Source organism: Bubalus bubalis, chromosome 3, assembly GCF_019923935.1.
Source record: "Bubalus bubalis isolate 160015118507 breed Murrah chromosome 3, NDDB_SH_1, whole genome shotgun sequence".
Taxonomy (NCBI): Eukaryota; Metazoa; Chordata; class Mammalia; order Artiodactyla; family Bovidae; genus Bubalus; species Bubalus bubalis.
In genome coordinates this window covers 101,885,600-102,109,182 of record NC_059159.1, presented here as the reverse complement: position 1 = coordinate 102,109,182, position 223,583 = coordinate 101,885,600, and the positions used below count along the sequence as shown (strand labels likewise).

At 37.2% G+C, this 223,583-nt stretch overlaps 2 protein-coding genes and 1 pseudogene across 6 annotated transcripts; 2 read left to right on the top strand and 1 right to left on the bottom strand.

The window, feature by feature from the left end:
- Window positions 1–51,398: 51,398 nt before the first annotated feature.
- Window positions 51,399–171,621, top strand: JAK2 (Janus kinase 2). 5 transcript variants are annotated; one of them, XM_006068203.4, is made up of 25 exons: window positions 51,399–52,094; window positions 52,463–52,542; window positions 84,178–84,428; window positions 103,522–103,645; window positions 114,537–114,654; window positions 124,992–125,137; window positions 134,440–134,761; window positions 135,610–135,729; window positions 137,570–137,727; window positions 140,524–140,635; window positions 142,496–142,682; window positions 143,350–143,477; window positions 146,468–146,602; window positions 147,735–147,822; window positions 148,712–148,839; window positions 149,768–149,906; window positions 151,505–151,656; window positions 151,811–151,961; window positions 152,663–152,799; window positions 157,747–157,936; window positions 158,540–158,664; window positions 159,067–159,239; window positions 168,585–168,702; window positions 170,225–170,338; window positions 170,587–171,621. In XM_006068203.4, exons 3-25 carry the CDS (start codon window positions 84,203–84,205, stop codon window positions 170,692–170,694), a joined length of 3,399 nt encoding a protein of 1,132 aa, XP_006068265.1. In that variant the 5' UTR covers window positions 51,399–52,094; window positions 52,463–52,542; window positions 84,178–84,202; the 3' UTR covers window positions 170,695–171,621. The 5 variants fall into 5 exon arrangements, with proteins under 5 accessions (XP_006068265.1, XP_006068266.1, XP_025137334.2 ...); XM_006068204.4 differs by having other exon boundaries at window positions 51,399–52,152; XM_025281549.3 differs by lacking the exons at window positions 168,585–168,702; window positions 170,225–170,338; window positions 170,587–171,621 and adding an exon at window positions 167,960–168,459 and having other exon boundaries at window positions 51,403–52,094.
- Window positions 171,622–183,967: 12,346 nt separating this feature from the next.
- Window positions 183,968–188,180, top strand: LOC102413422 (annotated as a pseudogene).
- A 527-nt stretch (window positions 188,181–188,707) lies between these two features.
- Window positions 188,708–199,788, bottom strand: LOC102413732 (insulin-like peptide INSL6). The gene is made up of 2 exons (XM_025281547.3): window positions 199,515–199,788; window positions 188,708–189,104 (listed from the first exon to the last, which is right to left on the bottom strand). Exons 1-2 carry the CDS (start codon window positions 199,786–199,788, stop codon window positions 188,761–188,763), a joined length of 618 nt encoding a protein of 205 aa, XP_025137332.1. The 3' UTR covers window positions 188,708–188,760.
- Between the last annotated feature and the right edge of the window lie 23,795 nt (window positions 199,789–223,583).

The following is a 223,583-nucleotide window of genomic DNA, read 5'->3' as shown; positions in this document are numbered from 1 at the left end:
TGATAATGAAGTACCTTTTTACTTCTGTTTGTTTAGCTACAAAACAAAGCAACACTCATAATAATATTTAACATTTGCTGCTCCAGTACTCTTGCCTGGAAAATCCCATGGACGGAGGAGCCTGGTAGGCGCAGTCCGTGAGGTCGCTAGAGTTGGACACGACTGAGCGGCTTCACTTTGACCTTTCACTCTCATGCGTTGGAGAAGGAAATGGTAACCCATTCCAGTACTTTTGCCTGGAGAATCCCATGGACGGAGGAGCCTGGTAGGCTGCAGTCCATGGGGTCGCTAGAGTTGGACACGACTGAGCGACTTCACTTTGACTTTTCACTTTCATGCATTGGAGAAGGAAATGGCAACCCACTCCAGTGTTCTTGCCTGGAGAATCCCAGGGACAGGGGAGCCTGGTGGGCTGCCGTCTATGGGGTCACACAGAGTCGGACATGACTGAAGTGACTTAGCAGCAGCAGCAGCAGCAGCAGGAAAGAGTAAAAGCAGTACTCTCATTAATTACCTTTGGTTTCATAAAAGTCTTCTAGAAATCAATTGATTTAAAAATATCATATCCTTTGTCCCAGTAGAATCTTCTGGAAAATTATGCTAAGGAAATAATCAAAAGATTTAAAAATATGTGATAAAAATATGCAATTTGTTAAAATTATTTGTAATGGTGAAAAATTGTTCACAGCATAAAAATCCAACAGTAGGAAATGGTTAATTTGATTAGGGCACATCCGCTGAGTGGGAGATTAGGCAGCCATTTCATATAAGGATTATGAAAAAAACAACACTGTGTGTAATCCAGATGGTCCTAGAGGAAAAATGTTAGGTAAGTCACTGGGGTGGAAGCAAAACACGGTGCGACAAAAAACATCTACCTCTACTTCATTGACTATGCCTTTGACTGTGTGGATCACAACAAACTGTGGAAAATTTTTCAAGAGATGGTAGTATCAGACCACCTCACCTGCCTCCTAAGAAACCTGTAGGCCAGTCAAGAAGCAACAGATAGAACCAAACATGGAACAACGGACTGGGAATTGGGAAGGGAGTATGTCAAGGCTGTATATCGTCACCCTGCTTATTTGACTTATATGTAAAGTACATCAAACAAAATGCCGGGCTGGATGAAGCACAAGCTGGAATCAAACTTGCAAGAAGAAATATCAGTAACCTCAGATGTGCAGATGACACCACCCTTATGGCAGAAAGCAAAGAAGAACTAAAGAGCCTCTTGAAAGTAAAAGAGGAGAGTGAAAAAGCTGGCTTAAAACTCAACATTCAAGAAATGAAGATCATGGCCTCTGGTCCCATCACTTCATGGCAAATAGATGGGGAAACAATGGAAACAGTGAGAGAGTTTATTTTATTGGGTTCCAAAATCACTGCAGATAGTGACTGCAACCATGAAATTAAAAGATGCTTGCTCCTTGAAAGAAAAGCTATGACCAACCTAGACAGAGTATTAAAAAGCAGAGCCGTTACTTTGCTAATGAAGGTCTGTCTAGTCAAAGCTATTTCTGTTTCCAGGAGTCATGTATGGATGTGAAAGTTGGACCATAAAGAAGGCTGAGTGCCGAAGAATTATTGCTTTTGTACTGTGGTGTTGGAGAAGACTCTTGGGAGTTTCTTGGACTGCAAGGAGATCACACCAGTCAATCCTAAAGGAAATCAAGCCTGAATATTCATTGAAAGGTCTGATGCTGAAGCTGAAGCTCCAATACTCCAATACTTGGCCACCTGATGTGAAAAGCAGGCTCATTAGAAAAGACCCCGATGCTGGTAAAGATTGAAGGCAGGAGAAAGGGACAACAGAGGATGAGATGGTTGGATGGCATCACCAACTCAATGGACATGTTTGAGCAAGCTCCAGGAGATGGTGAAGGACAGGGAAGCCTGGCATGCTGCAGTCCATGGGGTCGCAAGGAGTTGGACATGACTGAGCAACTGAACAAGAACAACACTAGCCATATAAAAAATTATTTTATAGCCATATAAAAAAATTCTTGCAGTATATATAATAAAAATCATGTATACAAAGAAATACACTGAAATTATGATAGGAAGATGAGAGGAGAATTTTATAGTTAATCAAGATAATAACAAAATGCTTTATTTTTAAACCAAAAAGTATTATATAAATTAATTTTTATCTGGACTGTTGCCAAGAATTGCATCACTAACTGCAACTAGCAGAAATGTATAACTATTATTATGATCTTTTGGGGAATGTGTCAAGAATGTACATGTAAAAGTGTGTCTCTGAAAAGAAACATCTCAGGTATATACCCTACCCTTTATTCCTTCCTGTGCTGCTCCTCTAACAAAACCGGAGAGAGACCACGATAAACCACTTCCCCTGTCTCCAAGATTCCCTGCTTACTGCACTGTGCTCTGGGAGAAAACATACTAATGTGGCTAGCTACAAATGAAACAGGAGAAGGGAGGAGATGCTGGCAGAGTAAAACACTCCAGGTCCTCTGAAACCCAGAGGAAAAGGCACAGTTTGGACTACGTTGCTGATTCTTTGGCCAGTGGAGTGGAAGGCAGATTGCAATCTTGGTTAGATATAAACCTTCTTTCTGCTCTTGTTATTTCTGTTGGGCTCTTACGGAAGCTAAGATTTTTGCACATTTTGGTTGACTATTCTGTTTCTCTTCTCCAGTTTTCTTATGGAAGTTTATCTAGTGTTTCCAGCTTGTCTGGGATCCCCATTGGTAGTAGCAAGAAACAGTAGTTATTGGGATGTGCTTGATTATTTGAGTCTCCAAAACTCCTGGTCATTGCAGATTGTGGGACTAAGAGTTAATGTAAGGATTGATTCTGTTGGTCAGTTTTCAAATAGGTGTATGCCACTGAGCACACCAAAATATGGCATATTTTTATCAGCTGTTGTTACACTAAAGCTGAGTAACATTTTCACAACTCAGTGGCTCATAAAAAACAAGAATTAGTTTTCCTTGATCATGGTTCATAGATGAGCTAGCACTGCCTTGTTTTTGCAGGTCACCTAGACCAGCCAAGGTCAATTGTGCTCCATGTGTTCTCAAAATCCTGTTAGCTACACAAGGTATCAATGCATTCTTTTCCTGTTGGATCACCAAGCAGAAGAGGCCAAGTCAAACCACTCATGTAAGGTTTGTACTCATATTTGCTGTTATTCAGTTGGCCGAAGCAAGTCACATACATGACTATACCCAACGTCAGTGGTTTCGGGAATTAATTCTCATTAGATTTTCATGAGGCAGAGGGAGGGGGTGAAGAATCCAGAACAATGATCTAATCTGCTATAAGGAACAGCATGTAAACAGATTAATTCAAATGCTTCAAAAGAGAAACCTACTGACTTCTAGAATAAACAGTATTATTTGCATGTGTGAAAAATATTCTATTTTTCTAATTAGACTAATGAAAACAATAAAATAATCTCAGTTATGTATCATATTTCTTTTAAAGAACATACAATATCACTAATGATAATTCCTGATTATGACTATGCCGGGTGTCTGGCCAAGTAAGAATTGATTCCATTGTAGGTCAGTTTCTGATTTTGGATTTTACGCACACACGCTCACATGAACACACCACTTGTTTTTGGGAGCTTGTAATCAGTGAGTAAAATGTGCCCTGAAAGGAAATCAGTTAGTAAGAACTGCTATTTGGTAAGAAAAGGTGACTCAAGAAAAGAAGTTCCTTGTGGTTCTGAACTGTACTAAGTTGTCGATCTCCACAAAAATAAACCTTCGTTTAAAAAAGAAACTGATTTAAGGCAAAAGTTTCGAACCAGAGGTTTCTATTTTTTCAAAATGAAAAAACTTCTCAGGAAATTTTGTATTTGTTTTAATGTAAAAAGCAAAGGCAAGGGATAAATAAAATCTGAGTTCAAGCTAGACAGATTTGGAAAACCTTTAAGCTGTAGGAAAGAAGAGCTGACAGCTCAGAGAACAAGCAAGTAACAGATTTAAAGAAATCTGGTTAGGAAAATTTTTTAATTTTTACATTAATAGGGGCCTTTCTCCATATTTTTCCTGTTTTTAAGATTCAGGTTAAGAGATGTATAGATATGAGGGATTAGAGAGTTAGTCAATAACAGAGAAAGATGGGGTAATTTCAGTTACAGAAATTTTAACTAGCTTTGTCTGGATGGATAAAAGGGACGCTACAGCACAAGTTTGACATTTCTTGTCCTAGCTTAGTGGAATTCTTCCTGAAAATGGAATTGTTTCTTCAAAACACATCTAGTTGCCTTTTTCCAAAGAAAAAGGAAATTACACATTCTGATTAACCATCAATTATTCTTTCTTAATGAAGAAAGCACAACACTCTCACTACTTGACTCTCTGGAAGCAGTCAAGTGAGGCAAGATCGCTGTAGCCTTAAGGGCTTCTTTTTCCTGAACAGACAAAACTAGAGTAATTTAGTGAATAATAGCAATCATTTTTTATAATCAGAAGGACTGCAGGATTTAATTAATTCTTTGACTAATGCATAAAAGTAATATTTATGCTTTTCTAAAGGCCAGTAACTTGTCTGGAAAATCCCATGGATGGAGGAGCCTGGTAGGCTACAGTCCATGGGGTCACTAAGAGTCGGACACGACTGAGTAACTTCACTTTCACTTTTCACTTGCATGCATTGGAGAAGGAAATGGCAACCCACTCCAGTGTTCTTGCCTGGAGAATCCCAGGGACGGGGGAGCCTGGAGGGTGCCGTCTATGGGGTCGCACAGAGTTGGACACGACTGAAGCACCTTAGCAGCAGCACCAAAGGCCAGTAAAAAGGTCAGTTTTCATTCCAACCCCAAAGAAAGGCAATGCCAAAGAGTGCTCAAACTACCGCACAATTGCACGCATCTCACACGCTAGTAAAGTAGTGCTCAAAATTCTCCAAGCCAGGCTTCAGCAGTATGTGAACCATGAACTTCCAGATGTTCAAGCTGGTTTTAGAAAAGGCAGAGGAACCAGAGATCAAATTGCCAACATCCACTGGATCATGGAAAAAGCAAGAGAGTTCCAGAATAACATCTATTTCTGCTTTATTGACTATGCCAAAGCCTTTGACTGTGTGGATCACAATAAACTGTGGAAAATTCTGAAAGAGATGGGAATACCAGATCACCTGACCTGCCTCTTGAGAAACCTATATGCAGGTCAGGAAGCAACAGTTCGAACTGGACGTGGAACAACAGACTGGTTCCAAATATGAAAAGGGGTACGTCAAGGCTGTATATTGTCACCCTGCTTATTTAACTTATATGCAGAGTACATCATGAGAAACACTGGGCTGGAAGAAGCACAAGCTGGAATCAAGATTGCCGGGAGAAATATCAATAACCTCAGATATGCAGATGACACCACCCTTATGGCAGAAAGTGAAGAGGAACTAAAAAGCCTCTTGATGAAAGTGAAGGAGACTGAAAAAGTTGGCTTAAAGCTCAACATTCAGAAAACTAAGATCATGCATCTGGTCCTATCACTTCATGGCAGATAGATGGGGAAACAGTGGAAACTGTCAGACTTTATTTTGGGGGGCTCCAAAATCACTGCAGATGGTGATTGCAGCCATAAAATTAAAAGACCCTAATTCCTTGGAAGGAAAGTTATGACCAACCTAGATAGCATATTGAAAAGCAGAGACATTACTTTGCCAACAAAGATCTGTCTAATCAAGGCTATGGTTTTTTCAGTGGTCATGTATGGATGTGAAAGTTGGACTGTAAAGAAATCTGAGTGCCAAAGAATTGATGCTTTTGAACTGTGGTGTTGGAGAAGACTCTTGAGAGTCCCTTGGACTGCAAGGAGATCCAACCGGTCTATCCTAAAGGAGATCAGCCCTGGATGTTCTTTGGAAGGACTGATGCTGATGCTGAAACTCCAATACTTTTGCCACCTGATGCGAAGAGTTGACTCATTGGAAAAGACTCCGATGCTGGGAGGGATTGAGGGCAGGAGGAGAAGGGGATGACAGAGGATGAGATGGCTGGATGGCATCACCGACTCGATGAGTTTGGGTGAACTCCGGCAGTTGGTGATGGACAGGGAGGCCTGGTGTGCTGCAATCCATGGGGTCGCAAAGAGTCGGACACTACTGGGCGACTGAACTGAAACTGAAAGGCCAGTATTCAGCATGAACCAAGAGAGGAAAATGTTTTAATACCATCTCAGCAGAATTGTATAACTTTATTTTTTCAAAGTGTCTTTATATCCATCATTTTATTTCATAATATATTGTAAAGTGAGTCAGGCATTTTAATAGCCATTTTAAAGATATCTCTAATAGCTTATATTTTCTAAATAAAGTAGTACCTATGCTATAATTAGAATGTGAAGCTCTTCAGGACATCTAAACTCTGAGTTCTGAAATTCATATAATGCCCTATGATTGCTCAAAGAAAATGTGCTTCAAGTAATTTATCCTTATTAAAATGATTTGACCATGTGACAACAAAGTTCATCTTCTCACGTCTTTAACATTTAAAATGGATTAATTTTTTAACTAGAAAGCAGTATTCCACTGATTAGTATAAGATGAAAAAAGTACCTATTTGATTCTGCCTCATTGAAATGTAGGAAGTTTTAAAAAATATAAAGTGTACTGTTTGTTTAAGATTAATATGCAGCATTTTAAATAACTTGAAAAGTCTTCTAAAATTTCAACATCTGAATTCAATATATTTTCTATCAGGCTTTTTTATGTAAAGCTTTATTCCAACATTTTATTAGAAAAAGTGTTAAGTATACCGAAAAATGGAAACATCTGCACAGCGAATTATATATACTCATCAACTAAATTCTACAATTATCAATTAATTTACTTTTTTGCATATTTACCCAACCATTTATTTATATTTATCCAACCATTTATTTATTGCCTCCTCCATCTATCAATCCATCTATTTTTTGATGCATTTCAAAGTTGTAAACATCATTGTACTTCATCTGGTATTTAAGCATATATATTATTACTTAGAGTTCAGTATTTATTATGCTGTTTTTTGCATACAGGGAATGAATAATCTTTTTTTTTTTTCTATTTTTTTCTGGGAATGAATAATCTTAAGTGTACCACTCAATAAATTTTGACAAATGAATATACTTGGATAACCTAAACTCCTACCAAAATATAAAATGTTCCCACCTCCCCAGCCAGTTTACTTATGCCTCTCCCCAGTGCTCTGTACCCATCTCTCAGAAGGTCGCCACTAGTATGGTTTTCACCTCAGCTTAGTTTAGTAGCAGGATGTAACTATTTCAATTATAACACATGTTCACTGATATTTGGTGTTAACAGTCTTTTTATTTTAGCCACTCTTATGCATTTATAGCAGTATTTCATTGACTAATGATTTTGAGCACTTATTCATGTATTTATGCTATTCCTATATCTTCCTTTGTGAAATCTCAGTTTAAATATTTTGCTTATTTTTTTTGGGAGCGGGGGAGGTAAACAGTCTTTATTTCACCAGCGAATGAATTTAGGTCATCTCAGGTTTAGTAATGAAACGGATTATACGAAAACATAATTGCCCTCAGATTTTTTTAATTGTAAAATTTAAAAAAAGGGATTGTGGACACACACACATATATATACATAGGCCTTAGAAATTTATGTAAGTATAAATAGACATCTTTGTTGTTGTTATTTAGTCACTAAGTCGTGTCTGTTTGTGACCCCATGGACTGTAGCCTGCTAGACTTGTCTGTCCATGGGATTTCCCAGGCAAGAATACTGGAATGGGTTGCCATTTCCTTCTCCATCTTTTGCTCATTTTTAATTGGATTGTTTGCCCTTTTAAAATTGAGTAGTGTATGTACCCCAGTGTTCATTGCAGTACTATTTACAATAGCTAGGACATGGAAGCAACCTAGATGCCCATCAAAAGATGAACGGATAAAGAAGTGGTGGTACATAGACACAATGGACTATTAGTCGTAAAAGGAACAAATTTGAGTCTGTTCTAGTGAGGTGGATGACCCTAGAACCTGTTATGCAGAGTGAAGTAAGAAAGAGAAAAACAAATGCTGTATGTTAATGCATATATATGAAATCTAGAAAAATGGTACTGGTACCTATTTGCAGGGTGGAAATAGAGACATAGAGAATAGACTTGTGGCCATAGTGGGGGAAGGAGAAGGTGGGACAAATTGAGAGAGTGCCATTGAAACATATACACTACTGTAAGTAAAATAGACAGCCAGTGGGTAGTTGTTGTATAACACTGGGAGCTCAACCTGTATTCTGTGACAACCTAGAGGGGAAGCAGGGGGTGGGGGTGGGAGGGACGTTCAAGAGGAAAAGAACAAATGTGTATACTATGGCTTATTCATGTTGTTGTATGGCAGAAACCAACACAACAGTGTAAAGAAATTATTCTCCAATTAAAATAAAATAAATACTCACTTGTAGGATTTTATTTTGGATAACAGTCTTTTGTCAAATGTATGATTTGCAAATTTTTTCTCCTGTATGTATCTTGCCTATTCATTTTCTTAGCAGTGGCTTTTGGTGCAGAATATTGGTTTACCAATTTATGCAGATCTTTAAAATAGTGACACATTTGGTTATACAATATTTTTAAATGACCCTTATTAATAGCATTATCAATCTTATCAGAAAAGGTTGTAAGTATTGAAAAGCTATCAAGTTAATGATGCTGGAAGATACAAGGGTTCCAAAATTCAAGAAAATGTCTGCATTACCCAATTATGAATAACAGTAGTTTATCAGTCATTCTTACAAGTAAAAATGGTGCTCTGTGAAAACGTTGGCTTGTTCAGCTCACAACTCAATCACTCAAGTGTTTTTTCCTCAAGAAAACCATCATACTTAAGTATGCAGCAGATATACTTTATGTTTACTTCTGATTTCATCACATTACAAAGATGTATACTAAACATCTCAATTAAAAAGTGAGTATAAGACCTGAATAGAAATACCTCACTAAAGACATACAGATGGTAAGTAAGTTATATAAAAATACATTAAGCATCATCTGTCATTGGGAAAATATGAAATACCACCACACACCTATTATAATGACTAATCCAAAATGCTAACAACATCAAGTGTTGGTAAGGCTATGAAGCAACAGGAACTCTCATTCCTTGCTGGAGTAATCCAAAATGTTAAAGCCACTTTGGAAGACAGTGTGGCATTTTCTCACACATCTCAACATAGTATTACATTCAGTCCAATAATCACACCCCTTGATATTTACACAAATAAATTGAACTTATTTCCATGTGCAAATCTGCACACAAATGTTTATAGTACCTTATTAATAATTGTCAAAACTTGGATGCGACCAAGATGTCCTTCACTAAGTGAATGGATAAACAAATTGTGTTGTTCTGTCGCCACGTCACATCCGACTCTTTATGACCCCACGGACTGCAGCACGCCAGGCTTCCCTGTTTTTACTGTCTCCCAGAGTTTGCACTAACTCATGTCCATTAAGTCAGTGATGCCATTCAACCATCCCATTCTCTGTTGCCCCTTTCTCCTCCTGTCCTCAATCTTTGCCAGCATCAGGATTTTTTACATCAGGTGGTCAAAGTATTGGAGCTTCAGCTGCAGCATCAATCCTTCCAATGAATATTCAGTGTTGATTTCCTTTAGGATTGACTGGTTTGATGTTGCAGTCAAAGCGACTCTCAAGAGTCTTCTCCAGCACCACAATTCAAAGGCATCAATTCTTCGGTGCTCAACCTTCTTTTCTCACATCCATACATGACTACTGGGAAAACCATAGCTTTGACTATACGGATTGTGTTACATCCATACAATGAGATATTGTTCAGCAATGAAAGGAAACAATCAAATCTGTGAAAAGACCTGGAAAAAACATGAAATGCATATTGATAAAGAAGCCTATCTGAAAAGGCTACATACTGGATGATTCCAACTAAATGACATTCTGGAAAGGGCAAAACTTTGGAGATGATGAAAGGATCAGTGATTTCCAGGGACTGAAGGAGAAGAGGAAAAGAATGAATAAGTGGAGCACAGTGGATTTTTAAGCAGTGGAAGTATTCTCTGTGGGACTCTAACAGTGGATATATGTCATTATATAAAACCCATAGAAGTTTACAACACAAACAACCATAATGTAAACTACGGACTCCAGTTAACAGTAATATATCTGGTTTTGGCTCTTCAGTTGTAACAAATGTACCACACAAATGCAAGATCCTAATAATAGGGGAAACTGTGAGTAGGAAAAAGAGTATGTGGGAACTCTCTACGATCTGCTCAGTTTTTCTAAACCTAATATTGCTCTAAAAATAAAGTTTTTCTAAACCTAATATTGCTCTAAAAATAAAGTCTTTAATTAAATATATATATATATACGCTCAAAGGTCAAGATTTAATAAGATAAATATTTTTATTAATTCATGACATTCTTAAATATAACTGGCCTTAAAAAATTTCTTTGAGTTTCCCATGGGGTAGAAGGCAGTGACCACAGCTGTAGTTTGATAGCGCTTCCCCTGGTGTCTCAGGTGATACCATTGCTTGGTTCACGGTAATATGCCAGCAGTTTGATCTGCTATTGCTTTTGCCCCATTAGTGTAAATGTCAACCGGTGAAAATGATGAATATTATCTTATTATCCTGAAAATAGTTGTGACCTTGTAAGTGTCCACAAAAGGATTTCAGAGATCCCTAGAGGTCCATGGCTCACCCTTTGAGGACTATTGGATTTTGATGTTTTCGAGTGTCATTTTCTTCATGTTGATCTGTTTGGAATTTGTTGGCATTCTTGAATCCATAAGCTTATGTTTTCACTAAATACGGGAAAATTTCAGCCATTTTAAGTTTATCAGACACATTTTTTGAGACTCAACTTTCTTCTTATAAAACTTAATTAGGTAAATGTTAAAATATTTGACATTCTCCCACAGTGATGCTAGTGGTAAAGAATTTGCCTGCCAATGCAGGAGATGCCAGAGAGATGGGTTCAATCCCTGGGTTGGGAAGATCCTTTGGAGTAGGAAATGGCAACCCACTCTAGTATTCTTGCCTGGAAAATCCCATGGACAGAAGAGCTTGGTGACCTGCAGTCCGTGGGGTCCCAAAGAGTCAGACATGACTGAGCACACGCACACACGTCCCTGAGGTTCTGTTTTATTTTTTCCCAGTCTTTTTCTTCTCTTCTTCAGCTTCAATAATTTCTACAATACTTACCATCTTTAAGTTTAAGGACTCTTTCATCTGTCATGTTTAATATGCTTTTAAGCTTTCTCAGGGAACTTTTTGTTTTTCCGGCTATTGTATTTTTACTTATAAACAGGAAACAGTAACCTAGTAAAGATTATTTTACCTCTAAAATAGAAAATTTGGTTCCTTTCTATAGTTTTTATTTCTTTACTGAGATATCCTGTCCATTCACTCTGAGAATATTCTCTTTCACATCCTTGAGTATTATTGTGCTGGCCACTTTAAATCCTACTGTGTTTATTCCTATAGCTAAGTCATCTTGAGGCTGGTCTCCATTGATTACCTTTTTTCTTGGGGATAGGCCACATTTTTCCTATTTCTTTTTATGTCTAATAGCTTGAAATTTATGGTGGACATTATAAACACATTGAAAGTACAAATCCTGTATGTTCCTTTGAAAAGTTCTTAATTTTCTTTTACTCTTTTATCAAACCGTTAACCTGGCTGAACTCAAAATTGTCTTTCTTGTAGTGGGCAATAGCTTAACTCTGCATGTTTTAATTCAGCTTAGTTGAGCTGTTTAGTGTCTGTGCATGTGTAATTCAGAGGGCAGGCAGTGATTTAGGCAAAGTTTATGTGGTCTTTACTGGGATTTAACCTCTCCCTTTCCAGCTGTTGTGTTTACCCAAAACTATCTCATCTGACTAGTAAGACTGCAGGTTTTGTTTATTTATTTATTTTTTTAATTTTATTTTATTTTTAAACTTTACAATATTGTATTGGTTTTGCCAAATATCAAAATGAATCCGCCACAGGAATACATGTGTTCCCCATCCTGAACCCTCCTCCCTCCTACCTCCCCATACCATCCCTCTGGGTCATCCCAGGTTTTGTACTAGGGTGTTGACTTCCCAATTTGGCTCTGACTGAGACTTGCCCTCAGGCAAAGAGTTGCAAAACCAGGAAACTCTCCCAGTGACATTGCTTATTTCCACCTGCAGACTCCTCTTCTGCCTGCCTTTGCATATGCTTTGCAGGTAGTGTTCTCAGGTAGTACGTAGTACTCTCAGGTAGCTGTTTTCTTGGTCAGTCTTGCTGAACGTTTGTCAATTTTTACAATGTTTTCAAAGAACCAAGTTTTGGTTTTATTAATTCTTTCTATTGTTTTTCTATTTGACTTACATCAATTCTAACCTTCATTATTTTCATCTTTCCACAAGGTTTGAATTCAGCTTGCTCCATTTTTTAAAAAATGTTTAAGTCATAAGGCTAGGTTATTGATTTGATAACTATTTCATATATATATATATTTATACATTTTACTTTTTAATCATGAAGTGATTTCAAAAAGAAGAGAGACTGAGAAAGGGACAGACACAGAGAAAGAGACCAAGAGAATTACATACTGAATGGAAGTATACAATATACTCGCAGCCAAGCTTAAAATATGAAATAATTCAATCAGAGAAACTTTCACTAATCTTCCTGGATCATATTTTTAAAACTCTGTCAGACCTAATCATTATTTTGAATTTGAATTTGAATTTACAAATTTTGGACTTCCTTGGTGGCTCAGACAGTAAAGAATCTGCCTGCCAGTACAGGAGACATGGGTTCAACCCCTGGGTTGGGAAGATCCCCATCTTCAATTGAGAAAATAAAAAGACACAATATAGATTTTCATATACAGGCCAATAGTTTAAGATGCTTACTCCTTGGAAGGAAAGTTATGACCAACCTAGATAGCATATTCAAAAGCAGAGATATTACTTTCCAATAAAGGTTCGTCTAGTCAAGGCTATGGTTTTTCCTGTGATCATGTATGGATATGAGAGTTGGACTGTGAAGAAGGCTGAGAATTGATGCTTTTGAACTGTGGTGTTGGAGAAGACTCTTGAGAGTCCCTTGGACTGCAAGGAGATCCAACCAGTCCATTCTGAAGGAGATCAGTCCTGGGATTTCTTTGGAAGGAATGATGCTAAAGCTGAAACTCCAGTACTTTGGCCACCTCATGCGAAGAGTTGACTCATTGGAAAAGACTCTGATGCTGGGAGGGATTGGGGGCAGGAGGAGAAGGGGACGACAGAGGATGAGATGGCTGGATGGCATCACTGACTCGATGGACGTGAGTCTGGGTGAACTCCGGCAGTTGGTGATGGACAGGGAGGCCTGGCGTGCTGTGATTCATGGGGTCACAAGGAGTTGGACACGACTGAGCAACTGAACTGAACTGACCTTATTATATATGTGGCTGAGATGGTAAAGGATCAGCCTGCAATACAGAACTGAGTTTGATCCCTGGGTTGGGAAGATCCCCTGGAGAAGGGAATGACTGAGCAACTAAAACTTACCACACTTACCATACAAATTAAAGCAATATAGTATTATTTTGTGTTCTAATATTTAAATTGTATCATGATGATTAATTCTACTCTATAATTCATTTACAGAGCTGTAGAATTCCCTAGTGTATGCATATACTAAAATTTATCATCTATTCTTTTGCCAGTGGACATTTTAATTATTTATAAATCCTTGTGATTTCAAATATTGCTCCTTTGAGCATTCTTGTACATGTCTGCAAAAGAAAATATTCAAGCATTTCTCCAGGGCATAAGCCTAGAGTTGAATATAGCTAACATAGCTCTTCAACTTTATTTGGTCCTCACCAACTTGATTTCTTTTTTACTATAAGTGCTTACAGGCATAAATTTCCCCAATGAGCTCTGCTTTCATTGTATCCTATAGGTTTGGGTGTTTTGTGTTTTCATTTTCTTTCTTCTTAAAATATTTTTCTCATTTCACACGTGATTAATCTTTGACCAGTTAGTTGTTTGAATGTAGTTTAATTTATATGTATCTGCGAATTTTTCACTGTTCTTTCTGTTATTGATTTCCAGTTTCATTCCACTGTGGTCAGAAGAGATACTTTGATGATTTCAATTTTTATAAATTTGTTGAGACTTTGGTTTGTGACTTGACTTATGCTCTACCTGGAGAATGTTCCATGTATACTTAAGAAGAATGAATATTCTGTTGCTGTTGAATGTAACGTTCTCCATATGTCTGTCAGGTGTAGTTAGTGTATAGCGTTTTTAAGTTCTCTGTTTCCTTATTTGTCTTCTATTTGTTCTCTCCAGTATTGAACATGGGTATTAAATCTCCAAATATTGTTGTTGAACTCTGTATTTCTTCCTTCAATTCTGTCAATTTGTGAGCTCTATTTTTATGTGTGTATATGTTTATAATTTTTATAACTTCTTGTTCAGTTATGTACTTTTTAAAAATCAATTTGCCAATCTCTTCTTTTTAACTGGAGAGTTTAATGCATTCACATTTTAAAGTAACTACTGATAAGGAAGTACTTACTTCTGCCATTTTCCTATTTGTTTTCTCTAAGCCTTATAATTTTTTGTTCCTATCATTCCATTACTGTAATTTCTGTTTTATTGAATATTTTTGTATTTTGTTGTTTGATTTCCTTATATCTTTTTCTGTATAATTTTTAGTTTTTTCCTTAATGGTTACCCAGGAGATTATATTTAACATCTTAATTTTGTAACAATCAGGTTTGAATTAATTCCAACTTAGTTTCAATAACATATACAAATTATGCTCCTTTACTGCTCCATCCCTTTCTTTTATGTTGGTAATGTTACAATTCCATCTTTATATATTGAGTGCCCATTAACATAGCATTGTAATAATTGATTTATGCATTCATTGTATGGAAAAGGAAGAGGACAAACCAAATATGTGATGCTGCTACATCTTACATTTACCTGTGTGGCTACCTTTATCATTGCTCTCTATTTCTCTGTATGCTGTCTAGCGTTCTTTCATTAGAACTTGGAGAAGTCCTTTCACCATTTTTGTGGAACAGGTGTACAGGTGACAAACTCCCCTCAGTTTTTTTTAATCTGAGTATGTCTTAATTGTGCATTCATGTCTTTAAAAATAAATTTTATTTTTTACAACTGTTTTAGATTGACAGAAAAATTGACTGGAAGGTACAGAAAATTTTCATACTGCGCTGTCCCCATGTAGGCACACACAGCTACCCTGTTATCAACATCCCACACCAGAGTGGTACGTTTGTTCACAATCAGTGAAAATACATTGACACATCATCACCCAAAACCTGTAGTTCACCTTAGAGATCACTCTTGGTGTTGTACATTCAGTTCAGTTCAGTCGCTCAGTCGTGTTTGACTCTTTGCGATCCCATGAATTGCAGCACACCAGGCCTCCCTGTCCATCACCAACTCCCAGAGTTCACTCAAACTCACTTCCATCGAGTCAGTGATGCCATCCAGCCATCTCATCCTCTGTCATCCCCTTCTCCTCCTGCCCCCAATCCCTCCCAGCATCACAGTCTTTTCCAATGAGTCAACTCTTCTCATGAGGTGGCCAAAGTACTGGAGTTTCAGCTTCAGCATCATTCCTTCCAAAGAACACCCAGGGCTAATCTCCTCTACAATGGACTGGTTGGATCTCCTTGCAGTCCAAGGGACTCTCAAGAGTCTTCTCCAACACCACTGTTCCAAAGCATCAATTCTTCGGCACTCAGCCTTCTTCACAGTCCGACTCACATCCATACATGACCACTGGAAAAACCATAGCCTTGACTAGATGGACTTTTGTTGCCAAAGTAATGTCTCTGTTTTTCAATATGCTATCTAGGTTGGTCATAACTTTTCTTCCAAGGAGTAAGCGTCTTTTAATTTCATGGCTGCAGTCACCATCTGCAGTGATTTTGGAGCCCCCCAAAATAAAGTCTGACACTGTTTCCACTGTTTCCCCATCTATTTCCCATGAACTGATGGGACCAGATGCCATGATCTTAGATTTCTGAATGTTGAGCTTTAAGCCAACTTTTTCACTTTCCTCTTTCACTTTCATCAAGAGGCTTTTTAGTTCCTCTTCACTTTCTGCCATAAGGGTGGTGGCGTCTGCATATCTGCTGCTGCTGCTAAGTCACGTCAGTCGTGTCTGACTCGGTGCAACCGCATAGACGGCAGCCCACCAGGCTCCCCCGTCCCTGGGATTCTCCAGGCAAGAACACTGGAGTGGATTGCCATTTCCTTCTCCAATGGAGGAAAGTGAAAAGTGAAAGTGAAGTATCCCAGTCATGTCTGACTTTTAGCGACCCCATGGACTGCAGCCTACCAGGCTCCTCCATCCATGGGATTTTCCAGGCAAGAGTACTGGAGTGGGGTGCCATGCATATCTGAGGTTATTGATATTTCTCCCGGCAATCTTGATTCCAGCTTGTGCTTCCTCCAGCCCAGCGCTTCTCATGATGTACTCTACATATAAGTTAAATAAGCAGGGTGACAAGATACAGCCTTGACGTACTCCTTTTCCTATTTGGAACCAGTCTGTTGTTCCATGTCCAGTTCTAACTGTTGCTTCCTGACCTACATTCAGTGGGTTTGTACAAATATACAGTGACATATATCCACCAGTATAGTATCATGCAGAGTAGTTTCACTACCTTAAAAAAATACTCTGTGCTCCATATCTATTCATCCCTCCCCCACCTTCCCCAGGCAACCACTGATCCTTTTATTGTTTTGTCTTTTCAAAATGTCATATTTTTGGAATCATACAGTATGTAGCCTTTACGGACTGTTTTTTTTTTCACTTAGTAATATGAATTTGTTTCCTCTATGTCTTTTCAAAGCTTAGTAGCTCATTTCTTTTTATCACTGAATAATATCCCATTGTCCCTATATACCACAGTTTGCTTATTCATTCACCTACTAAAGGACATTTTTATTGCTTCCAGGTTTCAGCCATTATGAATAAAGCTGCTGTTAACATTTTTGTGTAGGTTTTGGTGTAAATTTTCCGTTCATTGGGGGTGATACCAAGGATCATGATCTCTAGATTATTTGTTATGGGTATGTTTAGTTTTGTAAGAAAACGCCAAACTATCTTCCAAAGTGGCTGTTCCATTTTGTGTTCCCACCAGCGGTGAACGAGAATTTCTATTGCTCCACACCCTTGTCAGTATTGGATGTTGGTAGTATTTTGAGGTTTGGCTTTTCTAATAGGTGTGGAATGGTATCTTGTTTTAATTTGCCATACCCTAGTAAATCTATATGTCTTTAGATTTAAGGCAGGTTTCTTGTAGACAGCATATAGTTAGATCTTGCTTTTTGATCCACTTTGACAATTTCCATCTTTTAATTGGTGTATTTAGACCATTAATGTTTAAAGTGATTTTTTATATAGTTATATTAATATCTACAATATCTGTTCCTATTTTCTATTTGTTGCCCTTGTTCTTTGCCCCTATTTTTTGTTTTCCATTCTTTTTCTGCCATTTTTTATTTTAATTGAGCATTTTATGTGATTCTATTTTCTCCTCTTTTTTAGCATATAGGTGGTTCCTTTTTAAAAAATAAAATAAACTTTTTTAGTGTTTTCTCTTTAGAGTTTGCAATACACATTTACAAGTAATCCAAGTTCACTTTCCTATAGGATACTTCTTCATACATAGTACAAGTACTTTCTAATAACAAAATAATCCTGATTCCTCCCTTTCATCCCTTGTATCGATGTTAGCATTCATAACACATATACAAAAACATGCATAAAGGTATGTATTATATGTTATGTATTACATATATGGACATATGTATTCATATACACTGTTGCTATTTTTATTTTAAACAAATTATGTTAGATCACTTAAGATAGAAAGTAAAAGTTTGTATTTTACTTTCATTTATTCCTTCTCCAGTGCTCTTCCTTTCCTTATGTAGGTACGATTTTCTGACAGATATCATTTTCCTTCTTTCTGGAGAATTTCTTTTGACATTTCTTACAAGACAATGCTACTGATGACAAATTCTCTCAATTTCGAGTATTAAGTATTAAATTTAAAATTTTTATTTATTTATTTTTGCCTGTGCTGGGTCTTAGTTGCTACATGTGGGCTTTCTCTAATTGCAGAGGGCAGGGGCTACACTTCATTACAGTGTGCTGGCTTCTTATCACGGTGACTTTTCCTCTTGTGGAGCCCTGGCCCTAGGCACAAGGGCTTCAGGGGTGGAGGCACATGGGCTTAGTTGCCTCACAACATGTAGAATCTTAAATCATAGACCAGTGGTCGAACTTTTGTCCCCTGCATTGGCAGGCCAATTCTTAACCACTGGACCACCAGGGAACTCTTAAATTCCCTCAATTTTGGTTTGTCTGAGAAAGTTTTTATTTCTCCTCCACTTTTTAAGGATAATTTCACAAAATTCTTGGTTGATTTTTTTTTCTTTTAATACTTTTAATATTTAACTCTCCTCTCTTCTTGTTTCAGTGATTTCTTTGGTGAAGTTGTATAATAGTTTTAATCTTTGCTCCTCTGTATATAAGGCATTTTTTGTTCTGACTTCTTTGAAGATTTTGTCTTTATCTGTGATCTCCTTCAGTTTGAATATGATATGCCTATGTGTAGGGTTTTTGTCTGTTTGCTTGCTTTGGCATTTACCCTGCCTAGTGTTCTCTGAGCTTCCTGGATATGTGGTTTGGTATCTGCCATTAACTTGGGGAAATTCTCAACAATGATTGTCTCAAATAATTCTCTTTGTTTTTCTCTTTATTCTTTTTTCACATATACCTTTTTTAGTTGTTCTTCAGTTTAGGGATATTCTGTTCAGTTTTATATTTTCCAAGTCTTTTTTTTTTCCTTTGTTTTTTCACTTTGGAAGTTATACTGACATACCCTCAAGGTCAGAGATTTTTATTCAGCTATGTCCATCCCACTAATGAGCCCATCAAAGTTATTCTTCTATTGTTACAGTGTTTTTAATCTCTAAAATTTATTTTTTGATTCCTACATTGCCCATATGTTCATGTGTGCTATCTGCTTTATCCATTGGAGACCTTAATGTATTAATAATTGTTTTAAATTCCCAATCTGGTAATTCCAACATCCCCACCATATCTGAGTTTGGTTCTGATGCTTACTTTATCTCTTCAAACTGTGTTTTCTGTCTATGTCTTCTAACTTTTTGTTCTTGTTGTTGAAAGCCAGACATGATATATTGGATAAAAGGATCTCTGGTAAAGAGGCCTTTAGTCGTGTGGTGGTAAGGTAGGGAGGAGGCGAAGCCTTCTATAGTCCTGTGGTTAGGTCTTAGTCTTTTTGTGAACCTGTATGTGTACTGTGAACTGTGAACCTCTGTCTCCCTCCCTACTTCCTGCTGTATTAGGTGAGACAGGATGGCTAGAGTGATCTGGAACTGGGTATTTCCCTTCTCCCACATGGAAGACTGCAATGGATTGGAATCAGGTATTTCCCTTCCTCAGGTGAGTTAGGCTAAAACTAAACCCCATTAGTCTAGGCTGGGGTAAAATAGTTTCTCTTGAGGCTAGGCCTTGTTAAGAACCAATAGAAGGCTGTACCATATTTGAAAATGGTTACTTTCCACCTGCTAGAGCTAGAGGGGACTTTTCTCCAATAATCACTGTGAGAACCAAGTTAAGCTCTTGGAGGTAAAACTTAACAAAAATGTGGTGACTCTCTGACTGATTTTTTTTTATCTCTCAGGCTTGTTCACACCAAACCTCCAGCAATTTGTCAGTTATAGTTGAGGTTCTGACCTGACAGTGGTTCCCTTGAGAGTTTCTATTTGAGAGTTTCCTCTCTAGGATGCTTTAATTGTCTGTATCTGCCTCTCTGTTGCTCCGGCTTTTTGGGGGACAGTTTGCTTTGTGAATTCACTAGTCCGATGGATCAAAGAAGAGTTGTTGGTGTTTTGTTTGTTCAGCTTTCTACTTGTTAAGAAGGAATGATGATTTCCTAGCTCCTGGAAGTTTTCATTTTCACTTATGGAGAATAGTATTGCTAAATAGAGAATTCTTGGTTTTTTTTTTTTCCTTTCAGCACTTTTAGTATCTCATCCACTGACTCATGGCTTCATGGTTTTTAATGGAAATGGGATGTTAAACTTATGGATTCCTTGTACATAATAAGTTGCTTCTCTCTTGCTGTTTGCAGGATTCTCCCTTTATTTTTGGCTTTCAACAGTTTGACTCTAATATGTTTCTGTATTGATCTCTGTAAGTTTATCTCACTTGCAGTCACTGAGCTTCTTGCATGTGTAGATTCACATCTTTTGTTAAGTTTATAAGGCTTTCAGCCGTTATATTCAGCTATTATAGCCATTAAGAATATTTTTCAAATATTCTTTTTGCACTTTTCTCTCACACTGGGGCTCCTGTTTTGTGTACATTTGAGGCCCACACAGGTCCCTTAGGTTTCTGTACTTTTCTTCCATCCTTTCTCTTTCTGTTCCTAAGACTGGATAATTTCAAATGACCTATTCAAAGTCACTAATTCTCTCTTCTGCCAGTTCAACTCTGCTGTTGAAACTTCTAATGAATTTTTCATTACTGTTTTTAGTTCCAGAATTTTAATTTCTGCTATGAATTGAATATTTATATTCTTCCAAAATTCATGTTTTAATGGAATACTCAATGTGATGGTATTTAGAAGAGGGGCCTCTCTGGTAGGTAATTATGTCATGGGAGTGGAGCCCTGTGAATGGGATTAGTGCCCTTTTTAGAAGAGGCCAGAGAGCTTACTCACTCTCTTTCTGCCATGTTGAGGATAGAGTGAGAAGCCGGCAGTCTGCAACCTGGAAGAGATTTCTAACCAGAACCTGATCATTCTGGCACCCCGATTTCAGACTTCTAACCTCCAGAATATTGAGAAATAAATTTCTGTTGTTTATAAGCCACTCAGTCTATGATACTTTGTGTAGCAGCCCAAACTGACTAACAGAGTTTCTCTTTTAGGTTTCTACCTTTTTATTGATAGTCTCTATTTGGTGAGAAATCTTTCTTCTGGTTTCTTTTTATCAACTTCAATTTATCATATTAAGATGTTGATTTAAAGTCTTTGTCTAGTAAGAACAATGCCTTGACTGTTTCTGGACAGTTTTTTTTTTTTTTTTTAATTAATTTCTTCGTTTCCTTAAATGAGCCACACTGACTTGTTTCTTTTATGCCTAATTTTTTTTTTTTAATGAGACCTTCTGAATTTTATAATGTGGCAATTATAGAAATACAATTCTACCCCCTCTTCAGGGTTTGTTGTTGTTCTTTGTCATGGGTTGTTGTTATTTGCTTATTAAGTGGCTTTTATAAAACTTTTTCTAAAGTGTGTATTCTTTGTTATGTATGGCCACTGAGATCTGTGTTCTGTTACCTAGTCATTGGTTGTGTTTTGATAGAATTACCTTAAGTGCCTGGAATAAACAAAAGAAAAAAAGAAGGAGAAAGGCTTCTTCCAGTCTTTGTAGATTGGCTCTGTGTTGGGCCACTCCTTCAATGCCTTGTCAAGCAGTTCATAACCTTGCCTTAGCCTTTAAGTTTTGCTTGCACAGAATTTGCAGGCAGGCTAAATGTGAAAGCTTTGGATCTTCTTGGGCTTTTTCTGCGCATGTGTCTTGCCCTGTGTGTGTTCATGGCCTTCTTGATTCTCTGGTGCACATGGGGGCCTTTACAGTCCCTATTCGTGCAGGTATCTCCTTTCCTAGTCTCTTTCTTTTCTTGGCTCTCAGTCTATTTCTTGTCCTAAGTGTTGCCTCTTTTTCAAAGCTGCTGTATCTAACACCTTTGCCTTTAAATGCTTTCAGCAAAAGCTGTCCAGGAAGTGGCCCCAGCCCTGAGAATGCTCTGAGTAGGATGAAACAAAGGGAAACCTTTGTGTAGGTCCTTAATGGAGCCACAAGAGAAGTCAAGACCCAAAACCACAATGTTTTGAGAATAAGGTTTGTGTTGCTCCCTCTGACTCTAGAAACCTGTACCAGGATTGCAGGCTGCCGTCCTCACTACTAGTTTTTGTTTGTTTTCCTTGTGGAAAGATTCTTAACCTCCAGGTTAAATTTCATATATACATGGGAATATTCAGTTTATTTACTCCTTATTGAGTGACTTTTGGTAGTTGGTGCCTTTCAAGGAATTTTTCTGTTTCACCTAAATTATCAAAATATTGGCATTCTACTATTCATAATATTCTCTTTTAAGTATGTGATATGTAGTGATCTCTCATTTTTGATGAAAATATTGGTAGTTTTTGTCTTATGTTACTTCTTTTTTCTCCGGTTTATCTACAGGTCTATAAGCTTTATTGATTTTTTAAAATAACCAACATTTGTGTTTATTTATTTTCTCTTATTGTTTTTCTTTTTTAATTTCATTGTTTGTGAGTCTTATCTTTTTTATTTTCACCTTCTATTTGCTGTGACATTAATTTGCTCTTTTTTTCTTTTTTCATGAAGTAAAAAGCATCTATTATTGATTTGAGATCTTTTCCCCCCTAATATAAGCAGTTGATGGTTTAAATTTTTTCTAATCACTGCATTCACTGTACCCCACAAATTTTGATATGTAATTTCAATTTTCAGTCATTAAGGTATTTTATAATGTCCCTTGTAATATTTTTCTTTGATCTATAGAAGTCTTTAAAATTGTGTTGATTAATTTCCAGATCATCAGTGGTTTTCAAAATAGTTTTCTATTACTTTGCTAGCATGTGAGATGAATACAATTGTGCAGTAGTTTGAACATTCTTTGGCATTGCCTTTCTTTGGGATTGGAATGGAAACTGACCTTTTCCAGTTCTGTAGCCACTGCTGAGTTTTTCAAGTTTGCTGACATATTGAGTGCAACACTTTCACAGCATCATCTTTTATGATTTGAAAGAGCTCACCTGGAATTCCATAACCTCTACTAACTTTGTTTGTAGTGATGCTTCCTAAGGCCCACTTGTTTTCCTATTCCAGGTGTATGGCTCTAGGTGAATGATCACACCATCGTGGTTATCTGGGTCATGAAGATCTTTTTTGTATAGTTCTTCTATGTATTCTTGTCACCTCGTCTTAATACTTTCTGCTTCTGTTAGGTCCATACCATTTCGGTCCTTTCTTGTGTCCATCTTTGCATGAAATATTCCCTTGGTATCTCTAATTTTCTTGAAGAGAGCTCTAGTCTTTTCCATTCTATTATTTCCCTCTGTTTCTTTACATTGATCACTGAGGAAAGCTTTCTTTGTCTCTCCTTGCTATTCTTTGGAACTCTGCATTCAGATGGGTATATCTTTCCTTTTCTCCTTTGCCTTTCACTTCTCTTCTTTACTCAGCTGTATGTAAGACCTCCTCAGACCACCATTTTGCCTTTTTTCATTTTTTTTCCTTGGGGATGATCTTGATCCCTGCCTCCTGTACAATGTCATGAACCTCTGTCCATAGTTCTTCAGGCACTCTATCAGATCTAATCCCTTGAATCTATTTGTCACAGCCACTGTATAATCAAAAGGGATTTAATTTTGGTCATACCTGAATGGTCTAGTAGCTTTCCCTACTTCCTTCAATTAAAGTCTGAATTTGGCATTAAGGAGTTCATGATCTGAGCCATAGTCAGATACTGGTCTGGTTTTTGCTGACTGTATAGATCTTTTCCATCTTTGGCTGCAAAGAATATAAACAACCTGATTTCGGTATTGACCATCTGGTGATGTCCATGTGTAGAGTCTTCTCTTGTGTTGTTGGAAGAGGGTTGCATTCTCTCAGCAAAACTCTGTTAGCCTTTGCCCTGCTTCATTTTGCACTCCAAGGCCAAATTTGCTGTTACTCCAGATATCTCTTGACTTCCTACTTTTGCATTTCAGTGCCCTATGATGAAAAGGATACCTTTTTTGGGTGTTAGTTCTAGAACATCCTATAGATCATCATAGAACTGGTCAGCTTCTTCAGCATTAGTGATTGGGTTATAGACTTGGATTACTGTGATATTGAATGGTTTGCCTTGGAAATGAACAGAGATCATTCTGTTGTTTTTGAGGCTGCACCCAAGTACTGCATTTAGGACTCTTTTTTTGACTATAAGGGCTTCAGTTCAGTTCAGTTCAGTCACTCAGTTGTGTCTGACTCTTTGTGACTGCAGCATGCCAGGCTTCCCTGTCCATCACCAGCTCCCAGGCTTGCTCAAACTCATGTCCATCATGTCAGTGATGCCATCCAACCATCTCATCCTCTGCCATCCCCTTCTCCTCCTGCCTTCAATCTTTCCCACCATCAGGGTCTTTTCCATTGAGTCAGTTCTTCACATCAGGTGGCCAGAATACTGGAGTTTCAACTTCAGTATCAGTCCTTCCAACAAATATTCAGGACTGATTTCCTTTAGTATTGACTGGCTGGATCTCCTTGCGGTCCAAGAGACCCTCAAGAGTCTTCTCCAACACCACAGTTCAAAAGCATTTTTGAATTGTTCAGTGCTCAGCTTTTTTTATAATCCCACTCTTTTATCCATACATGACTACTGGAAAAACCATAGCCTTGACTAGAAGGACCTTTGTTGGCAAAGTAATGTCTCTGATTTTTAACATGCTGTCTAGGTTGGTCATAGCTGTTCTTCCAAGGAGCAAGCGTCTTTTAATTTCATGGGTGCAGTCACCATCTGCAGTGATTTTGGAGTCCAAGAAAATAAAGTCTCTCACTATTTCCATTGTTTCCCCATCTATGTGTCCTTTTCATTATAGGGGACTGAAATGAAAAAGGAGGAAATCAAGAGATACCTGGAGTACAGCAAATTTGGCCTAGGAGTACAAAATGAAGCAGGGCAAAGGCTAACAGAGTTTAGCTAAGAGAACACACTGGTCATAGCAAACACCCTCTTCCAACAACACAAGAGAAGCCTCTACACATGGACATCACCAGATGGTCAATACCAAAATCAGATAGTTTATATTCTTTGTAGCAAAAGATGGAGAAGCTCTATACAGTCAGCAAAAACAAGACCAGGAGCTGACTGTGGTTCAGATCATGAATTCCTTATTGCCAAATTCCGACTTAAATCAAAGAAAATAGGGAAAACCACTAGACCATTCAGGTATGACCTAAATCAAATCTCTTATGATTATACAGTAGAAGTGACAAATAGACTCAAGGGATTAGATCTGATAGAGTGCCTGAAGAACTATGGATGGAGGTTTGTGATGTTGTATAGCAGGCAGTGATGAAGACCATCCCCAAGAAAAAGAAATGCAAAAAGGCAAAATGGTTGTCTGAAGAGGTCTTACAAATAGCTGAGAAAAGAAGAAAAGTGAAAGGCAAAGGAGAAAAGGAAAGATATACCCATCTGAATGCAGAGTTCCAAAGAATAGCAAGGAGAGGTAAGAAAGCCTTCCTCAGTGATCAGTGCAAAGAAACAGAGGAAAATAACAGAACGGGAAAGATTAAAGCTCTCTTCAAGAAAATTAGAGATACCAAGGGAATATTTCATGCAAAGATGGGCACAAGAAAGGACCAAAATGGTATGGACCTAACAGAAGCAGAAGATATTAAGAAACGGTGACAAGAATACACAGAAGAACTATACAAAAAAGATCTTCATGACCCAGATAACCACGATGGTGTGATCACTCACCTACAGCCAGACATCCTGGAATGCAAAGTCAAGTGGGCCTTAGGAAGCATCACTACAAACAAAGCTAGTGGAGGTGTTGGAATTTCAGTTGAGCTATTTCAAATCCTAAAAGATGATGCTGTTAAAGTGTTGCACTCAATATGCCAGCAAATTTGGAAAACTCAGCAGTGGCCACAGGACTGGGAAAGGTCAGTGCTCATTTCAATCCCAAAGAAAGGCAAGGCCAAAGAATGTTCAAACTACCACAAAGTTGCACTCATCTCACACGCCAGCAAAGTAATGCTCAAAATTCTCCAGTCTAGTCTTCAACAGTATGTGAACCATGAACTTCTAGATTTTCAAGCTGGATTTAGAAAAGGCAGAGGAACCAGAGATCAAATTGCCAACATCCACTGGATCATCAAAAAGGCAAGAGAGTTCCAGAAAAATATCTATTTCTGCTTTATTGAGTACACCAAAGCCTTTGACTGTGTGGATCACAACAAACTGGAAAATTCTTCAAGAGTTGGGAATAACAGCCCATCTTACCTGCCTTCTAAGAAATCTGTATGCAGGTCAAGAAGCAATAGTTAGAAATGTACATGGAATAACAGACTGGTTCCAAATTGGGAAAGGAGTACGTCAAGGCTGTATATTGTCATCCTGCTTATTTAACTTATATGCAGAGTACATCATGTGAAATGCCGAGCTGGATGAAGCACAAGCTGGAATCAAGATTGCTAGGAGAAATATCAATAACCTCAGATATGCAGATGACACCACCCTGATGGCAGAAAGTGAAGAGGAACTAAAAAGCCTCTTGATGAAAGTGAAAGAGGAGAGTGAAAATGTTGGCTTAAAACTCAACATTCAGAAAACTAAGATCATGACATCTGGTCCCATCACTTCATTGAAAATAGATGGGGAAGCTATGCGGGCTACTCCATTTCTTATACTCCATTTTTGCCCACAGTAGCAGATATAATGGTCACCTGAATTAAGTTCACCCATTCCAGTCCATTTTAGTTCTCTGATTCCTAAAATATCGATGTTCACTCCTGCTATCTTCTGTTTGACTACTTCCAAGGCAGGCTCTCTCAATTTCCAATTTACCCTCAATCATTTATCTCTGTTAATCTGGGGCATATGGATGGTTGATGGGAAATTTAAAACACTGCAACACTGTCTTAGAAAAAAGCAGCAGCTTCCTTCATTTATTCTTTCGTTTTAAAATTTATTTATTTATTTATGTGGCCATGTTGGATCTTAGTTTTGGCTTGCAGAATTTTCATTGCTTCATGTGGAATCTTTCACTATGGTACATGGACACTCTAGTTGTGGCACCTGGGCTTCAGAAGTTGCCGTGTGCAGACTTAGGTACTCCAGGGCATGTGGGATCTTAGTTCCCTGACCAGGGATTGAACCCATTTCGTCTGCATTGCACAGCAGGTTCTTAACCACTGGAACACCAAGGAAATCTCCAGCAGTTTCTTTTTTCACTACATTTCCTCCTGGTTGTTGTATGTTTTTGACTAGGTTACAGAGTTCTTCAGAAGTGAATTATAACTTTTTTTAAAGAGTCATTTTTTACTAAGGTATAACATACGTTTCATGTGTACATTATATTCTACTTCTATATACACTACAGCACGCTAACCACCAAAAAGTTAGTTTCTATTCATTACCATACAGTTAGTCCCCTTTACCTGTTTCAATCTATCACCTCCACTGCTCCTTCCCTTCTGTGCTCTGTATCTGTGTGTTTATTTTTGTTTAGTTTGGTTACTTAATATATTGTTTGCTTGTTTTTATATTCCACATATAAGTGAAATTGTATGATATTTATCTTACTTCATCTGACTTGTTTCATCTTAGCATAATACCCTCAAGGTCTATTCATGTTGCTGTTGATGGCAAGAATTTACCCTTTTTATGGATGAGTAGTGTTCCATTGTATATGTAAATGATATCTTATTTATCCATTCATTCAATGATGGGAACTTAAATTGTTTCTATACCTTGGCTACTGTAAATAATATTGTGATGAACATATAGGAATGCATATATTTTTTCAAGTTAGTATTTTTGTATTCTTTGAATAAATACCCAGTAGATAGTCATCTAGTTTATTTCTGTCTCTCTCTTTCTCCCTCCCTCCCTCTTTCTCTTTGCATGTGGCTATAAAGTTTTTTGACACTATTTATTGAAGAGACTGTCCTTTCTCCATTGCATTTTCTTTGCTCTTTTGTTGTAAATTAACTGTTCATATATGTGTGGGTTCATGTTAGGGGTCTCAATTCTGTTTTGTTGATCTGTGTATCTGTTTTTCTTCCAATACCATGTTGTTTTGATTACTATAGCTTTGTAATATAGTTGGATTCAGGAAATGTGACACCTCCAGTTTTGTTTCTTTTTCTCAGGATTGCTTTAGCTATTCAGGATCTTTTGTGATTCCATATAAACTTTAGAATTTTTTTGTTCTATTTCTGTTAAAAATGTTCTTGGAATTTTGATAGAGATTGCATCAAATCTGTAGATTAGGTAATATAGACATTTTAGCAATGTTAATTCTTCTAATCCATGAATGCAGAATATCTTTCCATTTATTTGTGTCTTTTTCAGCTTTCAACAGTACCTTATCATTTTCAATATACAGGTGTTTAACTCCAATCACTGCAGATGGTGATTGCAGCCATGAAATTAAAAGACGCTTACTCCTTGGAAGGAAAGTTATGACCAACCTAGATAGCATATTCAAAAGCAAAGACATTACTTTGCCAACAAAGGTTCATCTAGTCAAGGCTATGGTTTTTCCAGTCGTCATGTATGGATGTGAGAGTTGGACTGTGAAGAAAGCTGAGTGCTGAAGAATTGATGCTTTTGAACTGTGGTGTTGGAGAAGACTCTTGAGAGTCCCTTGGACTGCAAGGAGATCCAACCAGTCCATTCTAAAGATCATCCTGGGTGTTCTTTGGAAGGAATGATGCTGAAGCTGAAACTCCAGTACTTTGGCCACCTCATGAGAAGAGTTGACTCATTGGAAAAGACTGTGATGCTGGGAGGGATTGGGGACAGGAGGAGAAGGGGACGACAGAGGATGAGATGGCTGGATGGCATCACTGACTCGATGAACGTGAGTCTGAGTGAACTCCAGGAGGTGGTGATGGACAGGGAGGCCTGGCGTGCTGCAATTCATGGAGTCGCAAAGAGTCGGACATGACTGAGCAACTGAACCGAACTGAACTGAACTACCTCCTTGGTTAAATGTATTTCTAGGTATTTTAGTCTTTTTGTTGCAATTGTCAGTGGGATTATTTTTCTAATTTCTCTTTCAGCTATCTCATTGTTAATGAGATAGCCACAGGTTTTTGCATGTTGATTTTGTACCTTTTGACTTTATTATGTGCATTTATTAATTTCTAACAGATTTTTGGAGGAATCTTTATGGTTCTGTTTATGTAAAATCATGCTATTTACAAATAGTGATAGTTTTACTTTTTCCTTTCCGATTTGAATGCCTTTTATTTCAATATTGAGTCATATCTTTAAAGCAGTGTTAATTTTCTGGTATTGGCGTCAATACCTTACAGTTCTATGTCATACAATTCATCACCCATGTTTGGATGATATGTGAAGGTGAGAATGCTTTTGCTCTATTTTCAAATTTGGTCAATGATTCTATGGAAGGTTAAGCTTCTTTTTTGCTGTTTTTAATTATGTTGTATTTCCTCTTCCAAGTACTCCTAATTTTTACCTTGTAGACCTGGACCTCCAAAGGCAGGAGTGCTGGAGATTCTTGTGCGAAGGAAGGCCTGGTGCTGAATGGTGAAGGAAATGGCTAAAGGGCTTTGTTTTAGTAGGTTATAGAGAAGACTTTCCAAGCTGAGTGTCTGTCTTTACAAAAACTGTGCATTCTTGTTTGAATGTTCAAGCCTTTTGAAGGCTGCTAAATGTGCTGGGCTTCACTTCATAGCTGTAGATCTCCAATAGAGCAGAGATATCTAGGGGTATTGCTGGCTATACAAGTTCCCAGAAATTAAGTATGAGTATTCATGAGTGTCTTTTTATGCCTGCTGGATTCCTATATCTTATGGGGCAAGAGATGATGAGGGTAGTTTATCAACTCTAGTCCAATACTATGAATTTCACCTTAACTTGAGAATGGGTTTATCAGGAACATGTAGAGTTGTGTCTCAACTCTAGCTGTCCATTGGAACCAACTGGGAAACTTTCAAAAACACCTGGGCTTCTACCTAGCCAAATTGAATCAGAGCTCCTGGGGGTATGGTTCCCAGCACTGGTATTTTTTCAAAACTCCTGAAGGGACTGTCACATGTAACCACAAATTAGAAACCTTTAACTTAGAGAAATGATTTTCAAACTCACCTGCACATTAGAGTCACCAGGGGAATTTAAAAATATCCAGATACCCAGGCTTCACCCTGAACCAATTAAGTCAAAATATGTGGGAGTAAGACCCATGTATCAGTATTTTTTTTTCAGCTACCCAGATGATTAATATGTGACCAAGTTTGGGAACCTTTTAAAAACTCTCTTCTTCTCTATGTAAACTAGTTCATGCCTAATACAGATATGCTCTTTGCTCTGAGTTAATTATATCACTGCTTCTAAAATGTATATGTTCATATGATTATGCTGGGGCTTGTTAAAATGCATATTCTGAATCAGCAGAGGTAGCACTGAGATTCTGGGTTCCCAACAAGATCCCAGATGATACCAATGTTACTGGTTAAGTGAACCACACTTTGAGTAGCAATGAGTCTTGCCATTGTATGGTCATCTAGATGAATCTTCAATTGAGAAAATAAAAAGACACAATATAGATTTTCATATACAGGCCAATAGTTTAAGACGCTTACTCCTTGGAAGGAAAGTTATGACCAACCTAGATAGCATATTCAAAAGCAGAGACATTACTTTCCAATAAAGGTTCGTCTAGTCAAGGCTATGGTTTTTCCTGTGGTCATGTATGGATATGAGAGTTGGAGTGTGAAGAAGGCTGAGTGTTGAAGAATTGATGCTTTTGAACTGTGGTGTTGGAGAAGACTCTTGAGAGTCCCTTGGACTGCAAGGAGATCCAACCAATCCATTCTGAAGGAGATCAGCCCTGGGATTTCTTTGGAAGGAATGATGCTAAAGCTGAAACTCCAGTACTTTGGCCACCTCATGAGAAGAGTTGACTCATTGGAAAAGACTGTGATGCTGGGAGGGATTGGGGGCAGGAGGAGAAGGGGACGACAGAGGATGAGATGGCTGGATGGCATCACTGACTCGATGGATGTGAGTCTGAGTGAACTCTGGGGGTTGCTGATGGACAGGGAGGCCTGGCGTGCTGCGATTCATGGGATCGCAAAGAGTCGGACACGACTGAGCGACTGATCTGATCTGATCTGACCCTGCACTTAAATTCTGGTAGAATATGATAGTTAATTTGGGAAACTTAATTAAACAATTAGGGCAAAATAGTTGTCCTAGATAATGTTGGAATGTTTCAGATAGAACCACTTGTCAGATAGGTTTTAAAAAAGATTCAAGCACTGGATGGTTTACAATACTAGAGCAGTGGCAGGATTCCTTAAAAATTTATCTCCAAAACCCACTGTGTAAAGCAGAAATAATAACTATACAGACTTTACTATGATTTAAAATTTTTTGTATTTGATGGGAAGTTATGCAGATGTTCCTGGACACCCTGAACCATTTCCATACAACCTCTGATCCCTCTGAGCATGGACTGAAATCCTTTGATTTAATGTACAGAGAATGCAAGAAATCTATTCTGAGGAAATCAGTTAGATTTAAGTTGAGCATACATTTGAAATCTTTGTTTATGTTATAGCTTGTAGTCACTGGAGTAATTTAGTTATTCATTATTTACTTGAAAAAAAACTTTCATTGTTGGCTTTTTATGAATCAGACATAATTCTAGGAAATGGAAATACCAGTGGGAAGATCTATTCAAAATTAACAGAGGAGATCATTTTTATTCAGTTCAGTTCAGTCATTCAGTCGTGTCCGACTCTTTGCAACCCCATAGACCGCAGCACACCAGGCTTCCCTATCCATCACCAATTCCCAGAGCTTGCTCAAACTCATGTCCATCGAGTTGGTGATACCATCCAACCATTTTATCTTCTGTCATCCCCTTCTCTTCCTGCCTTCAATCTTTCCCAGCATCAGGGTCTTTTCCAATGAGTCAGTTCTTTGCATCAGGTGGTTAAAGTATTGAAGTTTCAGCCTTAGCATCAATCCTCCCAATGAATGTTCAGGATTGATTTCCTTTAGGATTGAGTGGTGTGATCTCCTTGCAGTCCAAGGGACTCTCAAGAGTCTTCTCCAACACCACAGTTGAAAAGCATATGGTCCAACTCTCACATCCATACATGACTACTGGAAAAACTTTGACTAGACAGACTTTTGTCGACAAAATAATGTCTCTGCTTTTTAATATGCTGTCTAGGTTGGTCATAGCTTTTCTTTCAAGGAGCAAGCATCTTTTAATTTCGTGGCTTCAGTCACTATCTGCAGTGATTTTGGAGCCCAAGAAAATAAAGTCTGTCACTGTTTCCATTGTTTTTCCATCTATTTGCCATGAAGTGATGGGACCAGATGCCATGATCTTAGTTTTTTGAATGTTGAGTTTTAAGCCAAAATTTTCACTCTCTTCTTTCACTTTCATCAACAGACTCCTTAGTTCTCTTTGCTTTCTGCACATCTGAAGTTATTGATATTTCTCCTAGCAATCTTGATTACAGCTTGTGCTTCATCCAGCCTGGCATTTCACATGATGTACTCTGCATATAAGTTAAATAAGCAGGGTGACAATATACAGCCTTGATGTACTCCTTTCCCAATTTGGAACCAATCTGTTGTTCCATGTCCAGTTCTAACTATTGCTTCTTGACCTGCATACAGATTTTCTCAGGAGGCAGGTAAGGTGGTATGGTATTCCCACTTCTTGAAGAATTTTCCATGGTTAGCTGTGATCCACACAATCAAAGGCTTTGGCGTACTCAATAAAGCAGAAGTAGATTTTTTGTGAAAGTTTCTTGCCTTTTTGATGATCCAGTGGATGTTGGCAATTTGATCTCTGGTTCCTCTGCCTTTTCTAAATCCAGCTTGAACATCTGGAAGTTCATGGTTCACATACTGTTGAAGACTAGACTGGAGAATTTTGAGCATTACTTTGCTGGCGTGTGAGATGAATGCAATTGTGCGGTAGTTTGAACATTCTTTGGCCTTGCCTTTCTTTGGGATTGAAATGAGCACTGACCTTTCCCAGTCCTGTGGCCACTGCTGAGTTTTCCAAATTTGCTAGCATATTGAGTGGAGCACCTTAACAGCATCATCTTTTAGGATTTGAAATGCTCAACTGGAATTCCAATACCTCCACTAGCTTTGTTTGTAGTGATGCTTCCGAAGGCCCACTTGACTTTGCATTCCAGGATGTCTGGCTGTAGGTGAGTGATCACACCATCGTGGTTATCTGGATCATGAAGATTTTTTTTGTAAAGTTTATTTTTATTATGTATTTATTTATGTTAAATATTTATTTATATACATAAAATTTTGTATTTTATTTAATTTTTATTATAAAATTGAAACATATGCAGAAATTCAGGGAAAAAAAGTTGTGCTAAAGTGCAAGGTGAAGCAGCAAGTGTTGATGCAGCTGCAGCAAGTTATCCAAATCTAGCTAAGATGAAGTTGACTACACTAAACAACAGATTTCCAATGTCGATGAAACAGCCTTACATTAGAAGAAGATGGCATCTAGGATTTTCATTGCTAGAGAGGAGAAGTCAATGCCTGCTTCAAAGCTTAGGACAGACTGCTTCTCTTTTTAGAGATTAATGTAATTGTGACTTTAATTTGGAGCCAGTGGTCATTTCAGAAATCCTAGGACCCATAAACACTACACTAAATCTACTCTGTGCTGTATAAACAGAACTACAGTCTAAATGACGGCACATCTGTTCACAACATGGGTTACTGAATACTTTAAGTCCTCTGTGGAGACCTACTTCTCAGAAAAAAAAAAAAAAAAGATTCCTTTCAAAATATTACTGCTGGTCACACCAGGAGCTCTGATGTGCAGTGAATTTAATGTTGTTTTCATGCCTGTTACCACAGCATGAATTCTGAAACCCGTGGATCAAAGAGTCATTTTGACCTCAAGCCGTATTATTTAAGAAATACATTTTTAAAGGCTATCGCTTGTCCTTGATGGATCTGTGCCAAGTCACTTGAACACTTTCTAGGAACTGACCATTTTAAATGTCATTAAGAACATTCAAGTTTCATGGGAAGAGATCAAAATATCAACATTAATAGGAGTTTGGAAGAAGTGATTCCAAACCTCATGGATGATTTTGAAGGTTTCAAGACTTCAGTGGAGGAAGGAACTGCAGATGTGGTGGAAGAAGCCAGGGAACTAGAATCAGAAGTGGAGCCTGAGGATGTGACTGAACTACTGCAATCTCATGATAAAAATTTTATGGATGAGGGATGGTTTCTTATGGGTGAGCAAGGAAAGTGGTTTCTTGAGATGGAAGCTACTCCTGGTGAAGATGCTATGGAGATTGTTGAAATGACAGCAAAGGATTTAGAATACTATATAAACTTTGTTAATAAAGCAGCAACAGGATTTGAGAGGGTCAACTCCAATTTTGAAAGAAGTTCTACTGTGAGTAAAATGCTATCAAACATCATTGCAGGCTACAGAGAAATCATCTGTGAAATAAAGAGTCAATTAATATGGCAAGCTTCCTTGTGTTCCAATTGCCTGTGTTAATAAATTGAAATAGCCACGCCAACCTTCAGCAACCATCACCCTGATCAGTCAGCAGCCATCAACATCGAGGCAAGACCCTCAACAAGCAAAAATATTATGACTTGCTGAAGGTTAAGATGATGCTTAGCATTTTTTAAGTAATAAAGTATTTTTAATATTAATTTATTTGGCTGCACTGGGTCTTAGCTGCAGCACATGGGATCTTTGATCTTCACTGAGGCATGAGTTCCCTTGTTCCCTGCATTGGGAATACAGTCTTAGCCACTGGACCACCAGGAAGTCCCAATAAAGTATTTTTAAATTAATACATGTATACTTTTTTTAGACATAATGCTATTGCCCTTATAGTCCACTTACAGTAGACTACTCTATAGTTTAAGCATAACTTTTATATATGTGGGGAAGTAAAAAAATTCATGTGACTTGCTTTATTGCTGTGGTCCAGAACCAAACCCTCAATATTTCAGAGATATTCCTCTAATCGTGAAGCACAGAATACGAGGAGGGACTGTGTGAGAGAAGAATCCTTGTGGCTGGGCTGCCAAACTCAGACTAAGTCAGCAGAAGAGAGTTCTCCAAAGCATGAGGGCCACCTTGATTTAATAGGCAAAACCTGTTTGGAGTACAGTTGTCCCTCCGTGTCCTTTGGTTCTGAATCCATGGATTCAACCAACCTCGGATTAATAATATTAGAAAAAAAATTGCAGAAAGTTCCAAGAAGCAAAATTTGAATTTGTCATATGCAGGCAACTATTTACATAGTATTTACATTTAAACTTTTTGTTGTTGTTCAGTCACAAAGTTGTGTCTGACTCTTTGTGACCCCACGAACTGCAGCTTGCCAGGCTTTAGATGGTATTAAGTATTATAAGTAACGCTGGTGACTTAAAGTAGGTGGGAAGATGTGCATAGGTTATATCCAAATACTGTGCCATTTTATATAAGAGACTTGAGCATCCACAGATTTTGGTATCCTAGGGTGTCCTGGAACCAGTCATCCTTGGTTACTGAGGGATGACTATAATACAAGTGAAGCTGGCAAGCTGACAGCAGAAGCTTCTCTACAACTCTGCCTTCGACAGTCCACCTCCTCTATTTCTAGGTCACTCTCTCAAGTACCCTAACTCCAAGCATCCTTCAAACAGTCCCTTACTGGACAAACCATTAATTTTTTTTCTGTTGTCTCCACCTACCTCATATCTTCATTCTCTTGCTTACTGAGTTAAAATTCCATGATCAACTGTTATAATCAGTGATTTGCATACACCCTCAACTCCCTTGTCTCTTTTTCACTTCCTCTTACTCATCCAGGAAAACTCCAACATTGCTTTAATTAAGCTTTCTCTATTCCAAGCTTTGTCTCGTGCAGCTGAATGTGGGTGGGAAAAAACCCACAGATGTGCTGCAGGGCCCGATTTCACATTCTTGATGTCTAGTGGGCTCTTTCACTGCCTGATTATCAAACTACATCTCCTTGGTCTTTTCACCTTCTGTTATTCTAGGTGACTTCTTCGTGCCTTCTCTGTTATCTTCAAACCTCAACCTCTTTACCCTCTCCCACCCAAATTCACTGTCAGTTGATGATGATCTTGCATCCTATACACAGAAAAAAAAAAAATAGAGTCAGTTTATGAACAGAACACTCATCTGTCAGGGTTGTCGCCATGTAACCTGCTTTCTTTTACTGTTTGGAGGTGCTTTACTGAAGGGAATCTCCTGGGAGGTAGGTAGTTGGCTTATGGCCTCTGGTTGATTTACTTTAGTTTCACTGCAGTTTACACCGAGGGCCCTCTGCATCACCCCTTGGGCTTCCCCCAGCCAGTGACTGAGCATGGTGTGAGTACCAGAAATGGGTCATTTTTCCTCTACGTACAGTTCCTCTAATATGCAATCCTGCTTGAAGACTCCCTATTGAACCAGTTAAGACTTTCTGAGTGGTACTGCAGTTTTGAGTCTTCCTACCTAATCTTCTGTTTTTCTTTCTCATTTAAAAAATATTTATGGAGATATACTTCACATACCATACACTTCACCTATTTACAGTGTATAATTCATTCCTTTTCATTATATTTACAGTTATACAACCATCACTTCAATCAATGTTAGAACATTTTCATTACTCCCTAAAAAACCCATACCCTTTAGCTGTCACTCTCCAAATCTCCCAAGCCTTTGATAACCATTAATTGATTTCTTGTCTTTATAGATTTGGGTCTCCTGGATAATTCATATAAGAGCTATCATATACTTTGTGGTCATTTGTGACTGACTTAGCATGTTTTCAAGGCTCATCTATATTGTAGCATGTATCAGTACTCCCTTTTTTATTGCTGAAAATATTTCATTGTCTGGGCACACCACATTTATTTATTCACCACATTTTATTTATTCATCAGCTAATAGAGATTCAGGTTGTTTCAACTTTTTGTCAATTGTAAATAGTGTTTCTGTGAGCATTCTGTACAAGTTTTTGAAAGGATATTTGTCTTCATTTCTCTGGTATTTATACCTAGGAGTAGAATTGCTGGTCCATGTGATAACTCTGTGTTTAACCCTTTGAGAAACTACCCAATCCTCTTTTACTTCTGTTTTTCCCCAAGTCTCAGGCTTGCAGAATGGTCTGAAGGCACTTTGTACCTACTCCTGATCTCTTTTGTCTTAACCCTTCACAGATTTTCTCCTGGTAAACCTCTGGCACATCTAATTTTATCCTGGCACCTACTTCTTATAAGACCTACACTTATACATCCTGAATGAATGCTCTGTGCTCTCATGTAAGGCCATACTTTTCATTTATGATCTAGATTCTGTCTTCTCTTCCTATTCAAGAACATTGCTCTAGCAATTCCCCTTTTCCTTCCTTCAACTTAAATTGCTACCTTTCATCTGGACCATTCCATTGGATTACATACACACTGTTATTTCTCACAATTGTTCAATTAATTAAACAATTATTCTCTTTGTCCTACTTCCCTTTCCAGCACTTTCCATCTTTCTCTATTCTACTTTAACACAACTGCTTATCTGATTTCTCCTCTTACATACCTAATAAGCGTCCCATGCTTAACGTATCAAAAAAATTTAAGTGGGTAGATAGGAAATAAAAAGAAAACATTTTGAACATGCTCTAATTAGAGACTAGTTCTCCTGAGCCCTTCTAGAAGAAACTAATAAAGGATGAACTGGGAGATAAAGAAACTATAGCAGAATGACTGAAGAATATTGACTCTCTTATTGTCAGATTAATAATATAGATTATAGCTACAGAACATAATGCAAATTTGTAAAAGACATAAGTTATTAAAGTCGTTCCAATCAATACTACCCATTTGTAAAGCTCAGATGACATCTTTAAGAGAACATCTTTGTGGAGAGACAGAGATAACTTCAAATAGCAGCTTTAATACTTAGCAGCTATGTTACTTTGGACCAGTTAATTTTGCTGAGTTTCGTTTCTTGTGTGCAAAATAGAAAGAATTCTTTCCTCATAGAATGTAGAACAAAAATCATGAAGAATTCATTCACTGAATAGATATTTATTGGCACATACCATTTACCATGCACTGTCCAAGGTGCTAGGCATACAGTATGAATAAAACAGACAAAGAACTCACTTTATAACTGAGGGAAGACAAACAAACAAATAAATGAAACATATGTGAAATGGTCATGAGTGTCATGTGTGCATGTGTGCTAAGTCCACTGTAGCCTGCCAGGTTCCTCTATTCATGGGATTCTCCAGGCAAGAATACTGGAGTGGGTTGCCATGCCCTCCTCCAGGGATCTTTGCAACCCAGGGATTCAATCTGCATCTTCTGTGACTCCTGAATTGTAGGCTGATTCTTTGCCACTGAGCCGCCAGGGAAACCCAGTGAGTGTCATGGAGAAAACCAAATCAGGGCATTGATATAGGGAGTGCTGGAGGTGGGATACATTGGGATTTCAATTACATCTCATCTGAAGGATGTGATATGGAGCATGTTACGTGGATATAGGAAGGTGGGAAAGGGGTCTAGGAAAAGTCACTGCCCTGATTCCTGGCTGCAGCTGCAGTTACTGTTATAGCTCTTGTAATGATCCATTTTGACTTGCCTGAAGCAGCAACTCTGACGTCTACAACTTCAGACCAAAGTCTTCCAGTGGCATACCTCCATGGTTGTGCTCTATAACGGAGCCACAAAAAGCTCTATCTTGAGCTGTCAGTTCTTACAGAGGCCCTGGATATATCAGTATTTTATTTGAATGTTCTTGATTAAACTCTTTCTCTCCATTTTCTTCCTGACTGTGACACAGGTGCTGGCTGTCTGGGCTGGAAGGCAATCTTGAACACCACCATCCTATGCTTAACTCAGTTAGCACTAGTCTCATCTCCTGACACTCAGTCATTTTCTCCAGGCTACACTTCTGCACCTCATCTTCTTCCCTTAAGGTGAGGGAATTCATTCCATATCCAGAACTCTACCCAGGCAATTGAAGTGGTAACCGTTTTCCTGATAGCCTAGTGTATTATTAATACAGAACCCTCATTTTGTACCTACTTTTGTTCTTTTTCATTAACCACTTATATGACAGTATTTATTTAGCACCTATTTCATGTCAAACTTTGATTGATACTGGGTATGTGGTGGGGAAAGAAACAGATTTGTTTCCTGCCTTTATAGTCTGCAGGAGTGACTTTGAATGCTTATTCCATTGATTCTTCTTACACCTACCCTACCAGCCAAAGAATAGGTACATTGCTTGGACTGCATTGTCTTTTTTTGCAACCTTTGTAGAATATAGTATCTATGCTTGATGATTGTATCTCATCAATGATCTTTATGGTGATTATGGTAAGGTTCTTCAGCATCAACCCTTTCTGATTTTAGAATTTGATTTCTGTTGTATACTCAATGCTATTCAATTTAAATTCATTGCATTATAACAACATAATCTTAATAAAATTAGGGGTTCCTATATGGTCTAGGCATTATAAAGTAACTGTATTCAAACAAATCAAGTCGATAACCAAGAATAATTAGAGAGAAAATATGAGTTTTTTTTTAAGGGAATGAAATTGTAACCAATATATAACTTAAAGCAAAATGTTTGACATTCTCTTTGCCATCTATCTCTTATTTCCTTCCACATACTACATAAACTTGAAATAAAGATTTCTTCTTTTCATTCATCTCTCAAGTCAGGTACTGTACCTGGGCCTCACACATCTTTTGTCTTTCCCGCCTTCTGTGCATGACTTGTTTGTTATTATTGTCAGCCTAAGCTCTCTGACTTACTTTTTTATTTTTCACTTAACCCACTACTTGGATTCTATGCAATTGTGGTTTGTTTGGTGTTTTGTTTTGTTTTGTTGTTGATTGGAGAAAACTTTATTGTAGGGCTAAGCAAGGAGACGGAGAAGGCAATGGCACCCCACTCCAGTACTCTTGCCTGGAAAACCCCATGGACGGAGGAGCCTGGTAGGCTGCAGCCCATGGGGTTGCGAAGAGTCGGACACGACTGAGTGACTTCACTTTCACTTTTCACTTTCATGTACTGGAGAAGGAAATGGCAACCCACTCCAGTGTTCTTGCCTGGAGAATCCCAGGGACGGAGGAGCCTGGGCTGCCGTCTATGGGGTCGCACAGAGTTGGACACGACTGAAGCAACTTAGCAGCAGCAGCAGCAGCAAGCAAGGAGAATGTGGTGGCTTATGCTCAAAAACCTGAGCTCATGTAATAGTGGTTATTAAACTTTAGTGTGCCTCAGAATCATGGAATTCTTGTTTAGAACACAAGTGACTCACCTCCAGAGTTTGATACATGAGATCTGGATTGGGGCTCAAGAATTTACATTTCTAACAAATTCCCAGTTAGTACTGTTACTGCTGGCCAAAACATTTTGAGAACTACTGCTCTACAATATAGGAATATCTGGCAGCTGTTCCAGCAAATAATTTATCCCTGGGTAAGAAGCCTTTGTTATACACTGTATATAAATAACATTAGATGATTTCCTTATATGGTAATACAAAGCTTAAGAATTTATGAGTCATCTTCTGTCAGCATATTTAACATCCAGTAGGTAGGGATATGTGTCTGATAGACCCTGGTATAATGCACAAAGAATAAAGGAAATGTTATTTTTAGCTTGATTACATATAAAGGAGACAGAAAAGTGGGGTTGGTATGAAGCTCTCAAGCCAGGTTCTCTGAGATTTGGTCCTGCCTCTGCAGAATTTCTGGAAGACCCTGGGAAAGTTAGTCTCTTGTGTCTCAATTTCTTTCTTTTGAAATGAAGATAACAGAAGTAGCTATCTGTAGTTGTTGTGAGGCTCAAATGATTTACTATGTATAAAGCTTTTGAAGAATGACTGGTGTGTTGCATACACTCTGACATTACTTATTACCATCAGGAATTTGTTGTCTTCTCTATTTTACCTCATGGGCTTCCCTGGTGGCTCAGATGGTAAAGAATCTGCACTGCAGGAGACCTGGGTTCTATCCCTGGGTAGGGAAGATACCCTGGAGAAGGGAATGGCAACCTTCTCCAGTAGTCTTGCCTGGAGAATTCCAGGGACAGAGGTGCCTGGTGAGCTATATTCCATGGGGTCACAAAGAATCAGACATGACTAAGTGACTAACATTATGTTATCTCATTCAAACCTAAAGCTAATTCTTTTAAAAGGTAGGCACCCATGTTATTCTCATTGAGGAGACTAGGAAACAGAAGTTCAGAAAGGTTAAATAAAGAACCCCCAGCTGGTAAAATCTCTGGCCTTGTGTTATTTCACCAGTGTTTTCCCAAAGGAATCATTTTCTCCCATAAGAAGGATGATACAAGGAAGTTAATTTCAAAAGTACATCTGAATGTAATTGAAAAATTATCAGGCTGGCCAAAAAGTTCATTCAGATTTTCCTGTAACATCATATGGAAAAACATGAATGAACTTTTTGGCCAACCCAATACTTGCTTGATCAGGATGGTTGGTGGAAAACTAGAACAAAAAAATTCATAATTCATATGAAAACACAAAAGACCCTGAATAGCCAAAGCAATCTTGAGAAAGAAGAATGGAGCTGGGGAAATCAACCTTCCTGACTTCAGACTATACTACAAAGCTTCAGTCATCAAGACAATATGGTACTGGCACAAAAACAGAAATATAGAACAATGGAACAAGGTAGAAAGCCCAGAGATAAACCCACACACCTATGGGCAACTTATCTTTGATAAAGAAAGCAAGATTATACAATGGGGAAAAGATAGTCTCTTCAATAAGTGATGCTGGGAAAACTGGACAGCTATGTGTAAAAGAATGAAATTAGAACACTTCCTAACACCATACACAAAGATAAACTCAAAATGAATTAAAGACCTAAAAATGCAAAATGAGAAACTATAAAACTCTTAGAGGAAAACATAGATGTTGAGGTCCTTTAATGGACCGGAACCTGGTGGTTTGGAGTCAACGATGAGAAAGTGAAAGAAGGAGAGAGGCTAATATTTCCTGGGTTACGCAGCTGGCTTTCGAGTTCCAGGAAATCAGCCAGAAATAGACAGATAGAGAGAGAGAGAAAGAAAGAAAGAAAGACATGGGGACCCAAGCTCTAATGGAGCAAAAGTGTTTTAATCAACATGGTGTGGGCATATATACTGTAGTTATTCTCAACAAAGATAAAGATTAAAATTCCAGACTTACAAAACATGGGCGATCCATATTAAAGACAGAGAGAGTTGTAAACAATCACTTTTACATATGGTTCACAAGAAGGAAGAGGGTATTTATCACCATATTGAAAAAACTAACGAAGGAAAGGGCTTGGATCCCTCAGCCCCAGGAGAGGCTTGCCTCTTCTCTTAATTCCTGAATATTCAGGAATTAATAAGGAACAGAGGATTCCTGACAGATCCAAGACAGTACACAGGAAGCCTCCTGTTAAATGCTTCCCGACACATAGATAGAACAGTCTATGACATAAATCACAGCAAGATCCTCTATGATCCACCTCCTAGAGTAATGGAAATAAAAATAACAATGAAAAGGTGGAACCTAATTAAACTTAAAAGATTTTTCACAGCAAAGGAAACTATAAACAAGGTGAAAAGAAAACCCTCAGAATGGGAGAAATAATAGCAAATGAAACAACTGACAAAGGAGTAATTTTCAAAATATATAAGCAGCTTATGGAACTCAATACCAGAAAAACAAACAACCCAGTCAAAAAGTGGGCAAAAGGCCTAAACAGACATTTATCCAAAGAAGACATACAGATGACTAATAAACAAATGACAAGATGCTCAACATTGCTCATTATTAGAGGAATGCAAATGAAAACTACAATGAGATATCACCTCACACTGGTCAGAATGGCCATCACCAAGAAATCTATAAACAATACATGTTGGAGAGGATGTGGAGAAAAGGGAATCCTCTTACACTGTTGGTGGGAATGTAAGTTGATATAGCCACTATGAAGACAGTATGATGATTCCATAAAAAACTAGGAATAAAAGTACCATATGGCCCAACAATTCCACTACTGGGTATATATCCTGAGAAAATCATAATTGAAAAAGACACATGTATCCCAATGTTCATTGCAGCACTATTTACAGTAGCTAGGACTTGGAAGTGACCTAGATGTCCATCAACAGATGAATGGATAAAGAAGTGGTGGTACGTATATACAGTGGAATATACTCAGCCATAAAAGGAAAACATTTGAGTCAGTGCTTAATGAGATGAGATGAACCTAGAGCTTATTGTACAGAGTGAAGTAAGTCAGAAAGAGAAAAACAAATGTCATAGTTTAACACATATATATGGAATCTAGAAGGATGGTACTGATGAACATATTTGCAGGGCAGCAATGGAGACTCAGGTATAGAGAACAGACTTACAGACACAGGAGACGGGGAAGGAGAGGGTGGGACAAATGGAGAGAGTAGCATGGAAACAAACACTATCAAATGTAAAGTGGATTGCCAGTGGAAATTTGCTGTATGACTCAGGGAACTCAAACTGGGGCTCTTTGACACTCTAGAGAGGTGGGATAAGGTGAGAGGTGGGAGGGAGGTTCAAGAAGGAGGGGACATGTGTATACCTGTGGCTGATTCATGTTGATGAATGGCGGAAACCAACACAATATTGTAAAGCAATTATCTTTTGATAAAAAATAAATTAAAAAAGGATGGTTGGTGAATTTTATAATCTAATGTTATTTCTACTTTAAAATAGATTAAAGACAAATCATGGAGGCAAGGGTAGAATAGTAACACACTAGTGAGTGTCTAACATTTGCAGACTACCTGTCATATAATAGGTTTTTATAAATATTTGTTGATCTATTGGAATGAATGTTGTTTGGAATTAAAATGACCTAAAATTAAAGATTCATAATATCCAGAGTAGGTGAGATTATAGAGAAAAGGGCATTGATATAGTACTGTGAGGTTTTTGAAGTCAATTTGGCAAAAGCCACCAAATTTTAAATATGTATTTCCTTTGACCCAGAGAGTCTAATCGTCTATCCGCAGGAATACTTTTGTGCCCATGGAGCATGTACAAAGATTCTTAAATTTAGCACTATTTGTAATTGTGAAAATTACAAATCAAAATGTTTGTAACTGGGAGAATTATTTAGTAAGTTATGATTACCTATTTTATTGGACACTGTATAAAAGTTAAAAAGAATGATGGAAAGCAATAAATATTGAAAGATCTCCAGGAAATGTTAAGTAAAAAGAACTGTAACAGAAAAAAGTACAGAATTATCCATTTTGTTTATAGAGTTCAAAACTAAATCTATAGGAAATAAGTAGGAAAATGCTTAGATAAAATTCTGAAAAGTTATATCACAAATAGTTATCAGTGTTTACCTCTGAAAAGTGAAAAGGACTAGAAACAGAGGATCAAGAAGAACTTCCATATCATATGCTTGATATGATGATTCACATTAGTTGGATTTACCACAAGTAGTATGTATTAATGTTTACTTTGGGATCAAAAAAGAAAAAAGTAGCTTGCTCAAGAAATATAAGCACTTAAATGAGGGCAACAGATGCTGAAATGCACAAGATAAGCTTTCACAAGCTTTAAAACATGTCTATTCCAGTAATTAGCAGTTATTTTTTAAAATTTCCAAAATTATCATTCCAACTAAAAACTTGATCACTTGTACTGCTGTTGATTCCCAGAACATTTCCTGTGAGAAGTAAAGAGCTGAATTGGCAGCTGAGTGGAAAGCACACAGTACTAAAATTCTTATAGCCTTAGAGTACCTAGCCAAGAGCGTTTGCCTGGGGACTATTACATCATTTCATGCTTGATTTATAGCAGATTAAGGTGACAGTGGAAAAAAAACCCAAATGAAACCAAAACTCCAACAAACAAAAACACCATGATACAGAAAGAGAAACCAAAGACATAGCATTTGTTTTTTTCTCGAAATGAATGGTTATATCAGTGTTCAGTGGGAGACAGTATTAGGTGTGGATGAAAGAAGAAAGTTATTTTCCTGGTTTTCCTCAGTTTCAGTTTGAGAAATGTAGCATGGTATATTAGTTTCTTTGACTGCTGAAACAAAATGTCATAAACCGGAGGCTTAAAACAAACAGAAATTTATTATTTCACAGTTTTGGAGGCTAAAAGCCCAAAATCAAGGTATTGGGAGTGCCATCCTCTCTCCAAAGCCTCTAGGGAAGCTTTCTTCCTTGCCTCTTTTAGTTTCTGGTAGCCCCGAGTGTTCCTTGGCTGTACATGTATCACTCCAGTCTCTGCCTCCCTTTCACATGGTTGTTCTTTCTGTGTTGTCTCTGTCTTCTATACTCTTAAGGACTCTGGTCTGTTGGATTAGGGTCCACCCTAATGACCTCATTTTAACCTAATTACAAACAAAGACCCCATTTCCATATGTCACAGGTACAGGAGATTAGGACTTAAACATAACTTTTGGGGGAACAGAATTCACCCTGTAACAATGGATTCAAGTGTGATCAATTATTAATAACAGTCATTTAAAATATATGGCATTTGCCTAAGTCTGATAAGACTGATTCAGTAGACTTTAAAGCACCTCATAGTCATTCAATTCGAATAATCTCAACAGTAGTCAAAAAAGACATAGGTGACTTAAAAGCATTTTTTTTTCAGGTAAAAAATTTTAGACATAGGTCACTGTGATAGATCTTAGGTCTCAAAGAGAACTGAGAGGACAGAAATGTCGATAAAGCAAGACTACCTGAAAGAAGGATCTCTCTTAGCACCAGGTGCCCCTGTGAGGAGGGAAACACTGGTTTTCCCTGTGGCTAATTCTCATGATGTAGAGATAAAGGAGCACAGGCTCAAAACCTTAGGAAGAGAAGGCATCAAAGGAAAGAAAAAGAGGAAAAAAAGATGTAGTTAAAGATGAATTATAGATGTTGGAGGTATGTAACCAGTTAGGAGTGAAAGTTAAAATGGAGAACTATGTCACTTATCATTTTCTGGTTCATTTATATATTTCATAGGTAAAACTGAAATTCAGAGTATTTAACCGCATTATTAAGATGCTTTAATATCAAATCAAATCTTCCTTTGGTCAGTAGTGTAAGTAGAATGGAGTGACCACAACATTACTGTGGCTGGCCCAGAAAACTCACAAAGTTATTAAGTTACAGAGAAAGTAGAGTGAAGCAATTGAGAAAAGAAAACTAAACAGTAGTGATAGGAGGTATCTTTATTTTCTGCTAACCCATGGATTCTGTGTAATGTCTTAGATTGTGACTAATACTTATATAGTTATGCTTGACTTTATGATTGAAGATAGAATTCCAAAATTGCTTGGTAAATTTGATTTTTAAATGACATGCAGTTCGGCACAGGGAATATAGCCAATGTTTTATAATAACTATAAATGGAGTATTATCTACAAAAATTTTGAATCACAAAGAAAGAAATGAAAGGTATCATATGACCAAAAAAAAAGAAAAAAACCACATACATTTTCCCTGTTGTAATTTGAGTGTTGGTTGTTTTTTTTTTTTTTTTTTAATATTTTCTTCTTATCAGTCTACTATAATCCAGGTTATTTCATGGTGAATACTCTGACTCTACCAGATCTGGTAAAAGTTAAAAGGAGAAATTTGTCATAAGGAAGTTTCAAGATACCAGATACAGGAAGTTTCTTTGGGCCGTGTAAGGAAGAGGAAGCCGAAAACCTAAGAGAATTCATTCTTGGTACACTGTCTTTTTTTCTCCCAAAGCAAGTCAGCTTTCTGTGCAACTCCACATACATGAATACAGAAGAAATCTTACAACTTTAGAGCATGGGTAACTTACTCTAAAAGAACAAATAAATCTGAGCAACTGTCTTTGAATCCTAGTTCCAAATTCCTCAGGAGGGAGACCATGAATGATTCAGTTTGACTCATGGTGTAATCAAGTTATGGGGGACAGGGTCACAAACCATAAAACAGGGGCTACAGGCTGACTACTCTGGGTGTAGAGGAAATTTCTCAATGAAAGAGGGCAAAATCCTTAATCTAAATAAGGACACAGGAATTAGCACTCTATAAACTAATAATTTTCCAATGAGTCAACTCTTCGCAGGAGGTGCCAAAGTATTGGAGTTTCAGCTTTAGCATCATTCCTTCCAAAGAAATCCCAGGGCTGATCTCCTTCAGAATGGACTGGTTGGATCTCCTTGCAGTCGAAGGGACTCTCAAGAGTCCTCTCCAACACCAAAGTTCAAGCTGGGAGGGTTTGGGGGCAGGAGGAGAAGGGGACGACAGAGGATGAGATGGCTGGATGGCATCACTGACTTGATGGACGTGAGTCTGAGTGAACTCTGGGAGTTGGTGATGGACAGGGAGGCCTGGCGTGCTGCGATTCGTGGGGTTGCAAAGAGTTGGACACGACTGAGCGACTGAAATGAACTGAATTGAACTGAAACTAATAATTGTTTCCCAGGTGGCTCAGTGGTAAAGAATCCACCTGCTAAGCAGGAGATGTGGGTTCAGTCTCTGGATGACAAAGATCTCCTGGAGAAGGAAATGGCAACCCAGGTATTCTTGCTTGGGGAATAACATGGACAGGAGAGCCTTGCAGACTACAGTCCATGGGGTTGCAATAGAGGCAGACACAATTTAGTGACTAAACAACAACAAACTAATAATTAGGCCGGGGATTTCTATTCTTAAGGGTGAATGTTGGTATGGCTCTTTTTATAAAGAAACATATTTTTAGTGAATTGGTACTACAAATGTTTTAAGTTAAAATTTTATTGTAAAGTAGAGCATAATTCAGAGAAGGAAATGGCAACCCACTCCAGTATTCTTGTCTAGAGAGTCCTGTGGACAGAGGAGCTTGGTGGGCTGCCGTCTATGGGGTCACACAGAGTCGGACACGACTGAAGCGACTTAGCAGCAGCAGCAGAATTATATAATAGATGCTTTGTAAAATAATCATCTTTACCTGAAGGAGGTTATTAATTCCTGGCTTACAGATGGGGAAATTAGTTTTTATGCACCAATATTAAACTTATCCAGTTATCTCAAGGGAAAGAGGGACCTGCTTGCCAGGAACACCTTTTTCTTTGAGACTATAATGAAGGATGAAAGGATTGATTTAGAGATAGAGATATAATTAAATGCAGAGGAAATTTTGAAAAAAAAATTTGCCATATCCAGCCAGACTTTGAAATGAATTGTCCTAAAATATGTGAATAATTCAAAGTAAAACAGCATTGCTTGCTTGTCTGTCTACCTGATTCACACTTCCTGACTTTGTCTTTTGGCATGTATTACTAGACCTGGGGTAAATCAGCCTCTCTCCATAGCTCTTTTCTTGATACCTTCAGAAGAGTAAATCTCTATCCTGGAAGGAAACAAACTAATTTGTGGATTTATCCCCAGTCTTTTGCTTGGGCCTGTTTCCTGTTCCAAGGGGAATAACTTTCCTATATCTTTTTCTGCTCTTAAGAGTGTTTTCATTATTTCATCAGTTAATGGCATAATTTATTTTTATACAAATGCAGATCTTTGCATTTATCTCTATTACAACTCAGCCCTTATCATTCTTGCCCACACAGTTCCATGTCATGCAATAAAGTGTGACAAATGCTTCAGGATTACTGAGAAAATCCAACATTTTGGCGATATATATAACTTGTCCCTATCAAAACCATAATAGGCATTTAATAACTGTGCTAAGGGTTTAAAGTATTTTTTCATCTAATCTTCAAAACAACTCTTCAAGCAAGATATTCTTATCCTCATTATACTGATGAGGAAATGGAAGCTTGGAAAATTTAAATGACTTCCTTGGTGAAAAGAGTAGTTCAAACCTGGGTCAGCCAGATTCCCTGAACCATGGATTTCTAACCTTTGCATCAAAACCACTTAAGGACTTTGTCGTTGTTCAGTTTCTCAGTTGTGTCTGACTCCTTGCAATCCCCTTGAACTGCAGCACGTCAGGCTTCCTGTCCTTCTCTATCTCCCAGAGTTTGCTCAAACTCATGTCCATTTAGTTGGTGATGCCATCCAACCATTTCATCCTCTGTCACCCCCTTCTCCTTTTGCCCTCAATCTTTCCCAGCATCAGGGTCTTTTCCAATGAGTTAGCTCTTCGCATCAGATGGCCAAAGTATTGGAGCTTCAGCTTCAGTACCAGTCCTTCTGATGAATATTCAGGGCTGATTTCCTTTAGGATCAACTGGTTTGATGTCTGTGCTGTCCAAGGGACTCTCAAAAGTCTTCTCCAGCACTGCAGTTGGAAAGCATCAATTTTTCAGTGCTCAGCCTTTGTTTCGGTATAAAAAGAAGTAAATGCTAAAGCTCCATCTCACACGTACTGTCAGTCTTGTTGCAGGCTTGGGTTGAGGAGTGACAGTCAAGAACCAGTGCCACCGTATTCTATTACAATGGGATAACAGAACTTGTGGCACAATACCCCATACTTGACAATTGACTGCTGGTTTTTACTTCTAGCTATGACCTATAATCAGTTTTGAATCTAAATGTATTATCATCTAACCGAATTCACACTTTTTGTTTTTTCATATTGTGTGAAAGAATGTCTTGAAAGACTTAGATGTCTTGGAATTTTCTTTTGTCATATCAAAGAATAGAGGAAACTTTCTGAAATATTTGCCCTGGGAGCAAATTTCCAGCTATGTCACTACCAGAGATCACATAAAACATTAAAAAGTTGCTACAGAGTGAAAAGAGCTAAACATCCCAGGGTAATATTGGCTTAAAATCATAGTATCTTGGTGAGCAGAGAGGCTTTCACTATCAGAATGACAGTAAGTAAGTCACTTTATCTCTCTGTGTGGGTAGATTGATTTCTCAAGTTTATAAGCCTATGACTAATATAGTTCCCTTGTCAACCCTCTCTTCCCTATCCAAATCACTAATATAAAAAAGAATGCTTTCCCCCACAAGACACCCTCAATATCCACTAGTTCTAAATGGCTTTTCCCTGCAAATAGGCAGTGGACAGTAACAGATACCATGCCTGGTTGAATAAACATATCATTGCAAAATTCAGAAATGTTATTTACTACAATGACTGTATCTGTACTGTTTAGAGTTCTTAAACAGATTTTGTTTTTTTTTTCCCCTCTTAAAGACAATGCTTCCATTTCCACAGTTCAGATACTTTTCATTTTAACTTTAATGTTAAGGTCACCCTCAGCACTTCATGTTCTTTGTGTGGGTCTGTGTTCTGATTTCTAATCTAGTCAACAATTTTGTTTGCTGGGGGAACTCTCATGATGGTTCCTGCTTATAATTTCAGCCTTAATATTCTAAGCAGATTTTAGATTTGCTGTTGTGTCACAACTCCTATTTCCAATTTCTTTTAGAAACTAAACAGCAACAGCAAAGCACTCTCCAGCACATTTTGCTTGTAAGACAGGAGCCATAGGAATGCGATTCCTCAGTATATCCCTTCTTAGGCGAAAACAGGGGTCCAGTTCATTATTTAAAGAAGCCAGTGTGGATTCAAGTCATTTCCTAGCCTGCTATCATTTGCTCAAAGACCTTTTGCAATGGGTCTTATGTAAGAAGAAATGCAGGAGTTGCTTTGGTGAGATTTAAAGGAACAATTAAGTACAAGCTAGACCTGAATTGCAGCATCATTTGTATGGTGAAACAGGGGCTATAAATGTATCTGTTTTTTCAGATTGACAGAAGGCTAATGATGAGTGAAAAAGGCCCGACATAGTTGGATTACAGGCTCCTTCTTTGACCTCACCTCTTACCGTTGCCCCTTTCTTTACTGTTCTTCAGCCACAGTGACCTCTTTCCTGGTCCTTGAACTTGCCAAGCACATTCCCTTCTTAGGGTCTTTGTCTTTGCTACTGTTTCTGCATGAAACCGTCTTCACAGATAGCCACAGGACTGGCTCATTCTCCTTCTTCAGATCTCCACTCAAATGTTACTCTGGGAGGTCTTTCCTGGCCATTCTAACTAAAATAGCACACTGCCTCCCCACTTCCTGCTCCTTTACTTTTCCTAGTGGCAATTATACTCTGGCACGTTATAAATTTAAGGCTTTTTTTTTTTTTTTTGTCGCTTTATCAGAATCAAGCTCCAGTAGGGCAAGGAGTATGTGGGTTGTGTTCACATAGCATCTTTGGGGTCCTACCAAGAATGGCAAACAGTAGGTGCTCAGTAAATATTTGCTGACCCAATGAATGAGGCTCTTCGGGATGGTGGAAATTGTTTCTCGTTTGCCTGGCACGGCCGCCAGTCCGTAGGCATCTGGGCACCTCATCCCACCCACATTTCTTTCCAGCAGAAGTGACTGGAATCAGACTCCCAGAACTGCACTGGCGCGAAACGCTGCGTTAGGAACGCGTTGCACCAAACCCTCGGCGCGACTTCCCTCGGCCTAGCGACCAGGGCAAGTCTCTCTGTGGTGCCAGGTAGTGCGCAGGGGAGCCCCTACCCGGCCAGGCTGACTCACTCCCAGCCGCCTCCACGGCGGGCGGCGGCCACGCACACGCCCATCTGCGGAGGGCCCGGCCCAGCTCAAGTTCCCCGCCCGCTCACGCCCAGGGGCCACCGCGGGAATCTCCGCGCACGCCAGTTCGTTTCCCGAGAAGCCCAGGTTCTGTGTAGCCAGTCGTCGGCCGCCCCCGGCGCGCGTCGGTGAAAGCGCAGCCTGGGTGGAGCGGCGCACGCGCAGTCTGGGGGTGCGCGCCAGGCGCCGGCCCCGCACCAAGGCGGTCTCTGCAGTGAACAAGACGCCAGACCCGAGGCCAACTGGGAGGCTGAGTCGGACGTAAATAGGACGTCCCAGCCAGTGTCGCCTGCGGCGCTGAGAAGACGGTGTGACTCCGGAGAGGGTGGAGACGACGACTGTGACGGGCTTCCCGGTTCCCCAAAGTGGGAGTGGTGTGGGTTGCAGGAAGGAGAGAGGAAGAGAAGCAGGAGCGGGCCGCAGCGGCCGACGCTAACGGCCTTCCTGAGCGCTGACAGGCTGGGCCCGCGTCCTGCTCGCTCCACAGTGCGCGCCGCCGCCTCGGGCCCTCGGCCCCTGGGTCCGGACTTGGTGGCAGAGCGTCGGGGCGGAGGGCTTCTGTTGCAGCGCAGGGAAAGGCCAGATCTTCGCCGCCGAGGGATGTGAGTGAGAGCCGAACCCGCACGGGAGGGCCCCCGAGGTCTCAGCCTGGCGGACACTCGGACCTTTGCCTGCTCCAGGGGCTTCGCAGACTGTGGCCAGCCGGAGGCACCGGTAAGAGCAGTCCCCTCGGGTTTGGGGGCGCGTCCTCGTCACCACATCCGTGCGGCGGGTGAGTGTTATTGCTGCCTGGGCTCCAGGTGGAGGGCACCAGTTGTCTCTCTCGCCCTTTCCACCCCGATCTCCCCTTCCCCCCGCTAGTGTCAGTAAACTCGGCAAGAAAATCCTCCTTTTTAGAAGGAAACCTCGGACGGAGTGTCTTGCTGTTGATATTTGCATCCTTATGTGCCTGATACTCCTCCTCCCCTTTACTTATCTCTCTTTAAAATTTTCTAGACATCTGAACAGCCTAGAAAAGAGCATCTATTTCCCCTGGATTTCTGCAGTAGTAACTGCCGCTTTTTTTTTTTTTTTTCTTTTAGGTTTCGGAAGCAGGCAAGGCAACAAGATGTGATCTGTTTCTCTTCTGCAGAAGAGGCCCTTCCATCCCCTTTCCCCGAAGGTGGGTAAGCGATCCTGACTGCAGTCTTTTTTCTCTGCAGTAAAGACGAGGGTGTCTTGAGGTGTGAGTCCGTGCGTAGGAAGGTTGGAAGCGTGTGTCGACAGGCAGGGCTCATTGTTGCTTACTTCTTTAAAAATGGCAGTGCTGAACTTTGAATGTTGCCCTGGGAGGGTAATTTTGGGCTTTATTGTTATTCTTTAAGAAACAGTCGTTATTTGTTTCTCTGCTGACCGTACATTGTTTTTCTTTGCAGAGAAAACGTCATCCAATACCCTTTCTCCTCAAGCAACCAAAGATTCTTAATCTTTGAGGGAGGAACATTTTCAAGTAATAAGAGATACTTATTGAGAGGACACGTTAGCTGCCCTTGCTGGGGTTTCTGCTACCGCATAGAATGCTTCCTGGACAGTTTTATCTGCTTAAGTTTACTTTGTCGGTTGAATTTACCCATTTTGCTTTCCGGTGGTTATTAATCTGTCCGGAGGAACTCTCTTTTCTCTGAATGAAAGGATAGAGGCAGCTGAGTATGTCATAGAGGGGAGGAGAAATGTGGAGGAGGAAACTGCAAGTGGGAATAAGTGATGACGATTGGTTTTGGTTTCATAATACGTTTGTTGGGCTACTGCAGGTATTCTGATATAACACCCAACGGATATTAAGATGAATAATCAACCTTTTTCCTCCCTTTCCCTTCCCCCTTTACCACTTTGGGTATGAGAATCCCTTGCTCCTGTGTGCGCATATCTTTTAATATGTAACATATCTACAAACTGGATGTGTCCAGCATTTGCCTTAATGTATTTACCTGTACAGGAAAACTACAGTACTTGCTGACTAGATAAGCATACAATGCTTGTTTCTTTCTCTGAGTGTCCTACGTTTGGAGTATTTAGCATGTTTTAGGAACCCGTTAAAGAAGAGTTTGCTTCATTTGCTGGTTTTTCCTAGTGATTTGAGACAGGTGTCTCAGGTATAGGAGGGGAACATGTTTTTCTTCTCTACTTCAACTGGCTGTTGCTGAAAGATGGGATGCTTTTTAGACCAAATAGGGAAGGACCTTGACTTTGGGGTCAGATCTGGGTTTGAATTCTGGTGTTCCTGCCTTTTAATAGTGTTATTTAAAATCTCTTTGAGCCTCACTTTCTTATAAGATTGTTGTGGAGTTTGAATAAAATTATGCATGCAAAGTAGTACATTGCTTGATTACTGTGAAAGTCATGGCTATTCTCTTGACTGGGTAGGCAAAGAAAGGATGTTAGAGAAGGGCAGGATGACTGCATAAGGTGATCTGCCAGTGACCAGTGTTTCTTCCTTTTTAGTCTAAAGAGAAAAAGGACTTTTATATCTTGAACTGGTTAAGGGGTCTTAGAGCCTTTTTATGGGGAGGTTTGACCCTTATCATCTCTCCTCACCCCCACTGCCCCCTGCATTTGTGTCGCCCCTACCTACTGTTGTGCTGCCCTCTTGTGGTCAACCGCGTTAATAAGAATTTTCTTTTGCTCCGCTCCCCTTTTTTTTTTTTTTTTTTTTTTCCGTTCTTTCTTTTCTTTTTACGCCCCTTCCCTTTGCTCCCAGTTTCTCAAACTGTGTGCTGGGGTGCCCCAGGGTGCCATTGAACTCAGGCTTGAACTGATAATTTGAGGTAGTTCACAGTTTCAACATTAGATTGACACATTCCTTTCTACAATGTCATGTTTTCGCAAAGCTGTACTTTTAAAGGTTGCTCTGATAAAAAGCAACTACTGTATGAAACAGAATACTGGAATGTGAGGTTGTCAAGTTTGATTCCAAGTTTGAGAATTTGTACAGTGTCCAACAAACACTAAATTATAAGGACATTAACACTTACGTGGTTTGAAACCACCCCCACTTAAGTATTTCTTTTGGTCTGGGGGTGCTATGAAAAAATTACTGAGTCTAAGGATTCCCTAAATGGAGAAAGTTTGGAAGCCTTTGCCTTAGTTTTTGGTTGGCTTTCTGATAAAAAAAAAAAATTTAATGGAAAAACTGCATTTTTAAATGTTGGTCACTAATTGATTCCCTTTCCCACCGAAGTTATTGATACAATTATTGATACAAAGTTAGTACCAGCTGATCACGGCTTTGTATGTTTACTCTCCTATTTAATATCTTTATAGCTACTGTCTAGTTCCTTTATTTCACACTGATCCTATTGCTTGTCATTCTGATTACTTTCTAGTTTCTCCAGTACTGGTTTTCTATTAGTATTTTTGACCATCTCCTTAAACTTAACTTTGCCCCAAATGAAAATCATCTTATACCCCTTTGTAATTTCCTGCTCTCTGTTGGCCATACAGGCTTTAAATTAGACATAATCTTTAAACTGCCTCTTTCGTTTATCTCACGTACTAATCCATTCACCATGTCCTATTCATATTTCTTTTGTCATCCATACCTTTGCTTCTCCCACATTTAGTACCTAAATCCCAGGACTCATCCTCAGCCTAGGATATTGGAACTCATATCAACCCCTTTGAATCCAGCATCTCTTCCTTCTATAAATACCACTCTGATACTCCTTTTTGTGGCACTCTCTTGCTCCCAAATCCTCAGTGGCCTCCCACATTCCACCTATTAAGTTGAACTTCTTTTTCCTGGCTTTCAAAATATTTTGTCATCAGTCTCTGCCCTGTTAATTCAGTTTTGTCTAAGGACCTTCGGCAAGCATCCTCTGCTCTAGTATTGCAAGCTGTGTCTCATACTTCCTAAAAACAGCTAAGCTTATTCTGTTTTTTAACTTTCACACGTTTTCCATCCTTCTTCCAGTAAGTCCAGTTCTACACCCTACTGCACGAGTCACGAGGTATGGAATAACTGAGCAGAGCCTCAGTCTCCTCATCTGAAAACTGAGAATTGTACTTTTTCTGTAAGCTTGTAGTGAGAATTAAGAGAGTTGATACATGAAAAACCCTCAGGAATAGGGCCTGGCACATTAAGGACTCCCAGACATAAAGTAAACTCCTTTAACAATAAACTATTGTCATAATTATACAATGCTCTGAATATAATAAGCTATTATTATTACAACAGTTTATTACCACTGCTGCTAAGTTGAAAGTTCCACTTCATTCGTGAAATTGTTTCTCACTAACTATTGCTTTTTTCCTCTCTTACAGTTCTATAGTTCTTTTAGTCTTAGCATATCATCACATAGTTTAATTATATATCATATTTTGGTTGTTTGATAATTATTTCTCTGTTAGCCACATCTTTTCAAGTTGATTGTGTATGCATTGAGAAACAGAATTTAGATTAAACTCACACACATACAGACCCACAATGCTGAGTACATGCAGAACATTCAAGAAATGCTGTGTATTAAAAAGGAATTTTAGGCCATTACCAGACAAATATTTATTCATATCTACAAGGTAAAGTTACTTTGCTATATATCCACAAGAGGTGCAGAAAAATGTAAAGCAGATTCTTTTCCTTGAGGACTTATAATGTAATAGGGGAGATAGGAAAATAATAAAAGTTATATATCTCTGATATCATATAAAGTTGAAGTGAGCAGACAAAGATCCAGAGAAGAGGTAGAATCAAAACTGGGCAGAACTTGATTTTACAAAAGAGGAAGGAACTTGTATAGGAAGTAAAGGCAAAATAAGCAGGACAGGATCAGAGAACAGTACATAACAAGTTGACTGAAATGAAGGTTTCTGTCGGAGAGTAGAAAGAAATCAGGTGAAAATGTTTGGGATTAGATGGATGGATGTCTTTAAGTGCAGGGTTAGAAGAATATACTTTGATTCATAGGTAATAGACAAGCTTTAAAGGTTTCACAATGAGAAAGAACTTGCTTAAAAAAAGTATTTTAAGAAAATCACAGTGGCACCAGAGCTGGGTAGAGTATGAGATGGAAAGAGAAGTCATAGACCTAGGAAAATCACCTAGGCCTGAGGAAATGAGGATTTGAATTTAGTAAAAATAAGCCTGGAGAGATGTCACACAAGACTTTGTTCTGGACTGGATAAGAAAGGAAGATGTAGTGGGGGGAAGGAGAGGAGTAATTAGAGATGACTGAAGTTTTGATCCACAGTGACAAGAAATTAGAGTGTCGAAACTCTTAAGCTATATGAGAACATGTGCATTAGGAAACCTAGAGAGGTTTAAAAATATGGCCAAAGTTACTTATTTAGTTGGTGACAAAAAAAAGAACAAGGGTTTAATTAATGACTGTACTGACAGAAATAGGTATGAAATATTAGCTAGTTGAAGGGGTACAGACATCTGGGCTTGTAGTTTGGATTTGTTGAGTTTGAGGTGACAGTGAGATAAGCAAGTACAAACATATCACCAGACTGTGGGACAATGTGAATAGAACTTAGTAAAGAAATTTAAGGCTGAAATTGTTGTGCTTAGAGAGAAAAGCAGGGGATCTGAGATTGAGCCTTGGGAGTTGCACATAATTGGAGAGTGAGTGAAAGAAGAGGAATTGGCAAAGGTGACAAGGACAGGGCAGGTAATATGAGAGGCAAGTGAGTGGGAAGGTTAAGAAGGTGTGAGTGGTTATCAAGTTGATCATGGTTGATCACTGCCAAAAAGTGAGAAGAATCAGAATTGAAAAAGGTCTTATAAATGTTTACTGGTGTTTGTCCTAATATAAAACCTAGAAAAGCAGAAGAAAGAAGAAAATTGCTTATGGTTTTCCCATACATAATTAACCACTGCTACTATTTTGTTCTGTCTAGTATAACAACCTTTGGATTTGATTTTTGGTTGATTGACGGAGACTTTTTTTCAAAGCTGTCCATCCCTGGGACTAATGATGAGAATTTTAGACATAATAAAGACCAGAAGGTAGTTTTTGAAAGAGTGTTTGTCATTTATCTGTGTCCTCTCATATTGTACTACATAGGTGCCCATATTTCTTATGGGCATTAGCCCTGCATTTGTGTTATTTGAATGAGTGGACATTAAGTGGTTAGCGTTAAGGCATTTAGTGGTCTGTCAGGGTAGACAAATGACTGTTGGTGCAGTTGTATTGGTAAGATCTGGATAAAATGATAAGGGTATTAATTGCTAAAAGGAAAGAGAAATTCTTATAGATAACTTGGAATACTGAAGGTAGCAAATTTTAGGAGTATTCATATTAGGAGAATTGGAAAGGGTAAAAGTGTTATCTGTTTTTGAAACCTGTATGATGTAGCTACTCTGGAGGTGACTGAGGTAGAGATAGTCCACGGGCTATTTGTTTTGCTTGAATGCATATTTTTATCTTCCCAAGAACATTTTTCTGCCTTCTTTGTGATATCAGTCCTCGAGAATAGGGCATTCATTATTGATTACGAAATTATTTTAGTTTAATAAATTCTGATTATGAAATATAATTCCATTAGGTAATATTTTTATAATATAAAAGGTAGTATAATGTGAGAAAGTATACTGTTTTGGAAATCGGGATCAAAGACTGAGTGCTGTTAATATGGTGTGTGACTTTGAGCAAATCACATAATCTGTGAGTCAATGAGGGAGTTTTTAAAAAATTTAAGAGATAAATGGCTTAAATGTTTGTAACAGAAAAACAGCAGCCTTTTGCCTCTACCCGCTTCTCCCCCCATCTCTTATTCATGTTTGTCAGGAAACCACTTACAAATCTTAAAAGAGTGTCTTCTGGTACTTACCTCTATTTTCTAAATAACACAACCTACCATCAATAGACCCTCTCCACCAATTCTGTATCTGTGTCTATACTCTGCCCTTTCCCCCCCTTTACAATGTATATGCTATTCAGTGTTCCATCTAAGGTTTCTATTTGGGTAGAAGAACCCATCCCCATTTACCTTCAAGGACTTTACCATTGTGCTTCTTTCTCTTTTTCTTGCATTCTCCATTTTTTCATCTACTGGATCATTTCCATTAGTATGTACTTTTGTTGCTATTGCTATGACAAACCCATCTGAAAACTTAGTGAAATAAAATAGCTGGTTTATTAGACTCAGATGTTTTGAGTCAGTACTTAAGATCAGGCACATCAGGGATGGTTTGTTTCTACTCTTCAGTGTCTAGGACATCAGTTGGGAAGAGCTGCTGGCGGGGGTAATGTGAAGGCAGAGGACTAGAATCATCTGGAGATATCATCACTCACATGACTGGAAGCTGACACTGGCTGTTTGACTTGAGATCTCATCTCAGGCTCTTCACTGGAGCACGTATCAATACATGTGGTTTGGACGTCCTTAAAACATCGGGGTCTCGGGATACTTGGCTTTCTTACATGACGAGTCAGGGTTTAAAAGTGAGTGTTTCAGTGAACATGGTGAAGGTAGGGTGAGGAATAGACTCTGTTAATCATGTTACTGAACTGGGTTCATTTGCCTGATGTGCAGCGAGACACATGCTGAGATGGTAAGCGTGCAGCAGAGAAAATGTTTACTCACAGGGCACAGCTAAGTGAGAAAACTAGAGAACAAATCTCAAATTTGTCTCCCTAAAGGTGAAGGTTTTGAGATATTTAAGGGATAAAGGAGCAGGGTGGTCTGAGGCATGGGGAAGGGTGATTGGATGCAGGAAAAAGGTATAGTGATTGAAGTTCTCCAAGGAACTGAACTACATGCTTCATCATGGGGTGCATGTTCAGAAATTGGTGGCATTAGCATGATCTGAGGGTGGAGTTTTTGGCCTTCTGACATCAAAAGGTGATCCATTGGATACTCAGGTAGGTCTAGTTGAATAAGATTGGTGGTCTCAGCTGGTTTGAGCTGGTCAAGATCTAGCTCTGCGTTCCTGAAAACAACTTAAGCAACCATTATTATAGTGATTCATACATCAAAGGTGTTATCTATGAGAAAGCTATTGGGAGTTTAGATATATTGGTTGGCTAGTGACTGTTAGCTCTATGGAGTCTTAAAAAAATTCACTTAGTTATTTTTGACTGTGCTGGGTCTTTGTTGCTTTATGCAGGCTTTCTCTAGTTTCCTTGAGTGGGCTACTCTCCAGCTGCAGTGTACGGGCATCTCATTGCAGTGGCTTCTCTTGTTGCAGAGCATGGGCTCTACTGCACATAGGCTTCAGTAATTGTGGAATGTGGGCTCAGTAGTTGTGGCTTATGGGCTTGGAGCATGGGCTCAGTAGCTGTGATGCACAGGCTTAGCTTCCCCACTGCATGTGGAATTTTCCCAAACGAGGGATCGAACCGGTGTCCCTTACACAGAAAGGCGGATTCTTAACCACTGGACCACCAGGGAAGTCCTGGAGTTTATTTTTGTATATGGTATTATGATGTGTTCTAATTTCATCATTTTACATGTAGCTGTCCAGTTTTCCCAGACCACTTATTGAGGAAACTGTCTTTTCTCCATTGTGTATTCTTGCCGCCTTTGTCATAGATTAGGTGACAGTAAGTGTGTGTCACCTGGTAGATATTTTGTCAGTGTCCATTTTATGCTGTGCTCTGCATATATTCCTGGAGAAGAAAATGGCAACCCACTCCAGTATTCTTGCCTGGAAAATCCCGTGGACAGAGGAGCCTGGCAGGCTACAGTCCATGGGGTCACAAAGAGCTGGACACGACTGAGCGACTAAACCACTGCGTATATTATTAAGGATAAGTCAGTGGACATCATCTTTAATATCATGGTATTCTCTTGACTGAGTATACTAAGGATCCAGATGTAAAGAGAAGTATAACGTGGAAGTGAAATAAAGGCATATACTCATTGCAGAGATTGTTTCTTAGGAACAGTTACAGTAACTTTAAAGTAATTTTTAGATTTTGTTATGCCTTTTAAGAGTTTCCTTTTTTTAAAAAAAAATTTTTTTTTTCAAGCATGCTTCATTGTGGTCAGTTTTTAGAAATGTTCCATATGTGCTCGAAAAATATATTTTAGGTGGAAAGTTGTAATATATTTGTCGTTTTTCTTGCGGATTGTTTATCTTTTATCAGTTTTTGGAGCTCTTTGTGTATTAGAGATATTCTTTGATAAATGAATTGCAAATATTTCCCTCAGTCCGTTTGTCTTTTGATTTTGTTTATGGTCCCCTTTCTCTAGAGAAATCAAAAATTTAATATAATGGATCTTTTTCTTTATTGTGGAGGTAGAAAACTTAAATGACTAAAGTGTCATTAATGAGTATAAAGGGGCTTGTTATGGAATATAGTAGGGAGAAGTGGAGATTATGGGGAACTGCCTGTCCTGCCTAAGGCATTGAAATTGAAGTGAGAATAAGAAAACTACTTTATTAGTCAAGGAAAACAGGGACTAAGACACTCAATTTGTGTGACTTTTGTAAAATGGATTTTGAGTTTTCCATTTTGTGTAAGAAAGTTTTTCCATTCCAGGTAAAAGTTCTCTCAAAGATTCTTCCAGTATTTTTATTGTTTTGTTTTTTGCATTAAAAATTTAATTCATATATAATTTATTATTTATTTATTTTTGGTTGCACTGGATTTCCATTGCTATGCATGGACTTTCTCTAGTTCCAGTGAACAGGGAAATCCCATGGACAGAGAAGCCTGGCAGGTTATTGTCACAGGGTCACAAAGAGTTGGACACAACTTAGTGACTAAACAACAGCAATATAGTTACAGCATATTTTCTCCAGTTGTACTGTCAGTTATGCCAGTGCTTTTTATTAAAAACTAAATATCCTTTTCTGTTGCGTAAAATTGTCATCAGATTACACTATATACTTAGATTTATTTCTGGATGCTCTTTTGGTTCACTGATCTGTCTAGTGTATACCAGTACTATTTTGGCTAGAGTTGTTTTATATGTTCTTTTCCATTATGGTTTATCACACTGTATTCAGTATAATTCCCTGTGCTATACATTGGGACTTTGTTTTTTATCCATTCTAAATGTAATATTTTACATCTACCATCCCCAAACTCTTAGTCCATCACTCTCTCTTCACTCCTCCCTGTTGGCAACCACACATCTGTTCTGTATATCTGTTAGTCTGTTTGGTAGTTGGTTCACTTGAGCCATATTTTAGATTCAACATGTGATACCATATGCTATTGATATTTGTCTTTCTCTTTCTGGCTTATTTCACTTAGCACGATAATCTCGTTTTATCCGTGTTAGTGCAAATGGCATTATTTAGTTCTTTTTTATGGCTAAGTAGTATTCCATTGAATATATGTACTGCATCTTCTTTATCCATTCATCTTTTGATGGACATTTAGGTTTCCATGTTTTGGCTGTTGTGAACAGTGCTGCTATGAATACAGGGGTGCATGTACTTTTTAAAAATAAATATGGAACATTTAATCATGTTTTAATTATTTAGTTATTTTTGACTGTTCTGGGTCTTTGTTGCGGTGTGCAGGCTTTCTCTAGTTGCAGCGAGCAGTGGCTACTCTCTAGTTGTGGTGCGCAAGCTTCTCATTGCAGTGGCTTCTCTCGTTGTGGAGCATGGACTGTGAAGTGCTCAAGCTTCAGGAGTTGTGGCTTGTGGGCCCTAGAGAGAGGGCTTGGTAATTGTGGCACATAGGCTTAGTTGCTCCACAGCATTTGGGATCCTCCTGGACTAGGAATTGAAGCAGGGTCCCCTGCTTTGCTAGGCAGACTTGTGACCACTGGACCACCACAGAGGCCTCTGCATTTATTTTTTTGAATTATAGTTTTGTCCAGGTATAATGCCAGGAGTGGAATTGCTGGGTTATATGATAATACTGTTTTTAGTTTTCTGAGGAACTGTCACACTGTTTTTCATCATGGCTGTGCCAGCTTACTTTCCCACCAACAGTGTAGGAGGATTCCCTTTTCTCCAGCTCCTCTCCAGCATTTGTTATTTGTGACTTAGCAGCAGCAGCAGCAGACTTGTTAATGATGGCCATTCTGACTGGTGTGAGGTGGTACCTCATTGTAGTTTTGATTTGCATTTCTGTAATAATTAGTGATGTTGAGCATCTTTCCATGTGCCTACTGGCCATCTGTGGGACATACACATTTTTATATGGTGGGATTCTTGTTACTGTTAAGATACTGTTAAGATACTGTTCCTCTTCATTAATCCAGAGAAAGGGTTATTTTATACTAGTACAGCATTTATAAATGTATTTCAAATAAAGAGTCTATAAATGCACAAGTAAAGAAACATCAGTAAATAGTCAGTGACTTTTTGTGTACCATCTTGGTTTAATGTATCAACTTCATGGGCTTCCCTGGTGACTCAGTGGTAGAGAACCCACCTGCCAATGCAGGAGATGTGGGTTTGATCCCTGGTCCTGGAAGATCTCCTGGAGAAGAGAATGGCAATCCACTTAAGTATTCTTGCCTGGGAAATCCCATGGACAGAGAAGCCTGGCAGGCTACCATCCATGAGTTCCCAAAAGAATCAGACATTACTTAGCGACTAAATGACAACGTCAATTTCACAGAGGATCTTTTTCTCTAGCAAACACTTGCAAGTTTTGGATAATGTAAGTATATAGCAGTTCCCCTCTCTCAACCAAATTACTTTGGTTTTAAAGCATTAAAACCCCTTCTGTTTATAAAATTTAGCCTGAGACTTTAGACTAAACGTGCCACTACATGTAGAGATCCTTACTCTTGATCAGTGATGCTTTTAAGGAAAAATTTTGATTAAAAGGGGAAAATGTGAAATAAAATAGAAACCTCAGCTAAAATTGGGACAGGCCTGTATGGGGAACTCTCAGGCCCTGCCATGCATCTACCCAGGTAAACTGAAAATTGTATGGTTCCGTTATTGACATGAAGGGAGTTTCCCGAGTAGTGCAGTTGGTAAGGAATCCACCTTCTAAGTGAAGGAGATGCAAGAGACACAGGCTTGATTCCTGGATTTGGAAGATCCTCTGGAGAAGAAAATGACAACCCACTCCAGTATTCTTGCCTGGAAAATTCCATGGACAGAGAAGCTTGGCAAGCTATAGTCCATGAGGTCGCTAAGAGCTGGACATGACTAAGCACACACACATGCTATTGTTTATACCATTATAACTCCAAAGACATAACCTATTTTAATGTAACCAATGACCTTAAACTAGCTTTCATCTACCAAAATTTAATCCTGTTGAATAGATCATGTGAACTTGAAAAGCATTTTGGGTTATGTTCTATGATATTTCTTTAATTAATGTAAGTGGTTATTTGTTTTTAAGCAAATTAAATAAAACTCTTTTACAAACAAATTTTAGCAATACCATCTGAAGGTAGAAAAGAAAACAAAACCCACATGTCTACAACACCTATATACACACATGAGCACTCAGATAGATGCAAACAGGAACTGTTTGATTTAAAATTTTAGCCATATGCTGATACAAACCCAGAAGAATAATAGATTCAGAATGTATTTGTGTCCTGTAAGGGTCTTTTTAGAGCTGTTTTTGGAGTCAGTTTATTTTTTAGAAGCTTCTGCATGCCAATCAAAAAATGCTTTTTATTGTCTCACAAGAGGTTTGGAATCCTCTCTTTAGGTGGACGTATTTAAAACAAATGTTTCCCCTTTGAACAGGAAGGGTCACTTACCTAACAAAAGGAAACAGAAAGCAAGTTTTCTCCTAGAGGTTTGGAGTGTATGTCTGCTACCAGAAATCTAGGGCAGCTGTTATTTAACACTTTTCTTCTAAATATTTATCTGCTCAAGTTAACTTCGAAACAGTAATTAGGATTATAGCATTTGAATCTTCAGAGGGTCCAATTTTAAAGGGGTAGGTTTTTGCAGAGGAAGAGTCATGGAGGTGGGGCCTGAGCACAAAATGGCTGCTGGGATGCAGTCTGAGACAAATGGGTGATCAGGGAAGATACACACGATGGCTCCTGAGACAAAGAAGTTGGGGGAGGGTGAGGTGCAGGAAGCTTCAGAAGCCATTTTGTTCTTTTCTTTTGTTGTTGTTGTTGTTGTTTCATCCAATTTAGAAATGTTATCTTACAAAATGGAAATTTTAGAGTTTTGTGTACATTTGAATTTGTTTTGTTTAATTATAGAATTGTAGTCCTCCACTTTAATCTTAAGCAAAACAAGTTTGGGGAGATTGAAAATTCCCCATACAGCTCATTGTAATTCTGATTACTTGTAGTTTGTTCAGGTCACTTAGTTAAAAGTGCACATGCTGGGGTCCATGGTTTTTAAACATTAAACTGTCCAGAGTCCTGAAAGGCGGGCTCTGCTTAGAGCATTTAGACGACCAGAATCTGCCCCCCTCCAAAACCCTGCACTACTGCACACTGTAGAAAACAACTGAGTACTCTCCAAAGTCAGAGCCTCAAACCTGAAAGGACCAAGCCTTTCCAGATACTGAGTTAAGTCAGAAAGCTCAAAATGCAAAAAGAGCAGAGCTTGGAACCTGAGAGGACACTTACTTACCAAACTTCGATGCGTGAAACAGGGCTCTCAAAGCTGATGCACTGGGACAACCCAGAGGGATCGGATGGGGAGGGAGGTGGGATGGGGGGTTTGGGACAGGGGGACACATGTATACCAGTGGCTGATTCATGTCAATGTATGACAAAAACCACCACAGTATTGTAAAGCAGTTAGCCTCCAATTAAAAAAAAAAAAAAAAATGGCAGTAGCTCATGGAAGTGATGAGCACAAGGGGCTTGGTGTTGGAACCTTGCTTGATTCCAGGATTCATTGTCTCAGGGTTCACCTGCTTTGGGTCCCACTTCTGACACCAAAAATGTCAGCTTTAATTATACAATTGCCATTTATTTTACCAGCAAAGTTGGTTTATTTTGTAAGAGCCAAAGGAATTGCAGTTTTTGAAATGCAAGCTATGGGGAACCATGGGCAAATTTAGATAACAAAGAAGGGGAACTTACTTTTATAAGGTAAAAGGGGAACTTTTTGGAGGGACTCTGTTAACCAAAGAGTCTATTGGCAGAAGCTGGGAATTCAGACTATGGCGGATTCTCATTGGTGGGCATCTGTAGTCTGATTGGCTGAGCTGTCATGGAGCAGAGAGAAGTTTTCTTCTTCCTGCTGGTTAGTAAAGTAGAGGCACCTTTCTGTCAGAAATGTAGGCATGTCTTTTCCTGCTTGGAGCAATGGATGATGCATGGTAGCACCTGAGAGCTCTCTCTACAGGCTGTCCCTACTCCAAATTTAGCTGAGATTTCTTTAGTTAATTACACACTTAATGTAATAGTCTTTGCACCTTCATGGATCACAGCCTTGTCCTGGCAAAGGGGTTTGCTTAGCTCAGTGAAGCTATGAGCCATGCCATGCAGAGCTGCCCAAGGTGGGCAGGTCATAGTGAAGAGTTCTGACAAAACATGTGCCTCCTCCCACTGGAGGAGGGAACAGCAAACCACTCCAGTATTCTTGCTGTGAGAACCTCGTGAACAGTGTGAAAGGCAAAAGAAGACCCGACACCGGAAGATGAGCCTCCCAGGTCGGAAGGTGTCCAATATGCTACTGGAGAAGAGTGGAGGACAATTACGATAGCTACAAAAAAAAAAAAATGAAAGTGAAAGAGGAGAGTGAAAAGATTGGCTTAAAGCTCAACATTCAGAAAACTAAGAACCATGGCATCCAGTCCCATCACTTCATGGGAAGTAGATGGGGAAACAGTGGAAGCAGTGTCAGACATTATTTTTCTGGGCTCCAAAATCACTGCAGATGGTGATTGAAGCCATGAAATTAAAAGATACTTACTCCTTGGAAGGAAAGTTATGACCAACCTAGATAACATATTCAAAAGCAGAGACATTACTTTGCCAACAAAGGTCCGTCTATTCAAGGCTGTGGTTTTTTCAGTGGTCATGTATGGATGTGAGAGTTGGACTGTGAAGATAGCTGAGTGCCGAAGAATTGATGCTTTTGGACTGTGGTGTTGGAGAAGACTCTTGAGAGTCCCTTGGACTGCAAGGAGATCCAGCCAGTTCATTCTGAAGGAGATCAGCCCTGGGTGTTCATTGGAAGGACTGATGCTGAAGCTGAAACTCCAATACTTTGGCCACCTCATGTGAAGAGTTGACTCATTGGAAAAGACTCTGATGCTGGGAGGGTTTGGGGGCAGGAGGAGAAGGGGACCACAGAGGATGAGATGGCTGGATGGCATCACTGACTCGATGGATATGAGTCTGAGTGAACTCCGGGAGTTGGTGATGGACAGGGAGGCCTGGTGTGCTGCAATTCATGGGGTTGCAAAGAGTCAGACACAACTGAGTGACTGAACTGAACTGACAAAAAAAACGAAGTGACCAGGCCAAAGCAGAAATGACACTCAGTTGTGGATGTGTCTGGTGGTGAGAGTAAAGTGAGATGCTCTAAAGAACAATATTACATAGGACCTGGAAGGTTAGGTCCATGAATCAAGGTAAATTAGATGTGATCAAGCAGGAGATGGCAAGAGTGAACATCAACCTCTTAGGAATCAGTGAACTAAAATGGATGGGGATGGGTGAATTTAATTCAGCTAGCCATTATATCTACTACTATGGGCAAGAATTCCTTAGAAGAAATGGAGTATCCCTTATAGTGAACAAAGGAGTCCAAAATGCCATATTTGGATGCAGTCTCAAAAATGACAGAATGATCTTGGTTCATTTCCAAGACAAACCATTCAACATCACAGTAATCCAAGTTTGTGTTCTGACCATCAATGCCAGAAAAGCTGAAGTTGAACAGTTTTGTGAAGACCTACAACACCTTCTAGAACTAACACCAAAAAAGATGTCCTTTTCGTCATAGGGGACTGGAATGCAAAAGTCAAGAGATACCTGGAGTAACAGGCAAGTTTGGCCTAGGGGTACATAATGAAGCAGGGCAAAGGCTAACAAGAGTTTTGCCAAGAGAATGCACTGGTCATAGCAAATGCCCTCTTCCAACAACACAAGAGAAGACTACATATGGACTTTACCAAATGGTCAGTACTGAAATCCGATTGATTATATTCTTTCTAACTGAAGATGAAGAACCACTATACATTCAGCAAAAGCAAGACCTGGAGCTGACTATGGGTCAGATCATGAGCTCCTTACTGTAAAATTCAGGCTTAAAATTGAAGAAAGTAGGGAAAACCACTAGGCCATTCAGGTATGACCTAAGTCAAATCCCTTATAATTATACAGTAGAGGTGATGAACAGATTCAAGGGATTAGACCTGGTAGACAGAGTACCTTACAGACAAGGTTTGTAACATTGTACAGGAGGCAGTGACCAAAACCATCCCGAAGAAAAAGAAATGCAAGAAGGCAAAGTGGTTGTCTGAGGAGGCCTTACAGATAACCTGAGGTAATCTGAAAGGCACAGGTGAAAGGGAAAGATACACCCAACTGGATGTAGAGTTCCAGAGAACAGCAAGGAGAGATAAGAAAGCCTTCTTAAGTGAACAATGCAAAAAAGTAGAGGATAACAATAGAATGGGACAGACTAGAGATCTCTTCAAGAAAATTGGAGCTATCATAGGACTATTTCATGCAAGGTTGGTCATGATAAAGGACAGAAACGGTAAGGACCTAATGAAGCAGAAGAGATTAAGAAGACATGGCAAGAATACGTAGAAGAGCTGTACAAAAAGATCATTATGGCCTGGATAACCACTATGGTGTGGCCACTCACTTAGAGCCAGATATCCTGGAGTGTGAGGTCAAGTGGGCCTTAGGTAGCATTACTGCAAACAAAGCTAGTGGAGGTGATGGAATTCCAGCTGAGCTATTTAAAATCCTAAAAGCTGGTGCTGTTAAAGTGTCAGCAGATTTGGAAAACTCAGCAGTGGCCACAGGACTGGAAAAGGTCAGTTTCCTTCCAGTCCCAGTGAAAGGCAATGCCAAAGAATGTTCACACGACTGTACAGATATGCTCATTTTACATGCTAGTAAGGTTATGCTCAAAATCCTTCAAGCTAGGCTTCAGCAGTATGTGAATTGAGAACTTCCAGGTGTACAAGCTGGGTTTAGAAAAGACAGAGAAACAAGTGATCAAATGTCAACATTCGTTGGATCATGGAGAAAGCCAGGGAAATCCAGAAAAACAACTACTTTGCTCCATTGACTACACTTAAGCCTTTGACTGTGTGGATCACAACAAACTCTGAAAAATTCTTAAAGAGATGGAAATACAAGACCCCTGTACCTGTCTCCTGAGAAATCTATCTGTGGGTCAAAAGCAACATTTAGAACTGGACATGGAACAACTGATAGGTTCAAAATTGGAAAAGGAGTATGACAGGGCTGTATATTGTCACCTTATACTTCTATGCAGAGTACGTTATGTGAAATGTCAGGCTGGATGTGTCACAAGCTGGAATTAATATTGCTGGGAGAGATATCAACAATCACAGATATGCAGATAATTCCACTTTAATGGCAGAAAGTGAAGAGGAACTAAAGAGCCTCTTGATGAGGGTGAAAGAGGAGAGTGAAAAAGCTGGCTTAAAACTCAACATTCAAAAAACTAAGATCATGGCATCCAGTCCCATAAGTTCACAGCAAATAGAAGGGCAAAAAGTGACAGATTTTATTTTCTTAGATTCCAAAATCACTGCAGATGGTGACTGCAGCCATGAAATTTAAAGTCACTCTTTGGAAGGGAAGCTATGACAAACTTATTAAAAAGCAGAGACATTATTTTTCTGACAAAGGCTTGTATAGCTGAAGTTTTGGTTTTTCCAGTAGTCATGTACGTATGTGAGAGTTGGACCATAAAGAAGGCTGAGCTCCAAAGAATTGATGCTTTCAAATTGCTGGAGAAGAGTTCTAGAGAGTCCCTTGGACAACAAGGAGATCAGTCAATCATAAAGGAAATCAGCCATGAATAATCATTGGAATGACTGATGCTGAAGCTCCAATACTTTGGCCACCTAATGCGAAAAGAGGACTTATTGAAAAGACCCTGATGCTAGGAAAGATTGAAGGCAGTTGAAGAAGGGGATGACAGAGGATGAGATGGTTAGATAGCATCACAGACTCTGTATAGAATCTAAGCAAACTCTGGGGCCTGGCATGCTTTAGTTCATGAGGTTGCAAAGAGTCCAATGTGACTTAGCAACAACAAATGTCTTTTTTAGCTAGAAGAATTTCAGTGTTTTTATTCAACTCATTTTTTAGCTGGCTGCATACACCTTTTGTTCAGTTTACTGTGATATAAGAGCAGTGGCTTTTCAGACACATTGGGTCATTCCACAGTAAGAAAGATACTGTATGTTATGGCCCAACACAGCTACACATACAAAACTATGTAAGTAACTATAGTAAAAATTTAATAAACTGAAACACATTTCCTATTTTAAGTAGAAATCTTGCATGTACTCTATTTTATACCTTGTGAAACTAGTTTTTTCTATTTATATATAGATAATAAATGTTTATTTACCTATCTACAGTGTATAAAGCTGTAGGTTTATATTATCCATTTATCTATGTAAACTATAAATAACCTGTGTACTTTTCAAATAAATGTTAGTCATGCTGCTGCTGCTAAGTCGCTTCAGTCGTGTCTGACTCTGTGCGACCCCATAGACGGCAGCCTACCAGGCTCCCCCGTCCCTGGGATTCTCCAGGCAAGAACACTGGAGTGGGTTGCCATTTCCTTCTCCAATGCATGAAAGTGAAAAGTGAAAGTGAAGTCGCTCAGTCATGTCCGACTATTAGCAATCCCATGGACTGCAGCCCACCAGGCTCCTCCATCCATGGGATTTTCCAGGCGAGAGTACTGGAGTGAGGTGCCATTGCCTTCTCCAATGTTAGTCATAACTCACCAATATTCCATGACTACAGTTTGAAAAAGTTACATTAAAATTATAGAAGTTACAGCAAATCCTTCCACAGTTAGGAGATAGTGCTCATGGGTGCTTCACTGCTTCTCACTTTTCAGAGAGGGCGCCTACATTCTTTCAGCGCCAATGTACACATTTGTGTAGAGTTAGTTTATACTTATTACTCTGTGTTCTGACATTTTCTCTCTGGTTCACTCTTGTCTTAGCTCTTCTTCCAGCCTTTTAAACTGTTTGTGATCTTTACTTTCCAGTGAAAACTAGGAAGCTGGCAATTGTCAACTATCATTTATTAACAAACATTGTGTTAATATATGATATTAAATTCTGTTGTAGTTTAGATTAGCAAAGTTATAAATTTCAAAAATTTTTGAAGTATATTCTTTTTTATAATAATTTTTTTCATTGTGGCCTAAAACATATTTATTAATAGGCCCAAGTATCCTTTGTCTCTGAAAAAATTACAAAGTCAAAACTAAACAGACTGTTTTTAGCAATCGGTATCTCAGTATACCATCCTGTCTGGAAATGATTTAGATATTCAATATATATCCATTATTTAGTTTACGTTGGTATAAACTATTGTCTTATTTAAATTTATTTAAAACATTTGTTTGTGATAATTATACTTGCATTAGACATGAAATAATTAACGATCAACTTAAGGTATTTTTCTTGAGTTTTGAAGACATGCTTGTTTTTATTAAAGCAATAGACTTAAGCAAGCTTTTATTATCAGAGATTATCCCAGATCATATAAACATGAAAAACATTTGGATTATCTTCTATGTGTATGAGACTATCCTTGGTTTGAGGCTTCTCGGGTGACAGTAGTGGTCAAGCAGCCGCCTGCCCGTGCAGGTTAGATGTAACAGGCACGGGTTTGATCCCTGGGTTGGGAAGATCCCCTGAAGGAGGGCATGGCAGCCCACTCTAGTATTCTTGCCTGGAGAGTCCCATGGTCAGAGGAGCCTGGTAGACTGCTGTCCATGGAGTTGCACAGAGTCGGACATGACCGAAGTGACTTAGCATGCACACATATGCTTGGTTTACATAAATGCTTACTTTTCTCCAAGTCAACTGCATAGAGCTCTTTACCAATTAATTTTAGCAATACCATCTGGAGGTGGAAAAATAAATCTATAATAAACATACATAGATAAAATATGCAGACAGACACAGAGATCTTGGAGCTCTATTCCAGAACTTTGGCCATGAATCAAGTACAATACAAAACTCACTGATTTATACATAATTGTGTCTTTTGTGGAAAAAGTTAAAGATACATACCTTTAAAGCTTTTTGTTAATGTTTATGAAGAATACTTTAAAGATTGGTGTTTGTCTTTGACAAGTGATCTTAAGAAGGCTGTGTTCTACAGTTTGGGCACGAGAACGCTTTTAGCAGTTTATATTTTTAAAAAAGTCTCTTTCTATCTTTAGTCTCAGGTGAGCCTGGGCATTTTTTTATACACCTTCTGGGATGTTTACATTCAAAGATACAGTAAAGTTTACATCTTTAAGGGACAGAGAAAGAATGCAGGTTTTCTCTTGGCAGTTTTGGAGTACATTTGTCTGTTACCAGAACTTTAGGGCAATTACTATTTATAGGGCATGATATGACCTCAGTCCAATTCACTGTAGGGGAGAAAGCCTCTAATTTCATTCCTGTCATGCCTTGAATATTGGCCTGTAGCTGAGTCATTACCTGATTATTTGCAGGAGGTCCTAGGACAGGTTCTGGCCATCTCTATGAGGGGTAGTGTTCAGTGCAGGGCCCGCTACATCCAGATGATCTTCTGGTGGGTCAGGGATAGAGAGCTGGGGACAAGAGGTGTGTAAGAGGGAGGAAAAAGGGGGTTTATGTCAGATTTGATTTTTAATTTTGTTCTGAGTTTAATTTCTGCTATCTTGTTAAAGGAATACCTAAGGGTAATCATTATATTTCTTCATATCCACTTTTAACTTTGGTCTTCCCATATGTACCAAATACAGTTGTTTAAGATGAGAAAATTAGGTTTTCCAGTTTGAAGGATCCACTGTCTGAGCGTTGAGGAGTAGGATCTTCTTAATAGTGACTTAAACCATAAGTCAGCATTTTTATGACTTAACTATGGATGCAAGAGGTGTTCTCAAAGAGAGTACAAAGAATGAGCTCTCAAAGTATCCAAAAAGATATCACAAAGATAGTCTAAGAAAGGAAAGTCCTTTGTTGCATAGGTGGTAAGAATTGTGTGCTGAAAACTGTGTTTCTGATTTTCCCAAGAATATAAGACACCTCTGATTACAGATCTGCTAATCTGTGACAGTAGGCTGGTGTTACTGGAATGGGACTGTCCCAGCACTAATAAAACAACAGAGGTTGAGATGACAGAGTCCCCTATGGACTGGGACCCCTTGTGACCAGTTACCCTGAGGGCTTACACTGCTGGACAGATTGCTGCTTGTGACTTCATGTCTCAGCACCCCAGTCTATTTGACTGGTCACTGAGTATACCCTGACAAGTGTACTTTTTAGATGGTAGTGATCAGAGAGAATAGTTTCGTTGGACACAAAGCCAAGCTCTCAGGATGTAGAACAAGGTGAAATGAAAGTCCTCATTCTCGTCTGATGAGAACTGAACTCACTAGTCTGTGAAAGCTGGTTCAAACAGCATGCTTATGGGGCTTATTTATGCCTGTGTTCTACCCTGTGGATTTTCCTCCTTAGTACAAATGATGCAACAGAGCCAAAAAAAAAAAAAAAAAAAAAAAAAATGGTGCCCATCTCTGGGAGGAAAAGGAACAATAAAAACCAGGAGTGCTCAAATTAAATTTACAATAGTTGCTACGCCAAAGAAACTTGTTACACAAATAGTTTCTTCTGTTAGTGTAAATTTAGAAAGAGAAAAAGGGCTGTCATCACTTTTGCTTTCACTGGACCCCTGTAGACGAAGATCCAGAAGGCTGACAGTAAGAGTCCTTCCCTGCTGCCAGCTCTTGTCAGAGGTTCTAGGATTTCTCAGCAGCAGCAGTCCTGGGAACAGGCAGTTTTCCAGCAAAGAAGATCCTGCTGATTATACCAAAACTGTTGAGGAAGTTAAATTTCCCCTCTTTGTCACTTGGTTCTTTTGGCTGGCCTAATAATCAAATTGACTCAAGACAGATTAACAGAAGAAAAACAAATTTCATTTCATACATACGGAAGTCCCACAGATATAAGACCTAAGAAGTGACCAAATCAGGCTGTTGATATACCCGTTTAAAAAAGGAAACATTTGTGAAGTTTTGATACAACAAAGTGCTTTGGGCTTGGGGTAGCAGATTAATGAAGTAACTAAGTTTATATAGCTTTCTCAACCTTGAATTCCCTGTTTCTGGTGATAAGGATTCCGTCTAGCCTCCCAGTATAGGGACTATACCTTCACATGGGAGATTTATTTCACACTTTCAAGAAACATAGGTGGGTCAGAATGGCATATTTTGAGGTGGCATATTTTGCCCCCAATCCTGTTATAGGTAAGGAGAAATCAAATAGCCCTCTTTTCTTATGCTTACTAATGTTTCAGATTCACATATTTCTTGAGGGTTCCCCCCCCCCCCCGCTTAAAAACACCTGGCAGTATCTATTACCATTTACCAATAATTTATCAATTTTGGTGCTTACTGCTGTATTTTAAGTACTTTCTGTCAGAATTCTCTTATTAAAATGTATCTTTTAACAGTTCTTTTAGTCAGAATATATGTATGGTTTATCCTCATATAGCTTTGAAAAGTCTGAGAATACCTTTTTTCACTCTTGAAAAATAGTTTTCTTGATTGTTTTCCAGGCCTCTTAACTGTCTTTTCAGTATTTTTTGTCTTTATCATGCTGCTTTCTGCGGGGAGCGAGCTCCGCCCCTGGCAAAGGTCTTGAGGAAGGAGGCTTGGCATACGCAAAGGCGGGATCGAGCCTCAGGAGTCTCCCTGGAAATTCTCGAGCATATACCCCAAAACCAGAGTCTGCCTACTTTCTGCTTTGTGCTTTCACCTACACCTCTGACTTTACAGGGGGCTGTCCCCCACTACCTCTCTCTGAAAAAAGAGTTAGCTTACAGCTCCAGTTAATAATTCCTGGGTGTGACAGTGTTTCAACCTATAAACTCCTTTGGAAGTCCTCTAGCCTGCCTGAATAGGTTTTTTCCGGCAACATGGGATTGTTCAGAGCCTCCCAACTGTAAGAGGCAGGAGATGTTCTAAACTGTCTAAACACAGATTCCTTTGAGTAGTTAAAAGATTGATTAGAAATTGTATTGGTGAAGGGTTTTTCACTTGTTGGGCCAATGTTTGCTGCTAAGTCTCCATATCCCTTACCTACTGTGTCCTTGGCGGTGTATTGATTGATATAATGGGTGTATAGAAATGTAAGTAGTAGCCTCAATGTTTGTAACCTTGGACCCTTGAGTTAATTCTTTTCTTGATTGAGCCCACCTCACCTTTGCCCTATAGGAATGCAATTTATCCAGTGCTTTTTGGAGGCTGGCGTCTGACTTTAGAATAATCACCTTTAGAGAAAAATAAGTTTCTTAAAATGTTAACAGGCCTCTTGGCCAGAAGATGATGTAAATCACCTAAACTTTTGCATATGATAATTTTGAAAGCCTGGCTTCGATAAGGATCAGGAACTGCTGTCTTTGCATGACTCTACCCCTTCCCCCATTATCCTCTATGCACAACTTAAGATATAAAACTACTTTGGAAAATAAAGTATGCCCTTTTTTTGTTCACCGAAATTTGGTCTCCCCATGTCAATGTCATTCTTTCTTTCACCTTCTAGCTGAACTTTTCCTCTGAGGCAGGGAAGCTCGTCAAGCCTACTAATTTTGTCTGGGCTTCTAAGATCTGACCGGGAAGGCCTTAGTGTCTCCTCTCCTTTGGGAGAACGGGATGACGCCTGCGGCCTTCGTAGGTGACGTAAATTCCCTGCTTTGGAATTTTATTCAGCCTCTTTTCTTCACTGAATTTCTTCGCTGAGCTATCCTTATTTCACCACTCTTTATATCCTTAATAAACGTTTAATTAAACAGTTGTTTCCTGATTTTCACGGACGCCGTCCCCTCTTCGAATTCCCTGGATCCACCGGGGCTGGACCCCGGCAGCTTTCTGTTTGAATGTCTTAGTATTACCTTCCAGTTTACTACTCTCTTCATCTGTTTCTGAGTAATCATTGTCTGACATATTCTGCTGAAATTATTTTCTTTTATAGCTGTTTGTTCTTTTCATGAATGTTAATCTTGCCTTTGTTTCTTTGATCATGACTAATAATTATTGTAAAGTTTCTATCAGACCATATCATTCTATTCTTTGGTCTCAGGCACTGGTATTTATAGAATTCCCTGTTACTGTAACTTGCAGCCAGGGTGAGAACCATTGTTTTAAATTACTTCAAGATGATGTACAGTGATTGTATCATTATTTTAAAGATGAAGGAAGTCAAAGAAGAATCAAGGTGAACAATGTGATAAGACTAGATAAGGGAGAGGAATTGGGACTAGTAATTCTTAAAGTAGATTATAAATTAAATATTTAAGCATCTATATTCAGTGAAAACTTTATAAAGGTATCTTTCATAAATTCTTACAAGGCTTTTTTTTTTTCCTTGCAGATTAATTCAAACTGTGTTTGTATAGTTAAGGTTGATCAGATATTTTAGATCTACAATGGTGGTAGTACTGGAATACCTTAAAAATATCCTATTTGGGATTTTTAATAATTTATTTATTTTGGGTTGTGTTAGGTCTTCATTGCTGCCTGTGGGCTTTCTCTATGGAGAGTGGGGCTACTCTCTAGTTGCAGATGTGGGCTTTTCATTGTGGAGCAGAGGCTCTAGGCACATGGGCTTCAGTACTTGAAGCCCTCTAGCTCAGTAGTCACAGCCTGTGGGCTCTTGAGCAAGGGGCTTGGTATTTGTGTGCTTGGTTGCCCTGTGGCATTTTTCCAGATCCGGAATTAAACTGCATTCCCAGGTGGATTCTTAACCAACCGCTGGGCCACCAGGGAAGCCCAGCAGCTATCCTTTTTCATTTTTGTTCTTTACCTTTAAGAGTAGCCGTGCCACCGTGGTTTTCTTATTACTCCCATAATTTTTTTTCCCATAGATGTTTCATTTATATTGGTTTAAAAAGTCAGATCACACAGAAGCGTTAATAATGTAGGACAATCCAGTTACAATGAAAACCTCTGTGCTTCCAACTTTAATCTTTTTCTCCAGAGGGAGATGGTTTTAACTGTTAACTTCTGGTAGTTCAGTCTCTGTTTTACCTATACCACTATGTTTCTCTTGTTTTCTTCAGTATTACAGGTTTCACTATTTTATTTCTTATATTGGCTATCATTGTAACCTACAGTAATATATTTGTGACTTTATTTCTTGTTCCAGCAACCATTGGCATTATTTATTGATTTCTCAGTTTCTAAGGTTAGTGCTTCTTTCCCAAGCTTTAGTTTAGCTTCCCTCCATGCTTTCACCTCTCAGCCCCTGGTATTTTATGTTAAGACTAACATTTATGTTCTGTTCAGTAACCATAGTTAACACAACAATATTTATATTATACTGAGGATTGTTTATTATAGAGCCTGCTGCTGCTGCTGCTAAGTTGCTTCAGTCGTGTCCGACACTGTGCGACCCCATAGATGGTAGCCCACCAGGCTTCCCTGTCCCTGGGATTCTCCAGGCAAGAATACTGGAGTGGGTTGCCATTTCCTTCTTCAGTGTATGAAAGTGAGAAGTGAAAGTGAAGTTGCTCAGTCATGTCCAACTGTTAGTGACCCCATGGACTGCAGCCCACCAGGCTCCTCCGTCCATGGGATTTTCCAGGCAAGAGTACTGGAGTGGGGTGCCATTGCCTTCTCCGATTATAGAGCCTAGGAGTATGCTATAATTTCATCTCCTTTCTTATAGCGTTTTCTCCCACTAGAATTGCCTTTTTTTCCTTTCACTGTTTTCCTTTATCATGTCCACTCTGGGTGTTTTGTTTTGTTTTGAACTAATCATAACAAGCGGTCTAACACTTTTTTTCTGAAATCTTCCTTCTAGAGCTCCTCTGCTCCTATCTGCTCTTAGTGTGCCTCAGGCCTGACATTCAACTTTCATCCTAACTTAACTTTATTACTTTCCAGGATTAGATCTATTTTCTGAACCTGATATCATCCTCTTTTTGGATTTATTCTTCTGGTGTGGTTTATTACATCTTAAGAAAATACCTTTTTCAATGCTGCTTTTGAGGTAAACTTTGAATTTTTGAATGTTTGGGAACGCCTGTATTCTTCTGGGTAATAGTCCTAAGTTGAAAACCATGCTTGAGATTAGAGAACTCAAAATAATGACATCAAATGAAAAGAAAAAGCCATCCTTAACCCTTCAGACGGAGAAGGCAGTGGCACCCCACTCCAGTACTCTTGCCTGGAAAATCCCATGGACGGAGGAGCCTGGAAGGCTGCAGTCCATGGGGTTGCTGAGGGTCAGACACGACTGAGCGACTTCACTTTCACTTTTCACTTTCATGCATTGAGAAGGAAATGGCAACCCACTCCAGTGTTCTTGCCTGGAGAATCCCGGGGATGGGGGAGCCTGGTGGGCTGCCATCTGTGGGGTCGCACAGAGTCAGACATGACTGAAATGACTTAGCAGCAGCAGCAACCCTTCAGATTCTTTACTTCTTAATTACTAAATTCAGCAGATTTTTTTCCTTCTGTTTCTTATTTAACCTCTTCATGATGTTTGATAATTCTTCTCTTCTGTTTTTTTTTTCTAAAGGGAACCATATTTTTATTAAAATAAACACATAGAAAAATGCACTAATCAATTTTTTTTACAGTTAATTCTAGTTTTCTTCTATTTCTGGCCATTTATTTTCAAGATCTTTGCTACATTCTTCTTTATGCCCTCCATCCATGACGTTTCTGGATAATGTTAAATGTTGTGACCTCAAGGATTTGATCTATCATCTTCTCTTCCTACCTCATACCTTATATCTGGGCGTCATATATGTCTATGGCTATAGCTACCTTTATGTATACTGACTATGAAATCTGTCCCAAAAGCACATTATGTTTCCCTTAGCCTGCATAAATCTAGCTGCCTTTAGGATATCTCAGTCTGTATATATCATAGGTAACTCAGTTCATTTTATGCTAAATTGAGTTAATCATTCCTCTCAAACTATCCTTGTGTTCCATATATTCTATTCTGTGAATTATAATACTGGATACCCAGTCTCTCAAACCCCAAATTAAGAAATCATTCTTAACTACTCATATACCAAGCCAGTTACTACAAATATTCCTTTTAATTGTCTTATAGGTGCTTCTGACTCTAAATATCTAAAATTCATTTCTTCTTTCATACTCTTTTTATCTATTTTGGCGCTTTGTATATACCTAGTCACTCAATCAGCTCAGATTGAGGATGGATCCCTCCGTTTCCCTTACGTACGTTCGGTGGTTGAGCCAGGTTTATGCATAGCCCTGTCATTTCACTGTGTATATTCTGTTAAATGTTTTGAAACAGTATATGTATTGTTTCATATCTGAGAACTTTTTAGAACAATAATTACTGAGAATTAGATCCAAATTCTTATTCACTGATCATTTCTGTTGAAAACATGATGTTCCTATTACCATTTCTGACATTTCTGACAAGTTCAGGCTGCACTGTCTCTGCCCTTGTGCAGTTTATGTTATGTAATTGTCTTGGCTGTCCCCACACTTGGATGTTTGGTCATTGTTTAGGGAGGTATTGGATTAGACATAACTGATCAAATGTGAAGTGAAAAGTATGTTTGGATAGCCAAATATATGGTAGAAATGGACAAACTAGTAGAAATATGAAGAGAAAGACAACAGAAGTTTACTTGTTTTGATGCTAAACAGGTATCTGGGGTAATTGTTTTAACATTTCTATTTTTCCTAAAAATACATATATTTTAAAAATGTTTTATTGGTACATAATTCAAATACCATATGATTCACTCCTAGCCATACAGTTTCATTTTAAATTAAAGAGGCAAAATGACAATCTGTATGAGCATGAATAGTGAGAAGTTGTATTTGGATATTATTCCCAGCACCTTTAATAATAATTTTTGTACTTTTCTCAAACTATTCTCAATGAATAGTTGAGGGCGAGGGATTATGGAGAAAATAGCCGTTTGTCTTCTGGAATGGTGTTACGGACAAAGTACACAAGAGAATGGAAGGTAAGGATTTTCTGTGTTAAAGATTTTCTGATCATAACCTTTTGCTTACAAGTTTCTATGATTTTGAGCTAAGAAACTACATGAGATCCAACAGGCTTTCTATGCTGTGCCTCTGCAATTTCTTTTGCTTCTGTTAAAGCAAAAGAAATTCTTTTGCTTCTTTTGAAACTGCTAAAATCAGACCTCAGATTTGAAGCTGGTGAGAGAATGCCTTTTTGAACATATTTCTTTTAAAAAATAAGCATATTTTTCTGTGAAATCCTTTTGACTTAATCCTTTATAATCTTGAAGATAACATATCTTCTTGACTTGGTTTGAATGCAAATAGCATTTATCGTAAATGCAAGATAGGAGAGCCCTGGAAGGGCAGAAATTCAAAGAAAAAATTAACTTATTTACTAAAATGTTTTAGGTTGTACAAGAGTTGAAATCTGGAGAAGGACATCAGTTTCGATTTGACTTGGCTGCAGATAACTGGAATATACAAATAATCTCTTTTGTGACCCCATGGACTGTAGCCTGCCAGGCTTCTCTGTCCATGGAATTTCCCAGGCAATAATACTAGAGTGGGTTGCCATTTCCTACTCCAGGGGATCTTCCTGACATAGGGCTTGAACCTGCATTTCCTGCATTGGCAGGAGGATTCTTTACCACTGAACCACCAGGGAAGCCTTGCAAATAATATTGGGTTTATTGTTGCTCTCTGTTGGACTTAGTGACTCCCTGGTTGTCAAGAAACTAGTTATCTGCTATCTTTCTTTTCTTCCAACCTTTGCATTGATTTCCATCCTCATGGTTACCTTGTGGTTGCAAGAGAGTCATTGTATAGCTTCAGCTACTGTGTCTTCATTCCAGGTAGCCTGAAGGGGGAAGTAGCAAGGAAAAAAGCGTACACTTTATAGCTAAATTACCAAGGAGTGGACTTGTTGGATCATGGTGTGAATGTATGTATAACTTTGTGAGGAAGTGCTGAACATTTTTGCAAAGTGTTTGTTCAATTTAACATTCCCACCAGCAATGAGAGTTCCAATTTCTCTACAAATTTTTAAACATTTGGTATTAAATTTTCCTTTCTAATGGGTGTGTGAAAGTATCTTATGGTTTTAATTTGTATTTCCCTAATTATTAGTGATATTCAGTAGTTATTCATAAGTGTTTTTGGACAATTTTGTATCTCCTTTTGTTGTTGTTCAGTCACAAAGTCATGTCCGACTCCTTGAGACCCCATTCACTGCAGCATGCCAGGCTTCCCTGTCCTTCACTATCTCCTGGAGTTTGCTCAAACTTATGTCCATTGAGTCGGTAATGCCATCCAACCATCTCATTCTCTGTCATACCCTTTTTCTCCTGCCCTTAGACTTTTCCAGCATCAGGGTCTTTTCCAATGATTTGACTCTTCACATCACAGGGCCAAAGTACTGGAGCTTCAGCATCAGTTCTTCCAAAGCATATTCAGGGTTAATTTCCTTTAGGATTGACTGGTTTGATCTCCTGGCAGTCCAAGGGACTCTCAAGAATCTTCTCCAGCAGCATAGTTCAATAGCATCAATTCTTTGACAGTCAGCCTTCTTTATAGTCCAACTCTCCCGTGCATACATGATGACTGGAAAAACCGTAGCTTTGACGCTACAGACCTTTGTTGGCAAAGTGATGTTTCTGCTTTTAATACACTGTCTAGGTTTGTCATGGAGAAGGCAATGTACTTCTCCCACTCCAGTACTCTTGCCTGGAAAATCCCATGGATGGAGGAGCCTGGTAGGCTCCAGCCCATGGGGTCGCTAAGAGTTGGGCATGACTCAGCGACTTCACTTTCACTTTTCACTTCTATGCGTTGGAGAAAGAAATGGCAACCCACTCCAGTATTCTTGCCTGGAGAATCCCAGGGACAGAGGAGCCTAGTGGGCTGCCATCTATTGGGTTGCACAGAGTCGGACATGACTGAAGCGACTTAGCAGCAGGTTTGTCATAGGTTTTCTTCCAAGGAGCAAGTGTCTTAATTTCATGACTGCAGTCACTGTCTGCAGTGATTTTTTTTAAGTGTGTTTAAATGTTGTTCCCTTCTTATTTTATTATTGAAAGATAAGTTTCTATTGTCATGAAGATGGTCTCCATTTCTCTGAAATGTTTGTTCCAGAAAAAGTTTATTCCTTATGCATATTGGTCAATTATCCATCTCAAATTAGTAGTTATGTATGGTATAAAGTTGAGGTCAAAGTTCTTTTCTTTTTTTTTTTTTTTCACCTCCCATATGAATAACCAATTGACTGAGAAACATTTTTTGAAAAAATAATCATTTCTTCTCCACTGAAATGTAATGAGGCATTTTTACTGATTAGGTGACCATATGTGAGGATTTTTTTTTTTTTTTTGGTATTCTGTTTCATTTGCCTATTTATTTGTAGTTATTCCAATACCAACCTGACTTAATTACTCTGACTTTATAATAAATCTTGGTGTCTGGTAATATAAATTCTCCATTTTGCTCTTCAAGATTATCTTGGCTATTGTAAGTCCTTTTCGTTTTTAATATAGATTTTAGCTTGTAAATTTCCATAGAGTAAGCTGCTAAAATTTTAATTGGGATTGTGTTGAATCTATAGATCAGTTTGGAGAAGAATCAATATCTGGACAACATTGACTTTCCTATCATTGTCTATCACCATGTTCTGTTCTTGGCTTTTATTTTTTGTATTTTTCATAAAATATAATTGATTAACAATATTAGTTCCAGATGTACAGCATAGTGAGTCAGTACTTTTACAGATTGTACTCCATGGAAAGTTGTAACAAGATAACGGTTGTAGTTCCCTGTGCTGTACAGTATATCCACGTTATTTTATACAGGGTAGAGTGTATGTCTTCGAAACTAAAGAGCCTCTTGATGAGGGTGAAAGAGGAGAGCGAAAAAGCTGGATTAAAACTCAGCATTCAAAAAATTAAGATCATGGCGTCTAGGCCCATCACTTCATGGCAAATAGAAGAAGAAAAACTAGAAACAGTGCTGCTATAAATGTAGGGGTGCTTGTAGCTTTCCAAATTAGTGTTGGTTTTTCTGAATATGTATCCAGGAGTGGAATTGCTGGATCATATGGTTATTCTATTTTTAGTTTTTTGAGGAAACACCACACTTTTTTCCATAGAAACTGCACCAATGTATATGCCCACCACCATTGTAGTAGAGTTCTTTTTTCCTCCATCTTCTCCAGCATTTATTATTAGTAGACTTTTTGATGATGGTGATTCTGACAGGTGTGAGGTGATGCTTCATTGTTTTGATATGTATTTCTCTAATAATTAGTGATGTTGAGTATCTTTTCATGTTTCTATTGGCAATCTGTATGTCTTCTTTAGAAAAATAGCTATTCAAATTTTCTGGCCTTTTTTTTTTTTCTTCTAACAATGTTTTCATTTCAGAGTCCTACAGATATTTCAATAAATTTGTCCCTATATATTTGACTTTTTGATTCCTGTTATAAATTATATCGGGGCTTCCCTGGTGGCTCAGAGGTTAAAGCGTCTGCCTGCAATGCGGGAGACCTGGGTTCGATTTCTGCATCGGGAAGATCCCCTGGAGAAGGAAACGGCAACCCACTCCAGTTTTCTTGCCTGGAGAATCCCATGGACGGAGGAGCCTGGTGGGCTACAGTCCACGGGGTCGCAAAGAGTCGGACACAACTGAGCGACTTCACTATCAGTTTAAAATGTTCATTTTTTAATTGGTTCTGGCATATGGGAATTGCAATAGATTTTTGTATATCGGCTTTGTATCTTGTGATCTTATAAGCTCACTTTAGTAAGTTTTAGATTCTTTTAAGTTTTCTATGTAGTTTTACCTTTTATTTCTTTTTTTTTGCCATATTGCACTGTCTAGGACCACACTACAATATTGATTTGAAGACATGATTTTAGACATTCATATTAAGTTTTTGAATTCAGGAAAAAAAAGTTTGATATTTTGCCATTAAGTTATTAATTTTAGGTCTTTTGTAGTTACTCTTAATCACACGTTTGCTTTTAAACCTAGTTTGCTGAGTTTTTATCACGAACTATTGTAGAATTTTAATTCAGTTTTGGCATTTAGTGAAATGATATGTTACTTTTCTCATTTATTCTAATAATTAGTAAATTTTATTGATTGAATTTTGATTATTCAGTTAACCTTGCATTTCTGGTATAACTCAGTCAAGATTTTTATTTTGGCTGAACCGCATGGGTTGTGATCTTAGTTCCCTGACCAGGAATCAAACCTGGGCTGCAGCACTGACAGCAAATGCCACGGCCTAACCACTGGACCACCAGGGGATTCCCAGACTCAGTCAAGATTTATTATTCTTTTACAAATTACTGGATTCAGTTTGCCAGTTTTTTTTTTTTTCTTCAGTATGCATCTTATATCCTTATGAGCGTTACTATTGTGGAAAGATTACAAATTGCTGAAGTTTCACGTGATGGTTAACAATAATAATGCATTTTCAGTTAAGGTATGTACAGTGGATGTTTTTTATGATATAATGCTATTGTACACCTAATAGAGTACAGTATAGTGTAAATATAACTTTTATATGTACTGGGAAACTAAAAAATTGGTGTGACTTATTTTATTGCACTGATCTGGAACAAAACCTTCAGTATCTCTGAGAAATGCTTGTGCATGATACTTATTCAGTAGTGGATTTGACAGAGTCAATGCTATCAGTGAAGACTTCTTTATATATGAAGGATAACTTATCAGTGTCACTTTCATTTGTAACTTTGGTTTCTCTTACAGGCAAATGTTCTGAAAACGACTCTGCATGGGAATGGCTTGCCTTACAATGACAGAAATGGAAGGAACATCCACATCCCCTGTACATCAGAATGGTGATATTTCTGGAAATGCTAACTCTGTGAAGCAAATAGATCCAGTCCTACAGGTCTATCTTTATCATTCCCTTGGGAAAGCTGAGGGGGATTATCTGCAGTTTCCAACTGGAGAGTATGTTGCTGAAGAGATCTGTATTGCTGCTTCTAAAGCTTGTGGTAAGTATTAAAAAACAGTGTTTTTCTTCTTATTAATATATGCTTGGTTTATTATACTCTAACACAATGTACCTGTGTAATATAGTTTTTCTGCTTCTATGACTGACAACTGTTTTCATATGCATATAAAATGAGAAAATTACTAAGGTAGAATACAAGGTAAATTCTGTGTTGAGGTAGTGGTATAGAATGAATGTGTTCTGCCCAAATTTGTGTTGTGACCTACTCCTCCAGTGTGATGACTTTGGAAGTGGGGTTTTCCAGAGATGAATCAGTCATGAGAGTGGACCCCTCATTAGTGGGACTAGTACCTTTATTAAAGAGATCGCTGAGAGTTCCTTTGCCCCTCCTGCCATGTGTGGACATAGCAAGAAGATGAATAAGAAAATGAATCATCTATGAACCAGGAATAGGGTCCTCATTAGATACCGCATCTGCTAGCACCTTGATTTTGTACTTCCCAACCTCCAGGAATGTGAGAAATATGTTTCTTTTTTTTATAAGCCACTTCATGAATGATAATTTTCTTATAGCATCCTGAATGAGCTAAAACAGCAACTGGTACTGAGAAGTGGAAGGGCGGTAACAAGTTTCTAAAAATGTAAAAGTGGCTTTGTGACTGGGTAATGGGTAATGGAAGAGTTTTGAGGTGCATGCTAGAAAAAGTCTACATTGTTGGGAACAGATCTTTAAAGGAGATTTTGGTGAGGACTTGGAAAGAAAGAAGCAGAGTTGTAAGAAAACAATTTTCTTAGAGGACACCTGTGCAATCCTGTGGAGAATATTGGTAGAATTGTGTTCCATTAAAGACCATTCTGATAAGATCTAAGATGGAAATAAGGACCATGTTATTAGAAACTGGAAGAAAAGTGATCCTTGTTATAAAGTGTCCAAGAACTTGCTTGAGTTGTGTTCATGTTTCAGTGCTTTGTAGAATGTAGAACTTAAGAGAATAAAATTGGGTGTTTACTTCAAGTCATTTCTAAGCGAAGGGTTGGAGGTGTGGCTTGAGTCCTCATAACTGCTTATAGTTGTAAAAAATTAATGCTGTTGCTGAGCTCCTTGGCTGCCCTGGATATGGTTCTGGCAGCCCCTAGTGTGGCAGTTATCCCTCAGCGGGGTGCAGGCAGGAAACTTTGGTGGAATAAGTATCTCCACTAGTGGAGAATGCAAAGGCCCTGGAGGCATGTCTGACTCCACCTATATTTCAAAGAAGGGAAGCATGGGGCAGGGCTGCCAGGAGTCTTTGGTGCCCAGCAAAGCTGGAGGGGCATGATTGTTGCCCTGGTGTGCTCTGCAGGTGGGATCTCTGCTTCAGTGGGTCTGGAAGGCAGAGTATCAAGTTAGAGGGTTATTCATCAGCCTTAAGATCTAATGGAATTTGCCTTACTAGGTTTTAGATTTATTTGAGACTTGTCACTCATTTCTTCTTTTCTCTTGGAATGGAAATATTTGTCCTATGCCTGTTGGAATGGGAACATCTGTCCTATGCCTTTTCTACCATTATATTTTAGAAACACATAATTTGTTTGATTTCATAGGTTTACAGCTGGAGAACCTCAGGATGAATTGTACCTTGTTATTCAGTCGCTAAGTCATGTCTGACTCTTTGCAACCCCATGGACTGCAACACGCCAGGCTTCCCTATTCTTCATCATCTTCCGGAGCATGCTCAAACCCATGTCCTTTGAGTCGGTGATGCCATCCAACCTCTGTCGTTCCCTTCTCCTCCTGCCTTCAATCTTTCCCAGCATCAGGGTCTTTTCTAATGAGTTGGCTCTTTTCATCAGATGGCCAAAATATTGGAGCTTCAGCATCAGTCCTTCCAATGAATATTCAGGATTGATTCCTTTGGGATTGACTGGTTTGATCTCTTTGCTGTCCAAGGGACTCTCATGAGTCTTCCCCAGAACCACAATTCGAAAACATCAGTTCTTTGGCACTCAGCCTTCTTTATAGTCCAATTCTCACATCTGTACACGACTGCTGGAAGAACCGTAGCTTTTACTATACAGAGCTTTGTTGACAAAGGGACGTCTCTGCTTTTTCATATGATGTCTAGGTTTGTCATAGCTTATGACACCAAAGATGCTTTCATGGAGATGCTTATTCCACCAGAGTTTGAGTCTCTTTTTTCCAAAGAGCAAGCATCTTTTAATTTCATGGCTGGGGTCACCATTTGCAGTGATTTTTGAGCCCAAGAAAATAAAATCTATCACTGCTTTTACTTTTTCCCTTCTATTTGCCATGAGGCGATGGAACTGGATGCCATGATCTTTGTTTTTTTGAATGTTGAGTTCTAAGCCAGCTTTTTTCACTCTCCTCTTTCACTCTCATCAAGAGGCTGTTCAGCTCCTCGTCCCTCTGCCATTAGAGTAGTGTTATCTGCATACTGAGGTTGTTAATATTACTTCCTGGCAGTCTTGATTCCAGCTTGTGATTCATCCAGTCTGGCATATCACATGATGTATTCAGCATAAAAGGTAAAGAAGCAGGTGACAGTGTACAGTCCTTTTCCGATTTTGAAGTAGTCTGTTGTTTCATGTCTCGTTATAACTGTTGCTTCTTGACCTGCATACAGATTTCTTGGGAGGCAAGTAAGGTGGTCTGGTATGCCGATCTCTTTAAGAATTGTCCACAGTTTGTTGTGATCCACAATTAAAGGTGTTAGCATAGTCAGTGAAGCAGAAGTAGATACTTTTCTGGAACTTCTTGCTTTCTCCATGATCCAACATATACTGGCAATTTGATCTCTGGCTGATCTGCCTTTTCTAAACCCAGCTTGTGCATCTGGATGTTCTCAGTTCACATACTGCTGAAGCCTTGCTTGAGTCTCATCCACATCTGATTTAGATGATATTTAGATGAGACTTTGAACTCAGACTTTGAGTTGATGCTGGAATGAGTTAAGGCTTCTGGGGCTATTGTGATGGAATGAATATATTTTGAATGTGAAAGGATATTATTTTTGGAAGGCCAGGAATAGAATGCTATAGGTTGAGGGAGAAGGACACAAACATTCAAATTCATATGTTGAAACATATTCTCCCAATGTGATTGTATTTGACAGTGTTACCAGGTCATAAGGTTAAATATCACCTTACCCCACTTGCTTTTCTACCCTTATGTGGCTTAGTTATAGATAGCTAAGTTATCCGTGTCTCTTCGAATTACAGATATTTGTGTCTGTTTTTTCAAGATATAGTCAGTTATGTTATGGTGTGAAATATGTGTTCCTAAAAGACACTGTGTTCTGCAGAATTGTGCAGTAAAAAGCACAGGGCTTATAGGAAAAATAAGGTTAGGGGTATGACAATCTAAACTTGGTGATATTAAAAAAAACTTAGTAAAAACAGCACATGCTAAGTGGTAAGAAAATATATAAATAGTGCAATATATTTGGCACTTTACCTTAAAAAAGTTATGAAGTTTGCTTGTGGAAGTGGATGTTGAAAAGGTTGCATCCTGTGAGTTAGTGTGAAGTAATAGAAGGAAGGTTATCTGAAATCACATGAGAAGTTGTAACACCGCATGTTGATGGCTGTGGCTTATAACACATATGGTAAACTGAGATAGCTGGTAGGTGTTTGTTCCATGTATAGCCTCAGTTTGGATTCCAGGCTGAAGGAATAACCGCTAAATGAGACATGGTGTTCTCCTGGTAAAAGGCAAAAAAAAAACATGAGGGCTGCTGGAAATGAAATACCTCCTACTGCCTCTTTTTGGAACTAACACACTACCACTCCTGCTCAGATTCCATTGGTCAAACTGAGTCATATGGCCAAGCCAGTGTTGGGTCAGATGAGGTGGTCCTCTCAGGGAATGGGAGGAAAAGATGGAGTATTTATGAGCAATAATGTAGTCTGCTACACTTTCCCCTCTTGGCCACAAATAATTTTCTTTTTTCAGTATTTAAAATAAATTTTTCCTTCCTCAGTGAGGGTACCCAAAGCCGTCATTGAATCAGGTTTAAAATCTAGGTTCTCCCTATATTCTCTCAGTCATGTCTAGATGGTCTTCTTGATTCAGAATGTGAAATGAGAAGACAGTTATTCTGATATCATATCTACAGCCTTGACAAGTTTTACGTTAAAGATATGAGATAATTAGCTCTAGTGTAGAAACAGCAAGGTTTAGACAAAAGAGGCTGTAGAGTTATCTTTTGGAATCCTCCCATCTCTCTGAGTCCTTTACCAGTTAGACTTTCTTGACTACCTACTCACATATCTATTATCTTCAAATTCCTTTCCATTCCCATCCCCAAATGCCCTTTATTGAATGACCTTTTGTTAGGTATAGCTTTGATGATAAAATAATTTATATTAAGTTATAAATAACAGTTTTAATATTAAGATATTTGTATTTAATGAAGAATCTTGATCTGTTATAACTTCTAATTGTAAAAAAAATGCTTAAACGAAATGTATTTTTTAAAGTGACTTTTATTCTTTTCTCAGTTGAAATGAGAATATGAAGTTAATGTTACACTTGTATCCCATTTACCTCTTTCAGCTGGCTGAAATTTATTCTCATTGTTTACATAAAACACATAATTGTTTCATATGTGTTACTCAGTTCTTACAATAGCACTAGGGTGTATGTGTGTATTGATAAGCATCTGATAGCTTTTTTAAAAATTGTTTTAATTTTATATTGGAATATAGTTGATTAACAATGTTGTGTTAGTTTCAGGTGTATAGCAAAGTGATTTGGTTTGACATTTATATGTATCTGTTCTTTTTCAAATTATTTTTCCATTTAGATTATTAAGCAGAGTCTTGAGTCTGAGTCTTGAGCAGAGTTTCCTGAAGTATACAGTAGGTCCTTGTTGGTTATCTATGTACATGTAAATCCCAAACTCTGATTCTATCCCTCTCCCCTACCCTTTCCCTTGGTAACTCTAAGTTCTCTGAGTCTGAGTCTCTTTCTGTTTTGTAAATAAGTTCATTTGCATTATTTCTTTAAATTCCACATATAAACAATATCATATGATAATTGTCTTTCTATGTCTTACTTAGTATGATAATTTCTTGTTCTATCCATGTTGTTGCAAATGGCATTGTTTCATTCTTTTAAATGGCTGAGTAATATTCTGGTGTATATATGTATGGCATCTTTTTTATCCATTCCTGTGTTGATGGCCCTTTAGCTTTCTTCCATGTCTTAGCTATTGTAAACAGTGCTGCAGTGAACATTGAAGTGCATGTATCCTTTGAAACTATCCAGTTTTTCTCTGGATAGCTATATGCTCAGGAATGGTATTGCTGGATTACATGGTTCAGTTCAGTTCAGTTCAGTCGCTCAGTCATGTCCGAGTCTTTGCGACCCCATGAATCGCAGCACGCCAGGCCTCCCTGTCCATCACCAACTCTCGGTAGCCCTACTTTAATTTTCTTAAGGACCCTCCATGTGGTTCTCCATAGTGGCTGTACCAATGTACAGTCCCACCAACAGTGTAAGAGGGTTCTCTTCTCTCCACACTCTTTTCATCATTTATTGTGTGTAGATTTTTCGATGATGGCCATTCTGACTGGTGTGAGGTGATCTCTCATATTTTTGATTTGTATTTCTCTAGTAACTGGAGGAGATTGAGGGCAGGAGGAGAAGGGGACAACAGAGGATGAGATGGTTGGATGGCATCACCGACTCAATGGACATAAGTCTGGGTGAACTCCGGGAATTGGTGATGGACAGGGAGGCCTGGTGTGCTGCGGTTCATGGGATCACAAAGAGTCAGACACGACTGAGCGACTGAACAGAACTGAACTGAATAATTAGTGATGTTGAGTATTTTTTCATGTGCCTCTTGGTCTTCTTTGGAGAAATGTCTATTTAGGTTTCTGCCCATTTTTTATTGTATTTTTTTGTCATTGTTGTTATGCATGAGGTATTTGTAGATTTTTGGAGACCAGTCCCTGTCCTTCAGATAGTTCATAAGTATTTTCTTCCATTCTATGGGTTGTCTTTTCATTTTGTTTATGGTTTCCTTTGCTGTGCAAAAGCTTCTGAGTTTAATTAGGTCCCATTTGCTTATTTCCATTTTTATAACCTTAGGAGCTGTGTTGAAAAGGATATTGCTGTGTTTCATGTCAGAGAGTGTTTTGCCTATGTTTTTCTCTTGGAGTTTTATAATATCTGGTCTTTCATTTAGGTCTTTAGTTCATTTTATGTTTGTGTATGATGTTAAGGAATATTCTATTTCATTTTTTTATATACAGCTGTCCAGTTTTCCCAGCACCATGTATTGAAGAGACTGTCTTTTCTTCATTGTATAATCTTGCCTCCTTTGTCATAGATTAATTGATTATAGATGCATGGGTTCATTTTTGGGCTTTCTATCCTGTTCCATTGATTTATCTTTCTGTTTTTGTGCCAGTGCCATACTGTTTTGATGATTGTAGCTTTATTCAGTAATCTGAGGTCAGGGAGTCTGATTCCTTCAACTCTATTTTTCTTTCACAGATTGCTTTGACTCTTCGGGGTCTTCTGTGTCTCCATACAGATTTTAAGATTTTTTATTCTAGTTCTAAAAAAATGCCATTGATAATTTGATAGGGAATTGCATTGAGTCTGTGTTTTGCCTTGGACAGTATAGTCATTTTGACATTATTAATTGTTGCAATCCAAGAACATGGTATAGCTTTCCAGTTGTGTCATTTTCAGTTGTTTTCATCAGCTTCTTAATAGTTTTTGGAGTACAGGTCTTTTGTCTCTTTAGATAGGTTTATTCTTAGGTATATATTATTTTTGATGTGATGATAAATGGCATTGTTTCTTGAATTTCTCTTTCTGATCTTTCATTGTTAGTGTATACAAATGGAGTAGATTTCTGTGTATCAGTTTTATATCCTGCAACTTTACCTAATTCTTTAATAAGCTCTAGTAATTTTGTAGTAGTGTCTTAGGGGCTTTCTATGTATAGTATCATGGCATCTACAAATAGTGACAGTCTTACTTTTTCTTTTCCAATTTGGATTCCCTTTATTTCTTTTTCTTCTCTAATTGCTGTGCTGAGGATTTACAAAACTGTGTTGAATAAAAGTAGTGAGAGTGGACATCCTTGTCTTGTTCCTGATCTTGGAGGAAATGCTTTCAGCTTTTCACTGTTCAGTATGTTAGCTATAGGTTTGTCATATATGGACTTTATTATGTTGAAGTATGTTCCCTCTGTTCCACTTCCTGGAGAGTTTTTGTTATGAATTCATGTTGAATTTTGTCAGAAGATTTTTCTGCATTTATTGAGATGATCATACGGTTTTTATTATTCAGTTTGTTGATGTGATGATTCACACTGATCTGTGGATAATGAAAAATCCTTGCATCCCTGGGATAATCCCACTTCATCATGGTGTATGATCCTTTTAATGTATTGTTAGATTTGAACTGCTAGTATTTTGTTGAGGATTTTTGCATCTATGTACATCAGTGATATTAGCCAGTAATTTTCTTGTGATATTTGTTTTTTTGTTGGTATTGGGATGATGGTGGCCTCATAGAATGAGTGTGGGAGTGTGTTTTACTCTGCAGTTTTTGAAATAGTTTCAGAAGTAAAAGTGTTAACTCTTTTCTAGGTGTTTGATAGAATACACTTGTAAAGCCATCTGGTCCTGGACATTTGTTAGTTGGGAGTTTTTAAATCACGGTTTCAATTTCATTACTTGTGATTAGTCTATTCGTATTTTCTATTTTTTTCTGCCTCAGTTTCAGGAGTTGTACCTTTCTAAGAATTATACCATTTCTTCCAAATAATCCATTTTATTGGTATATAGTTGCTTGTAGCAGTTTCTTATGATTCTTTGTATTTCTGTGATATGTGTAGTAAATTCTCCTTTTTCATTTGCAATTTTATTGATTGGAGCCCTCTTCTTTCTCTTGATGAATTAGCTAGAGGTGTATCAGTTTTGTTTATCTTTTCAAGTAGCCTACTTTTAGTTTCATTAATCTTTTCTTTTTTTCATTTCTATTTCATTTATTTCTCTGATCTTCATGATGATGCTTTTCTTCTGATAACTTTGGATTTTTTTCTTTAGTTGCTTTTGGTGTAAGATTAGCTCATTTATTTGAATTTTTTCTTATTTCTTGAGGTACGGTTATATTGCTGTAAACTTCCATCTTAGAACTCCTTTGCCGCATCCCAAGGGTTTTGAATTATCATGCTTTTTTTTTCCATTTGTCTTTAGGCATTTAAAAATTTCCTTTTTTATTTATTCAGTGATTCATTGGCTGCTTAGTAGCAAATTGTTTAGCGTCCACATGTTTGCATTTTTTTTGTATTTTTGTTGTTTTTTTTTAATAGTTTTTCTTATAGTTGATTTGTAATCTGATAGTGTTGTGGTTGGAAAAGATGCTTGATATGGTTTTAATGTTCTTAAGTTTACTGAGGCTCTCGTTGTGGGCCAGTGTGTGGTCAGTCCTGGAGAATGTTCCATGTGCACTTGAGAAGAATATGTATTCTGTTGCTTTGGGGTGGAATACTCTATAAATATCAGTTAAGTCCATGTGCTTTAAGGTTTTAAGACATGTGTTTACATATTGATTTTCTGTCTGAGTGATCTGTCCATTGATGAAAGTGAAGTGTTAAACTTCTCCTTTTTTATCTTTTGTTGTTGATTTCTCCTTGTGTGGCTCTTAGTATTTGTCTTATTTATTGAGGTGCTCCTATGTTGGGTACATATATATTTACAATTGTTTTGTCTTCTTTTTGGATTTATCCCTTAATCATCATGTAGTGTTCTTCTTTGTCTCCCATGACAGTCTTTATTTTAAAATCTGTTTTGTCTGATAAGAGTATTGCTACTTCAGTTTTCTTTTGATTTCCATTTGCATGGAATACCTTTTTTTATTCCCTCACTTTCAGTCTGTAGTGTCTCTAGATCTGAAGTGGGTCTCTTGTAGACAGCATATGTATGAACCTATTTTTTTGTGTCTGTGTCTTTTGTTTGGAGGATTTAATCTGTTAATGTTAAAGGTAATTATCGATATGTGTTTCTTATTGCCATTTCATTAATTGTTTTGGATTTATTTTTGTAGGTGTTTTTTCTTCCCCCCTTCTCTTGTTCTCTTGAGATTTGATGGCTAACTTCAGTGTTTTGTTTGGATTCTTTTTTATGTGTGTGTATCTATTGTAGATTTTTGGTTTGTGGTTACCATGAGGTTTTATAATAGTCTGTATATAAACAAGATTGTTTTAAGTTGCTGATCTTTTAATACCAAATGCATTTCTAATATCCTGCATTTGTGCTCTCCTCACAATTTCTGGTTTTGATATTATATTTCTGTGTGGATGATTTCCTGCCTTTACTGTATATTTATTTGCCTTTACCAGTGAACTTTTCCATTTGCAATTTTGTTGCTAGTTGTGGCCTTTCTTTTCTACTTTGAAAAGTTCCCTGATGATTTTTGCTGAAATTCACCTTGTAATCATAATAAGATCAACAAGAGCTGGTCCTGCCACAGCATTAACTCTGGAAGGGGAAATGTCTGTGGAGACTCACCTCAGTCCTGGGTGGGTCTTTAAGTACTTCTGGTTCCTAGCAACATTATTGATAAGCTGAAACTGACACACAAGTTAGTATGTTTATCTCTCTTTTAAAGTGAGGAAATTAACCAAATGACTCTTTCTTTGACTTGATCTGACAGTTCCTTTTGGAGTTTTTGAGGTAGAGTTGTCTGGGTCCTACTCTTTAATACTGACAATTCTGGCCAATCCAGAGATAGTTCAGACATTTACTCATCCAAGGCAATACCCTTGGCACCATCTGATAATGAATCATACCCAGTGGGTATGAAGTAATGTCTCATGTTTGTTTTTTGTAAATACTTTATTGATATATAATTCAATTCCATGCATTTAAAGTCATATGTTTCACCCTTAAAAATGTACAGTTCAGTATTTTGTATTATCCTCACAGAGGTGTCCAGCCATCACCTACCCTCAAGAAACCCCTGTGCTTATTGGATATCACTTCCTAACTCTCTGTTCTTCCCTAGTTTCTTAGACAACCACCAGTCTAGTTTCTGTCTCAATAAATTTACCTTTTTGTCTCAGTAAATTTGAATCATACAATATTTGGTCTTTTGTTCCTGACTTCTTAAGCTCATATAATGTTTATAAGGTTCATTAATGTTGTATCACTTCAATTCAGTTCAGTCAGTCAGTTGTGTCTGATTCATTGTGACCCCATGGACTGCAGCACATGAGGCCTCCCTGTCCATCCCTACCAACTCCCAGAGTTTACTCAAACTCACATCCATTGAGTTGGTGATGCCGTCCAACCATCTCATCCTCTGTCATCCCCTTCTCCTCCCGCCTTCAGTCTTTCCCAGCATCAGGGTCTTTTCCAGTGAGTCAGTTCTTTGCATCAGGTGGCCAAAGGATTGGAGTTTCAGCTTCAACATCAGTCCTTCCAATGAATATTCAGGACTGATTTCCTTTAGGATGGACTGGTTTGATCTCCTTGCTGTCCAAGGGACTCTCAAGAGTCTTGTCCAACACCACAGTTCAAAAGCATCAATTCTTTGGTGCTCAGCTTTCTTTATAGTCCAACTCTCACATCCATACATGACCACTGGAAAAACCATACCGTTGACTAGACAGACTTTTGTTGGCAAAGTAACGTCTCTGCTTTTTAATATGCTGTCTAGGTTGGTCATAACTTTTCTTCCAAGGAGCAAGCATCTTTTAATTTCATGGCTGCAGTCACCATCTGCAGTGTTTTTGGAGCCCAGAAAAATAAAGTCTGTCACTGTTTCCCTTGTTTCCCCATCTATTTGCCATGAAGTGATGGGACCAGATGCCATGGTCTTTGTTTTCTGCATGTTGAGTTTTAAGCCAACTTTTTCACTCTCCTCTTTCACTTTCATCAAGAGGCTCTTTAGTTTTTCTTCGCTTTCTGCCATAAGGGTGGTGTCATCTGCATATCTGAGGTTATTGATATTTCTCCCGGCAATCTTGATTAAGCTTGTGCTTCCTCCAGCCCAGCATTTCGCATGATGTACGCTGCATATAACTTAAATAAGCAGGGTGACAATATATAGCCTCAACATACTCCTTTTCTTATTTGGAACCAGTCTGTTGTTCCATGTCCAGTTCTAACTGTTGCTTCCTGACCTGCATACAGATTTCTCAGGAGGCAGGTTAGGTGGTCTGGTATTCCCATCTCTTGAATAATTTTCCACAGTTTATTGTGATCCACACAGTCAAAGGCTTTGGCATAGTCAATAAACCAGAAGTAGATCACTACTATTTGGCATAGTCAATAAAGCAGAAGTTGTATCACTTATCAGTACTTAATTCTTTCATGACTGAATAGTATTCCATTGCATTGATATACTACATCTTCTGTAACCACTGATCAGTTGATGGACATTTGGGCAGTTTCCAATTTTTAGATATCATGAATAATGTTTCTGTGAACGTTTGTATACAGGTTTTTGTGTGGATGTATGACATCATTTCTGTTGTGTATAAACGCAGCATTGCTGAGTCAAATGGTAATTCTATGTTTAGCTATTTGAGGCACCCCAAGACTGTTTTTCAAAGTGGCTGCATCGTTTAACATTTATGCCTGTAGTGTGTATAGGTATCTTCATCATAGTTTAAAAATTTCTTCTCATGACTTTGAGTTACTGTCTAATGTCTTATCATTTCTACCTGTAGAATACTTTTTAGCATTTCTTGTGGAGCTGGCCGTTTAACAGTGAGATCTCTAAGCTTTTGTTTATCTTAGAATGTCTTAATTTCTACTTCATCTTTAAAGAATTATTTTGTCAGATATAAAATTCTCATTTGACTTTTTTCTCTTTGAGCTCTTTAATTATGTCATCCAATTTCTTCATGACCATATTGGTTTCTGATGAGAAATTGCTATGAGTCTTACTGAGAATGCCTAATTGAGGATTCCTTGTATGTAATGAGTCATTGCTCTCTTGCTGTTTTTGATGTTCTCTTTATATTTGTCTTTTGGTGGTTTGATTTTTAATGTGTCTCGGTGTGCATCAATTTGCATTTATCATCGTGCAATTCATTCAGCTTCTTGGATTTGTGTGGTTCATGGTTTTCATCAAATTTGGGGAGTTTGGGGCCATTTTTTTTCAAATATTCTTTCCTTTTCTCTACTTTCTCTTCAAATCTCTGAAACTGTCATAATGTAATGTTGGCAGACTTAAATGTATCCCACAGGTGTATTACTTTTGTCCATCTTTTTTCTTTTTTTCCCCTGCTCTTCAGACTAGATAATCTAATTGACTTATCTTTAAGTTAGCTGATTATTTTATTTAAACCTGTTTTTGAAACAGTCCAGTGAATTTTTCATTTCAGGTGTTGTACTTCTTTGTTCCAGATTTTCACTTTTTATACTGTTTGTCTTTGTTTACACATATTTCTCCTGGTTCCTTTAGTTTTTTGTCCATGGCTTCCTTTAGCTCTCTGAGCACATTGAAGGCAGCAAATTAAAATTATTTAATAGTTTTGATTGATTAAATCACTTTATGACTTAATCAATCATTAAGATTGACTCTATTAACTCTAGAGCCATGGACCAGAGTTTCACATTGGGAATACCAGCTGCCATCGCTAAACCCTTCCTGAGCAGAGAGCAAAGTAGAAATGCTGCTAATTTTTCCCACCATTTTAAAATTGTCTTTTTCCTGACTCAGCAATTGCTTGGTTGTTGCCTATCTTTGACTGTTTTCCAGAGTTCTCATGAAGTTGATTTTGACAGTTTTTACTGCTTTTTGTTGTCGATTTTGTATAGGAATATACCGTTTTCACTGATGTCACTCTGCCTTTACTTCTGTAATCATGGTTTATTCTAGTTCTTCAAACATATTTATAACGACTGCTTTGAAATTTTTGTTAAATCTTACATCTGGGTCTTCTTATAGGCATTGTCTTTTACCTTCCTTTTTTCTTGCCCAAGGATTATACTTTCCTGTTTCTTTGCATATCTCATAATTCTTTTGTTAAAAACTGGACATTTAGGTAATATAGCATATCCAGATTCTGATTCCTTTGGGGGATTTTAAAATTATCCTTCTGTTACTGTTTTTTTTTTTAATTTTTCTATGGTCATAGGGTGTACTCTATATAAAATTTCAATCCTCTGAAATTTTTTGAGACTTTCTTTGTTACTTAGGTTATCTACTCTCTTGTTTAATGTTTCACATGCATTTGAAAATAGTGTATAGTCTGACTTGCTAGGTGTAGTGTTCTCTAAATGTAAACTAAATTTGGTTAATTTTTAATTTTATATCCTTTATTTATTTTGTCTTCTCCCAATTTCTGAGAAATTTTGAAGGTATGTTTCTCATTCTGGCCCTATGTGTTTTTGCTTCATGTATTCTATTGAGCCTTGAAATTAGTGGGGCTTCCCTGGTGGCTCAGACGGTAAAGCTTCTATTCTGCCATGCAGGAGACTGGGGTTTGATCCCTGCGTTGGAAAGATGCCCTGGAGAATGGCTACCCACTCCAACATTCTTGCGTGGACAGTTCCTTGGACCAAGGAGCCTTGTAGGATACAGTCCATGGGTCGCAAAGAGTCAGACAAGACTTTGCGACTGTCACTTTCACTTTATTAGTGAAACACACATTTAATATTATTATGTCTTCCTGTTGAGATGGCCCTCTTATTACTGTGAAGTGTTCCTTTTTATCTCAACTAATCTTTCTTTTTTTTTTTTTAAGTTTACTTAGTTTAATGCTAATGTTGACTCATCAGGGTTTTTTTTTTGCCTTGTGTTTTCATGGTGTATCATTTTCCTACTTTTTAGCATCAACCTATCTATATCCTTTTGTTTAAATTAGTGTTAGTCACTCAATCATGCCTGACTCTTTGCAACCCTATAGACTGTAGCACACCAGGCTCCTCTGTCCATGGGATTCTCCAGGCAAGAATTCTGGAGTGGGTTGCCATTTCCTCCTCGAGGGGATTGTCCCAACCCAGGGATAGAACCTGGGTTGTTTAGAGTATGTCCCTTGTAAATAACACAGTTTTCTTTTTAATAATCCAGACTGATATAATATGTATTTTAATTGGCTTATTTTCATTTATGTATAATAGAACTACTGATGTGTTTGTGTTTATAACCTTATTTGTTTTGTATTTTATGTATCTTTAGGTTTCCTTCTTTTCTGCCTTTTTAGGTTGATCAAGTATTTTTCTTTCTTTCTTTTTTTTTTTTAGTTTATCTCTTCTGTTGGATTTTTTTTTTTTTTTTGAACTAGTTTTTGTATTTTTCTTTTGGCAGCTACTCTAGATATTATAGTGTACATTTTTTGGCTTATTACAGTCTTAAGCTAGCATGTTATTTTTCAAACAATTTGAGAATTTTATAACAATTTAACAATGTTTACTTCTTTTCACATTTGGTGTTACTGATCTATTTTACTTTTGTACACATCACAAACACACAGGTATACAAATTATTATTGGTTTAAATGGTTATTGTTCTTTTACTCTTTCCTGTTCATTTGTCATATAGTTCCATGCTTTCATCTGTCATTATTTTCCTTCAGCGTAAAGAACTCCTTTTAGTATTTCTTGTATTGCAGATCTGCTGGTGACAGATTCCTTCACCTGTTGTTTATCTTTACTTCACTTGAACCTCTTGATGCATTTTTTACCTTTGCTCAAGAAAACCAGAGCCAGACAAAAGTTAATGTGTAAAGATGTACTTTTTTAAACAGTAGTAAGGAAAGCTACTCCAGTGTAGAAGTGGGCTTAATTCTGAATACAGTCTGAAAAAGTGGAAATTTATAGCCAAGAACAAGTAGGATGGGGACACTGGGGAATCACAAATTACTGGAGGAGACATCAGGTCTGGGGGGGATTCTTGCTGAGCAGACCATAGCGATCAGATACCAGCTGGGGGATTAAAGGAGTGCAGAATTTGATCAGATATGTCAAAGGTGGCAAAATCTTGCTAAATGGATTTAAGCAGGATTCCTGCTTAAATTGGATTCTTCAAGGAAATAAACTTTTAGGGTTACTTAGGGGAGGGTTCAGAGAAGCCTGATTAAAAGTTGGTCTAGGAAAGAATCTTTGTCAGCACTATACTTCTGTGTTTTCTTGTGGTCTTTACTATCATGCACTTAATTTCTTGTTTTATAATTCTCTAATGGCTTCTCTGGGTCATCTATGATGAGATCCTTAAAGTTAGGCAATGTTTTCATTTTTGTATTTTCCATACCCATCTTGTACATATTATAGAATAGAGACTGTTACTATTAGTGGAATGACTGTTCTTGGTCTAAAATGATATGGGATTGAATCACAGTTTTGGTAGTGGCTTAGAAAAGAAGAAACATTTTGAATTAATTTTTTTATTAAATAAAAATAAGAATAATTTGGACTTAGTGTATAGGGAAAGAAAAGGAGTTAAAAGTGACTTTGAGGTTTCTTTGAATCTATTCAGTATAATGTATATCTCAGACACAGTGTCACTGCCTTTTCTTTCTTCCTGCTGCTGCTAAGTCGCTTCAGTTGTGTCCGACTCTGCAACCCCATTGATGGCAGCCCACCAGGCTCCCCCGTCCCTGGGATCCTCCAGGCAAGAATACTGGAGTGGGTTGCCATTTCCTTTTCCAATGCATGAAAGTGAAAAGTGAAAGTGAAGTCACTCAGTCATATCCGACTCCTAGCGACCCCATGGACTGCAGCCTACCAGGCTCCTCCATCCATGGGATTTTCCAGGCAAGAGTACTGGAGTGGGGTGCCATCACCTTCTCCGTTCTTTCTTCCTAGAACAGCCCAATTAACATGAACTAGTTAGAAAAAATGTGAATTAAGTATTAATATATAATTGCCATTTTGGAATAAGATGGTGTGACTAAACATGACGTAAGCACTGTCTTTTGCTTTTGTTTGCCGTGTGACCTAACCATTTTCCTTTAGGGGTGTATCCCCTTGTTCTGACCCTTTTGTGCCAATTTATATGGATACATTTGTTTTCCTATTTTAATACATATAATTAAGGTTTGGAGTCTTCTGTTAAGAAATCATTATTCAGCATTTAAAGAAATCCTGATGTTTCATCAGTATGAGTTCACTTTTCCTGCTTTGTATAATCATAATCACACTATTGTTTGAAAATCATGACATTATCTTGTTCAGAAAAATATTCCTATCATCACATGCTAAGAATAATGGTTCCATATGCAGTTTTATTTGCATGATTACATTTAAACTAAATGACATTTTTTTGCTAAAGTTCTCTTCCTAGTATTCTTTTTTCCAAGGTAATCTCAAATCAGGTCTTTTACATTCCCTTCCTGGGTAATTTCATCTCCCACTGTGTTTCTTTTTTTTTTTCTTTTTTTTGTAATTGGAGTATAATTGCGTTACAATGTTGTATCAGTTCTGCTGTACAACAAAGTGAATCAGCTGTGTAGGACTGAGATATATACATTTCTGCTGTGTCTCATATATGTACCTGAAACACTGGCAGTGTGACTTATTTTGTGGAAAGAGGTAAAGAAATGTCAAGTTTAAAGCATTTTTTCAGTGCAGAATTAGACTAGATCCAGATGGTACCCAGAGAAAATAATTACGTCTCGAATTATTTGAATAGTATTCTTTCCTGTCATCTTATGATTATTTTAAAGTTAGAGACTAACAAGCCATTATTGTCTAGTTTCAAAGTGGCATATGTGGTGGACTCTTTGTATTCATTAGTGGCTTTTATCTGTTTTCCCCTTTCCCTTTCTTTTTTAACATGAGGCTTGCTGTTTTTATTATGAATTCTTTAAAAGAAAAAAGAAGTTTATTCTCCATTGTACTGTTAGCTTCCTTTTACTTAGGACCATAATCTTTGGTGAATCCTCCAAGTTTTCTGCATAGTCGTGTAACCCTGTGTGCTTAGTTGCTCATTCATGTCTGACTCTTGGCTACCCCATGAACTACAGCCCGCCTGGCTCCTCTGACCATTACATTCTCCAGCAAGAAGACTGGAGTGGGTAGCTATTCTCTTCTCCAGAGGATCTTCCTGACCCAGGGATTGAACCTGGGTCTCATGCATTGCAGATTCTTTACTGTCTGAGCCACCAGGGAAGCTCCCATATAATCATATGGGGATGCACAACCCCGCTCCCTGTCATACAGAGTCATTAGGATTTTGAGATCATTATTTTAAAGCATGGAATCATATTATACACTCTTTATGTGCTTCTTGCTTTTTTCATGAAAACATTGTAAAAAATCTGTTCAAACCAACTGCCTTTGTACTAACTCATTCTTTTTATTAAATTTCATAAAGGTCCATGGAATGGATTATACCACCTCAGTTTTTTCTTATTTCCTGCTCTTGAATTTACATTTTATTTCTTTTTAATTTCTTACTACTATACTACATTTTTAGGAGTACCCAGGAGAGATTGCTGGCTTAAAAACACATTTTATTTTATTTTATTTTTTTTATTAGAAAATTTAAAATTTTTAATAAATGTGCTTTGTTCATTAAAAACACATTTTAAATTTTTACTGACATTGATTTCTCATGGCTACTATACAGGTACTACTTTCTCAGAAGTTGTGCTAGTTTACGTTCCTAGCAACTATGTAGTGTAGTTCCCTTTTCACTACAGTTCAATCAGTACTAGATGCTATCCCTCTTAGGTGAATGGGGATAAAGTGATATTACTTAATTTAAATTTACATTTTCTTCAATACTAATATTTCCATTCTTTCTCTTGCTTTTTAGTCTTGTGGATTTGCTCCACTGTGAATAACTTATTTCCATTTTTTTCCATTTTCACTTTTAATATTTTTGTTTTGCCTTTTGAATCTTGATTTTTATTATAACATATTTCAAGTAATTCTTTGTGTAGAAAGATAAAATACATATCAGTGTGCTCACTACTTCTCAAATTTATCATTTTGTCATTTAACTACAGACTTTTTTCTAATATGTTATCATGATGTCAAAAGTGTCACTTAGTTGTGTTTGACTGTTTGTGACCCAATGAACTGTAACCTACCAGGCTCCTCTGTCCATGAAATTTTCCAGGCTAGAATGCTGGAGTGGGTTGCCATTTCCTTTTCTAGGGGATCTTCCTGACCCAGAGATCAAACTTGGGTCTCCTGCACTGCAGGCAGATTCTCTACTCTTTGAGCCACCATCCTGATGAGTTATATTAATAGATTTTCTTAATTTAGCCATCTCTCCAATCTTCAAATAAATTAACTTTGTCATATTTTTTTCTAAGTAACATTGCTAGATTTTGTTTGCAAATGTTTAATTTAGGATTTTTTAATTTATTTTGGTAAGTGAGATTTATCCTTTTATAATGTCTTTGGTTTTGATATCGTGGTCAAACTGAATTTAAAAATGTGTCAGTTTTCCTGTCCTCTTTTTTCTTAGTATTTATTTCTGATTTAATTGAAATGTGAATAGAAAACATGGTATGTATGACCAGTCTCTGGCATTTTTGGAGACTTGTTTTTAGCCTCCACATGATTGGTATGTACTTGTGTGGGTTCTCTCTGTGTTTGGAAATAATATACATTATTTAATTCTGTGGTTTAAGTGTTCTATATGATTTTTAAAGTTCACTGGCCTTCAGCCTTTTGTTAATGTACCTTCTAAAATATTTTTGAAAAAAAATCACATATCCTTGCATTTTAAGTTGATGTTTAAAAGTTTTCATTGTAAGTTTAAATAGTTCAGAGAATATAATAACAAGTGTATTGTGTAAAACTTGATATTTAAAAATAAAACTGTTTCATTGTTCTTTTTAAAACACCTGGTGACTCAAATATTTTCGTTATTTGGTACCCTCAGTATTATTTAAAACAATATTGTTGGGTTAACCCAGTATTATTGGGTCAACTTTACTGTACAAGACAACTAAAAAACCTAGGTAAACTGTTTTTTATAATGTATTTGAAAGAATCCTAGCAGTCAAATGTTACAATATAGGGGGAAAATATATTTGATTAAGAACTTACTTGTAAGTAGTGTTGAACCAGAAGATTTTGACTGCTGCTGCATTTTGCACAGATTTTAAGAGTTATTGCTTCAGCCCCACTGCAGATTATAGATATTATTGTAAATGTACTTTACTATCTGTAATAATTTGTTTCTGTTTCTTTCTTAGGAATCACACCTGTATATCATAGTATGTTTGCTTTAATGAGTGAAACAGAAAGGATCTGGTATCCACCCAACCATGTCTTCCATATAGATGAATCAACCAGGCAAAATGTACTCTACAGAATCAGGTACTTTCTCCAGTAAAGTAGTCACTTTTAACTTAATGGTAAAAGGCAAAGTGGGAGAAATTATCAACCATACTTTTTAATTGCAAGGTCTTTAGTATCGGAGACCAGAACCAGTTAGCATCTAATCTTCATTTGGGCTTCCCAGGTGGTACTAGTGGAAAAGAACCCACCTGCCAATGCAGGATATGTAAGAGACATGGGTTTGATCCCTGGGTTGGGAAAATCTCCTGGAGGAGGGTGTGGCAACCCACTCCAGTATTCTAGCCTGGAGAATCTCATGGACAGAGGAGCCTGGTGGGCTACAGTCCATAGGGTGGTAGAGTCTGACACTACTAAAGCGACTTAGTATGCATGCACACACTTCTTTCAAGAGTCTCTTTCCCCACTAGATTAAGTGTTCATACATGCTCTTTTACTAGAATGCTCTGAGAATAAAGCTGTTTTGGTAGGGTGCTACTTTTCCACTTAAGACTGTAAGTAAAATTTGAAAAGAATAAGAATGACCTTTACTTGAAAAATCCTAAATGTTTGAATACTGATAATTTCTCAGAAAACTTGATGTTTTATGTAATAATCTGTGATCTCACATCCATTCTTTTTAAAAACTTTTTCAGTTGAAGTGAAGGAAGGATAAGATTTTGCCAGTGATTATTTACAACCTCAAATTACAAATTGTGTAATAATTTTTGGTGATATGTAATACCAATTTAGAGAAATCCAGAGGTATTTTATGATTTAAAAGGATGAAACAAATAAGTCCAGTCTGTTCTTACTTCTGAAATAGATCAGTTCCGTAGAGAGTTAGTGTTGCATAGTAAAACATGACCATGGACTCATTCATGATTATAAAAAGGAAAGAAAACCTTAGTAAACTAAAAGTCAAGAGAGACATTCATACCATGATTAAAGGATATCTGCAAAAACCATGTGGCAAATAATATTCTTAAATGATAAAATATTAGCATCATTCTCTTCTAAAGTCAGGAATAAGATAAAAAGTAAAGATAATATGTATATAGTTATCTACTTGTATATAGGATTTTGGTGGAGTTCCTAACCAATACAGTAAAACAGGAACAATATTTCATAATTGAGAACAAAGAAGGAAAAAGTCATTATTTGGAAATGATATGATTATTAACAAAAAAATATGAGCAAATCTACAGGCATCCGTAATAACCATTCAGCCGAAGGCTATATTTGTGGGATCAGTATGTTAAGTGCCATAAACAAACAGAAAAGAGGTCACTTAAAATAAAGACTAATAAAAGCAAAAAAACATAAGGTACTTAGAATTAAACCTATTCAAATTTATTAAGACTTTTATGCAGGTTTTAAGACTTTTCAAATTTGTGTTATTTAAAGAAGCAGAGTAATATGCAACATATGTTTCACAGAATATCAGTATCTTATTAAGAATATTTTCTTTATCAATTTCTATAATTTCTTTCTGTAATCAGCAAGTAGTGTATCTTTTTATTTTAAAATGTCTGTAGAGCAGTAATCTGCAGTCTTTTTCTATAAGAAGTCAGATAGTAAATATTTTAGACATTGTGGGGAATAGTTTGCTGATCTCTTCTAAAGAATTAAAAAATGTTTCCCTTATCAAATTCACGACTTCCTCCTACTTTTAAACTAAGGGGACACATATGCACTGCTACCTATAATCACAAGTACTAAGGATAATGTAACCATAAACTGCCCCAAAGAGATTTTATATAATTTTTAAAGATTCTGCCGGTCTGTGGTTTAGAGGCTCTTCTTCATTTCCTTTATTACATATTTATGGGTTATTTCAGAATCAACATAAAAGAGCAACAATTATTAAACTGTGTTGGAGAACTTATAATGTATAAAGATGTGATTTATATGACAAATATAGAATAAAGGGAATGAAAGAGAGTTTTGTATTGTATTAAAATTAAGTTGATATTAATAAGAACTAGATTGTTTAAGTTACAATGTCTTTTGTAATTCTCTGAGAGACTTATATGCCAAAATTCAAAAATATATAGTAAAAGATAAAATAAGAGACTTAATGTATTAATAATACACTAGAAACTTAATATATTAATAATATACTAGAAATATCTAGCAATAATGAAACAAATGAACAAAAAGACAAAAAATCCTAGTAGAAGCAAGATGACAAACATAATACTTTATTAACAGTAATAGCCTTAAGTGTAAATGAATTAAACTCTTAAAAGGCAGAGACTGAATAACTAAATTTTTAAAAAATATATGTTACATCCTGTCTATAAGAGGCACACTTTGCACTCAAAAACACAAATAACTTGAAAGTAAAGGATTGAAGAAGATATACCAGGCATTGAGTAACCAAAGGAGAGTTGAGAAGCTATATTATCAAGCAAAGTTGATTATAAGATATATGTTGTTGCTAGAGGTAGGGGAGGGATGTTTTATAATGATCAAGGAGTTTATCCATTAGGAAGCATAATATTTGCTTGTAATTACTATAAGTTGGATCCAACTACAGAGCTCCAAAATAAATGAAGCAACAATGAAAAAATTAAAAGGAAAACTGGACAGTTCAACAATAATAGTTGGAGACTTCAATGCCTCACTTTCAGTAACGGACAGAACAACCAGACTGAAGATCAGCACGGAAATAGTAGACTTGAACAACACTGTAAACTAGCTAGATGTACAAACATGGAACACTGTACCTAATGACAGAGCAGTGCATATTCTTTTCAAGTGCATAGGAAATATTCTCCAGGTTAGACCATATGTTAGTCCATCAAATGAATCTCAGTAAATTTACAAATATTGAAATCATACAAAGTATGTTCTCTGACCACTGTGGAAGTAAATTAGAACTCATTAACAGTAGGAAAACTGGACAGTTCACAAATATGTGGTAATTGACAACACTATTCTAAATAAATAATGGGTCAAAGAAGAAATCACAAAGGAAAATAGAAAATATTTTGATATAACTGGAAATGAAAACAGATCATGTGAAAACTTAGGGTGAGTGAGTGAAGTCACTCAGTCATGTCCGACTCTTTGCGACCCCATGGACTGTAGCCTACCACGCGCCTCCATCCATGGAATTTTCCAGGCAAGAGTACTGGAGTGGGTTGCCATTTCCTTCTCCAGAGGATCTTCCTGACCCAGGGATTGAACCTGGGTCTCCCACATTGTAGGCAGATGCTTTACCATCTGAGCCTTAGGGTATGCAGCTAAAAACCATGCTTTAAAGTAAATTCATAGTTATAAAAACTATATTAAAAAAGTTCTCAAATCAATAACATTCCATTTTAACAAAGTAGAAAAAGAAGAGTAAATGAAACTGAAAGCAAGTTAAAGAAAGGAAATAATAAAGATCAGAGTAGAGGTAAATGAAATAGAGGATAGAAAAACAAGAGAAAATGAGGAAACCAAAAGTTGGTTGGTTCCTTGAAAAGATCAACAGTATCAGTAAAGCTTTAACTAGATAAAGAGAGAAGCTTAAATTATTAAAATCAGGAATAAAAGAGGTAACATTACTGTGACCTTATAGAAATAAAAAGGATTATAAGAAACAGCTGTATGCCAACAAACTACATAACCAAGATGAAATAGAAAAATGCTTAGAAAGACACAAACTATAGAACTGACAAAGAAATTGAACATGTGAATTGACCTTAACAAGTAAAGAAATAGAATTCAATTAGTAATTAAAAAAAAAAAAAAAAAAAAAAAACAACAAATAAAACAAAAGGCTTTGCACAAGGAGAGCCCAGATCCAAGTGGCTTTACTGGTGAATTCTATTAAACTTGTAAGGATATGTTGATACTTTGTTGTTGTTCAGTTGGTAAATCTTGTCCAACTTTGTGACCTCATGGACTGTAGCTTGCCAGGCTCCTCTGCCCCTCCTCTATTTCCCAGAGTTGGCTCAGGTTCATGTCCATTGAGTCAGTGATGCTATCTAACCATCTTATCCTCTGCTGTCCATTTCTCCTTTTGCCTTCAATCTCTCCCAAAATCAGGGTCTTTTCCAGTGAGTCAGCTTTTCACATCGCATGGCCAAAGTATTAAGCTTCAGCTTCAGTAGCATTCCTTCCAATGAATATTTAGGGTTGATTTCCTTTAGGATTTACTGGTTTGATCTTCTTGCAGTCCAGGGGACTCTCAAGAGTCTTCTCCAGCACCACAATTCAAAAACATCAATTCTTCTGTACTCAGCCTTCTTTATGGTCTGCCTCTCACATCCTTACATAACTACTGGAAAAACCATAGCTTTGACATGCGGACCTTTGTTGGCAAAGTGATGTCTTTGCTTTTTAATATGCTCTCTAGGTTTGTCATAGCTTTCATTTCAAGGAGCAAGCGTCTTTTAATTTCATGGCAGCAGTCACCGTTCACAGTGATTTTGGAGCCCAAGAGAATAAAATCTGTCACTGTTTGTACTTTTTCTTCTTCTATTTGCCATGAAGTGATGCGACCGGATGCCATGACCTTAGTATTTTGAATGTTGAGTTTCAAGTCAGTTTTTTCACTCTTTTCTTTCACCTTCATCAAGAAGGTCTTTACTTCCTCTTCACTTTCTGCCATTAGAGTAGTATTATCTGCATATCTGAGGTTGTTGATATTTCTCCCAGCAATCTTGATTCCAGCTGTGATTCATCCAGCCCAGCATTTCACATAATGTACTCTGCATAGAAGTTAAATAAGCAGGGTGACAATGTACAGCCTTGTCATATTCCTTTTCTGGTTTTGAACCAGTCACTTGTTTCATGTCCAGATCTGACTGTTGCTTCTTGACCTGCAGACAGAATTTTCAGGAAACAGATAAGATGGTCTGCTACTCCCTTCTGTTTAAGCATTTTCCACAGTTGTGATCCACACAGTCAAAGGCTTTAGCGTAGTCAATGCAGCAGAAGTAGATGCTTTTCTGAAATTCCCTTGCTTTCCTGATAGTCCAGCGAATGTTGGCAATTTGATCTCTGGTTCCTCTGTCTTTTCTAAACCCAACTTGTACAGCTGGAAATTCTCGGCTTATGTACTCCTAAAGCCTAGCTTGAAGGATTTTGAGCATAATCTTGCTAGCATGTGAAATGAATGGAATTGTATGATAGTTGGAACTTTCTTTGGCGTTGCCCTTCTTTGTCATTAGAATGAAAACTGAACTTTTCCAGTCCAGCAGCCATGGCCGAGTTTTCCAAATTTGTTGACATGTTGAGTATAGTACTTTAATAGCATCATCTTTTAGAATTGTAAATAGCTTAGCTGGAGTTTTGTCTCCTCCACTAGCTTTGTTCGTAGTAATGCTTCCTAAGGCCCACTTGACTTCCCACTCCAGGATGTCCAGCTCTAGGTGAGTGACCACACCATCATGGTTTTCTGGCTCATTAAGACCTTTGTTGTATAGTTCTTCTGTGTATTCTTGCCATTTCTTCTTAATCTCTTCTGCTTCTGTTAGGTCCTTATTGTTTCTGTTCTTTATTGTGCCCATTCTCACATGAAATGTTCCCTTTATGGTTTTGGTCACTGCCTCCTATACAATGTTACAAAGCTCTGCCTGTAGTTCTTCACATACTCTACCAGATCTGCTCCCTTGAATCTATTTGTCACCTCCACTGTATAATCATAACAGATGTGATTTAGGTCATACTTGAATGACCTAGTAATTTTCCCTACTTTTTTCAATTTAAGCTTATGTTTTACAGTAAGAAGTTCATGATCTGATCCACAGTCAGCACCAGGTCTCTCTCTTTTTTTTTTTAACTGACTGTATAGAGCTTCTCCATCTTTAATTGTGAAGAACATAATCACTCCAGTTTCAATAGTGACACTCTGGTGATGTCCATGTGTAGAGTCATCTCTTGGGTTGTTGAAAGAGGGTGTTTGCTAATGATCACTGTATTCTCTTGACAAAACTGTGGTAGCCTTTGCCCTGCTTCATTTTGTACTATAAGGCCAAACTTGCCTGTTATTTCAGGTATTTCTTGACTTCCTGCTTTTGCATTCCAATCTCCTGTGATGAAAAGGACATCGTTTTTGTGTGTTAGTTCTAGAAAGTGTTGTAGGTCTTCATAGAAATGATCAGTTTCCGCATCAGTGGTTAGGACATACACTTGGATTGTAGTGATGTTGAATGGGTTGCTTTGGAAACAAACAAAGGTCATTCTGTTGTTTTGAAGATTGCACCCAGGTACTGTATTTTGGACTCTTGTTGATTATGATCTCTTCTTCATTTCTTCTAAGGAATTCTTTCCCACAATAGATATAATGGTCATCTGAGTTAAATTCACCTATGACTGTCCATTTTAATTCACTGATTTTGATTCCTAAGATGTACTTGTTCAGTCTTGCCATCTCCTGTTTTGTTATGTCTAATTCACTTTGATTCATGAACCTAACATTCCAGATTGACATGCAGTGTTGTTCTTTACTGCATTGGACTTTACTTTCACCACGAGACACATCCACAGCTATGTGCCATTTCTTGTATGGCCCAGCTACTTCATTCTTACTGGAGCTAATAGTAATTGCCCTCTACTCTTTTCAAGTAATATACTGGGCACCTCCTGACCTGGGTAGGGGTTGACTCATATTCTGTTGGTATATATTTTTGCTTTTTCATACTGTCCATAGGGCTTTCCAGGCAAGAATACCTGAGTAGGTTGGCATTACCTCTTCCAGTTGACCATGATTTGTCAGAACTCTCCACTATGACCCCTCCTTCTTGGGTTACCATGCATGCCATGGCTCATAGCTTCATTGAGTTATACAAGTCCCCTCACTGTGACAAGACTGTGATCCATGAAGGGGAATGTTGATACTGAAAGAAGTGAAAGTGTTAGTCGTTCAGTCGTGTCCAACTCTTTGCCCCCCATGGATTGTAGCCTTGCCAAGCTCCTCTGTCCATGGGGTTCCCCAGGCAGGAATACTGGAGTGGGTTGCCATTTCCTTCTCCAGGGAATCTTTCCTGACCCAGGGATCAAACCCAGGTCTCCTGCATTGCAGCCACATTCTTTACCATCTGAGCCACCAGGGAAACCCCTATGAGTTATTCCCAAAAAAAGGAGGAAACACTTCCCAACTCATTCCGTAAGTTCTCCATTACTCTGATACCAAATCCAGACAAAGAAGTCCAAAAAATAAGAAAGCTACAGACCAATGTCCTTTATAAACATAGGTGTAAAAATCATCAAGAAAATACTAGCAAACCAGATCCACCTATATATAAAAAGGATTAAATATTGACCAGGTAGAGATTATCCTAGGATATTGCTTTAACATCTCAAAATCAGTATAATGTACCATATTAGAATAAAGAGCCAAAGCGTATGATCATCTTAATAAACACAGAAGAAAACTTTTGACAGAATCTAATATTCTGTTGTAATCAAAATACTAAACACAACAGGAATGGACTGGAACTTCCTCAGTATGATAAAGGATCTGTGAAAAACTCCAAAGCTAATCTAATACTTGATAGTGAAAAGCTTAATGCTTTCTTCCAAAGATCAAAAACAAGACAAGAATATCTGCTCTCACCACTTCTGTTGAACACTGTAGAACAGATTCTAGACAGGGAAATATGTCAAGGAAAAGAAATACAGAGCATCTATATTGGAAAAGAAGAGATAAAACTCTCTATTCCGAGATATTAGGATCTAGAATATGTGAAATCCTAAGCAATTAATAAACTATTAGAACTAATAAAAGAGCTCAGCCTGGTTATAAGATAGAAATTCAAAGTGTTGTATTTCTGTATGCTAGGAATTACAGTACAAATGTGAAATTAATAAAATTCCATTTACAATAGCATAAAAGAATACTTTGATTTAAACCTAACAAAAGAATTTCAGAATTTGATTACTGAGAAATATAAAATATCATTGAAAGAAATTAGAGAAACACCTAAATAAATGGAAAACTGTCTCATGTTTGTGTATAGGAGGAGTTAATACGGCAATATTCCCATCATTAAGCTTTATTTTCAGTGTGATCTCCACTGAAATTCTGTGTTTATTTTAGAAATTGATAGATAATCATAAAATTTGTGAAAAATTAGAGTCTTGAAAAAGAGCAAAGTAGGAAGATTCACATTTCTTATTTCAAAACTTAGTCCACAATCATAGTTATTAAGACTGTGGTACTGACTTCAGGTTAGATATATACATTAATGGGATAAATTGAAAGTCCAAAAATAATCTCTCATATTATGGTAGTAGACTTTAGGCAAGGGTGCCGTGACAATTCATGGGGAAAGAATAGTCTTTTCTACAATGATTCTGGGACAACTGAATATCCGTATGTAGAGTAATAAACTTAGACCACCAACTCACACCATTGACCAAAAAGTAACTTAAAATGGATCATAGACCTTAATTTAGTGGCTAAAACTATAAAATTCTTAGCAGAAAACATAGGACTGTATCTTTGTGTACTTAAAGTGGGCAGTGATTTCAATATGGCACCAAAAGCCTAAGCAACAACAACAAATTAGGTTAGTTGGGATTCATCAACATTGTGCATCAAAGGATACTGATGAGAATGTGAAAAGACAACCCACAGAATGGAAGAAAATGTTTGTAAATCATGTATCTGACAGATACCTCATATCTATAATATATAAAGAACTCTAACATCTCAGTATAATGACAAATAACCCAGTTAAAATAAATGGGCAAAGTTTTGAATAGCCCTTTCTCTAAAGAAAACATTCAAAGGATCAAAAATCATGTGAAAAGATACTCAACATCATTATTCATTAGAGAAATGTAAATTAGAACCACAATGGGATATCATTTACCCACTAGAATGGCAAGCATTAAAAAGATGGACAGTAATTATCAGTTTTTCAAATTAACTCTTATTAAGTGGGACCCAGGGTACCAGATGATGAGCCACATTTCAACAATAAACTGCAAAAGGAATTGAAGCAGAAAAGTTTATTACTCACTGGTCCTTGAGGACATACCAGCATGCCTTAAGGTGTCACATGGAAAAGTTAAGGCACACAGCAGATAGAGTCAGCCCTGGAGTACATGCCTTTATTAGGGTTTGTGGGTGAGTGCTTTGGGGTTCCTGGACTAAGGCTAGACTCATTTCAAAAGAGCTGGATTTTGGTAAGCCATATGGGCGTCCACTGAAGAGGCACATAGGGATGGGCATGGAGAGGCAGGGATGACTGTGGATCACAAAGGCTTGGGGGGAAATCGTATCAGGAACTTGTAATTGCTTGAGACTCTGCAAAGTTCTTTCTGGAGCATGCATTTGTGTGGGGATTAATGTCAGTTTAAAGTCCATATAGGACTCTTGAGCAAACAAAATGAATGCTGAGTCGGCAGTACCACAGAAAAATTCAGCTTAAACTCTTCCACCCAAGTGTTGGCAAGGATGTGACCTATTGGGGCACTCATAAATTTTTGTTAGAAGCATAAAATAATCCAGCTGGTTTGAAAGAGAGTTTGGCTACTCCTTAAAAAGATAAACATAAAATTTCATATGATTCAGCAGTGCCATCCAGGTATATATGCAAGAGAAATGAAAATATACATCCTCAGGAAAAAAAAAACTTGTATATGATTATTAATAACAACATTATTCACAACAGCAAAAAGGTGGAAACAAACCAAATGTCCATAAAGTGATGAATGGTTAATCAAAATGTGATACATCCATACAATGAAAATAACTGGGCAATAAAAAGAAATGAAGTACTGACATATGCTATAAATATGGGTGATCCTTGAAAACATTATGCTAAGTGAAAAAAGGTAGAAAAATCCACATTATATGATTCCATTTATATAAAATGTCTAGAACAGATAAATTTATAGAAACAGAGTAATAGTAACCTAGGGCTGGGGAGTAGATATGGGTGGCTTGGGTATGACTGCTAGTGAGAATGGAATTTCTTTTATGGAAGATAAATATGTTCTAAAGTTAGGTTGTGGTAATATTTGTACAGTGCCTTGAATATACTAAAAACATTGAACTTTTAATGAAGTATGTCTCAGTAGAGCTGTGAAAGCAGTATAGAATTTTTTTTGTTTCTTTGAAGGACAAGTTTGTCACATCCATTTTTTTAAAAATCTGACGTATAGTTGATTTACAATGTTGTGCTAGTTTCTGGTGTTCAGCAAAGTGATTCAAGTTATACATATTTATGTATATTGTTTTTTATATTCTTTTCCATTATGGCTTATTACAGGATATTGAATATCCCTGTGCTATACAGTAGGACCTGGTTGTTTATCCATTCTATATGTAATAGTTTGTATCTGCTAACTGCAAACTCTCGATCCAACCTTCCCCCACTCCCCTATCCCTTTGGCAACCACAAGTCTGTTATCTATGTCTGTGAGTCTGTTTCTATTTCATAGATAAGTTCATTTGTGTCATATTTTAGAGTCCACATATAAGTGATATCATATGGTATTTGTCTTTCTCTTTCTTTATGACTTTGCTTAATAAGATAATCTCCAGGTGCATCCATGTAGCTGCCAGTGGTATTATTTCATTCTTTTTAATGTAATTTCCATTTTTAAAAAGAAGACACAATTGTTTTCACACCAAATTTAACATTTGCACATTCTTCCATTGATGTTTCTAGAATTACATTAAAATTTTTTTGTTAATGTTTTATTTCTACATTCCTCTATTTTCTGTTATTGCTTTTATGTTCTGTGCATTGAAGAAGGCAGATTATGAATTTTAAACTTATGTTCCTTATATTTTCTGCCTAAATTATTACTGTGGTTTTATCCGTATTTTCTTTTATCCTCACTTTATATTTAACACTCTTGGTTGTGTTTTCTGATTATGGGATAATACCTTTTGGTAGACTGGAACTGGTTGTATATACACAGTATATCTGTTTTAGAACTGTTTGGAGGCTGACTGAATATTTTAACTGTCTTGTAGATTTTACTTTCCTTACTGGTATTGTAATGGCAGCAACAGAACCTATCGACATGGAATAGCTCGAGGTGCTGAAGCTCCTCTTCTTGATGACTTTGTCATGTCTTACCTTTTTGCTCAGGTATGATTATATTATTTTCATTGTACATGTGTTAAATTATAAATATCTTGCTGTATAGTATATTTCTTGATCAGGAAATTATTCGCATGTGGGAAAATTGATGCTCTGTATGCATAGCAGGTGCAGAGAGGTAACAAAATTGAGTCTTTTATCACTAATTTTTAATCCCATAGCTTTTGGATGTATGTGCATTTGTGCCAAGTCGTATCCGACTCTTTGCTGTGACTCCATGGACTGTAGCCTGCCAGGCTCCTCTGTCAATGGAGTTTCCTAGGCAAGAATACTGGAGGGGGCTGCCATTTCCTACTCCAGGGGATCTTCTTGACCCAGGGATTGAACCGGCGTCTCTTGTGTCTCCTGCATTGGCAAGCAGATTCTTTACCACTGATGCCACCTAGGAAGCCCATGGCTTATGGATAATAGACTCTAATTTATAAAGATTCCTAGAATTGGCCCTTTTGAATTTTCTTTTTATTTTAGTGCTTTAAATCATTTTAAGAATTTCACAAAGTTTAGTCTGAGTTTTACAGCATGATTCATGTAGACAGACCTAAGTGGCTGGAATATAGGACAATGAAATTTCTTTAGAGGGATTTTAAAGAAATTCCTAAACAGTTTCAGACTTTTATTAGTGGGTAGCGAAATGTAAAGAAAGTAAGTAACTGCATAAAAAGCGAACTATCAATATACAGCAGTATGTGTAGCCCCTCACAGGAGGGGAGCTGTTTGTTGATACTTAGCCTGAAAACTGTGTTCCAGTTACTTGTTTATTAATACTGTTTGATTTTTGTTGTGTTTTGGAACATTTTAAAATGCTTTCTTGTTTATAACCTGATTTAAACAGTGATTGAAATGTTTTGTCATTAAATTACTTTTGAGTCTGTGTGTTGCAAGAATGAGGAGTACTTAGTAAAGAAAGAAATTAGTGCTTTTATGTAAAGATATGCTCTTGATATTCCCAAGGTATCCAGTCAAGTTCTAAATCAGATTTGCTAATGTCATGGGAAATAATCTCACAGATCCTCATAGCTCACATTTCTAAGGTGTGTAGTAGATACAGTTCAGTTTATAGGCAACAGATTAAAGAATATTTCTTTTTTGGTGTATAGAGCAACTGACACTTTTATGTGTGAAGGGATATAATATACTTAATAAAGTTTATTATTTTAGCCATTTTTAGTGATTAAAGCAGTGCATTAGTTCAGGAAATTCATATTGTTGTGCACCCTTTACCTCCATCCATCTCCAGAACATTTTTCATCTACCCAAATTGAAACTTTTTACCCATTAAAAAGTACCTCTTTGCTTCCTTCTCATCCTGACCTCTGGCAGCCACCTTTCTACTGTCTTTATTCATTTGCTTATTCCAGGTGAGTTCAGTTAAGTGGAACTATACAGCATTTACTTTTTTGTGACAGGCTCCTTTCTTGTATCATAATGTCTTCAAGACTCATCTGTGTTGTGGAATGTGTCAGAATTTCCTTCCTTTTTAAGGCTGAGTAATATTCTGTTGTATAAATACCACATTTGGTTTACTCATGTCTCTTCTTGGAGAGTTGCTTTGCTTCTGCTTTTTGGTACTTATGAGTAATATTGTAATGAACATGAGTGTACAGATATCTCTGAGACCTTTTAATTCTTTTGGATATATATCCAGAAGTGAGACTACTAGATCATATGGTAATTCTATTTTTAATGTTTTTAGGAACTACTATACTGTTTTCCACAGCAGCTGCACCATTTTACATTATTGCCAGTGGCACACAAGTGTTCCTCACCAACACTTTTTGATAATGGCCATTCTGATAGGTGTAAAGTGGTATCGTGTTGTGATTTTGATTTGCATTTCTTTAATGATTAATTATGTAGAGCATTTTTGTAAGCTTATTGGCCTCTTGTATATTTTTGGGGGGGAAATTTCTGTTCAAGTCCTTTGCCCATTTCTTTAATCAGGTTATTTAGAGTTTTTTGTTGTTGTTGTTGTTGTCTGGTTTTGGCTACTAACCCCTTATTAGATATATGATTTGCAGTTATTTTCTCCCATTCTGTGAGGTGCCTTTTCACTGTTGATTATGTCCTGTGATGCACAAACATTTTAAATTTTGATGTAGTGCAATTTATCTATTTTTCCTTCTGTTATCTATACTTTTAGTGTCAAATGCAAGAAATCATTGCCAAATCCATCATTGTGAAGCTTTTTCCCTCTTTATTTTTTATAAATATTTTATGGTTTTAGCTCTTATATTTAGATCTTTGATCTGTTTTCAGGGTTTTTTTTTTTTATTAAATTATAGTTAAAGTGTTGTGTTAATTTCTGCTGTACAGCAAAGTGATTCATATATCCATATATACACTCTTTCATAGCTTCCCAGATGGTGCTAGTGGTAAAGAACCCACCTGCTTTACCATGTAGGAGACACAAGAGATGTAGGTTTGACTCCTGGGTTGGGAAGATCCCCTGGAGGAGGGCACAGCAACCCACTCCAGTATTCTTGCCTGGGGAATCCCATGGATGGGGGAACCTGGTGGGCTACTCCATAGTGTCACAAAGGGTTGGACACGACCAAAGAGACCTAGCATGCACACACGTACACTTTTTATATTCTTTTCAATTACAGATTATCATAGGATGTTGAATACAGTTCCCTGTGCTATACAGTAGGACCTTGTTATTTATCCATTCTCTAGTTTACATCTACTAGCCTGAAATTCTCAGTCCGTTCCGCCACCCCTTGGCAATCACATGTCTGTTCTGCATGCCCGAGTCTGTTTCTGTTTCATAGATAAGTTCATATTTTAGATTCCACATATAAGGGATATCACATGGTATTTGTCTTTCTCTTTCTGACTTACTTCACTTCTGTGATAATCTCTAGATCTATCCATGTTGCTGCAAATGGCATTGTTTCATTCCTTTTTATGGCTGAGTAGTATTCCATTTTTTATATATGTACCATATCTTCTTTATCCATTCATCTGTCAGGGGAGATTTAGGTTGTCTCTTTGTCTTGACTCTTGTTAATAGGTAGCTGTGAACATTGGGGTACCTTTATCTTTCTGAATTACAGTTTTTTTTTTTTCAGATATATGCCCAGGGGTGAGATTGCTGGATCATATGGTAACTCTGTTTTTAGGTTTTTTTGAGGAACCTCCATACTGTTTTCCATAGTAGCTGTACCAACTTACATTCCCTTCAACAGTGTAGGAGGGTTCCCTTTTCTCCTTACTCTCTAGCATTTGTTATTTGTAGCATTTGTTATTTGTTATTACTTTTTAATGATAGCCATTCTCACCAACGTGAAGTGAGATCTCAGTGTATTTTTGTTTTGCATTGCTCCTCTGTCCATGGAGTTTTCCAGGCGAGAATACTGGAGTGGGTAGCCATTCCCTTCTCCAGGAAGTCTTCCTGACCAAGGGATCAAACCTGAGTATCCTGCATTGCAGGTGGATTCTTTACCATCTGAGCCACCAGGGAAGCCCAACAATGAATGATGTGGAGCTTCTGTTCATGTGCCTGATGCCCATCTGTATGTCTGTCTCCTTTGGGAAATGTCTAGCTCTTCTGCCCATTTTTCAATTGGGTTATGTGTTGTTTTGTTATTGAATTGTATGAGCTATGTGTATATTTTGGAAATTAAGCCTGTTAGTCACATCATTTGCAGGTACTTTCTCCCATTATATAGGTTGTCTTTTTGTTTTGTTTACATTTTGCTTTACTATGTAAAAGCTTGTAAGTTTGATTAGGTCCCATTTATTTATTTTTACTTTTTTACTTCTATTGCCTTGACAGACTGACCGTAGGTAGGATTTATGTCAGAATGTTTTGCTTATGTTTTCTTCTAGGAGTTTTATGGTGTCATGTCTTATATTGAAGTTGTTAAACCATTTTGGGTTTGTATTTGTGTATGGTATGAGCGTGTGTTCTGATATTGATTTAAATGTGGCTGTTCAACTTTCCCAATACTACTTGGCTGAGGAGACTTTTTCCCAATGTATATTCTTGTCTCCTTTGTTGAAGATCAGTTGCCCATAGGTGTGTAGGTTTTTATAAGAATAAACTTATTCTTAATTTCTGGGCTCTCCATTCTGTTCCATTGATTCATATGTCTGTTTTTGTACCAGTACCATGCCATTTTTATTAGTGTAGTTTTGTAGTCATGTCTGAAGTCTAGGAGGATTATGCCTCTTGCATTGTTTTTTTTCCTTAGGATCACTTGCTTTGTTCTTTTTCCTTAGGATTACTTTGGTAATTCTGGGTCTTTTATGGTTTCATAATAGATTTGAATATTATCTGGGAATTCCTTGACAGTCCAGTGGTTAGAACTTGGTGCTTTCACTGCCAGGTGCTTGGATTAATCCCCAATTGGGAAACTAAGATCCTGAAAGTTGCATGGCATGGCCAAAAGAATTAGGATGATTCCTTTTAGTTTGTGAAAAATGTCATGGGTAATTTGAAGGGATTGTGCTAAATAAATCTGTAGATTTCTTTGGGTAGTATGACCATTTTAACAACATTAATTCTTCCAATCTAAGTACATAGGCTATCTTTCTGTGTCTTTGAATAATCTTTAATTTTCTTTATTCATGTTTTATAGTTTTCAGCATATAATGCTTTTACCTCCTTGGTCAGATTTATTCCTATTTTATTTTTTTGAATAAAATAAAATTTTGTTTAAAAAGCAATTTTGTTTTAACATTCTCTTTGATATATCATTGTTAGTGTAAAAATGCAACCAAATTCTGTATGTTAATCTTATATCCGACTACCTTGCTGAATTCTTTTATCAGTTCTAGTAGTTTTTGTGTGGAGTCTTCAGAGTTTTCTTTTTTTTTTTTTTTTTATTTTATTTTTAAACTTTACAATATTGTATTAGCTCCGCCAATATGTAATGTCATGTCACCTGCATGTAAGGACAGTCTTATGTTTTGAGGTAATTTTTATATGGTATAAGGTAAGAGTCCATCTTTATTGTTTTGCATGTGGGTATCCAGTTTTTTCAGCACCATTTGTTAAAAAGGCTATTCTTTTTCTGTTGAATGGTCTTGGTACTCTTGTCAAAATCATTTGACTGTTAACCAAATTTTACATAGCTTCCTTTGTTTTAGTAGTCATTAAGGAAAGAGAGAAACAAGCTAGCTTCCTTTGTTTTAGTAGTCATTAAGGAAAGAGAGAAACAAGCTTCTGAGAATAGGGTACTATGAAATTATGACTTTCTGCTGCTTTTATAATTGTAGTATTTCATCTGTTATGCATATATGGTTTATTTGGTGGCATGCTAGTTAAGTCCCAATGATAGGCCAGGTTTTCCTAAACTATTCATTGAGCTACTTTACCATAATATTAGTATTATGACATCTCATACTTTTGATCTAGAAAAATGATGGGTGATTTCCAATTTTATCTTTCTAGAAGGGATTTTTCTTATCTAGGATGGCAAAATAATTTCATAATAGAGTCCTAAATTGTGTCTGGACACGACCACATGCAATTTTCTATTACTTAGTATTTCTACTTCTCTAAATCCATGCCCATAAAATAAATAAGGTAATAGTTAACTTATTCTTAGATTGTATTGATATCAGATTAGACTTTATGCATGTTTTAGACTAAATATAGCTAATTTTTTTACTATAACTGTTTTTTCTTTCTTTCTTTCTTTCTTTTCCTGGCTGAATGTAGATAAAATTTCTTGGTTCAAATGTCAGCTGCCTAGATGAGAAACTACTTTTCTACAATTTTAATTAAATGAGTCAATTAAATGAATCAGTTTTATTGATGGTTAAGACGGCTAGTTTAAAATTATATGCTTTGGCAATTGGGACACTTTCATTTGTAACTTTTTTCTAATGGTTATTTGGTTGATTCTGTTCTTAGCACTGTTGTTAGCACTGCACTAATTTTTTCATATGTTCATTGCATTTTGGGCATGAGTTCCACAGGATATTCTCATAAACAGAATTTATTATATTCTGGTCCCATATAGTATATGAAACGAAAGCAAGCTATTAAAAATAATCTACCTAGCCTTTGGTTATCAGTGGATTTTTTTAATCAAGAATGATTTAATTGCCTATTTTCAGAAGTGGGGTGAAATTAGTATTTGAACTTGAGCAAAAAGAAATATCCTTCTGTGAGTCAGTTTTGCTTTATCAATATTGAGGCCTTTGTTTTGGCTGGGTGTATGTATGTGTGTGCTCACTGGTTATTTCATGGTTGGTGCCTTTTAAATAGTATATTTCTTTTCTTATACAAAAATGTTTTCTAATTTGAAAGCTAGCTACCAAATATACTTTTCCATTCATTAAGTCACTCAGTCATGTCCAACTCTTTGTGATCCCATGATTGCAGCACGCCAGGCCTCCCTGTCCATCACCAACTCCCAGAGTTCACTCAAACTCATGTCCATTGAGTCAGTGATGCCATCCAGCCATCTCATCCCCTGTCATCCCCTTTTCCTCCTGCCCCTAATCCCTTCCAGTATCAGAGTCTTTTCCAGTGAGCCAATTCTTCATATGAGGTGGCCAAAGTACTGGAGTTTCAGCTTTAGCATCATTCCTTCCAAAGAACACCCAGGGCTGATCTCCTTTAGGGTGGACTGGTTGGATCTCCTTGCAGTCCAAGGGACTCTCAAGAGTTTTCGCCAACACCACAGTTCAAAAGCATCAATTCTTCAGCGCTCAGCTTTCTTCACAGTCCAACTCTCACATCCATACATGACCACTGGAAAAACCATAACCTTGACTAGATGGACCTTTGTTGGCAAAGTAATCTCTCTGCTTTTCAATATGCTATCTAGGTTGGTCATAACTTCCCTTCCAAGGAGTAAGCGTCTTTTAATTTCATGGCTGCAATCACCATCTACAGTGATTTTGGAGCCCCCAAAAATAAAGTCTGACACTGTTTCCACTGTTTCCCCGTCTATTTGCCATGAAGTGATGGGACCAGATGCCATGGTCTTCATTTATGAATGTTGAGCTTTAAGCCAACTTTTTCACTCTCCTCTTTCACTTTCATCAAGAGGCTTTTGAGTTCCTCTTCACTTTCTGCCATAAGGGTGGTGTCATCTGCATATCTGAGGTTATTGATATTTCTCCTGGCAATCTTGATTCCAGCTTGTGCTTCTTCCAGTCCAGCGTTTCTCACGATGTACTCTGCATATAAGTTAAATAAGCAGGGTGACAGTATTCAGCCTTGATGTACTCCTTTTCCTATTTGGAACCAGTCTGTTGTTCCATGTCCAGTTCTAACTGTTGCTTCCTGACCTGCATACAGATTTCTCAAGAGGCAGGTCAGGTGGTCTGGTATTCCCATCTCTTTCAGAATTTTCCACAGTTTATTGTGATCCACACAGTCAAAGGCTTTGGCATAGTCAATAAAGTAGAAATAGATGTTTTTCTGGAACTCTCTTGCTTTTTCCATGATCCAGCAGATGTTGGCAATTTTATCTCTGGTTCCTCTGCCTTTTCTAAAACCAGCTTGAACATCTAGAAGTTCACGGTTCACGTACTGCTGAAGCCCGGCTTGGAGAATTTTGAGCATTACTTTGTTAGCGCATGAGATGAGTGCAATTGTGCGGTAGTTTGAGCATTCTTTGGCATTGCCTTTCTTTGGGATTGGAATGAAAACTGACCTTTTCCAGTCCTGTGGCCACTGCTGAGTTTTCCAAATTTGCTGGCATATTGAGTGCAGCACTTTCACAGCATCATCTTTTAGGATTTGAAATAGCTCAACTGGAATTCCATCACCTCCACTAGCTTTGTTCATAGTGATGCTTTCTAAGACCCACTTGACTTCACATTCCAGGATATCTGGCTCTAGGTGAGTGATCACATCATCATGATTATCTTGGTCATGAAGATCTTTTTTGTACAGTTCTTCTGTGTATTCTTGCCGTCTCTTCTTAATATCTTCTGATTCTGTTACGTCCATACTATTTCTGTCCTTTATTGTGCCCATCTTTGCATGAAAAGTTCACTTGGTATCTCTAATTTTCTTGAAGAGATCTCTAGTCTTTCCCATTCTGTTGTTTTCCTCTATTTCTTTGCGTTGATTGCTGAGGAAGGCTTTCTTATCTCTCCTTGCTATTCTTTGGAACTCTGCATTCAGATGCTTGTATCTTTCCTTTTCTCCTTTGCTTTTCGCTTCTCTTCTTTTCACAGCTCTTTGTAAGGCCTCCCCAGGCAGCCATTTTGCTTTTTTGCATTTCTTTTCCATGGGGATGGTCTTGATCCGTGTCTCCTGTACAATGTCATGAACCTCCGTCCATAGTTCATCAGGCACTCTATCTATCAGATCTAGGCCCTTAAATCTATTTCTCATTTCCACTGTATTATCATAAGGGATTTAATTTAGGTCATACCTGAATGGTCTAGTGGTTTTCCCTACTTTCTCCTACTTTTAAGTGCATATTAATTTTTTAAAATAAAATTATTTTTTAAATTTATGTAAAACTTAATTTCATGCTGCTACTGCTGCTGCTGAGTTGCTTCAGTCATGTCCGACTCTGTGCGACCCCATAGATGGCAGCCCACCAGGCTCCCCCGTCCCTGGGATTCTCCAGGCAAGAACACTAGAGTGGGTTGCCATTTCCTTCTCCAATGCATGAACGTGAAAAATGAAAGTGAAATCGCTCAGTTGTGTCTGACTCCTAGCGACCCCATGGACTGCAGCCCACCAGGCCTCTCCGTCCCTGGGATTCTCCAGGCAAGAACACTGGAGTGGGTTGCCATTTCCTTCTCCAATGCATGAAAGTGAAAAGTGAAAGTGAAGTCGCTCAGTCGTGTCCGACTCCCAGTGACCCCATGGACTGCAGCCCACCCAGGCCCCTCCGTCCATGGGATTTTCCAGGCAAGAGTACTGGAGTGGGTTGCCATGGCCTTCTCCGGCTTAATTTCATGAGATGTTATCATATGTAAGAAGGGAGTAATGTGTATAAAATATGGTTGATCTTTTCTCTTAATTTAAGCCTTGGTTAGTATTTCAGCCATTATTATGGCTTTTACTTTTCTTATAAAGAAGATTGTTATTTTTAGAATACTGGTGCTTTTAACCTTGCTCCCATTACCTATTTAGTCTGATTTTATCTGTGTCCCTAAATTTTCTAGATCAAAATCTTAGAATTTCTGTTTTTCCATTTTCTTCATTCTTTTACATATAATTATAAAGTTAATGGGTTTTTCAGACTCTTTTAGTGTCTTTTCTTCTGTACAGCAAAGCCTTACTCTCTCATATTTGAACCATTACTGCAGCCTGTTCAAGAGTCTCCTTGAATATACTTTATTTTCTTGAAGTCCTGTATCATTGCTACTTCTACCAGTGAAACAGGCGTGATGCTTTAAGAAAAGATATTTTATGAAATGGATACATTTAAGAAAATGGTTTTCTATTGCTTCTGGGATCCAGGTGTTGAAGAGTACCTGCAGTTTGACCCCAACTTGCTTTTCCAAGTCTTAATTCACTCTGTTCACTTTACATGAATTATCTGTTCCAACCCAACTACTTTGTATCTCTGAACATGCCTTGTGCTTTCTTTTTGTGTCATTTCTTCTATTTCTGCATCCTGTTTTGTGTTAATCAAAAATTTCTTCTGGGACTTCTCTAGTGATCCAGTGGTTAAGAGTCCACCTTGTGCAGTGCAGGAGACATGGGTTCAATCCCTGGTCAGGAAACTAAGATCCCTCATGCCCTGCAGCAGCGGAGCCACAGATCCTGTGTGACACAACAGAGACCCAGTGCAGCCAAATAAATAAATGAATAAATATATTTTTAAAATTGCTTCATATTCAAAGAATACATGAAATTTCAATTTTTTTGCAAAACTTTTCCTAATTACTGCTACTGGATATAGTCTCAACTTCTTTTAAGTTCCTAAGTCATCTGTTGTGTGGTACTCACTATAGGGTGTCTGGCATTATAATTTTTTTTTTTCACTTGTTTCACTTCCTGCCTACCTTTTAGTCTCCTTGGAGGCTGAGGCTACATCTTATATTTCTTTGTAGCCAAAACAGTCCTTAGTACAATGCTTTGAGCATATTTGGAACTCAGTACATATTTAATTGATTAATACCTATTTTAATTTAGGTAATTTTGATGTTGAAGATACAATTTGAAGATAGAATCAGTGAAATAGGCTGATAATTGGGAACCTAATTTAAATCTTTGCAAAAGAACTTATACTAAAACTTTATGGCAAAGTGTTTCAAAATCAAGGGAGGAGTTGACCTTGTTAAATGTATATGTTCTGAAAATTATGTTATAGATTAAAATAGAATAACAGATTAAAATGTGATAGTAAAACTTAAGAAATATTTTCTTCTGTATTTTGTTTTTACTTTAGTGGCGGCATGATTTTTTACATGGATGGATAAAAGTACCTGTGACTCATGAAACACAGGAAGAATGTCTTGGGATGGCAGTGTTAGATATGATGAGAATAGCCAAAGAAAAGAATCAAACCCCACTGGACATCTATAGCTCTATCAGGTAATTTTCTTATGCAGATCCATATGAGTATGACTAGTTTTTGTATAACTTATTTGTTTTTTTCCAGTTTGCCTGTATTTATTTTTTAGTGTTTTTAAAAAATTAAATGAAAAAAATTTAAAATTCCATAGATGCTTTAGGATTTTCAGAAGTTTCAAACAAATGATTTTGTATGTTATCATAACAATCCTTTTTCCCTTCTACCTCTATAGAATTCCTCCTTTCCCTCACCCCACCAGAAACCACTAGCTCATTTTCCATATTTGTGAGTCTACTTCTTTTTTGTTATGTTTAATAGTTTGTTGTATTTTTTAGATTCAACATATAAGTGCTACTGTACATTATTTGTCTTTCTCTGTCTGGCATACTTCATGTAACATAATTCACTGCCAGTCCATCCATTTTGCTGCAAATGCAAAATTTCGTTCTTTTTTATGGCTGAGTTGTATTCCATTGTATGTGTATGTACCACATCTTGTTAATCCATTCATTTGTTAATGGACACTTAGGGTTGCTTCTATACCTTGGCAATTGTAAGCAGTGCTGCTTGAAAATTGGGGTGCATGTATCTTTTCAAATCAGTATTTTTGTTTCTTTTGCATTTATCGGAGAAGGCAATGGCACCCCACTCCAGTACTCTTGCCTGGAAAATCCCATGGACGGAGGAGCCTGGTGGGCTGCAGTCCATGAGGTCGCTGGGAGTCGGACACGACTGAGCGACTTCACTTTCACTTTTCACTTTCATGCATTGGAGAAGGAAACGGCACCCCACTCCAGTGTTCTTGCCTTGAGAATCCTAGGGATGGGGGAGCCTGGTGGGCTGCCGTCTGTGGGGTCCCACAGAGTTGGACACAACTGAAGTGACTTACAGTTACAGTTACAGTTTGCATTTATACCCAAGAGTAGAATTGCTGTGTCATATGTTAATTTTAATTTTAATTTTTTGAGAAGCCTCCATACTATTTTTCACAATGTTGTATCAGTCTGCATTCCTCCCTCACCAACATTTGATATTTGTATGATATTTTTTTAAATAATAGCCATTCTGGTGGGTGCAAAGTGACATCTCATTGTAGTTTTAATTAATTTGCATTTCCCTGATGATTAGCAATATTGAGCATCTTTTCATGCGCCTGATGGCCATCTGCATTTCCTCTTTGGGAAAATGTCTATTCGGTTCTTATGCCCATTTCTTAATTGGGTTGTTAGGTTTTTTGATGTTGAGTTATATGAGTTGAGAACTGACTCTTTGGAAAAGACCCTGATGCTGGGAAAGATTGAAGGCAAGAGGAGAAGGGGACAAAAGAGGATGAAATAGTTGGATGGTATCACCAACTCAATGGACATGAGTGTGAGCAAGCTCCAGGAGTTGGTGAAGGACAGGGAAGCTTGGCGTGCTGCAGTCCATGGGGTTGCAAAGAGTTGGACATGACTGAGTGAACTGAACTGAATCCTTTATCATTCATTTTATTTGCAAATATTTTATCCCATTCAGTAGGTTGTCTTTTCATCTTGTTGATGGTTTCCTTTGCTATGCAAAAACTTTTAAGTTTAATTAGGTCCCATTTATTTATTTTTTCTTTTATTTTCTTCACTTTAAGAGATGAATACCAAAAAATATATACTGTTATGATTTATGTCAGGGTGTGTTCTGCCGGTGTTTTCCTTGAGGTATTTTAGAGTATGCAGTCTTACATTTAAACTTTTAATTCATTTAGACTTTTAATTCAAAATCCATTTTGAGTTTATTTTTGTATGCTTGACATATAAAATTATAAGATATTTAAAGTGTACATCTACCTATATATTGTAAAACTGTTCCCTCTTTATTAACATATCTATCATCTCACATAAATATTTCTTTATTCATTTATTGTGAGAACTTACATTCTACTCCTTTAGCAGGTTTCTGTTATATAATACAGTGTTAGCAGTTATTGTCAGGTTTTACATTAGATCCTTAGGCCTCATTCATCTTATAACACATCCAGCAGATTCTTATACATGTGATCCACGGACTCCAAATTATTCTTCTGCATCTTGAATTCTGACAGTCATGCCTAATAGGATTTTTTGAAATTCTACTACTATTGCCCAGCTTTAATGGCTATAAGACTTGTACTCCTTTTGAAGCTATATATGACTACTTTAAGGATGCTTTGATTTTTTTTTTTTTTGAAGTTTGAAGTCTAAACATTTGTTTTACATATTATATATACCTACCTGATTATAAGTTTGAGGATGTCATGAATCTGGTTAAAATTCTCTTTATTCCTAGAAATCCTTCTCTCAGTAACTGGCTTTTGTCCCTCTTTTATGACTGCCCTCATGTTAAATACCCAGTTTGCAGGTTATCAGTTTCTATGTTTCCCTCTTTGGTTTTAGGTATTCTTGTTTTGCTTTCAAATGTCTATTAGTCCTTAGTCCCATTAGTCCTTAGCTTATTAGTCCTTAATGTCTACTACATCTAAGGGTGTAGGCCGGCCATAGGGAATGATTTCAGGAACTCACTGAAGTTATCTTAAAGATTCCAGTATCTAAAGAAAAAACAAAAATGTTTCTATTTTCCAGTAAGGCCTTGATCTTTATTAAAATCCAGACAAACGCCTCTTAGGATAATAACTTACTCATTCATTTGTTCGTTCATTTATTCATTTAACAACTATTTGTTGAATATCTGCTGTAGCAAGACCATAGTAGAACACAATGAGTGTCTTAGATGTTGTCAGTAGAAACTGAAGGAATTGAAAGGGACATAGTTGAAGAACAGAGAAGCTTTGAGCCATTGAAAATGAATTTTTAAATATGAAGCCAACTCTAGGCTTAAGCTATGGTGGAACATTTCTGCTATGGAGACATGATATTGTCCAAAGTCTTGGCACATTATAGATTGTGGTTTCTTTGAGGTCAGGAATTGCATCATCTATTTATTCTTTTCCCTGCCTATTTAATCCGGTGTCCTAAAACCAGTGAATGTATAGTAATTGTATTTCTTTGATTATCTTTACCAGAATATAAATGCATCTGCAAAATTCTGCTTCATTTTTCATTTACTTTTAAAACTGTATAGATACTAACCATTCATTATAAGAGTCCATGATATTTTAAAACAACTTTATTGAGATATAATTCATATAACATAAAGTTTCAGTTCAGTTCTGTTCAGTCGCTCAGTCGTGTCCGACTTTTTGCGACCCCATGATTGCAGCACGCCAGGCCTCCCTGTCTATCACCAACTCCCGGAGTTCACTCAGACTCATGTCCATCGAGTCAGTGATGCCATCCAGCCATTTCATCCTCTGTCGTCCCCTTCTCCTCCTGCCCCCAAACCCTCCCAGCATCAGAGTCTTTTCCAATGAATCAACTCTTCGCATGAGGTGGCCAAAGTACTGGAGTTTCCACTTTAGCATCATTCCTTCCAAAGAAATCCCAGGGCTGATCTCCTTCAGAATGGACTGGTTGGATCTCCTTGCAGCCCAAGGGACTCTCAAGAGTCTTCTCCAACACCACAGTTCAAAGTTTACTTGTTTTAATTGTACAATTCAGTATTAATTATTGAGTTATAAAGGTTCTTTATATATTATGAATACAAGTCTCCAGATGTAGGTTCTCATATCTATGATTTGCAAATATTTTTCCTATTCTGTGGATTTTTTTCACTTTCTTGAAAGTATTATTAGCAGCACAAGAATTTAAATTTTGAAGTAATCTATTTTTTCATTTGTCTTTGGTACCATGATCTTTTAATATTAGGTAAATAATTTATCACTGTATTGAAGCAAGTCATGCCTGATTTGCTTGCCTTCTTAATGTAATTTAATTCCCTGATGTTTTCCAAATTTTCACTCGTTGCTTATTTCTGAAAAATAATCAAGGAACTCTACTTTTTGTTAAAGTTTTCAGGATTGATGGAAGAACAGGTGAATAATTTGTTTTCACTGAATGAAATAAGCTGCTTTGTTCCTAGAAATATCCAGTAGCGTATGCTTCTCTGTCTAGTATAATACATAAAATAATATATATTCTTTCCCAGACTTAAAAAAATACATGTAAAATACATCTCTGTGTGTCTGTACCTGTGTATTAGATGCATCTATGTCTGTGAGAACAAGCCTTTGTGTCTACCTGTGTGCCCGTGTCTATGTGTTTGTGCATCTCCTTGTGCGTGTGTATGTATTAGATACTTAGCCTTTGTTATGCCAGATCCTGATTGGGCATTGTGGTTTTGGTGTTGGAATACAGAAAGTAAAGGAAATGGATAAGAATTTTCTGTTTCATTCTTCATCTGCTCCTTGAAATCCTAGGTCTGCAAAAGGAAGAGAGCTAGAGAATGACAAGTGTTTAAAGGAGACCCTGGTTAATTTGCAAACACTAGACCAGGGCCAAGGCCACTTACATAGCAACGGAGGTATATACCTCATATCACTAGACTCCTACACAGCTAAGCAGATACTAGAGTTTACAGTGGTCTATTCCAATTGTAATAATAAGATGCAGATTTCATGTTATGGTACAAAAATAGTATGTAAGAGAAGACTTAACTTCAGAAGCTTTTAGAGCCTGTGACTCACATAGTAAAGAATATGCCTGCAATGCAGGAGACCTGGGTTCAATCCAGATCATGAGAAAGATCCCCTGGAGAAGGGAATGGCTTCTGACTCCAATATTCTTGCCTGGAGAATTCCATGGACAGAGGAGCCTGGTGGGCTACAGTCCATGGGGTCGCAAAGATCTGGACGTGACTGAGCGACTAACACTTAAAGTTTCAGTATAACAAAAGCATCAAGAATAATGTTTTCATGCTTCAGGAGTTAATAACTTTGTGACTTTTGAAAAAATTTTAGTGTATCTAACAAAATCTAGCTAGTTCCCATCACAGATGACACCAAAGTAGATTCATTATATTCAAGAAATTATACATTCTTATAGTATAGCAAAGGATGTATGTCTGTCCTTTATTCTAGGAATCAAAGTGGAAAAACTTTTTGTATTTTGTTATCTTAAACTCCTCTTTTGATTTCCAGATAAGCTTTCAAAGCCTTGTTAAATCAAGTAGCACTGGTGTTTATGTAAATTGTAATCCAGATTTAGTAAGGCTCTTGGTTTTAGCTAAAGTTTTTGACAGAAGAAGGTAAAGTAGGAAGTATTTGTATTCTGATTGTATTTTTAAACCTTTCAGTTTTTTTCTAAACTTACTGAGGCTCTCCTATATTCTATCCAGACTTTTGTTAAATTTTATATATTTTGTTCAGTTGCTCAGTCATGTCCAACTCTTTGCAACCCCATGGATTGCAACATGCCAGGCTTCCCTTTCCTTCACCATCTCCTAGAGCTTGCTCAAATTCATGTTCATTGAATCAGTGATTCCATCCAACCATTTCATCCTCCGTTGTCCCCTTTTCCTCCTGCCTTCAATCTTTGCTAGCATCAGGGTCTTTTCCAGTGAGTCGGCTCTTCGCATCAGGTAGTCAAAGTATTGGAGCTTCAGCCTCAGCGTCAGTCCCTCCAATGAATATTCAGGATCGATTTCCTTTAAGATTGACTGGTTTGATCTCTTTGCAGTCCAGGGGACTCTCAAGAGTCCTTTCCAACACCATAATTCAAAAGCACCAGTTCTTCAGCGCTCAACCTTCTTTATGGTCCAGCTCTCAATCCATACATGACTACTAGAAAAACTATAGCTTTGACTATACGGATCTTTGTCAGTAAAGTAATGTCTCTTCTTTTTAACACACTGTGTAGGTTTGTCATAGCTTTTTTTTCAAGGAGTAAACATCTTTTAATTTCATGGCTGCAGTCACCATCTGCAGTGATTTTGGAGCCCAAGAAAATAAAGTCTGTCAGTGTTTATCAGTGTTTCCACATCTATTTGCCATGAAGTGATAGGACTGGATGCCATGATCTTAGTTTTTTGAATGTTGAGTTTTAAGCCAGCTTTTTCACTCTCCTCTTTCACCTTCATCAAGAGTCTTTTACAAATATATAATTGCCCTTAAAAGGAAAGGAATGTGACTTTTGAGATCTGAAAAATGAGTAGAATTTATTGGGTGGAGAGAGGTAAGTGATGGAGAGTAGAGGCTCATGGAAGAGGCTTTGCAGCAGAAAGAAACATGGGGAGGATGAAGAGAGTCAGTATGGTTAGAGCTCAAAGAGTTAGTAGGTGATGAGGCAGGGGCTGGACCATATAGAACCTAGAAGCATGTTGATAAGGTTAAGAACACTAGGAAACTATGTAAGAGTGTTGTGTGTGTGCTCAGTTGGTAAGTTGTGTCCAACTCTTTGCAACTTTGTGGATTGCAGCCCGCCAGGCTTCTCTGTCCATGGGATTTCCCAGGCAAGAATATTGGAGTGGGTTGCCCTTTCCTTCTCCAGGTTATCTTGCCAACCCAGGGATCAAACCCATGTCTCCTACATTGGCAGCCGGATTCTTTACAACTGAGCCACCAGTGAAGCCCTATGTAAGAGTATTAAAGCAAGGGTTTAATACATAGAAGATTCCTATGACAACAGAGTAGAAAACTAATTAGAGGGCTGAAAGAGAAAATGGAAATGTGGGTCGCCTAGAGAGTAAGATCATTGCAGTAGTTCCTCTAGGAATTGCAGTTGAATGGGTTAATAATAAGAAAAATGGGCAAATTAGAGAAATATTTAGAAGGGAAAATCAAGGGAAGATGGTGACAGATTGAATAATAGGGATTGGTGGGGAGGTTATGTAAAGAATGATTCACGAGTTTCTGGGGATTGTGGGAATAGAGGATCTTTAGTGCAGTGTACTCAGATAGGGAATGCTTTAGGAGAATCTTAGGGGAGGACGTTATGGGGACTCATGAATTTGGTTTGCTGTGTTGTCTGAGGCACTTTTTGAGACATCCATATTATATGGGTAAATTGACTTGACTATGGAGGATAATGTCTGAAGCTTAGAGGTCTGGGCTAGAGCTAGAGATACCAGAGTCATTTGTATCTAGATTGAAGAAAGTATAGATAAGAAAAGAAGAGGGCCCACAGTTAAGTCTTGAAGAATTCTAACAATTATCACCAGGTAAAGGGGATTGAGCCTGTAAGAAGACTGGCAAAGTAGCCAAAGAAATGGGATGAAAATCAGGAAAGCTAAGGGAAGAAAGTATCAAGGAGAGAGAGATTAACACTGTTAGATGCTTCTGAAAAATGGCAAGTAAAATGAACAAGGAATTTGGTTTCAGCAACATTCCTTGATCTTAGCGAGAGTGGTTTCTAGAGAATGATGGAACAGAAGCCAGACTGGAGTGAGTTAAGGAGTAAAGGGAAGGTGAGGAAATGAAATTGGCTATATGAACTCTTAAAAAGAAGCCAGATAGGCTGTGGCTGGAGAGAGATGAAGGATAAGGAGATTTTATATTTAAGATGGGAAGAACATTAATGTTTTTAAAATTTGTGGTTAGAAGATAAGTAATAGAGTAAAATTCCCCAGAGGGTAGAGGTAAGTATATATCAAAGAAATAACTTTAACAGATTTATACCTTATTTATTGTAATAGGTGGGAAGGAAGAAAGAATGAGTGCACATGTATAAGGTTTACTAGCAAGATACTGTTGGAGAAGGCAATGGCACCCTACTCCAGTACTCTTGCCTAGAAAATCCCATGGACAGAGGAGCGTGGTAGGCTGCAGTCCATGAGGTCGCTAAGAGTTGGACATGACTGAGTGACTTCACTTTCACTTTTCACTTTCCTGCATTGGAGAAGGAAATGGCAACCCACTCCAGTGTTCTTGCCTGGAGAATCCCAGGGATGGGGGAGCCTGGTGGGCTGCCATCTATGGGGTTGCACAGGGTTGGACACAACTGAAGCGACTTAGCAGTAGCAGCAGCAAGATACTGAGGGAGTTCTGCTTTGAGAAGCTTTTTTTTTTTTTTTCCCTAAGAAAAAGATAAAGTCGTTTTTGATAATAAAGAGAAATGTAGCTGAGGTGTAAGACAGAAGAGAAGTAGGAACTTTAAAAATATCGGAGATTTGACATAGTTGTGGGACTTGGGAAAATTAGTTGAACAGAGAAATGTCATAAAAGTGATAGTAGTGATAAAAGCCTATTTGAAATTTGTGATTATGAATTTATAATGCAACCCATCTACCTTGTCAGTTGACTTTTCCCAGCAGCTTTGGCTACTTGAACACAAGACTGATAGCTCCGTAAGGGGATTAGGGTAGAGCAGGGAAGGACAGAAAGCAGTGGTGTGCTGCTAAATGTTTAACAACAGTTCTTAGAGAAAAAAAATCTGATTTGTTTGTAACTTTTGCTGATATGCATGGTTTAAATACCATGTATCTGTGGCCAATTTCAAAGTAGCAATCTGAGATCACCCAAGGCAAAATTGAAAAGAGATGAGTAGCACACCCTTTCCATCACTCAGATATAACCTCAAACGCACATATAGTAGTAAAAATGTATAAATAAATAAATAATGTAAAATAATTAGGAAGTGATGCCTTTTGAGTATTTATTGTCTATATTTAAATATAATTTATTTGCAATTTTATTTAATTTAAATTTTAATGATGGCTGTATAACAGTACAAAATAATCATTAAAATATAATAATCTCTCATCATTAGGTAGTTCCAGCACTCAGGTACGTGTAGTACAATGTGACAAGTGATTAATTATGGAGCAGTGCACAGAATGCTGTCAGACAAAGGGAATAGCATCTAACATGGTTATAGAGATCCAGTTGTACCTTCAGAAATAAAATAGTCTTCCTTTTTCAGACACTTGAGCAGAAGGGAAGTAAGTTATCTTCCTTCCTTAGGATATTTTACATAGAGATGGAAGTACAAAAGATTCAGAACATTTCCAAATAGAATTGTTTTTATTGCAAAGGGATTAATAGGAGATATTGAAGCTGACCTGAGAGAATAATGCACACAAAAGAAGTATGTTTGCCTAGTGAGTATCAGTAATATCTAACAAAATGTAACAATTTCCAGAATTCAGATAAATTTTAGAGTATAGTATTATAGGAAAGATAGGCCAAAATGGCGTATGTAAGATATCAGAGAAATTTTTAGAAATTCCAATATTAACTAGACTCCGTCTTCATTTCTTTAGGGAAAAAAAATTAACTTCTCCTCTAAAATTTTATGACAACTCAGAATTTGTAAAGGCATTCACATCATCAAATAAAACCTTAAGGTTTTATACTACATGGATGGTGACCTTTTTCACTTGACTATTGTGCTATTTACTTATTATGGAGAAGAGTGGTATCTTCTAATTTTATTTTGTTTCAACTTGTTTTGCTCTTGTGCATATTCTTTATTATCTCTAGCTACAAGACATTTTTGCCAAAATGTGTTCGAGCAAAAATCCAAGAGTATCATATTTTGACAAGGAAGAGAATAAGGTACAGATTTCGCAGATTTATTGAGCAATTCAGCCATTGCAAAGCCACTGCCAGAAACTTGAAACTTAAGTATCTTATAAATCTGGAAACTCTTCAGTCTGCCTTCTACACAGAGCAATTTGAAGTAAAAGAACCTGGAAGAGGTCCTTCAGGTGAGGAGATTTTTGCAACCATTATAATAACTGGAAACGGTGGAATTCAGTGGTCAAGAGGGAAACATAAAGAAAGTGAGACACTGACAGAACAGGTAATCCTCAATGATACGTTCTCGTTCTTTGTTAATTTAAGTAGAATGGCAATAGAAGCAAAGTACTTTTAGTCATTTGGAACATGGTCTTGCACTACTCTTCTTCCGTTAAGTGGAAGTTTTTAATAGTGTGACACCAGCAAGATCATAGCTATGGTTCTTTTCTCATTGTTCTTAAATGGCATTTTGTTTGTTTTCTATGACAAAATAGTTAGTAATGGTGTTCTCTTTTAATTTTTGTTTTTTAAAATTATGAAAGTATGATAATACATTTACAGGAGACTTGGAAAATACAGATGGTGTTCTTATAGGTTCAAAAAGGCTTACATTCTAAAAGTGATTTTTAAGGTTGTTTTGCTTTTTTTTTTTCTTTTACTATTACTGATAACTGGAAGCACAATTATGAAATTCAGTTAGAAAAAGATTAGTTTTTATTGATTTTATGATGTTGCATACTTGTTAAATACTTCTTTAAGTTTGCTTTACAAGTTTTAAGTTTGTTCATGTCTATATTGTTCTTAGGATGTTATCAGATATTTATTTATTTTTTTATTTTAATTATTTGGTAAACTGAATTTTCTGGTAATGGTTTCTATTAATGTTGATTGGATTGAAGGGTACTGTAGCACACTTTAGATTCCTGGCACCCTTTAATCCTCTCATTTTTAAATGCAAACCAAAATACAGTGTAGTCTTAGGGTTATTATTTGGAGGAAGAATCTCATTTAATGCTTATCTATTGCTGTCAATACTTTTAAAAAGAATTTGGAATGAAAAATTATAAGTCTTGTTTTAAAATGGCTCCATAAATTCAACCTATTTTTAATATCAACTGCTCTTAATTACAGGATTTACAGTTGTATTGTGATTTTCCTGATATTATTGATATCAGTATTAAACAAGCAAATCAAGAAGGCGCAAATGAAAGCAGAATTGTAACTATTCATAAGCAAGATGGTAAAAGTCTAGTAAGTTTGCTTTATCATTATATAATGGTTATGCTTTATGGTTGTCAGAAATAAGTATTTCAGAATCTTAATACCTAAGATGTTCTCTTGTAGGGATTTTGATTATAATTTTAAATAGAGCTGTAACATCAATTTAGAGCTGTAAACGTCAATTTAGTAAGCTTTTTGATTACATCTAGTTTTTTGTATCACTACCAACACCATCTCCCCAAAGAATGTCTGGTATATTAATGTATTTTTCAGTCATTTTCATAATTAGCAAAGGACCAGTTACTTCCTGCCCTCTCCTCTCCCACCCCAACCCCAGTTTTGCTCGTTCCCTGTTGTAATGCTCCTTCCTGTCTATACAGTCTACCCTCTATATCTGTGAGTTCCATATCCACAGATTCAACTATCTGCAGATTGAAAATATTCAGAGAAAAATTCCAGAAAGTTCCAAAAAGAAAACTTGAATTTACCATGTGCAGACAACTATTTGCCTAGCATTTATATTGTATTTATAACCATTCACATCTCATTTACATTATATTAAGTATTATAGAGATGATTTAAAGGATATGGGAGGATATACATACTTTATATCCAGATACTGCATCATTTTATATAAGGAACTTGTGGATTCATGGATTTTGGTGTCTGTGGAGGGGAGACATATCCTTGAGCCAATACCATGCAGATATAGAGGAATGGAGGGACAACTGTATAATCTTTTTTACCAGTAGAGGTGTGCGTAATTCTATCATATTGCCTATTTATATAACAAATTGTGAACCAATCCCAGGTAATCCCTATTCGAACTGTGAGGCATGTTTGATTATAAAAGATTAAACTTTTCTCTGTTTAAAGTAGCTTCAGAGGGAGTTCCCTGGTTGTCCAGTGGATTGGACTGTGTGCTTCCACTACAGGCCCATGGGTTTGATCTCTGGTCTGGGAACTAAGAGCCCACATGCTGCCGAGCCTGGGCTAATAATAATAATAAGATAAAACAGCTTCAGACATCCTACTTATTTTAATTGAAAGGAAGAAATGAATTCCTTTGTACTGTGCTCTTAAACTACGTATTTTTCTGGCTCTGTTGTTTTCTTTTTAACTCAGATATTTCTTGTACTTTTGGCTTAAATGTCATATTTATTTTGTAATTTAAATATCTCTCTTACCTCTCTGGCCATTTTAGGGTTATATGACCAAAATTATAAAACTTGTAATTCACTTTGATCAGCATGCTTTCCTGTTCTTAGGTATTAATCCTTTGTTGCACAGGTTTGCAATTCTTCATGTCATTGTTTATGGTATCTTTTATAGGAATCATTTTTATAACCTGTGTTAACTAAATATTTTTTATAGTTCAAATACCTCACACAGTTCTCTCCTTATAATTTTTGACATAAGTACATATTCTCTATTCTCATTATGACTAATATTGTTCTTTGCTGAACCAGGCATTATACCATGATCACATTTTCATTCTTATATGTACAACTTTTTGTTTTTCTGCAAGTTGATTGTTCCTTCAATTTCTTTTAGTATTTCTAATTCATACCAACTTTTGTATCAGACTAGATATAGATAGGTTTCTAATTGAGATGACTGGAATATTTGTCTAATGGGTGTATTGGAAGATACAGTATAATTATGGGTATAGAGTGGACTGTAACTGGAAAAGCATGGTAAACCCATATTTGAGAGGGTCTCAAATATCAGACACAAGAATTTGTAATTCAAAGTGTATAACTTGGAGCCATAAAAGACATTTGAGCAATCGCAAAGAAAAGTAATTTAGAAGAATTACCTGATAACATGCAGTGAAAATAAATTTCTTCTTTTTCTTTTCTCCTCCGAGGAAATTGAGCTTAAGTCATTAAGAGAAGCTTTGTCTTTTGTGTCATTAATTGATGGATATTATAGATTAACTGCAGATGCACATCATTATCTTTGTAAAGAAGTAGCACCTCCAATGGTGCTTGAAAATATACAAAGCAACTGTCATGGCCCAATTTCGTGAGTAATACTGACTTTTAAAGTAAATTCTTTAAAGTAATAACAAGATATTTATAAAGAATATTTTACACAACAGAATGATAAACCTAGGTTTAGGAAGTTCAGGAAAAGAAATATTATCTTGATCTGAGTGAAATTATTTTTCTTTTAACAAAATTCTATTTCCAATCAGATTATATAATAATTAGAATTATTTAGATTATAATCTACCATCTATATTCCAGTCTATAGTACTAACTTGTTGTATAAGTTTGATATTTAGTACTCTCAGTTAAGTTCAGTCACTCAGTCGTGTCTGACTCTTTGCGACCCCATGAATTGCAGCACACCAGGCCTCCCTGTCCGTCACCAACTCCCAGAGTTCACTCAAACTCATGTCCATCGAGTCAGCGATGCCATCCAGCCATCTCATCCTCTGTGTTCCCCTTCTCCTCCTGCCCCCAATCCCTCCCAGCATCAGAGTCTTTTCCAATGAGTCAACTCTTTGCATGAGGTGGCCAAAGTATTGGAGTTTCAGCTTTAGCATCAGTCCTTCCAATGAACACCCAGAACTGATCTCCTTTAGAATGGACTGGTTGGATCTCCTTGTGTTTAATTAATTCTTTGGTATTAATTTTTTAAAACCATCCTATTTATGTTTCATTAATTTGGAAATAATGTGGAGGAGCCACAATGCAAAATTTGATAATCATCCTTATTTTTGAATAATCCAACACCTTCTACTGAAAGCTTTGAACACAAACTGTATCTGATACCCATCTTTCTAGACTACTGCTGTGCAGTATGTGATGGAAATGAAATGTTCTTTATCTGTGCTCTTTAGTAATTGCTACTAGCCACATGTGGCTATTTAATATTTAGAATGTTTCTACTGCAACCAAGGAACTGAATTTTTTATTTAATTTTAATAGCTTTACAGTTGACCCTTGAATAACACAGTATGTTAATCCACATATAACTTATAGTCAGTCCTCCATATCTGTGGTTCGTTGATTTCCTTGAGTTCAAACAACCACAGACCATGCAGTAGTATAATATTTACTACTGAAAGATACCTGCATATATGTGGACCCTTGCAGTTCAAACCCACACTGTTCAAGGGTCAACTGTGAAGAGCTTCATGTGGCTACTAGCCAACATATTGACCCACACAGTTGTAGACCTTACTTTAGCACTAGATAAAACCAACTATCATGAACATCTGTTCTCCCCAAGTAGAAGTTATCTCTCAACCAGAATGTGTTTTATGATTGGCACCAGGTTTGAAGGCGGAAAAGGCAGTGGCACCCCATTCCAGTACTCTTGCCTGGAAAATCCATGGACCGAGGAGCCTGGTAGGCTGCAGTCCATGGAATCGCTATGAGTCGGACATGACTGAGCAACTTCACTTTCACTTTTCACTTTCATGCATTGGAGAAGGAAATGGCAACCCACTCCAGTGTTCTTGCCTGGAGAATCCCAGGGACGGCGGAGCCTGGTGGGCTGCCGTCTATGGGGTCTCACAGAGTCTGACGCGACTGAAGCGACTCAGCAGCAGCAGCAGCAGCAGGTTTGAAGGACTTCAGCAGAAGAAACAATCTGGGATTTTGAGCATATGTTTTTTACCTTAGGTAAAGTATTAGTTGCTCAGTTGTGTCTGACTCTGCTACCTCATGGACTCTGTCCCTCCAGGCTCTTCTGTCCATGGGATTCTCCAGGCAAGAATACTGGAGGGATTGCCATTCCCTTCTCCAGGAGATCTTCCCAACCCAGGGATCAAACCTGGGTCTTCTGCATTGCAGGCAGATTCTTCACAGTCTGAGCCACTGAAGAAGCTTTTTTACCTTAACCTATCTTTAAATATTTGAGAAATCAGGTCCTGACTGAAATTCAAGACTGATTTGACCTATACCTAATGTCTGTTTAAGAAGTATGATTGTGAGAATTCCCTGGTGATCCAGTGGTTCTGTCTCTGTGCTTCCACCTCAGGGGGCATGGGTTTGATCCTTGATCAGGGAACTAAGATCCTACATGCTATTCAGTGCAGCCAAAAAAGAAGTATGGTTGCTATGAAAAAGTTGCATTATTTGAACATTCTGTAATTTACATATTCAATATTTTGAAAACTCCTGCCATTCATTCATTCATTCATTATCCGTCCATCCATTCTTTCATTTATTTGTAGAACATTTACTAAGTACCTGATATGTATCAGGTGCTGGTTTATATATGAGAAATACAGTGATAAGTAAAACAGAGATAATTCTTGCTTTTATGTAGATTACATTTCTTTCAATATATACAGCTTCAGTTAAACATATAGCAAATTTTAAAAAATTAGTAGTCTTTGTTGCTTGCCATTGGTCTTCTATTAGACCTTGGTATTATATTAAATATTAAAAATACTCATAAATTTTTATATTAGTAATGCCTGTGATGGAAGAGACAAGTGTTTTATGATACACTGTTTGTATAGTTAAATGAAGTTTTGAGTATGGTTTTTAAAATACTAAATTTGAAATTGGAAGGCAGAAAAGTCAAAAGAATGAGTTGTGTTCTTTATGATTTTGTATGTCTTATGATACCTTATGTTTTTAAAGCAATATAATTGCCCCTTGAATCAATGTGAACTTATTGCAGAATGGCTTGGTACTTAAGTATTTTTCCTTGCAAGATTATTGGTAAAAGTATAAAGTAGAGGAGACTTACAAAAATTCTTAGAGTTTTAGATTTGACTTTCGATCTTTTAGATGACACTTTGGTTGTAATGTAATGGTTCTTACTACATTATCATTCAAATTATTTCTTTACCTTTAGAATGGATTTTGCTATCAGTAAACTGAAAAAAACAGGTAATCAGACTGGACTCTATGTACTTCGATGCAGTCCTAAGGACTTTAATAAATATTTTCTGACTTTTGCTGTTGAGGTTAGTATGACATAATTAATGGTAATATGTTTATTTAGTGCATGTAATTCCCCTTTGATAATATCTACTGTATTTCCTTTTTAATGCTCCAAATGATAGTTCTGGATATGATAACTAGCAATTAAATAAGCTTAATTTATCTCAGGAATTCTTTATAAATAAACAAAATATAACTCCTAGGATTTAATGTTAAAAATTATTTGTAATATCTTAGTATCTTTTTATCTGGATTTTTTTGTTTGAGTATTAAACCAGTATGTCTGATTTCATCACATCTTTTGAAGTCTCTTTTATAACAAAAATGGAAACCTTTACCAAAACGTGTAGAACAAAACAAATCAGAAGTAAACTTTCATTTTACTGGTAACGGTTATAGAATTAGAACAAAATAGGGTAATAACAAAGAAAAAGACATTGTACTCTTAACTGGTGGTTTTTCCAATATTAAGAATAATGATCTACAATGTACACTTTAAGTGTAATACTGTAATGAAATCTCACTGTTAATACAGACCATTTTGGATCTCAACTAAAATTATTTATTGTACAAAATTATATAAGATATACTATCACTTAGAAAGCAATTTTATGGTATAAATCTTGAGAAACTTTATAGCTGCTTCCAAAATTTTTAAAAGTAGAGTTTGTAAGAATTGTGTTATTATTTTAATTTTTATAAAAAACAATCATATTTAACATATGTAAAGTGGATTAATTGTCCATGAAAATATAGAAAGTAGGTTGCTCCATGACTTTAACATTGTGAAATACTGATAGTCTATCCTAATTCACAGTCTATTATATTCAATTATCAAATCAAAATGTGTATATTTTTATGTTTACTGTATTAGTCTAGTGTAATATGAGGGCTGTATATTAGGGAGCATATGATATAACCCTGCTTAAGAAATTTATCTTTTTGTAAAACAAAAATGAAGTATACCAAAAAATATTAAATTGAGCATTGTTTATTATACAACAGTATCCAGTGTAAGCAAATAAGACAATAAGAGAAGGTTTACAATGATTAAATAGGTCCTTTAGAGTAGGAAGGACTTGAGACTAACCAGAGATAATGAGTTGATTTTATAAAAAATGATTGTAAGTTGATTGAATATGTTTATAGCAGACTGAATATGTTTAAGAATAGATGGATGAGAAGTACAGCACATAAGACAAACATTGAAAAACTGAATTTTATCAAGATTGCCGTATGAGAGATAATTACACAAGTACTGTAGTGGCACAGTGGAACAGGTCATCACCTCTGCCTGTGGAACGGAGTAAGTGTTGTTAGGGAGGACCTCACAGAAAAAGTGAAATCAAACTGAGTTTTAAGAATTAAATAAAAGTCATTGCTCAAAAGGAAAGGATGTACATTCTACAGAGAGATAGCACTTACAGTTTTCAAGGCATGAAATGGCATGGCATTTGCTTTAAATTTTGTAAGCCACTCAGTATAGCTAAAACATGGATTATATGTTGAGAGTGGCAGGAGTTAAGGTTGGAGATGGAGGCAGAAGCCAACTCATGGAAGGCCTTATGTGCTAAAATCGTTTTATACTATGTCTTGTAAATGATGGAAGGCTCTTAAGGATGCAGTTATTATTGTTTATTATTATTGCTTTCTTCCTTGCCTTTCAATAAAGTAACTCTTAAGCCACATTTATAGACTAGGCAGTTGTAATTAGATGCCTTTTTGAGGCATCTAACACCTTGGTCACCTATGCTGATCCTACATTAGGATTCATGGTTCAAATATTCTGTTGGTTGTTTTTGTGATATCCTTTTTGTCACAGTAATCACTATGATGTCCATTGTGATTTTTCCTTCCCTTTCTTTATAATTAAACTTACATAGCGAGAGAATGTTATTGAATATAAGCACTGTTTGATTACCAAAAATGAGAATGGAGAATACAACCTCAGTGGTACTAAGAAGAACTTCAGTAATCTTAAAGATCTTCTGAATTGCTACCAGATGGAAACTGTTCGCTCAGACAGTATAATTTTCCAGTTTACTAAATGCTGTCCCCCAAAGCCAAAAGGTAAAATAGTTTTCTAGTTATTTTTAAAATACTGGTCTTGGGTGTTGTATTTGGTGGGTGATATCTTTGGTATACTGATTTTACAAGAAACAGGAGAGAAAAAGCTCCAAAAACAATGAATTTTTTCCTCATATGTTGTACAAGCATCCTCTAATAGAATTGTTCAGTTTCGTTTGGGTTGTCTATAAGTGACTTAAAATTGTATAATTCTAAAATTTATTTTAAGGAATAATAATTTCATAGGATCAATAAGCTACTTATTTATTGAACTGAAAGACCTCACAACCAAATTCTCATGTTATTCTGAATAAATACTTTCAGATCCTTTTAGAATCTTAATTTCTTTTCAATTATCTTTTAAAATGAAAATAGTAAGATTAGAAATCTCTTGAGATAACAGGCATATTAAAATTCCTGAAAAATTGTACTGGTTAAGAAAATGATTATAATTTTGCATATAATAACTGGTTAGAGTACATCAAACTTCAATGAAAAAGCTCCTAAAATAGTTTTCCATGGGAAAATAAAAAGGAACAATAAGAGGCTGTTAAGCATTTCTTTTATATAGGACACATTTAATTTTATTCCTTTAGAGCAATTTATATTCTCAGTGTGTTTTGATTTTATGTATATTTTTTTTCATTCATTCTATCCTTTTTTTAAACAGACAAATCAAACCTTCTAGTCTTCAGAACCAATGGTATTTCTGATGTACCAACCTCACCAACTTTACAAAGGCATAATAATGTGAACCAAATGGTGTTCCACAAAATTAGAAATGAAGATTTGGTATTTGTAAGTCAATGGACGCTGATTATTGTCTTTCTGTCTTTTTAAAACAACTGTTTTTGTCTTTTTAAACAAATGTTCTTCATTTTCTACCCCACATTCATTCACATGACATTTAGAACTATTTTATTATAACCTATGTTATAAAAATTTTATAGCAGTTCAGATACTTTCATTTCCTGTGAAAATGGGATACCAAATGAGTTAATTATTTTAAGAATGGAATTGTATTCTCTTTTGAGAAATTTTAAAAAAATTAAAAATTAAAAGTCTTCTTCTGAAAAAGTATCTTAATTCTCAGGTTCTCAAGAAAGTAAGGGAAATTCAAAGAAGGTACTGAAAACAGTAGTAACACGTAAGAGCTCATGTTTGGCCACAGGACATTTTGGGAAATTAGGATTATTCTCACTAATCAAGAGAACTAAGAGCTAAAAGCAGTACAAAAAAAGGGCCAAGTCTTGAGTTCTATATAAGACGAGGAGTTAAAAGTAAGGCTATCTGTGAATAAAGCCAGGATTTTTAAGTAAATGGATCCTCAGTGAAACAGTATATGGATTGTGAAAATTTTATCCACTAGCAAAAAGAGAAAAAGAATGTTGTCTTAGTTGTGCTCTTAAGTTAGGAAAAAGTTCATCCTGAGAATTTGTAATTATAAACTTTTGAATTAAAGTTTATACCACCTGCATGGTTTGAGAAACCCTAAGCCAATAAATTGAAGAAGAACTAAAGAACCTCTTGATGAAAGTGAAAGAGGAAAGTGAAAAAGTTGGCTTAAAGCTCAACATTCAGAAAACTAAGATCATGGCATCCAGTCCCATCACTTCATGGCAAATAGATGGTGAAACAAGGGAAACAGTGGCTGACTTTATTTTTCTGGGCTCCAAAATCACTGTAGATGGTGATTGCAGCCATGAAATTAACAGATGCTTACTCCTTGAAAGGAAAGTTATGACCAACCTGCTGCTGCTGCTAAAAGTGAAAGTGAAGTCGCTCAGTTGTGCCCAACTCTTAGCGACCCCATGGACTGCAGCCTACTAGGCTCCTCCGTCCATGGGATTTTCTAGGCAAGAGTACTGGAGTGGGATGCCATTGCCTTCTCCATATGACCAACCTAGACAGCATATTCAAAAGCAGAGATATTACTTTGCCAACAAAGGTTCATCTAGTCAAGGCTATGTTTTTTCCGGTGGTCATGTATGGATGTGAGAGTTGGACTGTGAAGAAAGCTGAGTGCAGAAGAATTGATGCTTTTGAACTGTGGTGTGGGAGAAGACTCTTGAGAGTCCCTTGGACTGCAAGGAGATCCAACCAGTCCATCCTAAAGGAGACCAGTCCTGGGTGTTCATTGGAAAGACTGATGTTGAAGCTGAAACTCCAGTACTTTGGCCACCTGATGCAAAGAGCTGACTCATTGGAAAAGACCCTGATGCTGGGAAAGACTGAAGGCAGGAGGAGGAGGGGACAACAGAGGATGAGATGGTTGGATGGCATCACCGACATGATAGACATAGGTTTGGGTGTACTCCGGGAGTTGGTAATGGACAGGGAAGGCTGGCGTGCTGCAGTTCATGGAGTCGCAAAGAGTTGGACCCAACTGAGCTACTGAACTGAACTGAACTGAACTGAACCCAATAAATTAAATTAAAATAATAGGTGGTACTCCTTTAGTAACACCTTGTGGTGGTCGTCAAAAGCAAATATAAAATCTTTCTGGAAGGATATCCTCTTAATGTAGGCCACCTAAGATTCCCACAGATAAAATGACTCCAAACATGAGCTTTAAGCTGAAAATTTAAAAACATATGGAGCAGTTATCCAGGATTAAGCAAGAATCAGCAGACCAACAAGCATCAAAATTGTATCTAAGAGCTTCATAGACTTTTCAGATAGAAGCTATAAAATACACATTTATATGTTTAAACATAAAAAAGGAGTTGAAAACAAGGGAAAAACCCAAGATAGTATCAACATAACCCAAAAAGATTTGGGGGAAAAAGTATAGAAATGGAAAATATACTCATTGACATTTAAAAAGGGACAAAGTAAAAGGCAGATTATTCATAGTGGGAGAGAGAACTACTGAATTGAAAGATCTGAAAATCATTTAAATGCTGCAGATAGGGAGAAAGAAATGGAAATTATGAAAGAGAGCTTAAGGGACATGGAAAGTAGAATGAGAAAGACCAAACTGATATCTGAATTCCTTAAGGAGACAATAGATAGAATTATTCAGAATTACAAAGATATGAATCTTATGTGAGTAACAAGAAGCAGGGAGTTGCTAGGTAACCTGACTAACATCGCAAAACTAATAATAATAGAGTGCAGGCAGCCCTGCTTCAGATTGCAGGCTTTCAATTATTCTGTAAGGGTATATAGGAAGCACTAGTAATAGTAGTAATAGCTAACACTTAATCGAGCATTTACTCTGTTGTGGACTGCACTAAGTGCTATTGTGTATTTTTTCATTTATTGTTCATGAGAGTTCTATGGAAAAATAATCATTATCCCCATTCTTCAGATGAGGATACCAAGATATTCTTTCTTTCTATTCTTTCTGCAGTATAGAAAGATTAAATGGCCTGTACAAGGTCACACAAATAGTAAGTAGTAATAAATAACAGGTCAGACATTCTGCACTATCAGGAAAGGCAAGCAAGGAAAGAGACTCATATGCAAATAAATGTAGGTAACACTGACATTATAAAAAGTGTTAAAATTGATAATTATACCTAATTTAGGGCATTTAAGAACAGGGTGAAATCAAATTACACTTTGTTCTTTAATCTTTGTTTTCTGTGTTTTATTACTATGAAGAAAGCAGAATATAACTAATATGGAGTCTCAAATCCAGATTTGGTTTGTAAAGGAAATATTTGCTCATCAATTTTTTTTTTTTTAACTCTTGTCATTGGACATATTTCCTAATTCCCACATCTTCCTCCATTCTTATTCATGCTTTCCTTTTTTTTCTTTTTTTTTTTTTTTGGTTAAAGAATGAAAGCCTTGGCCAAGGAACTTTTACAAAAATTTTTAAAGGTATAAGAAGAGAAATAGGAGACTATGGTCAGCTGCATGAAACAGAAGTTCTTCTAAAAGTTCTGGATAAAGCACATAGAAACTATTCAGAGGTTTGTATATTCTTTATATAATTCATGTAGTTTATGATAGTTAAAATATGCTCTCATACACACAAAACACATTGATTCATGTGGCTTTTCAAATTATAATTTTTTAAAGTATATATATCAAAGACCTTTCTGAGGATGCATTCTGTTGGGGCTAAAAAATAACAGAATTTTTTCATTGTAACTAATTTCCAAACTAATTTTTAAGTGTGGTGTTATGTGTTTGATTACATCTTTGCATATATAAATCTAAGGCAGTTGGTTTTAAAGTTAGCTCCCCAGAGCTTCCTGGGTTCCACAGGTTTCCTCTGTAATTTAATCTACTTTTTAAAAAAGTTTGAAGGGCAGTGTACTGAGGAACACTGTGTAGGTGAAATGTGGATGGATACCTCTGGGCATCATCTGAAAATGTTAGCCAGCAGAAACCCTGCTGCCAGTTGCCAGAGTCTTTAGCACAGTAAAATATCACCAAACGTGATGTCACATACATTTATGAACTTAAAATGTCTTAAAAGAAGTTAGTAAAAGATAATGTGAAACATACAAGCCAAAGAGTTGTTATAATCCAGAACTCCACAATGTTGGTGATTGTGATCTTCAACAACCATACCCTGAAGTTCTAGGCAAAGTTTAGTTGAGTTAGAGTGATATTATCTGCCAGTCTCCTGACATAGGTGTTAGACTGTTTTATCTGCCTTATCTGCCTTTTATCATTCTTAATTCTTTAGGAAGTGTTAATTGAAGCTCCCATCCATGTTTACTGCAGTTGCACATCACTGTCTCTGGTGTATGCAGCTGTATGTATCTCTGTTCTCCACTCTGGCTGCTATGGGTCTAAGACTGTTTATTTTGCGTCATTCACATTGCCCTGTATCACAATTGCTCTTTCTCATTGCTCTTTCCTTAAACTAAGCTTAAATTGGGGGTTTCTTGGGAATGAACTCTAACATCAAGGTTGATGGAAGTTGCAAATCTAAAGGGACCAAAGCACATTGTAGTCTTGTATATAGTCCTGCTGAGAACAGAAGTTCATTTTTCTAAAGAAAAATTAGAGTAGAGTATCTTTCTGAACTGTGAATGCTTATAGACATGAAAGGTAATTCTTTTGCAATTTTTTTTTTTTTCTTTTCCTTAGTCTTTCTTTGAAGCAGCAAGCATGATGAGCCAGCTTTCTCACAAACATCTGATTTTAAATTATGGAGTATGTGTCTGTGGAGAGGAGAGTAAGTAAAACCACCAGCTTCCTTTCTGTTAATGTTATGTCTTTCAAAACATCCATTTTTATTTATATAGAAAATTTAATTTTAGGATCATAGTTGGCTATCAGTATAACAAATTAAATATTGTTGAAACACAAAACACTGTATTTCTTTTTTTTATTTATTAATATTTCTCATACTTTTTCATTTAGGGGAAAAGGAGAATATACTTCCTTTCAAAGTTTGAAAACAGTGTTTTAGAGCATATAATCCCAGTTCTTTTGGTTTTATACTTATTTCATTGACTCTGTGATGCATTTTTTTCACATTAAAAGTATCTGAATGTGATATAATTGATGGTATTTCATAATTGACAATTTAAAAAGTTTTGCCGTCCATAGTAATGGGACATAGGACAGTCAGTGGCTCATTGAAACTCCAAGATCTTTTTTTTTTTTAATACTAATGTAAATTTCTATGCAGTAAATTCTTTATTATTGATGTATGGATTATTCTCCAAATTAACCATGGGCAGCAAAACTTTCGTAACATTTGTTTTAGTCACCCAGCAAGATCCAAAGGTGACTTTTGACACCAAAAATTGTTATATACATATGAAAACTAATTTTAATATTAGTTGAAGCAGAGTCATAATTTGAGATTCATTCTATATATGATATTGTGTTTATATATAATTATTTAGACTTCTATCTCTTACTGTTGTGAATAAACTAAAACTCCAAAATGCAGTAGTATATACCTGTTATGCTTTCTTTAAATTATTGAATTTCATGTAATTTAATTTCTTTACCTATAATACTCACATATAACTATAAATATATTTATAAAAGTTTAAAATTATATATATTTTCATTGTATTATATTTTAGCCTTATTATTATATTTTAATGCAGATATTCTGGTTCAGGAATTTGTAAAATTTGGATCACTAGATACGTATCTGAAAAAGAATAAAAATTCTATAAATATATTATGGAAACTTGAAGTGGCTAAACAGTTGGCATGGGCCATGCATTTTCTAGTAAGTAGTATATTCTTTTGTCAACTTACTATTTTACATTATGAAGCAGTGTGAAAGGATCTTGACCTGGGAACAAAAAATAAGTCTATAGATGCTGAGTTATTTAAAATAATCTGTGTCAGTTGGGGAAAGGGATTATTTTAGGTGTATATTTATGTGAAGTAAATTTTGAAACAAGTAGTATTGTCATTCCATCAATCTCTTAGAACTGCTGAAGGATAATCTGTAGTTTGTGTACCTTGACTTTCAAGAATTGAATGAAAAATTATCAAAAAAAAAAAAAAGAGCTATGGACAGCATAAAAATCCTGTAGAAAGTCTCTTGTTACAATATTTGTAGGTAATTGGAAATTATGTCCACTGAGAAAGTAATACTGTCAGAAAAGCAAAATACTGGAGGGCCATCCCGTGATCAAATTCTTCAGAGTGCACCTCCTGAACAGAAACAATATTTCTTGTGTCAGCTGCTATCTACAAATACATACAGTTTAAAATCTCAGATTCATAAAGTGAACTGGCATAAAGTAGTTTTAAAAAATATTAATTTTTCGGAGACTTCCCTGGTGGTCCAGTGGTTAAGACTTAGCGTTTCCAAGCAGGGGGTACAGGTCCAATCTCTGGTCTGGGCGCTAAGATCCCGTATGCTGCTGAGTGTGGCAAAAAATAAATTAATAATTAAATAAAATAGCCTATAAAAATGATAAAAGTAAGTATTTGTTTCACCATGGGTATAGATTTTGTTTTGTTTAAAATGTAAAATAGGAAGCACAGTGCTGCTATAAAATTTCCTTTTATTTTCTCAAAGTGTACCTCCAAATTAATGTTTACTTAATTTTTGTTTTTTAAATCCACTTGCGGGCCCTGGACATACTAAATGCTCAAATATTTGTGGGTTAATATTTGAATGTTTATGCAATTAATTTTAATAGGAAGAAAAAACCCTTATTCATGGGAATGTGTGCGCCAAAAATATTCTTCTTATCAGAGAAGAAGACAGGAAGACAGGAAATCCTCCTTTCATCAAACTTAGTGATCCTGGCATTAGTATTACAGTTTTGCCAAAAGACAGTAAGTTCTACAGGAATCAAATTTAACTTTATTAACCTTTGCTTGGAAAGAGGTATAAAAATCATGCTGTTAATTTTTCTCAAACACTATTTTATTGACATATTCTTGCTTAATAAATTTAGTTACCATTTTCAGCAACCTAAATTATAGTTACATCTTAGATTTGTCCTTTCTTACGTTTCCATGAACTGTAAAGTGATTTTTTGAAGCAGTTTTAATTCCTAATTAAGTATGAAATGTCAGGTTTTATCCAATATTGTGGAATTTTTTAATATCAGTCTTTGAATCACAAGTAAATTTTCTGAATTTTTATTCTCTTTAGTCATTAAATAAAAATTTGAGAAGAAATATTTCTAGTTTGAAATTTTTATTTTATTTAATTATTCAGCTAATTATGACTTCTTTTACTTTTCTTTTGTGTTGATAACATCCTTAACAAAATTAAAAATTTCAGTCAAAGAGGAGTTTTTTTTTGGTCAAATTTTTTTACAAATGGTCAAGTTTTGGTCAAGTTTTTTTTACAAATAGTGTTGTAATTGTGTTTCATTGAACTAGCTAATTTCTCTAATTGAATATTCTACATTTAAAATCCAGATTTACCAACTTTTGTACATTGATGCATGGTTTCTTTTTTGAGCTAATAGTAGTTGAACTCTGTACCTTTATATGACAGTGAGGACAGGGACTATAGGGCAGAAAATGGTATAGGAATTTAGATCTGATACTTGGGGATTTTACCCTTTGGAATGGAATGTGAAGAAAGAGAATATATATTCGTATGAAGGAGAAAGGACTCTGTACTCTTAAAATCTCTTAATTATGCATCAGAAATATTCATATTGCTTTACCAAAATATCTATCTTCTATCATTCTGTCTATGCCAGAATACCAGAGGGTAAAGTTAAAGTGTTCCCTCCTTTTGTGAATATCATTTTTCTGATGGGATCAAAGACATCAAAAAATTAACTTGGAAGATTCCATGGTCTTGGCAGAACCTATGTATATCAATATTGTGGCAAGAATATCTTGGTATAATTTAATCATTCATTTGCCTATTGGCCCTTGTTTTTCATCTGCAGGTTAGAATAGTCACTACTATTGAGTCATTAGTACAGATTGAAATGATGTTAACATTACCTTTATTGTTTATACATTGTTAAGAAGTAAAAAATATATCAAGAAGCAATTTGGGAAAAAATGTATGGGGAAAAAAATATTGTGAATGCATAGCTATTAGGAAAGGGTAGAGAGAACAGGGCAGTAGTTGAAACACTGTGGTTTAATGTAAAATTTAGTCAATCCAGGATTCATTGTACAGTAACTAATTCTGTGCTATTAACAAATTGTATAACTTCGGGCAAATTATTCAATCATTATGGGTCTTAACGTTGGCATTGTTAAAGCTGAGATATTGAATTAGGTGATCTCAGAGGTCCCTTCTGGCCCTTAAGCATGTGTATATGCATGAACGTACCCCCTCCCCCAAGCAAATTAAAATGATTTGATTATTTCAATTTGTGTGAAATTATTAACATATATAAGAAATGTTTTATTAAGGGAGTTATTTAAGCATTTTTTTTTTTACTATCATTTAAAAGTCCTGCAGGAGAGAATACCATGGGTACCACCTGAATGCATTGAAAATCCTAAAAATCTAAACCTGGCAACAGACAAATGGAGTTTTGGTACCACATTGTGGGAAATCTGCAGTGGAGGAGATAAGCCTCTGAGTGCTTTGGATTCTCAAAGAGTAAGTTTATATAAACAGTGAAGTTGTAATTACTTTGTGATCCCTAATATTTCTTTCACATTATTTGATATTCTTTAGCCGATTTTATGTTTAAAAAAAAAAGGTTGACATGGCATTTATAATTTATTCTCAACATGTGGTTCTTTAATTATAGAAACTACAGTTTTATGAAGACAGGCACCAGCTTCCTGCGCCAAAGTGGACAGAATTAGCAAATCTTATTAATAATTGCATGGATTATGAACCAGATTTTAGACCTTCTTTCAGAGCCATTATAAGAGATCTTAATAGTTTGTTTACTCCAGGTATGTACTGTTGGAACAATCTTACTGATGTATTTAATAAATCCTTACTAATTTTGTAATCCCCCTCTGGAAAGTTCCCTGATGTCTTTTAGACCCTCTTAATTTCTTACATTCATATGACTTTTTCTACCTTATACGTATTCTAGTCTCATTGATTGTGAAGTATTTTCATAAAAGGCTTTTACCCTTTTAATAACCTCACTTTGGTTTGCTATTTAATGAGTAGTACACTTGAGAAGCTTATTTGATTTTTTTATAAACAATTCTTCGTTTTTTAAACTAGCTCTCACATATAGCTGATTAATTTTCTAAATATGAAGTAGATTTTTGTTTGTCCTCTCCTCCTTAAAAAACTTAGCTAAATATACCTGTGTCTGACCCATAAATATTTTCTGTTCCAATACTGCTTGCTCTTCTTGCCACAAAAATCGGCATACTAACTTACTTTATAAATATTAAAATTGCCTATTTTGGAAAGTATTCATTTATCCTTTGCAAAAATCTTTACCAAAAACCTGTCCAATTATGAGTTATAATTCAAGGCTTCCATTAACAGTCTAAATGTTCAGAGTTGCCTTGTATCAATTTGTATTTAGTGTTTCTAACTCATTATGATTATTTTGGTCAGCCTGAATAAGAATAATTTTAACCCAGAGAATGGATTTGCCAGATTATGTTAGAAATGTTATTTATTTCTCCAGATTATGAACTATTAACAGAAAATGACATGTTACCAAATATGAGAATAGGTGCCCTAGGATTTTCTGGTGCTTTTGAAGACCGAGACCCTACACAATTTGAAGAAAGACACTTGAAATTTCTACAGCAACTTGGCAAGGTAAAGTGTCAGAAGATTTTTAAATAATTGAAGTGTAATCATAAAACATTTTATTTAGGGGAGAAAAGACTTAAGAGACTCTCTAAAGTTCACTTTCCACAGAGTTTTAGAGTGTTTGTATAACCAGCAAGTACCTACTACATAACACAAGAAACTCTGCTCAATATTTTATAACAACCTAAATGAGAAAAGAATTTGAAAAAAGAACAGATACATGTATATGTATAACTGAATCACTTTGCTCTACACTTAAAACTAGCACAGCATTATTAATCAACTATACTTCAATATAAAATAAAAAGTTTTTAAAAGGTGTTTATAGAAAAAAGGCTTAGTTTTCAGGTTTTGGGGAAATGCTGTGTTAAATAGCTGTCTTTACTGAAAAATTTGTTGGAACCTTTAACATGTACTGTGCATTGAACATTTTCAAAAGGAGGATAAATTAAGCTATATTTTTCCCAATTAATTTGACCATGAGATTCTTTCTTGGTAGAGAGCTCTTAGTTATGAGATAGAGAAAAGAACAATTAATAAGCCTTTCCGCCTGCCTCCTTTTTTAGTCACCTAAGGGAGAAATAATTAATCTGCTTGCTCATTCAGAGTCCAGATGTTGACTGGAGAAGGCATGTTTACTAGCAGACAGTTTCTCTCTTCTGAAAGGGAACACAGTCAGGCATAGCCTACATTTTAGGCTGGTAAAAAAGTTATTGTAGTTTCAGACCGTAAATTTTAAGCCATTAGAACTAGGCTCAAACACATCTTTATTAATCAAAATAGGAACCATTACAATCAGCACATTTTTGCCAATGAGAAATAAGTTTGTTTATACCTGTAGCATAAAAATCTGTGCTTCAGGATTCGACTGACTTTTGGAATGCATTTTCCCTGCAAAAAATCATTGAGATGCTTGAAGAAGTGGTAGTCAGTTGGCAAGATGTCAGCTGAATATGGAGAATGAGGCAGAACTTCGTAGAGCGGTTCATTCAACTTTTGAAGCATTTGTTGTGTCGTGTGTGGTTGAGTGTTTTCATGGAGAAGAATTGGGGTTCTTTCTGTTGACTAGTGCTGGCTTCAAGCATTGCAGTTTTAGGTGCATCTCATCGAGTTGCTGGGCATACTTCTCAGATGGAATGGTTTCGCCAGGGTTCAGAAAACTATAGTGGATCAGACAGGCAGCAGATCACCAAACAGTGATCATGACCTTTTTTGTCAAAACCTTTTACCAAACCTCCCAAAGTTCGGCTTTGGGAAGTGCTTTGGAGCTTCTTCTCAGTCCAGCCACTGAGCTGGTTGTATAGAATACACTTTTCATTGCATGTCACAATCAGATTGAGAAATGGTTCATTGTTGCATAGAATAAAAGAAGACAACACTTTGAAATGATGATTTTTTTTTAAATTTTATTTTATTTTTAAACTTTACATAATTGTATTAGTTTTGCCAAACATCAAAATGAATCCGCCACAGGTATACATGTATTCCCCATCCTGAACCCTCCTCCCCCCTCCCTCCCCATACCATCCCTCTGGGTCGTCCCAGTGCACCAGCCCCAAGCATCCAGTATCGTGCATCGAACCTGGACTGGCAACTCGTTTCATACATGATATTTTACATGTTTCAATGCCATTCTCCCAAATCTTCCCCACCCTCTTCTTCTCCCACAGAGTCCATAAGACTGTTCTATACATCAGTGTCTCTCTTGCTGTCTCGTACACAGGGTTATTGTTACCATCTTTCTAAATTCCATATATATGCGTTAGTATACTATATTGGTGTTTTTCTTTCTGGCTTACTTCACTCTGTATAATAGGCTCCAGTTTCATCCACCTCATTAGAACTGATTCAAATGTATTCTTTTTAATGGCTGAGTAATACTCCATTGTGTATATGTACCATAGCTTTCTTATCCATTCATCTGCTGATGGACATCTAGGTTGCTTCTATGTCCTGGCTATTATAAACAGTGCTGCGATGAACATTGGGGTACACGTGTCTCTTTCCCTTCTGGTTTCCTCAGTGTGTATGCCCAGCAGTGGAATTGCTGGATCATAAGGCAGTTCTATTTCCAGTTTTTTAAGGAATCTCCACGCTGTTCTCCATAGTGGCTGTACTAGTTTGCATTCCCACCAACACTGGAAGAGGGTTCCCTTTTCTCCACACCCTCTCCAGCATTTATTACTTGTAGACTTTTGGATCTCAGCCATTCTGACTGGTGTGAAAATTAGATTTTAATATCACAAACCCTACCTCTGTTTTTCCTGGGATTTTCTACTACATGTTCCTAGATCCTTTTGTTTATAAACTTTGGTAGAACTGCCAGCAAGAAATAACATACTGTTAGATATTGATTTATTTCCTCTGTGGCATTAATTGACTTTACTTCCCTTACATATAAACATACAGGCATAATTTTACACACAGAAACAAGCTTCATGAACAACTGTGATTCATTAATTCCCTTACCTGCATTTTTGGTCTGGTTCTTCCCTTCCCCTGATTTTTCCCTTCCTTCCAGTTCAGGCCCTTCTTTCATGCAGAGAAACCATGACGACAGGTACTGTTTATCTTCTGATTTCCCCCATGCTGCACACACACATCATCCTTGTTTACCTCTGTGTCTGTGAATATATCTGCATTTACACGCCTGGTCCCCTGCACACCCACTTCAAAATTCATATCTTACTTTTTTTGATTTGTGGTTAGCTCATGAGGCACCCAGCTTTTTCACCTTTCCAGTTTGCTGCAAATGTTGAATGACCATAGACTGTTCTTTGGCAACTTTTTGTGTAGTTGTAAGAGGATCAGGTTTGATGATCCTCTGAATTGGTCGTTGTCAACTTCCAGTGGCCAGCCACTGTTCTCCTCATCTTCAAGACTCTCAACTCCTTTGCAAAACTTCTTGAACCACCACTGCACATTTGTTAGCAGTTCCTGGGCCAAATGCATTGTTGATGTTGCGAATTGTCTCCTCTGCTTTATGACCTATTTTGAATTGCTCAAATTTGTTTTTTGTCTAACATCATTTCCCTAGTCTAAAATAAATATAAATTAAACAACAAGTAATAAGTCATTAGCAAAATTCCATAAAGTGGGAAATGTGCATTAAAATGATGTATAACATAATCATATTTGTTAAAGAATGTATTCCAATATCAAACAGCAGAGTTCAGTGCAAAACCACAAATACTTTTGCACCAACCTATATTTTAAGTAAGATAGAAAAGGCTTACTTCTTAGTAGGTCCAATCATAGTGGTAAGCCCTCATTCTTCCTCTAAGCTTGGTAGTATAGGGTTCTGTACCATGTGGCCTTATGAACTGGATTTTTGGCATGGACACAATGTGAAGGCCTCACTTAGGTATTAAATCTAAACTAAATGTTCTGATCCAGTTTTGCCAGAGCTAAACATTGGGGGCTATATTATACATTGGCTTAGTTTATTAATACTTTGATGTCATCCTTTGTAAAATATTCTTGAGAATGTTTCAGAGAGTGTAGCAATGACAAAACTAAGTCTAGGTTATTTGGTATATTCATCATCTATTGCTCTGCAACAAATTACCCTAAAACTTAACAGCTGAAAAAAAAAAACAAAAAACATTCATTAGGTGAGTCAAGAAGCTGGATGATTCTAGTGCAGGGTCTCTCAAAAGACTGCAACCAAGGTGTCAGCCAGGTCTTGCAGTTTCATTTGAAAGCTTAACTAGGGAAAGACTTACTTTCAAGCTTGTCACCTGGCTATTGATAGGCCTCAGAATATCTGCTTCCTAGCTCACTTACATGGGCCTCTCCACAGGCTGCCTCACAACATGGGACCTGAGAGCAAACACCCAAGATCAAAGCCATAGTCTTTTTATATCCTTATCTCAGGTGTGGCATCTTCTCACTCTTGCCATATTCTGTTCACTGTCAGTTCAGTTCAGTCACTCAGTCATGTCCAACTCTATGTGACCCCATGGACTGCAGCACACCAGGCTTCCCTGTCCATCACCAACTCCCAGAGCTTGCTCAAAATCATGTCCATCAAGTCAGTGATGCTGTCTAACCATCTCATCCTCTGTTGTCCCCTTCTCCTCCTGCCTTCAGTCTTTCACTCTCTTTTACTTTCAGTCAGTGTTCAGTATAAATGAGTTTATAGCCTACACTCAAAGGAAGGGGATTTTAAAAGAGCTTGAATATCAGAATGTAGAGAATATTGGGAGATAATTACAGAAGCTACCAATGACACAGCATGACCTTGGCTTAAGTAGCAGACATTTTTTTTCTCAAAGTTCTCGAGATAAGTCTTAAGATCAAGGTTCCAGTAGGGTTCAAGTTCTGGTGAAGGCTCTCTTCTTAGCTTGCCACATGGCAACGTTCTCACTATGTGTCCTCATGCGGCAGAGAGCACTGGTGTCTCTTCCTCTTCTTGTAATGGCAGTAGCCTTACAGGATGAAGGCCTCACTCTTATGACCTTATTTAACCTTTATGACCTCTTCAGAGGCCCTGTCTCCACCACATTGGGGTTAGGGCTTTATCATACAAATTTGAGGGGATGGGACATGGACATTCAGTCCATAACAGACCCTTATTCCATACAGCTCACTGACAGTGATATCATCGTCTATATTGTGAAAAAGAAAAGTTCTTCCTGGAAGTTAGTGACAGAAATTTAGAAATTCCCTGGCATGTCCTTTGGCTTATCTTAAAAAATAATGTTTATGTTTTGTTATGATGCCTTTTTGAAGTTATTTATATTTCAGCCTCTAATTCCTTTTGGAGAAATTAAATATTTAGGCTTACTATCCACCTACTAAAATATTATCTCCTTTTTCTGAAAGTTGTTTAATGTGAGTTTAGAGATACATCTTCTATTTCTAGCTGCTGAAATTGACTGTATAATCAGAATTAGTAATTTTTCTAGAAAACTTGAGATTTCTATCTTAATGTGATATGTGTTGTTTAAGGGTAATTTTGGGAGTGTGGAGATGTGCCGGTATGACCCTCTACAAGACAATACTGGGGAGGTGGTGGCTGTGAAAAAGCTCCAGCACAGTACTGAAGAGCACCTCAGAGACTTCGAAAGAGAAATTGAAATCCTTAAATCCTTGCAGCATGACAACATTGTAAAGTACAAAGGAGTCTGCTACAGTGCTGGTATGTTGCCCATTGATACTTTTTTTGAACTTAGGATATGTCTTTGGCATACTGGGTGATAGAAACATATGATGTCTCAAGATCTGGACTTAAAATATTCCAGTGCCCAGAGAAGGAAACATTCTTTATGACTGGAGATTGTGTTTGGTGTTGGGCTTTAACTACAGGAAATCCTTGATTACTTGGCTGATCATTCTTTTCAGTGAGGATGGTGGTTACCATTTTTGCTTTAGCGTAAGGGAATATCATTTCTAAAGAAAGAAATTGTTCATATTTTCTATGAAAATATTATTTTTTAATTAGATCCTTTTTATTCAGTATAGATGAAGAGAAAGTAAGCTTTCTCATCAGCTTATTTTGATTTGCATAAATGGTTACAGGAGATTAAAACATAAGTATTTCTAAAACTTTATGTTCAGACCATTTTGATTCAGAAAGTCAGTGTTCCTAACTACCACATGACCTTTAATTTATAATCAGGTTTTGTCATCTTAGACTCAGATTTTATATCTCTTTAGGTCATTCATACACAGTTATCTTATATTAGTTCATCAATAAAACATGGCAGAATAAAACATTACGTTCTCATTTGTGTGTTAATAGGCCGGCATAATCTAAGATTAATTATGGAGTATTTACCATATGGAAGTTTACGAGACTATCTCCAAAAACATAAAGAACGGATAGATCATAAAAAACTTCTGCAGTACACATCTCAGATATGCAAGGTACCTAATATCCTGACTATTTGTTGTAAATGAAAAGAGTTTGTGTTTAGTTGCTCAGTCATGTCTGACTCTTTTGGGACCCCATGGAGCCCGCCAGACTCCTTTGTTCATGGGTTTCTCTAGGCAAGATTATTGGAGTGGGTAGCCATTCCCTTCTCCAGAAGATCTTCCTGACCCAAGGATTGAACCTAGGTCTCCTGTATCACAGGTGGATTCTTTACCATCTGAGCCACAGGGAAGCCCAAATAAAGAGAATACGTTGAAGTAATTATTAAGAAATAATATATCTTTTTCTATTTTCTCTAGAATTTTCCTTAGATAATTAAGGGAGTAGGTAACCAGAAGACTAAATTGTTTATGTTTATTAAGCTGGCTGAAATAAAAATGTTATTTTATCCATAGGGGATGGAATATCTTGGTACAAAAAGATATATCCACAGGGATCTGGCAACAAGGAATATATTAGTGGAGAATGAAAACAGAGTTAAAATAGGAGATTTTGGATTAACCAAAGTCTTGCCACAAGACAAAGAGTACTACAAAGTGAAAGAGCCTGGTGAAAGTCCCATATTCTGGTGAGTATGTTTTAGTACCATAAAATGAAGTTTTAGAGCACAAACTTCAAGCTTTATTTTTATTTTTAGTAGTTTATCATTTATATATTTATAATAATAATCAATGAAGTTGATTGATGTTTTCCACTCCCTATGTTTTCCACTGGGAATTTTATGGTTTTGGGTCAAACATTCAAGTTTTTAATCTGTTTTGATGTTAATTTTTATATGTCGTGTAAGATAATGGTCTAATTTCATGCTTTTGCATATATCTGTGCAGTTTTCTCAACACCATTTATTGAAGAACTGTCCTTTCTCCATGCTACCTCCAGCTTTGTTCTTCTTTATCAAGGTTGTTCCCTTTCTCAAAGGATCTTTTGTAGTTTCATACAAACTTGAGAATTTTTTCTAGTTCTGTGGAGTTTCGATAAGAATTGCATTAGATCTGTAGATTGCTTTGAGTGCTGTTGTTGTTCAGTAGCCATGTTGTGTCTGACTCTCTGCGACCCCATGGACTGTAGCACACCAGGCCTCCCTGTCCTTCACCATCTGTCCCGGAGTTTGCCCAAGTTCATGTCGATTGTATCAGTGATGCCATCCAGCTATCTCATCCTCTGATGCCCTCTTCTCCTTCTGCCCTCAATCTTTCCTAGCTTCAGGGACTTTTCCAATGAGTCAGCTGTTCGCATCAGGTGACCAAAATTCTAGAGCTTCAGCTTCAGCCTCAGTCCTTCCAGTGAGTATTCAAAGTTGATGGATTTTGATCTCTTTGCTTTAAGATTGACTGGTTTGTTCTCCTTGCGGTCCACGGGACTCTCAAGAGTCTTCTCCAGCACCACAGTTTGAAAGCATCAATTCTTTGGCGCTCTACCTTCCTTATGGTCCAGTTCTCACATCCATACATGACTACTGGAAAGACCATAGCCTTGACTATATGGACCTTAGTCAGCAAACTGATGTCCTTCCTTTTTAATATACTGTCTAGGTTTATTATAGCTTTCTTCCAAGAAGCAAGCGTCTTCTAATTTCATGGCTGCAGTCACCATCTGCAGTGATTTTAGAGCCCAAGAAGAGGAAATCTATCACTGCTTCCACCTTTTCCCCTGCTCTATTTGCCATGAAGTGATGGGATCAGATGCTGTGATCTTGGTTTTGTAATATTGAGTTTTAAGCCAGCTTTTTCATTCTCCTCTTTAGAGGTTCTTTAGTTCCTCTTTGCTTTCTGCCACTAAAGTGGTATCATCTGCATATCTGAAGTTGTTGATATTTCTCCCAGCAGTCTTGATTACAGCTTGTAACTCATCCAGCCCAGCATTTCGCATTATGTGCTCTGTGTGTAAGTTAAATAAACAGGGTGACAATAAACAGCCTTTTCATACTCCTCTCTCAATTTTGAACCAGTCAGTTATTCCATATAAGGTTCTAGCTGTTGCTTGTTGACCGGCATACATGTTTCTCAGGAGACAGGTAAGATGGTCTGGTATTACCATCTCTTGAAGAATTTTCCAGATTTTTGTGATCCACACTATCACAGACTTTAGCGTAGTCAGTGAAACAGGTAGATATTTTTCTGGAATTGCCTTGATCCAGTGAATGTTGGCAACTTGATCTCCAAGTTGTTCTTGCTTGAACATCTGGAAGTTCTCGGTTCATGTAGTGCTGAAGCCTAGCTTAGGGGATTTTGAGCATAACCTTACTAGCATGGGAAATGAGTTCAATTGTCTGGTAGTTTGAGCATTCTTTAGTACTCTGCTTCTTGGGAATTGGGATGAAGATCAACTTTTTCCTGTCCCGTGGCCACTGCCGAGTTTTTCAAAGTTGCTGACATATTGAGTGCAGCACTTTAATAGTTATTTAGGTTGGTCATAGCTTTTCTTCCAAAGAGCAAGCATCTTTTAATACCATGGCTACAGTCACCATCCAGTGATTTTGGAGCCTAAGAAAATAAAATCTGTCACTGTTTCCATTGTTTCACTATCTATTTGCCATGAAGTGATGGGACCAGATGCCATGATCTTAGTTTTTTGAATGTTGAGTTTTAAGCCAGCTTTTTACTGTCCTCTTTCACCTTCATCAAGAGGCTCTTCAGTTCCTCTTCACTTTCTGCCATTTTCAGTCTTTATTTCTGCCCTCGTCTTTGTTCTTTCCTTCCTTCTAATAACTTAGGACTTTGATCTTCTTTTTCTAGTTACTTTAGGTGTAAATTCAGACTGTGAGATTTTTCTTATTTCTTGAGGTAGGCCTGTATTGTTATGAGCTTCCTTCCTAGAACTACTTTTGGTGCATTCAGTAGATTTTGGTGTGCTTTATTTCTGTTTTCATTTGTCTTTGGATGTTATTTTTCTCTTTTGATTTCTGAATTGACCTACTAGTTGTTTAGTAGCATGTTTATTTTTTAAATTTTATGTTTATTATTTTTGGCTGCACTGGATCTTTGTTGCTGTGCTCCGGCTTTCTCTAGTGTGGCTAACAGGGGCTGTTTTCTAATTGCAGTGCCCTGGCTTCTGTTGCGGTGGCTTCTCCTGTTGGATAGCATGGGCTCTAGGGTGTGCAGGCTTCAGTAGTTGTACAGGGGCTCAGTAGCTGCAGCTTGTAGGCTGTAGAGCATGGACTCAGTAGTTGTGGCACATGGGCTTAGTTGTCTCGTGGCATATGCAATCTTCCCAGACGAGGAATTGAACCAGTGTCGCCTGTATTGCAAGGTGGATTCTTAACCACTGGACCACCAGGGAAGCCCCAGCATGTTATTTAATCTTCATATTTTTGTGGTTTTCCAGTTTTCTTACCGTGATCTCTAATTTCATACCATTGGAAAGGATGGTTGATATGATTTCAGTCTTCTTGAATTATTGAGACAACTCGTGGCTTAATATGTGATCTGTCTTGAAATATTCCATGTGCACCTTAGAAGAATGAGTATTCTGTACATACCTTTGAACTCCATCTCACCTAATATGTCATTTAAGGCCAGCTGTTTCCTTATTGATTTTTCTGTGAAGGATCTATCCACTGCTGTAAGTGGGGTGTTAAAGTCCCCTACTGTTGTTATTGTATTGTTTTTAATTTCTCCCTTTAGGTCTGATAATATTTGCTTTATATATTTTGGTGCTCCTATATATGTATAAATGTGTATTTATAAATATATTTTCCCTTCCATCTAGTCTGTGTGTGTCTTTACTTCTGAAATGAATCTCTTTTATGTATACATAGATACATACACACATGATGCAATTGTATGTACATACACATACAATGGAATACTACTTAGCCTTAAAAAATAATGAAATTTTGTCATTTGCAACAACATGGATGAATTTAGAGGGTCAGACAGAGAAAGATAAATACTGTATGATATCACTTATATTTGAGATCAAAAATACAACAAACTAGTGAATATAACAAAAAAAGAAGCAGACTCACAGATACAGAGAGTAAACTAGTGGTTACAAGTAGGGAGGGGCATTATGGGGGTGGCCGAATGGGAGGTACAAACTACTGGATGTAAGATAGGCTACGGGGATATATTTGTTCAACATGGAGAATATAGCTAATATTTTGTACTAACTGTAAATGGTGTATAACCTTTAAAAATCATATAAAAATTTTTTTAAAAATCAGGTGCAAAAAAGGTGTATTAAACCAACATTAAATAAACTTGCAAAAATGTAAAACATACAACTCTAAATACAAAATTTGTTGTTTTGGAAAACAGTTATTTTTTTATAAAAATATTATTTATGCTAGTATTACTGGGTTTATTGTTATTTTTAATGATACTTTTATGTCTCCTTGGTTTTGAAATCTAATATGGTAAATATTAGTAGATACAACCCACATAAACAAAAGCTTTGGGGGCACATCAGTAAATTTTTAGTGTATAGGGGACTTCATACCAGAACTGGACGTATAGAGGGTGCATTGTGTTAAGGAGAGGCTAACAGCAGAGAGGACTACTTAGACAACTTTTTCAGGTATCTAGGTCATTGATTTTGAAACCCTTTGTGCATATATACCCATTGAAAGAATTATCAAAAGCTATATTCATTATGAAACATTTAAAAATTTTATATGGTTGTAAATATTTTGTAAAGTATTATAAATAATAACATTAATACAAGGTGTATCAATCCTTTAGAGGTATACAGTGAAATCCAAATGCCACAGCAACTTGATAAAGATTGTCACCCACTTAAAAAGGTATAGGAAGAGACTTTCTTTTTGATAGAAACTTTATGTTATTCCTTTTTCTCTTTAAAATTATGTTTACACCTCCCTTCTCAGAATTCTGCATAATGTATTTTATTTTGCACTTGGAATATATCTTGATAATCTCCTTTGTAACCAAAATACATATATAAATTGAAATAATTTTAAAATTTCCTGTGACCACAAAACTATTCATTTTTTTCCTTCTGGATTGAACTATCACTGAAGTTACTGTCAGGGTGCAATTTCCAATGCAATATAAATGAATTATTAATTTGGATTAGTAATTTGACTAGTTCTTTAAAAATGTTTATTGCAATCATTTCTTAATGAGATATGGAGTTTTTTTTTTTCCCCCCTCCAACTAGTCCATATAGCCTTAGATAAATATTATTTACTTGTATAAAGGGACCAGATTCAACATAAATTCCAAGTTTATTTTTGTTTTTGTAAGCACAGAGAAAACTTTTTTGTATAAGTGAGATGGAAATGGAAAGAGTTTTGTTATGTCATTCACGTTTGTGACTTGTGATAAGCAAAACAGTTTGCAGTGATCTACCGATAGAATTTGTTAGCTGGCAATTTCATTAGATCCATTCTGTTTTCAATTTCATAGAAAACAAAGAATTAAACCCACTTCATTTTCAAAAGTGGATTTACTACCCAGTCATTAGGGTCTTTCATTTTCTCAGTTTCCAGGAAGTATGCCAAAAATTTTTTTTCAAATTAATTCAAATCATGGTATTATTCTCATGTAGAGGCATCTTGTTTATACATTTATAAAAAGTTAAGAAACAATATTAATTTTGATACAGTATTTTAAATAATGTTTTATAATTTTTAAATACATGATTTAAATATGGCAATCCCTTGCGCTATCTCAAAGATTGAGTCACTTAATGAGGAATGTCCTTCATTCAATCTGCTTAGCAATACCAGGCCTCATAAACAAATACACTTATTTTCTGACAGAAAAAACCTTAGTTCATTTTTCAGTTCAAGTAATTAATGTTATGAAATACTGTTTTTAAAAAATCATTATAAACTATAGAACACATGTGCAGAGAGACAAGTTTGCAATGAAGCTAACAAGGCATATCTGTCAGAGTTCCTTCTTCTTGAGATTCTTTCTTTTCTAATTTTAAATATTCACTTTCATACCTAACTTTATATTCTTATCATAAAGAAAGCCCCTAAAGCTTTGGGCCCTGTATTTCTTCCTGAATATCTGGGAAGATTAATCACAAAGGAAGTCAGGATAAGCTTATGTGTATGCATGCATGCTAAGTCGCTTCAGTTGTGTCTGACTCTTTGTGACCTCATGAACTGTAGCCTTCCTGTCCAGAGGAGGACTGCAGGCTCCTCCGTCTGTGGGATTCTCCAGGTGAGGATAGTGGAGTGGGTTGCCGTGCCCTCCTCCAGGGCAGGATAAGCTTAAGATGATATATATTTAGTATAATTAATTTCCTTATTAAACAATTAGGATAAATCGCTTCTCATTACTTAATTTCCTAATACATAATACAGAATAAAATATTGTTAAGATTATGTTTTATGAAGTAAGGCATATGGTAAAAGGCCTATTACTCCTTCAGTAAATAAATGTTTTAGGGAAATTGAACTCTGATGTTTGACTTTGTGCTGCTCAGTCGCGTCAACTCTTTGCAACCTGTAGACTGTAATTCACCAGGGATTTTCCAGGCAAAAATACTGGAGTGAGTTTCCATTTCCTTCTCCAGCAAATCTTCCCCACCCAGTGATCCAGCCCATGTCTCTTGCATCTCCTGCATTGATAGGTGGATTCTTTACCAGTATTGCCACCTGGGAAGCCTGATGTTTGACTTTGGGGACTCACTAATAAGAAGCTTGTATAAAAATCAGAAACCTTATCATTGATCATGATCAAGATTTTATGTGTTTAATGAAAAAGAAAGCTATATACTGCTAGAAACTAATCAGATAGTTAGCATATTGTTTTATTTTCATAGTAGCAAGTAAAAATATTAAGTGTTTTATATAAGTAAATGAGGTCAACTAATTTTTACATAAATATTTCAGGAGTTGATAGAATATATTTTAACTAACTTATTGAAAAGTAAACACTAAAGTTTGAAAGAAATCATAATTTTTATCCATCAGATTTAGCCACCATATTTTTTAAAATATGTAATTTCATTTAAAAGAGTCATTGTCATCTATATTGCTTTTATTGTTCAAAAGTGTTGTTTAGCTTACAGCTTGCCCTGTAGGTTTGTATTAAGAACTAAGGGAAAATGCTTCTGCTGAGATTTTTTTTTAAATTATTAAAGCAGGGTTTTGAATTAATGACAAATCCTTATACTGCTCTTGCTATAGAGCCCCTTGGAAAATATTTGTATATTTTTCTGCTTACTCCTCACCTGGTTTGAAGATCTCTGTACTAGTCATGAGATAAAGATCTAACGAAGACTGTAATGGCAGTATTGGATTGGGGGGCTGATTGGAGACATATCTAAGACATACTAAAGAAACTTAGTGACTCAGTAGACTTTGGAGTGAGAGATGAGTCAAATATAATTCTTAAGATTTTGAATTTAGAGAGTTAGATTTGATGTCATTCATTGATTGCACAGAGAAAGCAAAATAATCTTGTACAGGTGGGCTGGATTTCTTTTTGCCCATGGAACTTTAATGTGTAAATTTTCAGTAAGTCTGAAACATAAGAGAAATGTCAAAGATAAAGTGGCTGTAAATTTGGGAGACCTTACTGTATAAGTGGATGATACTATCTAAGGGAAATTTTTTGAAAGAGAGGAAAAGCTCTGATGATGGAACTTGGGGGAAACCCAACTTTAGAGAATTGAGAAAAGGAGGGAACGTGCTGGGGAAATGCCATTAAAAACGAATCTCCTCGCAACCCAGAAAGCCTCTCCCCCAAAACAGAACAGAAAGAAAACACTTTCGTTACTGAATAAACATTAATCCAGAAAGTAATATGCACCATAAGCAGTCTGCTAAGAGGTTGCCAAAAAACAGAAAGAAATCTCACTCTTGGATATGGCCAAGCCAGTTCAACTCATTCCATATATGTTCTCAGGATAAACAGTAACTAGTCCTCAAGTAAGAGGACTCGACAGCATCATCTGTCACACATAAGTTCATCCTAAATTCACTTAGTAATAGGAGTGCCCATTTGTGTTAGCTAATTGGCTTTATCCAAAGGAAAAATAAACTTCTCATATTTTTATGATAGGAGATAGTTTTGCAACTTGCAGGAGGCACCAGCCCAAGTTAGGCTCCTGCCCTCCCACTTAAACTGGGATGTAGGGGCATGATCTTCCTTGATAACTACATTCTGAAGAGGTGGTTTCCAGGTTCTTGAGAAAGACATTGCTATATGTAAACCTGGCAAGAGGCTTTTAAACAAAAGCTTTTAAAAAGATTTTTACATATATTTCAAATAGAGAATTCACAATTCTACATTTTCTACATTTTCTAAAGTAAATGAGAGAGTCCTTTCCCTCCTTTTCTACATGGGCTTCTTTTTTCCTTTGTATTTATCCTTACATATGTAATGTGAAAATGAAGGGAGAAATTACAGAGTGCTTTCATGAAAGCCAAAGTAAGAGAATATTTTGCAAAGGTTGATGAAGTAGTACTCCTCTTCAAGGAGGTTATATTCCATTTGTGGGATAAACTAACATAACTAAATATGTAAATTTTTAAAATAAATATTAAAATAATGGTAAGTCGTGTAGTATAGACTGAAAGTACAATAGAAATTCAGTAGCATGAGGTCATTAAGACCTTAAGCAGTTAGAGAAGGATTCTAGAAGTGAGGAACCATAGGCTGAAGGAGAGAAGGAGATTTTGAAGGAGAGATTCAGTTCATATAATTCATATTTTAAATCTAAGTTTAAAACAGATCTTTCATTATTCTCTATAGTGAATATAAACAGAATATAAATGTTGTGGACCATGATATGCATAATCCATTGGCCAAAATTCTCCCTTGGGTAGTGTTAATACTTGAGGGAAAGGATGACGCCATTTTCCCCTGTGACTTTCTATTTTCTATGTTCCCTCTTTTAATCACCCCCTTTCAGGTTAACAGTTATTTGTTTTATATGTTAATAGCTTCAAGTCTTCTCCAGCTTAAAAGGCACTTTTTTCTTTAGGATACTTGCATGCATGCCAAGTCACTTCAGTTGTGTCTGACTCTGTTTGACCTTATGGACTGCAGCTTGCCAGGCTCCTCTGACCATGGATTCTCCGAGCGAAAATACTGGAGTGGATTGCCATGTCCTCCTCCAGGGGATCTTCCCAACTCAGGGATCAGACCCTAGTCTCCTGCATTGCAGGCAGATCCTTTACCATCTGAGCCACCAGGGAAGCCCCCCTAGGATACTTATCTGGATTCATTTTAAGCTTAACTTGGAAAGATCAGCTTTTTTTTTTTTTTTTTTTTTTTCATTTCTTTGAAAGTACTGTGCAGTTAACCTTGGTGTTAAGGAGACAAAATTAATTTTTTTTTTTTTTTTTTTTTTTGCTTTTAGTTATCTTTGTGTGTTGTGGTTCCCAAGACGAGCCTCAGGTTTGATCATTCACTGGAAGGACTCATAGGACTCAGCATACAGTCATAAGCATGACTATGACTCTTACAGAGAAAGGATGGAAAGAAAAATCAGGAAAAGGAAAAGACTCTGTGGCAATGCCTGGAGGAAACCAAGCACATGTTTTCAAGTGTCCTCTCCCAGTAAAGTCAAATGGGACACACTTAATTCCCCCAGCAATAAATTCTGACTACATGTATGAAATGTCATCTACTAAGGAAACTTAATAGAGACTCAGTGCCCACAGTTTTTATTGGAACTGATCCATGTAGATATTTTCTGTCTGGCATATACCAAAACTCTAGACTCATATTGTCTATGGAAATGGTTTAGGTGCAGTAAGCCACTTCTGTCATTTAGGGAATTGTGGAAACCCTCCTGAATGTAACATCCCAGGTACCAGTCAAGTGTCAGCATTCAACCAACAGACCTTTTTGATGATTGCAAACTCAGGCCTGATGTGTTAACCCTTTTCTGTACACCTTGTTTTTTATTTTGTTTTTAAATCCAGTGATTTGCAGGTAAAATCGAGTTGGCACATCAAGTAACTCTTTTAAATATATTACAGGTATGCACCAGAATCACTGACAGAGAGCAAGTTTTCTGTGGCTTCAGATGTTTGGAGCTTTGGAGTGGTTCTGTATGAACTTTTCACATATATTGAGAAGAGTAAAAGCCCACCAGCGGTCAGTATGCTTTTTGTTTACTTTAATTTTTTTTTAATGTGAGAAAAGCGTTTCGAAAGAATAATAGTAAACTTAGGGTTATTTTAGAGTTCCTATTGGTTATTTATAAGACAACAAGCAACAAAATAACCCCCAAACTAACTCATTAAATTAACTTGAGGTTTTGAAAGGTGGGGATTGTAGTACTGTTTAATATAGTCTCTTATTATTATTTTTAGTAAATCCAATAAACTCATTCATCCCAGGAATTATTGCAAATGTTAAACCTTTTAAAGTAATATTTTTCCTATTCATTGTATAGTTTTAATATAGGACAGTATAGAAAAGAAAATGAAAGTAATCTCTAATTCAGCTACTCACAGGTAACCACTTTAATACTGTAGTATGTTTTCTTTCAGGATTCTTTTAATTTTATATGTAAAAATTAAATTTTATTAAAAAGTTTTATTTATAAAATGAGTCATACTGTACAGTTTGCTTTCCTGCTTTTTCATTAGATTATAACATGGACATTTTCCTGTGTTAATAAATACTTACTACAAATATGACTTCTAATTTCTTGGTGATGTTTCAACATAAAGATACAGTTTCTGGACAATCATTTTCTGTTTTTCAGCCTTTTAAGTAACACTCATTGAACATAGTGGCTATCCTTATATATAAATATTTATGTTTATCTCTGGTTGTCATCTTAGAGCGAAAATGTAATTATATGTGAAACATTATGAGCTCTTACATATAATAGATTTTGATGATTTCAAAATGCTCTCCAGGAAATCTGTATCTCAATTAGACTCTCAGTAGCTGTGCATAGGGGTATGTATTTTATCATTTGTCCGTGTCGACTGTTAAATTTCCACGCAGTTTTGCCAAATTGATGAGAGAGAAGTTGTAGCGATTTGATTTTAATTTGCATTTCTGCCTTTAGTGTGCTTGAGTACATATTTATTGGGCATTTGGGGTAAGTGCATATGTGTGCATTGTATCCTCATGTACTTTGCCCATTTTTATATTGGTAATTTTTCTTGCCAATATACAAGAGTCTTCTGTATTTAAATAAATGTGTTCATTGTAAATATTCCTCTACCTTATGGTTCAGACTTTAATCTTATGAAATTTAAACATATGAACATCTCTCCATTCCATTTATGCTTTAATATTCATTCTGCATTTTTTTATGTCCTCTTCTACATTCAGCTTTTTATTTCAACTGAAATGTGATATGATGTGTTAAAACAAAGTGTGTTTTTAGTTCACTGGTTTTGAATTCTTCTCAGGGGATTTGTGTTGAGGGTGTTATAGTTACAGAAATGGCATTATAGAGGTTCCACATTTAACAATCTTTTATGAAGTATGACTGAAAAGGAAGTTTTTGAAGTTAAAATAGCCTGGTTTTTAAAAGTTTCAAGGTAAGGAAACATACATACATGAGATTTTCCCCATTTACTCTAAGAAATTGAGAATTCTGCTTCAAATTAAATGTACCAAAAATATGTGATTAAAAAGTGGGTTTGTGTTTCAGGAATTTATGCGTATGATTGGCAATGACAAACAAGGACAGATGATTGTGTTCCATTTGATAGAACTCCTGAAGAATAATGGAAGATTACCAAGACCAGATGGATGCCCAGATGAGGTAACAAAAATTTTTTTTATCCACAGTAATCATGCATTTTCATTCTCTTTTTACCCAAGGATTTCAGGTCAGTTTATGCAGTTCACTGGACTTTTAGATAAATAGCATAAACATGACTGTGGATGTAGGTATAGCCATGACATATGCCTCTATGAAAAAATTAAGTGGGAGTTCCGAATTCATGTCTTCACCAATTAAAAAATGGAGCTTGTGTTCATTGTAATTTTGGTTTATTTTCCCTTTTACAGATATATGTGATTATGACAGAATGCTGGAACAATAATGTAAACCAGCGCCCCTCTTTCAGAGACCTAGCAGTTCGAGTTGATCAAATAAGGGACAACATGACTGGATGAAAGAAATGAACTTCACTCTGAGACCAGGATAGACTTACAGAACAAAGTTTTGTATTTCATATTGCTGTGGACTTTTGTTACGTATATCATTATTATGTATATCACAATATTTGCCAGCAAAAGTGTGGAAATACCTGCTTAAAACTTTCGAAGTTTAGTGAGTTTTTCTTCATGAGGATACCAGCCAAAGACATTGATGAAAAGTCGTTAGCAAAGAGTTTTGTAAAATGTTTTGGGAACCTGATCAGTCAGTTAACATCACTTTTCTTTGGCAAAAAAAGAAAATTAGACATTTTTCAACTAAGAATTATAAGAGATTAAAAAATTGTAAATTTTAAATATATACAGAATACGTATGTACAGTTTTTACCATAGTGAATGTATGACACCTTGGCATCTTGTGTGATGTTTTACACAAGGGCTGGTGTTCATCAATAATGTTTTATAATTTTTCCATAGTTCTATGATAACTTCACTCTATAGACAAATTAAGATGCTCAGATAATTGAATATGCACCTTTTTGTCCTCGCGCATTTATGTCACTGGCCAGCAATATAAGCAGATGTATACTTCAGCTTGTTGTTCTGTGTACTGTAAATATTTTTCAAAGCAGAGGGAACAAATGTTTAGTTTTATTTGTATAGGGAATTTTCCTGACCCTCTAGAATACATTTTGAAATGGAACAAGTTTACAAAGATTAACACAATATATTTTCTTATTTGTCTCCCTTGTATCTGTTTGTGGCACGTATGTTTTTTAAATATAACTATCTCCAGATTTTTTCTAAGACCACCGTGAACAGTTTTCTTTTAAAAATTTGAGATTACAAATGCCAGGAATATTGTCATCCCTTGAGCTGTTGGTTACCAATAAGATTCTTCAATCCTGGGACCTATGGTCATGCATTAAATTTAAGTGTAAGCTATGATAGAGATTTTGTTTTTCATATATATAATCCTACTAAGATGCACAGTGGTTTAGGAATTTTTTTCTAAAGAATGTATATTTTAGGGATTTCAGAAATCTATTGCAGTCATAAAAGAGATCTTTTTTGTTGTTGTTAGATTCTTATATACAAGGGAGAAATTAAATTGATTTTTTAAAATGATTATTAATTTTATTCAAAAATGCCAGTAGAAAATTCTTAATGTATATCTTGAAGAAAAATGAGTGTTTTCAATTAAGTATAAAGGGATGTTTATTATTGTTGTCCTTTTAGTGCTACTCCATTTTAGACATCATACCTAAAATATGGTGGGGTGTGTGTGTGTGTGTGTGTGTGTGTTATTTATACAAAGTTTAAAATACTTGGAATTTTGGTTAGAAAGAAAATAGTTCATTTTCAGTGCTATATGCTGCTGCTTTTTTTTTTTTTTTTTTTTACTTAAAGACTTTAGATTATCTTTCTAACTTTCAGAGCTGGTTTTTAAATGCTTATTATATAAGAAAAAAAATGCCTCACACATAAAGTTTGAGTTTTTTTGTTGGAAGGAAAGGGAAGAAATGCTTTTTATGTTAACTTGAAATACAATACTCTTGAAAGTATTTGGGCTTCCTTCATAGCTCAGTTGGTAAAGAATCTGCCTGCAATGCAGGAGACCCTGGTTCGATTCCTGGGTTGGGAAGATCCCCTGAAGAAGGGATAGGTTACCCACTCCAGTGTTTTGGGGCTTTCCTTGTGGCTAAGCTGGTAAAGAATCTGCCTGCAATGCAGGAGACACCAATTCGATCCCTGGGTTGGGAAGATCCCCTGGAGAAGGGAAAGGCTACCCACTTCAGTATTCTGGCTTGGAGAATTCCATGGACTGTATAGTCCATGGGGTTGCCAAGAGTCAGACACGACTGAGTGACCTTCACTTACTTTAAAACATTTTACCAAATGTAGTTACCAAACACACAAATCTTCTAAAATGATAATGTATTGGATTTTAAAAGATTTCTAGTAAATATTTTGATGAAAGTTGACTATAATTTTTATTTAATTTGTAAAAAGACTCCTCCAGGATCTGTATATGTAATGTTAATGCACTTAAGAGATCTTCTGTTTTGCTACTTTTCAAGTCAAAAATAGCATATCATATATGTTTGATCTCAGATTTTTGTACTAAAACTTAGGTACCTGAAGTAGATTCTTAAAAGTTGATAACATTTTGTTTATAAAAATAAGAATGTTAACTAGATTTCTTTTAAAATAGTTTTTCTTTTAATGCTTCAGTTTTTAGTTTTAGGAGAAAATTCCATATATCTAAAGTTTCTAGATGGAATGACTGCTTTATTGTAAAATTCTAAGTTTTCAAAAGAATTATTGTTCATTGAGTGTTTATGATGTTTTAAATTTTGATTCAGACCTTATATAAAAGGAAAGTAAACTTGCCGCTGTTTAGTTGATTGTGCATAAGACACAGGTAAGTAAGTATTGTACCAGTTAATGCCAGACAGCTTTTTCAAATTAATATTCTTCAGAAATGAGGGTAAAGATTTTCTTTAAAATCTGTGATTATGTAAATATTCCAGTATTTTTAGTTACACAATCTTTTTGTAAATAATCCCCTATATCCATGGCTACCTACTTTGGGAAACAGTCACTTTTTCATGTTATTTATATATGCTGCCGGTAGCACTATAATTTGCTATGGAAGAGTGCTTTCTTATAACCCAAGAGTTCTGCTTTAAAATCAAGTGAAATTTTTATCACAACCGTAACTTGATATTTAAATTTTATTTAAACAATTTTGTTATGGACATTAGAAGATACTGCAGTACTATACATAGGGACTCATTTTGGGGCGGCATGATGTCAGATTGAGACTGTATTATTTTCATCGTTGTGCCTTTTGCATGTTCCTACAAAATTGAAATACTGATGTAATAAATAATTCAGAAGTAAGTGATCACACCATCATGATTATCTGGGTCATGAAGATCTTTTTTGTACAGTCCTTCTGTGTATTCTTACCACCTCTTCTTAATATCGTCTGCTTCTATTAGGTCCATACCATTTCTGTCCTTTATTAAGCCCATCTTTGCATGAAAATTTCCCTTGGTATCTCTAATTTTCTTGAAGAGATCTCTAGTCTTTCCCATTCTCTTGTTTTCCTCTATTTCTTTGCATTGATCGCTGAAGAAGGCTTTCTTATCTCTCCTTGCTGTTCTTTGGAACTCTGCATTCAGATGCGTATATCTTTCCTTTTCTTCTTTGTTTTTCTCGTCTCTTCTTTTCACAGCTATTTGTAAGGCCTCCTCAAACAGCCATTTTGCTTTTTTGCCTTTCTTTTTCTTGGGGATGGTCTTGATCCCAGTCTCCTGTACAGTGTCATGAACCTCCATCCATAGTTCATCAGGCATTCTATCAGATCTAGTCCCTTAAATCTATTTCTCACTTCCACTGTATAATCGTAAGGGATTTGATTTAGGTCATACCTGAATGGTCTAGTGGTTTTCCCTACTTTCTTCATATTAAGTCTGAATTTGTCAGTAAGGAGTTCATGATCTGAGCCACAGTCAGCTCCCAGTCTTGTTTTTGCTAACTGTATAGAGCTTCTCCATCTTTGGCTGCATAGAATATAATCAGTCTGATTTCCGTGTTGACCATCTGGTGATGTCCGTGTGTAGAGTCTGCTCTTGTGTTCTTGGAATAGGGTGTTTGCTATTACAAGTACGTTCTCTTGGCAAAACTCTATTAGCCTTTGCTTCATTCTGTACTCCAAGGCCAAATTTGCCTGTTACTTCAGGTGTTTCTTGACTTCCTACTTTTGCATTCCAGTCCCCTATAATGAAAAGGACATCTTTTTTGGGTGTTAGATCTAAAAGGTCTTGTAGGTCTTCATAGAACCATTCAACTTCAGCTTCTTCAGCATCACATTACATACCTAAATATTAAAATATTTTCTAAATTACCAATTTTGTTTCACTTTATTACAGTATGTTTATCTTAGGTTAAAATATTAATAATTTCTGTTGTGTTTATGCCAGATGTTATTGCATAGTACAGGGCCTAAATATTTTTCTCTTCCAGTCTTACAAATTTATAAGGAAAAGCCTTATCTCTAAATGAAACATCAATCAACATTAATGTTTCTTAAAGTTTTTAATGAGCATTTTCCATTATAATGCCTTTCTTTGCATAGCAAATTGCTTAACATCTTATTTTGAACTGTAATAGATTTATGAAATCATTAAAAGAGTTCTAGGAGTCCCTGTTCTAGTTATCCATAGCGTTAGATTTTGTGAACAATTATGTTTTTAATAACTGTACCAGGAAGAACTCTTAATAGATGCTGTTTATTGAGGTCAAGCATGTCACCTCTGAGCAATGTGAACAGAAAGTAGCATAGCATTTAGGTCTGACTCTCTGACTACAGGTAAACAGCATTAATAAATGGTGCAAGGTGGTAAGGAAAAGGCACATAGCAGGACATTGTAGAGGCAGCTGGATAAGAACTTATTAGTTGCAGATGATAAGACATTGCAGATGATAAGACATTATCAGATACAAGTATACTGAAGACACAAATGAAAGTATGCAACAGAAAGTTTTATCAGTTATCCTTCCAAGAACATAGTTGAAAATGTTTAGGTGCTTCCCACCCACAAAGAGATAATTAAGTAGGTAGTATTTTTAATGAAAAAGTTTGAGTATTTTAAACTCTTAGAAAAATGTGAATCTCAAAGCATGAGTTTTCTAGTAGTATTGAGTACAAGCTTGTGAGTTGGACTTTATTAACTGAAACTAAAAACATTAGAGAGCAAAAAAATCATAGACACTATAGAAAATAGAAATGAGAAATACAAACCTAAACACACAAACTTAACAATTATTAAAATACTTGAAATTTTTTCAACTTCAACAACTTGAAATACACATGATACTTTAGTCTTCTGCATAATTTGTTGAAGATTGCTGTAAACCTTTATAACTATCCCAAATTTTAATTATATAAGAACAAAATTTATTTTATGTCCTTAGGAACGTTCAAGTTGTTGGATTAATTTTGGTTGGAGAAGAAGGAAAAGAAAGTTGTTTGCAGAATCTTGATTCTTAATAACAAGTAACTGAATTCTCCAACAATACTGATTAAAATACTTTTAATCTTCATAACCCAGGTAGCTAAGCCCTTGAGTGCAAGCTGCAGGTGGCCCAGATCTAAATGACAAATCTAATGTAGTTTCTGTTGAATGGTAGAAATTATTATTTACTGTTCACAAAGCATTTTAAAAACAAAAATAGTCACTATTTCCCACAAATTCTGCCAGAATATTGTTTTCTTTCTTTCCTTCTTTAAAAAAATGTTTTAAATACTTGTTTCTATCAGTAAGTTTGAGTACAGCATGAATCCCCTGGTACCAGTTCTTTTCCTTTCTGTTATTAGTTTTGTAACACTATAATGTAACTTACTGAATAGGAATTCTTGATAATATAGCAAGGGTATTAGTGATTTAAAAAATTGAAACAAAATCTTACCTTTTTATTGAAGGACTTTGAGAAATGTTGAATTCTAAACCCTGAGTATATCATTATAATTCCTTAAGGTGGCCCCATTTACTTCCCAAATTACTATTATAGAGGAATAAAACTCCAAAAACTGAGATTACTGTAGAGGACAATCTTTTTCCTAATAATGATTTGGAAATCTGAGACCTAAAGAACAATGTATGTGGTGAGGGGGAAAGGAGATTTCTAGATTTTGTCAGATCTCAAACTTGCATTTAATGGGAATTTTTTCTAACATCTTGAATTTATCTTATTTTAGGGTTACTATAGTAAATGTAGAAGTTGTTGACTTAAAAAAAAAACTGCACAATGTGAGAGTTATGAGTTAAATTTTGTTTGGGGCAAAATGAGGACCCAGGAAACAGCATCTCAGACAGCTCTAAGAAACTGTTCCAAAGAGGCAGGGGGGAAGAGGGTCAGTATATATGTGATTTTGGTGAAGGGGGATACATGCAGATCAAGCACTTTTTTCTTTCATTTTTAAGAAAGCTTCTGCTAGTCATGAGCAGTTGACATCATGAAAGATTTTAGTGCTTTCCTAGATAGGAGATTCAAGAATTGGGCTTATAAAATCTGCTCCCCAAAATATTTATCTGAAGACCTGTCCTGCCAGTTTTTCCCCCAGCACAGTGTGCCTCATTTCTGCTCTCCATCCTAAACTCCTTTAAGGGGTGTTGAGAATAAGCAGCTGCAGCAGCACATGATTTAGCCTTTGTAGAAGTAGATGGCAAGTGCCAATTTGTAGTTGACAAAGGTTAGAGGATGGATAGCTCAGTCAAATGCCAAAGTATTATGGCTCTAGTAGTTATCTAGGCCATTTTTTTACAGCTGCTCCAACGTGGGCACTTAATTTTCAGATTCTTAGTAGAGTCATTTTTCTTTTCTAAACTTAAAAAATAAAAGATCATATCCATATTGTATACCCCTTCAGACCTTCCTACATATACACTCACCAATACTGACACATGCAGGCTCCCTACGACTTTAAATTTGCCTCAGATAATTCAAATTAATGGTTGCAGTAATGAAGACATCACCTCTTGATAAAATCCTAAATCCCATTCATGTGTTGAGAATAAAGAAGAGTAGATAGTGCAGTTATGGATATAGTTATGGATATATAAGACATGAGTAATCTTATGTGAGGGTCAATCCTGATGGTATTTCATCTTATAATTCCCTGTTAAATAAACATACAGACAAAACCAAGAGATTTAAACTTTCAGTTCTGCTGCAACTTTCAGATACCAGCCCTAATCATGGTTTTAGAGAATCTAGTTTGGTGTGGCCCCAAATATAAAGGATCCATAGAAAGAATATCTTGGGCCTGGGCCTAATATGAGAGTTGGAGTTTCATATATAAACTTCTCTTTAGAACATGCTTTTTCAGCAGAATTGATACCAACTCTCATGGGTGAACAGTGACAAAAAAAAAACAAACTTATTTTTTAATGCATAAAGCACAGAAATACAGTACATAAGTAGATAGGCAGTAATATAAAATTCTCATGGTGGAAGAGACTGGGAGAAAATGACTAAAAAGTTCTTTGTAGGTATTAGGGATAATGCAAAGAATGTTGAGAAACACTGCTATTAAGTGTACTCATGTAGACATGGGCCAAACCAGTACTACCTGAGAAATGACTTCAGTTAGAAAGGGAAGATATGTCAGTGTGAGAACACTGAGTGTATTGGATCTTTAAGCATGCGTGCATGCATGTTAAGTTGCTTCAGTCGTGTCCGACTCTGTCCAACGCCATGGACAGCAGCCCACCAGTCTCCTCTGTCCACAGAATTCTCTAAGCAAGAGTACTGGAATGGGTTGCCATGTCCTTCTCCAAAATATACTAAATAGTGTATCTGAACTAAGAAAAATCAGTTGGTAAAGTCACCTAATTTTAATCTCTCTAGAATTTAAAGGTTTTCCTTCATAGATGGAAAAATCGAGGCTTCTTCAATGGAGTACCTCCATGAGAACCATTTTGTTGCCTTTAATTTTACATTTCACAATAAATCAGTTAAGATATAATTGTCACAAAAAACTTTGGGTATCTTAATGATATGCAGTGTATTAGCAGTTTTTCTTCTTGATCATAAAAGGAGATAATAACAAAGATAATAAAACCATGGCATATTACTGTATATTAAAGGCAGAATAGGGACTTCCCTGGTGCTCCAGTGGCTAAGACTCTCTGCTCCCAATGCACGGGACCTAGGATTGATCCATAGTCAGGGAACTAGATCCCACATGCTGCAAACGAGTTCTCAAGTCACAACAAAAGATCCTACAGGCCACAACTAAGATTCCCAATGTCCCAACAGAGACCAAAGATCCCACGTGCTGCAACTAAGACCTGGTACAGCCAAAATTAAAACAGAAAACTAAGATCATGGCATCTGGTCCCATCACTTCATGGCAAATAGATGGGGAAACAATGGAAACAGTGACAGTCTTTATTTTCTTAGGCTCCAAAATCACTGCAGATGGTGACTGCAGCCATGAAATTAAAAGACGCTTGCTCCTTGGAAGAAAAGCTATGACTGGCCTAGACAGCATTTAAAAAAGCAGAGAGATTACTCTGCTGACAAAAGTCTGTCTAGTCAAAGCTATGGTTTTTCCAGTATTATGTACGGATGTGAGAGTTGGACCATAAAGAAAGCTGAGCACCGAAGAATTGATGCTTTTGAACTGTGGAGTTGGAGAAGACGCTCGAGAGTCCCTTGGACTGCAAGGAGATCCAACCAGTCCATCCTAAAGGAAATCAGTCCTGAATATTCATTGGAAGGACTGATGCTGAAGCTGAAACTCCAATCCTTTGGTCACCTGATGCAAAGAACTGACTCATTGGAAAAGATCCTGATGCTGGGAAAGATTGAAGGTGGGAAGAGAAAGGGATGACAGGATGAGATGGTTGGATGGCATCACTGACTCAATGGACATGAGTTTGAGTAAGCTCTGGGAGTTGGTGGTGGGCAGGGAAGCCTGGTGTGCTGCATTTCATGGGGTTGCAAAGAGTCGAGCAAGACTGAGCGACTGAACTGAATAGCCAAAATAAACAGTAAAAATAAAATATTGAAAAAAAAAAAATAAAGCCAGAATTTCTACACAGAAATAGTAAAGAAACTAACACCACCAAATGAAGATCATATCTATTCTATGAAATTTACCTAGAAGTCAAAGCATTAGTCTTTGAAAAATGCTACAGCTTTTTACATTCTGTGATATCCATTCTAATGGTTGTGATGTTATTTAATGTGGTTTTCATTTGCATTTCACTAATGATTAATGATTTTTTTAATGATTTAATTGGAGGCCAATTACAATATTCTGGTAGTTTCTGCCATACATTGACATGAATCAGCCACGAGTGTACATGTGTCCCCCTGTCCTGAACCCCCCTCCTACCTCCCTCCCCATCCCATCCCTCTGGGTTGTCCCAGTGCACTGGCTTTGAGTGCCCTGTTACATGCATTGAACTTGGACTGGTCATCTGTCTCACATATGGTAATATACATGTTTCAATGCTATTCTCTCAAATCTTCCTACCTTTGCCTTCTCCCACAGAATCCAAAAGTCTGTTCTTTACACCTGTGTCTCTTCTGCTATCTTGCATATAAGGTCATCATTACCATCTTTCTAAATTCCATATATATGCATTAATATACGGTATTGTTTTTCTTCCTGACTTACATCACTCAGTATAATAGGCTCCAGTTTCATCCACCTCACAATCTTAGGTATCTTTTAATATGTAATTTTACTGGTCATTTGTTTATCTTTGGAGAAATGCCTATTAAGTCCTTTGTCCATTTTAATTAAGATTGGGTTCATGTTTTTAGTTGTAGAAGTTCTTTCTATATTCTGGATATTAACCCTTTATCACATATATAATTTTAGATATTATTCCCATTCTGTGAATTGCCATTTTATTCTGTTCATTGTATCCTCTTATGCACAAAAGTTTAAAATTTTGATATTTTCCAGTTTATCTACTTTTACTTTCAGTGTCATATTCCAGAAATCATTGCCAAATCCATTGTCAGAAGAAAACACTGGGAAAAAAATTCTTAAGTGTTTTATACCTTTAACTCTTAATATTTAGGTCTTTGATCCATAATTTTTCTATATGTTGAAAGACAGTATCCATATATATATATATATATTTATTTTTATTATTATTTTTTTTGCATGTAGATTTCTAGTTTTTCCAGCACCACTTCTTGAAAAGAGTATCTTTCTTCTACCGGATGACTTTGGGATACCTTTGTTGAAACATGTTTGACTGTATACGTGAGAGTTTTATTTCTGAGTTCTCTATTGCATGCTATTAGTTTATATGTTTGTCTTTATGCCAGTATCACACTGCTCTGATTACTGTAGCTTTTATTTTCAGTTTTGCAGTCATGAAGTGTGAGACTTCCAATTTTGTTGTTCTTTGTAAAAATTGTTTTGGCTATTTGGTGTCCCTTGAAACTGCATATGAGGTTTAGAATGGGTTTTCTATTTCTGGGAAAAAAATCATAAGGATTTTGAATGGTATTACATTAAATCTGTAGACTGTATTTAGGGTACAGGTAGGGCTTCTTTGGTGGCTCAGATGATAAAGAATCTGCCTGCAGTGCAGGAGACCCAGGTTCAATCCCTGGATTGGGAAGATCCCCTGGAGAAGGAAAGGGCTACCCACTCGAGTATTCTTACCTGGAGAATTCCATGGATGGAGGAGCCTAGCAGGCTACAGTCCATGAGGATGCAGAGTCTGACACAACTGAGCAACTAACACTTCACTTCATTTCACTTTCAGTATCCTCTTAGGTAGTTATCTCATTTTATCCACACAACTCTATGAGGTAGATAGTATTATTTTTCTTGCTTTAAATATGTAGACACTGACATTTAGCAAGACACAATAAATTTAGAAAGTGGAGAAAGAAGGGATGTTAGAGTTTGAATTTAGGCAGTCTGACTCCAAGAGTTTGCCAGAGTTTATAATTGCTTCACTATGCTGCCTTTCACAGCTTTGGCAGCATACATATAAAGCAGCAATAAACTAGATAAGCTTTCTTCAGTGATATTTCTCAGATGGCAAGATGACAAAATCATTTCAGTTTCCAGTGAAAATTATTTGAACATATTTTTAGTTGGACTGTCAACTTTCTGTCCCTCAAAAAAAAAAACCCTACAAGTGCACAACAGTTTGATAAAATGTAGAAAACAAGTCTTTGTAGAACAAGGTAAGTGATGATAATGAATTTGCTAGATGATGAGAGAAAGTTGAAAGTAAATGAACTTAAAAAAAAGAAAAACACTTGGGAAGGTACAATATGACTGTGAGCTGAATAGGAAGGAGCAGGTGTAGCAGCTGCCAGGAGGGTGAACACAAGGTTTCATCTTCACCAGAACGCAGGGCAAAAGCAGTGACTTCATAGGCGCCTAGGCCAGACCTACCTGCTGATCTGTTGTTCAATAGTAGTCTGGGAAAGCAGGGATGGCTGTGGCTCTCCCTGGGGTAGTAAAAACTGGTGTTGGAAATATCAGGGAATGTTCATCTATCAGAACTCTTGGGGGAGACAAGTATTTTGCTTGGGTCTATAGTACCAAGATAACATCCTGTAGGCTCCAGTGCTGGAAACACTGCCTAACTGGTTTAATCACCATTCATTCCCTCAAAGTATGTTGCAGCTTGGACTAGACAGATGGGGACAGAAATGGAAAGAAGTCGGTATGCTATTGTGGTTTGGATGGAAAGGATAAGAGAAGAACAAAGCAACTAGATGGAAGGAGTTTAAACCAGAATTCCACTTTGGAGATGTTAAATCTGAGATGCCTAATAGATATTGAAGTAGAAGGAAAGCCCAGAAATGTTACACAGGTGGTCATTTAAAATAATGGATATAACAATAAAAATAAATAAATAAATAAAATAAAATAATGGATATAGTTAAGCTAACTAAGGAAGTGTTAGATAAAGTCAGCGAGTAGAGGATCAGAACCTGAGACAATCTTAACATTTAAAGGTTAGATTGAGGATGAAGACTGAGCAAGGAAAGACAAAGTAGTCCACTTCAAGAATAATGCTGTTCACTTGCTAAGTCATGTCTGACTCTTTGCAACCCCATGGACTGCAGCACACCAGGCTTCCCTGTTCTTCACTATCTCCAGAGTTTGCTCAAACTCATGTTCATAGAGTCATTGATGCTATCTAACAATTTCATCCTCTACCACCCCCTTCTCTTTTGCTTTCAGTCTTTCCCAGCATCAGGGTCTTTTCCAATGAGTCTGCTCTTTGCATCAGGTGGCTAAAGTATTTATTGCAGCTTCAGCATCAGTGCTTCCAATGAATATTCAAGGTTGATTTCCTTTCGGATTGACTGGTTTGATCTTGTTACTGTCCAAGGAAATCTCAAGAGTCTTCTCCAACACCACAATTCAAAAGCAGAAATTCTTTGGGCCAAGCCTTCTTTATGGTCCAACTCTCATATCTGTACATGCCTACTGGAAAAACCATAGCTTTGACTATCCGGACCTTTGTCGGCCAAGTGATGTTTCTGTTTTTTACTATTCTGTCTAGGTTTGTCATAGCTTTTCTTCCAAGGAGCAAGCATCTTTTAATTTCATGGCTGCAGTCACCATCCGCAGTGATTTTGGAGCCTGAGAAAGTAAAATCTGCCACTGTTGCCACTTTATCACCATCTATTTGCTATGAAGTGGTGGGACCGGATGTCATGACCCTAGTTTGTTGAATGTTGAAGTTTAAAGCCATTTTCAGTCTTCTCTTTCAACTTCATCAAGAGGCTTTTTAGTTCCTCTTTGCTAGCTGCCATTAGGGTGGTAGTATCTGCATATCTGAGGTTGTTTTCTGTCCCAGCAACCTTGATTCCAACTTATGATTCATCCAGCCTGGCATTTCACATGATGAACTGTGCATACAAGTTAAATAAGTGTGATGATATACCGCCTTGTTGTACTCCTTTCCCAACTTTGAACCAGTCTGTTGTTCCATGTCCAATTCTGATTTGCTTCTTGACCTGCATACAGGTTTCTTAGGAGACAGGTAAAGTGGTCTGGTATTCCCATCTCTTTAAGAATTTTCCAGTTTGTTGTGATCCACACAGTCAAAAGCTTTAGCGTAGTCAATGAAGCTGAAGTAGATGGTTTTTTCTGGAATTCTCTTGCCTTTTCTATGATCCAACAGATGTTGGCAATTTGATCTCTGGTTCCTCTCACTTTTGTAAATCCAGCTTGTACATCTGGTAGTTCTTGGTTCACATACTGCTGAAGCCTAGCTTGAAGAATTTTGAGCATTAATTTGCTAGCGTGTGAAATGAGTAAAATTGTACGGTAATTTGAATCTTCTTTGCCATTGCCTTTCTTTGGGATTGGAATGAAAACTGACCTTTTCCAGTCCTATGGCCACTGCTGAGTTTTCCAAATAACAGTATCATCTTTTAGGATTTGAAATAGCTCAGCTGGAATTCTATCACCTCCACTAGCTTTGTTTGTAGTGCTTCTTTTTTAAGGCCCACTTGACTTCATGTTCCAGGATGTCTGGCTCTAGGTGAATGACCACACTATCATCTGCGTCATTAAGATTTTTTTTTTTTTGGTACAGTTCTTGTGTGTATTCTTGCCACCTCTTCTTAATCTCTTCTGCTTCTGTTAGGTCTTTGCCATTTCTGTCCTTTATTGTATCTTTGTATGAAATATTTGCTTGGTATCTCTGGTTTTCTTGAAGTGATCTCTAGTCTTTCCCAGTCTATTATTTTCATCTGTTTCCTTGCATTGTTCACTTAAGAAGGCTTTATCTCTCCATGCTATTCTCTGGAACTCTGCATTCAGTTGAGTATATGTTTCCCTTTCTTGTTTGCCTTTCACTTCTCTTTTCTCAGCTATTTGTAATAAAGGAAGATAGTCAGACACAGTTATGTACAACATGGTAACTTGATTCATCAATAAAGGAATAAAGACTGATAGATGATGAATGTGAGGGAGAATACAAAATTGAAATGGGCAGGATCATCTGGCCCCCACCTTCTAGTGCTGCTCCCCTCTTCATCCCACCTTGTTCCCCACCTCATTGGCCATTGCCATTCTTGGCATTCCTTATGAGTGATGGCATCTCATCATGGTAGACCACAGAGATAATAAACTTCAAGACTATCACATGCAAAAAAGTGCTGGAACACAAGACAATAGCTATCTTAAACCATTAAGGATAAAAGACCTTACCAATCAGTATGCTTCCCTCATAGCTTACTTGGGAAAGAAACTGCTTGCAGTGCAGGAGACCTGGGTTCGATCCCTGGGTCTGGAAGATCCCCTAGAGAAGGAAATGGCAACCCACTCCCGTATTCTTGCCTGGAGAATCCCATGGACAGAGGGACCTGGCAGGCTACAGTCCTTGAGGTCGCAAGAGTCAGACACGACTTAGTGACTAAACCACCACCACCACCAATCAGTAATGAGAAGTCTGAAAATGATCTGAAGGACTTCGAGTCACCCAAATGTAGAAAGATTGTGGGTAAAGTACTTAAGATATTGATTCAAAAATTCACTGTTAAAGCTATAAATGGATCAAGATATGTTTTGAGTTGTCCTTGTAGCCTGAAAAAAGTAAGCTGAAGCCAGGAACAAGAGCTGCTTTGGATATGAATACACATTTGCCAAGATCCACTGTTTTATAGCATGTTTCATGGACACAGATAATCCTTTTTTCTGAGACTGGGCTGTTATCAGAACAGATAATCAAATTGACAGAGGTGAAAGAACTACCTCCTACAAACCTAGAATTATTCCAGTGTAATGGTAGTATGGCTAAAAGGCTGTTGTATGAACAGCCAGTTACAGGGAAAACACTAATAGCAAGAGCTGTTAGCCAGCTGGACTACAATTTTCTAAATGTATCTAGCTCTGCTATAGACAAGTACATTGGTGAAAGTGCTCATTTGATCCGAGAACTGTTTCAGTATGCCAGAGATTATCAGCCATGCATCATTTTTATGAATAAAACAGATGTCATTGTGAGTATTAGCTTTGTGAAAGTACTTCACCTGATAGGTTCAGAGGACTTTAATGGAGTTACTCAAATGGATGGATATGATACTCTGCACAGAGTTAAAATGATCATGGCTACAAACAAGCACAGTGAATCCTGTTTTGCTGTCTCCAGGTAAATTAAATATATATATATATATTTATTTATAAGCAGTATTAGATATACTGAAAATCTATGAAGGTACCATGATAAAATAGGTTATTTAGAAGTACTTGTGAAGCTTTCAGAGAGCTTTAACAGAGCAGACCTGAGAAATGTTTGCACTGATGCAGGTATGTTTACAATTCATGCTGATATGAGTTTGTAGTGTAGAAAGACTTTATGAAAACAATCAGAAGTGGCTAATTTTAAGAAGCTGAGCTTAAATTGGACTACATGGTTTTGACAGCTACATGACACTGGTTTAACATAAAAATCAGTTGAAAATGTATGCAATAGCAATAATCTCATTAAAATTGTATGAATTAAAAAAACTTGAAAATAAAGTAATAAAAATGTATAGCTTATAACAAGTTAAATAAAAATGTATAGTTTATAACAGATATAGAAATTAAATATATAAACACAAATAGAAAAGACAGGAGGGGTAAATGGAAGTATTGTGTTGACAAGGTCTTAAACTGCATGTGAAGTGATAAAATATTTGAAGGAATCTATAATAAAGGTGCATATTGTATCAAATTTTAAGAAATAGCAAAGTAACCAACAAGATGAAATTTTAAAAGATTTCAACCCAACAGAACGCAAGGAGAAAAAGGAACAGAAATCACATAGGATAATAGCAGAAGTATAGATTTAAATCCAAACCATATGGCTAATTAAATCCATACCATATTGATAATTACATTAATCAATGATCTAAACTTCCAAATAAAAGGCATATATTGTCAAACTCAATGAAAAAGCAAGAACCAACTATACGCTGTTTACAAGGAACCAATTTTAAATATAAAGATGAAAAGAGGTTAAGAATAAAAAGGTAAAAAATAATATATGATGGAAACACTAATCATAAGAAAGCTGAAGTTGCTATATTAGTATCAGGAATATTACCAGTGATAAAGGGAGACATAATAATGAAACTATTAATTCAGTAGACGATAGATACAACATGCATGTAGTAATTTTTAAATACAGGAAGCATAAATAAATGAGCTAAAAGAACAAATAGACAAGTGCAAAATTATAGATATTTCAGTACTTTTCTCTGACAGAAAAAACAGCAAGATCAGTAAAGATACAGAACTCTGAGAACAACACAATCAACCAACTTCAACTAACTGACATTTATAAACTACTCCACAAACAGCAGCATGTACATATAGCAGAATATACATTCTTACCAAGTGTTTAGAAATGGGGCAGTTATTAACCAACACAGATGCAAACAAAACAAAGTAGGGGCCAAATAAATGAACTCCAGACAAAACATACGGATAATTTCTGCTCATGATCTTGACATCAGGAACATTGAACAAGATGCTAGAATTAAAATCTTGGTCCAGCTCTACCCCTAACTAGCAAGTAACAACATGAAGAAGCCTCAAGAGGCTGCATAATATTAAGGTACCTCAGCTTTCATTCATTTTTTTTCCTACTTCAGGATTGCTCTAAGGAGTCCATAAGGAAAATATGAGTGTTCTATCTAAATTAACAAAATCATTGTTAATACAATTACAGATATTAACAGACAGGCACTAAGCTAAGAAGCTAATTAAATATACCCTAGCACAAAAATTACTAAAGTGTGTAGGTAAGTATATAGCTAGGCAGATAACATACTTGGTAAATCTCATAATTTTCTAATTGACACTTTGGATATATATGTTAGGAAGCTAATAAAACTCCATTTTTATTCTTAAACTACAAGTACAGACCTATACTTCTTCAAACTAGTTCAAGTGTATCACTGTATTTTGGCTTACAAGGCAACTCTCAATGGAACAGTTTCATCAAACACCCGGCCAACTTACTGTATCACTCAACCATGATATGATATAATCTATCATTTTATATCAAAACAAGTGACTAAAAAAAATTAAAGTGAATGCTGTACCCTAGAACTGGTTAAAAAATTGTATCTATTAATGCACTGTAAATGAATATAACAGATACACGTGGAAAAGAGCTTTGGTTCTAAAAAATAACAGAGCCAAATAGGAATTTAAAATTTTAATTGAAAAGAACATTACAGTGCATATTTGGGAAAGAAACTAGAAAAATATTCCAAATTATACTTACCCCCTAATTAATGGCAGAAAATAGGAATTTCACTTTGGATTCTTTGTATAAGCTTTGCTCTAATTTGTAGCATTAAAAGATTTTCCCATGTGGACATAAAGTGGAAAAACATACCAAAAACTTAGTGCTATAGTACCTAAATTGAGTTAAGATATGCAAGCACATAAATAGAATTTCTACAATATTCATACTGTGAATATTAACAGTGATTGTCAACCTTTAACCTACTTCAGAATGACTCAGAAGGCCTGTAAAAATGCAGACCAATGAGCCCCATACCCAGAGTTCTAATTCAGTAGGTCTGGGAGAGGACCTTAGAACTGCATTTCTAACACGTTCCCAGGTGATGCCGACACTGCACTCTATTCTGACCAAGCCTGAATAAGACTTCACATTGTATCGGTACCTTCAAAGCAAAGACAGGGGATCTTGGAGAGAGATTACAACCTCAAGAAAGTCACTGAACTATGTCCTCAATAGAAACTGTGAAAAGACTTACCAGTTACTATACAAAGAATTAAAACTGTACTTACTAAAAATGTGTAAGAGCTACTATGGGTAGTTGGTTAGCTATTTTAAGTCAGTAGGACAGATGTACTGGCATACTGCTGCTGCTGCTGCTGCTGCTGCTGCTGAGTCACTTCAGTCGTGTCCAACTCTGCGACCCCATAGAAAGCAGCCCACCAGGCCCCCGTCCCTGGGATTCTCCAGGCAAGAACACTGGAGTGGGTTGCCATTTCCTTCTCCAATGCATGAAAGTGAAAAGTGAAAGTGAGGTCGCTCAGTCGTGTCCGACTCTTCACGACCCCATGGACTGCAGCGCACCAGGCTCCTCCGTCCATGGGATTTTCCAGGCAAGAGTACTGGAGTGAGTTGCCATTGCCTTCTCCGACTGGCATACTAGAGTGAGCCTAATAGTAATGGGCACCAGTCAGTATATCATACACATGGAATGCAGAACATTCCATAATCCATTTAAATGCTACTTAAGAGAGTTTCAAAACCATAAATAAGAATAAACAGGTAATCGTTAGATGTCTGCATAGATCATGCCACCTCCAGTAATATCTTCAAATATAAAAATATATGAAAAACAGAGCACCAAAGAAAATACTAAGTCGTACTACCACCACAAAGTATTGCTAAGTGTTTACAAATACATCTAGATGTTGGTCACAGCAGAGAAACTACAAGGACAATCACCAAAAAAATAATAAGTAAAATATATTAAGCTTTTTATTAAGTTAGTGTAAGTCTCATGATGGTTAGTATATCTCAGTCACAACTGCTGATGCTTCCTTAAGTTTTCATAATCAATATATGGAAGGCATGCAATAATAAGTTCTTCTTTTGTACATCCCTTCTGACAACATTTCTCTGAGTATCCTCTGCGTTTTCTTTGGGGATGATTCCCCCAAAACAAATTGCTTAAGGTTTTGATTTTGTTTGTATTTTTCTTTTGAAATTCTATAATCTCATGAATATATGGACTGATATCTTGTGATGAGGAAGATTCCTCTTGTCTTGTCTTAAAAGGCAAGTTGGCCTTTTTATACTGATACTCAGGCAGTGACTGCATCTTCATATTGTTTATTGCTTCTTCCTGAGAGGCAGAAGTAGGGACTGTTGAGAGACAAGAAATAAATCCTTTATTAAAATCTTAGCTGAAAATTTAATCATAATGCTGTAACACTAAAGCCAGCTAATTCGGAAACACAAGTAATCACATTTTAACTAGTAAAATGGTTACTCAAAAGCAATGTATATGTTTAAGTAAAACAGTTGTAATGTTTTCCTATAAAAAGGCCTAGAAACCTTTGCACACTTTTATTCAGAAAACATTTTTTGAGCTATAATTCATATGCCATAAAATTAAGCATTTTAAAGTATACAATTAGTATATTCACAAGGTTGCACAAACATCACCACTATCTGATTCCAAAACATTTCTATCATCCCCAAAAGAAACCTCCCCCGATTAGGAGTCACTCCCATTTTCCTCTTCTTTCAGCCCCTGGTACCTACTAATCTACTTTATATTTCTACATATCTGCCCAAAACATAACCATATATGGTCATTTGTGTCTGGTTTTTTTCACTGAGCATATTTTCGAGGTTCAATCATGTTGCAGCATGTCTGCCAGTACTTTATTCTTTTTATGGCTGAATAATTTTCCATTGTATGGATATATCACATTTTATTTACCCAGTTGATAAATATGTGGGTTCTTTCTACTTTTTAACTATTAAGAATAACACTGCTCAGAACATCCACATACATGTTTTTGTGTGAACACATTTTCAGTTCTCTTGGGTATATACCTAGGATTAGAACTGCTGGATCGTATGGTAAATTTGTTTACCTTTCTTTAGGAACTGCCAGTTTTCCACAGTGGCTACACCATTTTACAATCCAACCACTGATATACTAGGCTTCCAATTGCTATACATCTTGGCCAACATTTTATGTTTTCCATTTTTTGATGGTAGCCATCCTAATGGATGTGAAGTGGAATCCCATTATCATTTTGATTTGTAATGACCTTGCAACTAATGATGTTGAGCATTTTTCATGTCCTTATTGTATATCCTCCTTGTAGAAATGTATATTCAAATTTTTGCCCAGATGTAATTGAGTTACTTGTTTTTTATGCATATTTTATAACTAAGTGCTTAGTAGAAGCCATTCTGTTGAAATATAAAGAAATGGAGAAGTGTGATATGCTCGGTGAATTGTTAATGTTACACTGCTCTTACTCAGTATTACTTATAAGAAATTAAAATAACACCAGAAGGTAATTAATTGGAGGCTTGTTGAATTTCCATCATTGCCCTTGCCCATCTACAGTTCCTTTTGAGGGATATATTGCCTCTAGCCACTGCTGTTGAGTCATGTTCTGAACCATGTGACTGCATCCTAAATCTGCAGTTCAAAGACAAGAGGTTGGCACCTGACCCCAAAGAAACAGACAGGAGGTTGGCAACTGACCCCAAAGAAACCATCTACCACAGTGGCCCGCAATCCATGCCCTGTGAAAAATAAGTTTGCTCAATAAGATTTCCTCTTGTTGAAACTGGGTTTCCCTGGTGGCTCAGATGGTAAAGCATCTGCCTGCAATGCAGGAGACCTGGGTTCTATCCCTGGGTTGGGAAGATTCCCTATAGAAGGAAATGGCAACCCACTCCAGTACTCTTGCCTGGAAAATCCCATGGGATTTATCAGAATGGAAGAAAAAATTTTGCTTGAAGAAATTTATGAGTCAGGTATATAGATAATTTTTTGAGCCATAAGACTGGATCAGATCACAAAGAGAGTTAAGTATAAATAGAAAAGAGGGGAAAGGAGCAGTGACCCCCACAAGAGACTGAGCCAGAACTGCCTGTGTGGGTTTGAAGGTCTCCTGCAGAGGCGTGGGTCAGTAATGGCCAGCTGCAGGGACGGGCACTGGCAGCAGCAGTCCTGGGAGGCATAGTGTGTGACCTAAGTCCTCCTGGAGGAGGTCACCATTAGCCCTACCATAGAGCCTCCAGGTGGGTGACCCACAAGCTGGAGAACAACTGTACCAAAGAAGTTCTCACACTGATGCCAAGGTTCTAGGCCCCACATCAGACTTCCCAACCTGGGGATCTGGCAAAGGGACTGAGAATCCTAGCGAATCTGACTTTTAAGGTCTGTGGGATTTGATTATAGAACTTCGACTAAACTGGGGAAACAGAGACTCTTGGAGGGCACAAAAAAAACGTGTGCACCAGGACCCAGGAGAAAGGAGCAGTGGCCCCACAAGAGACATGAGCAGGACTTGCCTGTGAATGTTTGGGAGTCTCTGGTGGAGACATAGGTCGACAGTGGCCTTCTGCAGGGCCAGGGGCCACTGGCAGCAGTAGTTCTGGGAGGCACAGCATGCTCATAAGTCCTATTGCAGCAGGTCGCCATTAGCCCTACTATAGAGCCTACAGCCCTACCATAGAGCCTGCAGACTGCAGGACTGGGAGCTTCAGGCCAAACTACAAGGAGGGAGCATAGCCCCACCAAGCAGCAGAAAATTGGACTAAAGATTTACTGAGGATGGCTCTGCCCACCAGAGCAAGACCCAGTTTTCCCCACAGCAGTCCCTCCCATCAGAAAGCTTGCACAAGCCCTCGGCCATGAGAGGGCAGACAGATGAAACAAGAACTTCAGTTCCACAGCCACCAGAATGAAAACCACAATCACAGAAAACTAGCCAAAATGATAAAATGGATCACAGCCTTGTCTAACTCAATGAAACTATGAGCCGTGCTGTGCAGGGCCATCTAAGATGGACAGGTCAAGGTAGAGAGTTCTGACAAAATGTAGTCCACTGGAGAAGGGAATGGGAAATCAGTATTCTTGCATTGAGAACCCCATGAACAGTATGAAAAGGCAAAAATATATGAAACTGAAGGATGAACCCCCCCAAGTGTCCAATATGCTACTGGAGAAGAGAGGAGAAATAACTCCAGAAAGAATGAAAAGGCTGAGCCAAAATGGAAACAACACCCAGTTGTGGATGTATCTGATGGTGAAAGTAAAGTCTGATACTGTAAAGAACAATATTGCATAGGAACCTGGGATGTTAGGTCCATGAATCAAGGTAAATTGGACGTGGTCAAACAGGAAATGGCAAGAGTGAACATCGATATTTTGGGAATCAGTTAAAATGGACTGGAATGGATGAATTTAATTCAGATAACTATTACATCTACTACTGTGGGCAAGAATCCCTCAGAAGAAATAGAGCTCTCATAGTGAACAAAAGAGTCTGAAATGCAGTACTTGGCTGCAATCTCAAAAACAACAGAATGATCTCAGTTGGTTTCCAAGGCAAACCACTCAACATCCCAGTCATCCAAGTCTATGCCCCAACCAATTGCTGAAGAAGCTGAAGTCAACCAGTTCTATGAAAACCTACAAGACCTTCTAGAATTCACACCTAAAAAGATGTCCTTTCATCATAGGACACTGGGATGCAAAAGTACGAAGTCAAGAGATACCTGGAGTAACAGGCAAATTTGGCCTTGGGAGTACAAAATGAAGCAGGGCAAAGGCTAACAGAGTTTTGCCAAGAGAATGCACTAGCCATTGCAAACATCCTCTTCCAACAACATAAAAGAGGACTCTACACATGGACACCACCAGATGGTCAGTACCGAAATTGGATTGATTATATTCTTCACAGCTGAAGATGGAGAAGCACTACACAGTCAGCAAAAACAAGACCTAGAGCTGACTGTGGCTCAGATCATGAGCTGAATTGCAAAATTCAGACTTAAATTGAAGGAAGGAAGAAAAACCACTAGGCCATTGAGGTACAACCTAAATCAAATCTCTTATGATTATACAGTAGAAGCAACAAATAGATTCAAGAGATTAGATCTGATAGACAGCATGCTTGAAGAACTATGGATGGAGGTTCATAACATTGTACAGGCCAAAACCATCCCCAAGAAAAAGAAATGCAAGAAGGCAAAGTGGTTGTCTGAGAAGGCCTTACAAATAGCTGGGAAAAGATGAGAAGTGAAAAGGAAAGGAGAAAGGGAAAGATATACCCAACTGAATGCAGAGTTCCAAAGAATAGCAGGGAGAGGTAAGAAAGACTTCTTAGTCAACAATGCAAAGAAAGAGAGGAAAACAGAAGAATGGGAAAGACTAGAGATCTCTTGAAGAAAATTAGAGATATCAGAGAACATTTCATGTAAAGATGGGAATAAAGGACAGAAATGGTAAGGACCTAACAGAAGCAGGTGAGATTAAGAAGAGATGGCAAAAGGTCTTAATGACCTGGATAACCATGATGGTGTGATCACTCACCTGGAGCCAGACATCCTGGAGTGTGAACTCAAGTGGGCCTTAGGAAGCATTACTACTAACAAAGTTAGTGGAGGTGATAGAATTCCAGCTGAGCTATTTCAAATCTAAAAGATGATGCTGTTAAAGTGTTGCACTCAATATGCCAGCAAATTTGAAAACTCAGCAGTGGTCACAGGACCGAAAAGGTCAGTTTTCAATCCAATCCCAAAGAAAGGCAATGCCAAAGAATGCTCAAACTACTGCACAACTATATTCATTTCACATGCTAGCAAGTTAATGCTCAAAATCCTTCAAGTTAGGTTTCAGCAGTACATGAACTGAGAACTTCCAGATGTACAAGCTGGATTTACAAAAGTGAGAGGAACCAGAGATCAAATTGCCAACATCCACTGGATCACAGAAAAAGCAAGAGAATTCCAGAATAACATCTACTTCTGCCTCACTGACTATGCTAAAGCCTTTGACTGTGTGGATCACAACAAACTGTGGAAAATTCTTAAAGAGATGGGAATACCAGACCACCTTACCTGTCTCCTGAAAATCCTATATGCAGGTCAAGAAACAACAGTTAGAACTGGACATGGAACAACACACTGGTCCAAAATTGAGAAAGGAGTTTGTCAAGGCTATATACTGTCACCTTTCTTATTTAACTTGTATGTGGAGTACATCATGTGAAATGCCAGACTGGATGAATCACAAGCTGGAATCAAGATTGCCGGGAGAAATATCAATAACCTCAGATATGCAGATCATACCACCCTAGTGACAGAAACCAAAGAGGAACTAAAGAGTCTTTTGATACAGGTGAAAGAGGAGAGTGAAAAAGTTGGCTAAAACAGTGTAGTAATAATACAAAGCCAAACAAAAAGACCAGTTAAATAAGAATCTCAGACAAACTTAATAAACAATAAAAGTGGCTCTACAATCAGTGGAAAAAAATGATTGTTCAGTAGATGGTATTCAGAAAAATACTTCCTCATGTACAGAAAAGTAAGACTTTGAGAAAATTAAGATAGTATTCCTAGCCAGAACAGAACCAAAAATGGGCCTCAGAAGAATTAAGGACCTAACGAGAAAAGTAAAACTATAAAACCAATAGAGAAACAAAAAAGGACCTCCAAAACGTTCAAAAGGATGAACAATAAGGTGAAACACTTATTGTCTAATGGCATAAAAATTAAGACTTTCTATCTAATAACACCAGTAGATAGATGGCAAAATAAGATGACATATTTGCAATATCTAAAACCTATAACTATTACTGTATCTAGATTTTGAATGAGTCTTACAAATTAACTGGAAGATGACAACTTTGACAAAAGTGGGCAAAATATAGAAATAAAATTTCTGAAAAATAGGAAGTTTTCAAAAAAAAGGAACCCAAAAGGCTAATATGCATATGATGAGGTACTCAAATCCAGAACAAGTTAAATGAGATTTTATTTAATGTCTATCACACTGGAAAATGTTAAAAATTATATAATTTTAATTCTTGGCATGGATATAAGAACATAGGAATTCTCATGTACTAGTAAAAAATAAGAACAGATGGATGAAGACCAGGAATAAGGGACTACAGCCTATCTAACTGGAATAGGGGTATGGATTATGAAATACTGGTAATGAAACTTCAATAATTTCACCTAGCACTAAGAGTTAGGCAGCACCATACTCAGAATTTAGAAATATGACATTAGTTTCACGCTGCCGCACTCTGAAATAGGTTGTGGCAAAATGGTCCATACATTCGGAATTCATTAACAAGAAGTGCACAATCTGAAATTCAACTTATGTCTGAGTAGCTCTGAAGAAGGCATTTTTGAATATCAGTGTACCAAACTGTCATTTCCTGTGTCAGACTCAAAGAAATTATCAGAAGATTAAAATTATTGATAATTGATTTGGCCTAACATAGAAATATATTCTGCTTGTATAAGCTAAATAAAAATTAATCAACTTTTCAGCAACATTCACATGCAAAAGAAATGACATAATTATATATTCTATGTTGGAATTCTCTTTTGGAAATACATGCCTCTCTTCAACTTCTATTAATAAATTAGTCGCTGGAAATTAATAGATTACAGTCTCTCTTTCCTTACAGATTAAGAATTCTTTAAAATCTAATACAAATTCATATTGATAACCTAAATTCATTTTCTTCTTCCATATATTTAAAAAAAACCATGGTTTCATTGCCACATATTTCCACTTTTATAAACTGTCCTTTATATAGTCCCCATAGTAACATGTTTCATGTGTATGACAATCCTGAAATATGATCAGTTATATTTCCATTTCCTACAAATCTTGTTTCATTGCAGATCTCTCCTCACTGAATTAATGACATTTACTCCTTTGGGGTATTGTGAATAACACCTGAAATAAAGGAATGATTAATCAGCTACAAGTTTTAAAGTTGATTTTAAAATATTTTATTTATTTGGCTGTGCCAGGTCTTAGTTGTGGCATGTGGGGTCTAGTTCCCTGACCAGGGTTCGAAATTATTGAAGTTTCATTAACAGGCCCCCTGCACTGGGAACATGGAGTCTTAGCCACTGGGTCACCAGGGACTTATTATTGTTTGGTCAATAAAAAGGATTCCAAACTCATTCTCAATCACAAACTCAAGCTTGGATGTCTGAAGGTAAAATTTTGACTATGGTATAGGTAATGAGAGCACAGCATTTGATGTGAGAGGAACGCCCACCAAGCATGAAGTAAAAGGGGAAGTCCACCTTGCACTTGTGAGAGAAAAGAATAAAGAAGAAATAGAAAACTGAACTAGTCCCTTGTTACTCAGAAAGCATTATTCAACTAACAGGATCGACATTACCTGGGAGCTTGTAAAAAGTAAACTCAGGCTCCACCCCAGACCTACTGAATCAGAATCTGTATATTAACAGCATTTCTGAGGTGACTCATATACACATTAAAGTGTGAATATCAGCTAAACTGAAGTACAACTGAGAGTTTGGTGAGAGAGAATTCCTTCATTACAAAAACAGGATAAAATGAATTTATATGTAGGTGGTTTTGATGACAGAAAATGATCAAGATTCAGTCTGATGTTTTCTATTGTTTCTGTCTTTACATGATACTCTACATAGAAACCCTAAAGACTCCACACAAAAACTACTAGAACTGATAAATTCAGCAAGGTAGCAGGTTACAATATTAATATACAGAAATCTGTTGCATTTCTTTACACTAACAATGAACTATCAGAAGGTTAAAAAAAGTCCCTTTTAAAATCACATTTAAAAAATACCTAGGAATAAACCTAACCAAGGAGGTGAAAGACCCATAACCTCAGAATTATAAAACATTAATAAAGGAAACTGAAGATGATTCAAAGCAATAAGAAGATAGCCTGTGCTCTTGGGTTTGAAGAAATCTACAGATTTAATGCAATTCCTACCAAATGACCCATGACATTTTTAATAGAACTAGACAAATAGTCCTAAAATTTATATGGAATCACAAAAGACCCAGAATATAAAAAGCAATCCTAAAGGAAAAAAAAAAAAAAAAAAGCTGAAGGCATAACCCTTCCAGACATCAGACAATACTACAAAGCTATAGTTATCAAAAAAGTGTGGTACTGACACAAAAAACAGACTTATGGATCAACAGAACAGAATAGAGAGACCAGAAATAAACCCAACACCAATGGTCAACAGATCTTCAACAGGGGAGACAAGAATATACAGCAGAGAAAAGATAGTCTCTTCAGGAAGTGGTGTTGGCAGACTTGATAGCCCCATGTAAATCAATGAAGGTAACACTCTCTTACACTATACATAAAAATAAACTAAAAATGGCTTAAAGACTTAAATATAAGACATAACATCATAAAACTTGTAGAGAGAATAGGCAAAACATTCTGACATAAATCATACCAATGGTTTCTTAGGTCAGTCTCCCAAAGCAATAGAAATAACACCAAAAATAAGCAAAGGAGCTGTAATTGAACTTATAAGCTTTTGCAGAGCAAAGGAAACCATAAACAAAATGAAAAGACAACCTACAGAATGGGAGAAAATATTTTCAAATAATGCAACCAACAAGGACTTAATTTCCAAATTACACAAACAGCTCATATAGCTCAATTAAAAAAATAATAAAAAATTGGGCAGAACTAAATAAGTATTTCTCCAAAGAAGATACACAGATGGCCAATGGGCATATGAGAATGTGCTCAACATCACTAATACAGAAATGGAAATCAAAACTACAATGAGCTATCACCTCACATAATGTCAATCATCAAAAAGTCTACAAATAATAAATGCTGGAGAGGGTGTGGAGAAAAGGGAATCTTCCTATGCTGTTGGTAGGAATGTAAGTTGGTGCAACCACTATGAAGAACAGTATAGAGGGTCCTTAAAAAATTAAAAATAGAATTACCATATGTTCCAACAATTCAACTCCTGGGTATATATCTGGAAAAAATAAAATCTAATTTGAAAATATACATGCACTCCAATGCTCATAGCAGCATTATTTACATGCAAGCAACTTAAGTGTCCACTGAGAGACAAATGGGTAAAGAAGATGTGGTGTGTGTGTGTGTATATATATATATATATATATATATGCAATGGAATATTACTTATCCATAAAAAAGAATGAAATGATGTCATTTGCAGCAACAGGGATGGACTCACTTTGCTGTACATCTGAAACTAACACAATGTTGTAAATCAACTTATACTTCAATAAAAAAGTTTTTATTCCCTTGGCATCAATAATTTATAGGTTTTATTCATTAATTAAAAAAGAATATCAGAATATAGCTAATATTTTATAACTTTAAATGTAATATAATCTATAGAAATTTTGAATTAGCAGTTGTACAACAGAGACTAATATTGTAAACCAACTATACTTCAAAACAATAAAAAAGAGTAAGTGCTCACAAAGTGCTAGGCAATGTTTTAGTTTGTTTTACTCATCTATGTTAGGGTCTCTCTTTCGATATGTTAGTCTACTCCTTCCTTTAATTTCAGAATCTTGACTTTCACAAAATTTACCCAAATCAGAACAACTGAATTATTGTAAAAGGCAGTGACTTAAACTATACACTCTAGACAACTGTTTACAAATAAAGTGCACTTTCTTTTAAAACAGCAAATGTATTGGGACTAAAATGCATTAGCCACAAAATGTAAAAACAGAAAGTGAAAGTGAAAGTCGCTCAGTAGTGTCGGACTCTTAGCGACCCCATGGACTGCAGCCTACCAGACTCCTCCATCCATGGGATTTTCCAGGCAAGAGTACTGGAGTGGGGTGCCATTGCCTTCTCCATGTTCTTCCTAAAGACTGCTTTAAAGCATTTTGTATAAATTCAATATACCTTAAGCATATACTCTATGCTTGGCCCTCTGCTGGGCATTTCATATAAAACATACATTCCTGTGTGTGTGTGCCAAGTAGCTTCAGTCGTATCTGACTCTTCACAACCCCATGGACTGTAGCCCACTAGGCTCCTCTGTCCATGGAATTCTCCAGCCAAGAATATTGGAGTGGGTTGCCATGCCCTTCTCCAGGGGATCTTCACCACTCAGGGATTGAACCTGCGGCTCCTGCACGGCAGGAGATTCTTAACCGTTTGAGCCACAAGTTCTCAGGGAAGATGATACCTATATTAGGTGTTAAAGGACAAAATAGAGTTTGCCAGGTGACAAGGGCACTGCAAGAAGGGAAAGTTGGGAAACTTATACAAGTTTGTAGACTTTACATTTGTGCATTTCTTTCCTCGAAGTTAAATTAAAAAAAAAAAAAAAGGCGTCACAGAGATTGTGTATGTATGCTGTTGCTGCTAAGTCGCTTCAGTTGTGTCTGACTCTGTGCGACCCCACAGACGGCAGCCCACCAGGCTCCTCCGTCCCTAGGATTCTCCAGGCAAGAACACTGGAGTGGGTTGCCATTTCCTTCTCCAATGCATGGTGAAAAGTGAAAGTGAAGTCGCTCTGTTGTGTCCAACTCTTAGCGACCCCATGGACTGCAGCCCACCAGGCTCCTCCGTCCATGGGATTTTCCAGGCAAGAGTACTGGAGTGGGTTGCCATTGCCTCTTCCGTGTGTATGTATATTAGGCACAAATTCCACTTCCTGAAGCTAAATGGCTGGCAGAGCGAATTCGAGAATAAGAAATGTACAAAGATGAACAAACATGCCTTTGGTTTAGATTTTCACCTGGGTTTGTCGCTCTCCTCCAGACCGGAAAAGTGGTTTGGGAGCTTTCTGACCGGTCAGGAATGAAGCTTTCAACCTTTTCTGAGGCCTGGGAAAGCAGCTGTGTGAAAGGCTTTTCCTTCTCAACGTGGCTCCAGTTAACATCGCCACAGAGTTTTACTATCTCATGCAGTAGATGCCGGCCGCACAATCTCCTGGCTCTGCTAATGTCGTTCAGCTCACGGGAGACTCGAACCAGTAGGAGCCCGAGACACAGATAGAGGAACCGCGGCATCCCTGGGTCCCCAAGCCAGGTCCGCCGCGCGCTCTAACTGCCGTCCTGCACGACTGTGCACGTGCACAGTCTTCTGATCTTCATCTCCAGACCTCGCGAGAACTTCGAGTCAAGACGAGGGCAGCTGTGGAGGGGCTGCCTAAGCTTCCTGAATTTCGCAGGGCCCTCAGGCTGCCCCAGGTGGCAAGCTGTTAGTTCTGAAAATGGTTCGTTTTTCTCTTTACCCTCACTAGGAAGATTTATCAAATGAAATATGGGGCCGTGGCTAACGGATAAAGCCTCCCTCTAGTGAAATGGATTTCCCGCCTCTTTTGCCTGCTTGCTAATGGGACGTCGCCTCCTTCAAGAAACCTTTCCTTTTCTTCATGGTATTTATCTCGGTAGGTTTGCTCACATTTATTTGTGCAGTTGTTTGATAACTTCTTTCCCTAGTTTGCAGGTTTCATGAAAACAGTGGTTGTGACATTGCTTCTAATTGTACCTCAGGGCCTGACGAATTGTTGTGTGTAAGATATATTAAAATTTGTGTGTAAGTTTTAAAGGCAGATGCAAAGCTTCCTGAGGAAATTCCTACCACTTCTACGGGGAGAAATGGGCCTTAGTCTCAATCTTCAGAACAGAGTATTTGAGATAATCGGTTCTTTTGGCCATGGATTGTAAAGGATTGTCCATTGCAAAATTATAGTGTCAGCATTAATAATAGCCAGTTATTTTATCAGCAAAGGTGAATTTATTTAGGAATAGCCAGAGGAATGCAATTCAGCATATGTGCACTGTCATGGACCGTATACAAATTCAGAGAACTAGTAAGAAGAACAGAGGGATGGTATGGGGAGGGAGGAGGGAGGAGGGAGGAGGGTTCAGGATGGGGAACACATGTATGCCTGTGGCGGATACATTTGGATATATGGCAGAACCAATACAATATTGTAAAGTTTAAAAATAAAATAAAATTTAAAAAAAAAGAAAAGAAAAATAGTATTCTGCTACATCAAGAGGGAAGGGGCAGGGAAGTACAGCGCAATCTATACAGGTTGCCTTGTCATTTTAAATGAAATTTTTTTAGACTGTGTTGGCGCTGAAGGATGTCCCACCAGCCACAAGGGGGCAGTCAGGGGCCGTCTCAGGAATAGTTAACTTCAGTATACTAAAGCCTCAGCTGCTGCTGTTGCTGCTACGTCGCTTCAGTCGTGTCCGACTCTGTGTGACCCCATAGTCGGCAGCCCACCAGGCTCCGCCGTCCCTGGGATTCTCCAGGCAAGAACACTGGAGTGGGTTGCCATTTCCTTCTCCACTAAAACCTCAGAGGCTCCAGCAATTATCAATGATACTGTTAACTCTTCCCATTACAATGTTATTTTTTACTCCTTCTCCTTTTTGCCTCTGTACTTTTCTCCGTTTTCTGTTCGCCCAGCTTTGCCCTACTTTCCAGTGGTATCCATGAGTACTTAGTAACGGGCAGTCAGATCTTTTAAAAGATTTATGTAATTTGATTAGCACAATTTCATTGCCTACTTTGAGAAACAATTCATGTATAAACTGTAGTGGCTATGAGTCCTAAGCAGAACTTCACCAGGGAAACCCTGTGAGAAAGGAAACTATTCATTATACTGAGAAAAATATATATATTCTTAAAGAACATAACCAAACAACAACAAAAAACCTCTCAAGCAATATATGTGTTATGTCCGTGCTAAGTCACTTCAGACTCTTTGTGACCCTATGAACTGTAGCCTGCCAAGCTCCTCTGTCCATGGGATTCCCCAGGCAAGAGTACTGGAGTGGGTTGTCATGCCCTCCTCCAGGGGATCTTCCTCACCAAGGGACTGAGCCCTCTTCTCCTACGTCTCCTTCATTTCGAGAGGATTCTTTACCCTATTGGCTGAGCCGGTAGGGAAGCACCAGTATATGTCTGAACCACACAAAAATCTATACTCCGGTTCTATTTGTGCTCTCAGTATTCTCATCCTCCTTTGTACTTCTTCAGTGTGCACATCTTCATTAAAGACTGACATACTATATATATCTTACTTCTTCATGTTTTCTGTCTCCTGCAAAAATGTAAGCTCTACACAACAGGGATTTTTGTTTATTTTGTTTACTTTGGCAGCATCTTTGCCTTGAACAGTGTGAAACATAGTAAAATTCTCAGAAATAATTTAATGTTAACAATTATAGCAATGTCAACAAATAATAAGTAAAATGTTAATCATATCAATAATCATAATATTTAGTAAGTGAATAAACTCCCTGAGATTTGACTACTTGTTCCTTTATATCCTAATTCATACTTATGTCTTAATTATTCTTTATTGTACTATGCTGAATTTTCTTTTAAATCATGTAATTATCTTTTATACTAGTTGTAAGCTCATTAAAGACTGGAATTATTTTTGTTTCATATTTATTATTCAGTGCCTAGGACAATGCCTGCTAAAAGTAGACCCTTAATAAACATTTATTGAATGAATGAACACATTCCTGACTACAACTACTACTTATTATTGTTATTATCAAGAGTACACAGAACAACTGTGCAAAAAAGATCTTCACAACCCAGATAATCATGATGGTGTGATCACTCACCTAGAGCCAGACATCCTAGAATGCGAAGTCAAGTGGGCCTTAGGAAGCATCACTACGAACAAAACTAGTGGAGGTGATGGAATTCCATTTGAGTTCTTTCAAATCCTAAAAGATGATGCTGTGAAAGTGCTGCACTCAACATGCCAGCACATTTGGAAAACTCAGCAGTGGCCACAGGAATGGAAAAGGTCAGTTTTCATTCAAATCCCAAAGAAAGGTAATGCTAAAGAATGCTCAAACTACTGCACAATTGCACTCATCTCATACGCTGCTGCTGCTGCTGCTGCTAAGTCACTTCAGTCATGTCCGACTCTGTGCGACCCCATAGACGGCAGCCCGCCAGGCCCCGCCGTCCCTGGGATTCTCCAGGCAAGAACACTGGAGTGGGTTGCCATTTCCTCCTCCAATGCATGAAAGTGAAAAGTGAAAGTGAAGTTGCTCAGTCGTGTCCGACTCTTAGCGACCCCATGGACTGCAGCCTACCAGGCTCCTCCTTCCATGGGATTTTCCAGTCAAGAGTACTGGAGTGGGGTGCCATTGCCTTCTCCCTCTTATACGCTAGTAATGCTCAAAATTCTCCAAGCCAGACTTCAACAGTACGTGAACCATGAACTTCCAGATGTTCAAGGTGGATTTAGAAAAGGCAGAGGAACCAGAGATTGAATTGCCAACATCTGCTGGATGTTGGCATCGAAAAAGCAAGAGAGTTCCAGAAACACATCTATTTCTGCTTTATTGACTATGCCAAAGCCTTTGACTGTGTGGATCACAATAAACTATGGAAAATTCTGAAAGAGATGGGAATACTTGACCACCTGACCTGCCTCTTGAGAAATCTGTATGCAGGTCAGGAAGCAACAGTTAGAACTGGACATGGAACAACAGACTGGTTCCAGATAGGAAAAGGAGTACATCAAGGCTGTATATTGTCACCCTGCTTATTTAACTTATATGCAGAGTACATCATGAGAAATGCTGGGCTGGATGAAGCTCAATCTGGAATCAAGATTTCCAGGAGAAATATCAAACCTCAGATATGCAGATGATACCACCCTTATGGCAGAAAGTGAAGAACTAAAGAGCCTCTTGACGAAAGTGAAAGAGGAGAGTGAAAAAGTTGGCTTAAAACTCAACATTCAGAAAACTAAGATCATGGCATCTGGTCCCATTACTTCATGGCAGATAGATGGAGAAACAGTGGCAGACTTTATTTTGGGGGGCTCCAAAATCACTGCAGATGGTGACTATAACCATGAAATTAAAAGACACTTACTCCTTGGGAGAAAAGCTATGACCAACCTAGACAGCATATTAAAAAGCAGAGATGTTACTTTGCCAACAAATGTCCGTCTAGTCAAGGCTATGGTTTTTCCAGTAGTCATGTATGGATGTGAGAGTTGGACTATAAAGAAAGCTGAATGCCGAAGAATTGATGCTTTTGAAATGTGGTCTTGGAGAAGACTCTTGAGAGTCCCTTGGACGGCAAGGAGATCAGTCCTGAGTGTTCGTTGGAAGGACTAATGTTGAAGCTGAAACTCCAATCCTTTGGCCACCTGATTGGAAAATACCCTGATGCTGGGAAAGATTGAAGGTGGAAGGAGAAGGGGATGAAAGAGGATGAGATGGTTGGATGGCATCGCCAACTCAATGGACATGAGTTTGAGTGAACTCCAGGAGTTGGTGATGGACAGGGAGACCTGGTGTGCTGTAGTCCATGGGATCACAAAGAGTCGGACACGACTGAGTGACTGAACTGATCAAGAGTCAACAAATTTACTGAATTGAACAAATTATTAGTGAAATGACTTATTTTGAATAAGTTGCTATTATTACTGAATGACTTATTTGTTAATATACTATCCTAGCTGTGCTTCCCTGGTAGCTCAGCTAGTAAAGAATCCACCTGCAATGTGGGAGACCTGGGTTGGGAAGGTCCCCTGGAGAAGGAAACAGGCTACTCACTCCAGTATTCTAGCATGGAGAATTCCATGGGCAGAGGAGCCTGGTGGGCTACAGTCCATGGGATCACAAAGAGTCGGATATGACTGAGTAACTTTCACTTTCACTTTTTCCTGTCTACCTTATTCCAGAACATTGTCATAAAATTGGAGCTATCCAAAAGAGCTCATTTGAGTATTTATAAAATAAAATTCCATTTATACAACAAAAATATGGAATTGTTAGTAATTATACTAGAATATTTGTTTTCAAGTTATTTTAGCATTTTATGTTGATATCTTCATGTGGGAAATATGATTCCCATGATTGAGTCCTTAAAATTTTTATCTTAGCAGTATTAAATGTGGGTACAATTAATAATAATAACTATAATTAATACTTGCTAGATTATAAAACAGCTAGTACATAATATCTCCATTATTTACTTTTTTGCTTTCTGTCCAATTAATTGTCTGTCTTCCGCACTATAATGCTGGTCTTATTAACACTTTATTCTTGGTATTTATACCAAGTATGTATTCTTGAATATATACAAAAAATATGTATTCAATTATATGTTAAGTAATATGTATTCAAATATGTTTTGAAAGAACAATAATAACAGCACATCATTTGTTGAGTGATTACTGTATGTCAGTCAGTAATCTAAGTGCTTGTACACGTTTTACCCCATTTAATCCTATAGTAATCATATCAAATAGTCTTGTAATTATCTCTAGCTTGTAGATGAGAGGGAGCTCATCTTAGATTACAAAACTTGCCTAAAATGAGAGAGTTAGTAAGGGGTAGAAGTCCAATTAAAAACAGTCAGTCTGTCCCTGGAGTACAAACTGTTAAACTACTTCATATAACCATAATTTGTCAAAGAAAAATATTACAAAAGCAATGAATCTATTTGGCGATGATCAGTTCAGTTCAGTCGCTCAGTCGTATCCAACTCTTTGCAACCCTATGAACTGCAGCACGCCAGGCCTCCCTGTCCATCACCAACTGCCGGAGTCTACCCAAATCCATGTCCATTGAGTCAGTGATGCCATCCAACCATCTCATCCTCTGTCGTCCCCTTCTCCTGCCCTCAATCTTTCCCAGCAACAGGGTCTTTTCAAATGAGCCAGCTCTTTGTGTCAGGTGGCCAAAGTATTGGAATTTCAGCTTCAACATCAGTCCTTCCAATGAACACCCAGGACTGATCTCCTTTAGGATGGACTAGTTGGATCTCCTTGAAAAGGACTCTAAAGAGTCTTCTCCAACACCACATTTCAAAAGCATCAATTCTTCGGTGCTCAGCTTTCTTCACAGTCCAACTCTCACATCCATACATGACTACTGGAAAAACCGTAGCCTTGACGAGATGGACCTTTGTTGACAAAGTAATGTCTCTGCTTTTTAATATGCTGTCTAGGTTGGTCATAGCTTTCCTTCCAAGGAGTAAGTGTCTTTTAATTTCATGGCTGCCATCACCATCTGCAGTGATTTTGGAGCCCGAGGAAACAAAGTCAGCCACTGTTTCCACTGTTTCCCCATCTATTTCCCATGAAGTGATGGGACCGGATGCCATGACCTTAGTTTTCTGAATGTTGAGTTTTAAGCCAACTCTTTCACTCTCCTCTTTCACTTTCATCAAGAGACTCTTTAGTTCTTCACTTTTTGCCATAAGGGTGGTGTCATCTGCATATCTGAGGTTATTGATATTTCTCCCGGCAATCTTGATACCAGCTTGTGTTTCTTCCAGCCCAGCGTTTCTCATGATGTACTCTGCATGTAAGTTAAATAAGCAGGGTGACAATATACAGCCTTGATGTACTCCTTTTCCTATCTGGAACCAGTCTGTTGTTCCATGTCCAGTTCTAACTGTTGCTTCCTGACCTGCATATAGGTTTCTCAAGAGGCAGGTCAGGTGGTCTGGTATTCCCATCTCTTTCAGAATTTTCCACAGTTTATTGTGATCCACACAGTCAAAGGCTTTGGCATAGTCAATAAAGCAGAAATAGATGTGTTTCTAGAACTCTCTTGCTTTTTCCATCATCCAGCAGATGTTGGCAATTTGATCTCTGGTTCCTCTGCCTTTTCTAAAACCAGCTTGAACATCTGGAAGTTCACGGTTCATGTATTGCTGAAGGCTGGTTTGGAGAATTTTGAGCATTACTTGACTAGTGTGTGAGATGAGTGCAATTGTGCAGTAGTTTGAGCATTCTTTGGCATTGCCTTTCTTTGGGATTGGTGATGATGGCACATGATATTATAAAAGCAAATCTTTTATGAGACCAGTGCTCTAACCCCTGAGCTATGGAGCCCCAGTTATAATATAAAAGCAAATCTTTTAGACCAAACCCTTAGATTAGAGAAAATAATAATTTGGACCAAAAAAAAGCATATATGCACACACATTAAAGTAATTGCCTCAGAATGGGCTTAAAAATGCATTCTGTTGGTAATAAAGACACTTAGAAGCTGGTCTCAGCTATAGGAATAAGTAGCTATACAAATTTACAGAAATCTTATACTAGTTTACTTAACATATGTCATGAATATAAGAACATGTGGTGTAGGTTGAAGGTAGGTAATAATAGTAGTGCCTTCTGACAATGCTATATTAAAGGATTATATGACATAATGCAGTAAGTAACACATGAAATAATAAATGAGAAAATACAGTGCCTGACACATAATGATATGTATTAGCTGTATAATTATTGCCATTTCTACTTTGTTGTAGAGAAGGAAATGGCAACCCACTCCAGTATTCTTGCCTGGAGACTCCTATGGATGGAGGAGCCTGGTGGGTTGCTGTTCATAGGGTCTCACAGATTCGGACATGACTGAAGCAACTTAGCATGCATGCATGCACTGAAGAAGGAAATGGCAACCCACTCCAGTATTCTTGCCTGGAGAATCCCAGGGATGGAGGAGCCTGGTGGCCTGCTGTCTATGGGGTCGCACAGAGTCAGACACGACTGAAGCAACTTAGCTGCAGCAGCTACTTTGTTGGAATGTGATAATCAAATGAGATAATAGGTTTGGTGTTCTTTAAAATAATTATTGCATTTTTTACATATGAGGTACCAGACTGTTAATTTGGCTAGAGTGTGAGAAACTCATTTAAAATCATATTTACTTCTAGTACATAAAGGATAGTATGCAGTCAATATAGTCATGATCCAGTCCTACAAGAAAAGATTCTCCATTAAGTCAGTGAGGTGGGGGGTAGTATTTTGTGTTTAGGAGCTATGAATGAAATAAGTGAAGTACAGGAGCTTTAAGCACCAGGAGCTTAGACTTCTTATTCTAATTATGTTTAAATATAATGGAGCAAAAACATCATTGGTTAAATGTTGAATTGCAGAAATTTAAGTAAAATCATTTGTAGAAGGGGGAGACTTGTATGAGCTCAGTAGTCTTGGAAGACTTCATTTAGGATACAGAACTTAATTAGGCTTTGATGAAAAAGTAGGTAGTCAGAAAGTGGGTCTGGTACTTCAGGAAGAGAGGATGGAAGCTACAAAGGCATGTAAACAAGTGAGCAAGGCATATCGTCAGTAAAAGAACGTATAATAGTGATGTTAAGGATTAGTAGAAGATGGAATATTGCTAGAGGACAAAGGGAGCTTTAAAATTCAGACTATGGAGTTTGGATTTTTTTCTGTTTATCCTATGGGGAACAGGAGGTTATGAAATAATTAGTGGATAATGTATGTGCTGCTGTGCTTAGTTCCTCATTTGTGTCCAACTCTTCAAGACCCCATGGACTGCAGCCCACCAGGCTCCTCTGTCCATGAGATTTATCCAGGCAAGAATACTGGAGTGGGTTGCCATGCCCTTCCTCTAGGGGATCTTCCCAACCAAGGGATCGAACCCAGGTCTCCTGCATTGCAGGCAAATTCTTTACCCACTGAGACACCAGAGAAGCTAAAATTGATGCTTAAATAACTTGACCTTAATGTATACAGATGTGGAGGAAGAAAAACCAAAAGTGAAGAAACGAACTACAAGTCCACATTTTGTATCAATGAATTGTGAAGACCCAGCAGTAGCATGAAAGGAGTAGAAATAAACAGAAAGGACCCATAAAAGTGATTTTTAAATGAACCATCATTAGATTTGAGGACTTGTTTTATGTAACCTGGATGTGGAGAGAGAGAAGAGTTTAACAAGACCAGGGATTTTTAAAAAATTGAAGTACAGTTGACTTACAATATTATGTTAATTTCTGCTGTACAGCAAGTTGATTCAGTTATACATATATCAAAATTTATACATTCTTTTTTGTATTCTTTTCCATTATGGTTTATCTCATGATGTTGAATATAGCTCCCTGTCCTGTACAGTAAGGCCTTGTTGTTTATCTATTCTATATGTAATAGTTTCTATCTACTTACTTCTCCATTCCTACTCCATTCCTTTCCGTCCCCTCCACCACTTTGGCAACCATGAGTCTGTTCTTTATGTCTGTGAGTTTGTTTATGTTTTGTAGACAGGTTCATCTGTGTCATATTTTAGATTCTACATATAAGTGATATATATTTGTGGTATTTGTCTTTCTCTTTCTGATTTCCTTCACTTAGTAAAGTGATCTCTAGTTGCATCCATGTTGCTACAAATGGTATTATTTTGTTCTTTTTTATGTCTGAGTAGTATTTTATTGTATATATGTACCATGTCTTCTTTATTCATTCATCTGTTGATGGACATTTAGGTTGTTTCCATGTCTTCTCCTTTATGAATACTGCTGCTATGAACATAAGGGTAAATGTATCTTTTTGCATTATAGTTTTGTCCAGATATATGTCCAGGAGTGGGATTTCTCGATCATATGATAATTCTACTTTTCTGGGGAATCTTCATACTGTTTTCCATAGTGGAACAGTGTAGAAAGTTTCCCTTTTCTCCACACCCTCTCCAGCATTTGTTATTTGTAGACTTTTTTAATGATGGCCATTCTGAATGGTGTGAGGTGTTACCCCCTTGTAGTTTTGATTTGCATTTCTCTAATAATGAGCAGTGTTGAAAATCATGTGCCTTTTTGCCATTGTATGTCAGGAAGACCAGGGCTTTGAGCTGTAGAGGATGAAAAGCTGATGACATTGAAGAATCATGAGGGGAATTTAATCCTACAGTAAAGCTTTGCATATGCTAAGTCGCTTCAGTTGTGTATGATTCTTTGAGTCCCTATAGACTGTAGCCCTCCAGTGTCCTCTGTCCATGGGATTCTTGAGGCAGGAATGCTGGATTGGTTTGCCGTGCCCTCCCTCCAGGAGATCTACCCGATTTAGAAATCAAACCTGGATTAGCAGATGGGTTCTTTACCACTAGTGCCACCTGGGAAGCCCCAGTAAAGCTTAAGAAATGATGAATTTTAGATAACTATAAAGTATTCAAGAGAAATTCTCCTAACAAAACAAATGGAAACATGGGGCTGGAAGTATGCTAAGACATCCAGCCTGGAGATCCAGATTCAGAAATCAACAGCAAAGAGTTGTGAGTTAAATAAAATTAAATCAACTCTCCAACTGATGGACAGGGCATAAAGTGTCAAAGCAAAGAAGAAGGAATTTCATGTGGTAAGAAGCAAGAGAAGAGATAAAGAAGGAGAAAGCAAGAATTATAGAGGATGATGTCCTTCTGCTTTTTATAAAAGCAAAAAGGGAAGATAATTTTCTGAAGAGGGATCATCAGTGGAGTGAAATGTGAAAGAGAAGTAAAAGAGAAGCAAATTAAAATTTGGGATTGGAGACCAGTGTGGAATTTAATATGCTAAGATTCAGATAGGGAACAGTTTATAGTGGGTCCCAGAGGGAATGAGGGGTGAAGAACTAGCAGAAGTTCTATTGATTTGGCAGAGGAAGAGTTGATGCAAAAACAGTTTTCTTTGTTTACTGAAAAATATTAGAAACAGAGGAAGATTCCCATGCAGAAGGAAAGGTGGATGATGTGCAAGGTCAAAGAGTGTGGCAAAATAATTGAGACATTACATTTTCCTCTATATTTTTTCCTTTCAACCTCTTATACCATCTCCCCACAAATTTTAACCAGGTATCCAGAGCCTAAGTGTTTCCTTCCTGATGGACTTTTGCAGGGCAGAAAACAGAGATTGCTTAAAGTTACTCTTCCCATGACCCCTAAATACGGGAGGAGGCCAAAATTAGGCAGGTGTCCCCAATGGCCAAGTAAGAGAGAAATGGAGAGGAAGAAGGAGAGATGGTTCAGGGGTTAAAGGGAAGATTTTCCTTGTAATGGAAAGAGGATGATGCCCTAGAGTCCTGAAATAAAGAATTACTGCTGTGCAGTGCTCAGTGGCAGTGACATGGAGAGGGGGAGCCTTAGAAGGGATGGCTATATGGTATACCTAGGGAAACAGACCCTGAGCAGAAAACATGCACATTTGGCAAAGTTCCATTGACTCCAGCAAGAAAGGTAAGACCTTAAATGGAGACACCATACAGGCTAGAATAGTAGGTGTCATGGTGGAAACTGTTGAAACTATGGGTCTTGGGGACTTCGTGCTTTGGTGCTAAAACCCTAGGTTTCAAGCACAGCTTAATGGGGGAGTTCCATTAGAATTATGTCTGATGGTAAATTTCCAATTCAGTGACAGCATTTAAACATATCAATCTGCTAAGAATAAAATAGTAGTGTATTTCTTTCACACCAGAGACTGTGCTTACAAATTCATGCCTGTTACACGTAGACACAGTCTTTTAGGAATAAGAAAGCCATGGTCATAACATACAGACAGGTAGAGGGGTTACATTTTGGGGATACTTTTCCATTTAAAATGGAGGAAAAGATAGGCGGGAGTAGTGGTATGTACTAGCAGATGAAATTTAACTGAGTCACCGGATGATGGTGAAACTTCAGTGTTATTAGTTAAGTATGATGTGAAAACTAGTGGGCACGAGGAATGGACCTCAGAGCAAATGGAGTTCTGGAATTGACAATGAGCTGTGCTGGGGAATAAATGATATATGAATGGAAGTGTTAAAATCAGCAACAAAGATTTCATGATGAAAGTGTAACTCTTGAAAAAATGTTGACTTTCTCCCTGCTGCTGCTGCTAAGTTGCATCAGTCGTGTCTGACTGTGCGACCCCATAGATGCCAGCCCACCAGGCTCCTCTGTCCCTGGGATTCTCCAGGCAAGAATACTGACTTTCTCCCTAAAGAGTTACATTCTGTTGGTCTCTGCTTCTTCAATAAGGAGCTCTTTGGGAGGAGGCCTCAGGGAGAACATGATGAACTTCAGAGATTTGCTTATGACTAGCCATGCCTAGGGATTTGCAATATAGGAAATGTGATTTTTCATCTTCTGTTATTCTTCATCTCCAGACATTTGATGGAGGAGATTAACTTGTTATAAGTACATTTTCTCTAAAAAAACAAAATACTAGCTAACTATGTATCAATATATAGATTAAAGAAATTAACTATTAATACCATGCTGGTTTACGATTTTAACAAATGTTCATATCATTTCACAAGTTTATTTTGCTTACATGAATGTTCCGTAAATTCTAAAATGGTAAACTTTACTGTGTTGTTTTTTTTTTTTTTTCCCAATCTAGTTCTTTTCTAAGGAAAAAAACATTGATTTCTTTGTTCTGTTCACTTTGTGACTTCATTTATGTCACTTAAATATATTTACTTGAATTTCTTAGAAGCATGAAAGTACTATAACTTGAAAAACAGTTGAGTTCATTTGGGCACAAAAATCTAATTGTATCTGGTATTGAATCTGATTACTTTCAAACATTATTTCAGCAGGGAAAATAAAACCTGCTATGGCTCAAGTAGAAAATTGCAAGGTTTGTGGTTTAATGTTTATATAGTCTATATCAACAAGCTTGATTAAACGTTTTTATTACTTTTGTTTGTACCTAGTGTTAGGTGTATATAAAGCTACTTATGTCAGTTAAATAATAAAGCTTTAAAAATCATTATGAAGTTAATAAGATACAAAAGTAATTGATGCAATAATACCATTGGTTTTTTTAAAACAGCTTCTTTAGCAGGAAAAAAATTGATTTTTGAGAGAAAATATGATGTGGGAAGACAATATTGTTCCATAACATTTGAAAAATGTGAACACTAGGAATGATTTCTCATATTCTAATGATTAGTGGGGCCTGATTTGGACCCGTGATTCATGGGGTCGCAAAGAGTAGGACATGACTGAGTGACTGAACTGAACTGATTTGGACCTAGATAAATGCATCATTGAGAATATACATGTAGATGTGAAATCAACAATCATTCTGTATCATGCATATTTAAGAAAAGGTTTTTTTTGTTGTTGTTACAACCTTTTTTTCACAACATAAGTTAATTATTAGGTTGGTGCAAACGAAATTGTGGTTTTGGACTGCTTTACAACCCATTTTGAATTCAAATAAGAAAATTGCTCGAAATTGCTTTTTGTCTAACATCATTTCCCTAGTCTAAAATAAATATAAAATATCTTGTTACTGCTCTTAGGGGATAAGCTTTCAGTCCTTCACTGAGAATGATGTTAAGTGTGGGTTTTTCATACACAGACTTTATCAGGCTTAGGCAGTATATTTCTATTCCTTGTTTGTTGGTTGTTTTTAATCATGAAATAGTATTGAGTTATGTCATTTTTTTTATAATTAGAGGATGATTGCTTTAGAGTGTAGTGTTGGTTTCTGCCATAGAACAATACAAATCAGCTCTAACTCTCTCTCTCTCTCTATATATATATATTTAGCATATATATATATATATATATATCCCCTCCCTCGTGAGCCTCCCTCCCATAATACTACCCCACGCCCCACCCCCCCCACCCCTCTCGGGTTGTCACAGAGAACCAGGCTGGGCTCCCTGTGTTATACAGCAGCTTCCCACTAGCTGGCTATTTTACACATGGCAGTGTGTATGTATCAACGCTACTTTCTCAATTTGTCCCACCCTCACCTTCCCCTGCTGTCATGCTTTCATTACATGTTTTTGGTCCCATCGTTCTATTAATGTAGTGTAATACATTCATTGAACTATCCATGCATTCCAGGAATAAATTTCACTTAGTCACTGTGTATCATCCTTTTAATATCCAGTTGAATTCAGTTTGCTGTTTTTTATTAAGGATTTTGGCATCAGTAAAGATATTGGCCTGTAGTTTCCTATGTAGTGTCTTTGTCTGGCTTTGGGATTATGTAATTTTGGTCCTGAGAATGAGGTAGGAAGTGGTTTAATTCTTCAATTTTTTTTGTATGAGTTTGAGAATGATTGGTTTTAATTCTTTAAAACATTTGGTAGAATTCTCCAGTGAAGCTATCTTGTCTCAGGTTTTTCTTTCTTGGTAGGTACTTCATTATTGATTCAATCTCCTTAGTAAGTATAATGTTATTTAGATTGATGATGTCTCAGCACTGTTGGTAGGAATGTAAATTAGTGCACCAGTGTGAAATAGTATGGAGGTTTCACAAAAAACTAAAACTAGAGCTACCATATTACCCAGCAATTCCATTCCTGGGTATGTATCTCGGAAAAGAAAACAACACCAATTCTAAAACATACTTGAACACCAATGCTCATAGTGTTATTTACAGTTGTTGTAATATGGAAACAAACAAGTGTCCAACAGCAGATAAATAGATAAAGAAGATGTGATACACACACACACCCCCCCAAGAAATGGTAATCTGCCTTAACAAAGAGAATGAAATTTTGCCATTTGCAGCAGAATGGGTGGACTTAGAAGGCGTTATGCTAAGTGAATTTCACTTAAGTGAATTTGTATTAAGAGAAATACAAATACTGTATGATAGCACTCCTATGTAGAATATAAAAACACAGCGAATCAGGGAATGCAACAAAAACAAGCAGGCTCACAGATACAGAGAACAAGCTAGTGGTTATCAGTGGAGAAAGGAAAGTGTGTAGGTGCACTGTAGAGGTAGAGGAGTAAGAGGTGTAAATTTTTAGTCATAAAATAAAAATTCTACAGAAATATTATTCAACACAGGGAATATAGTCAATATTTTGTATTAAGCATAAATGGAACATTACACATTAAAATTGAAAATCACTATATTGTAGACCTGTTACATATCATATTGTATCAGATCAGATCAGATCAGTCGCTCAGTCGTGTCCGACTCTTTGCGACCCCATGAATCGCAGCACGCCAGTCCTCCCTGTCCATCACCAACTCACGGAGTTCACTCAGACTCACGTCCATCGAGTCAGTGATGCCATCCAGCCATCTCATCCTTTTTCATCCCTTTCTTCTCTTGCCCCCAACCCCTCCCAGCATCAGAGTCTTTTCCAATGAGTCAACTCTTCGCATGAGGTGGCCAAAGTACTGGAGTTTCAGCTTTAGCATCATTCCTTCCAAAGAAATCCCAGGGCTGATCTCCTTCAGAATGGACTGGTTGGATCTCCGTGCAGTCCAAGGGACTCTCAAGAGTCTTCTCCAACACCACAGTTCAAAAGCATCAATTCTTTGGTGCTCAGCTTTCTTCACAGTCCAACTCTCACATCCATACATGACCACAGGAAAAACCATAGCCTTGACTAGACAAACCTTTGTTGGCAAAGTAATGTCTCTGCTTTTGAATATGCTATCTAGGTTGGTCATAACTTTCCTTCCAAGGAGTAAGCGTCTTTTAATTTCATGGCTGTAGTCACCATCTACAGTGATTTTGGAGCCCAGAAAAAGTCTGACATTGTTTCCACTCTTTCCCCATCTATTTGCCATGAAGTGATGGGACCAGATGCCATGATCTTTGTTTTCTGAATGTTGAGCTTTAAGCCAACTTTTTCACTCTCCTCTTTCACTTTCATCAAGAGGCTTTTTAGTTCCTCTTCACTTTCTGCCATAAGGGTGGTGTCATCTGCATATCTGAGGTTATTGATATTTCTCCCGGCAATCTTGACTCCAGCTTGTGTTTCTTCCAGTCCAGCGTTTCTCATGATGTACTCTGCATAGAAGTTAAATAAGCAGGGTGACAATATACAGCCTTGACGTACTCCTTTTCCTATTTGGAACCAGTCTGTTGTTCTATGTCCAGTTCTAACTGTTGCTTCCTGACCTGCATGCAAATTTCTCAAGAGGCAGGTCAGGTGGTCTGGTATTCCCATCTCTTTCAGAATTTTCCACAGTTTATTGTGATCACAGTCAAAGGCTTTGGCATAGTCAATAAAGCAAAAATAGATGTTTTTCTGGAACTCTCTTGCTTTTTCCATGATCCAGCGGATGTTGGCAATTTGATCTCTGGTTCCTCTGCCTTTTCTAAAACGAGCTTGAACATCAGGAAGTTCACGATTCACATATTGCTGAAGCCTGACTTGGAGAATTTTGAGCATCACTTTACTAGCGTGTGAGATGAGTGCAATTGTGCGGTAGTTTGAGGATTCTTTGGCATTGCCTTTCTTTGGGATTGGAATGAAAACGGACCTTTTCCAGTCCTGTTGCCACTGCTGAGTTTCCCAAATTTGCTGACATATTGAGTGCAGCACTTTCACAGCATCATCTTTCAGGATTTGGAATAGCTCAACTGGAATTCTATCACCTCCACTAGCTTTGTTCGTAGTGATGCTTTCTAAGGCCCACTTGACTTCACATTCCAGGATGTCTGGCTCTAGGTCAGTGATCACACCATCGTGATTATCTGATGGTGTGACGTGAAGATCTTTTTTGTATAGTTCTTCTGTGTATTCTTGCCATCTCTTCTTAATATCTTCTGCTTCTGTTAGGTCCATACCATTTCTGTCCTTTATCGAGACCATCTTTGCATGAAATGTTCCTTTGGTATCTCTGAGTTTCTTGAAGACATCTCTAGTCTTTCCCATTCTGTTGTTTTCCTCTGTTTCTCTGCATTGATTGCTGAAGAAGGCTTTCTTATCTCTTCTTGCTATTCTTTGGAACTTTGCATTCAGATGTTTATATCTTTCCTTTTCTCCTTTGCTTTTTGCTTATCTTCTTTTCACAGCTATTTGTAAGGTCTCCCCAGACAGCCATTTTGCTTTTTTGCATTTCTTTTCCATGGGGATGGTCTTGATCCTTGTCTCCTGTACAATGTCACGAACCTCATTCCATAGTTCATCAGGCACTCTATCTATCAGATCCAAGCCCTTAAATCTATTTCTCACTTCCACTGTATAATCATAAGGGATTTGATTTAGGTCATACCTGAATGGTCTAGTGGTTTTCCCTACTTTCTTCAACTTAAGTCTGAATTTGGCAATAAGGAGTTCATGGTCTGAGCCACAGTCAGCTCCTGGTCTTGTTTTTGCTGACTGTATAGAGCTTCTCCATCTTTGGTTGCAAAGAATATTATCAATCTGATTTCGGTGTTGACCATCTGGTGATGTCCATGTATAGAGTCTTCTCTTGTGTTGTTGGAAGAGGGTGTTTGTTATGACCAGTGCATTTTCTTGGCAAAACTCTATTAGTCTTTGCCCTGCTTCATTCTGTATTCCAAGACCAAATTTGCCTGTTACTCCAGGTGTTTCTTGACTTCCTGCTTTTGCATTCCAGTCCCCTATAATAAAAAGGACATCTTTTTGGGGTGTTAGTTCTAAAAGGTCTTGTAGGTCTTCATAGAACCGTTCAACTTCAGCTTCTTCAGCATTACTGGTTGGGGCATAGACTTGGATTACTGTGATATTGAATGATTTGCCTTGGAAATGAACAGAGATCATTCTGTCGTTTTTGAGATTGCATCCAAGTACTGCATTTTGGACTCTTTTGTCCATGATGGCTACTCCATTTCTTCTGAGGGATTCCTGCCCGCAGTAGTAGATATAATGGTCATCTGAGTTAAATTCACCCATTCCAGTCCATTTCTGTTCGCTGATTCCTAGAATGTCGACATTCACTCTTGCCATCTCTTGTTTGACCACTTCCAATTTGCCTTGATTCATGGACCTGACATTCCAGGTTCCTATTCAATATTGCTGTTTACAGCATCGGACCTTGCTTCTATCACCAGTCACATCCATAGCTGGGTATTCTTTTTGCTTTGGCTCCATTCCTTCATTCTTTCTGGAGTCATTTCTCCACTGATCTCCAGTAGCATATTGGGCATTTACTGACCTGGGGAGTTTCTCTTTCAGTATCCTATCATTTCGCCTTTTCATACTGTTCATGGGGTTCTGAAGGCAAGAATACTGAAGTGGTTTGCCATTCCCTTCTCCAGTGGACCACATTCTGTCAGATCTCTCCACCATGACCCGCCCATCTTGGGTTGCCCCACGGGCATGGCTTAGTTTCATTGAGTTAGACAAGGCTGTGGTCCTAGTGTGATTAGATTGACTAGTTTTCTGTGAGTATGGTTTCAGTGTGTTTGCCCTCTGATGCCCTCTTGCAATACCTACTGTCTTACTTGGGTTTCTCTTACCGTGGGCGTGGGGTATCTCTTCACGGCAGCTCCAGCAAAGCGCAGCTGGTGCTCCTTACCTTGGACGAGGGGTATCTCCTCACCGCCGCCCTTCCTGCCCTTCAATGTGGGATAGCTCCTCGAGGCCCTCCTGCGCCCGCCACGACTCCTTTTCCTGGGAATAGAGGTTCTTAAAGCCCCTGGTCCTGTGACCCTCCATATCTAGCTGCCCATTATGCCTTGGGTCATGGAAGCAGCACTCTACAAGCTGTAGAATGACTTAAACCTCGGGAAGGAGGTGGCCTTCGGTGTCCTCAAACCCTTGGCAGATGGCGCAATGTGCAGGGGTGCTCCCCTCTGCTGGACCCCTTGCTGCCTGGGAAGTCTTTTTGGATCAACTAGATCCCCTGGAAGAGGAAATGCTAACCCACTCCAGTTTTCTTGCCTGAAAAATCCCATGGACTGAGGAGTCTGGCAGACCACAGTCCCTGGGTTCAGAAAAGAGTCAAACTTGACTAAGTAACTGAGCAAGCCTGCACAAGTGGACAACAATGGGAGTCAGTATACTTTATGGATGATATCATTTCCATGTATGTACTGAAACAACATCCCATCCCTTAACTCTGATGTTGCTCACAAAGGCCAGGATTTAACCATCAGCACGGTTGACCAAACTTCAGATATTCATCTTAGCACTGGATGCCTTGGCCAATAAATGGTGCCATCTGCACCCACTCCAGTACTCTTGCCTGGAAAATCCCATGGACAGAGGAACCTAGCAGGCTGCAGTCCATGGGGTCGCTAAGAGTTGGACACGACTGAGCGACTTCACTTTCACTTTCATGCATTGGAGAAGGAAATGGCAACCCACTCCAGTGTTCTTGCCTGGAGAATCCCAGGGACGGGAGCTTGGTGGGCTGCCATCTATGGGGTCGCACAGAGTCGGACATGACTGAAGCGACTTAGCAGCAGCAGCACATTTTTACAGACTATTCAGCAATTGTGTAAGAGTTGCCCCAGGACCCTCCTTATCCCCATCCCCACACCCTGTAATCTAGAAATTTTCTTGAATAGAATGAGTGATCCTTCAGATTAGCTAATGGCTCATGCCTCCCAATCCCAATGAGGATGCTTACCCCATCCTAAAGTTTCACCAGCATTGTAACACATAGGATCACTTGGGGAACTTAAACAACTCCCAATGCTTATGTTGCCTGCCCAAGCAATTAAATCAGTATAGCCTTGTATGTGAATGATTTTGCCAGTTATTTCCATTGAATTTGTTACATATGAAATCCTGAATAAGTTGATAGAATTAAAATTCCTAACAACAGCGGTGGTCATCATAAATAGATTATGCAATACTTTAGATGTGTTATATGAGGCTATGCTAATTAACAAGGTGAATAACAAATGTGTGTGTATGTTAAAGAAAATATATTTTGTAACTAGTACTTCTAAGGTTCTAGCCAATGGTTTTTATATACATTAATTACTCTACTTCAATAACAATGGAATGCATGAAAGTTTAGTATGAAATGTTTAGTCATGAATATAGAAGCTGAAGAATGATACTTTATTCCTTCCTTAACACTTTATTATGCAGGGACATCAAATGTCACTTATAATTTGCATATATTTAAAGACATTAAAATGTTGGCCAACATACCAACCTTGAAACATCTCAAATAATCCTTATTAATTGTTCTCGAATAATTCTCAAGCATTTATTAGCATGTGAGAGATGACATTTTAAGGCTTTCAAAAAACATAATTCAGTTATAATTCAAAAAATATTATTTTCATAGCAGCATTTGAACAGAATTGTAGGTTGTAAATTGCCCATCTTATAAATGAAGTTTAATTACACTTTTTGTATTAACATTGATTGATAGGTGAGATTGGCTATATAGGTAATTCTTTGAGTAAGGGATACTCAAAAACAGTTGACAAAGAAAATCATTCTGAGCTAAGCTGATCAGTGGAAAAGAAAATCGATTAAGATTCTAGGGATAGTTATATGCTTTTATATGATTATGAACTCCCTTCATCTGTGATTCGGTTGTTTCTAAGAAGTGATTTATTAATTTTTGATGAAGGTGCTCTTTGTGCTGTTTGGTGTGTGCAGAATATCTGCTCATTTCATCACAATGAATGGAGAGACCTTCTTCTCACTTGCTTCCAGGGTTGCAGTCTACTGGTTTCAATAACCAACTACTTTAAATGCCCAATACTATGTCTCTAAAAGGCACAGTTTTCTCTGAACACCCCATTTTCCTGCATTCAGGGTTTTTTGTTGTTGTTTTTTTTTTGTCCGCAGAGCCAGATACTTCATATTCTGGATTTTTGAAGATAGCCATGATTTCAGTTATGGTCTTTTCTGTAAATATCCTTTGTTTAGTGCACAGCTAAATGTCATTTGAACTTATACCTTTTTTGTGAAGTTTCATTGAAATGTGTCAATCAGATATGGTCCCTTATCACACCATTGACTCTAGTTTAAATTCTCAAATATATTCACTGTTTCCATAGAATAGTCATTTCTGAGAAATAAGGTGTATAGTCAACTGCTTAACAGGGAAGGCTTTGCAGTCAGTTTCTCCCATGTAAAGTAGAACTCATCAAGTTATAGGGTAGAGTGAAAATAGCAATAGACATGGAATATGCCTATTTTGGAGAATGTCAGTAAACATATCACAACAGTATTAGGAAATATTGAGTGCTTATCATCTGCCAAACATTGTCTGCATTATCTCATTTTCATCCCTCTCCATAGTCGTCTGACCTGCATAAAGTATTTATATCATCAAACTATAAATGAGGCATAGAGGAACTCAGATTCAGTCATATGTTTGAGTCTTATGAGCTGTGAGCGCGGTGAGGGTTCAAACTGAGACTGTCAGGAGAGCTTGGGCTCTTAACACTTGACTGTCATTTGTAGTTTCTTGAAAATTTTAGAAATGTGATTTCATTTTTCTGACACAATAAGGATATTCCATGAGTATTTAGTCCATTTTACAGGTAAAATTTGAGCTTCCCAGGTGGCTCAGTGGTAAAGAACCTGCCTACCAATGCAGGAGAGACGAGTTCAGTCCCTGGGTCTGAAAGATCCCCTGGAGGAGGAAATGGCAACCTTTCCAGTATTCTTGCCTGGAAAACCCCATAGACAGAGGAATCTTGTGGGTCCCAGAGTACCCAAAGAGTCAGAAACAATTGAGCACGTGGACATGCGCGCACGCGCACACACGCACACATACAGGTGAAATTCAGAGTTGCTTTGCAGAGATCATAGTAACAGTCTATGGTAGGACTCAAGCAAAACTTCAGATAACAAGTTCAGTGCCTTTCCTACCACCCCAAAGTGTCAACTCCCCTTAGTGCCTACTAGGCAATCCACACAGCAGCCTGTTGATTTGATTTGGAAATTTAAAAATAGTTTGGATCTTTATAATTAACATACAGACCTACATAATACACACCTTCGAAGCTGAAGGATGATTTTTTCTTTTAATTGGAGAATAATTGCTTTACAATGCTGTGTTAGTTTCTGCTATACAACAGTGTGAATCAGCTGTAAGTATCCCTAAATCGCCTCCCTCTTAAGCCTCGCTCCCATCCCTTATCCATTCCACCGCTCTTGGTCATCGCAGAGCACCAGCCTGAGCTCCCTGTGTTATATAGCAGCTTGCCACTCCTTGTCTGTTTTGCACATGGTAGTATATATATGTCAACACTACTCTCTCAATTCATCTCATCCTCTCTTTCCCCCACTGTATTCACAAGTCCATTCTCTACATCTGCCTCTCTATTCCTTGAAGGATGTTTTCTAACCCTTTACTTCTTTCATTTCTTTAAAGCAAATCACAGAGTTTAAAATCAGGTCAGTTCAGTCACTCAGTCATGTCCGACTCTTTGAGACCCCATGGACTGCAGCATGCCAGGCTTCCCTGTCCATTACCAACTCCGGGAGCTTGCTCAAACTCATGTCCATTGAGTCAGTGATGCCATCCAACCATCTCATCCTCTGTACCCTTCTCCTCCTGCCTTCAATCTTTCCTAGCATCAGGGTCTTTTCAAATGAGTCAGTTCTTCACATCAAAGTGAAGTCAAAGTATTGGAGTTTCAGCTTCAGCATCAGTCCTTCCAATAAATATTTAGGACTGATTTCCTTTAGGATTGAATGGTTGGATCTCCTTGCAGTCCAACAGACTCTCAAGAGTATTCTTCAACACCACAATTCAAAAACATCAGTTCTTTGGCACTCAGCTTTCTTTATAGTCCAACTCTCACATCCATACATGACTACTAGAAAAACCATAGGTTTGACTAGACAGACCTTGGTCAGCAAAGTAATGTCTCTGGTTTTTAATATGCTGACTAGATTGGTCATAGATTTTCTTCCAAGGAGAAAGCATCTTTTAATTTCAAAGCATCTTTTAATTTCACCATCTGCAGTGATTTTGGAGACCAAGAAAATAAAGTCTATCACTGTTGCCATTGTTTCCCCATCTATCTGCCATGAAGTGATGGGACCGGATGCCATGATCTTAGTTTTTTGAATGTTGAGTTTTAAGACAGCTTTTTCACTCTCCTCTTTCACTTTCATCAGGAGGCTCTTCAGTTCCTCTTCACTTTCTACTAGGGTGGTATCATCTGCATATCTGAGGTTATTGATATTTCTCCCAGCAATCTTGATTCCAGCTTGTGTTTCTTTCAGCCTGGCATTTCACATGATGTACTCTGCATATAAGTTAAATAAGCAGGGTGACAATATACAGCCTTAATGTACTCCTTTCCCAATTTGGAACCAGTCCTTTGTTCCATGTCCGGTTCTAACTATTGCTTCTTGACCTGCATACAGATTTCTCAGGAAGCAAGTAAGGTGGTCTGGTATTTCCATCTCCTGAAGAATTTTCCATAGTTTGTTGTGATCAACACAGTCAAAGGCTTTGGCATAGTTGATAAAGCAGAAGTGGATGTTTTTCTGAAACTCTTGCTTTTTTTATGATTCAACAGATGTTGGCAATTTGATCTCTGGTTCTTCTGCCTTTTCTGAATCCAGCTTGAACTTTTGAAAGTTCTTGGTTCATATACTGTTGAAGCCTCACTTGTCTTGAGCATTACTTTGCTAGCATTGAGATGAATACAGTTGTGCAGTAGTTTGAACATTCTTTGGCATTGCCTTTCTTTGGGATTGGACTGGAAACTGACCTTTTCCAATCCTGTAGGCACTGCTGAGTTTTTCAAGTTTGCTGGCATACTGAGTGCAGCACTTTCACAGCATCATCTTTGAAATAGCTCAAGTGGAATTCCATCACCTTCACTAGCTTTGTAGTGATGCTTCCTAAGGTCCACTTGATTTCGCATTCCAGGGTGTCTGACTCTAGATGAGTGATCATACCATCATCATAAAGATCTGGGTCTTAAAGATCTTTTTTTGTACAGTTCTTCTGTGTATTCTTGCCACCTCTTCTTAATATTTTCTGCTTCTGTTAGGTCCATACCATTTCTGTCCTTTATTGTGCCCATTGTTGCATGAAATGTTCCCTTGGTGTCTCTGCTTTTCTTGAAGAGATCTCTAGTCTTTTCCATTCTATTATTTTCCTCTTATTTCTTTGCACTGATCACTGAGAAAGGCTTTCTTATCTCTCCTTGCTATTCTTTGGAACTCTGCATTCAAATGGGTACATCTTTCCTTTTCTCCTTTGCCATTAGCTTCTCTTCTTTTCTCAGCTATTTGTAAAGCCTCCTCAGACAACCATTTTGCCTTTTTGCATTTCTTTTTCTCAGGGATGGTCTTGATCACTGCCTCCTGTACAATGTCACAAACCTCCAACTATAGTTCTTCAGACACTCTGTCTATCAGATATAATCCCTTGAGTCTATTTGTCACTTCCACTGTATAATCATAAGG

Bases quoted from the DNA above. Each gene is read 5' to 3' on its own strand.
- LOC102413732 (XM_025281547.3), bottom strand. From the start codon at position 199,788: ATGCCGCGGTTCCTCTATCTGTGTCTCGGGCTCCTACTGGTTCGAGTC. The intron at 189,105-199,514 runs GTGAAAATCTAA...GTCTCTCAACAG, and splicing joins GAGGAGAGCGACAAACCCAG to TCCCTACTTCTGCCTCTCAG.
- JAK2 (XM_006068203.4), top strand. From the start codon at position 84,203: ATGGGAATGGCTTGCCTTACAATGACAGAAATGGAAGGAACATCCACA. The intron at 151,657-151,810 runs GTAAGTTTATAT...CTTTAATTATAG, and splicing joins GTGCTTTGGATTCTCAAAGA to AAACTACAGTTTTATGAAGA. The intron at 159,240-168,584 runs GTGAGTATGTTT...AATATATTACAG, and splicing joins GGTGAAAGTCCCATATTCTG to GTATGCACCAGAATCACTGA.